Source organism: Nerophis lumbriciformis, linkage group LG10, assembly GCF_033978685.3.
Source record: "Nerophis lumbriciformis linkage group LG10, RoL_Nlum_v2.1, whole genome shotgun sequence".
Taxonomy (NCBI): domain Eukaryota; kingdom Metazoa; phylum Chordata; class Actinopteri; order Syngnathiformes; family Syngnathidae; genus Nerophis; species Nerophis lumbriciformis.
In genome coordinates, this window is record NC_084557.2 from 27700723 (window position 1) to 27975691 (window position 274969).

General features: G+C 40.4%; 2 protein-coding genes and 2 long non-coding RNA genes across 5 annotated transcripts; 2 read left to right on the forward strand and 2 right to left on the reverse strand.

The window, feature by feature from the left end:
- Positions 1-95984: 95984 nt before the first annotated feature.
- znf469 (zinc finger protein 469) lies at positions 95985-201546 on the forward strand. Its single transcript, XM_061969935.2, has 2 exons — positions 95985-96112; positions 188324-201546. The coding sequence occupies exon 2, from the start codon at positions 188513-188515 to the stop codon at positions 199625-199627; it is 11115 nt and encodes a 3704-aa protein (XP_061825919.1). The 5' UTR covers positions 95985-96112; positions 188324-188512; the 3' UTR covers positions 199628-201546.
- Positions 201547-206534: 4988 nt separating this feature from the next.
- On the reverse strand, positions 206535-213219 carry LOC140679051 (uncharacterized). The gene is made up of 3 exons (XR_012050639.1): positions 213081-213219; positions 212858-212933; positions 206535-207434 (listed from the first exon to the last, which is right to left on the reverse strand). It is a non-coding gene; the product is annotated as an uncharacterized lncRNA (long non-coding RNA).
- Positions 210737-242946, forward strand: LOC133612488 (uncharacterized). Its single transcript, XR_009816125.1, has 3 exons — positions 210737-211317; positions 218524-218627; positions 242610-242946. It is a non-coding gene; the product is annotated as an uncharacterized lncRNA (long non-coding RNA).
- Positions 242947-250109: 7163 nt separating this feature from the next.
- Positions 250110-264659, reverse strand: kras (v-Ki-ras2 Kirsten rat sarcoma viral oncogene homolog). Of its 2 annotated transcripts, XM_061969933.2 has the most exons (6): positions 264326-264659; positions 262753-262870; positions 261977-262155; positions 261697-261856; positions 257790-257914; positions 250110-251657 (listed from the first exon to the last, which is right to left on the reverse strand). In XM_061969933.2, exons 2-5 carry the CDS (start codon positions 262861-262863, stop codon positions 257795-257797), a joined length of 570 nt encoding a protein of 189 aa, XP_061825917.1. In that variant the 5' UTR covers positions 262864-262870; positions 264326-264659; the 3' UTR covers positions 250110-251657; positions 257790-257794. The 2 variants fall into 2 exon arrangements, with proteins under 2 accessions (XP_061825917.1, XP_061825918.1); XM_061969934.2 differs by lacking the exon at positions 257790-257914 and having other exon boundaries at positions 264326-264640.
- Between the last annotated feature and the right edge of the window lie 10310 nt (positions 264660-274969).

The following is a 274969-nucleotide window of genomic DNA, read 5'->3' on the forward strand; positions in this document are numbered from 1 at the left end:
TATATATATATATATATATATATATATATAAACACAATATATATAAATACGAAAATGAAGTGTGTAAATAATCCAAAATGTGTGTGGTGTGCGACTATGTGTGGAAATTAACTGTTGAATGTTACTGATAGTGTTGAGCGAGAGGCGGAAGACCAAGAGGGGCAAGACAGGCTCGGAGGTCCGTGAGCAGGCAGGACGTTGGGGCAATAGCGAGGCGTCAAAAGTCAGTGTCCAGGCGGGAGGTCGAGATCCAAGAGGGGCAGCTAGAGAACCAGAGGGGGACACGGGGAGACGAGACACACTTCTCGTAACCTGGGGACGGAGGAATGTGTACGGGGACAGGTTGTTACGTTCTGGCACAGGATAGCAGGTTGCGCTGGCTTAAGAAGGCACGGCAGCTCATCAGCGACAGGTGTGTAGATTGCTGATTGGCGATTGAATGCGGCCGCTTGCTGCAGCTGGAGTGACGCGTGCCGGCGCGCTCTTGGAGGTGCGCCCAGCGCAGCGCACAGATGAATGCGCACTGGAGTGCACCCGGGCTGTGACAGATTAATCACGAAAAGTATTGCATTATTCATATATAAACACAAATGATACATGCAATTTATTTTCACCGTACCTGAAAGGCGGCGCAAGTTGTTATATGCAGTGATCAGGTCAATAGATACATCAGTGAAAAGATGGGTGAGGAGATATATATATATATATATATATATATATATATATATATATATATATATATATATATATACATATACCACAGTTAATTTACTTTTTGCATAATTTTAATAAACTTAAAAAAAATTGACAGGAATGCAATTCTACTGTCAGAATGTCATATACTAAAAAAAATGTAAATGTTGTACATGTACACACGTCATTCATTGGCTCAAAACGTTGTAACTGTCTACCATGAAGGGCACATTTGTAACAGTCTAGTATGAAGTGCACATTTTCAACAATCCCCTATATATATATAGTCCTATATATACAGTATATGTGTATGTATATGTATGTGTATATATATATATATATATATATATATATATATATATATATATATACTGTATAATATAATAGCGCTGTCAAACGATTTAAATATATAATCTTGATTAATCACATGTTGTCTGTAGTTAACTCGTGATTTATTGCAATCAATTGAGATTATGTTTTTATATATAATACGTGTATCTTAAACAGATACTTTTTAAGTTCTTAATACCATTAACATGGGACTGGGCAATTTGCTTCACGATAAAGCTTAACCTATTTTTACCATAACAATCTATAAGGTTAATATAGTCCGCTCCTCTCCCCCCATCTGCTTTCTTTTGTAATTCATTCATTATACTTATGCATTGTTAACCTGACTCTTGCCAGATCCTTGTAGTTTGCTGAGCTCCACACAAGGATCTGGGACTTCTCAATAGGAGATGTATTTCAGAAGGCGGGGCCTTGTAAAAAAAATCATTGTATGTGATTGGATAAACTACTTGTCCATTATCTTGAATGACGTGCTACTTCAACCACTCACATCGAAATCAACCCGTGACGCTGATGAGAGCGACGCTGGGAAATCCAAACCCGGTTGGAAGAAGAGCCAAAACATCCTTCAAGCCTTCAAAACCTTTCTCTGTTCATCTTTTAAAGAATTAATATTCGATCGATGTCGCAAAACAGTTGCAATACCAGAATCAATGTCAGCACACGACTCCTCGCTGGGTGCTGCCATTGTTGTTTGAATCAAATAGTTCCTTCGGCGCTACGTCACATCTATGAAATCCCGCCTGGCGATCCTGATTGGTTCAATATTTTTTGCTATCTTGAAGGAGTTTGCATTGCCCTCGAGCCCAGATCCTTGTGTGGAGCTCAGCGAACTACAAGGGTCTGGCGAGAGTCAGGTTAAATGTATTGTTGCATTTGAAGTGATTGTAATGTTAATAATATAGGTTGTTATTATTATTAGTATCATTATTATTATTCATTATCAATAGTGTTATTTCTATTGGTATTTTTATTGTTCCATTTGTAGTGCAATAATGTTCCTTGTCATTTCTTTGTTATTACTATATACTTCAGTAACTGGTTCTTTGGTATCATTTTTGGTGTCATATTTGTACATATCGTATATGATGGATGGATGGATGGATGTTCTTTTGTTGTCGTTGTTTTTTTTTTGTTTTTTTTGTTGTCTTTCTGTCTTATCCCTTGTCCCCACAATTTCCCCAATGTTTTTTCATTTTTATATCCCCTCCTGCTCCAGTCCGCCTGTGCCAAACATTAAATATAAGTCCATTTAATAAGGTCAAATACAAATAAGACAACCAGAGAAGTATCCCACACTTCTCTTTTGGAAAGCAATTCTGTACAGCAAATATGGGCATCTCCATCAACAATATGATTTGCCTGTGTGGCTGGAAAGGACATGTAAAAAAAAAAAAAAAAAAAAGATATTAGATGTATAAACAGCTCAACACAAAATTGACACACACATTATTTTACAGATACACACACACACACAAACATACTGTCTTCCAATTGCAAAACTATAATTATTCTCTACAAAATATGATGTTACATTTAATTCGGTTTTGTGTTAATATTTTTGGTTGTCTGGAATGGATTAATTAGATTTTCATTTTTTCTATAGAAAAAATTTACTTGGTTTTTAATTGACCCTTTATGACGCATTATTACTGAAAACTAAGGTTCCACTGAAATGCTTTTAAAACCGTAATCATTTTGCCTTCCATATTTGTGTATTTACTCTCCAGTATTTACATGACATCACATTTCTATGTACTTGTAGTTGTCCTTTCCTAATGCTTGATAAACTTTGCTCACAATGATTAACATTGTGAAAGTTTCCGATCATGAACAGGGCATTGAAAGCCGCAGTTATGTCCATTTTCCAACCACTCCCACTACATTTGTCTACCCCCTGAAGATGATGGTAATTCCTGCCTTTGACTGGAATTGGGATAAGCAATTTCCAGTGAGTGTGTCTTGCAAAATTTCCCTTCACTTCAAATCCTCTGCATCAACATAGCCAGGACACATCCATTGTGTATTTTGCATTTGAAAGTATGCAGCAAACACAGACGACAGAGTATGTGGGACCTAAACTGGAATCAATCTTATCATCTTGAGCACATTAGGGTCCATGACAGAACTGGACCAAGGATGTTTGAAACTACACAAAAAAGACTTGGGAAGATTATGGGGGAGTGAGACTTGACCGCCCAGTAGAGAAAGGAAGTTGTGCCAGATTCCCAAAGTCTACATCATGACTCAGGGTTCAAGGCCTCGATACTTATAAACACAAACATCCACATCATTTTGAATACTAAAACATTATAAAGACCGGCTTTTTTCTTTCAACCTTAAAGTGGTTTCATTTCCAGTAGGTAACTGGGGGAAAAGGTGTGAAGAGAAAATCCGGGGGAGTTGCATGTTTACAAGCGGGACAATCCATGTATAACTTTAGCCAATTCAACGATTTCTGATTATAGTTATTTTTTTCTCTATAACTCTTTCATCCAACTTATGTGTGCGGTCATGGTCAGGGTCATGTTTGGGGTGTAAGCACTGCTCTGGTTTGTGTCCTGATTAGATTACTAGATGACCACAGATATCAACTGCTTAGTATCACCTCCCTTGTCATATTTCCCTCTCTCCAGTATGTTGCAAATAATGCAGTGTTATACATGAAAATATTTACTCATCATCAATGACTTTGTATGTTTCATATTTTGTGATAACATGCTTTAAATACAGTAGAGCCTCAATTTACAAACTTCATTGGTTCTTGAACAGGATTAGTAAATAGAAAAGTTTGTACATTGATGCAAATTTCATTATAAGAAATAATGCAAACATGAATGATGGGTTCCAGCCTCAACAAAAGTCCATATTTTAGTAAAAGTGTGTACACTTTGTACATAGTATAAATCACTATACAGTACTGTATATCAAACAAACATAACAATGGGGTGATGGATCAATGTCTATTTGATAACAAAGCCTATACAACACTGAGGTGAACTGTCCTCCTATGCAGCCGGCCTGCCGACACGCACACACACTGTCACTAACCCTGTGGTGCGCTCACAGTTTGAAATCACAAAACTCTTTAACTTTAACACCCAAGTCACTATAGTGATTAGGAATGACAAATACCTTGTTAACCTTCTAGGCGTGTAGCGAGGGGGGGCATGTTGACAACGCTGTGGATACGCCCTGAATGTTTCAAACCACTCATTGCTTGTCCATTGTTTTCTTTACTCATATTGAGCCAGTAAAACAAGCAAAATGCTGTAAAGATGCTATAAATGTCATAATCCCACAATTGTTATTTTCCTGTGCTTAGTATCACTTCCTGTCCTGATGCTCTTTTTTGTCGGTATTGGTCTCTCTGTGTTTTGCAGCACCTTCACTTTCTCTTTGTTGTCCTGTCAGCACACCTGTCCCTCATTGTTAATTAGTTTTATTTAGTGCCACCTTGTTCCCACTTTCAGAGCTGGTTCATTACGTACTGTATGCCATAGTGTGCTGTTGCTTTATGAGTACAGTACATCCCAGACGTTGAGTCCACGACATACTTTGTGGACAATAACTGGTAGTCTGCTTTGCCAGTCCAAATGCATTCGATTATTTCCATAGTCTTCCCCCGTCGGCCAGGTAATACAAAGCACACGCTACCTTTTTTATCACATCCACGGGAGCCCGTATTCTCGTTGTCACTCCTTCGACAAATGGAGTGAGTTTTTCGGTAAGTAGAATCACAGCTGAACTGGACATTCGAAAGTTTTCTTGCGGTCTGAGAAGTGTTGTATCCCAAATAGCTGCAATCGCTTTCTCTTAAGGTATTTATGTGTGATTTCCACAAGCGTTTGTACAGACAGAAGGAGAAACACCGGTATGTCTGGATGACTTGCCTCCATCTTTCTAGTGTTTACCTCCGAGTGGAAACAGGTTGTTGTCATGTCTGTGTAATCAAGTTTTGTTTTAAGTCATGTTTTGTTTAGTTTCTGGCTTTTCACTCCCTTGTCTTGTTTGCATGATTACCCATTAGTTTTCACCTGTCACGTCACGCACCTGTTTCACGTTTTGAGTCACGCACCTGTTTTCGTTAATCATGTCTGTGTTATTTAAGCTTTTCATTTTCTGTTGTTCGTCCTGACGACATCCCCGCATTTATGCCCCCTGTCACACTCTGTCCTCCGCTGCGCACTTCATGTCCATGCCAAGTAAGTTTTGTTTCGATTCACGCCACAGTTAGTGTTTTGTTTAATTGTTCATAGTTTTTTGCCCCCGTGCAAGTCTTTTGTTTTCATTAGTCAAGTTTGTACATCCGCCTTGAGCGCGCCTTTTGTTCGTTTGAGTGTTATTATTAAATTATGTATTTACCTTCATGCCGTGACCAGTCCAATTCACTTGCACCTCGGGAGAACAAACCACACCATAGTCCAAGTCTTGACAGATGTCGTCAGCTGAAAAGTTCTCCCGCAAGATTGGACGAAGGAACGTGGGAGGTTCTGCGCGCCATGGAAGCTGAGACGCTCCGCTATTCCCCCAAGGAGCGCAAGGATCTCATGTGGGGTCCGACCGGCAAACTGGTGCCGATCAGCTCCGTTTGGCCCGGGGACGTTGGCGCGTCATCCCAGCCACGGAAGCGCCGCCAAAGGCGAGGGACGCCAGGAAGGACTTCCGCGAGCCAGCGGGACACGCCGCTCCCACAAGCCCCGCCCCCTCCGGGAGGAAGCAAGCAACAGTCTGCCCGGCTTCCCCAGGATGACATCACAGCCCAGGATTTTTTTTTGAACTCTTTTTCTTTTGAACACCCGCCTCCAACAAAAGACACTAATGGCATGACTTCGATAAATCATTATCAAAACATGTTTTTAGAGATCAGGTCTAATCAGTCCAAGCCACGTCCCAAATTTCATGCCCCGCCCCCCAAGACTCATGTCCCGCCCCCCAAGACTCAAGTCCCGCCCCCGTCACAATTTTTTTCTTTTTTTCCGCCCACACAACCCCAGGTGGGGGATAAAAAAAAACAAACATTGTGGACAACTTAAAGGGGAAATTTCAGCCCTCCTCCAGACCTCCCTCCGCCCACCCCTAGAGAGAGTTCCAGACCGCAGGGAGCGCGTCTGGTATCCGCCCCTTGAGGGGGGGGGCTGGGGTCGGGAGCTGTGTTGGTGGGGTGGCTCGGCATCACCATGCCAAACCACAGCCTCCAGCACGGCCGCCACCACCAGTCTTCCGACCTGTCAAGCCACAGCCTCCAGCACGACCGCCCTCACCAGTCTTCCGACCCGTCAAGCCACAGCCTCCAGCACGACCGCCCTCACCAGTCTTCCACCATGCCAAGCCGCAACCCCCAGCTAGGCCACCTCCACCTGCACCAAGGCTAGCACCAGTAGCAGCACCACGGCTAGAACCACGGCTAGCTGCTCCAAGGCTAGCTCCACGGCTAGCACCTGTCGCTGCTCCAAGGCTAGCACCTGTAGCTGCTCCAAGGCTAGCTCCACGGCTAGCACCTGTCGCAGCTCCACGGCTAGCTGCTCCAAGGCTAGCTCCACGGCTAGCACCTGTCGCCGCACCAGTCGCCGCACCAAGGCTAGCACCTGTCGCTGCACCAAGGCTAGCACCAGCTCCACTACGCCAAGACCCACCACGCCAAGCTCCGGTACCAGCTCCACGACGCCAAGTGCCGCCAGTCGCAGCTCCACGACGTCAAGTGCCGCCAGTCGCAGCTCCACGACGTCAAGTGCCGCCAGTCGCAGCTCCACGACGTCAAGTGCCGCCAGTCGCAGCTCCACGACGTCAAGTGCCGCCAGTCGCAGCTCCACGACGTCAAGTGCCGCCAGTCGCAGCTCCACGACGTCTAGTGCCGCCAGTCGCAGCTCCACGACGTCTAGTGCCGCCAGTCGCAGCTCGACGTCAAGTGCCGCCAGTCGCAGCTCGACGTCAAGTGCCGCCAGTCGCAGCTCGACGTCAAGTCCAAGACCAAGACCAAGACCCGCCATGCCAAGACCAAGACCCGCCATGCCAAGACCAAGACCCGCCATGCCAAGACCAAGACCCGCCATGCCAAGACCAAGACACGCCATGCCAAGACCAAGACACGCCATGCCAAGACCAAGACACGCCATGCCAAGACCAAGACACACCATGCCAAGACCAAGACCAAGACCAAGACCCGCCATGCCAAGACCAAGACCAAGACCAAGACCCGCCATGCCAAGACCAAGACCAAGACCAAGACCCGCCATGCCAAGACCAAGACCCGCCATGCCAAGACCAAGACCCACACCAAGACCAAGACCAAGACCCACACCAAGACCAAGACCCACACCAAGACCAAGACCCACACCAAGACCAAGACACGCCATGCCAAGACCAAGACACGCCATGCCAAGACCAAGACCAAGACCAAGACCCGCCATGCCAAGACCAAGACCCGCCATGCCATGCCAAGACCAAGACCAAGACCTAGACCCGCCATGCCAAGACCAAGACCCGCCATGCCAAGACCAAGACCCACACCAAGACCAAGACCAAGACCCACACCAAGACCAAGACCCACACCAAGACCATGACCCACACCAAGACCAAGACCCGCCATGCCAAGACCCACACCAAGACCAAGACCAAGACCCACGGCGAGCTTCGCCGCTGGACGCGTCACGCCAAGCTTCGCCGCTGGACGCGTCACGCCGAGCTTCGCCGCTGGACGCATCACGCCGAGCTTCGCCGCCGGACTTGCCACGCCGAGCTGCCACGCCTGCCAAGTTGACGACGCGCCTGCCTCCTCGTCGGCTACGGATATGGCCGCTACCTGGTCGCCCGCCACGCCAAGTGCGCCCACCTCCCAGTCGGCCACGAATGTGGCCAATCCCTGGGCGCCCGCCTCGCCTGCTACAGCGGCGTTCCACTCGCCGCCGCCACTTGACTTTGCCTCGGTCACTTGGGCTGGCGACCCACCGCCATGTCCCCCTCCCGCCCTCCCATGACTTTTGTTAAGTTTTTTCTTGGACATCTGGTATCTGTCCTTAAGGGAGGGGCTCTGTCATGTCTGTGTAATCAAGTCATGTTTTGTTTAGTTTCTGGCTTTTCACTCCCTTGTCTTGTTTGCATGATTACCCATTAGTTTTCACCTGTCACGTCACGCACCTGTTTCACGTTTTGAGTCACGCACCTGTTTTCGTTAATCATGTCTGTGTTATTTAAGCTTTTCATTTTCTGTTGTTCGTCCTGACGACATCCCCGCATTTATGCCCCCTGTCACACTCTGTCCTCCGCTGCGCACTTCATGTCCATGCCAAGTAAGTTTTGTTTCGATTCATGCCACAGTTAGTGTTTTGTTTAATTGTTCATAGTTTTTTGCCCCCGTGCAAGTCTTTTGTTTTCATTAGTCAAGTTTGTACATCCGCCTTGAGCGCGCCTTTTGTTCGTTTGAGTGTTATTATTAAATTATGTATTTACCTTCATGCCGTGACCAGTCCAATTCACTTGCACCTCGGGAGAACAAACCACACCATAGTCCAAGTCTTGACAGTTGTTATGAAGCTGGCTGTGGCGCGTTCTTTCCGACGTCACTTCCGGTCTTGCTGGCGTCACTTCCTCTCCGAACTCACTTTGTAAACGATCTATGAGTCCATACAAAGCTAAGAGCCGGAGATTCAAGAAATACACGGCGCACTTACCTGTGTAAAAAATCATCCAGGGAGGGTTACCTTAAAGGATGGTTTAGTGGGGCTTGGGCTAAACAATTATTCGTTCAAGGCAGGGGTCGGCAACCCACGGCTCCGGAGCCGCATGCGGCTCTTTGATCACTCTGATGCGGCCCTGACTCTTCCGGGCTACATTATACACCCCTGCTATCACCAAACCCCGCCCCCACCCCAACCCTGCTCCCTCACACATCAACCCCCCCCTCTCTGTGCGTCGGTTGAGGTGGGCGGGGTTTGGTAGCGAGGGGGGGGTGTATAATGTATCCCGGAAGAGTTAGGGCTGCATGGGATTCTGGGTATTTGTCCTGTTGTGTTTATGTTGTGTTACGGTGCAGATGTTCTCCCGAAATTTGTTTGTAATTCTTGTTTGGTGTGGGTTCACAGTGTGGCGCATTATTAGTAAGAGTGTTAAAGTTTTTTTTTTATACCGCCACCGTCAGTGTGACCTGTGTGGTTTTTGACCAAGTATGCATTGCTGTCACCTACGTGAGCAAGCGGAAGCCCTATACAACGTGTGGCTGTTCAGGCACGCTGGCTGTAGTGGGTGCAATATGCTGTACCATCCGGCATGCATGACGCTGACAAACGCCATACATTTAAAACCCGCGTGCCGCACCAGCTTTCAAATTCCACATAAAGGTGTGGGCAGCCTGTCTGAGACCCCTGGTTTATACATAGCACAAAGCAAAAAAAAAAAACGTTCTATGCAGTGTTATTTCATTTAAAATTTCAAAAATTTTTTGCGGCTCCCATTGTCTTCTATAATTTGTGAAACTGGTCAAAATGGCTCTTTGACTGGTAAAGGTTGCCGACCCCTGGTTTAAGGGGTTATCCGGCTTAGTGTAGACATAGCCTGAGACAAGGTTCGTACAACAAAGCATATTTCTATTCGGTCTGTGGTTCGTAAAACGAAAAGTTCATACAGCGAGGGGTTTGTAAATCACGGTTCCACTGTACGTACTTTTTTCTCTGCTTGGTAACAAGAATGGATAGCCTAATGAAGATTCCCGGCATGTTTGCTTTGAAACCGACTCATTTTTCACACAGTTTGCGTAGTGCATTCCTCACATTCTAGAAAGACAGTGTCACAGTCTTTTAAACCTTAAAGTAAGACTATGTTTGCATGTGTGTGTGTATGTTTGTTTGTGTGAGGAAGAAGAAGAGGGAACTTTGCAGCTGAGTGAGCCATAGTACACAACTTCACATGCAGTAGTGTGCCGCCAGACCTTTGCATTTGTCTGAATTGTCCATTCAATAGCTCAACCGGTCAAGAGATTTGGGGATTGGATTTTTACCAGCAAAATAAGCCAAGCCGTGTAACCTTACAGTACGTACAATATAGCTGAAGTTCCTCTCCTTCTGTGACAGCTAGAGCATGCTGAGGCTCATACTGCAAGAATGCTATATGTGTGTGCAAATTTAGATACGGCGACAGCATGGGGGTAAAAGAAGAAAATATTTGTGAACAGTGGAGGGGCAATAAAACAGAGAACAAAGAATTCTATATGGTTCCGAAAATGTGAACAATTTGACGTAGTTATTTGTCATTTTATAGTGGAAGTACTCTCTCTTTTTGCTCTTGAGGGTGTTTTTGGATGCCTGTCTCATCAATCTGGGCAGGACCTATTTACAACCCCCCTCCTTTTTCCCTGCCCTATTTCACTGCTGCAGAACGTAATGAGAGCCACGCGCTGACTACAGGTTGGGAAGTGAGTGAGGGAAAGAGAGGCAGCGATAAGGAGAGGAGACGTTCTCAGGCACCTCACATGTTGGGAGTTTGGAGTCACTGTGCAACCCCGAGAGTTGAGGTGAGGGGTGACTATGTCTTTATCGGCTTCGTGCATGAGAGTGTGTGTTTGTATGCAAACAAATCTTAATGCTTTGGGTCAGAATTTGTGTTTTGAAAAAAAAAAAAAGCCGCTGCAATGAAAGCAGGACTTCCCTCGTGCCCTCAGTGAAGGCTCCTATTCATGTGTGTGCACCATCCTTATGTCAGCCATCAGACTTTGACGCACGTGTGGCAGGTTTACCTTTCCGAGATCACAGCTGGGTGTGCGTGTGAATCATCCCGTGAAGTGGAGAAAAAGACTCAGTGTTAAAGAAACTCGGCACAAATATTTATCTGCACGTGCCTGTTGATTCCCTGTGATTCACCGCTTGATTCAGCGTCTGATATTTGCAGAAAACACTTTTTCTCCCCCAGCTGTGGTCTGCAGTAGACAACAAATGAGAGGCAGACCTCAGAGAATCAAGACCTCATCTGGCCACAATGTGGGAAGCCTGCACATTTTGCTGTCACATGATTCTTGCAGTAAAAGATTTACATTTGCAGCAGACTTCAGATGTTATGCTGAAAAGCGCAGAACAGATGGAGTGAGTTGCTTGAAGAATGGCTTTTGGAGGCTACGGAAAAGAGCATCTTCTGCTATCCACCTTTGATAGTATGGTGTGAGAACCTGATGGTACACATCAAACGTACCTTTTTGTTGGCTATTTACTTACGGCTACAAATCTCAAAGCCAGTGGTCACCAACCTTTTTGGGCCCAAAATCCCCGGTCTCAGTTATGAACCAGTAAAAGATCACCTTTTGAAGCAGTTAAAAAAAGACCCAATTCCTTACAACTCCAAGCTTTTATTTGGCAATAATACACACCTTAGCTGTCGCCACATTTAGTTTTGCTCAAACTTTTCAGTAAGAGAAAAAAATATGTATGAATTGCCATGTAACTTTTAAGCTTACAGCTTGCTTAAAATAAAAATAAAAACTTAAAGCCTTTTATTAGGCAATAATACACACATTTGCTGTTGCTACTTTTAGTTTTGCTCAAAGTTGACTTGCAAGAAAAAAAAATCATATTTTGCAGTTAAAGGGGAACATTATCACAATTTCAGAATGGTTAAAACCATTAAAAATCAGTTCCCAGTGGCTTATTATATTTTTCGAAGTTTTTTTCAAAATTTTACCAATCACGCAATATCCCTAAAAAAAGCTTCAAAGTGCCTGATTTTAACCATCGTTATAAACACCCGTCCATTTTCCTGTGACGTCACATAGTGAAGCCAACACAAACAAACATGGCGGAAAGAACAGCAAGCTATAGCGACATTAGCTCGGATTCAGACTCGGATTTCAGCGGCTTAAGCGATTCAACAGATTACGAATGTATTGAAACGGATGGTTGTAGTGTGGAGGCAGGTAGCGAAAACGAAATTGAAGAAGAAACTGAAGCTATTGAGCCATATCGGTTTGAACCGTATGCAAGCAAAACCGACAGAAACGACACGACAGCCAGCGACACGGGAGAAAGCGAGGACGAATTTGGCGATCGCCTTCTAACCAACGATTGGTATGTGTTTGTTTGGCATTAAAGGAAACTAACAACTATGAACTAGGTTTACAGCATATGAAATACATTTGGCAACAACATGCACTTTGAGAGTGCAGACAGCCCAGTTTTCATCAATTAATATATTCTGTAAACATACCCTCATCCGCGCTCTTTTCCTGAAAGCTGATCTGTCCAGTTTTGGAGTTGATGTCAGCAGGCCAGGGAAGCTAGGGTCGATATTCTTCTCTTGATCATCTTCGGTGGCATAAGGGACGGTGTGAGCCAAGACATCCAGGGGGTTTAGCTCGCTCGTCTGCGGGAACAAACTGCCGCCATTGTTTGCCGTGCTACCGAGGTCCTTTGTCCCTGAATTGCTCATACACTCCGGCAGATTCAATGGGGGACTGGCGGCAGATTTCTTTGACTTTATCGTTGGAAATGCATCTGCTTTGAGTGTCGCAGGATATCCACACATTCTTGCCATCTCTGTCGTAGCATAGCTTTCGTCGGTAAAGTGTGCGGAACAAACGTCCAATTTCTTGCCACTTTCGCATCTTTGGGCCACTGGTGCAACTTGAATCCGTCCCTGTTCGTGTTGTTACACCCTCCGACAACACACCGGCGAGGCATGATGTCTCCAAGGTACGGAAAACAGTCGAAAAAACGGAAAATAACAGAGCTGATTTGACTCGGTGTTTGAGAAAATGGCGGATTGCTTCCCGATGTGACGTCACGTTGTGACGTCATCGCTCCGAGAGCGAATATTAGAAAGGCGTTTAATTCGCCAAAATTCACTCATTTAGAGTTCGGAAATCGGTTAAAAAAATATATGGTCTTTTTTCTGCAACATCAAGGTATATATTGACGCTTACATAGGTCTGGTGATAATGTTCCCCTTTAACAGAAAATATGAATGTAAATTTAAAGCGTATGAAGTTGCAACATTTTTAATTTTCAACATGTGTCACTCAAGTCAGTGTAATGACTGTGACTGAACATTGGGAGTATTTTCTAAGTTGGCTCATAATTGCACACAGCTAGTCTGAGGCAGTTGGTAGGCAGCCAGTTTTAGTGCACATGTTTACTCGTCCCCAAAAGTCACTGTTCCCTGCTCTGGCTTTCAATTCACTGTCATTTTGTAAAATCAATTATTTCTATGCAACATCAGTTTGTAAAGAAAATGCATGTTTGAATTCGGCTGCTAGCTGTTCTCCATCAATTGGCGGGAAGGGTTTTGATACAAAAGCAGCAATGTCCTCCATGACATTTACCTCTCCAAAATGCCCACTGAACTCTGCTGTCACTTTGTCCAGGTGTGTGCAGTACACCTATGGGTGGAAAACAGCCTTGTCCTTGATGGTTTGAGATATTTTTTCCAGGTTATGAAAATGTGTTAGCTTCCTTTTTTTTCAGATGAGTAGTCCAAACACACAACTTGGCCTTGAATGCATTCACTTCATTTATCATGTAGGACATGTGCCTGTTTTTCCCCCTGAATTTCAGTGTTTAGAGCATTCAGTTTTGGGGTTAAATCTGTCAAAAATCCCAGGTCAAGCAGTCTTCGGACAGTTCTTGATGCTTCTCATTCCTCGTTGACAGAAACTTCTTTATTTCTGGCAACAAATCAGCACATCTTTGCAGCACTTTGCCATGACTCAGCCAGCAAACATCAGCATGGAGAATTAGGTCACCATAAGTGGCGTCAAACTGAGCCATTAATGCCTTAAATAAGCAGTGTAGAAGAGGTTTGGCTCTATCTGAGTTGATCAGTTTGATACTGAGTGTCATGACATGGGAAAAATTGCCAAATTTGACCTGCTCAGTTGCCTTGTGGTTAAAGTGTCCGTCCTGAGACTGGAAGGTCGTGAGTTCAAACCCCGGCCGAGTCATACCAAAGACTATAAAAATGATACCCTTTGCGTCCCTGCTTGGCACTCAGCATCAAGGGTGGGAATTGGGGGTTAAATCACTGAATTATTCCCGAGCGTGGCCACCGCTGCTGCTCACTGCTCCACTCACCTCCCAGGGGGTGAACATGGGGATAAGGCCTGCTGATGAGTGACACAATGGTAGCTCATAAAGTGGGGAAAATAAGGAGCACCACGCATTGATGGCGCTCCATCAGTGGTGATCGCTACCAGTTTATAGGTTGAGATGTCATTTTCATGCATTGAAAATATCCAGTTTTAATGAAAAATAATCACATTGTGACAAGTCCTTTAGCACCTGACCATCCAGGTCCCCTGACGGCGATTCGATCCTCCTTGTCACAGTTGCGTGTCCAAGCGGGGTGCTGTCGATAGCTGCGCTGATTTAGTTTTTTGTTTTTGAAGTCGCTGAAAAATGTGTTGGCTGTAATTTTCATCGCCTCCTTGAATATTTCTTCGTCTGTGAATGGCTTCTTGTGTTTAGCCAGAAGGTAACTTACACAAAATGACGCTTCTGGGGCAACCTGATATCGCACAGCAGGTGTAACAAAGAGCCGCTCTTGTGCTTTCAATTGTGATATTAGCTCCTCAACTTTTTTTGCATGAAGAGCAGTATGTGGTGGAAAGAACTCCTTGAATTGTGAATATTTCGTGTTGTGATGCCGCCCCAGATTACATTTTTTACTGAAGGCTTGAGTTTGGTGGCATAAGAAACATACACTCTTTGCTGTGTACAGGAGGAGTTGACGGCACAGACAACAAGGGCGCGGTATTTAGCTCTATGATTTATTTATATATATATATATATATATACATATATATATATATATATATATATATGTATATATATATATATACATATATATATAAAGAACAAATAATATTAATAAACAAGGGTATGGAGTGTGACTGAGCCAAAAGGGTGTATATGTTTGTGACTATGTGTAGGAATTAACTGCTGAGTGTTACCAGAGTATTGAACGAGAGGCAAGTCCAAAAGGGGCATGGCAGGCTTGTAGATCCGTGAGACAGGCAGGTAGTCGGGGGTATAGCGGGGCGTCAAAGGGTCCGTGTCCAGGCGGGAGGTCGAGATCCAAGGGGCAGCCAGAAGAACCAGAGGGGAAACACAGGGGAGACAAGACGCACAGCTCGTCACGTGGAACGAAGGCAGACTGCAGGAAGGACGACAAGGAAGGCACGAGACCAATCAAACACGACGGTGGAGAACACAGAGAGAGAGAGCAAGGTTGCATAGAGCTAGATGAACGCTTACGGTACTCGAACAGATGATTACGTTCTGGCGCCGGATAGCAGGTTGTGCAGGCTTATGAAGGCGGTCCTCTGATCAGCAGCAGGTGCGCTGATTGCTGGAGATTGATTGCAGCCGCTTGCTGCTGCTGGACTGACACGCGCTTGGCGCGCTCCTGGGGGTGCGCTCATTAGAGCGCACATATGAGGGAGCATTGGCCGTGACACTCTTATCTTTAACGAGCTGAAAAATAAACGTTTCCTACAACTCTGGATGAAAATGATATGCTTTGGTTTTCTTTCGAGGGGTCTACATTTTAGCTGCGTATGTACCTAGCAAAGATAACCTCTCATGATAGGGTCTCGTGCTGTGCATGTTACATGATTGACAGGCAACATTGACCAATGACTGCATGGGACAGCACTAGGGATGTCCGATAATGGCTTTTTGCCGATATCCTATATTCCGATATTGTCCAACTCTTTAATTACCGATATCAACCGATACTGATATCAACCGATACCGATATCAACCGCTACCGATATATACAGTCATGGAATTAACACATTATTATGCCTAATTTGGACAACCAGGTATGGTTAAAAAATAATAAAATAAAATAAAGATAAATAAATTAAAAACATTTTCTTGAATAAAAAAGAATGTAAAACAATATAAAAACAGTTACATAGAAACTAGTAATTAATGAAAATGAGTTAAATTAACTGTTAAAGGTTAGTACTATTAGTGGACCAGCAGCACGCACAATCATGTGTGCTTACGGACTGTATCCCTTGCAGACTGTATTGATATATATTGATATATAATGTAGGAACCAGAATATTAATAACAGAAAGAAACAACCCTTTTGTGTGAATGAGTGTGAATGAGTGTAAATGGGGGAGGGAGTTTTTTTGGGGTTGGTGCACTAATTGTAAGTGTATCTTGTGTTTTTTATGTTGATTTAAAAAAACAAAACAAAAAAAACCGATACAGATAATAAACAAAACGATACCGATAATTTCCGATATTACATTTTTAAAGCATTTATCGGCCGATAATATCTAGACAGCACGCATTTTCATTGGACAATGGACACTCTTTGGGGGGGGAAGGAGGATACTGGCATTTTCATTGGTCGCGCTCCAGGAGGGGAGGAAACACAAATCATATCACTGATGCGATGGTTTTTTTATATATAAGTAGCGAGATCTACCTGGAGAGACCCAAAGATCGATCGGTCGATCGCGATCGGCGGGTTGGCGACCCCTACTCTAAGCGCTTCCAAGGTGTGGAAGTGGGATGACAGCGTGGGGCTCAAGTATAAAACAGACTAAGTGGTTACCAAAGAACCTTCTAGATTCCAGTCTGCTCTGTGCCCTCACCCAACATCTGTTCCCTGATGGAACCTGCTCAGTCATGCCAGTCTACTTTCCTGGGCCTGCCTAACCACTATCCTTGTTTTAAAAGGTGGAAAATCCTCATAAGCTGTGCCAGAGGTGGCATTCCCCATGTGAGTGTAATGTTGTAATTTTCAACAATATACACACGTACAGCTGGATACCGTGTGCATGTGTCTGGTTTGACCAAATTAGATTCCGTACATCCATTCAGCCATCATACTCTTGTAATGTAACATTTATATAAAATTTACAAGATTTGTTCATTATTCCGCTCTGGAACTTTTGTTCACGATAAAAATTCTCACATTTCAGTTATCTATGGTGAAATTGATTTATTTATGAGCGCTCAGTCTACAGTATTGTCAGCGGTGCAATAATTTAGACGTGAACAATGCTTTACAACAATACAAAGGACTGGGGATATTAGGCACAAACTATGTGCGCTGAAAATGCTGGCTGGGAAAAACAGAAAGTGCTGTCATCGAAAGCCAAAGGAATGAAACCTCTGGTTGAAAGTAAAAGTGTTTGAACAGATGGAAAAACGAGGGCGTGACAGAAAAGACACAGCTCAGAGCTAAGAGGGATAAATGACAGATTCCAAGTAGCCTAGTAAAGGCTGCTGGGATGACAACGTCTTAAGGTTAAGCTCGCCCCTTCTTGCTCCTCTTTGTTTACATTTACAAGTTCAGAAGCTGGACGCTCGTCTGGAACTAGCCCATTGTCTGAATGCACATATGAGAATAAGAACTTCATACAATACAATAATCAAACATACACTCCGCACAAAGTTAGTGATGTTCTGCTTCCAGGTGACTATTTGACATGACCCTGAAATGCATTCTAACCTCTGCAGGTGGACTTAATTCAACAGTCCTCTATCTCAGTGTTTTTTAACCACTGTGCCGCGGCGTGAGATAGAGTCTGGTGTGCTGTGGGAGATGATGTCATTTAACCTAATTGGGTTAAAAATATTTTTTGCAAACCAGTAATTATAATCCGCAAATAATGTGCTGTTGTTGAGTGTCGGTGCTGTCTAGAGCTTGGCAGAATAACCGTGTAATACTCTTCCATATCAGTAGGTGGCAGCAGGTAGCTAATTGCTTTGTCGTGATCAAAATATGCAGACGACAGCAGGAGGCAGTGTGCAGGTAAAAAGGTATCTAATGCTTAAATAAAAAATAAACAGAAGGCGAGTGCCGCTAAGAAAAGGCACTGAAACGTAGGGATGGCTATGCAGAATGAAGCTAAAACTGTACTGGCTACAAAGTAAACAAAAACAGAACGCTGGACAACAGCAAAGACTTACAGCGTGTGGAGCAGAGAAGGCATCCACAAAGTACATCCGTACATGACATGACAATCAACAATGTCCACAGAAAGAAGGATAGCAACAACTTAAATATTCTTGATTGCTAAAACAAAGTAGGTGTGGGGAATAGCGCTCAGGGAAGAAATGAAACTGCTGCAGAAAAATAGCAACAAAACAGGAAAAGCCACCAAAAGACAAGAACTAAAACACTACACACAGGAAAACACAAAAAAACCTCTAAATAAGTCACGGCGTGATGTGACAGGTCGTGACAGTACACCTACTTTAAGACAAGAGCTATAGTGATGCATGCTTAGTTATGGTTTGAATTCATATCCAACACTTGCGAGAACAACTTTTTACTGTCAACATCGGCTGCCGAGTTTAATTTTTAATGTTTTCTGCTGGTGGTGTGCCTCTGCATTTTTTCAATGAAAAAAATGTGCCTTGGCTCAAAAAAGGTTGAAAAACACTGCTCTATCTAATGTAAAATTTTCACTTCATGAGTTCGAGACAACACCTAACATTTGATCAACAGCACCTCACCTTTGCGAGGCTTCAAATACAGTCGGATGTTCTCAGAGGGAAGTGGCCACTGAGCTTAGAGTGTCACAGAGATCCATCAGCCGGTAGCAACAGAGATACAGATATGTTAGAGCTTTGGCACAAGCATCTAGCATCTAGATCTGACATTTAAATGTGCTCTATAAATAAAGTTGATTTGATTTGATTTGATATCTAAGGCTATGACCATTAACTGATGAAGACTGCTCGGATGAGAGGCGAAATATCTTCTAAAACAAATTAAACTATCTAGTTGTGATCTATTGAATGGTCCGAGAACACAATGACCTGGATAAATGAGAACATCCGTAGGTAGACTGGAATACGAGAATCATCCATCCATCCATTTTCTACCACTTGTTCCAATTAAAATAAAAAGATGCCATCCGGTGTAATTTCTTCTGTTCAGGCCAAAAAGTACCAAAACACTGAACATTTGGACATGTGCATTCGAAGGCTTCGACCAGGGTCTTGTACCTGCCTAAAGGAAGTTACTCTTTGTGATGCCCACTGTGTGACATATTTGAGTTTGCACCATTATTTTAGTTAGGGCCTGATTTACTAAAGATTTGCAAGTACTAAAACACATGCAAACCTGATAGCACACGCAAAGCTGATCAACTAAATGTGTGCAAAGTGGATTGCGTTTGTTCAGTAAGCAGAAAAAAGTGTTCAATCCATTTTGCCTCTCTGTTTTCATTAATATTCCAGATTACCATAAAATATTTAACTATTAGCTACTCATAGTACCGGTACACAAGCCACAAATACACTAAACTATGAAGTAAAAGGGGTAATCTGTATGCGGCTGCCGAGAGATTTATACGCATTATACCTCGCCCTCTTCCGACTCTTTGGTGGGTTGGTTTGTTGGTGTTTGTTTATTTGGAACATGCATGCAATTACAATGTAATGCATCACATATTTTCAGTTGTTTCATTACAGCACGTCCAAAAAGGAGTAGGAAGAAGCAATGCTTATTTGATTCTACCCCTTTTCACATCGTAGCAGTTTTTTCCCATTAGTTTGCTCTCCATTTGTAACAGAACAGTGAAGAAATAAATGAGTAAATAAATAAATATAAAATACGTAAGTAAATAATTATTAAGTATGTTATTTATCAATAATTAAAGTTCTCATAAAAAATTGTTAAGTAATTAATGGTTCACGCCCCCGCGACCCCAAAGGGAATAAGCGGTAGAAAATGGATGGATGGATGGATGAGAGGAATAAGATTATAATTTTTTTTTTAAATAAGGTTAAAAACACTGAAGTTAAAGTTAAAGGATGTTATCAAGAGATTTATTTTTTGTACTTTGTGAACACTTGTAGTTTGAACAGTTTCTTAAAGGCCTACTGAAATGCGATTTTCTTATTAAAACGGGGATAGCAGGTCCATTCTATGTGTCATACTTGATCATTTCGCGATATTGCCATATTTTTGCTGAAAGGATTTAGTAGAGAACATCAACGATAAAGTTCGCAACTTTTGGTTGCTGATAAAAAAGCCTTGCCTGTACCGGAAGTAGCAGACGATATGCGCGTGACGTCACAGGTTGTGGAGCTCCTCACATCCGCACATTGTTTACAATCATGGCCACCAGCAGCGAGAGCGATTCGGACCGAGAAAGCGACGATTTCCCCATTAATGTGAGCGAGGATGAAAGATTTGTGGATGAGGAAAGTGAGAGTGAAGGACTAGAGGGCAGTGGGAGCGATTTAGAAAGGGAAGATGCTGTGAGAGGCGGGTGGGACCTGATATTCAGCTGGGAATGACTAAAACAGTAAATAAACTCAAGACATATATATACTCTATTAGCCACAACACAACCAGGCTTATATTTAATATGCCACAAATTAATCCCGCATAACAAACACCTCCCCCCCTCCCGTCCAATACAACTCAAACACCTGCACAACACACTCAATCCCACAGCCCAAAGTACCGTTCACCTCCCCAAAGTTCATACAGCACATATATTTCCCAAAAAGTCCCCAAAGTTACGTACGTGACATGCACATAGCGGCACGCACGTACGGGCAAGCGATCAAATGTTTGGAAGCCGCAGCTGCATGCGTACTCACGGTACCGCGTCTGCGTATCCAACTCAAAGTCCTCCTGGTAAGAGTCTCTGTTGTCCCAGTTCTCCACAGGCCAAAGGTAAAGCTTGACTGTCATCTTTCGGGAATGTAAACAATGAAACACCGGCTGTGTTTGTGTTGTTGCTGCAGCCGACCGCAATACACCGCTTCCCACCTACAGCTTTCTTCTTTGCTGTCTCCATTGTTCATTGAACAAATTGCAAAAGATTCACCAACACAGATGTCCAGAATACTGTGGAATTTTGCGATAAAAACAGACGACTTAATAGCTGGCCACCATGCTGTCCCAAAATGTCCTCTACAATCCGTGATGTCACGCGCAGACGTCATCATACGAGACGTTTTCAGCAGGATATTTCGCGCGAAATTTAAACTTGCACTTTAGTAAGCTAACCGTATTGGCATGTGTTGCAATGTTAAGATTTCATCATTGATGTATAAACTATCAGACTGCGTGGTCGGTAGTAGTGGGTTTCAGTAGGCCTTTAAACTGGATTATATTAGTACTTTGTTTTACTTCCTTGCTTAATCCATTCCTTACTTTGATTCCACATACTAATATGCTAGAGGTTGTAAGTGTTGTACGTGCTGTTTTTGGAGATGTTCAACATATTTTTTTGTATACCATTGATTATCTGTTCTTGGAGATTAACGACATCTTTTTGTACACCATTGACATTGCTCTACCAACCGGCACGGCTCGGGAACCTGAGGGTTCCTGGTTTGATCCCCGGCTTCCGCCATCCAGTCATATCCGTTGTGGCTTTGAGCAAGACTATTCACCCTTGCTCCTGATGGGTCGTGGTTAGGGCCTTGCATGGCAGCTCCCGCCATCAGTGTGTGAATGGGTGAATGTGGAAATAGGAAATGTCAAAGCGCTTTGAGCACCTTTTCAGGCAGAAAAGCGCTATACAAGTATAACCCATTTACCATTTACCCTGTCAATCCACGTCCTCTTCTTCTGTCAATCCGGCATTGCTCATTGTATTACTGCTCATTGTTAGTTGCTTCACTTGAACTGCTTTTGTGTACGAGACAGCAGTGAGTGACAGCCTGAACTCCAGACAATTCTTCAGGCCGACAAGCAGTTTTTATTCAATTAGTAATAGTTGCAGATATAGTCATTTTCAATTGTAATATGTTCTTTTAAACCACAAATTGTAATATAAGCTACCCTTTTTCAGATCTTTTTGGTTTGAAAAATTTGACTTTAACAAACTTGCAAAAAAATACCTTTAAGTGGAGGGCCACAAAATATAGGCCTACATGGACAGTGGAAGAAGGTATGCCAAGGGGTACGTGAGATTTTTTCAAAATATTCTAAAAATAGCAACAATTCAAAAATCCTTTATAAATATAAATAAAAATCTGTCTTTTTTTCCAAATAGTTCAAAGAAAGACCACTACAAATGAGCAATATTTTGCACTGTTATACAATTTGATAAATCAGAAACTGATGACATAGTGCTGTATTTTACTTCTTTATCTCTTTTTTTCAACCAAAAATGCTTTGCTCTGATTAGGGGGTACATGAATTTAAAAAAAATTCACATGGGGTACATCACTGAAAAAAGGTTGAGAACCACTCGTATAGAGAATGTCAAATTAAGTTCACCTGTAAAGATTATAGTGCATTTTATGGTCATTCTAAAATTTCACCCTAGGGCCTTCCACTTAGAGTCGGCACAAAGGCGAACATTTGCAAATCTTGCGATGTTGTCAGGAAGTGTCAATAAGGACGATGTCAAAGATGGCGGGTCAGAAAACACTAGGGAGACCACTGTTCAGTTCCTGTGTGGAACTGTGAGTCCCAGATGTATAATCTATGTGTCAAAGTATGTGTAGGCTTAAATGTTTATTGTACAGTATACACAGCCATATTAAATATTAGCAAGCAGTGAAATTATATTTTGTTTTGCACCGTGTTTATGGTTGTGTACAAGTACCAGCCTGCAATAACAGCAGTGTGGTACTGGCAGGGATTTGGAGCATGAATGTAAGGTAGGTCTTTGTTGCTCTGCAGAGGGCACTGGGCGCCAGGGTGCAGATCCACCAGTGTCGTCTCTCGGATCATTAGGCTTTGCTGGACAAAATGAAGTGCAAGTTGGCTAAATTGCAGGAAAAGAAAATAACAAATGAGCTCATAGCCCAATGACACAGCTGGATTATTGCCAGATTGTCTGTAAACACCACAAAATCTCACACAGACAGCAGCTCATTATTTCCTGTCAGATAAATGTTTCCTCTGCTCAACCTTTGATCAGGTTTTGGCTGCCTCAGTCAAAGCATTATTAGTTCTTTGCGTTCATGGGGTGACTGGTCGGTTATAATGTTTGTGATTGTGGCAATGCAATGTATAGTTTGTCTGAAAAATGTACCTTAGGCAGGGGCGTTACACCAAAATATTGGGCCCCTCTACACAAGACTCCTGAAGAACCCCCCAACTCCATCCCACCCTAAACGCAACATCACTGTGCCCCCCCCCCCCACACACACACACACATTCTTGTATTTGTTAACTTCTTGAGACCTCTGAAAAATGCCTACCTCTTTACACTGCAAAAAGTCAGTGTTCAAAAACAAGAAAAAAAAATACAAAAATTGGGGGTATTTTATTTTAACTAAGCAAAATTATCTGCCAATAGAACAAGAAAATTCAGCTAGTCAAGACCTTCCAAAACAAGTAAAATTAGCTAACCTCAATGAACCCAAAAATACCTTAAAATAAGTATATTCTCACTAATAACAAGTGCACTTTTCTTGGTAGAAAAAAATTGACCTTTTTGCTCAATATATTGAAAAATATTTTTAAATTAAGTAAATGCTAGTGTCATTATCTTGACATAATGATATGCGCTCGGCATCATGATTTTTTTTTTTCATGCTTGAAGTAAGAAATTATTACTTTAAAAAAGTAGTTTTATACTTTTGCATCAGTTGATATTCTAGTTTCAAGCATGTTTTACTCAATATAGGTCACAAAATCTCAGCTACAAGCTGTAATATCTTACTGAGATCATTTAGGACCAAAACCCTTAAAACAAGTAAAACACTCTAACATAAAATCTGCTTAGTGAGAAGAATGATCTTATCAGACAGAAAATAAGCAAATATCACCCTTATTTGAGATATTTAATCTTACTTAGATTTCAGTTTTTGCAGTGTAGGACCATCCTTTCTAGATGTATAAAGATTTTCATTTACAACATTAATAATATATACAAAATAGGTAAGCTTTTAGTTTTTTTAATTTGTTTGTTTGTAATTGGTTTTTAATCTTCATTATTTACTTCAAGTTATGACAGTATGTCTCTATATACATATATATATATATATATTTTTTTTTTAATTAATTTTGGCCAAAGGGGGCGCTTTTTAATTTCTTACACACACTTGTTATTTCATATGTTGACCAGAGGGGGAGCACTTTTAAAACCGACACACAGTTTTTAGCACAGTCCCACTCAAGAGCAGACAAACATTACAGGGGGACTGAACAGGACTGCTGACAGGTCAGCCAATTTCCAGCGCCCCTAAAAAAGGTGGAAAACAGGTAAACATTGGTGGGGAGGGGATGAGTAAAACAATATTCAGTCCAAGGCTGGACTCCCGGGCAGGTGGTCCAGACTGAGACCAGGAAAAAAAAACTCAATGGCCATAGCACACACAAACAAGTTACAAAAAATACACAAGACTAAAAAAAATCCCTCTTTTTTGGGACCACCCTAATTTAGATAGATTTCACCAATGAGACATTCTCTTTTAGATGCAATGGTTATCCTTATTGAGACCATGATTTCGGTCCTAATTTGTTCACCGATCCTCATATTGAAGGTACTTTTCCGTGTCGATGTCTCGAGAAGGGCAGAAATACAAGAACACACGCGCACACACAAACACACACACACACACACACACACACACACACACACACACACACACACGCACACACACACACACACACTTAATGTTTACATGCACTAAAAAAACAAATGATTGCATGAATTTGGTTGAAACCAAAGTTTTTTACTTGACTCTTGATTGACATGTCTTAAAACATCCCCCTAAATAATTTGGCATTGTCTTTTTAAAAAATTATTTAATTTACAATAAAGTGCCAACAAATTCAATTTAAAGTGGCGAGAATATGATTCTGGGTAATCGTATAACCTGTCATTATAGACTTAAATATGATTATAAATGTCATGTTTTCCTTTATTTCAGATTGTAGAGGTTAGCTGATCAACATATAATTATCACCAGTAGACAAATCATAATAATAAGATCATTATTATTATTATGATTACAAAATCATTAGTTCATGCACCTGGGGGACAGGCTGATTGTCAACACTAAATTGGTCCTAGTGTGTGAATGTGAGTGTGAATGTTATCTGCCTGTGTTCGCACTGCGATGAGGTGGCGACTCGTCCAGGGTGTACCCCGCCTTCCGCCGGAGTGCAATTGGGATAGGCTCCAGCTGCCCCACGACCACGAAAGGGACAAGCGGTAGAAAATGGATGGATGGATGGATGGATCTTCTGGGGTTTAAGGCTCCCCCTGTCTTTAAATCTGAGTGATGCCTCTGTTTCTAACTGTAATCAAGGGTTTTTGAACGCACCACAGTTATAGTAATTGAGAAGCAAACCGTGTACATGCATTTGTTCTATGCTGCCACAAATAGATGTATTGCATGTTTACCTTTTTTATATAACCTCATCCTTCTTGCAAAGTGTTGGTGCTATATGTGAATGTTTAAAGGTGAGCTTCGATGACGTCTGTGTTGACTGAAATGTTCCAAGCTCACTTTGCCGCTATTCAGGTGGAACAAACCATTTTGCATTTTTGATAGTGGGTGTCGGTCTCTGACATTCTATATTTGATTCAAGCAATGTCAGTGTGGAACTTTCACATATACTGTATATTTGGTATTTATTTATTTAAAGCAGAACATTATCACAATTTCAGAATGGTTAAAACCATTAAAAGTCAGTTCCCAGTGGCTTATTATATTTTTCGAAGTTTCTTTCAAAATGTTACCCATCACGCAATATCCCTAAAAAAAGCTTCAAAGTGCCTGATTTTAACCATCGTTATAAACACCCGTCCATTTTCCTGTGACGTCACATAGTGAAGCCAACACAAACAAACATGGCGGAAAGAACAGCAAGCTATAGCGACATTAGCTCGGATTCAGACTCAGATTTCAGCGGCTTAAGCGATTCAACAGATTACGAATGTATTGAAACGGATAGTTGTAGTGTGGAGGCAGGTAGCGAAAACAAAATTGAAGAAGAAACTGAAGCTATTGAGCCATATCGGTTTGAACCGTATGCAAGCGAAACCTACGAAAACGACACGATAGCCAGCGACACGGGAGAAAGTGAGGACGAATTCGGCAAACGCCTTCTAACCAACGATTGGTATGTGTTTGTTTGACATTAAAGGAAACTAACAACTATGAACTAGGTTTACAGCATATGAAATACATTTGACAACAACATGCACTTTGAGAGTGCAGACAGCCGAATTTTTATCAATTAATATATTCTGTAGACATACCCTAATCCGCTCTCTTTTCCTGAAAGCTGATCTGTCCAGTTTTGGAGTTGATGTCAGCAGGCCAGGGAAGCTAGGGTCGATATTCTTCTCTTGATCATCTTCGGGACGGTGTGAGCCAAGACATCCAGGGGGGTTTAGCTCGCTCGTCTGCGGGAACAAACTGCCGCCATTGCTTGCCGTGCTACCGAGGACCTTTGTCCCTGAATTGCTCACACACTCCGGCAGATTCAATGGGGGTCTGGCGGCAGATTTCTTTGACTTTATCGTTGGAAATGCATCTGCTTTGAGTGTCGCAGGATATCCACACATTCTTGCCATCTCTGTCGTAGCATAGCTTTCGTCGGTAAAGTGTGCTGAACAAACGTCCAATTTCTTGCCGCTTTCGCATCTTTGGGCCACTGGTGCAACTTGAATCCGTCCCTGTTCGTGTTGTTACACCCTCCGACAACACACCAACGAGGCATGATGTCTCCAAGGTACGGAAAACAGTCGAAAAAACGGAAAATAACAGAGCTGATTTGACTCGGTGTTTGAGAAAATGGCGGATTGTTTCCCGATGTGACGTCACGTTGTGACGTCATCGCTCCGAGAGCGAATATTAGAAAGGCGTTTAATTCGCCAAAATTCACCCATTTAGAGTTCGGAAATCGGTTAAAAAAATATATGGTCTTTTTTCTGCAACATCAAGGTATATATTGACGCTTACATAGGTCTGGTGATAATGTTCCCCTTTAGCTTCCATATTTAAATGACAGGAAAATAAACCTCAAACTACACAAAAGCCCAGGCGCCCACTTGGAGAACTACCCCACAATAATACTCGGACCTAATGACTCACAGTAGCGGTCTTACTCGGTTCGTTTTCTCAGCCAGTGATATTTGTCTTTGGTTATGTCTACATTCTTGTTCTGCACTTCGTTTTATACTCTTCCTACTTTGAGTATAATCTATATATGTAATACCAAGTTAACAAAATAAAATACCTCATGTCTGATTATACAGTATGCAGTCATTTTAGGTTTATTTTTCTTACAACATCGTCCATACATGTAATGTATTTAGGTACACAAACATGAAAGACACAGTCGTCTATTGACGCATTTGAGGTGTTAGACAGCTGTCTCAGCAGACATCATTCCCAGAGGTCCTAGGAGAAAACCAAGGTTGGGGGGGTGTTTAAGATTATTTGTTCCGAACAATTATCAAGACTTTGAACTCTGGTGTGAGAGTGATAACTCTGTTAATGAACCAGAAGTCCTGCCTGGAACTTTGCACCGATCCCCTTCTTGGTGTTTATTATTCTTTTGGTTGTTGAAATATACAATTTGAACACAGCTTGGTGTGGGCTACAAGCTCCATTACAAACACCTGATTTAGATTCTGAAATCATAAAGCCTTCCCCAGCTTAGAGGCAGGGCAACATGCCAAGATGGGATCCAACCACAGTTGCCAGGCACTAATAATCCACAAAGCATAGATACACAGACAATTACACACTTGATGGAACATTCCCATCTGAAACGTACATTCCTTGTCGTGCTGAATAAAGTACCGTTGCTGAATGAAGTATTGCGCTTAACAATCATGTTTTATAGCTCTGACAGGATGGCTTGACACTTGGGCCACAGAAATGTGGCCTGGTAAATCTCATATTGAAAGTAGCTAAGGTGAAAGACAAGGGAATGAGGATACAAGGTGGCAAGTCTGGTGAAAAACTTTTGTTACTGCACATGGCTAATATTTTTATTATTAGGTTCACTACAACAGTGTTTTTCAATCTTTTCTGAGCCGAAGCACATTTTTTTCATTGAAAAAATGCGGAGGCACACCACCAGCAGAAAACATAAAAAAATGAAGCTCAGCAATCGATATTGACAGTAAAAAGTTATCCTCGCAATTGTTGGATATGAATTCAAACCATAACCAACCATGCATCACTATAGCTCTTGTCTCAAAGTAGGTGTACTGTCGCGACCTGTCACATCACGCCGTGACTTATTTTGAGTTTTTTGCTGTTTTCCTGTGTGTAGTGTTTTAGTTCATGTCTTGCGCTCCTATTTTGTTGTTGATTGTCATGTACGGATATACTTTGTGGACGCCGTCTGCTCATACTTGCCAACCTTGAGACCTCCGATTTCGGGAGGTGGGGGGTGGGGGTGTGGGGCGGGGCGTGGTTGGGGCGGGGGGCGTGGTTGGGGGCGTAGTTACGAGGGGTGGAGTATATTTACAGCTAGAATTCACCAACTCGAGTATTTCATATATATATGTATATATATATATATATATATATATATATATATATATATATATATATATATATATATATATACAGGTAAAAGCCAGTAAATTAGAATATTTTGAAAAACTTGATTTATTTCAGTAATTGCATTCAAAAGGTGTAACTTGTACATTATATTTATTCATTGCACACAGACTGATGCATTCAAATGTTTATTTCATTTAATTTTGATGATTTGAAGTGGCAACAAATGAAAATCCAAAATTCCGTGTGTCACAAAATTAGAATATTACTTAAGGCTAATACAAAAAAGGGATTTTTAGAAATGTTGGCCAACTGAAAAGTATGAAAATGACAAATATGAGCATGTACAATACTCAATACTTGGTTGGAGCTCCTTTTGCCTCAATTACTGCGTTAATGCGGCGTGGCATGGAGTCGATGAGTTTCTGGCACTGCTCAGGTGTTATGAGAGCCCAGGTTGCTCTGATAGTGGCCTTCAACTCTTCTGCGTTTTTGGGTCTGGCATTCTGCATCTTCCTTTTCACAATACCCCACAGATTTTCTATGGGGCTAAGGTCAGGGGAGTTGGCGGGCCAATTTAGAACAGAAATACCATGGTCCGTAAACCAGGCACGGGTAGATTTTGCGCTGTGTGCAGGCGCCAAGTCCTGTTGGAACTTGAAATCTCCATCTCCATAGAGCAGGTCAGCAGCAGGAAGCATGAAGTGCTCTAAAACTTGCTGGTAGACGGCTGCGTTGACCCTGGATCTCAGGAAACAGAGTGGACCGACACCAGCAGATGACATGGCACCCCAAACCATCACTGATGGTGGAAACTTTACACTAGACTTCAGGCAACGTGGATCCTGTGCCTCTCCTGTCTTCCTCCAGACTCTGGGACCTCGATTTCCAAAGGAAATGCAAAATTTGCATGGTTGGGTGATGGTTTGGGGTGCCATGTCATCTGCTGGTGTCGGTCCACTCTGTTTCCTGAGATCCAGGGTCAACGCAGCCGTCTACCAGCAAGTTTTAGAGCACTTCATGCTTCCTGCTGCTGACCTGCTCTATGGAGATGGAGATTTCAAGTTCCAACAGGACTTGGCGCCTGCACACAGCGCAAAATCTACCCGTGCCTGGTTTACGGACCATGGTATTTCTGTTCTAAATTGGCCCGCCAACTCCCCTGACCTTAGCCCCATAGAAAATCTGTGGGGTATTGTGAAAAGGAAGATGCAGAATGCCAGACCCAAAAACGCAGAAGAGTTGAAGGCCACTATCAGAGCAACCTGGGCTCTCATAACACCTGAGCAGTGCCAGAAACTCATCGACTCCATGCCACGCCGCATTAACGCAGTAATTGAGGCAAAAGGAGCTCCAATCAAGTATTGAGTATTGTACATGCTCATATTTGTCATTTTCATACTTTTCAGTTGGCCAACATTTCTAAAAATCCCTTTTTTGTATTAGCCTTAAGTAATATTCTAATTTTGTGACACACGGAATTTTGGATTTTCATTTGTTGCCACTTCAAATCATCAAAATTAAATGAAATAAACATTTGAATGCATCAGTCTGTGTGCAATGAATAAATATAATGTACAAGTTACACCTTTTGAATGCAATTACTGAAATAAATCAAGTTTTTCAAAATATTCTAATTTACTGGCTTTTACCTGTATATATGTATGAAATACTTGACTTTCAGTGAATTCTATATATATTTATTTTATTATATATATAAATAAAATAAATACTTGAATTTCAGTGTTCATTTATTTACACATATATACACACACATAACACTCATCTACTCATTGTTGTACTTGAAAGTACAATGCAATACAATTCCGGGGCAATGGCACCTATCAAATACACAGTAATGAAAACACAGTTGTTCTACTAACTGTACTGTGTGTTATGAGAGTAGAGTATGTGTGTGTGTGTGGCCCTTTAATAGGTGACAGCATGTGAGGTGAGTGACGTCAGTGAGTGTGTGGGCGAGAGAAGAGAGGGAGCGGGGTAGCGTGAGTGCGGGGAGGGACTAGTTGGTTTTGTGTTGGATTGGCTGTGTGCAAGCAATCAATAAAGCAAGATTTGCAACTAATCGCTGGACTCATCATTCACCCTAAAGTCGTCCGGTGTGGAGACCCACTGCCGGGTAAGGTGAAGGGTGTTGCCCCGAGCATACATTGGCCCTGGAGAAGTGTCTCCCCTGCGCTCTTCGACTACGGTCTCGTTCTTCTGCTTCGTCTCCTTGTGTGCGCACACTGGACTCAGGTCCGCATGGAGCTGGAGGGGGCGTGGCCTCCAGCTCCGGCTGAATTCTGGGAGATTTTCAGGAGAAAATTTCTTCCGGGAGGTTTTCGGGAGAGGCGCTGAATTTCGGGAGTCTCCCGGAAAATCCGGGAGGGTTGGCAAGTATGCGTCTGCTCCACACGCTGTAAGTCTTTTCTGTCGTCCAGCATTCTGTGTTTGTTTACGTTGCAGCCAGTTCAGTTTTAGTTTCGTTTTGCATAGCCATCCCTAAGCTCAAATGCCTTTTGTTTATTTTTGGTTTAAGCGTTAGATACCTTTTTACCTGCACGCTGCCTCCCGCTGTCATCTGCATATTGTGATCAGGACAAACCATGTTCCCGACATCTACAAAGCAATTAGCTACCTGCTGCTACCTACTGATATGGAAGAGTATTACACGGTTACTCTGCCGATCTCTAGACAGCACAGACACTAAACAACGGCATATTTGTGGATTATGATTATTGGTTTGCAAACAATATTTTTCACCCAAATAGGTGAAGTTACATAATCTCCCACGGCACACCAGACTATATCTCACGGTACACAAGTGGTTGAAAAACACTGCATTACAATATGAGACATCTCTGCAGCCTTAAAGTTATTAAATTGTTAGATTAAGTAGAATTGAGCACACAAGAAGAAAAAATGTTGCTTGCTCAATTTTCCATGAAGACGTAAAGAGTGAATGCAGTATGCACACATTGTCTTTTCCAGTGATAAATGTGATGTTACGTAATATATGTTGTTTCGTTGTTTGTTTTGTGGGTGTTTGCATGTTTGGATTCATGGTTGTAAATCTGTATTTGTGTATCTGCCTATCAGTGCGTGCTTGTGAGTCTTTGACATAAAAAAAAAACAGTCATTCCTCTGCGGTTGCATGGACTAGACGAACTCAGAAGTTGCACACACACACACACACACACACACACACACACACACACACACCTAGAGGTTACTCCCTGTGGCAGTGTGCCCAGTGTGTCGCAGAAGAAACCGCACAGCGATACATTCCCAGACTCTGAGGGTGAGACAAGATGAGCCACGTGGAACATACACATCAGTACAAGGTGGTTCTTTTGTATGTCTGATTGGGTTTGTATGTTTACCTGAGTCTGCACACATGTATGGTCGGAGAGAAGCCAGGTGGGCAGGAGGAAGAGCTTAGCTGTTGTTGCTTTTTATGAGATGTTGTGAGCGTCCCATTGGTCACCAGTTGTATAATTGGCTATGTGCCACATGCAGTGTTGACAACTCCTCAGTAAGGAACGTAGCTATCGGCTGTCCTAAAAGTCGCTAGATGACGTCATCGCCTCATTTGCATATTGATTGATTCATTGAGACTTTTATTAGTAGATTGCACAGTACAGTACATATTCCGTACAATTGACCACTAAATGGTAACACCCGAATAAGTTTTCAACTTGTTTAAGTCGGGGTCCACGTTAATCAATTCATGGTATAAATATATACTATCAGCATAATACAGTCATCACACGTCAGAGTATATCCATTGAATTATTTACATTATTTACAATCCGGGGTGTGGGATGTGGAGGGGGTTGGGGCGTGGGAGTTAGGTTTGGTTGATATCAGCACTTCAGTCATCAACAATTATATCATCAGAGAAATGGACATTGAAACAGTGTAGGTCTGACTTGGTAGGATATGTACAGCGAGCAGTGCAAAGCATAAGAACAAGTATACACATTTGATTATTTACATTTAACTAATTACAATCCGGGGAGGTGGGATGTGGTGGGGGGAGGGTGTTAGTCTAGGGTTGGGGTGGGATGTGGAGGGGGGGAGGGTGTTAGTCTAGGGTTGTAGTTGCCCGGAGGTGTTCTTTTAGTGTGGTTTTGAAGGAGGGTAAAGATGCACTTTCTTTTACACCTGTTGGGAGTGCATTCCTCATTGGTGTGGCATAGAATAATGCATAATTCATTGCAATGGGCGCTGTAGAAGTGATACAAAACTGAGTTTAAAAAAATTATTGTATGATTAGAACTGAAAATGAATTAAAAAAAAAAAAATGTATCAAATGTTTTTATTCATTTATTTTGTTTATTTATGTCCTGTCCAGCCTCTCAGGCAAATCATATTGTTGATGTAGATGCCCATAGCTGCTGTACAGAGTTGCATTGTTAAATGTCAAAGTATCAAATTCGATCAAAAGAATGGTTGTGATATTCAGTGACGAACCAAATCCAATGACTGGCAAATTAAACATGCTCACGATGGAATTGCGACGTTGCAGTGATTTATATTAGCTTGACATATTAGCTTCTCTACTGCTCTCTAGTGTTACCATATCTGAGTGATTGTGTAGAAATATGGGGAAACAACTACAAATGTGCGCTTCATTTACTAACCGTGTTACAAAAAAGATCAATTAGAATAATACATAATGTTGGATATAGAGAATATACAAACCCTTTATTGAAATTTAACGATTTGGTGCATTTGCAAACAGCTAAAATGATGTACAAAGCAAACTATAACCTGCTACCCAGGAATTCTTCTCAACAAAAGAGGATAAATATAACCTTAGAGGAAAACCTAATTTAAAACATTTGTATGCTCGTACAACACTTAAAACTTTTAGCATATCAATATGTGGAATTAAATTATGGAACAGATTAACCAAATAAATCATTAAAGCACCAATATGATTCAGTTTAAGAGACTGTTTAAACTACAAGTGTTCACAAAGTACACAGAACAATAATTATGATGAACATCTTGAACCCTTTTTTTTTCTTTTTTTTTTATTGAGACAAAGATTATTTATGTATTTAATATGTGTTTGCTTACTAAGGTATATTATTTATTTGTCCACTGTTCTTTTACAGAGAACAAGGAGAATGGATACAATTGCTACGTTATGAAAAGGGGTAGGATTACATAAGCTCTGCTTCTTCCTACTCCTTTTCGTACGTGCTGTAATGAAACAACTGGAATTGTGTGATGCATCACATTGTATTGTATGCATGTTCCGAATAAACTGAAGCTGAACTGAACTGACATGACATTGAAGAAATATTTACATTTACATCTTGCTCTGTAAACCAAGGCGGATAGAGTGGCAGCTTTGCACATGCACAATTAATTTACAATCTGGAGGAGTGCTGGTCTCCTCTCTGCACGGACATGATGAGCTAGCTAGCTACATGTTTGAATTTTGAGACTCACACACAGTTGAGGTGAGTAAGTGACTGAGGCTGTGTACAATAGGCAAATCAAATTGATTAAAATTCCAGTCGAAACTTCCGGCTAGGAACTCAGAAATTCCGACTTCCCAGTACAAATGGAACGCATCATAAAAGTCCAGACTGCAAATGATTTGCGCATGTGCAGATAGCTGCAATTCGCCCCATGTAAGGATCGCCGTTCTTCTCGCGCAGCAGCGACAATGGTCCTTTAGTTGAGGACAGTACTGCTGCGTGTTAAAGTCTCCAAGACACAAAAAAAGTCTCCTTTAACACTGGAAAAAGTTGCTAGCTTTGTCGCTAATAGCTGTTTACAAAAGAAAATTCGCCAAGAGGATTGGAAAGTCGCCAAGTTGGCAACAGTTAGTTGTATAATTTGAAGTCTTTACCAATCAATTAATTACTTTTATTCATTGGCAGAAAAATATCACATGGCTTAAGGATACCCCACATCTACCATGAAAAAGACGTCCTCCAAACTGAGCTATTAATCAGTCAATCAAAGTTTATTTATATAGCTCTTAATCACAAGTGTCTCAAAGGACTGCACAAGCCACGACAACATCCTCGGCTCAGAACCCACATCAAGGCAAGGAAAAACTCAACCCAATGGGATACAATGAGAAACCTTGGAGGGGATCGCAGATGTGGGGACCCCCCGCCTCCGGGGTGACCGGTGCAATGGACGTTGAGTGTATCTAGTGGGTGAGATCAGTCCATAGTGGGGCCAACAGGGGATCATCTTGAGTGGAGACAAGTCAGCAGCGCAGAGACGTCCCCAACTGATGCACAGACGAGTGGTCCACCCCGGGTCCCGACTTTGAACAGCTAGCGGTTTATCTGTGGTCACCTAATAACCTCTCCACGCAGGAGAGGGGGGCAGAGCAGAAAAAAGATGGCAGATCAACTTGTCTAAAAGGAGGGTCTATTTAAAAGCTAGCGTATACAAATGAGTTTTAAGAAATGTTTTTACTGAGGTAGCATCTCTACTGTTACCGGGAGGGCATTCCAGAGTACTGGAGCCCGAATAGAAATTAACATTTACATTTACATCTTGCTAGCGTATACAAATGAGTTTTAAGATGGGACTTAAATGTTTTTACTGAGGTAGCATCTCTACTGTTACCGGGAGGGCATTCCAGAGTACTGGAGCCCGAATAGAAATTAACATTTACATTTACATCTTGCTAGCGTATACAAATGAGTTTTAAGATGGGACTTAAATGTTTTTACTGAGGTAGCATCTCTACTGTTACCGGGAGGGCATTCCAGAGTACTGGAGCCCGAATAGAAAACCTTCTATAGCCCGCAGACTTTTTTTGGGCTCTGGGAATCAGTAATAATCCAGAGTTCTTTGAACGCAGATTTCTTGCCGGGACATATGGTACAATACAATCAGCAAGATAGGCTAGAACAGTGGTTCTTAACCTTATTGGAGGTACCGAACCCCACCAATTTCGTATGCGCAAATTTTGTAAAAAAAAATAAATAAATAACTAAAAAAAAAAAAAAAAAAAAAAATTCTAATTCAAGACAAAGTCATATATATTTTTTTACTTGTGCACAAAATAAACCGTGCATGAACATCCCCTTGTTCAAAGAACAAAACCAACACATGAACTCACAACAAATTACACATCTGCAAATCAGATGGAAAATTAGAGGTAACATTGTTTGAGGGTATCCATAATATGCCGATAGGGAGAAGTTTTTATTTACCCGATGAGTTGGGTGTGTCTTGACCTCCACGGCGCAGGCTCCACCGAACCCCTAGGGTTCGATCGAACCCAGGTTAAGAACCACTGGGCTAGACCGTTTAGTATTTTATACGTAAGTAGTAAAACGTTAAAGTTGCATCTTAAGTGCACAGGAAGCCAGTGCAGGTGAGCCAGTATAGGCGTAATATGATCAAACTTTCTTGTTCTTGTCAGAAGTCTAGCAACCCCATTTTGTACCAACTGTAATCTTTTAATGCGAGACATAGGGAGACCCGAAAATAACACGTTACAGTAATCGAGATGAGACCTAACGAATGCATGAATGCTATTTTGTTTGTTTAATTTCCCCTATTTTGCATACTAGACAGGTCTTATGGATCTGGCAACTGACTTGTGTTCATCCTGCAACCTGCTGTTGAAGGATCTAATAGATTGTCTCAACATAGGTTTGCACGATTAATTGATTTTAAATCGTAATCGGTTGGGCTGTCTTTAAATAGTTCAAGATTTGACGATTTGAATCGGAGGAGTCTGATTCGACCATCAACCATGCGTCGGACATTAAACTACCCATTCATGGGAGGGAGACGAGTAAAAAGGAAGGCAAGTTAATCACAGGACATTGGACACAGAGCGCCTCGCTTAAAGGTGTTGATCTCCTTTTACAAAGGTTATGATTCTGCCACAGGTTCACATACAGACACTTTGTTACGACTTTAACCTACTCCATTTAGTCGAGTTTGATGTCTTCTTAGAACTGGGTGCCAGAGCCGATATCCTCACTAAACAATCTGATATCTACCGTGTTTGTTTCAGAGTGCTTTAGCCTTTTTAGAGGTGTAAACAGTCGCATGTGAGGTCTATATTTTGTTGACTTTAATGAAAGACTGAGTTCCTTTCTTGAGTACCTTTTGATTACCTTTGGAATACTCATGTTTACATGCTAGAGCACATTCATGTGACGTTATTGACGTCACATGAATGACCTATTGACCAGTCAGTATACACCACTACATATCCCCAATTTTTTTTTAAAAGCCATACATTCAACTGATCGACACTTGACAAAATCCAACGAATCAGGTTCGATGATGAAAACCCTCTGTTGAAGACGGCCCTAATAATCGGATTATTCAAGTATGACTGGTAAAATAGTTGTTAAAATTGTAAAGTTGATTTTCTTGTTATCATGTTTCACTCCTGCAAGTTACCATGTTGTCCTCCTTCCTGCGAGAGTAGCTCTACATAGACTTACAGTATGGCACTCAGCACACACACATGTCAGTGTTTACCATATATTTATGTATTTGTGGCTACAAATTAAATTTTCCCTGTCACAAATGAGGATTCGGCGCTTCCAGTTTATCCTCGCTCGTAAACAAATCGCCTAATGCTACTGTGGCGGTATCTATCGTCAGTCCACTTCTCAACACATCTTATAACACCTGCTTCGCCAGAGAATAAGACGTAGCTGGAGGGATCTGTGTTTGCAATTTCGCGACATTGTCGCTACTAGGGATGTCCGATAATGTCTTTTTGCCGATATCCGATATTCCGATATTGTCCAACTCTTTAATTACCGATACCGATATCAACCGATACCGATATCAACCGATATATACAGTCGTGGAATCAACACATTATTATGCCTAATTTGGACAACCAGGTATGGTTAAGATAAGGTACTTTTTAAAAAAATTAATAAAATGAAATAAGATAAATAAATTAAAAACATTTTCTTGAATAAAAAAGAAAGTAAAACAATATAGAAACAGTTACATAGAAACTAGTAATTAATGAAAATGAGTCAAATTAACTGTTAAAGGTTAGTACTATTAGTGGACCAGCAGCATGCACAATCATGTGTGCTTACGGCAGCGTTTCTCAAAGTGTGGGGCGCGCCCCACTGGTGGGGAATAGAGACATGACAGGTGGGGCGCGAGGAACGGGAGGGAATTTCACTATCATTTTTTTTTTTTTTTTACTATGCTTTCACACTGTAAATCACTTTGTGATTCTGTCTGTGAAATCCGCTATATAAATAAATGTAAATTACTTATTTTTCCTGTAGGCTTTAAATTTCTAGGTAGGAGCAAAAGTTTGACAGACATAGCAACAGTAACTAATGGGGGCGGGGCTAAGCGGAACAAACTTGACGAGACAAGCGCAGCAAAATGAAAAGCTGTCCCACTGTCAAACGACACAGTTGCGAGACGTATATGCGACATTGCAAGTGATCTTGAGGAACAACTCGGAGACAAATGAAAAGAAAGTCGTTTTGCTTTACAAGTGGACGAATCTACTGACAGCAATAAAGACTGCCTGTTCATCGCATACGTCCGCTTTGTGAATGGCGAGTCACTGTGCGAGGATTTGCTGTTTTGCAAATACATCAAAAATAGAGCCTCTGCTGATGAGCTGTTCAAGATAATGGACAGTTTCCTCAAAGAACACGACCTTAAATGGGAAAACTGTGTGGGCTTTTGCTCTGATGGCGCAATGACCATGGTAGGGTCAAGAAACAAGCTGCAGGCTCTAATAAAGAGGCTTGCGCCAAATGCGCATTGGACACACTATGTCATTCACCGGGAAGCACTCGCGTCAAGGCAGCTCAGCCCCGAACTCAATGAGGTTTTAACAGATGTGAGCGCGGTAAATTTGATCAAAACACGACCACTGAAAGCGCGACTGTTCTCTGCACTGTGTGAGGAAATGGGAGCTGATCATATAGCCGTGCTGTTTCACCATTCTTGCCAACCTTGAGACCTCCGATTTCGGGAGGTGGGGGTGGGGCGTGGTTAAGAGGGGAGGAGTATATTTACAGCTAGAATTCACCAAGTCAAGTATTTCACATATATATATATATATATATATATATATATATATATATATATATATATATATATATATATATATATATAAGAATACTTGACTTTCACTGAATTCTAGCTATATATATATAAAAGAAATACTTGAATTTCAGTGTTCATTTATTTACACATATACACACACGTAACACTCATCTACTCATTGTTGAGTTAAGGGTTGAATTGTCCATCCTTGTTCTATTCTCTGTCACTATTTTTCTAACCATGCGGAACACCCTCTCTGATGATGCATTCTGCTTCGTCTCCTTGTTGTGTGCGCAGTTGTGCACTGCACTCTCTAAAAGCCCTAGATGTTAATGTCACATATGCATGTACATTAGATGGCAGTATTGTCCTGTTTAAGAGTGTCACAACATTGCTGTTTACGGCAGACGAACTGCTTTACGGTAGACGAAAACGTGACTGCTGTTGTTGTGTGTTGTTGCCGTGCTGGGAGGACGTTAATGAAACTGCCTAACAATAAACCCACGTAAGAAACCAAGAACTCGCCCTCGATCATTCTACAGTTATAACGTGATTGGGCAGGCACACTGTTTATATTGTGGGAAAGCGGACGTGAAAACATGCTGTCGACACGTCACTCAGGTACGCCTGAATTTCGGGAGATTTTCGGGAGAAAATTTGTCCCGGGAGGTTTTCGGGAGAAGCGCTGAATTTCGGGAGTCTCCCGGAAAATCCGGGAGGGTTGTCAAGTATGTGTTTCACAATGAAGCAAGGTGGCTCTCCCGGGGCAAAGTGCTGTCACTTGCCCTGTCTTGCCAAATGCATAGCTCCTCCTTTTTTTTGCAAAGATTGCAAAGTGGCACTTTTATTTTATTTATTTTGAACTTGATGCAAGTTATTTGATTTATTATTGAACTTGATGCAAGTTATAACACTTTTATTTGATATATTATTGAACTTGATGCAAGTTATAACACTTTTATTTGATTTATTATTGAACTTGATGCAAGTTATAACACTTTTTTTGATTTATTATTGATCTTGATGCAAGTTATAACACTTTTGTTTTATTTATTATTGAACTTGATGCAAGTTATTTTATTTATTATTGAACTTGATGCAAGTTATACCAGGCAGCACGGTGGATGAGGGGTTAGTGCATCTGCCTCACAATACGAAGGTCCTGAGTAGTCTTGGGTTCAATCCCGGGCTCGGGATCTTTCTGTGTGGAGTTTGCATGTCCTCCCCGTGACTGCTGGGTTCCCTCCGGGTACTCCGGCTTCCTCCCACCTACAAAGACATGCACCTGGGGATAGGTTGATTGGCAACACTAAACACCAAAGGGAATAAGCGGTAGAAAATGGATGGATGGATGGGCAAGTTATACCACAGCTGCACAGTTATTTTATTCATTATTGAACTTGATGTTATTTTATGTTATTGAGTTTGAATGTATACAACTTGATGTTACTTGATGTTCAATAAATTTGAAAATGTTAAGCTTGGCATTAGCGTTCTGTTGGGGCGATGGGGGCAGGTGGGGCTTGAAAACTCCCCCTTGTCCAAAGTGGGGGATGACAAAAAAAGTTTGAGAACCACTGGCTTACGGACTGTATCCCTTGCAGACTGTATTGATATATAATGTGGGAACCAGAATATTAATAACAGAAAGAAACAACCCTTTTGTGTGAATGAGTGTGAATGAGTGTAATGGGGGAGGGAGGTTTTTTGGGTTGGTGCACTAATTGTAAGTGTATCTTGTGTTTTTTATGTTGATTTAATAATAAAAAAAGAAAAAAAAGATACCAATAATAAAAAAAAAATGATACCGATAATTTCCGATATTACATTTTAACGCATTTATCGGCCGATAATATATCGGACATCTCTAGTCGCTACATTTAGCGAGTAGAAGTATGTATTAAAGGTAATGATAAATGGTAAATGGGTTATACTTGTACAGCGCTTTTCTACCTTCAAGGTACTCAAAGCGCTTTGACAGTATTTCCACATTCACCCATTCACACACACATTCACACACACATTCACACACTGATGACGGGAGCTGCCATGCAAGGCGCTAACCAGCAGACATCAGGAGCAAGGGGTGAAGTGTCTTGCCCAAGGACACAACGGACGTGACTAGGATGGTAGAAGGTGGGGATTGAACCCCAGTAACCAGCAACCCTCCGATTGCTGGCACGGCCACTCTACCAACTTCTCCACGCCGTCCTAATGTGAATGAAAAGAATTACTCTTGCGTTGTGCATTCACAGTATTAAGTAATAAAATACAAGTGGTCATGAAAGACAAAGCATTTGCCACACAAGTGAAGATCCACCTCCACAACCCCAGAGAGTGTGCTTCCCACATTTGTCTTTTGTAGTTTTCACCAAAAAATCTAAATCGAAAATAACCGAGTTTTTAGAGAGAAAACTCTGGATGTTATTTTTTGCCAAAAATGTGCCGCACTATGTCAGCTGATGAAATCACAATCCCTATCTTGTTGTAATTTGCTTTTGGAACGCGTCCAAGTAGGGTTGCACGGTATACCGGTATTAGTATAGTACCTCGATACTAATGAATCATATTCGGTACTATACCGCCTCTGAAAAGTACCGATCTGCCATAAAGTAAGTTTCTTACAAGTATCATCCCTGCAGGACGAGGAATAGCCAAACGTGCTTCTCCACACACCATAGCTCACCGGCGTTAAAATGTAAACAAACGCCATTGGTGGATCTACACCTAACATCCACTGTAATGATACCAAGTACAGTAGCGTATCTAGTTGATACTACTATGATTACGTCGATAATTTTTGGCATCACAACATCTTCTTTAGTTGTAAATGTATATTATGTTTATAAACTCAGGAAATATGTCCGTGGACACATGAGGACTTTGAATGTATGATCCTGTAACGACTTGGTATCGGATTGATATCCAAATTTGTGGTATCATCCAAAACTAATGTAAAGTATCAAACAACAGAAGAATAGGTGATTATTACATTTTAACATAAGTGTAGCTAGAACATGTTAAAAGAGAAAGTAAGCAGATATTAACAGTAAATGAACAAGTAGATTAATAATTCATTTTCTACCACTTGTCCTTAATAAATTTGACAAAATAATAGTATGGAAAATGACACAATGTCAGCGGCTAAATTAGGAGCCTTTGTTTGCTTACTTACTAATAAAAGACAAGTTGTCTTGTATGTTCAATATTTTATTTAAATACAAACTTGCAATAAGGAACATATGTTTAATGTACCATAAGCCAATAATGCAATTTTTTGTGGTCCCCTTTATTTAGAAAAGTACCGAAAAATATCAAAATAAGTTAGGTACCGGCACTGGTACCAAAATATTGGTATCAGGACAGCACTATGTCCAGCAGTGTTTTTGTAGAGAATAGTATTCATATTGTCGTGACTGGCACTGTAACAGAGAAAGGACAAAGTGCGTCAAAGGAAGGGTGTAATCAGCTGTGTTTTGATGAGAATGTTAATTGGCTGAGACTTCCTCAGCATACATAATGGTCCATATAAGAAGTCAATTTTGGCAAGTTTGGATGAACGTTTCGCTACTTTATTTCCATTGCAAAAATTGTGACCACATCCTGCTTTTGAGTCGGCAGGAGGTGAGAGTCATGCTTTTCACATACTGTGGATTTTGGGTGAAGTAACAATTTAGGTTCACCATGGAAAAAGAATAACAGGCTGCAAGGTCTCACTCAATGTCGGGTTGAATGTGGATCTGTGCATGCTTGTGTGACAGTGGATATTAAACATTTGTGAACGCATCAGGGGGTATGGTTGGACATACTGGAGATACTTCTAACGCTAACACAATGCTTGGCAGCAGGAGAGTTGAAGTTCTATTGAGAATGGTGCGTCTGATAGAGATGGGGTGCGGTGTTTGGTTAAGAATTGATTAGCGAAGAGAGAATAGAGGCGCTGGATGCCACCATCTGTTAGCCACATGCATACCCCACAGCTGTCACATAAATCTCAGCCGAGCTCAGCAAGGCTGCATTCCGCCAAGCAAAACATCCATTGGGTCTGTACCTCATCGGACCCAGACCATGCATTCAGTGCATGTAAAGATGAATTGAGCTAAAATGGTATACAATGGGTTTATTACTGCAGGCTGGTTGATTTGTGACAAGCAAAGGGTGAAGTCGAGATCAATTATCTGGTGGTGGGATGTTGACATAAGAGAATGTTAGTTTCATAATGTCAGCATTTAAAAACTTGGTGCGAATGTTACATAATCGCTGCTATTTCACGCGAGCTCTGTGAATTATTGCTTACAAGTTTTGTCAATAAATGATGTTGAAAAGGACTGGTGCTGTGCAACAGCTGATTTCCAAAAATGCTCGTGGTGTGGTCTTTTAGCCCTCCATTGCATGTGAAAGTAATAAACTAATAAAAGGAACAAACAAATACTCACAGTTTCAGGTCACTAAGGTTGAAGTCCAGCTTAAGCAAAGTAATGGAGGGAGTACAGATGTGTCTTTATATTAGTGGTTTTGATGGGTATTGAATTGTCTTGCCAGGGTCTCATAATAAGAACTAACTTCGGTTTTCATACGCCGCAATGAAACACATGTTGGTGACCAAGTTTTTTATTGAGTACAACTGTAAAATAATGCACCATAGAGCCAAATAAAGTTGTAGCATACAGTAATAGAGCCCATGAACACATATGGTCATTGCCGTCAAAAAACAAGTTTTCACAGTAAAGGTAAAAGTGATGAGGGGGGGGGGGGGGGGGGGGTTACCCACATATGCGGTCCTCTCCAAGGTTTCTCATAGTCATTCACATCGACGTCCCACTGGGGTGAGTTTTTCCTTGCCCTTATGTGGGCTCTGTACCGAGGATGTCGTTGTGGCTTGTGCAGCCCTTTGAGACACTTGTGATTTAGGGCTATATAAATAAACATTGACTGATGTTCAAGTTCATTTATCCTTTTCATTTGACATTTATTTGTATTTGTCTATGGTATTTTGCATGCAAAACTATAATTACACTCCAAAAAGATGTTGTTTTTGTTAACGTTGTTGAATGCTTTAAAAAGATTCAGTCCTGTGCGAAAAATGGTTTCGATTTTCATAGCATGTGGTTTTCAACTGATCCTTTGGAACAACGAAAACTAAGGTGTCAATGTACCAAAGTGCTAATAAAAAAACACATCGGTTCTGAATCGATTCAAAACTTTAAAAAATCAATTTTTTTTAAGAATCAATTTTTAAATCTATGTTTTTTAGGCCATCTCTGCGTGTGTGAACGTCATATGTCAGCAGCCAAGTAGAGGTTTTGTAACCTATAACCTGTTTTGAAAAGGTTTTATTTTCATTTTTATACCAAATAACATATTGCGAGAATCGGTTTAAATTGTAAATCGATTCTGAATCGAATCGACACCCCAGGATTTAGAATTGAATCGAACTGCGAGTTGTTGTCAGGTTCACATCCCTAAAAGACTCATTAAGTAAACTTGTACAGTTGATTAAAACATTTTCATTGTATTGTGCACCAACTAAAGTGTCTAATAGCACCGTCCTATGTCAGTGGCATTAATACATCAATTAAAACAATAAGTAGTGAGTCTGTGTTAACTTTTTCATATTATATATCATAAGTAATTCTCAAAGTTTGTCAAACTGTTCTATCTTAGCTACACAAATTCTTGGTTTGATTTTATTAAAACTTTAGATCAATTGGATTCACTTGTCACAATCTCTCATGACAATCATTATTAGTTTCTGGAATTTTGTTTTATTTCCTAGTAAACCGCTTTTATTTCTGTTCCATTTCCTGTTGGCCTCCTTTTTTCTCTTACTTCTGTCTGAGCACTGGCTCCCTCACCTGTCCCTTCTTGGCAATCATGACACACCTGTTGCCAGCTGCCAAACCAGATGTGTTTTAGTCCTCTGGACAGGGCTTTGTACTTCCATTTGTTTGTGCTTTTTGCTTTGCCTGGTACTTAAACCTGCATAGCTTTCCATATGCTACCTGTGCACTTAATGCTGCACCATTCACCTGCTGTCTCTGCATCCTGGGGTCCAGACCAACACAGCACAATGCCACACAGAAATGTAATATCATTGACGGTAAATAAAGGATATAATAGAAGATGTGAGTCACTGATAATTTGAGGTTCTCTGTTGTGTACCCTTCATGCACTGTTGATGAACATATCTGTAGCCAATGAGAAATCCCTGCCATTACATCACAGTCACACAGTGTGGCAGATGAATGTGGGGAGAAAGTGTTCCAGGAAAAACATCAGAATATGATTTAAACTAATATCATGCTAAATTATTCACACTATGATTATCAGCAGAAATATTTTGAGACCAGCAATTGCGCCACAAGTCTGGCTCGTGTGGCATAAAAAATAACAGGGACATTCTACGGTTTCTTTTGAATGGATTGCAGTCCCGTACTGTCAAATGGCTGTACATCCACCATCACTCCATAGCCATGAAGCTCGAAATATATGCACAATCTGAGCTTTTATGTGTTGTCAAGCAGAACCGCTCTACTGGCTGCACCAGTGCTTGGCGTGACCACTGGTGTACTTGTGTATATGCCACAGAGCTTTGCATCATCCGGTTGAACTGGCTTCGCAGCCGGTCACATCCTCGGCCCACAGCTGCACGACAGGGACAGCTGTGACTCTCTGAATCCCAGCTTCTGATTCTGTGGCCAAGTCCCACTAATCGCATCTGGATCCGTCCCTTTCCAATATGATGATTACAAACATATATGGTATGATTAAGGGGCATATCTAGAAAAGGACTGAAAAAGACATGTGGTTAAAGGTTTTATGGAGCTAGATCTGCACAAATGCTTCTATCTTTTTTAGGTATATCTAGGGTTTAGAAGATATTAGTAGTAGTAATGCTGCTTCTCAGCCAGATGTTTTGGGGGCATGAAAAAATACAATAGGAGCAGGAAAAAGAGAGAGAGGGTATGGCTTGTATTAATCTGGAAATATTCCTTTTCTTCATCTGAATTAAATTATTGCTTTGAACTCAGTGTCCTTAGACTGCAGGCAGTGCGTCACCCGCTCCCCAGATGGGCAAGGTGTGGTCATCAGGTCGGTCACTGCCACCACTTTGAGCATATGTTTGGCTAAGCTTTGTTGCACTTCTTTCATACAGTTTGTCAAATGTGCACATTTGTTATATCATACTGAGAAACAATGTCCTCTGCAGTGGACATCTGTGTTTTGCATAACAGGGCTATATTTTTCCCGAAAAAAATTGCAATAGACCAAATGTCCACTGCAGAGGATGGTTGGTCCCAGGAGGGTATACAATGGTGCCTCGGCCCATAGGCGCCGATCCCGTGGGTGGTACGGAGCCCGAGCACCCACGGACAATGCTGAGCGCCCATGTGGGATTGATGGCAAATTCTTTCTCACCACCAAGCAAAAACCACGCATGCTCATCAGGCCCCTTCTACACTAAGCCGCCAAGTTACGATACCGCTTAATTATGAAGCTGGCTGTGGTGCATTCTTTCTGACCTCACTTCTTGTGTGGGGCGCGGTCTTTCTGGCGTCACTTCCTCTCCGAACTCAAGTTTGTAAACGACCAAAGAGTCCATACAAAGCTACGAGCTGGAGATTCAAGAAATAGACAGCGCACTTACTCGTGTAAAAAAGTATCCGAGGAGGGGGACCTTAAACGATAGTTTAGTGTGGCTGAAACGGGGTTTAGGCTAAATAATTATTTGTTTAAGGCAGTGGTTCTTAACCTTGTTGGAGGTACCGAACCCCACCAGTTTCATATGCACATTCACCGAACCCTTCTTTAGTGAAAAATAAAATGTTTTTTTTTTCAAATTCAGGACAAAGTTATATGTTTTTGGTAACACTTTAGTATGTGGAACATATTCTAAGTAACAAAGACTTAGATTAGAGTTATTTGGTTAGGGTTAGGGTTAGGGTTTGAGGGTTAGGGTTATAATGAGGCCATGCCGAATAAGGCATTAATAAGTACTTAATAATGACTAGTTAAGAGGCAATATGCTACTAATTTGCATGTTAATAAGCAACTAATTAATGGTGATTTTGTTCCCCATACTAAAGTGTTGCCATGTTTTTATACTGGTGCACAAAATGAACCGTGCATGAACATCACCTTGTTCAAAGAACAAAACCAACACAGTGCATAAACTCACAACAAATTACACACCTGCAAATCAGTCTGACTTCTGCTGTTGCCGTATCCTTAATACGCCGATAGGGAGAAGTTTTTATTTATACGATGAGCCCGACTCACCCAACCCCTAGGGTTCGATCGAACCCAGGTTAAGAACCACTGGTTTAAGGGGTTATCCGGCTTAGTGTAGACATAGCAAAAGTAGCGTCAGATTTACCGCCCGACCGAGCACCCACTGGCAGAAATGTAGATCGGCGCCTATGCCTCGGCCTACAGTTTTCGGGATAAGAGCTGACTCTTGGCTATTTGTTATGTTTTTGCTTGTGAGCAAAAATTAAGGTTACGTGCTTCCCCACTGTTTACTGATACTTTAAAAACGGTGAGGGTTCCCAAACCGGTACTTTGAAAATTGAACATTACATTTTTTGTTACAAAAAAAAAACAAAAAACAATACCTTTTTAATTTTATGGAATGTGTGACATTCAGGTAGAACAGACTAGTTCACTACTTCAATGATATAAATTAAATGATAACAAAGTAGTACATCCAAAAATAAGAAATACAATCTGTCATAATTATTGAAGCGATACAGAACATAGAGAACGTGCCAAAAAAAAACGACTTAATTGAGTTGTAATGTTTGATACTAAAATTGTGCGTTACTGAATGCAACCTCATTCGTGGTAACCGTCATTGCTGCATAATGAGGAAGTGTTGTTGTGGCTACTGGCTAGACTAGCGCGGCGCTAACGGTGTTATGAGGGTTGCTATCAATGTGTTAAGGTTGGCAAATGAAGTTTAGAAAGAGTTCTTCAGTCAAGACGCTACATTACTTTCAAAACGTTAGGTCTACAATATCATCGCCAAGCGCTTGTTGCAGGCGGATGAGTCTGCATTTTTTCAGAACCAATAGCTATTTATTTTTTTGGTGTGGCTACTACTGCCGGGTTTTGGTGGCCATTCCTACCCACCACTAGTTGGCGTATAGCGAATGTAACAGTGTCACCACTAAATAGCTAAAGACATGACTTTTTTTCCCAACCATGGGTGTGAAGAAAGTGAGTGTAAAGGACAGTGGTGAGAAGTGGATGATAGTCATTGAATTCAAGAAGACCATCATGGAGGCTAGCATCGGGTGGAATATTAACAGCAATATCGGTTATAACACTCATCTCCTGGAGGAGATGAAAAGGTCTGCATCAGCAGTGTTGAGAGAGAGTCTCATTGTGTCCTTGTATAGCATCCATCCTACGCTTGCTAGCTTTTCTCAGAATCGTTTTATTGCCATTGTTTGAGAACGGGTTCACAAACTAGGAATTTTTCTTGGTGCAATCGTGCAACATAAAACACATGTAACACAGATTTGGTAATAACAAGAGCTGTAACTGAGCTATCAGATCTTGTTATAGACTTAGAAGGAATTCTAGGGAGCTAGGGAGAAATTCTAGGGAGCTAGGGAGCTCTAGCTTCAGTCCTGCCGATGGGTAGACTTGCCTGCTAGCTTGATAGCAACATCAGGTATTAGTGATTGCAGCTAGCATTCAATGATAATCATCAAACTGCATTTTCAGATGAATTGATTTTGTTCATCTATTGTACGTTTGTATTATGGATCTTACGTTGGCCATGAAGATGGTGTGTGTACTCTTCATAGCCTAGCCTGTATTTAGGCATGGCATTAACGGTTTTTACTGAAAAAAAACTACTGTAATTGTTTGTGGTACAGTGGAACCTCAATTTATAAACCCTTTCGATTTCAAAACCACTGACCCAATAAAAATATGCTTTGGTGTTCGAACCCACTGGCCCCAAAACAATTAATAGCATTTCATTACACGTCAATTAGAGACTTTGAATTCCCATACAATTATTAGGAGTTATACCTAGAGATGTCCGATAATATCGGCCTGCCGATATTATCGGCCGATAAATGTGTTAAAATGTAATATCGAAATTATCGGTATCGTTTTTTTTATTATCTGTATCGTTTTTTTTGTTGTTTTTTGTTTTTTATTAAATCAACATAAAAAACACAAGATACACTTACAATTAGTGCACCAAACCAAAAAACCTCACTCCCCCATTTACACTCATTCACACAAAAGGGTTGTTTATTTCTGTTATCAATATTCTGGTTCCTACATTATATATCAATATATATCAATACAGTCTGCAAGGGATACAGTCCGTAAGCACACATGATTGTGCGTGCTGCTGGTCCACTAATAGTACTAACCTTTAACAGTTAATTTTACAAATTTTCATTAATTACTAGTTTCTATGTAACTGTTTTTATATTGTTTTACTTTCTTTTTTATTCAAGAAAATGTTTTAAATTTATTTATCTTATTTTATTTTATTTTTATTTTTTTAAAGTACCTTATCTTCACCATACCTGGTTGTCCAAATTACGCATGATAATGTGTTAATTCCACGACTGTATATATCGGTTGATATCGGTATCGGTAATTAAAGAGTTGGACAATATCGGAATATCGGATATTGACAAAAAGCCATTATCGGACATCCCTAGTTATACCGTATTTTCTGGGCTTCAGAGCGCAGCAGTGCACCAGATGCACCCACCAAATTCGAGAAGAAATACATATTTCTACATGTATTAGATGCACCGGACCATAAGCCGCAGATATATACCTGTACAAAAGATATTTACATACAATTGTTTCCAAACGGTGCCTGTCACACGGCAAAACAATGGCTGACCAAACAAAACGAAAGTCATCGTCATGGAACCACTAGCTGCAGAAGTTACCTCTCCAATCAGCTAAACAGACTCAATAACTTCACGGTGACGGTTTGGTGAATTTACAGAACTGAAACAATACAAGGAAATGCCAATTTAAGGTAATAACACAAACACAGACATTTGTAAACATGTTAACATATTCGCTGATGCTAATAACTTTAGCTTGATTACATTAGCACGTATAAATATGAATGAAAACAGTCCTACAGACATCACACATGAGACAGTTCAGTAAGAATGAATTGTTTTAGTGATATTTTAAAACTTACAAACTTTGCTTAGAGCCTATCCCAGCTGGACTCAAGCAGAAGGCAGGGTACACCCTGGTCAAGTCAATCAGAACAACCATAAAACAATCAAAAACCAACATAAAACCAGATACACATCACATCATCCATTTTCTACTGCTTGTCCCTTTTGGGGAGCCTGGGGCCTATCTCAGCTGCATTCGGGCGGTAGGCGGGGTACAACCTGGACAAGTCTCCACCTCATCGCTGGGCCAACACAGATAGACAGACAACATTCACACTCACATTCACACACTAGGGCCAATTTAGTGTTGCCAATCAACCTATCCCCAGGTGCATGTCTTTGGAGGTGGGAGGAAGCCGGAGTACCCGGAGGGAACCCACGCAGTCACAGGGAGAACATGCAAACTCCACACAGAAAGATCCCGAGCCCTGGATCGAGTTTAGGACCTTTGTATTGTGAGGTACATGCACTAACCTCTGTGCTGATTCAGTACTCATCAAATCATTTTCTACCGCTTGTCCCTATCGGGGTTGTGAGGCTGGAGCCTATCCCAGCTGCACTCGGGCAAAGGCAGGGTACACCCTGGACAAAGAAGTCGCGGCAGTAGTAGCGGCATAGCTCGGTTGGCCGTGCCAGCAACTTGAGGGTTGCAGGTTCGATTCCCGCTTCCGCCATCCTAGTCACTGCCGTTGTGTCCTTGGGCAAGACACTTTACCCACCTGCTCCCAGTGCCACCCACACTGGTTTAAATGTAACTTAGATATTGGGTTTCACTATGTAAAGCGCTTTGAGTCACTAGAGAAAAGCGCTATATAAACATAATTCACTTCACTTCACTTAATCCTAATTTTAAACGGCCCCAAATTTGGCAGGTAATCCCATTTAAGATGATTTTGTCATTTATACTAGCACAAAAAGCACATCATCACCAAAAGCAGTCCTGGTTCGAGGAATGACATACATAATCTACTCGTGGTGGTGACTTCAGGAATAGAAGGGAGAACAACGGTAGAAAGAGAAGTCACACAGAATGTCTTTGGACTGAGCAATATACCATTGTCCTAACCTACGATTGAGCAGAGAAGGCCAACCAAGGCTCATATAAGCTGCTGTGGTGAGCGTGAAAACAGACCTACTGTACATTGCCTGGTTGCTGTACACAAGTAATACAGTTGATACAGTTATCTGCCTCTGGATACATAGGTGTAAATAGTGTGACATAATACCAGCATAACCCACCAATGAGTTAAACAACGAAGAGAAACAAGACCCTAACATTATACAACAATCTGCTGAGAGTCAGGATTTTTGTGTGCCTTCTTCTTGGCTTCGTTATTTTGAGACGGCCGAGAGAAGCTTTGTTTGAGAAACCAATCCCTGTCTTCCCAACACATTCCAGTTGTCACATGGAATTGAAAATCCTGTATGGGTTTCTAGCTCCACCCATAAAGTCCTGTGCTTGGAACCCCAGTGGTAGAATGCCAAAAATGGGTAAAGTACCCTGTTATTTCCATAGTCTTCCATTTTTACGATGGAAACAAAATAACCAAACTCGACTGAAGCAACTGCGCTGCATGGTGGAAACAAGGCTTATATGAGCTGTGGCTAAAAGTTTCAAAGGCAGCAACACGACTTTTGTCATTGCTACGCTACTTTAGAAAGAGCAAACAAGTCCACCAAGACTGAGCATGAGTTACATTTTGAGGAAGCCCCAAAGACTATTGCCACAAAAGTTGGTGGCACCAATTTATGCAGTGCTTGCCGCTTTGATTGCCCCCATTTCTACCTCTCCGAAAAGAGGCCCACCCCCTTTTATTGGGCAGCTTTATCACCGTAAAAAGGTACTGATCAGATTTGTAACATTCCTATCCTCCAGAGCCACAGCAGAGATTCTGTCTCCTCTCAAATCTAGTTTGACCACTGGCTTCACTGGCTAAGAAAGGAATCCTATGTTTTAGCATTTTTCTTTGATGATGGAGCCCATAAATTTTCTTTGCAGATGCCCCTTGGAAATCTTTTAAACAAAAAAGAGAAGATATTCTATGGGGATAGACATGCTTAGTAGCTGCAATGCTTCAGTCCCGGTGATAACTACCAGGGATGGCCAGATAACACTCTTTTATGTCCAATACTGATACTGCAGCGTTGTGTAGCTGCTGATAGTCCAGTATAGTAATGGATTCCTCTGCATATATTGAATATAAACACGTAAAAAAAAACAACGCTACGAATAGTCAGCTTCCCTGTAGGAATAAATTCAAATCCCCACAATAGTGTGTGTGTGACTTCCAGTGGTACTTTAACTTTAACTTTTTAAAATGCCTCAAGTTATGCAATACTGCTGCTGCGTTTTATACAAACATTAAACGCACATTTGTTTTTATAGCAGATGTTTTAAATTTAAAAACGAAATTGAATATGGGTAAACATTATACATATAACATTTGAGTAGAATTCTCAAAACAATGAGATACTTCCATTCACTGGCCTACACCTCAGCCAGAAGAAAGCCATCACTCCAAATTACTTTGTTCCAGAAGTTTTGAGGCTTGCGTAATGTAAGCGGGATACTTTGTGACATTTGCGCAGGAATAGCTTTCTTCTGGCGACTCGACCATGCAGCCCATTTTTCTTCAAGTGCCTCCTTATTGTGCATCTTGAAACAGCCACACCACAATTGTTCAGTTATTTGTGGATTTTTCTTTGCATCTCGAAAAATTTTCCTGGCAGTTTTGGCTGAAATCTTTGCTGGTCTACCTGAATCCCTCATTTTCCACTTCTTAATCAGCGTTTGAACACTGCTGATTGGCATTCTCAATTCCTTGGATATCTTTTTATACCCCTTTCCTGTTTTATGCAGTTTAATTACCTTTTCTCGCAGATCCTTTGACAATTATTTTGCCTTCCCCATGACTCAGAATCCAGAAACATCTGTGCCGCACTGGATGAAAGATGCAATGGTCTGTCAGAAGCCCAGAAACTCACTGACATTTTATACACACACACTAATTACAAACAAACAGGTCACAGGTGAGGATTGGAACCTTGATTAGCCATTCAAACCTGTTTGTGTCAACTTTTGTGCATGTTATCAGATCAAAGTCACTGGGGTATGTAAACTTTTGATCAGGGTCATTTGGGTACTTTCTTTTGTCATTTTTGATTTAAAAAGAGTAAACACAGTTGTTTGCCAATTAATAGCTTCACACAACCACTAAGCATGAGTGAAAGAAACGTTGTTGTGTTATCATTCATATTCTCTGAAGAATGGCCAAGAAATCATAAATTCTCCCAGGGTATGTAAACTTTTGAGCACGACTGTATACGAAACAGCTTTGGTGGTTTTTGATTGTTTTTTTAGAGGGCTTTATAGGTGCAATAGATTGTATACCCATTGCCTACATTGATAGCGGACTTGTGCGAGCAGTTGTTTTACTATTTGTTCACTATTTTACAGAAAAGGGAAACGTGTGTTCTCGTCTCACGTTAGGATTGTGGATGATGGACAAAATTCCCCCAAAAAGTTTCCCTTTAACATTCTGTTCAAACAATAGCATATCCACTTAAAATGTAGGACGACACAGTGTACCTGCTCTTTAAGGCTGTCACAACTTTAGCGTAAATTACATCACTTCAACATGAGAGGCAGATTGTTTTTTTTTCCGAAAGATCAACATTTCAACCTTCTCAGCTGTCATTCTGCTAGACTTATAGTACTTGCTGTGACTTCCAAGAAGGGCAGTCCAGGTCGATTCAGCTTCTAATAGAGCAATGGATATAATGGCCGCCCCTTTAGACGCTCACGTCGCTCAAATTGCACTCGCCTACTTTGTTCTTCTTTGCACATTAAGTGACTCCACACAGCTGAGATGAAAACGGCGCTAGTCTAATTGACTCACGCTCTAGCAGCTGTGTTAAGCTTCGGCTTCAGGGCTTTTGGATCAAGTTATATTTGGGGTTTTTGTGGTATCTGACACAATAAATTAGGCCAGTATGGTGTTAAAATATGTAATGTATGCGTGTTGTATATGTTGGCTTCATGACTTGACGTTGTCGTAAAAAAACGTTAAATGTTCTTTGAAACACTGAGTTAATTAAAGTTATATTTTCAAGAAAAATATAGTCCTTATCATAATGCATGTCAATAAATCAATCAAACTTTATTCATACAGCCCTTTAATGCTCAGGCATGTTGCAACACAAAGATCGTTACTGTCATGATCTAACATGACACTTATTATTATGAGTTTCTTGGATTATTTCCTGTGCAGCGCTCTTATTTTTTGTTCGACTTCCTGTTTGCATCCATTCATCTGTTTTTTTCCAGCTGCACATCTTTGTTTTTTGTGTTCTATGCATTTTCTACAACAAAAAAGGCTTATTTTCTGCACTTGCATGACATCTTTGCATCTCAGGGTCCAGGCAAACACCGGAACGTTACACTTAATACCAGTAAAAAAACAAAACACACTTTTATGCACGCATGCACTAATGACAATTGCACTATTGATTGTTTATATTTAAGTAATTAATAAACATGCTGTTATTTCCTTGATGGGGCAGCCTCAGCATTTTAAACACAGCATCAATTTTTTTTTTTAAAGTGCAACACATTTTCATAACATGGTCACTACTGCCAGTGACGTGCAGTCACTCGATGGCCTCACCTGCCATCATGGAAAGAAAAAAAATGTAAAAAGAAAAAAAATTAATTAAATTGTTTTATGTATCCAGTGATTATACTATAGAGTTATTTTCCATTTAACTTCACCAGTTTTAGATTATTTTTATTCAAAATCGCTGAATTTTCACATTTGCCGTTCAAATACTGAGAAGAGACGGTGCGGTGAACAGCAGCCAGTTGAGGCACGTCACTCAGTGCCTCAACATGGATTCCGGACTCGGCTAACTGCTGGCCTGCTGTGCAGTGAGACTGTATTGCTATATGAACTATATTATACATTTCCATAGTTTGGTTAGCTGAGGTATATAATGTACAGTGTATTTTGTTAACAACTGTATGTACTGGTAAAAGCCAGTAAATTAGAATATTTTGAAAAACTTGATTTATTTCAGTAATTGCATTCAAAAGGTGTAACTTGTACATTATATTTATTCATTGCACACAGACTGATGCATTCAAATGTTTATTTCATTTAATTTTGATGATTTGAAGTGGCAACAAATGAAAATCCAAAATTCCGTGTGTCACAAAATTAGAATATTACTTAAGGCTAATACAAAAAAGGGATTTTTAGAAATGTTGGCCAACTGAAAAGTATGAAAATGAAAAATATGAGCATGTACAATACTCAATACTTGGTTGGAGCTCCTTTTGCCTCAATTACTGCGTTAATGCGGCGTGGCATGGAGTCGATGAGTTTCTGGCACTGCTCAGGTGTTATGAGAGCCCAGGTTGCTCTGATAGTGGCCTTCAACTCTTCTGCGTTTTTGGGTCTGGCATTCTGCATCTTCCTTTTCACAATACCCCACAGATTTTCTATGGGGCTAAGGTCAGGGGAGTTGGCGGGCCAATTTAGAACAGAAATACCATGGTCCGTAAACCAGGCACGGGTAGATTTTGCGCTGTGTGCAGGCGCCAAGTCCTGTTGGAACTTGAAATCTCCATCTCCATAGAGCAGGTCAGCAGCAGGAAGCATGAAGTGCTCTAAAACTTGCTGGTAGACGGCTGCGTTGACCCTGGATCTCAGGAAACAGAGTGGACCGACACCAGCAGATGACATGGCACCCCAAACCATCACCCAACCATGCAAATTTTGCATTTCCTTTGGAAATCGAGGTCCCAGAGTCTGGAGGAAGACAGGAGAGGCACAGGATCCACGTTGCCTGAAGTCTAGTGTAAAGTTTCCACCATCAGTGATGGTTTGGGGTGCCATGTCATCTGCTGGTGTCGGTCCACTCTGTTTCCTGAGATCCAGGGTCAACGCAGCCGTCTACCAGCAAGTTTTAGAGCACTTCATGCTTCCTGCTGCTGACCTGCTCTATGGAGATGGAGATTTCAAGTTCCAACAGGACTTGGCGCCTGCACACAGCGCAAAATCTACCCGTGCCTGGTCTACGGACCATGGTATTTCTGTTCTAAATTGGCCCGCCAACTCCCCTGACCATTAGCCCCATAGAAAATCTGTGGGGTATTGTGAAAAGGAAGATGCAGAATGCCAGACCCAAAAACGCAGAAGAGTTGAAGGCCACTATCAGAGCAACCTGGGCTCTCATAACACCTGAGCAGTGCCAGAAACTCATCGACTCCATGCCAAGCCGCATTAACGCAGTAATTGAGGCAAAAGGAGCTCCAACCAAGTATTGAGTATTGTACATGCTCATATTTTTCATTTTCATACTTTTCAGTTGGCCAACATTTCTAAAAATCCCTTTTTTGTATTAGCCTTAAGTAATATTCTAATTTTGTGACACACGGAATTTTGGATTTTCATTTGTTGCCACTTCAAATCATCAAAATTAAATGAAATAAACATTTGAATGCATCAGTCTGTGTGCAATGAATAAATATAATGTACAAGTTACACCTTTTGAATGCAATTACTGAAATAAATCAAGTTTTTCAAAATATTCTAATTTACTGGCTTTTACCTGTATGTAATGTATTTCTTGTGCTGAGCGATCATAAAACGGCTGCAAAAGACGCACTGGCTGAGGCTCCAGTAACCACGCCTCCTGCACCCCCGCCGTAGAATTGTTATATCAACTAAAGCCCACACTTAAACTTTCCACGTGCAAGATTGAATCTATTTAAAAAAATGATTTCATAAGAAGCCAAAAAGTGCAAAAACAATAATGTTCGTGTTGGAGGAGTTGTGAATGTCTGCCGGGCCACAACATTAGGTACACCTGCACACTGCAGGTGTATCAAATTCACAACTCCTCCAACACGAACATTGTTTTTGCACTTTTTGGCTTCTTATTAAATAACTTTTGTAACCTATTTTCATGGGCTTTTCTCTTTGTGATGTTAAGTTCCTGTTATGCGCTGTTATACAGTATATGCCTTGAGCTCTTATTTTGAAGGCGCTAAGAGCGGAAGTGATGTCAATGAGTGGAGCGGAGGTTTTTGAAAGAAGGTAAATAAAGTGGTCCTCGTGTAAACTGGAGCCTCCGTGTTTGTTATTTTGTAGTTTCATACAGTAAAGGCGACATTTATAAACCCTCGGTTACACTTTTTTAAATAGATTCAATCTTGCATGTGGAAAGTTTAAGTGAGGGCTTTAGTTGTGGACTTCATTTATAAGTAAAGGTAAGACAATAATAACGTTTTTTTTTATTAAATGTGCTTTTTTGTGTGCTACAGTTTGTATGTGTAAAGTTAAAGTTAAGTTAAAGTACCAATGATTGTCTCACACACACTAGGTGTAATGAAATTTGTCGTCTGCATTTGACCTATCCCCTTGTTCACCCCCTGGGAGGTGAGGGGAGCAGTGGGCAGCAGCGGCGCCGCGCCCGGGAATCATTTTTGGTGATTTAAACCCCAATTCCAACCCTTGATGCTGAGTGCCAAGCAGGGAAGAATGCTGGTATGAGCTTTTAAACATAACCCGTTAACTGCTGCCAATCAAATGGTGAGTAAGATACTCTTTAGGGTTCATATGTTTGTAAATCTGACTGTGATGAAGTCAGTGCCTCACCAGCCATGAACTTCACCGCACGTCACTGACTACTGCCTAGTTTCTCTTGTTGTATTCTTAATTTTACTGTTATATTTTTATTCTTACTGTTGCTTTTTATTTTTATTCTTATTGTTCTTATTTTCAATTTTATTTCCATTTATACCCCCATTATTTACTTTTTAAATTTGTTCTCCATTCTGTACACTGCTGCTGGAATTTAAATTTTCCTGAGGGAACTCTCCCGAAGGAATCAATAAAGTACTATCTATCTATCTATCAAGGGAATTGGGGGGTTAAATCACCAAAATGATTCCCAAGCACGGCCACCGCTGCTGCTCACTGCTCCCCTCACCTCCCAGGGGGTGGAACAAGGGGATGGGTCAAATGCAGAGGGTAATTTCACCACACCTAGTGTGTGTGTGACTATCAGTGGTACTTTAACTTTTAACTTTAACATCCCCAACCTAAAAATTTGTCTTAAAAAGTTGGAAGATTAGTTTTCTTATTTTGCATAATATAACTCAGTGTAACATTTTTGGGGGGTAATTCCAAATGATTCAGTCTTCACGGGGTTCATAATTTTGAGGCGCCACACTACAGAAACTATGCCGATTTATCAGAAATCAGCAGTGCTGATCTGTTAGTAGATATCAAAATGGCTAAATCCATACTTCTGTACTATTAACAGGACATGGCTGAGTGGATCGATTCAATTTTATTTCCTTATTTTGCTGGACGGCCTCATTAAGACACCAAGTTACCGGAATTAATCCTGAGCATTCTACCGCATAGTCCAAAGTACCCATTGCGCAATGACAATAGGGGACACTCCTTGCAGGACCTTATAGGTTTGCCAACATCTTACAACAATAAACTCGACTTACAGTAACAAACTTCCGAGCATGCGTTACCTTCACAGAGAGTGACACTGGTCAGTATCTCCTGTGGTTGTATATTTACCTGGCTTGCATCTGGATGACCTCTGACCACAGGGAATACATCCCCGTGGGAGAGGGAAATGTGCCTGTTAGAGGCCAACTCGTGGGCGGCAGAGCGGTTTTATACACAGACTGGCATTATCTGCAACTTTTGCTCCATCCAGGGCCACTAAATATACCCTCGGAGGCCTTCCCAGGCTCCTCTAGCCTGAAAAGATGTGGCCACTGCTTGGGCTGTAGGCCAATGACATGGCTGCCGACCTCCAAGCAAAGTATTTTTAAGGTCAATTACAGGGTATAGTCCTTTTTAAATGGCCGACTGGTGCGGAGGAGGCCTCATATTAAAGGTTTATGTGGCGAAAGACCAGAGAAGTCTGCCATAGCTCATCCTGGTTCCTATTGTTACCATGCTACCGCTAAGACAGTGCATAAAGACTCAAGGTGTGACGTAAGCGCCAAGACATACTTGTCAATATTGCATAGTAAAAAGAGCTATAGAGCAGTGTTTTTCAACCACTGTGCCTGGGGGATACAGTCTGGATAAAGTCTCTGTGACCCCGAAAGGGACAAGCGGTAGAAAATTGATGGATGGATGTGTGGCTCTATCCGTTCTTCCTCCGTCTCATCACCGTTTTCGCCAACAAAAGTATTCAATAAAGGTACAAATTATTTCACCTGTCATTGGTATGTATTTTGCATTGTTTTCTGTAAGTATATAATATTTTTCTATAACATGATATTCAGTTCATATTTTGGGTGTCTGGAATGGATGAATTGGATTGACATCACAGTGGAACCACGATTTTTAAACCTTGTTGGTTCTTGAACGGCCTTCAAAAATACAAATTTTTTTGTTGAATTTCTCAATAACAAACAATGAAAACATGACTAACGGGCTCCAGCATCAACAAATGTCCATATTTTAGTTAAAGTTTGTACACTTGAACATTATATAAGGCACTGTACTGTATATCAAACAAACATAACAAGGGGGTGATGATCAACTTTCTATTTGATAACAAAGTCAAAACAACAACTAACCGAACTGTCCTCGTTTGTAGCCACACTGCGGACAAGCACACACTGCAAAAACTGAAATCTAAGTAAGATTAAATATCTCCAATAAGGGTGATAAAATATTCTCACTAAGCAGATTTTATGTTGGAGCGTTTTACTTGTTTTAAGGGTTTTGGTCCTAAATTATCTCAGTAAGATATTATTATTTTATGACCTATTTTGAGTAAAACATGCTTGAAACTAGAATATCAAGTGTTGCAAAGCTGTGTCATCAACACTCACAAGTATAAAATGACTTTTTTTAAAGTAATCATTTCTTATTTCAAGCATGAAAAAAAAAATCATGACTTTGACACAATTTTGTCTCATAATTAAAACGAATGACAGCCAAATGGACTTTGCTGTTTTATTTTCAATGAAACAATAGAAAATACGTACTCATAAAGTAGTACAGTTGGCAGAGTACATTAAACTGACAGGTAATATTTAAACATTTAACATGTGACATTTCTAACAATTTTGAACAGAAATAGTTCATGCACATTCAGATGAATTCTTCAAAATTACAATTAAAAATGTTTTGGCCAGGGGCCGGGCTGTATTTATGCGCACTAATTGACTGAAAGAGCACGCACTTGGCGCGATGATGTCACGTTATGGATGGAAAAATGCATTTTTAGACCATATGATTTGTCTTAGTGGCTAGGAGACCCCGAGAGTAACAAGCGGTTGCCTTGTTGCCTTTCCATTAAGAACAATAAATTAGTTTTTAGTATAAGTTTGCTGGTTTCAAGAAATGTAATGCCGAGCGCATATCATTATGTCAAGATAATGGCACTAGCATTTACTTCATTTAAGAATATTTTTCAACATATTGAGCAAAAAGGTCTCTTTTTTTTTTTTCTCCCATGAAAAGTGCACTTGTTATTAGTGAGAATATATTTATTTTAAGGTATTTTTGGGTTCATTGAAGTTAGCTAATTTTACTTGTTTTGGAAAGTCTTGACAAGCCAAATTTTCTTGTTCTATTGGCAGATAATTTTGCTTAGTTCAAATAAAATACCCCTCATTTTTGTATTGTTTTTTCTTGTTTTTGAACACTGACTTTTTGCAGTGCACACACTGTCACTGGCCCTGTGGTGCAATCACAGTTTGAAATCACAAAATTCTTTAACTTTGATAGCCAGGTCGCTACAATAATTTGGAATAAAAAATAAAATCCACTCTACCTTGTTGGTTTGTCTTCTTTCTGTGCAGTGTAAGGGAGAGTTAGGGGAGAAGGCAATGTCGACAACGCTGTGAATACTACAGTGGTTCAAACCACACAATTGCTTGTCCATTGCTTTTTTTTTTCTGAACTACAAAAACTAGGAAATGTAAAAAAGCTAAAAAAAAAAAAAACACTTTGAAAGTGCACAAAGTAAAACAGTAGCTAACAGCAGCACTGATGAGCATGGAGATTGATCAGGCACAAAATGGCGGCGCTGTGAGACACACAATGGATGGATGAAACGTTCGTACACAGAGACAAAGTTTGTACACTAAAGCATATGTTTGTTCGGTCTGTGGTTTGTAAATCGAAAATTTCGTACATTTAGGGGTTCATAAATCAAGGTTCCTCTGTATGATATTATGGGGAAAAATTGGTTAGTTTTCATACAGTTCAGTCTTCATCTGACCTTTTGGAACAAATAACTATAACAACAACTGAGATACCATTATATTTGAAATGGCAAAATAACAAACAAAATTATGTTTTTGAAAAAGTAATTAATTAGCGTACCCATTACTTGAAAAACTAACGTTGTTATTTCTATGACTGCTGATAATAAAGCAAACTAATAATGAACATAATGTAGCGCATTCATATTGTCACCCACTAGAGCAGACGTGTCAAACTCGTTTTCATTGAGGGCCACATCTATCGCTTTTAACAATGAATAATATACAGTATGAATATAAATGTGTATATATAAAAAATGTGTATAAATGTCTATGTATTTGATTATTATGTCTTTTTTTATGTATGCTGTACAAAACAAAATGTTTAGATTGTACTGTTAAAAACTGGCAGCTCAGTCGCCACAATTTTACCGTAATATTTGCAGGGTTTTTTTATTAGTTTTTTTACAGCATATAAAATAAATAAATAAGTGGAATTCAATTAAATAGAATGAAAAAACGGTACCACTATTTTTTTACGGAAAAATTCATGTTAGCTTTTTATACTGTAAAATCTACTGGTTGTTGTGTTTTTATAGTGTATTACGAAAGTGGATTTTACTGTAAAAACAAATATTACTGTAAAAATTTAGCGTGAACAATTTGTTGGATTGGTCAAGCAGTATGTATCTTTATTTGAACAAAAACATTGTTTTGAAATGTATGATGATATAATATTTTGTTGTATTATTAGAGATGATTAGTGTAAACATAGACTATATTGCCAAAAGTATTTGGCCACCAGCCTTGACTCACATATGAACTTGAAGTGCCATCCCATTCCTAACCCATAGCGTTCAATATGATGTCAGTACACCTTTTGCAGCTATTACAGCTTCAACTCTTCTGGGAAGGCTGTCCACAAGGTTGCGGAGTGTGTTTTTAGGGATTTTCGACCATTCTTCCAAAAGCGCATTGGTGAGGTCACACACTGATGTTGGTCGAGAAGGCCTGGCTCCGAGTCTCCATTCTAATTCATCCCAAAGGTGTTCTATCGGGTTCAGGTCAGGACTCTGTGCAGGCCAGTCAAGTTCATCTACACCAGACTCTGTCATCCATGTCTTTATGGACCTTGCTTTGTGCACTGGTGCACAGTCATGTTGGAAGAGGAAGGGGCCCTCTCCAAACTGTTCCCACAAGGTTGGGAGCATGGAATTGTCCAAAATGTTTTGGTGTCCTGGAGCATTCTTTCGCTGGACTTAAGGGGCGAAACCCAACTCCTGAAAAAAAAAAAACACACCATAATTCCTCCTCCACCAAAGTTGCTGTTGTTCCCAAACTCTTCCATTTCCCAAACTCTTCCATTTTCTTATAATAAAGCCGACAGTTGACTTTGGACTATTTAGGAGCGAGGAAATTTTACGACTGGATTTGTCGCACAGGTGGCATCCTATGACAGTTCCACGCTGGAAATCACTGAGCTCCATTCTATCACAAATGTTTGTAGAAACAGTCTCCATGTCTTGATTTTATACAACTGTGGCCGGGCCAAGTGATTAGGACACCTGATTCCGATCAATTGGATGGGTGGCCAAATACTTTTGGCAATATAGTGTATGTAATTGCAGACAATACATTTCTTTTTGTAATGCATGTATTAAGAATGCATTGTGTGAAGCGACTGGGATGAGAATCAGCACCTCCAAGTCCGAGTCCATGGTTCTCGCCCGGAAAAGGGTGGAGTGCCATCTCCGGGTTGCGGAGGAGACCCTGCCCCAAGTGGAGGAGTTCAAGTACCTCGGAGTCTTGTTCACGAGTGAGGGAAGAGTGGATCGTGAGATCGACAGGCGGATCGGTGCTGCATCTTCAGTAATGCGGACACTGTATCGATCCATTGTGGTGAAGAAGGAGCTGAGCCTGAAGGCAAAGCTCTCAATTTACCGGTCGATCTACGTTCCCATCCTCACCTATGGTCATGAGCTTTGGGTTATGACCCAAAGGACAAGATCACGGGTACAAGCGGCCGAAATGAGTTTCCTCCGCCGGGTGGCGGGGCTCTCCCTTAGAGATAGGGTGAGAAGCTCTGCCATCCGGGGGGAACTCAAAGTAAAGCCGCTGCTCCTCCACATTGAGAGGAGCCAGATGAGGTGGTTCGGTCATCTGGTCAGGATGCCACCCGAACGCCTCCCTAGGGAGGTGTTTAGGGCACGTCCGACCGGTAGGAGGCCACGGGGTAGACTCAGGACACGTTGGGAAGACTACGTCTCCCGACTGGCCTGGGAACTTCTCGGGATCCCCCAGGAAGAGCTGGAAGAAGTGGCTGGGGAGAGGGAGGTCTGGGCTTCCCTGCTTAGGCTGCTGCCCCCGCGACACGACCTCGGATAAGCGGAAGAAGATGGATGGATGGATGATATTAAGAATAGAAAAGGTACTTTATCAACACATATTATTTCCACCCTTTCGGGGGCCCACCCAAAGTGTTGTGGCAGGTCAGATCTGGCCCCCGGGCCTTGAGTTTGACACCGGTGCATTAGAGGTATGATCATAATTCTAATGCAAATGCTCACCTATTCACACAAACCGCACTCTGCATACACAGTGGCCACACACGTCGACTGACAGAGCTGCTACAAAAAAAAAAAAAAAAAAACATAAAGCAAGATGATTTTGGTGCTTTTCATGACTCAGTCCAACATGACTCCAAGTCACCATAAATGCCGGCCTGTCAAAGTGTTTCTACCCCACAGAGAGGAAGGTGGACAGTACAGTAGACAGCATTCACCTCTGTGTGTTTGGAGGGGGCAGAAGGAAGGTTGCATTTGGTGGCTTTGGTCTGGCTGAGGAGGGATGTGTTGATGGGACAAAAGAGGGCTGGGGGGGGCGTAGGGATGATGAGTTTGGGGCTTGACAGGGTTGGAAGTGAGGGGGTGGGAGGGACGGTTTACAGATTGAAAGGCCTATTTGTGCGGATGAGGGCTGTGTTTGCTTTGCTGTGGTTCCGCTGCAGTTCAATGGGCGCTCTATCCACGCACAGCTTTTTTCCCCCCTTAATGCTCTAATAACACTGGATAATTGGAAATTAAGATGGACCGCGGTGACTACAGTAAAGCATCAGTTAGCTACATTTAAATGTCAATATCCTTAAGAATGATGTCAGTCATGTGTAATTACATCACCCCAAATTTCATCTTATAGGGCTCATATTTTTTTTCTACATTAAAACAGTTCCTTGTGGTCTACATAACATGTAATAATGGTTCTGTGGTAAAAAATGTATATATATATTTGCATACATTTTGTTTTACAGACCTATTTTCAAGCCACTTTTTTGCTCCCTTTTAAGACAGTTCATTTTGCAATGCAAATGAAGCCCTCCTTATCACCAAGTTAATGTTAAAGTACCACTGATAGTCACACACATACTAGGTGTGGGGAAATTACCCTCTGCATTTGACCCATCCCCTTGTTCCACCCCCTGGGAGGTGAGGGGAGCTGTGAGCAGCAGCAGTGGCCACGCTCAAGAATCATTTTGGTGATTTAACCCCCAATTCCAACCCTTGATGCTGAGTGCCAAGCAGGGAGGCGACGGGTCCCGTTTTTATAGTCTTTGGTATGACTCGGGTTTGAACTCACAACATTCCAGTCTCAGTGCGGACACTCTAACCACAAGGCCACTGAACAAGGGGTCAAAAATACTAAAATATACTTGTGAAATCGAACATCTGCCTAGTTTTAGAGTGTCCGCCCTGAGATCGGTAGGTTGTGAGTTCAAACCCCGGCTGAGTGTGAGCAATTCAGGGACAAAGGACCTCGGTAGCACGGCAAGCAATGGCGGCAGTTTGTTTCCGCAGACGAGCGAGCTAAACCCCCTATCGACCCTAGCTTCCCTGGCCTGCTGACATCAACTCCAAAACTGGACGGATCAGCTTTCAGGAAAAGAGCGCGGATGAGGGTATGTCTACAGAATATATTAATTGATGAAAATTGGGCTGTCTGCACTCTCAAAGTGCATGTTGTTGCCAAATGTATTTCATATGCTGTAAACCTAGTTCATAGTTGTTAGTTTCCTTTAATACCAAACAAACACATACCAATCGTTGGTTAGAAGGCGATCGCCGAATTCGTCCTCGCTTTCTCCCGTGTCGCTGGCTGTCGTGTCGTTTTCGTCGGTTTCGCTTGCATACGGTTCAAACCGATATGGCTCAATAGCTTCAGTTTCTTCTTCAATTTCGTTTTCGCTACCTGCCTCCACACTACAACCATCCGTTTCAATACATGCGTAATCTGTTGAATCGCTTAAGCCGCTGAAATCCGAGTCTGAATCCGAGCTAATGTCGCTATAGCTTGTTGTTCTTTCTGCCATGTTTGTTTGTGTTGGCTTCACTATGTGACGTCACAGGAAAATGGACGGGTGTTTATAACGATGGTTAAAATCAGGCACTTTGAAGCTTTTTTTAGGGATATTGCGTGATGGGTAAAATGTTGAAAAAAACTTCGAAAAATATAATAAGCCACTGGGAACTGATTTTTAATGGTTTTAACAATTCTGAAATTGTGACAATGTTCCCCTTTAAACTACTGATGCTTGTCACAAAAATTAAAAATGGCAGACGTGGGCATGATAGTTTGAGTACAATTATACCACATATGAATAATCCGCTAACTGTGTGGCCAATTTATGACGTCACCAATTGTGCACATTCTAAACCAGGCCTGGGCAATTATTTTGACTCGGGGGCCAAACTTAGAGAAAAAAATGTGTCTGGGGGGCCGGTACTGTATATCAGATTTTTAGGAACTCTAATACAAAACTTCATAATAATGTCTGATTGAATGCTGAAAACATTTTGCCAGACCGCCTTAAAAAACGGAATGGAATTAAAAACATTTTTACTGAATGAGACACCCAGAATGTACATGAAATAAAGAATGTAGGATTTACAATATTAACTTTGAATGATAAAACACTGAATATTAATATTCAGTTATATAACACTGCGCTGCTGACCCGTCTCCGCTCGAGTTGGTTTCCTGCTGGCCCCACTATGGACTGGACTCTTACTATTATGTTGGATCCACTATGGACTGAACACTGAACTCTCACAATATAATGTCAGACCCACTCGACATCCATTGCATTCGGTCTCCCCTAGAGGGGGGGGGGTTACCCACATATGCGGTCCTCTCCAAGGTTTCTCAAAGTCATTCACATCGACGTCCCACTGGGGTGAGTTTTTCCTTGCCCTTATGTGGGCTATGTACCGAAGATGTCGTTGTGGCTTGTGCTGCCCTTTGAGACACTTGTGATTTAGGGCTATATAAATAAACATTGATTGATTGATTGATTGAATATTGACAACATATGAACGTCACACCCCCTTTCGATCGACATATAATTAAGCCAAACGCAACAAAAGTGCAACAAACATCGAAATGTGTAAAAAAAACAAAAAAAACACCTACAATCTGACATATCACTAAGCTTTAGAACTTTGTTGTAAAAATCTCCTTCCGCAACTGCCCCTGACACCCACATTTCAGGCTGGCCGCTCTGGAAACACTCTGTGGAAACGCTCCCCACCCACACTGTTTGGTGCCTCGTCTGAGCTGCTGTGACTTAGATTACCATAGTAACTAATTAGATTACCATAGTAACTAGTATATCATGCAAAAGTGCAGATTCCAACCATTGAAATACTTTGTATAGTTCAAGACTTACGCTGATTTGAAAACATCACTGCACATCATAATGGCAGCTACAGTTTCCATCTTAAAGATCTAAAAAATTATAACTTTCTGGACTTATACAGATCCCAAAATACACAACAGCAGGTACCAATAGGCAAGAAAGGTTGGTTTTGCATTATAGGGCCCCTTTAAAATTGTCTTGCATTTGAAGCAGAAGACAATGTAGGTGTAATGGAATCCAGGCAGTTTTGAGTATTACAGCAGCTGATGTTTTAAAGCTGCTGGGTTAACTGTCACCAGGATGTATTCGCATTTGTGTGCACATGCTCATATTACTGTATATGGCAGTGTCAACTGTATAAATATCAGTGACGTGGAGTCAGTGGAGGCAGGTGAGGCATGGCCTCACGTGCCATCATGGAAAGAAAAAAAATGTAAAAAGAAAAAAAAAATTTAATTGTTATATGTATCCAATGATTATACTATAAAGTTATTTTCCATTTAACTTCACCAGTTTTAGATTATTTGTATTCAAAATCGCTGAATTTTCACATTTGCCGTTCAAATACTGAGAAGAGACTTGCGGTGATCAGCAGCCAGTTGAGCCTCACCATGGATTGCGCAATGACTCGGTTAACTGCTGGCCTGCTGTGCAGTGAGACCGTATTGCTATATGAATTATATTATACATTTCCATAGTTTAGTTAGCTGAGGTATATAATGTACAGTGTATTTGGTCAACAACTGTATGTGTGTAACGTATTTCTTGTGCTGAGCAATCATAAAACGGCTGCGAAGACGCACTGGGTGAGGCACGCAGTTCTCCCGCCTCATGGTGGCAGAGGGCGCTAGTGATCCCAGGGATCATTTTTGCGACTACTCGGCTGCAGAATAAGTGACAACAAGCTGACTCGCCACACTGGGAGAAGTGCGAGCAGACACATATCTCTTCAGCGGAAGCCAGCCTTTTTTCCCCTTCTTTAAAAAACTGTATTTATAACAAACATGGCATTTTTATTAGAGTAAGCCAGCGTTTGTGGGTGTTTTGTCAGATGCAAAAATATTGTTTAATTGCTTGCAATAACACTAAATCAAATGAATGTGTCTGCCAATATGGAGGATTATATAATGTATCCAAGATGAAATACTTCTCTAAACTGGACTTTAAGACAAAATGAATGTGATCATACAAAGTAGGTTTTCATGGAGGATAGCTATTGCTGCTTCAGATACAAATACAAAAAGGTAAGATACACTCACAATACTTGATTTATTTTGTTAAAACCAAATGGGACCAAAAAGTATTTAATAACAACTTTATCAAATACTTTTTGGACCCATTTATCATATCATAATATCATTATGATAATGTTTATATGAAAGCAAATAAATCCCTTCTTTTTCTTGTTATTCTAATGTGCAACCTAATGATTAGAGCTGCACATATGAATTTAAGTAAAAAAAAGAAGAAAAAAAACCTCCAAAAGTATCTTTGCCTCACCTGGTGTATAGTTCACCGCACGTCACTGGTAAATATGCATTACCACCACATACAGGACTGGAGTGGAATAACAGCACCTTATAATAGCATTTTTCAACCACAAACGTCTTAGAGGACCTATGATAGTTTTCGTTTTTTCTAACTTGTTACAAAGTTGGATACTCATGTTGAACAATGCCAAAGCATCACTCTTAAGGTTCTTGAATTTTGGCCTGAGCTTGCACGCAGTTTCGGCTGCCGCTGCCAACAATGTTTTACAGTCTGGCTACCTTGTGACGTCACATTGAGATGGACGTACTTATTTGGACAGTACGTAAAGCCATCAGCCAGAGGTGGAGGCGCTGTATGAGGACAGCCGAGTTTGAGGGAACACAAGAAAAGGTAGTAAAAAGTAATATTTTCATCTAATTGTGGCACAAATGTTGGTAAAATCAGTGTGTTTATTTATTCAAAGGGACAATCCACAGTACAGGCCAAAAGTTTGGACACACCTTCTCCTCATTCAATGTGTTTTTTTTTATTTTCATGACTATTTACATTGTAGATTATCACTGAAGGCATCACAACTATGAATGAACACATGTGGAGTTATGTACTTAACAAAAAAAGGTGAAATAACTGAAAACATGTTTTATATTCTAGTTTCTTCAAAATAGCCACCCTTTGCTCTGATTACTGCTTTGCACAATCTTGGCATTCTCTTGATGAGCTTCAAGCACACCTGTGCAGTGAAAACCATTTCAGGTGACTACCTCTTGAAGCTCATCAAGAGAATGCCAAGAGTATGCAAAAAAAGTAATCAGAACAAATGGTGGCTATTTTGAAGAAACTACGATATCAAACATGTTTTCAGTTATTTCACCTTTTTTTGTTAACTCCACATGTGTTCATTCATAGTTTTGATGCCTTCAGTGACAATCTACAATGTAAATAGTCATGAAAATAAAGAAAACGCATTGAATGAGAAGGTGTGTACAAACTTTTGGCTTGTACTGTATATTGATGAACACAATATCACATACACTATATTGCCAAAAGTATTTGGCCACCCATCCAAATGATGAGAATCAGGTGTCCTAATCACTTGGCCCGGTGTATAAAATCAAGCACTTAGGCATGGAGACTGTTTCTACAAACATTTGTGAAAGAATGGGCCGCTCTCAGTGATTTCCAGCGTGGAACTGTCATAGGATGCCACCTGTGCAACAAATCCAGTCGTGCAATTTCCTCGCTCCTAAATATTCCAAAGTCAACTTTATTATAAGAAAAGTGAAGAGTTTGGTAACAACAGCAAGTCAGCCACCAAGTGGTAGGCCCCGTAAACTGACAGAGAGGGGTCAGCGGATGCTGAAGCGCATAGTGCAAAGACTTTCTGCATAGTCAGTTTCCACAGAGTTTCATGTGATCTTCCAATTAGCCCACGTACAGTACGCAGAGAGCTTCATTGAATGGATTTCTATGGCCAATCAGCTGCATCTGAGCCATACATCGCCAAGTCCAATGCAAAGCGTCGGATGCAGTGGTGTAAAGCACGTCGTCACTGGACTCTAGAGCAGTGGAGACGCCTTCTCTGGACTGATGAGTCACACTTTTCCATCTGGCAATCTGATGGACGAGTCTGGGTTTCGATGTTGCCAGGAGAACGCTACATTTCGGACTGCATTGTGCCGAGTGTGAAATTTGGTGGAGGAGGAATTATGGTGTGGGGTTGTTTTTCAAGAGTTGGCCTTGGCCCCTTAGTTCCAGTGAAAGGAACTTTGAATGCTCCAGGATACCAAAACATTTTGGACAATTCCATGGGATGGCACTTCAAGTTCATATGTGAGTCAAGGCAGGTGGCCAAATACTTTTGGCAATATAGTGTAGGATGTTGTGTAAATATGATGGATTATAACAAAAATGCTCATTTCCATCCTCAGTCACTATACATAAAAAAACATATAGCAACAGTTATAATGAAATAGGTTAAAACATGCTTGGTGTGCTTGTAACAATGCTTTTTGTTGTACCCTAAATGTAGCAAGTTTGGTAATACAGCACATTCAAAAGATAAATTATTATATTTTTTGGAGAAAGTGGGGTATGGTTTCATTTGCAATCTGGCAACACCTCCAGAGTGGAACATCTTGCAGACAGACTCAAAAAAACAGGTAATAAAAGTGACTGTGGAACAAAATGTTCAGAAAATTTACAACAAAGCATATCCAATACATATGATCAAGACCACTAGAAAGTGTTTTAAAAGTAGATTCAAATCACCAAGGTTCCCCTTTAAGATTGTTCAGCCCTGACAAAGGTATGCACTCCACTGAGCGGATTTCTTGTGTTGGAGTTACATTGTGAATTTGAATGGAAAAAGGTTTAGCTAAGGTTTACCTTACCCACGCAAAGAGCATTGTTGAACTTGTTATTGAGGTTTGATGTATTTCATTGCATCAGAAATGTTGTTTTAATAATAATATTGTTAAGAAAGGCTGTGTTTGAAAAGCGCTGGGGAGGTTCTGCTAGGCCCAAGTTAATGGTTTCATAAGGTTGTTCAGACACCTTTTCTCTCATTCTGATGGGGAAGTGAAATAATAAGGAATTCGGTCTTTATCGGTTGTGTTCGAACGTGATCAGCACTTTGGCTGTTAAATATATTCATGTGTTCATTATGTGGATGAAAGTGCTACAAGAGTAATCTAATTTATAAATATGCTTATTCTTGTCAGTTTTTGACAGCTCACAGGTTATTTTAGGGCTGGACAATTATTTGAATTTTGATTGTGACTATGGCTTTTCAGAATTAATATGTTATAATTGAAAAAAACATATTAATTAACATGCATGCAAATTCCTGAGCTTGTAACGGTGAAATAGATGAGGAGCGAATGACTGAAAAAAAAGACCATGTCTATTAGAAATTTGGAATCTCACCATAGTTGCTACTTTTTTATTTGACACAGCGTTAGTATGCATAATCACTAATCATTAAACTCAACAAAACAGTAAGGCAATTGATTTCCACGTTAACGTAACCGCAGACGGACTCAGGTTTCTTATTGTATCCCATCGGGTTGAGTTTTTTCTTGCTCTGATGTGATCTGAGCCAAGGATGTCGTTGTGGCTTGTGCAGCCCTTTGAGACACTTGTGATTATGGGCTATATAAATACACTTTGATTGAATGAATCACACAATTGACGAATAAAAAGGAGTCCGCTGTTAAACGCAGAATATCAGGGAATTTGACATAAATGTGAGCGAAATGTTGTCATCGTGAGGAGAAGAAACATTTGTTTGGGAAAATAATGTGTTCGGTAGTGCTCATTCACCCCCGAAACACATCCTAAACCAGTGGTTCTTAACCTGGGTTCGATCGAATCCTAGGGGTTCGGTGAGTCGGGCTCAGGGGTTCGGCGGAGGTCAAGACACACCCGACTCATCGTGTAAATAAAAACTTCTCCCTATCGGCATATTACGGATACGGCAACAACTGACTGGTTTGGGTGTGTAATTTGTTGTGAGTTTATGCACTGTGTTGGTTTTGTTCTTTGAACAAGGTAAAAAAACATGGTAACACTTTAGTATGGGGAAAAATATTCACCATTAATTAGTTGTTTGTTAACATGCAAATTAGTAACATATTAGCTCATAACTAGTCATTATTAAGTACTTATTAATGCCTTATTTTGCATGGCCTTATTATAACCCTAACCCTCTAACCCTGGCCCTTACCCTAACCTTAACCAAATAGCTCTAAATTAAGTCTTTATTACTTAGAATATGTTCCCCTAGTGTCCAAATAACTCTAAATTAAGTCTTTATTACTTAGAATATGTTCCCCTAGTGTCCAAATAACTCTAAATTTAGTCTTTGTTACTTAGAATATGTTCCCCTAGTGTCCAAATAACTCTAAATGTAGTCTTTGTTACTTAGAATATGTTCCCCTAGTGTCCAAATAACTCTAAATTTAGTCTTTGTTACTTACAATATGTTCCCCTAGTGTCCAAATAACTCTAAATTTAGTCTTTGTTACTTTTGTTAGAATATGTTCCCCTAGAGTCCAAAAAACTCTAAATTAAGTCGTTGTTACTTAGAATATGTTCTCCATACTAAAGTGTTACCAAAAACATATAACTTTGTCTTGAATTTGAAAAAAAAAAAAAACATTTTATTTTTCACTAAAGAAGGGTTCGGTGAATGTGCTTATGAAACTGGTGGGGTTCGATACCTCCAACAAGGTTAAGAACCACTGTCCTAAACTATACAATGTGGGGATGGCCACTGGAAACTAGCAGGAACAATCCATACATCCACAACACATCTCATCTGCTTGAGTTGTTATGAACACAACATCATCAATCGAGAATCAATATACAAACAGGACAGCAGTCATAACTTGTTACTCAAGTTTTCAAATCAATAAATAATTGTGTTGTCAACCGTGATTTCAATGTCAATCAAAAAAATCATGATTGTGATTTTTGCCATAACCATCCAGCCCTAGTGTCTTTCATGATCTCTGCCCACTTCAACATGTGATGATACTTCTGAAAATGTTGTGCTTGAAGAAACCCAGTATTTATTTGAAGTAATCGTGCAACACGGCTTTTATTTCCAACGATAACATTGCATCGAAGATGTGCTTCTTCAACACACATTTGATGTCCAACATCAACATGAGATTTGTATAAATTACATTATCCATTGTAGGAACTCTACACCTCTCACTGATTCAGTTTGCTGGACCAGTGTTGGCAAGAAAACTGACCTCGCGAAGTGGATTAGGTATCATCCAAAGCGACATTTTAATACCCAGCTGTTGCAAAATTCAGTGTTTTTGCTTTCAATTACATTCAATTTCCACAGCTGGCTGCCATTTTCAGTGCCACAGCAATCCCGAGGGTGTTGGATATCAGGAAAACTAACTCAATCCATTGCAAGCATTGAGCTATACAGCATACTGTATATTTTGAATATGAAAACAGAAACCTTGTATTTCAGCCTTTAAGTCTCTCTGATTTCCTCAACCTAAACATGTATAATATTTTGTCCATGAAGCTACTGCCATTTATAACTTACTCTGTCCAAAAAGTATATTGTGCTAGCCTTACAGGAATCTTACTAGGTTTGTGACTGGGGGGATTTTCTCAGAGGTGCTTGGTTACCTTTGACTTTTAGTTTTGATACATTGACAGGCCAGAAACATTGCTATCTGGTCATGGAAAAGCCTAAAATACAAAACAAAAAAGTTACAGGTACTATTTGTTAACACTCAGTCATAAACACATTATGATTGGACTGTCTGAAAGTAGCTTGTCGTTACAACGCCGTACAGTAGATGACATTGTAACTCTGCTTCTTAACATACCCTGTTCACACCAAGTCCACCGGAGAATAATTTGTGTATTAGTTAGTTTAGTTTAGTCTTTATTTGAAGTGACAATGCACAGAAACATTAAGCTCAAAGACAGATTTGTTCTGCACCAGATTATAGCGAAATAGCTAATTTCCATCTGTAGTCCCTGGCTACCTAAATTAAAGAGATATAAAAAACATGCAATAAAATGATCATTGACACATACTTATTATACATAATACATACATATTACAGAATGATACATAATTTTCTGCGTTGTGTTCTGGGTTTTTTTCCAGAAGGAGTCGAACTTGTATCACTGATATGCCTTTATTGCGTCATCTGTCTCCAGAAACCTACAACAATGAGTGGTGTGAACACTTTCTAGGATCTTCTCTTTCAACTCCTTGGTGATAACAGAAGCACAACATTCACATATTATGCACATATACACTTACATTAAATAATAAGGTTAAAAAACACAGAAAAGTGTATGAAAAGTGAAAAAACACTTTACAACATTATATTACAAATAGTACACATTACATATTTGCACACATAGAAAATAATATTAATACGTAATAACATCAACAATAGTGAAAGTATTTTGGTGAAATAAAACTACAGTTCTAACAGGAAGGCTCAGCGTTGCCAGCTTAGCAACTGTGTTGCTATATTTAGCGATCATTCAGACCTTAGTTGATGAATACCTGTTGAATAAGCAGTGAATTATTCCAAGAAGTTAGATTTTCTTCCAACAAATCTATTATTCAGGTAATCTTCATGTATAAACATTTAATTTTTTAATATTCGTTAATTGCTACGCCGGATAGTCGAACCTCGGATTCAGGAGGAACAGTGTGGTTTTCGTCCTGGTCCTGGAACTGTGGACCAGCTCTATACTCTCGGCAGGGTCCTTGAGGGTGCATGGGAGTTTGCCAAACCAGTCTACATGTACTCTGTGGACTTGGAGAAGGCATTCGACCGTGTCCCTCGGGAAGTCCTGTGGGGAGTGCTCAGAGAGTATGGGGTATCGGACTGTCTGATTTTGGTGGTCCGCTCCCTGTATGATCAGTGTCAGAGCTTGGTCCGCATTGCCGGCAGTAAGTCGTACACGTTTCCAGTGAGGGTTGGACTCCGCCAAGGCTGCCCTTTGTCACCGATTCTGTTCATAACTTTTATGGACAGAATTTCTAGGCGCAGTCAAGGTGTTGAGGGGATCCGGTTTGGTGGCTGCAGGATTAGGTCTCTGCTTTTTGCAGATGATGTGGTCCTGATGGCTTCATCTGGCCAGGATCTTCAGCTCTCGCTGGATCGGTTCGCAGCCGAGTGTGAAGCGACTGGGATGAGAATCAGCACCTCCAAGTCCGGGTCCATGGTTCTCGCCCGGAAAAGGGTGGAATGCCATCTTCGGGTTGGGGAGGAGACCCTGCCCCAAGTGGAGGAGTTCAAGTACCTCGGAGTCTTGTTCACGAGTGAGGGAAGAGTGGATCGTGAGATCGACAGGCAGATCGGTGTGGCATCTTCAGTAATGCGGACACTGTATCGATCCGTTGTGGTGAAAAAGGAGCTGAGCCGGAAGGCAAAGCTCTCAATTCACCGGTCGATCTACGTTCCCATCCTCACCTATGGTCATGAGCTTTGGGTTATGACCGAAAGGACAAGATCACGGGTACAAGCGGCCGAAATGAGTTTTCTTCGCCGGGTGGCGGGGCTCTCCCTTAGAGATACGGTGAGAAGCTCTGCCATTCGGGGGGAGCTCAAAGTAAAGCCGCTGCTCCTCCACATCGAGAGGAGCCAGATGAAGTGGTCCGGGCATCTGGTCAGGATGCCACCCGAACGCCTCCCTAGGGAGGTGTTTAGGGCACGCCCGACTGGTAGGAGGCCACGGGGAAGACCCAGGACACGTTGGGAAGACTATGTCTCCCGGCTGGCCTGGGAACGCCTCGGGATCCCCGGGAGGAGCTGGACGAAGTGGCTGGGGAGAGGGAAGTCTGGGCTTCCCTACTTAGGCTGCTGCCCCCGCGACCCGACCTCGGATAAGCGGGAGAAGATGGATGGATGGATGGATATTTGTCAATTGCATGCAGGCGTTCGCATCGTCGTCCGTCTTTTTAACGAATGGGGAACGGAGGAGTGACCGATGTCGTAAAGTAAGTCAGCACATTTGTAGTTTTTTGTGTGGCAGGGTTCCTGCCACCCTCCTCAATGTCACTAAGTGCCAGTGAAAGCAATACAGATCCCCTCAGGCCATGACACAGGTGTCATTCAACAAGTTGTAAGTCCATGTATCATCCCAAAAGTTCTGAAAATATTTTATGAAGGTTGAGAAGTTACTTCGTGCTGTTTTAAAACCTCACTGTGTCAGGCTTGGTAAAAAGGATAGGACTCAGATGCAGAGTAGGGAACTTTTACAGGCTTTTATTTTGACAGCTTCCTTTCACCTCCAAAGTCAAGGAATTACAATATCTACATTAACCAAAAAAAACAAATCGGTGAAAAAGGTTTCAAAAAATAGGAACAACCGAAAATCACTCCGAACGGAGGAAAAACACAAAAGCCAAGACGAACTACAATTGGCGCCGTATGCTATAAAATGTATTAACAAAAAAACGCTCCAACAGGAGGAAGAAACAACAGCTATGAAAAATTATACACCTTCTAATCTAATAAAGTATAACAAAAATTGTCACTCAAAAATTTGAGGAAAGAATGAAAAATAACTGATAACTCACCACTTTGGCTGAATAAACTAAATAACAAAAAATCACTCTGCTGAGGAGAAAGAAAGGAAAACTCAAAATAGCAAGAAGGGATTCGGGATCAAGGCAAATAAGCAAGAGACGAGGCAAGGTAAGGCAAGGCATGGAAATGGGCATGGATGCTAGAGAGCACGAATAAATGAGACAATCTGGCACAGAACAAAGGGAGGAGTGGGCTTATAAGACACATGAGGGTAATAGGGAACAGGTGGAAACAATCAGGGAACAGGGATGACGTCAGACTGATGACACAAAAGGAAGGGCAAGTGACCTGAAACGAAAGGAGAGTTACTTTTCAAACTAAAATATGCAAATCACAAGACAGAAAAAACCAAGAAAAGACATCCCTCACTGTGGTGTGACACACTGTAGGCCAGGGGTCGGGAACCTTTTTGGCTGAGAGAGCCATGAAAGCCAAATATTTTAAAATGTATTTCCATGAGAGCCATATAATATTTTTTTTAACACTGAATACAACTAAATGCGTGCATTTTTAAGTAAGACCAACATTTTTAGAGTATAATAAGTCTCTCGTTCTTTTTAATAGCATTGTTATTCTGAAGCTAACCAATAATAAATAAAATACTTCTTACCTTTAATGCGACTTCTTGAACAGGTGCGGTAGAAAACGGATGGATGGATTAAAATGCATGAGAATGTTTTATATTTTGAACGTTATTTTTAACACTGTGATTACCAACGGAATTATTCAGTACTTATCCTGTTAAGTAATGTCAACTAAGATTTATCTGAGAGCCAGATGCAGTCATCAAAAGAGCCACATCTTGCTCTAGAGCCATAGGTTCCCTACCCCTGCTGTAGGCTTTGTAAGGTCACGTTACCGCTAAACGAAACAACGTTCAATCAATCAATCAAAGTTTACTTATATAGCCCTTAATCACAAATGTCTCAAAGGGCTGCACAAGCCACAACGACATCCTCGGCTCAGATGCCACATCAGGGCAAGAAAAAACTCAACCCAATGGGAACAACAAGAAACCGCTGTGTGACCAGTGCGATGGATGCCGAGTGGATGTAGGCGCGTGTAGACGCGTCGAGGCGCAGAGACGTCACCGACTGATGCATAAGGAGTGGTCCATCCCGGGTCCTGACTTCATGTGAAAGTCAAGTCCATTGGGAGACCAGCAGGGGATCATCTTGAATGGAGACAAGTCAGCAGCACCAACTGATGCAAAGAGAGTTGATGCTAATTCACTTTTTTGTTCTCTTTTTTTTTCAAAAAGGAATCAATAAGAGAACCAATAAGGAATCAAATCTTCAAACAGAATTGAAAGTGGAATCAGAACCGGAAAAATCTGATGCACCGACTGATGCATAAGGAGTGGTCCATCCCGGGTCCTGACTTCATGTGAAAGTCAAGTCCATTGGGAGACCAGCAGGGGATCATCTTGAATGGAGACAAGTCAGCAGCACCAACTGATGCAAAGAGAGTTGATGCTAATTCACTTTTTTATTCTCTTTTTTTTTCAAAAAGGAATCAATAAGAGAACCAATAAGGAATCAAATCTTCAAACAGAATTGAAAGTGGAATCAGAACCGGAAAAATCTTATCAGTTCCTATCCCTAATTCAATACCGTCCGTATCATAGTTTATTTTTTTAAATGTAAAATACTTAACTCACGGGTAATTTATGATTTCAAACCAAGTTATCCATCAGTTAGTTTAAAGGCAACCATGGCCCTTAACGAAAGCTAGTGCGTGCATCTGTGACATGTGTACCTTGTAAGACCTCTCTCTCTACCACCTTAAGAGCTTGCACTGGACACCACGTTTAAAGCTCTGCCTTTTAGCTGGGTGCCTAGCACGCTGGTCAATTAGGAGGACCCAGGTTCGAGCCCCAGGTGGTACAGAAGCAGGGGTTTGACCAGGTGGGTTACATTAGACTACCCTTCCGCCTAAAACCACTAGCCCTGGTATTCCTGGGAACATCATCACTCCTGGTCCACATGGATGGGCGAGTACACATCGCCAAGTTGCTAAGTCCACACTTGCTAGGGTGCCCCGTGTTTGCCCAGAGAGGCGAGCATATGTTTGTGGCTGCTGGGCTCAGAAAGGCACACCATTGTGTGATTGGCCCGTCACAGCCATTTCCAGTGTGAAATTCCTAAAAGTCAGGAGCAGACTACCTTCACAGCCCAAAATTTTGTTTTGAGCCAATTAAGATTATGATGTGATGGACTGTTGGTATAGAAGTTTTGGCCTGTTACCAGTGAGTGAGGGCAATATCACAGGTTTAATACGCAGCTCGGATGTGACAAACCTCGGTCTAGGGGTGCCCATTACTTTGGCCGCGAGCTATTGGTCGATCACCAGGCATTAAGAAAATACATAGTACTTCTCATCAATCTATCATCAAGCTACATTTGTGACAAATAACACATTCTCAGTCTAATATTGTGATAAATAATAGTAAGTGGTATTGAACCCATAATTTGATCCTAACTCAAATGCTGCAAGGCCAAAAAAGGTCACCACCCGGATTAGATTAATGGGGACCTATCATGATTTTCTCATCACTTTCTTGTGGTCTAGATCAGTGCTTTTCAACCACTGTACCGCGGCGCACAGTGTGCCGTGAGAGACAGTCTGGTGTGCCGTGGGAGATTATCTAATTTCACCTATTTGGGTTAAAAAAATGTATTGCAAACCAGTAATTATAGTCTGCAAATGATGTGTTGTTGTTGAGTGTCGGTGCTGTCTAGAGCTCGGCAGAGTAACCGTGTAATACTCTTCCATATCAGTAGGTGGCAGCCGGTAGCTAATTGCTTTGTAGATGTCGGAAACAGCAGGAGGCAGTGTGCAGGCAAAAAGGTGTCTAATGCTTAAACCAAAAATAAACAAAAGGTGAGTTCCCCTAAGAAAAGGCATTGAAACTTAGGGAAGGCTATGCAGAACAAAACTAAAACTGAACTGGCTACAAAGTAAAAACAGAATTCTGGACAACAGCAAAGACTTACTGTGGAGCAAAGACGGCGTCCACAAAGTACATCCGAACATGACATGAGAAGCAACAATGTCCCCACAAAGAAGGATAAAAACAACTCAAATATTCTTGATTGCTAAAACAAAGTAGATACGGGAAATATCGCTCAAAGGAAGACATGAAACTGCTACAGGAAAATACCAAAACAAGAGAAAAAGCCACCAAAATAGGAGCGCAAGACAAGAACTAAAACATTACACACAGGAAAACAGCAAAAAACTCCAAATAAGTCAAGTACACCTACTTTGAGACAAGAGCTATAGTAATGCGTGCTCGGTTATGGTTTAAAGTCACATCCAACAATTGCGACAACGACTTTTTACTGTCAACTGAGTTTCTTTTTTTAATTATTTCTGCTGGTGGTATGCCTCTGTATTTTTTCAACACAAAAAATGTGCCTTGGCTCAAAAAAGGTTGAAAAACACTGGTCTAGATAATATGTATTGAACATGCTTTGGTGTAAATTTTGCATAAATTGTGTGCCACAGTCACATTTATCTGCATGTATCTGCAATATGTTTGTTTATGGAGGCGTTCCCAGATTGCAAATGAAACTACGCCCCGCCTTCTCCAAAAGTATCATCAGTGACGTGCAGTCAGGGGAGGCAGGTGAGGCGGGGCCTCACGTGCCATCATGGAAAGAAAAAAAATGTAAAAAGAAAAAATATATAATGAAATTGTTATATGTATCCAGTGATTATACTATAAAGTTATTTTCCTTTTAACTTCACCAGTTTTAGATTATTTGTATTCAAAATCGCTGAATTTTTACATTTGCCGTTCAAATACTGAGAAGAGACTTGCGGTGAGTCAGCAGCCAGTTGAGGCACGACACTGAGTTGAGCCTCACCATGGATTGCGCAGTGACTCGGCTAACTGCTGGCCTGCTGTGCAGTGAGACCGTATTGCTATATGAACTATATTATACATTTCCATAGTTTAGTTAGCGGAGGTATATAATGTACAGTGTATTTTGTCAACAACTGTATGTGTGTAACATATTTCTTGTGCTGAGCAATCATAAAACGGCTGCGAAGACCCATTGTGTGAAGCTCGCAGTAATCCCGCCTCCTGGTGGTAGAGGGCGGTAGTGATCCCAGAGATCATTCTTGCGACTACTTGGCTGCAGAAGAAGTGAGAACAAGCAGCAACAGTTAGCAGTGATCTTTTATTTTTTCCTCTTGCCTGGACTATTAACATGGAGGATTACATATCTAAAATAAAACAGTTTTCTAAACTGGACTTTCAATCGAAGCAGGAGGTAATACTTAAAGGAAGCTCTCCATCGAGACAGATAGACTTTTAAAACTGAAGAAAGATAAGGAAGACTTCTACAAACAAGTTATCGACGCTTTTGTTCAAAAGGAGCTGCGCATGGACTTCATTTATAAGTAAAGGTAAGACCATAATAAAGTTTTTTTATTATTAAATGTGCTTTTTTGTGTGCTACAGTTTGTATGTGTTAAGTTAAAGTTACGTTAAAGTACCAATGATTGTCACACACACACTAGGTGTGGTGAAATTTGTCCTCTGCATTTGACCCATCCCCTTGCTCACACCCTGGGAGGTGAGGGGAGCAGTGGGCAGCAGCGGCGCCGTGCCCGGGAATCATTTTTGGTGATTTAACTCCCAATTCCAACCCTTGATGCTGAGTGCCAAGCAGGGAAGAATGCTGGTATGAGCTTTTAAACATAACCCGTTAACTGCTGCCAATCAAATGGTGAATAAGATACTCTTTAGGGTTCATATGTTTGTAAATCTGACTGTGATGAAGTCAGTGCCTCACCAGCCATGAACCTCTCCGCACGTCACTGAGTGTCATCAATCAATCAATCAATCAAAGTTTATTGTCCGTGGGCTTCCTCCTTCCCCTGGGGCGCGGGGCGGGGTCTGCCCGGGGTCGCCCTGCGCTGCGGCTGTGCGGGCCTGCCTGGTGCCGGGTTGGGGGGACTGCTTGCCTCCCTTGTTGGGGCCCCGGCGGTGCTGCCCGACTGCCCTGCGGGAGTCCCCCTCCTGTGTTTTACTCTGCCCTTATTTTTTTATTAATTTTATTTATTTATTTTAATTTATTTTATATGTATATATATATATATATATATATGTATATATGTGTATGTGTATATATGTATATGTATGTATGTATGTATGTATGTATGTATGTATGTGTATGTATGTGTATGTATATGTGTATGTGTGTATGTATATATATATATATATATATATATATATATATATATATATATATATTATTATTATTATTATTATTTTATTTGTTTTTTAAATCTATTTAATATATTTAACTTATTCTGTTAAATTATATATGGGTACGCGTGTATGTGGGTGTGTGTACGTTTGTATATATGTATGGTGAAATCTGTGTGTATGTATGTAGGTACATATGTATGTGTCGCTGCCCCGGTGTGCATTGCTGATCGCGGCGCCGGGTCTGCTGAGGTGCCGTGGCATGCCGGCTGTGGGCGCAGGGCTGGGCCCTTATGGCTTTTTGCCGGATGGGATGCCTGGTGGGTGGTGGGCGGGGGGGGCCTGGACGTGCGGGAAGGGCTGCGGGGTTTGGTGGCGTTGGGCACTGTTGGAGACCAGGCCTCTTGTTTATTTTTATTTATTTTATTTTATTTAGAGGGTTTATTTTTATTTATTTTTTTTATTTATTTTTTTATTTCTATTTTTTTTTTTTTTTTTTTTTTTTTTTTTTTTTGTGTGTTGTGTATTTATGTGTTTGTGTAAATGTGGGCTTATGTATATGTGTGTGGGTGTATTAATGTGTATATATGTGTGGATGTGTATGTTTATATGTATATGCATGCGTGTGTATATGTGTGTATGTGTATGTATATGTATATGCATATATGTATGTGTGTATGTATGTGTATATGAATGTGTAGGTGTGTGCATGGGTGTGGATGTCCGGTGGCTCAATTGGCCTGGCTGTGGATGAGTTGGGGTAGGTGGGTTGGTGGCCTCGGTGGTAGCCGGGGGTGTGCGTTGTTGTGGTTTACGGGGTCGGTCGCTTTTTTGTTTTGGTTTCGGCGGCCGCGAGTGTTTACGCTGCGGACGGGCGGTGGTGGTGATGGTTGCTGCGGTGATACCAGCGGTTGGCATCGCTGTGTTGGGTTGGAGTGGTTGGGGGACTGTGGCTGGTGTCTGTGCGCTTGTGGGGTTGTGGGGCTGGCTGGCGTTGGCTTGCCGGCTGGTTTGGGGGCTGGCGGGCGGACGGGATGCATTGGCTTCTTCCCCCGTTGGGGGGCTCCTTCCCCTGGCCGGGACTCGTATGGGCACGTTGCTGTGTGGATGGCCGGGATGCGGTGTTTGCATTGGGCGTGGGGGCTGTGCAGTTTTTCTGCGTTTGGTTGCCGGTATGGGCTCTGCAGTGTTGGGTTGGGGCGGGCGGGGGCTGGCTTTGTTTGGCGGGGGGAGGGCTCACGTGGCGTCACGTTAAAGTGGTCTGGTGTGGGTCACGGGCTGTGGCGGGGGGTGGCGGCCTCCTGGCCGTAGTTCCTGGTTGTCGGCCGCGTGGACTGGGGGATTGTCCGGGCCCTCTACTCCTCCTACTTATAGCGCACACAGTCACACATATATAGGACTTTGGGGATTGTCCTGCGGGGAGGCATGGCGGGGGGTTGAGGATGCCTCCAATGGGGCTCCAGTCCTCCTGTCTTGTCCCCTGCTCGTCCATCCCTCAATCTTAGCTGCATATTAGACACTTAGGATTTGGGGGGCTTGGTTTGGTTGGGACCCACCATGACCTTGATGTCCCCCAATTTTAATCGCATTATTAGTTCCCACAAGCATACATATCTCACTCACGCTACAGTACACACATCAATAGGGACTGGAGGTCGGCTGTAACGGCTGACCTCCTAATTTTAACTACACAGTAGACACTCTGGGGGCCTTGTACACATGCATGGGGGGTTTGGGGTTCGGCGCACCCCTCATTGCCTCGTCGGCCGGCGGGGACTGCGGTCTGGTGGCCTGCCAGGCTTTTATTCATTTATTATTGTTATATATATTTTTTATTTTTAATGTATTTATTATTTTTATTTTTATTATTTACTTATTTTTATTTTATTTTATTTTTTATTTTTTTTATTTTTATTTTTTTTAAATCTTATTATTTATTTGTGTGTGGCGTCGCACGGGTCTCACTTCCTGTTGGGTGGGGTCCGTGCCCGTGTGGCCCGACCTTGCGCTGTGGGGTCTCTGTTGGTGACTTGATGTGGTGGCGGCGCAGCCCCCGTGTCTGGTCTGGATGCTGTGTCTCGGTTGTTTGGGCGGTGGTGTGTTTGTGCGGGTTTGGGTTGGGGTGGGGGGCCTTTTGGTTGGGGGGGTTGTTGGTGTCTCTTGTTTGCGTGTTGGCGTTCGGGCTGACTGGCGGGCTGGCGCCGGCTGGTCTCCGTGGTCCTGGTGGCGTGTGGTTGCTGGTCGCAGTTTTTTTTTGATCGCTTTGATTTGATTGGCTGGTGCTGGCTGTCTGGGGTTATTGCGGCTGCTGTTTCTGCTGCCGTTTGTTTGTGGTGTGGGCGCCCGTGGCTGCTGGGTCTGGTGCAGGGGTGTGGCTGATGTTGTGACTGGTGGCAGCGCGCGCGCGTGATGGCTGTCGGGGCTGACGAACTGTGTATATGTATGTATATGTGTGTGTATGTATGTATGTTTATATATGTGTATGTGTACATATGTGTATGTATATGTATATATGTGTATGTGTGGGTATGTATACATGTATCTGTGTATGTGTATGTATATATGTATGTATGTATGTATATTTCTGGGGGTACGCTCTGGGCCTGCCTGTCAGACGGGGGTCGACGCCTCGGGCTACTGCATCCGAACTGCGTGTCTGGACCTCCTGGGTCCCGCTGTCCATCCCTTCCGGGTGCCCGTCTTGGTTGGGGCCTGTTGGTCCTAGTCCCTGCGTCTATTGTGGTAGCTTGGTGCTGCAAGGTATTCCGAGGTGCTGCGAGTCGGCCAGTTGCTGGGGTAGTGACCTTGTTTGTCAGCATGTCTGTGATCTTTTTTTAATTCTTTTTTTTAATTAATTAATTTATTTATTTATTTATTTTTTAATATATTTTATTAATATTATTTTTTAATTTTTCCCCTCCCTCAGGGGGGGGGGCTTGGCGGGGCGGTTGCTGGTTGTTCCATCTCCATCGTTGGGGTCCCTGCGGGTGGGGTGGGTGGTTCCCGTGGCCCTGTGCCTGGGTGGTCCTGCGGCGGCCGATTTGGGTGGGGTGGCCGGGGGCTGGCCTCGCCGCGCTCTCCGGGGGTGGGGGGTGGGCTCGTGGGGGCCCGGTTGCCGGTGGGGCGGGGGCGGTCTTCCCGTCCGGTTGCGGGGAGTCTCTGGGTCCCTCGGGCGGGGCGTCTCGCCTTTCTGCCCGTGTGGGGTGTGGTCTCTCGCTGGCTTGGGTCTGGCTGTCCCCTGCTTTTCTCGTGCCCTGTCCTCTGCCGGGTGCGTCTGTCTGCGGCCTGCTGCTGGCCCTTGTGGGCGGTACGGTGGGTCGGGCTTTGGGGTTCCTGTCGCTGGCCGGCTTGGCTGCGTGGGGGCGGTGGTCCCTGGTTCCCTGGGCACCACGCCTCCTGTTTGTGGGTTGGGCTCTCGGGGGTGATGGGGCCGTGCTCTGGCTCCCACGCACTCTGGGAGTCGAATGTATTGTACATGCAAATTCACATATGCTCACATACGTACATAGGTACCTACGCTCCCACATACATACACAAATACAGTACATATTTACCTACCTAATGTTCGTACATCCACACGCACATTCAATATACAAACATACACATACACATACTGTACATATACATTCACTGTACAAACACATATACACATTCTGTACATATACATTCATTGTACAAACACATATACACATTCTGTACATATACAAGTACATATGCATACTTACACTCATGCACATAATCACGTTTCATCAAACATATATTAACGTTGTTGCCCTAGGGTAAACTGGGTGTAACACATGGCACACTGACAAAGCTTAACCTATTGTGACTAAAACAATCTACAAGGTTAATGTAGGTTGCTTCTCTTTCTCCCCCTCCATTTTTCTGCATTCTTTCGTATCTCAAGTTATCATTACGTATATGTATTGTTGCATTTAAACAACTGTATTGTTGATAATAAAGGTAAATTATTGGTATTGTTCATTATCAATAGCGCTATTTCTATTGGTATTTGTATTGATCCATTTGTAGTGTAATAATGCTCATTGTCATTTCTGTATTATCTTTTATTTTTCGCTAACTGCTTATTTGCTATTACTTTTACCATCATATTTGTACATGTCATATTTGCTGATTTTGCTCTATTGTTGTTGTTGTTGTTGTTTGCTGTTGTTGTTTTTGTCTCTCTGTCTAATCCCCCTCTTGTCCCCACAATTTCCCCCTCTGTCTTCTTTTTTTTTCTCTTTCTATCCCCTCCTGCTCCGGCCCGGCTGCACTAAATGATAATATAAATACATTTAATAAAGTAAAATACAAATAAGGCAACAAGAGAAGTATCCTACACTTCTCTTTTGTAAAGTAAATCTGAACAGCCGATATGGGCATCTACATCAACTATATGATTTGCCTGAGAAGGTGGACAGGACACAAGGGGGGGGGGAAAAAAAAAAGGTTTATTTATATAGACCTTAATCACAAGTGTCTCAAAGGGCTGCATAAGCCACAACGACATCCTTTTTAAATGCGCCAAAAAATAGCCTGTTTTGTACACTAGTGACAAATTGAGGTGATTCAATGCCAGTAGTGCGCAAGTGTGTTTCTGTATAGTATTTTTCAAGCCGTGGACATCAGAGGTAATCATTGAAGTCGGACTAAGTAGGACATCACAGGCCTAGGTGGGAAACGCACTACGTGCCACTGTCAAAAACTCATCCTGTAGTTGTGGAAAACTAGTTTCAAAGTTGTCAAATATCTTTTGTGTGACTTTGCTGAATGTACTAAAATCTGGTTTAGAACTTCCTGACACCTTATCAAAAAGCGAAAGGAAAGTAGGGAAAGTTTGTGCAACATTGGTCCAAATCTCCTATCATAGATACGAGACACTGGCGAAAAATGTGTACAACTCGGGACAAAAAATAATGTTGTGACATTGCAGGAGCTTGTAGAACCTATACCACAATGAATGTGTGCCAAAATCAAAGTTCAAGGCGACCAAATAAAATATTTGAGTGTGTCACCTTTCCTTTGCCTGGTAATGCATAGCCGAGATGACGCATGTGTGTAACAGTGTGTCACTCATCACCAAATGTAGTTTCCCTCACTAACACTAATTTAGAGTTAAAGACGCTGGTGTTAGCAGCAAAGGGGAAGCCTTTCCTTTAATTGGTGGTCTGGGTGTGTCGGCAACTTGACCTGGAATGACCCGCGGTGGAGCTTAGCTTCTCAGACATCAAAATTGAGCTCTGTATTAAACAAGTACTTTTCAGTACAGTGCTTTCCAGAGTTTATTTTATTTGTTGCAATGAAGACGAACATTAACAAAGACAAAGTAGCATTGTGAGGTCTTGTTAAAGACCCGGCTCAGGTTACTGCACATTAATAACTGTCAGTGGACTAACTGTAGCGGCCTGCTGCCAAAATAGGTAGCTTGAAAAAACTATCCAGTAAATTGTATTCCCATTTTCTAAAATCCAAATTCGAATTCAAGCAATTGATGGATTCCAAAAATCATATATAAGTAGAATTTTTATTTTTGTGACTATTTTTTATTTATTTTTTTGTACCATTCTATTGTAAACACAACTAAATATTAAATAACAAGTACACAAAACATCACATATAAACATTTATAAAGTAATAAAAGAGGTAAAATAGATAACTCAAATGTAATTTAAAAAACTTTAATTATACCTTCTGAAGTTGTAATAGCTTTTTAGTGTCCAGATTGAAAACATATATCCATTTCAATAATGTAGTATTTTTTTCCAGTGTTCTCTTTGACCATTTGCATTTGTGGATATAATATTTTGCATGGGTAATAAATAACTCTAGGCTATATTTGACATTTTTATCAGTACATATCTCTATCATATCCAAATTTTAAAAAAATACATATTTTTTGTATACTTATTTGAACCATTGCTACTTTATTAAAAGGTGATTCAATGAGACATGGATTTATGGATTTATATGCATTCAAATAATAATAATAATAATACAATAATAAAAAGTCCAGTCCTGATTTATACTTAGACTTAGACTTAGACAAACTTTATTGATCCATAAGGGAATTTTTTCCACACAGTAGCTCAGTTACAAAGGATGGAAAGTGTAAGGATGGAAAGGATAACGCCGGTATAAAGTAGACTAAAAATGTACCATAGTAGCAATATAAAATATAACATATATGTAATATTTAAATATTATATATACAGTATATAATATATACCGATATATTATATTATATTATATTATATTTTTATATAGAAAATGGATGGATGGATAATATATACAATATACATTATATTTTTGATTGACAACCTTTAATTTGGTCCTTGATGGCCTTTACGCAATTTTGATATGATCAGAAATAATACAAACTAGCTATGTGTGATTACCATTACCAATAATTACCATTACAATGCAGAATGAAGAATTGTTGATATGCCTTCCCTTTTGGACTGGCTTCCATTTAAATTTCGTAGATTTGTGAGGTAGAAGCAAAAAAAAAAAAAATGCAAATAATAAAATCCGTCATCCTGAAGACATGTTGCAGTACAGTAGAGTATGTGTTCTGCTGTAAACCGACTGCCTAAAATAAAGTATGACTTGCTCTTTAAAAAGAAACCCTGCCACTCCTCCAATATAACTGAGTTACAGTAATCTTAGCATTGAAAACAAAAGGCAGAAAGATTCATTACTCCCAAAACAAACTTAGCAAAATGTTGCATAAAAAGTTTTCTGCCAAACCTTCACTCCTCTCTAGCTTGTGTACTTTACAGCTCATAAAGCCCCTAGCGGCAGAGGGGGTAAATCCTAAATCCCACTTTTAGATTTGAAATTTTATGGGACCACATTACTATTTTTAAGACGTAGCAGACTGTAAACAAACAATGACTTTCCAAAGCTGGATTTGTGTTTCATCTGTGACAAAATCTCCTCATCAAAGTCAGACAGGACGTTGTTTTTTTTGCATTGTAATTTTGATCATTTGCTTCCAAAAGAAACTTACAATTGGTCTGTGTGCCCTTTTGTGTCCTGCATGCTGTGCACACTCCAACTGTATTCAATCCCAACTCCTGAACGGCGCTTTCACAACCTTCAATGAAGGAAACCCGTAACCTTAAGTACTGTTTTGTGGAACTGTGTAAATTTGACACCATTATGCCACAGAGAGTGTGTGTAGGTGTTAATGCTGGAGTGGGAGGAAGCCAGCGATCTGTAATCCTTGCACACCTCATCCACTCCTGCAAAATGTTGACTTAATACGTCTTGTCTGGTTGTCTTTTTGATTGTTTTGAGCATTTTTTTCTGCCACATTTTTTAATGAGGCTACTATTATATGATTTCTGCCTATTATTGAATGGTCAAAAATATGGATTTTTTTGCAAGTAGGTTTGTCAGGAAGAAGTAGTTTATGTGGCAACACTGGCACAGTATCGGATGTAATGATGCCCTGTGGTGATCTTGCTTTCAAATAGTCTGCAGATCAAAGCCATCCTATGCCGTGCATGAAAGCATGGCATAACTGAAAATGAGCTATCGCAACCACTACTTAAAGCCAAACTGTAACATTTGATGTCCAAGCCTGTATTACTTATCCAATATCTTTGACTTTATTCTCTTGAAGCAAACATCCTTACAGACACATTTCACCTGTACTATCTTATCCCTTCTCGAGTTTACCTCCTCTTTCTTGTCACCATGGCCTGGTTTAAACCCTGAGACTGGGTAGAGCATGGTGTGTGTGTGGTGTAGCTGGGTGCAGAGACTTGATAGTGTGCCCAGCCCCTCATAATTATAGACAGTGAGCAGCAACAAGCTTTAGTGCCTACTTTCCTTGTCTGTCGGGAAGAGAGTTCTCGTAGATGCAGAATTGTGCAAATTCTTAACTTGGGATTTTATTTGAAGAATTGGAATTTGAGTTGAAAGGGCTCCACTTCACAGGATGTTGTATGGGAACTTGAATTCGAATTACAGGAAGTGTTGTCTTTTGAAATAATGACTCAATGATTACAGTAGTTGAGGGTACCAAAATATAATGTGAAGTATGCGGACGACACAACAGTAGTGGGCCTCATCCGTGACAACAACGACATGGACTACGGGAAGGAGATGAAACATCTGGTTGACTGGTGCAGAACCAACAACCTGATCCTGAAAGTCGACAAGACCAAGGAAATCATCGTCGACTTCAGTAGGCACCAGTCCAGCCACACTCCACTCTTCATCAACGGCACAGCAGTGGAGATCGTAAGCAGCACCAAGTTCCTGGGGGTGCAGATAACTGACAATATGACGTGGTCCCTACACACCGGAGCTCTTGTAAAAAAAGTTCAGCAGCGCATGCACTTTTTGTGTTGGATAAAAACAGCACCGTTCCCTCCCCCCATTCTCACCACATTCTACAGAGGCACAATAGAGAGCCTACTGATCAACTGCATCTCTGTCTGAACTGGAGCATGCAATGCCTCAGGCTGGAAGTCTCTCCAGAGAGTGGTGAGGACGGCGGAAAAGATCATCGGGACTCCTCTTCCTCCTATCCAGGAGATCGCAAAAAGCCGATGCCTGACCAGGGCTCAGAAAATCTGCAGAGACTCCTCCCACCCCCACCAAGGACTGTTTTCACTGCTGGACTCGAGAAAGAGGTTCCGCAGCCTCCGTAGCAGAACCTCCAAATTCTGTAAGAGCGTCTTCCCTCAGGCCATAAGACTCTTGAACGCATCCTAATAATCCCCTCAATTCCCCCCAAAAACGGATTAACTCGCTGGAATATAAAGACAATATAACATACATCCATAAACGTGGATGCATGTGCAAAAGTGCAATATATTTATGTGTACAGTAATCTATTTATTTATATCTGCACCTTATTGCTCTTTTATCCTGCACTAAAACGAGCTAACGCAACGTAATTTCGTTCTTATCTGTACTGTAAAGTTCAAATTTGAATGACAATAAAAGGAAGTCTAAGTCTAATAAGCCGCACCCACCTAATATTTGGACACATTTTTTATTTTATATATATTGGCCGCATAAGTTTATGAACTACAGGTCTACTCTTTGGAAGATTAAATAATTACACAGGCACATGTGTTCAATCACAAATTAAACAAAAGACAGTGCTTGTCACACAGCAAAAAGTAGTCTACCAAAGAAGTCATTGAGCACGGTCTTCATCCTTCTCATTCCTCCTGGCTGCGGCCTTTCAGGGCCCGTTAGTGATGACGTATTTACTTTTACTTTTTCAATGGCTCTGTTGATCGTCTTCGGCTTTGGGGCTGTGTCTTGTGCATTTTGTCGTTTCTTCTCCATGACGAGGGTGAGTCCATAGCGGGCTAAATGAGTGAGTGCGTTTGATTTAATGGGAACAATTTTATTGGTTCACCGTGATCAGTTCGGAATTCCATTGCTCTTGTTAAATTTGATGTCACGGCAGTGTTGGTCGTAACAGTGCAAATATAAAGTATTATGAACCAAACTATTGTGCAGCAGGGAAGTGCACAGGAAGCATAGGGAAAAGTAGGAAAACAAGGGAAAACTTAGGTACAAAGCAAAAAGCACAAATGTTCAGAGGACAGTGTTGGCATATAAAGCACTCTGATTGTCAGCCAGGAACAGGTGTGTACCTGACAGTGACAAATAGTGGCAAAAGGAAAACAAAATGAAGTGCCCTGGACAGGAAATAAGACAAAATACCAGAAACTAATAATTTTTTCAAATCATGACGGTGCTGATGTGTCGAGAAATTTTTTTTGCCAACATGAGAAACTTGTGAAACCAGGAAATCTCCATAAATTAGCTGAAGCATTGTATAAAGTGTAGGGTTCAAAGAACGGCTTGTAGACCCGAAGTTAGGGTAAAACAGAATGTGTTCATTCTAATAATATTTTAATAAAAATGTTGAACAGTCATCTATAATACACTTAAATTATCCATTGGAAGTTCATTGAATGTCATTTGTAATTCCTGTTTGAAACCTCATTTCCAGTTTACTTCAAATAAATGGAATTTGAGAGACATTCTCAAGTTAATTTAGAATTTTGCACAAGTTTTTTGGGGTCTGAAGAAAAGTGAAAAATGAATGAGATTTAGGGAAAGGCAAACATCTTGTTCAACTTGGATGTAGATAACGCCAACACGTATGGAGAGGCATTTAGATGGCGGTTCATGGCGTTTCTCAAACCGCCACAAACTGTGTCCCAATGATAGCAGAAAGCCTTTCTCAACATGTTTTGAACGTGGCGCCGACGGGGACTGGCCTGGTGGTACTACGGATCTCACCAGAAGGCGGCGGAGCCACCCAGCCTCTACTCGGCATCAACCATAGTGTCTCCGTATGAGACTGCCATGTCTCTGTGATGCTTTCGTGTTTAACCCCACCGTCTCTGTGTAGTTACCGTGTTTACATCGCGTAGGTCCTGGAGGAAAACGTGACGGGTGGAAAATGGCGGTGTTAATAACATGCTCAGTGGCCTTGTGGTTAGAGTGTCCGCCATGAGATTGGTAGGTCGTGAGTTCAAACCCCGGCCGAGTCTTACCAAAAACTATAAAAATGGGACCCATTACCTCCCTGCTTGGCACTCAGCATCAAGGGTTGGAATTGGGGGTTAAATCACCAAATCAACGCTGCTGCTTACTGCTCCCCTCACCTCCCAGGGGGTGGAACAAGGAGATTTATGCAAATGCAGAGGGTAATTTCACCACTCTTAGTGTGTGTGACTATCAGTGGCTCTTTAACTTATCACGGCTCTCAGCTATGGTCATGAAGTGTGGGTCATGACCGAAAGAATAAGATCGCGGATACAAGCGGCCAAAATTAGTTTCCTCAGAAGTAGAGATGTCCGATAAATGCGTTAAAATGTAATATCGGAAATTATTGGTATCGTTTTTTTTATTATCGGTATCGTTTTTTTATTTTTTTTTTATTTAATCAACATAAAAAACACAAGATACACTTACCATTAGTGCACCAACCCAAAAAACCTTCCTCCCCATTTAAACTCATTCACACAAAAGGGTTGTTTCTTTCTGTTATTAATATTCTGGTTCCTACATTATATATCAATATACCGTATTTTTCGGACTATAAGTCGCAGTTTTTTTCATAGTTTGGCCGGGGGTGCGACTTATACTCAGGAGCGACTTATATGTGAAATTATTAACACATTACTGTAAAATATCAAATAATATTATTTAGCTCATTCACGTAAGAGACGAGACGTATAAGATTTCATGGGATTTAGCGATTAGGAGTGACAGATTGTTTGGTAAACGTATAGCATGTTCTATATGTTATAGTTATTTGAATGACTCTTACCACAATATGTTACGTTAACATACCAGGCACGTTCTCATTTGGTTATTTATGCCTCATATAACGTACACTTATTCAGCCTGTTGTTCACTATTCTTTATTTATTTTAAATTGCCTTTCAAATGTCTATTCGTGGTGTTGCATTTTATCAAATAAATTTCCCCAAAAAATGCGACTTATACTCCAGTGCGACTTATATATGTTTTTTTCCTTCTTTATTATGCATTTTCGGCCGGTGCGACTTATACTCCGGAGCGACTTATACTCCGAAAAATACGGTATATCAATACAGTCTGCAAGGGATACAGTCCGTAAGCACACATGATTGTACGTGCTACTGGTCCACTAATAGTACTAACCTTTAACAGTTAATTTGACTAATTTTCATTAATTACTAGTTTCTATGTAACTGTTTTTATATTGTTTTACTTTCTTTTTTATTCAAGAAAATGTTTTTAATTTATTTATCTTATTTTATTTATTTATTTATTTTTTAAAGGACCTTATCTTCACCATACCTGGTTGTCCAAATTAGGCATAATAATGTGTTAATTGCACGACTGTATATATCGGTTGATATCGGTATCGGTTGATATCGGTATCGGTAATTAAAGAGTTGGACAATATCGGAATATCGGATATCGGCAAAAAGCCATTATCGGACATCCCTACTCAGAAGGGTGGCTGGTATCTCCCTTAGAGATAGGGTAAGAAGTTCAGTCACCCGAGAGGGACTCGGAGTAGAGCCGCTGCTCCTTCGCTTGGAAAGGAGCCAGCTTAGGTGGTCGGGCATCTCGTGCGGATGCTTCACGAGCGTCTCCCTAGGGAGGTCCTCGTTGCACGTCCCACTGGGAGGAGACCCCGGGGCAGGCCAAACAACCAGATGGGGGGATTACATCTCCTCTCTGGCCTGGGAACGCTTCGGGGTCCCCCAGGAGGAAGTTGCTAATGTTGCTCTGGAGAGTGAAATCTGGGGGTCTCTGCTGGAGCTGTTGTCCCCGCGACCCGATTCAGGATAAGCGGTTGAAGATGGATGAGTGGATTATCACGGCTTTTGCTGTGCAAACGCGTAGGCTGCCGTTCTTTACACGGCGAAATGCGTTTTGAACACGGCTCATTTGAAACCAACCAAGACAGCCAGAATTATTGTTGTTGTTTTTTGGCGACTTCCAGCGTGGGTCCTAGGGTTCATGGTGGATGAGTGATGGATGACCAGGTTTTGGAAGGACGGCCAATTGCTGAACCATCAAGAACCGCTATCTTACCCTGGCAATGTGTTAACGCCCCTTAAGAGGGATGGTTAAGGCAGTGTTTGTCAACCTTTTTTGAGCCAAGGCACATTTTTTGCGATGAAAAAATGCGGAGGCACACCACCAGCAGAAATCATTTAAAAACGAAACTCAGTTGACAGTAAAAAGTTGTCGCAATTGTTGGATATGACTTCAAACCATAACCAAGCATGCATCACTATAGCTCTTGTTTCAAAGTAGGTGTACTGTCACCACCTGTCACATCACACACTGACTTATTTGGAGTTTATTGCTGTTTTCCTGTGTGTAGTGTTTTACTTCGTGTCTTGCGCTCCTATTTTGGTGGCTTTTTCTCTTTTTTTGGTATTTTCCTGTAGCAGTTTCATGTCTTCCTTTGAGCGATATTTCCCAAATCTACTTTGTTTTAGCAATCAAGAATATTTCAGTTGTTTTTAATCCTTCTTTGTGGGGACTTTGTTGATTGTCATGTCATGTTCGGATGTACATTGTCTTTGCTCCACAGTAAGTCTTTGCTGTCGTCCAGCATTCTGTTTTTGTTTACTTTGTAGCCAGTTCAGTTTTAGTTTTGTTCTGCATAGCCTTCCCTAAGCTTCAATGCCTTTTCTTAGGGGCTCTCACCTTTTGTTTATTTTTGGTTTAATCATTAGACACATTTTTACCTGCACATTGTCTCTTGCTGTTTCAGACATCTACAAAGCAATTAGCTACCTGCTGCCACCTACTGATATGGAAGAGTCTTACACGGTTACTCTGCCGAGCTCGAGACAGCACCGACACTCAACAACAACACATCATTTGCAGACTAGAATTACTGATTTGCAAAAAATATTTATAACCCAAATAGATTAAATTAGATAATTTCCCACGGCACACCAGACTGCATCTCACGGCACACTAGTGTGCCGCGGCACAGTGGTTGAAAAACACTGGGTTACGGCACCAGCACTAAAGAGACCGATTTAAAGTTACTTAAAATACCACTGATAGTCACACACACACTTGGTGTGGTGAATTTACCCTCTGCATATCACCTATCTCCTTGTCCCACCCCCTGGGAGGTGAGGGGAGCAGTGAGCAGCAGCGGTGGCCACGCTCGGGAATCATTTTGGTGATTTAACCCCCAATTCCAAACCTTGATGCTGAGTGCCAAGCAGGGAGGTAATGGTCCCATTTTTATAGTCTTTGGTATGGGGGTTTGATCTCACAACCTTCCAGTCTCAGGGCGGACACTAACCAAAAGGTGTTGTCGCCTTTTGGAGTGATTTTCTATGCCGTCCTAACTCGAGTAGTCAAAACCCCCCCTGGTACATCCTGTGTCTGTTCAGACTGTAACTGTCAAACTGATCAAACATTTTGCTTCCTGTGTCCTTGTCAGCTTGTCTGTGCTTTTATTTCCATCTGCCCGTCTGTCTGTGTCATTGCCTGAGCTCCCCGCCGCCCCCCCCCCCCCCCAGTGCCTCGGACTCTTCACTTGAGCGAAATTTAATTCTACCCCTCCTGTTTTTCTTCCCCGTACTCATTTAACAGCCCGTTCGGCTTCAATGACACCGACACATGTCCGTGCTTATTTGTGGCCGCGACACTTCTGACGCGGTATCCAAACTTTCAAAACAAACAACAGCTTGTGTGCCATCTTTTCTCTCCTCCTCATCTCCCCTCGCCCTCCCGTGTGCACTGCACAGTGCTGGCTGGTGTCAGGCTGGGAGGTTTTCTTTGGCAGTCTGCTTCCCACACCCCCCCTCCTTCTTTGGCCGGGACAGGGCGCGTGCTACTGGCTGGGAGTTAAGAGGGGAAGCGGGGAGAAGGAGGCAGGGAGGAGAATGCTTCGGAGGGGAGGGCGAGACTGGAGGGCTGGAGGCGTGGTCTCCAGCTGGTAATGAAGTCTTCTCTTTTCATCCTCAGAAAGCAGAGTGTTAGTGGACGGGCCTGGGGTCTGCGTGGCTCCTCCGCTTTCTGCCGAGTGACGCTCTGCTCAGGGCTGCCTGCACGTCTCAGCGCCCGTCTCCACAGCTGCGACATAACCAGAGACTCTTCCAGTCATGTGGCTTTCCCTCGTACTTGACTCCACATCATAACTCCTGAGGTAAGAATTCCGACTGTCTCCTCTTCCCGCTGCTCACTACTTTCTCACTGTTTGAGTGTGTTGATTGTTGTGATCCGGAGCCGGAGTGTCATGTGGGCCGTCCACTTCGGGGGCCCTCCCACTTTTTATGGGCCTGCATGTGTGCGTTTGTTTGCCTATGATGCCACACACGGGTTTTTTTACCTGAATGGAGGCAGTGTCATTTCTAATGACTCGCATCATTGCTGCTAGGAAGTGCACCAACTATAAGAGTGTGGAATACTTGCCGGCTTGATACAAAGTGGTCTGGTCCATGCTCCGGTGTGTGTGTTTACACCGGTGCACTTGTGATTTATCTCCGAGCTGACAGATGCATTAGGCTCATTGAGGCTCGTTTTTTGTAAATAAAAGACACTTTGATGTGGTTTATGTGGTGCAGTTCAGATCCTGTCCGTGACATAATCCACTTTTATCCACATTCTCCTGGAAATCCATCTGTCTGTAGTTTTTTCTACTTGCCCCCTTCTTGCTCCCTTTCCGCTGTTTGAGTTTGCACCCCGAAACCCTCAGAGAGGCCTAGACCTTCTATCGACACCTCCTCTATTCTCATTGATGATTTTCTAGTTTTACCCTTCGTCCACCCGATTTAACGCAACTTATATGGAACAGATCTTTCGGATACTTCTCCTGGAAAAAACTCTAAGTGACTTTCCATTAGTTTCTTCTGGGCTATGAGAATTATGGTTTCCCAAATGAGTAGTGTACGGGAGCCCCGCTTTAATTGAAAAAACACAAGCGTGGTCTGCCATGGAGGAGACGGTCCTTGTGTCACTGCTGCACTGAGTGAATGGACTTTCCAGAACAGGCAAGGGGGAGTAAAAGAGAGAGGAAAGTACACACAGAGCATGAGATAAACTTGTTTTTCTACGTTCTGCTGTACTTCTGTTGACTTTGAATCCTCTTCTGTGCCAGTATGGATGAACTTGGATTTAAGTGAGACTGGATGGCGGAAAGAAAGCCATCATGAAACAGTTTCCTGATCATTAAGCCTCAAAGAACAACAATAGAACCCACAATAAATGCTTGATTCCAGTAAACAGCGCTTTATCCCTCATCAGGCAATCATCATCATATTTAACCATCAGTAACTTATCCGACCACCAGGGAGCCTGCAGAAATAGGTGTTAGTTTTGTGTCTTTAAAAAAAAAAAAACTGTCATTGTCAACATGTGCGTTACTGCGGGTTTGTCACGCTGTTCGTTTGTGTCCAAGCCTCATATGGTGATGATTGAGACGCTGTCACTGCTTCAAATAGCACATTTGTCGCACACATGTTTGCCAGTGTCGTCTGTTGCCAGGGTTTACTGGGCTGCAGGGAAAAGCATCTCTTGTTGACTTCCTCTCCGGGTGGCTGAGTTGTTTGTGAGGGCACCATGATCCCTGACCCTGCTACCACCCCTAACTGTCTCACTGCTTGTTAATGTAACCCTAAACTCACTTCCCTTCTTGCGCCACCACCAGTCTTGTAGCGAGTCTTGAGTGATTATGCAGGGAGAATTTAAATCAATGTGCTCCATTGGTTTTTTTTGGTAATGTGGGATTCATCAATAGCAGCATCCACAGGGACTCTGGGATGGGAAGGCAATTGATTCACTGGAACCTAATAGAATGTAGAGAGACCGCAGACAACCCTGGGGATCATTCTGTTTATTATTACCGCATGTTGCATTTCTATTTGATCCATGGCAAAGTAGGCCAAAAACTTGATATTACTGTAACCTTTTTTAGCTAAAATTGCTATACATGTATTTTGTGTGCGTGTGTTTGTGTGTGTGTATGGTTCATAGGCTTCAGAGTTTACAAAGTTAGTTTATTAACGTCTCAATCAATCATTTAAAGTTTATTTATATAGCCCTAAAACACAAGTGTCTCAAAGGGCTGCACAAGCCACAACGACATCCTCGGCTCAGATATCACATCAGGGCAAGAAAAAACTCAACCCAATGGGATGACAATGAGAAACCTTGGAGGGGGCCGGGGATGTGACGAAAGTGACGTCACAGTGAAGTTTGATGATCGCTAATTTTTAGGTCTATTTTTATTAATGCCTGCCGATCGACCGACACACCCTCCGCAATCGAACCGTAGCTTGCGATCGACGTAATAGGAACCCCCGGGCTACATCATGCGATTGTCAGTGAAATAAATGATGCCTGTGAGGCGTGAAAGCTGTCTTAAACAGCACTTAATAAGAATTGCAGAACTGAAGCGATGAATTTGTCTCTACGTTAGCTATGGTAATGGTAAACAAACCCGCAGCAGGTATGGATCTGGCTAGCTGTTGACTGCTTTCCCAGTCCTAGTAAGTACATTATGCAAATGGGTGCTAAGTTGCTAACTTTAGCATGCGCTTCATTTCTAGTTTTGCCAGTTCACCACTCAAAGACAGACGCCATCAATGCAATTTGAGAGCGGATCAATGCACATGCTGTGCAGAAATCGGAATTTAAAGGCCTACTGAAATGCAATTTTCTTATTTAAATGGGGATAGCAGGTCCATTGTCATACTTGATCATTTCGCGATAATGCCATATTTTTGCTGAAAGGATTTAGTAGAGAACATCGACGATAAAGTTCGCAACTTTTGGTCGCTGATAAAAAAAAAGCCTTGCCTCTACCGGAAGTAGCAGACGAGTAGCGTGACGTCACAGGTTGTGGAGCTCCTCACATCTGCACATTGTTTACAATCATGGCCACCAGCAGCGAGAGCGATTCGGACCGAGAAAGCGACGATTTCCCCATTAATTTGAGCAAGGATGAAAGATTTGTGGATGAGGAAAGTGAGAGTGAAGGACTAGAGGGCAGTGGGAGCGATTCAGATAGGGAAGATGCTGTGAGAGGCGGGTGGGACCTGATATTCAGCTGGGAATGACTAAAACAGTAAATAAACACAAGACATATATATACTCTATTAGCCACAACACAACCAGGCTTATATTTAATATGCCACAAATGAATCCTGCATAACAAACACCTCCCCTCTCCCGTCCTTATAACCCGCCAATACAACTCAAACACCTGCACAACACACTCAATCCCACAGCCCAAAGTACCGTTCACCTCCCCAAAGTTCATACAGCACATATATTTCCCCAAAGTCCCCAAAGTTACGTACGTGACATGCACATAGCGGCACGCACGTACGGGCAAGCGATCAAATGTTTGGAAGCGTACTCACGGTACCGTGTCTGCGTATCCAACTCAAAGTCCTCCTGGTAAGAGTCTCTGTTGTCCCAGTTCTCCACAGGCCAATGGTAAAGATTGACTGTCATCTTTCGGGAATGTAAACAATGAAACACCGGCCGTGTTTGTGTTGCTGAAGTCGGCCGCAATACAACGCTTCCCTCCTACAGCTTTCTTCTTTGCTGTCTCCATTGTTCATTGAACAAATTGCAAAAGATTCACCAACACAGATGTCCAGAATACTGTGTAATTTTGCGATGAAACAGACGACTTAATAGCTGGCCCACATGCTGTCTCAAAATGTCCTCTACAATCCGCGACGTCACGCGCTGACGTCATCATACCGAGACGTTTTCAGCAGGATATTTCGCGCGAAATTTAAAATTGCACTTTAGTAAACTAACCCGGCCGTATTGGCATGTGTTGCAATGTTAAGATTTCATCATTGCTATATAAACTATCAGACTGCGTGGTCGGTAGTAGTGGGTTTCAGTAGGCCTTTAAAGCTTGAGTGTTAGAGTGCATAATTTGGCATAATAATTTGGCTGTTGTTCTGCAATTTGTAATCAGTGCTGTTTAATACAACTTTTACGTCTCACTGGCATAATTTATTTCACTGACAATCGCATGGCGTAGTGAGTGTTGACTTGAACTGGATTAGTTCCTAAATTCTCTGAAGGCAACTTGATAAAGGACGGGATGCCCCTTATCCTTTTGTTGAGCTGTCTGTCATGAGTCCATGCCTCTCACCACGCTAACAAAGGGCCAAAAGTCTGAATCTGGAAAAAAAAAGAAAAAGATTTAAATCAGAAAAAAAAGATGAGAAAATTTAAAAAATATATATTAAACTGTAAAAAAAGATTTAAATCTGAAACTGCCCAAAAATGGCAGGTTTAATATGGTCAGATAGCTCTTCAGTACTGTGGCAGCAAGACTACTCTTTTTTAAGGGGGGCTTAATGAGTTAATAAAGGTTTCGGTCTGAATTGAGATGTTAACTAGATACGTGAATTGTGGTAACAAACTGCTCAGCACAAATCTAGTGGGTCAAAGCATCAAGGCAGCATGTTGATGGATTCAGACTGGATGATTTCTTCAACTGTTTTGTCAGTGACAGGTGTGCTATGTGCTAGCTCTAGTTGACTAGCTGGTTGCAGAGTAGCTATTTGTTTGCAGGAATTCTTGCATTTTTAATGCCTTGAACTTTATCATGAAAGAATATTGCAAACTCAATGCACTTTGATGAAGAAATTAGTTCTATTGGAAGTATCAATCAATGAATCAATCAAAGTTTACTTATATAGCCCTAAATCACGAGTGTCTCAAAGGGCTGCACAAGCCACAACGACATCCTCGGCTCAGATCCCACAAGTAAAACTGGAGGGTTTGTTAATCTGTTTACTGTAGCAAACAGGAAGCGAAAGTTGTTACTACAGTTTGTGATGTTTTCAGAAAAATACATTTCCTTTGTTTTATGCGAAGTCTGGTTGAAGACACTGCGATGAGGTGGCGACTTGTCCAGGGTGTACCCCGCCTTCCGCCCGATTGTAGCTGAGATAGGCTCCAGCGCCCCACGCGACCCCAAAGGGAATAAGCGATAGAAAATGGATGGATGGATGGTTGAAGACATTTAACTTGTCTATGCAGATCTCATTATGAATTTGGAGGTTTCTGTGTCCAGACTGAGTCTTCATTTCCTCATGGCGCCTTTCGCCTACTTTTGACTTTTCTAACCTTGACAGGATGACTTGATGTATAAAAATTCAAGGGTTCAAGAGTTCAAGATTGAAATTAAACGTTAAAGTTAAAGTTAAAGTATAAAAATTCAAGGGTTCAAGAGTTCAAGATTGAAATTAAACGTTAAAGTTAAAGTTAAAGTCCCAACGATAATCACACACAGGTGTGGTGAAATTACCCTCTGCATTTAACCCATCCCCATGTTCAACCCCTGGGAGGTGAGGGGAGCAGTGAGCAGCAGCGGTGGCCGAGCTCGGGAATCATTTGGTGATTTAACCCCCAATTCCAACCCTTGATGCTGAATGCCAAACAGAGGCCATTTTTATACAAACAATATATAGATTTACCAGGTCACAACATTAGGTATACCTGCACACTCTCTGATCAATTCAGAGAGTGCATTTTTTTTAAATATGCTTTTACCAGAATCTGAGTCACTGCATGTTGCACGTCGGTGTTGTGCACTTGCTAAGATTAGATGACAATAATATTTTATCCAACCTTTTTTATGTTTCCCCAACCTCAGCTGGCCTCACACAAAGCTCCTCACCCTTGGGCTGATAGCTTTACTTAATGTCCAAATAAGTACTTCCATCTCGCTGTGACATCATTATGTAGCAAGATGGCAAAACCCCACGAAAGGGGGCCATCCAAAACTGCGTGAGAGCTCACACAAATGCATGAACCATATGATTTGACACTTTGACATTGCTTAACACCAGTCTCCAACGTTGTAACAACATGTATAAGTCAGAAAAGAAAGAAAGTGATCATAGGTCTCCTTTAACTTCTAAAATTTCCACTCGGGCCGACTAAGATGACGTGTGTTCAGGCTGTCAATCACGGCGGTCTCGCACAAAAGCACATGTCCTTTTCGCATGCACATACGCAAAACAGATCTTCAAGAATGATAGGATTTATTAACTGATGCTATGCTCCTGTAACAGTGAGTGAAATCATAAGTTTTTTCAAACACTGCTTTTGTAACATAACTTTATCCTTTTGCCGCGTGCATGTGGATTTGGTGGGCGTATCTTATTTACATGTTCGGGCTAGGAAGAGGTTGAGATGTAATGCTTGCAGCTCGTTCTAACGTGAGCTTTAATTCCCAAGTGCTGTGATATGGGTGAATGAAGAATTCTGGATTATCTAACTGATTGCTGACAGTTCTTACACTTTTATTGGGTTCCAAAAGTGTGAGCTTGAACGTGACCTCATCTGCCATTTCAGCAGTGGCGGGCCGTGCGTTTCCCACCTAGGCCTTCAGTGATTACTTCTCAAAATACCATAATTGATGTCACCACATGACCATTGCAGGAGAAATACTATACATAAACACATTTACTTGGGCATTGTATCACATCAACAGTGTACATAACGGGTTATTTTCTGACGCATTTAAAAATCAATAAACCCGGATCAGCAATTAAAACATGTCTTATGTGGTACTGTCAAAATTAAAATTGCAAAAAACATATTCCACGTGAACAAATTAAGAAATAACATATCTGAACTCACAATCTGTAGAAACCATTCGAGCTTCCGGGGTTGGCTGACATCGTCTCACAAGATGTAGTTTGTCTTTAAATATCCTTCTTGAAAATGGCCTTGCAAATATATAAGTTGTCTTTTCTAATCATAAAAGATGCAGACAAGGCGTGTTAGCTGAGTTCTTAAAGTTTACTCCACAAGGTGCTCATCAAAAACATCTCGCTGCTGTGCATGCTCTGCACTACTGTGGCATGCTGGGTAATGGAGTTCTTGTGTTACCTAGCTCATAACATCACAATATATATCTGCCTTAGGCCATCTAAAAGGCCTTACTGACAACAACTCGTGATCTGATTGGCTATCGCAACTGTCTGTCAACTGTATGTCCCCGTTCACTGACAGTGCACGGACGCCCGCATTGTTAATTCTGAAGGCTTCGAGCAGATTTGGTACAGCGTGGCAACATAAGATAGCTGAATTCTGATTGGAGAAAAACTCTATAAACTAAAAACAACAGCGCTGGAAGGAGCATAATATAACATGAAGAGAATATGAATACTTTTAGATATTTAGGGAAAGTAAATAACAAATGATGAGGTTATGTTAGGCCAGCAGAGAAGGCCTTGCTGGCCCTGACGGCACACCACCGCATTTCAGCGTACCCTAACTGGTTTGGATTATGTCATGGATACGACTCACTTTTGGCACTAATATTATTCCTTTTTAAGCCTTTGTAAAAATGTACATTCATCATAGTGAGTATGTTATGTCCACATGAGACAAGTAAGAGGCAGCATGATGGATGGCTATATGTTTGGACTCAAATCCTTCTGCACTCGTGGTACACACAATAAAATCATGTGTTTTGAGTTACCAAAATACTGCCCATGTGTTTTTGAATTTTAATATTTTACTTTGGTCTTTCTTTGACTTGAATTTTCGAGAAATCACTTTGAACTGAACTATTGCTTGCACTAAAGATAAAATACATCCTTGTGCTTCATGTTTTAATGCACCAAGTAACCAGTAACAAACATTCTAATATTACTGCCTTTGATTATTGACTTAGTGTCATGAATGTCATGACAGGTTTGGACTTTGTTTATTTTATTTACCGTGCTCTTATTTTCAGTGGTACTTCTTGTTTGTCTCATTACTTTGTCCCCAGCCCTGTCCCTTCACACCTGTCCTTGATTGGCAATCTGAGCACACCTGTTCCATGTTGCCAAGACTTCTTTATAAAGCAGCCTGTCCTGCACACAGTGCTCGATCCTTGTTTCTTGTTTTCAATTGCATGGTCCCTGCATGTGCACTTCCTTTTGACATTAAAGTCATGTTTACCTGCGCTGCGCCTGCCATCTCTGCATCTTGGTGTTCAAGACCAACAGAACCTAACACTTAGTTTACCCTAGAAAAAAAATACTTTTATTCAATGCTTACAGCAAAATTAAGAGCATCAAGCTGGAACGAACGCGTCCTCAATGCATTGTATCGTCCTGACAGAGGTGGCTAGTTTGCACGTAGCCACTTTTAATTTACCAACCCCTTGCTTCCATGGCAGCAATGGACTCTTCCTGGGGTCATTATCACTGGAGGACTGGATGACGAGGCCTAACTGAAGACACTATGCTAACCGCTATGATAGCTTAGATGTAAAGTAGCAAAAAAAACCTGAAGAATAAGTGCTTGGTACACTTTAATAGAAGTCTAGCTGCCGTCGCGTTACAGGAAAGAGTAAGCAGCTATGAACAGGAAATTAGAAAATAGTCTAGAGAGAGAATAATTCAACATCAACACAAAGCAACTACAGTGAGCGATCACATTTAAAACTGGAAGTGCGGCAAAACAATAACAGCCAAAGGAAGAACATTTTTAAACTGTTATGAAATGGTTCTATTATAATTTATAAGCCAAATGATGTAGTGGTATAGAGTAGTAATTCAACTGATGAGTTTATTGGTTCTGTGACGGAGCTCTTAAATTCAAAACACTTGTATTTCAAATTAATTTGACTTAATTGGTGCTTGGCCGACCCAAAAAAACAGTTTTATTATCGAACATGCCTTTTAAAAATATTATTTTAAATAAGAAATACTGTATCAAAACAATACAATAGAATGTTCTACTAACATAGACCAGTGGTCCCCAACCACAGGGTCCGTGGATCGATTGGTACCGGGCCGCACAAGAAATTAACAAAAAAAAAAAAAATTTTTTTTTTTTTTTATAAAATCAACATAAAAAACGCAAGATACACTTCAAATTAGTGCAGCAACCCAAAAAACCTTCCTCCCCCATTTATACTCATTCACACTCATTCGCACAAAAGGGTTGTTTCTTTCTGTTATTAATATTTCTGGTTCCTACATTATATATCAATATAGATCAATACAGTCTGCAGGGATACAGTCCGTAAGCACACATGATTGTATTTTTTATGACAAAACCCCCCCCCCCCAAAAAAAAAATATATATATATATATATATATATATATAGGGACGGCGTGGCGCAGTGGAAGAATGGCCGTGCGCGACCCGAGGGTCCCTGGTTCAATCCCCACCTAGTACCAACCTCGTCATGTCCGTTGTGTCCTGAGCAAGACACTTCACCCTTGCTCCTGATGGGTGCTGGTTAGCGCCTTGCATGGCAGCTCCCTCCATCAGTGTGTGAATGTGTGTGTGAATGGGTAAATGTGGAAGTAGTGTCAAAGCGCTTTGAGTACCTTGAAGGTAGAAAAGCGCTATACAAGTACAACCCATTTATCATTTATCATTTATATATATATATATATATATATATATATATATATATTTATATATATATATATAAAGCCTAGTGGTTAGAGTGTCCGCCCTGAGATCGGTAGGTCGTGAGTTCAAACCCCGGCCGAGTCATACCAAAGACTTTAAAAAAGGGGCCCATTACCTCCCTGCTTGGCACTCAGCATCAAAGGTTGGAATTGGGGGTTAAGTCACCAAAAATTATTCCCGGGCGCGGCATCGCCGCTGCTCACTGCTCCCCTCACCTCCCAGGGGGTGAACAAGGGGATGGGTCAAATGCAGAGGACAAATTTCACCACACATCGTGTGTGTATGACAATCATTGGTACTTTAACTTTAATATATATATATATATATATATATATATATATATATATATATATATATATATATATATATATATATATATATATATATATATATTGTATATATATATAGTGTTATTTTACATGCAGTTGGCTTTCGGGCCTCGGCCAAGTTTTTTTGCTTCCCAATGTCCTCTTTTTCTGGGCCCTCATAACAACAGTTGCGTGGATTTCCATACTAAAAATAGACGTACGTTCAAATCCATAAAAGATGCGTACGTAAAAAAAAAATCTGACGTATTAAAGTGTTCGCACGCACAAATCTAAGCACATGTCTTTGGTACATCGCAATCTACTTGAAATGAACCACAGAGGTGTGCTGGCTTGGCACACCAGGACCACGCCCCCTTTATAAATACCCAAATCATATTGAAAGTAGCCATGTGCATGCTGACCAATCACAAGTCAGTAGGAGGTGCTTCTCTCTCCTGTGCAAAGACGAGCTGTGAAAAAGGGTGTATGGCAGGTTTTTAAGCTTGTAACATGAGGGCCCTGATGGTGGCCACCGGATTTGTCCTCACCTGGAATTGTGCCTGAATGATATTGAAATATATTTTGAAATCTGATCCCACTCAGTCCAGTGCTGATGTAAAACACATGACTTTGAGACGAGGAGAATCTATCAGCTTCCATCATTTCAACCCCCCCCCCACCTGACCCCACACACACACACGTGTCCACCCCTACACACACTTTTAGCATATTTTCCATCCGACCAAACGTCTTGCCCACCTTCAGTCTGAAAGGTATCCAGAGACTTGTGCACATTCCGTCACTGGAGCTAACAGATGGTGAGGCGTGCAAATACATACCTGTTTGCATCTTTTGCTCGACTGCATTCAGATACTTTTGTCACAAAAACTCACAATCTCCGCTTCAAAATCCATACGTTGGAGATGCTTTAATCCAAGGCAGAAATTTGGCATGGCTCCTGTGTTCCTTCTACTGCATGAATGCAGACCTCGCAGCTTTGATTGATTCTGACAGTGACAACAAGAACCGGCTGCTCGCAAAGACTTTAGGAGGACCTACCCCTGTAACCGCACCGAAAAGTCCGATTTTGCCAAATAAAACAATGAAACACTTTTGCGCTTTTTACGATTTAGAGGAAATGCGCTGTTTGGGAAGAGTTACCAGCACGCATGCAGGCGCTCGATGAGGTGATTTTTTTTCTGAAGAGTGACGTGGTTTCAGGATGAGTAGGTTTTAGGCCGCTGGGGGCATCCACGTGCATGTGCTCGGAGGTAATCGGGCCTTTGGGGGGGGGGGGGTGCAGTAAATTATAGGTCACGCTTGGCCAGGGTCCTTGAGCTAAAACAGTTTAAGAGCTGCTTTCCCTTTTCAAGCCTTCCGCCACATTCCTACTCTTCCCCTCTCACTCCTGCCGCCTCACTCCAGATGTGGCACTGTTAGGACACGGTTGTTTGGGGCAGAGTCTGACGTCATGCTCTGTTTAAAGGGAAACCTTGACAACCGACTGGAAAGGAGTGAACGGCTGCCTCACTTTGAAGCTCATGTCGAGGACTCCTGATGACTGCCATCCTTGCAGCAACACCTGATAGCTCTTTTTTTTTTTTTTTTTAAGTTATTAAATGAGGCTCCGTTCTCATGTACTTTAACTCGGAAAGATGCAGTGTTCCTGTTTTATCTTTTGCAAACCACTAAACTTTGTTGACAATATTACACCAGTGTGGAGAATACAGCAACCGTGCCTCCTCTTGCGAACAGACTCAAAAAGACAGGTTAAAATTTGTGACTGTGGAGCCAAGTTTGCGTGAAACTTACACCGGGGGTCAGCAACCCGCGGCTCTCGAGCTCTTTAGTGCCGCCATAGTGGCTACCTGGAGGATTGAAAATGGAAAAAGATGCGGGAAAAATACAAACACAACAGTTTGTTTACATGTAAAATCTTCCACGCCTTATTTGTCTCATTTTGTCCACCAAAGGTTTTATACTGTGCATGAATGCACAAGGGTGAGCTTTGTTGATGTTATTGACTTGTTGGAGTGCTAATCAGACATATTTGGTCAGTGCTAATCAATGCTAACATGCTATTTAGGCTAGTTGTATGTACATATTGCATCATTATGCCTCATTTTTAGGTATATTTGATCTCATTTAATATAATTTACTTGTATCCTCTGTATATAATTTTGTTTTGCATGTCTCATGACACATTATCTGTATCTAATATTGGCTGCATTTCTGATAGTTGTTTGTGCGCCATGTTCCTTTAACTTGGACACACACATCTATACCTTTGCCCATTAAAAGCCAGTACTTTCCAGGAGTTAGCTTACCTTCTGAGTAGCCTTTGATTTACTGATAGTTTTTAATGTTGTAAAAATGTGTAGAATAAATATTACATTTCAACATTTCTGTCAACAAAGATTTGCTTCAGCCTGCAACACATAGTCATTTTGATAGTAGGATAATATAGCTAATATAGACACTTACATCATGTGTTGCCTTCATTATAAGACTTATATAAGACTTTTAAAGTCATTTTGATAGTAGGCTATTATAGCTAATATAGACACTTACATCATGTGTTGCTTTCATTATAAGACTTATATACGGCTTTTAATTTTTTGCAGCTCCAGACAGATTAATTTTTTGTATTTTTGGTCCAATATGGCTCTTTCAATGTTTTGGGTTGCCGACCCCTGACTTACACCAAAGCATAGCCAATACATATTATCTAGCAGGGATGCCCAAAGTAGGGCCCTTGGGCCAAATGAAATGTCAAATTAGGCCCGCCGTGTCATTTCGTTTGGCCCGCCAAAGGGGGTCCACCAAATTGAATACATAATCATACCGACCTCTTTCAAGCTGCACAATCATTGATGACATGTTTGCAAGGCTACATTGTAAAGAAGTCAGTAGATTTAACTGTAAAAAAACTGGCAGCTCAGTTTCCAGAAATTTACCGTAAAATGGGACTATTTGTGCATTTACAGTAATGTACTGTAAAAACAGGTAACATAGTTTTTACGGTGAAAAAGTTACATAATTTTGCAGTAAAAATAACATTGGCACTGCTCAAAAAGGTTCATTATGTCTTCTTATTCATATACTCTTTCAAATGTTCTTGTAATCAGACCATATTTTCAGTATATTAGATGGAATATTTACCTGGGTAAAGATTCCATCTAATATACCAAATATAGACCAAATATGTCTGATTAGCACTCCAACAAGTCAATAACATCAACAAAGCTCACCCTTGTGCATTAATGCACAGTATAAAACCTTTGGTGGACAAAATGAGACAAAGAAGGCGTGGAAGATTTTACATGTAAACAAACTGTTGTGTTTGTATTTTTCCCGCATCTTTTTCCATTTTCAATCCTCCAGGGAGCCACTATGGCGGCACTAAAGAGCTCGAGAGCCGCGGGTTGCTGACCCCCGGTGAAGTTTCACGCAAACTTGGCTCCACAGTAACAAATTTTAACCTGTCTTTTGAGTCTGTTCGCAAGAGGAGGCACAGTTGCTGTATTCTCCACACTGGTGTAATATTGTCAACAAAGTTTAGTGGTTTGTAAAAGATAAAACAGGAACACTGCATCTTTCCGAGTTAAAGTGCATGAGAACAGACCATATTTTCAGTATATTAGATGGAATATTTACCCAGGTAAAGATGATTCTTTACCTGGGTAAAGATTCCATCTAATATACTGAAAATATTGTCTGAGAACATTGGTACTGTTTTTCAATTTATTAGTAATGCACAGTAAATATAGCAGCTCAGTCTCCAGTGACACAGTTTAAATGTTTTGTAAAAACCACTGTAAATTTTACCGTAAAATTCTGGTGATTGAGCTTGCCAATATTTTTAATCGGAAAATCTATAGATTGTTTTTTTTTTTTTTACAGACTAACTAGTTGCATTTGAATTTGAGACCCCTGCTCTACGGTAAAGTGGTGACTTTTTGACATCCATTGGAAAAGGATAATCTTGGTCGTAAACGCTTTGAAATTTAGCATCCTCCGTATATCTAAACTTAGTGGGTAAAGTTTGACAGCGATCGGATGAAATGTCTAGGACGAGCTGGTTACAGAACAACACCTGGAAATAGCGAAAATCTGCAGAAAATGACCTTTTTGAATGTTTTTAAGTTAAAAATGTATATAAAAGATGCAGAGTTGCATGTTAACTGAATTAGGCACACAACTTAAATGTATTTATGACGGTGGTGCTGTTGCATGCTAAAAATCGCTGTTTGGCCCACGGACCATTGGCTGCTTGGGCACTTCTGATCTAGACCAGTGTTTTTCAACCTTTTTTGAGCCAAGGCATATTTTTTTCATTGAAAAAATGCGGAGGCACACCACCAGCAGAAAACATTAAAAATAAAACTCGGCAGCCGATATTGACTGTAAAAAGTTGTTCTCGCAAGTGTTGAATATGAATTCAAACCATAATTAAGCATGCATCACTATAGCTCTTGTCTCAAAGTACTGTCACGACCTGTCACATCAGGCCGTGACTTATTTTTGAGGGTTTTTTGTTTTCCTGTGTGTAGAGTTATAGTTTTTGTCTTTTGGTGGCTTTTCCTGTTTTGTTGGTATTCTCCTGTAGCAGTTTCATTTCTTCCCTGAGCCGTATTCCCCACACCTGCTTTGTTTTAGCAATCAAGATTATTTAATTTGTTGCTATGATTCTCTGTGGGGACATCGTTGATTGTCATGTCGTGTACGGATGTACTTTGTGGACACCTTCTCTGCTGCACACGCTGTAAGTCTTTGCTGTCGTCCAGCATTCTGCTTTTGTTTACTTTGTAGCCAGTTCAGTTTTAGTTTCATTCTGCATAGCCCTCCCTAAGCTTCAATGCCTTTTCTTAGCGGCACTCGCCTTCTGTTTATTTTTGGTTTAAGCATTAGATACATTTTGACCCGCACGCTGCCTCCCGCTGTCGTCTGCATATTGTGATCACGACAAAGCAATTAGCTACCGGCTGCCACCTACTGATATGGAAGAGTATTACACAGTTACTCTGCCAAGCTATAGACAGCAAAGACACTCAACAACGGCACATTATTTGCGGATTATAATTACTGGTTTGCAAAAAATCTTTTTAACCCAATTAGGTGAAATGACATAATCTCCCACGGCACACCAGACTGTATCTGGCACAGTGGTTAAAAAACACTGATCTAAACCACAAGGAAGAGTTTTAAATGTAGATTGAAATCGTCATAAGTCCCCCTTAAAGGTTTACAAAATACAAAGTAGAAACAGTACAGTAGTTTGCCATGTCTGGTATTGTGGGTCGTCAGTAGCTGTAGATTATGAGGTTCCACTGTCAGATTCCCCATAGGAGCTCTGGCTGCAGCACTGTTTGGCCCTCAAACACACATATATATGTCAGGTCCTCTCCAGCGTCTTCAGTTCAAAGCGCTCAAAGCTCCAACCCCGCTGAATATTTCCGGTTCAAACGGGCATGTTTGCAAGAGCGTCATCCCTCACTGTCTCTTCCTCTCAACCAAGAGTGCTTTCTCGATAAATTCTTGTCAGATCTTTGCCTCTTTTGTGAGCTGACAGATGGAATGTCAGCACCGGCAAATGATGGCCATATTTCCGTTTGGTCATGCACTCGTTTATGCACTGAAAAAAAAAAAAGGGGGAAAGCAGATTGTGGATAATGTAGTTATCAGACGGTGTGTGTAGACAGTATTTGACCTCCTCCTCACACTGCTGTGCTCCTCAGTGAGAATGACACCCTGACAATGCATAGCATTTTAAACACCTTGTTGCCACGTCAACACTCTCAACACAGTTTATTATGTGTTGTCTGTACAAACTGGGTCTTGATTGTTTTTAAAGTGCTGCTTGCCTCAGCCGTACGGTATGGGAGTGCGTAGGGATGGGCGATAAGGCATAAAATCCATATTATGATGTACACTGCAGTATATTGGAATCTTATTGCCATAAGAATATATTTCTCAATATATTATTTGGCAGATAAATTATAATGGAACCATTGCAAAACAGGTTACAAAGTATCCTCCTTTGGCTGCTGACTTATGCAGTAACATATTATTTCATTTCCAGTTTTTGGACATTTATGCTCAATGTGGTTACCGTATTTTTCGGAGTATAAGTCGCACCTGCCGAAAATGCATAATAAAGAAGGAAAAAAACATATATAAGTCACACTGGAGCCCGGCCAAACTATGAAAAAAACTGCGACTTATAGTCCGAAAAATACGGTACTTTATGTATTATTCTCTCTCAGACTCGTATTAATTGACTTGCTTCCTTCCTGTTAAAAGCTGGTTATTGTCTGCTCTAATACGGTCTTAGCTAGACTTATGTTAAAGTTTTTAAGAATTTCTTTGAATGCTTTGCTACTTTATGCTCAAGATAGCTTATCGGTTAGCATCACTTCTTGTGTCCTCTTGCTCGGTGTGTTGTCTCCAGTCTTCCAGTGATAATGCTACTTTTACGAAATGTAGTTTATTTGCCGCCACAAAAGTGAGAATGAGTAACTTAGGAGCAGCTATAATACTTTAGCCATTGAAATGACGTCACTTTGTCAATCAATCATCAATCAATCAATCGAAGTTTACTTATACAGCCCTAAATCACGAGTGTCTCAAAGGGCTGCACAAGCCACAACTTTGCTAATGTTGCAATTTGTAGAGAGCTATCAGTATCCATTATCGCAGGCCTGGGCAATTATTTTGACTTGGGGGCCACATTTAGAGAAAAAAATGTGTCTGGGGGCCGGTATATCTATTTTTAGGAACACTAATACAAAACCTCACAATAGTGTCTGATTGAATGCTAAAAACGTTATGACAGACTGCCTTAAAAAACGTAATGCAATTTTACATTTTTCTATGAAGGATAAAACACTGAAACACTAAAAATTGACAAAATATGAACGTCACACACCCTTTCGATCGACATATTTTACAATCAAGTGAAACGCAACAAAAATGCAACAAACAGTAAAATATGAACGCGAAGGGTACAAAATAAACCCACCTACAATCTGATATATCTGATATATCACTAAGCTTTAGAACTTTGTTGTAAAAATCTCATTCCACTTCTGTGGAAACGCTTCCCGCCCACACTGCTTGGTGCCTCGTCTGAGCTGATTACCATAGTAACTAATTAGATGACCATAGTAACTAATTAGATTACCATAGTAACTGGTATATCATCCATAAACGCAGATTCCAACCATTAAAATACTTTGTATAGTTCAAGATTTACGGTCGTTAGAAAACATCACTGCACATCATAATGGCAGCTACACTTTCCATCTTAAAGATCTAAAAAAATGATTTGGGAATGTCCGGCGGGCCAGATTGAAAAGCTTAAAGGGCCGCATGTGGCCCCCGGGCCTTAATTTGCCCAGGTCTGCATTATCGCAATAAAATTACAAATTAGTATAGTTTCTATTGCATAGAGCAGTAGTTCTCAAACTTTTTTCACCAAGCTCCATCTCAGAAAAAACTTAGCTCTACCACCATAATGACCAACATTAAAATACCGTAGCGCAGTAGGCCTAAAAAATCATCACAAACAAGGCAGATGTTTTATTTCACAAGTATATTTTATATTTTTGGCCACTGTAACATTACACACTGTTTGAACAGTAACACTTTGTTTGAATAAGACGTGCTCAGTGGCCTTGTGGTTAGAGTGTCCGCCCTGAGATCTGTAGGTCGTGAGTTCAAACCCCGGCCGAGTCATACCAAAGACTATAAAAATGGGACCCATTGCCTCCCTCAGCATCAAGGGTTGGAATTGGGGATTAAATCACCAAAATGATTCCCGAGCGCGGCCACCGCTGCTGCTCACTGCTCCCCTCACCTCCCAGAGGGTAGAACAAGGGGATGGGTCAAATGCAGAGGGTAATTTTACCACACCTAGTGTGTGTGTGTGTGTGTGTGTGTGTGACTATGAGTGGTACTTTAACTGTAACATGACACACTGTTCGAACAGTAACACTTTGTTTGAATATAGGACAATATACAACACTCAAAATTATTTGCACATAATTGGATGATTCTTTGTCGTACCACTAGATGGAGCCTGCGTACCACTAGTGGTACACGTACCACATTTTGAGAATCCCTGATATATAGTTTACCGTATTTTTCGGTCTATAAGTCGCAGTTTTTTTCATAGTTTGGCCGGGCTCCAGTGCAACATATATATGTATTTTTCCTTCTTTATTATGCATTTTCGGCAGGTGCGACTTATACTCCGGTGCGACTTATACTCCGAAAAATACGGTATATTGTGCACCACCAGTGGAGAGTTGTTCATTTACAATGTCGAGCTGTGGTTGCTGTTCAGTGATCAGTTGCCAACGCGGATCGCATCATCTTAGCTTTCAACACAAGCTTCCTTCACATACTGTGCATGCAGGCGATTTGGACGCGGAAATGTGTCTCTTTGGTGGTCTCGCTCTCGCTCCCTGACGAATTGAACTGTACTGCATTTGTGGTAAACATCAAACGTCCATATTTACGCGCATGTTCGCACAGATTTTCAGACCATTGGGCAATTTAGAGTCACATCCGTAGAAAACTATAAACAAAAGAGATCAAAATCAGGCAATAGTCTCGCATGTGCGTCCTTTCTCACACACAATCACAAGTATGCACATCTACGCTCCGTTGACTGCTGCCCAGAGTTTTTACACAAAGTGAAAGTACAACAATTTAGCCCAGAGGTCAAAAGGCCAAGCACATCTAGGTGATCTGGGTCTTCCGCCCCAGATTTTGTTTATGAGGATGTGTTTACACACCATGCAGTCTGTCTGACACTTGTATACACCCCACACCCAGCCTCAAGCACACACAGCTGAAGCAGCCAAACATACACTGTCCGTTTTAGGGTAGAGCGAGTGACTTTGTGTGTGTGTGCGTGTGTGTGTGTGTGTGTGTGTGTGTGTGTGTGTGTGTGTGTGTGGGTGTGTGTGTGTGTATGCGTGTGTGTGTGTGTGAGAGGACCATAACGGATCTTCACACGTTTTTCACACTTTGAAAAGTGAAGCATACCAGCATGGGCGCTCTCAAACAGGCAGTGATTGACGTGCAGTCCACCATGTGTGGAAATGTAAACTCAGTCCTAATTCTGCAAACAAGTTTACGCTGACTGGAATGATTTGATTTGCATTTGGCAAAATGTATGACTGCTTTATGTTCCATCAGTTATTGCCTGAGGTTTTAATAGGAATGTTTGGTCTCTTTATCTTCATCTGAAACAGCCTCCATCTGCTGTCATCTGCCAAAGCCTTTAATCGGCTCTTTCCATTCATGAGTCTGCATCGACTTAAATTTGTGCATTTGCAGGAAGGTGAAAATTGAGAGGGGTTTTATTGTTAATGTTCAAGCTCAGTGAAAATATCAATGTACATTATTCACTTTCAAGGAGCATTGCTATCACTATTTATAGGGCTAAGACAGACTGGATTGTGTAGAAGTGAAGATAAACTTTTTCGTTCACATTCAGGTTTAAACATGATCATTTATGGAGGAGTTTCAGTGTGGTTGTTTATTTCTTATTTTATTCCTCCAAACCTCTCTTTGCTCATATTTCGGAAAGTTGCACAATTGAATGGATTAGGAAGGAAAACCCCAGAATTAGATTATTCCACGCAAGTTTTCCAAATGTCAGCGGACAGTAACTTTTTCCCAAGCCATGAATAAATGTTTCACTGATTGCAAAAAAAACAGGAAATCTATTTAGGAAAAAGGCTCATTACAACATAAAGACAGCCTTGGAGCAAAGTTGGATTTCACTGTTGTGTTAAAAGCAGATTTTGCTTGCGGTGTTGTTTGGTATTGTGTGGCCTACAAACACCACAACAATGAATTTGAATTGTTGAAATGTAGCCATACTTGCCAACCTTGAGACCTCCGATTTCGGGAGGTGGGGGTTGGGGGGGGAGTATATTTACAGCTAGAATTCACCAAGTCAAGTATTTCATATATATATATATATATATATATATATATATATATATATATATATATATATATATATATATATATATATATATATATATATATACTGTATATAAGAAATACTTGACTTTCAGTGAATTCTAGCTGTATATATATATATTTTTTTTTTATTTTATATATATATATATATATATATATATGGAATGGATGGATATATATATATATATATATAAATAAGAGAAATACTTGAATTTCAGTGTTCATTTATTTCCACATATACACACACATAACACTCATCTACTCATTGTTGAGTTAAGGGTTAAATTGTCCATCCTTGTTCTAGTCTCTGTCACTATTTTTCTAACCATGCTGAACACCCTCTCTGATGATGCATTCTGCTTCGTCTCCTTGTTGTGTGCGCAGTTGTGCACTGCACTCTCTAAAAGCCGTAGATGTTATTGTCACATATGCATGTACAGTAGATGGTAGTATTGTCCTGTTTAAGAGTGTCACAACATTGCTGTTTACGACAGGCGAAGTGCTTTAGGGTAGACGAAAACGTGACTGCTGTTGTTGTGTGTTGTTGCCGCACTGGGAGGACATTAATGAAACTGCCTAACAATAAACCCACATAAGAAACTAAGAACTCGCCCTCGATCATTCTACAGTTATAACGTGATTGGGTAGGCACGCTGTTTATATTGTGGGAAAGCGGACGTGAAAACAGGCTGTCGACACGTCACTCAGGTCCGCCTGAATTTTGGGAGATTTTCAGGAGAAAATTTGTCCCGGGAGGTTTTCGGGAGAGGCGCTGAATTTCGGGAGTCTCCCGAAAAATCCGGGAGGGTTGGCAAGTATGAATGTAGCACAGTTACCTCACAGTTGAGAGACTTAGGTTCTCTAACCTCCATGTGGGCATCTCTGTGTGGAGTTTGTACCACTCCTCACGCCCCAAGTCAGTTTACCTGTAGCCCTATTTAGCACAAACAGTGTAGGGTGGATATGGTTCAAGCATAGACTTTTAGCTTTAGGTTTTCTTTTTTTACCATTTATGAATTACAGCTGTTGTATGCAGAGGACCTCCATTTGAAGTATTTGGGCAACTAATATAATTTTAAATGGAACTGTAATTTGGAATATTTGGTTGGAAAGCCTTTGCAGTTAGTGAATGCTTGAAGCCCGAACCTCATGGACATCATTGATTGTGGATAGAGATATCCCGATCCTGATCATAGGATGGGATTGGGCCGATATTTGTCAGTTTTTAACTGATTGGCGATCAGCTGATGAGAAGCTTCTGAGAAACCAATCCTTACCACCATGGCAGAAAATAAACTAAGTTTCTACCATGTACCATTATCAATGGAGGACTAAAGGAATAGGAATGGCTAAGCATGCCACACACACCGAGCAGGACGACACAAGAAGCTACCCACTAAAGTTTCAATGTAAAGTAGGGGTGATCGATCCAGGTGTCAATACTATTGATACCTAGTATGGTATCAGTGTATGAACAATTTTTTCTTTTCTTTGTTTTTACTATTAGAATTAAATGTTTGGGGTCGTTTGTTATTGTTTACAAACTCAGGGAGTAATTCTCTGGATACAGGAAGGCTTTTAGGGCAAAACCAAGTATTTTTAATGGGAGCCAATAGTAATTTTTGCATTTGTTTAGTTATTGTTCACTAGCCACTATTTTTTTTGTGAAAATAATTTATGTAGCATTCAATACCATACATCTAATGCAGGGGTGTCGAAGTCATTTTAGATCGGGGGCCAAATGGAGAAAAATATACTCCCAAGTGGGCTGGACTGGTAAAATCACGGCACGATAATTTAAGAATAAAGACAACTTCAGATTGTTTTCTTTGTTTAAAAATAAAACAAGCACATTCTGAAAATGTACAAATCATAATGTTGTTGGGGTTTTTTTTACACTTACATGTTGCGGTTAATAGTACCGTATTCCATCTTTATTTGTCGTTATTTATATTTTCTGATTAAATTATGTGATAATGTTCATCAGTCAACACATTGGTGTTTATTTTCAATCTATCAAGATAAAAAAAAATTATATCAAAATCAATTTACAGTATGTTATTTATGTAGTTTGATCATTTTCCTCGACTGATGTACTAACATCATGTGTTTTTGTTTTTTATACATGTGAGTTCAAACCCTGGCCGAGTCATACCAAAGACTATAAAAACTGGACCCGTTACCTCCCTGCTTGGCACTCAGCATCAAGGGTTGGAATTGGGGGTTAAATCACCAAAAATTATTCCCGGGCGCAGCCACTACTGCTGATCACTGCTCCCCTCACCTCCCAGGGGGTGATCAAGGGTGATGGGTCAAATGCAGAGAATAATTTTGCCACACCTAGTAATAATAATAATAATGAATTGCATTTGTAACACACTTCACATTTGTTAAAATCTCAAAGTGCTACAAAGTATAAAAATACAAATAGAAAGTAAGAATATATAATGAAAAATTAAAATAGAAATGAAATCATGACACACAAACAGAAACATAGATAAAAATAGAAATAAAAAGCATGAAAGCACCGGATAAAAAACAGATAAGCAAGCAGTGCATTTAAAAACCTAGTGTGTGTGTGACAATCATTGGTACTTTAACTTTAACTTTAATGTAGCATCATCTACAAACATACAAAGAATTGCTATTGCGACATCCAGTGGACACATTTAGAACAGCTGTTTCTTTCATTCAAAAATTTCGGCTCATTTTTATACTTAGCAAACTCATCCTAATGCTTAATGCATCATACTGATGTGTTATTGTGTTTTCTTTAGTTACTTGATACCAAACATTTTTACCTTTATAATCTATTGTTAAAGTATCGGATCTCGACTCGAAATCAGACCGGATCTGAGCAACAAAAAAAAATCGGATCGGGATCAAAGGCCAAAAATGTTGATTGGAACGTCCTTAATTGTGCGTATTGAAGTTTTCTAAATATAATTTAGAAAAAGGTAAATACTATAGTTTTGTGAAACCTCTTAAATTATATGTGGAAGTCTGCCTGTGCTTTATTTCAAATCAAAGGAGGAATCATCAAATTGTCCGAATACTTCTGGAATGAGCTGTGTCATATTGTGGTTGTTACAGAATGTTGTGTGTTGGCGTGTGTGTTTGTGCGTTACATAGAAGTGAAGTTTGTTTGTCTGTCATGTCGATGTATGTGCAGCCATGTACGCACCTACACACACACACACACGTGTTTTTTATTTAAAAGGCTCTTATGGTGTTTCAGGGCTATCAGTGGGTTCTATCGCAGCAGTAGAAAGTTGGTGCCTACCCCTTTAACCTCAGCACAGTAGTGTAGTTCTCATTTCCGTGTTTGAATGTAGCCTAAAACTGCCATAGAGAGAAAAAAAAGGATTTGTTATGTGAACCATGTGTGACGACTGACGCATACAGAAGAGGTTACATTAGTGGGGAAGGGGGGGCTAAAACAGTAGGGCTTCGTCTGCCAATCTGTCTCCCTCCAGTCAGACTCGAGATTGACAGCTTGTGAGATGATATCGCTTCCATCGCAACAACTGAGGCATGAAATTATCTGTGATACTTGAAGATGTTTTTTCTAATATATGTAAGCATTCCAGAATCACCATCAGCTCAATATTCACAAATGGTATTCTGCATTTGCCTGTGGTGGTTTCTTCAAAGCTTTGATTTATTTCCAGGCCATAAGAACTGAACTACGATATACACTTGGGCCCTCTTATTATGTGTGAAAAGGGTAGACTTGGAAAATGTGCTTGGTTCACAAGTATAGCTGTTGCAACGAACATCAATCATTGAAGAGACTTCATACACTGTAGTGTGCAGAGTAATTTTCTGATATCGAGCTGATTTAATGTTTACATAGAAGCGTGCTTTTAGTTAACAAAGTCATCTCTTGTCAACCGCATTATCATCATGGCATTGACACTGGCCTCCTACGGCTTTGAGTCTACGGTGTTTTGTTCTTGCCAGGTATGTGCAGAACACCTGCTATTTTAGTCGCTAATATATTGAACATCACCCTTTAACTGTTAAGTAGTTAAGGTTGAAAAGGCAAAATATGTGCTTCTAAGTAGATTTATTGCATGTCATCTTTGGTTTAAACATAGAGTAGTGTTTGGTTTTGGTTTGGTGGAAGTTTATTTTGAACATGTATACAGTTTCAATATGATACATCACATTTTTTTTTTTTCTCTTTGCAACATGTCCAAAAAGGAGTAGGAAGAAGCAAAGATTATTTAATCCTACCCCCTTTCTACGTCATAGTAATTACTAACACATGTTCTCTCCCAGGTCTTAATTTGTACAGAATTTACATGCATTCCTTCTTAGTACCACAGTTATCTTAATAAATAGAACTGCAATTTTTGGGGAATTTTGCCTATCGTTCACAATCATTATGAAAGACATAACGGCGGATGGATTTTTTTTTAATCCATTCTAACAAACCCTTTATTTATTGAATCAAAAATACTGAAATTCCACGACATAGTGAATTTGCAAACAGCTAAAACTGTAAACAAAGCAAACTATAATCTGCTATCCAAGAATATACAACCATTCTTCTCAACAAAAGAGGAGAAGTATAATCTTAGAGAAAAATGTAATTTAAAACATTTGTACGCACGTACAACACTTAATACCTTCAGTATATCAATATGTGGAATTAAATTATGAAATGGATTAAGCAAAGAAATCAAACAATGTACAAACCCCGTTTCCATATGAGTTGGGAAATTGTGTTGGATGTAAATATAAACGGAATACAATGATTTGCAAATCCTTTTCAACCCATATTCAATTGAATTCACTACAAAGACAAGATATTTGATGTTCAAACTCATAAACTTAATTTTTTTTTTGCAAATAATAATTAACTTAGAATTTCATGGCTGCAACACGTGACAAAGTAGTTGGGAAAGGGCCTGTTCACCACTGTGTTACATCCCCTTTTCTTTTAACAACACTCAGTAAACGATTGGAAACTGAGGAAACTAATTGTTGAAGCTTTGAAATTGCAATTCTTTCCCATTCTTGTTTTATGTAGAGCTTCAGTCGTTCAACAGTCCGGGGTCTCCGCTGTCGTATTTTACGCTTCATAATACGCCACACATTTTCGATGGGAGACAGGTCTGGACTGCAGGCGAGCCATGAAAGTACCCGCACTCTTTTTTTACGAAGTCACGCTGTTGTAACACGTGCTGAATGTGGCTTGGCATTGTCTTGCTGAAATAAGCAGGGGCGTCCATGAAAAAGACGGCGCTTAGATGGCAGCATATGTTGTTCCAAAACCTGTATGTACCTTTCAGCATTAATGGTGCCTTCACAGTTGTGTAAGTTACCCATGCCTTGGGCATTAATGCACCCCCATACCATCACAGATGCTGGCTTTTGAACTTTGCGTCGATAACAGTCTGGATGGTTCGCTTCCCCTTTAGTCCGGATGACACGATGTCGAATATTTCCAAAAACAATTTGAAATGTGGACTCGTCAGACCACAGAACACCTTTCCACTTTGCATGAGTCCATCTTAGATGATCTCGGGAAGCCGGCGGCGTTTCTGGATGTTGTTGATAAATGGCTTTTGCTTTGCATAGTAGAGCTTTAACTTGCACTTACAGATGTAGCGACCAACTGTATTTAGTGACAGTGGTTTTCTGAAGTGTTCCTGAGCCCATGTGGTGATATCCTTTGGAGATTGATGTCGGTTTTTGATACAGTGCCGTCTGAGGGATCGAAGGTCATGGTCATTCAATGTTGGTTTCCGGCCATGCCGCTTACGTGGAGTGATTTCTCCAGATTCTCTGAACCTTTTGATAATATTATGGTCCGTAGATGTTGAAATCCCTAAATTTCTTGCAATTGCACTTTGAGAAACGTTGTTCTTAAACTGTTTGACTATTTGCTCACGCAGTTGTGGACAAAGGGGTGTACCTCGCCCCATCCTTTCTTGTGAAAGACTGAGCATTTTTTGGGAAGCTGTTTTTATACCCAATCATGGCACCCACCTGTTCCCAATTAGCCTGCACACCTGTGGGATGTTCCAAATAAGTGTTTGACAAGCATTCCTCAACTTTATCAGTATTTATTGTCACCTTTCCCAACTTCTTTGTCACATGTTGCTGGCATCAAATTCTAAAGTTAATGATTATTTGCAAAAAAAAAATATTTATCAGTTTGAACATCAAATATGTTGTCTTTGTAGCATATTCAACTGAATATGGATTGAAAATGATTTGCAAATCATTGTATTCCGTTTATATTTACATCTAACACAATTTCCCAACCCATATGGAAATGGGGTTTGTACTAATATGATCCACTTCAAGAAACTCTTCAAACTTAAAGTGTTTACAAAGTACAAAGAAGAAGAACCATGATAAACATTCTGAATTTATCTCATCCATCCATTCATTTTCAAAATAATCTTACTCATCTCACCATATGAAATATAACTTACTTCACCAATTATTAGTTATTTATTTGTATTGTTATTACTTATGGAGTATATTGTGAATAAATTGAGAACAGGAAGTGAACAAAAGTTTCAGCAACTGCTATGTAAAGGAAAAGGGGTACGATTAAATAAACTCTGATTCTTCCTACTCCTTTTCGAACATGTTGAATAGAGAAACTGGAAATTGCGATGTATCATGTTGTTATGTTCCAAATAAACTCCAAATCAACTTGTAAATAAACGTAAATAAAAGTCATCTGACAACGAAACCAGTGGGAGGTAATCTATTCCGCCCATAAAATTCCATAAATAACCATCCAAAAACCGCCAACAATACTCTGTTTAAATTTCATGACTTGTACACTAACCAAGTATAAGTGATATTGTTATTGTAAACGCTAACGCTGACAAACTATTTATAGCGGCGCCATGATCACTTCCTGTGTGTCCCTATGTTTACATCATCGAGTGGTCCGCTGCTTTCTCGCTTCCTTGCTCCCCGGTAGTTTGTTGTAGATCATAAATCATGCATCTCACCTGAACACAAGAAATCTGAGGAAATATTCTGACAAGTTGGTAGACTTTGACAGCCATTTTGGGCCCGGAAATGGCGAGAACGACACGAAAAGACACTTGGTCTCCCCACCCACCCCACCACCACCCCGTTTCTTCTTGTGGATTATGGTCATTCGTCATTTAAATGGGAATATACGAACATCATATCAGTCGGCATCCTAATGACACCAGACCTTGTACAGTAAGTGTTGTTTTGTAATGTTTGTTGGCTCTCATGAAGTCTGTAGTGAGTAATAATCAGTGATGAAGAAAAAAAAAAAAAAAACTAAATGAATGCGTATGCTTAAAATAATCAAAATACATAAATATTTAATGGTATTATGAATTTGCTTGTTACTACCGTATTTTCCGCACTATAAGGCGCACCTAAAAACCACACATTTTCTCAAAAGCTGACAGTGCGCCTTATAACCCGGTGCGCTTTATATATGGATAAATATTAAGATTCATTTTCATAAAGTTTCGGTCTCGCAACTTCGGTAAACAGCCGCCATCTTTTTTCCCCGTAGAAGAAGCGCGCGGTGCATGCTGGGATATGTGACGTTTCATTTCCATTTGTGTGTTTATGTAAAGACCCCAAAATGGCTCCTATTAAGTGTGTTGTCTGTCTAATTATAAATAATGCAGACGAGGCGTGTTAACTGAGTTCTCAACGTTTACTCACAGCGTGCTCATAACCACATTCTAACTCCCAGCATACAACAACGCTTCTCAGGGCTACCGCGCATGCTCGTCACTATCGTTGCATGCTGGGTAGTGTAGTTGTTATATTTGCTAGCTCATAACATCACATTAAGAGACACGCTTACGCGCTTAATTCAATACTCGCCGTCATTCCGGGTGGATTGACAAAAGACCTCCAGCCGCTAGATATTGGTGTCAACAGGGCATTCGAAGCTAGACTGCTAACTGCGTGGGAACAGTGGATGACAGAAGGCGAACACACGTGACGATCACCAAGACAGGGAGGCAGGGAGACAGCGCCAGACGTCAGACATTTTGGATCCCACATTCGCCCAACTTTTCAATTCGGACAACGAAGGAGAATAATTCAAGGGATTTATGAATGAAGAATAACTTCAGAAAGTGAGCGTTATGTTTATTTTGTGTGTTGTGACATTAACGTTCGAGCAACATTATGTTGCTATTGCTCTGCACTATTTTGAATTTTACTATGTTTGTGATTGCACATTTGCGTACATTTTGGGAGTGAACAGAGTTGTTAGAACGCTGGTTTTTAATATATTATTAAAGTTTGACTGACCTATCTGACTGTTTTTTTTGACATTCCTTTAGCGCAGTTAGATGCGGCTTACAACACCGGGCGGCTTATAGGTGGACAAAGTTTTGAAATATGCCGTTCATTGAAGGCGCGGCTTTTAACCCAGGGCGCCTTATGGTGCGGAAAATACGGTACATTACCAGTTGATTATAATGAAGCACTAAAAAATGTATTCTCTTTATCTGTCAAATGTATGAATTAAAAAAATATAAACATCATGTATATTAAACCTTAATGGAGGTGTTTGGATGTTTTTTTAAGGGCTTCATAGGCCGAATTGCACGGCTCCCATGGGCTCCATTGTAAGCAAAGTTTTGATCGCATTTGTTTAATATTTAGGATGCAAAAAAAGAATAAAAATAACATGCATTGTCATGCCTTTTTGAATGATAGGCAAAATTTAAAAAAAGTGCATTTCCCCTCAATATTCTTTGAAAAAATACCCTACATCACGTTATCAAAGTTGGGTAGAAGTATTTTCCGGAGTATAACTCTTAAGTAGTGAAATATATTGACCTCTATCTCAGAAACTCTTAGAAACACTTCAACTTCCATGTAACATGTGCTACCATCTCCTTTGTTTATTAGTTTGAGGTTTAAGCAACAGGCTTCCGTAAATACTCAGAACACAGTACCGAGCAGCATCCTGGCCAAGTAGTACAAACTTAGCATCAATATTTGTTTCCACAGTTTGGTGACCCGAAAGTAGAATTACACATTTTATGTAAATTTTGTTCAGTTAAAATATTAAAACGATTGTGATGCTAATTTTTGTTAGCCTGTCAATGGGGTCAACCATTGAATGTTTGCATTATGCATTAAGGTAGCGGTATAGAAGACAACTTTTTTCCTGTATGGTTGCATTCCTTTTTTTGCAGTTTATTCCAAGTTGTGTTGTCATATGTTTAACATGATTCCTACATGTGCAAGTCCTGTGTATATTAATGTACTTTGTGCACTTAATTTTACAGTAACTCCATTGTGGGGACTATCAATAAACAAACCCAAGTTGGAAGTTTTTTAGTTTCAAATTTAGAGGACTGTTTACCCTTCTGTCAAATTGAATTCCAACATTTAGAGAAAGAAGAATAATAAATAATAATGAGTTATATTTGTATAGCGCTTTTCTACCTTCAAGGTACTCAAAGCGCTTTGACAGTATTTCCACATTCACCCATTCACACACACATTCATATATCTAAATTAGGGCTGCAACAACTAATCGATTAAATTGATTAAAATCGATTATATAAAAATAGTTGGCGATTAATTTAGTCATCGATTCGTTGGATTTATGCTATGTGCATGCGCATAGGCTACGTTTTTTTTTTTAACCTTTATTTATAAACTGCAACATTTACAAACAGCTGAGAAACAATAATCAAAATAATAGGGGTGTAACGGTACGTGTATTTGTATCGAACCGTTTCGGTACGGGGGTTTCGTTTCGGTGCGGAAGTGTACCGAACGAGTTTCCACACGGACATATTAAGTAGCGTACTGCACGTTGTGTAAACAATACTCAAAATGCCGGACATTTGAGGCATTTAAGAAACTCCGCAAAAGAGGACATGTCCGGTGAAAAGAGGACGTATGGTCAGTCTATCCTAGCCCGTTAGCTGCTAGCATGCTAGCAAAAGAGGACTAGCAGCGAACGGTTTCACCGGACGTGAAACCGCTCGACCGGGCTAGGTCCTGACCATACGTCCTCTTTTCACCGGACATGTCCTCTTTTGCGGGGCTGTTGGGCGGAGTTCCTTAAATGCCTCAAATGTCCGGAATTTTGAGTTAGGGTTGCGTGTATTTTCAATGTACGTTCAGGGTTAAGAAGGTTAAAAACACAACAAATTGTGCGTGCAGCAGCATTCGTGAGGGAGGGGCAGAGACAGAGAGAGCGAGAGAGTTATGATAAATGCGCATGCGTCGCCAGGCTCTGCTTTTTCAGATTTAATTTTTTATTATCTATAGCAGGGGTGTCAAAAGTGTGCATTTTTGTAACATTTTCCTTGTTTTATTTGGCAAGTTGAAAGAACATGGCGCCAGTATGCTGATTTTTTTTTCCAATAAAATACTAGAAAGGATAGAAAAGTAGTTTGTCTCTTTTATTCGATTATTGATCGATTAATCGAAGTAATAATCGACAGATTAATCGATTATCAAATTAATCGTTAGTTGCAGCCAGAGGTGGGTAGTAACGCGCTACATTTACTCCGTTACATCTACTTGAGTAACTTTTGTGATAAATTGTACTTCTAAGAGTAGTTTTAATGCAACATACTTTTACTTTTACTTGAGTATATTTATAGAGAAGAAACGCTACTTTTACTCCGCTACTTTTATCTACATTCAGCTCGCTACTCGCTACTAATTTTTATTGATCTGTTAATGCACGCTTGTTTGTTTTGGTCTGTCAGACAGACCTCCATAGTGCATGCGTTTCAACAAATACAGTCACTGGTGACGTTCACCCCGTTCCACCAATCAGATGCAGTCACTGGTGACGTTGGACCAATCAAACAGAGCCAGGGGTCACATGACCTGACTTAAACAAGTTGAAAAACGTATTCGGGTGTTACCATTTAGTGGTCAATTGTACGGAATATGTACTGTACTGTGCAATCTACTAATAAAAGTTTCAATCAATCAATCAAAAGTGTGAAGGAAAAAAGACCCCTTTTTATTTCAACCGTACATCCCGTCAAAGGCCTAAAGACTGACTGCACAGTTCCTGTCTTCACAATAAAAGTGCTGCTCCATCGCGCCTGCGCTTTCAAAATAAGAGTCTCCGAAAGCCAGCGCAAACAAGCTAGCAAGCTACGGAGTTTGCCGCCAATGTATTTATTGTAAAGTGTATAAAAACGAATATGGAAGCTGGACAAGTAAGATGCCAAAAACCAACCAATTTCATGTGGTATTAGACAGAAAGGAGGAACTTTTTTTCTCCTCCATTTGAAAACGAGGACGTTATCATCACTGCTGTCTGATTCCAATCAATGCAAGTCATCAGAATCAGGTAATACACCAACTTATATTCTTGTCTTCATGAAATAAAGGAATCTATATGTGTTAAACATGCATGTATATTCATTAAAACACCTTTAACATGTAAACAAAAACGGCAAAATAAATGAATATAAATTGTATACTGTATATATCAATGTATGTATATATATATGTGTGTGTGTATGTATATATATATATATATATATATATATATATATATATATATATATATATATATATATATATATATATATGATATGTGTGTGTATGTTACTCATCAGTTACTCAGTACTTGAGTAGTTTTTTCACAACATACTTTTTACTTTTACTCAAGTAAATATTTGGGTGACTACTCCTTACTTTTACTTGAGTAATAAATCTCTAAAGTAACAGTACTCTTACTTGAGTACAATTTCTGGCTACTCTACCCACCTCTGGTTGCAGCCCTAATCTAAATAAACCAGTACAAAACAATACAATGTAACAATAAAAATATGTGTTGTTATTAATAATAACTACTGATACATATGTGTCTTTTAATATACAGTATGTACAGTATAACTGGTTTTAGTCTTCTTTTTTTTTTTTTTTAAATACATGTGCCAAGTATATCACAACACCACTTTTTTTTTCTTTATCCACTCCTGCTCTGGTGCGACCGCGCCAACACTAACTACAGTATATTCAAACATTGAATAAACTCAAATACAAATAATGCAAGGAGAGAAGTATTCCACACTTCTTGTATAAATCTGTACAGCAGATATGGGCATCTACATCAACAATATGATTTGCTCGAGTGGCTGGACAGGACAGATTAAAAAATAAACGAAACAAAAAAAAAACATTGTCCATGTGACCATGCATCCCTGGCCACACCCCCGCAGCCACACATTGGCTACCTTTCTGTGGGAAACATTGGTGTGTATCGCCTTTTTACGTTACAATAGGTTCAAAAATGTGTAGTATAGTCATTTCCGTGTCATGGCTGCTGTCCTTTTATGTTAGCATCACCAAAAAATGTCCCCAGAATATGCAAAAGCAAACCCTTCAGATGCTGATCATTCCCTAAAAATGATCAAGGTTTGCTGCTGTATGGTGTGATGCCACACATAATAGATGTTCATTCAAGTTTTTGGTTTAATTGAACTGTACAAATTCAGAAACATTTGAGTTTCTATACCTGCAAAGCTTGGACTAAAAATGTTTAGAAGGCAGTGGCTCAGGATGTTGCGCAGATCTTCCAGGAACCAAAGGTTGGTAGTTAAGATCCCGCTCCCTGGTTGTGTTCTTGGTCAAGACACTTCACCCATCTTTTCTCCAGGGCATTCCACCCTGGCGTGTGAATGTGAATCAATGTTTGGTGCTGGTCTGAGAGGCCTTAGGCGCAAATTGGCAGCCCCGTTTCCGTCCCCCAGGGCAGCTGTGACTTCGAATGTAATTCACCACCACCAAGGTGTGAATGTAGAGTGAATGCATAATGGGTTCTCAGTTTAACGCTCTTTGGGTCGCTAGAAAAAGGCGCTATATTACTGCAATCCGATATTATTATAATACACCACACATTCTAATACCATAAATCCACTGTAGAGATGAAGCTTAGAGGCTTTTCCTGCTGCATTTGTGTGATGGCGAACCTTTAACCGGCAGATCCCTTCCAACAATAGAACAATGAATGTTCAAATCATCTCCTGGATCACAAATGGCATTTACTCATAGCTGGCTTTATTTGAGAAGCTTAAAGGCATCCAAGAAGCTTAGCTGTCTGTTGGACTCAGTTATGCACCTGGTAGATGGACAAGGGAATCCCCCAAACTCTCTCAAAGAGGACTGATATTATCTTCCTTCTTTTTGCTTCTCAACATGTCTTATCATCTTCCCCCTCTCTTATCTGCAGATATAAATACATATTCTTAGTCTATGATGCTCCCAAGTCATTGAAAGTAAACTGCTCAACTGCTTTATGTTTTACCAAAGACCCCACTTAAATGACAGAGTAGTGAGGGAGAAACGGTGTGGGCAGGGCTGCAGCATTATATCGGATCTCTCTTTAACTACAGCAACTACTGGGTGTAAGCCAGAGATGCCCCAGGGCTCCTCATTGGACCCCAAGGGCTTTTGGCATAGTTTGTTTTATTTAGTTTTCCTTGACAAGGAAACAAATAAAACATATCAGAAAATATGAGCAAAAACATGTTATTGTTTTAGCAGTTGGCCGCATCCATTAGAACAGCTCGTAATTTGAGTTGCACCATATGTTTTAGATAAAATAACATACAGGCTATTCATGCATATGACAATCAGCTAAAAGGCCATCCCTGTTTTCAGTCTTCAGCTCCTAAATTAAAAACAAGCATGTTCACGAAGAGGCCATTTGAAGTGGTTTCTTGTCCTCTCATTCATCAGAGTGGTGTGTGATTGGAGGTCATTGTCTCTTTCGGTTTGACGTTATTGATGTCCAAATTAAAAAGTACAACTGAAGTGCACTTTGACTACTTCATATTTAACTTCCTCCAGCATGTGTTCTCAGTTCCCAGCAATATGTTGGCAAATGGTATCCTCGTCATTGCGCGCTTACGTATGTGTGACTTCTGAAGGCTTCAAAATGACAATTTTCTCAAATCATTTCCAGTCATTTCTAACAACAGTTTTCTGCACCTTTGTTCTGATGCAATCATGACGATGTTTTAGTGGTATTTTAATAACCACTTACAGGCTTCCAGACTAAAAACATACTGTATTTGTCAGAGAAGACACAAGTCTGCATCGTTTGGGTTATCTTAGGTTGGAGTAGGTTAGGGTAGGTTATGTAATACTTAATCAATCCTGTAGGAAATTACCCTGTTGTTTGTTGCTCTCATACATGCTTCTGTACAAACATTATATAAAATGCATTAGAAACCAAATGAATACAATAAAAAAACAGCATATGTACAAATACACTCAAACATTTCATTAGTATGCCTGGCTTGTAATAAATGAGTATGGTTGAATTGTCATTGCCCTGGCAAGCCAAGATCACCTGTTTATATGATCTAATACTGATAGGTGTGTGGAAAAGGATCGATTATTAGATGTATCACTATTGGGACGAATATGAATCAATGGACAAAACTCCAAATATTGATTATATATGTATGGTAAATAAAGTAATACAGACCGTTCTAAAATGACACAGCATGTTAGTGACCAAGTATTTATGTACTGCCCTTGCTTTAATGTTATCACTTTAAATTAAATGTAAATTAATTGTCCAAACTTTAAATGCAGCCAAAATATGTATTTCTTAATACAATTTACGAGAAAGCCCATCCATGTTTCCATTTCCTGTATGAATACCAGTAATTTGCATGTGATTTATTAGAGAATTGATGCCCATTTTAAAGGATTATGGGGGATTTTCTCTAAAAGGGTTAGTATAAATCGTTTATAACAGCCATCAAAACATAACCTTTTTCCTGGCACTTTCTTACTTGGCAGAGGTAGTAGAAAAACACAATATGTTCAAATGGGCAGCACCGTTTATTGGGACTGTAACAAGAGCTGTATCCGCCTTTTCAACCTGGCCTTGGGTCAGTGAGAGTAGGTCCAGTAAAAGCAGAGGACCATGTCTCCCCCTTCTCCTTTCAAAAGGCCAGAGATGAAGTGACCCACATGGTGTTACCATTACTGCGATGCCACTGTCCCTGAGAAAAAGGTCATGTGAAGAGAGCCCCGCAGAGTTAGAAGAGCACTAAGCAGATGTGTTTTGTTATAGCTTGTTTTTACTTTTTGTTTTTCTGTGAGTCGCTCAGGCTAACCCATTTCGTGGTGTTCGGACGGAAGTCAGCAGCCCCCACAAGCAGAGGGAGAAGCTCGGTCTGTCGAATGATGTCAGTGTTTGGAAAGGATGCGTGTGTTGGTGGTAGAGGCTCAGATTAGTCCAGCGGAGGAGATGAGAGAGAAAGCACATGTGGGGGAGGTAACACGAGATCCCCCACAGAGATGCTGAACTTCGTCTGAGAGAGGGAGAGAGAGAGGATGCCTTACAAGAATGAAGAAAAATGTTCCACTTTATATCTTTGTGCAATCTAAAAATAACCCACTGCCCAGTGGGCCAGGCTTATTAAAGACTCAGTTTCAAAGAGAGAGTGTGTCTGTGCTGGAAAGGATGAAAAAAGGGCTGAAACGGGACAAGAAAAGAAGGAGAGATTAAAATGGAAAATGGAAGGCAAAATAGAGTGAATACAATAAAGTGTTGGTGAATCTTCAAGACCGTGAGAATGAGTTTGAGACGCTTCAGAGACTGCTGAGTGGAGTTTAACAGTTCCCTCCTTCATGCCAGTCAGCTAGCTCCACCATTATACACCTATTTGGCCCAAAGCTTTTGTGGGTCTACTCTCAGCAATACCAGCTCTTAAAGCTTGGAAATGTGAAGTAACAGATGAGTTTTCATAAGGCCCAGTGGCATGCTCCTTTAAGAGGTTCACTTCGCTAATATTGAATCACCCAGCCCATATCGTCACCCATTCTTTAAATGTTTCCTTGCTTCCAAGCCTGTGAGCTTCCACTCTGAGTCACAACCTGCTACTGTACTAGGTCAGACAGCCACCCAGTCTGGTGTGTCATCTTTGCTCTTTGTGTTCTTTTCCTCTGACTTCCAGGAAAATAAATGGAACTGGACAGTGATGGTTTGTTTTTTGGTTGGCTGCTGGCATCTGGTGAATCGTAATAGAAGTTGTATGAGAACGATTTAATAATGATGGTTGCAGGTTCTAAAAATACAACACACTGTCTCTCAGATGTTTAGGTTTGTCCACTGGAAACTAAAATAGTCTTTGGTCGTACTCGTAGACACCCATCTGCTCATGGTTGGGAAGATCATCTCGACTGCACAAGCCCATGTTTTTTTATGAGCAATTTGAAGCAAACCTGGCAAAGACTCTCAGGTGGTTTGTGTTCAACATTATGGTGAACTGACTTGACCATCCTTTTAACCTGTGGTTAAGACCCGCTGATTCTGAGCTAAATTCCAGCTAAAACAATGTCTTAGGGATGGCAACCCATCATTCAAACGCATCCACAACCTCCATGACCTTTCTTCTTCGGCTCACTGTGTGATTGCTTGCAAATTACATATTGTGTAGATATTCGCTTATGATTTAAAGACCACTTGGCTGCTAAGTGCGCAATTTCAGTGCTATAGTAACCTACCATTGCTACAAAACAGCTCAAAGTAAGTTGAAGAGGTAGTAAGGTCACTTCTCTTCTACATTCTTTCAAAATTATCCTTTAAAATTATGTACACTTACACCCTAGAATATCACCTGGTTTGATCCAGTGAGGCTATTCAGTCCTGCAGAATTTTGAGGAAAGCAAATACCAATAATTAGTCTTCTTCTGATTGTTTTCCCTCACAAACACATCCACAGGATGTTTTTAAGTCAGACGAGAGCATGACTTTCGGTAGATATTCCATTAATGTACTTCTGACTAAGCTGCGCCTCCTTGGTTACTGTTGTCATGTCCCATAAGCTTTTGTCAAAGATGACGGACGATTAGCAGTCACTCGCTCAAATTTCAGGCAAAATTAGCATATCTTTCCTTCCCCATTCTGAAAATGTTTTGCAGGAGTTAACCCTTGGAGAGATCTGGAACCTTTTCAAGGTTAGCAGGAAAAAATACGGCCACAGGAGTTGTATCAGAATCAATCTCAAAATTTGCATTGTCTGTTCTTTGGTAAGTTATGTTTAGCATGAGCTATTGAGTGAGTATAAGTTGTTGTCCCACGGGACCCGATAGACACGATAGCCGCAGAGTACCATATAGTACCATATATTCATATTAGATGCATAGTTACTTTGAATCTGCCAACAACTTCCATCCATTCATTTTCTACCGCTTGTCCCTCTCGGGGGTGGCTGGAGCCTACCCACCTCCATTCGTGCGGAAGGCGGTGTACACTCTGCACAAGTTGCCACCTCATCATATGTAATAAAAGCCATGGTGAGTTGGTAGTTACATTGAATGTGGTTATAAAAACATTGTGCGTGCATGCAAGAATATTGCATAGTTTCTGTTTTTGCTATGAGAGAAAACTGGGGTTTTTTTGACAAAAGGGCATAAAACATAAAAAATATATATATCAACAGATAGATCTGAAGTTGATTTAGAGATTTAAAAATATTAATATGCTGTATATGATTTACTTGTAAGACTTTTATGGCTGAATCCCTTACGGGTCCCCAGGACTTATAACATTTACCACATTTGGAGCATCCCCTAGGCCCTAGGGTGAAACTTCTTTACCCAAGGCTACATTCATGAAGTGAGTGTTTTGGAAGATGGAAATTGTGTTGTACCTGTTGATGCGAAGTGCTGATGTAGAAAAATCAGCCACCACATAGACTGCACATTCAATTTTCCCAGAAATAAACAGAAGATTCCTTATGCTATCATTGTTAGTAATCGTAATCACCCTGTTTGATTAAAGGAGGAAATTACTTAAAAAGCGTAACTTCTACCGTTTGTTTTTTTGTTTTTTGTTTTTTTACTCTCCTGGTTTGTATAAATAGCTTTTGATGTATCAGACGTTTTCAAAACTGTATGAACCCAAATATCATTATTAGGTAAATGAGGGTTGCAGAGAATCTGCGCTCTGGAGAAATTACACAAATTAGATCATTATTTTTTCTTATAACTGGTGCAGGCATAGATATCAGTGCTTGAACTTCAAATATATTTTGTGAAAACACAAAAAAATGTCAGATTAAGAGATATTATATGACTCCCCTCCATTTGCTGTTATTATAATATAAATATTATGAATGTCATTGAAGCTTTTTCTGTCATGACCCTCCATGACAGTTTGTACTTGGGGTTATTATTGTACAGTTTTGGTGTTATTTCCGTGTCCAGCACTCTTATTTCTAGTTTCCACTTCCTATGTGCTTTCCTTGTCTCCCACTGAGCGCTGGCTCCCACAGCTGTCAGGGTGCATCTGTGTTCTTATACCAGTTCCTTTGGACAGGGCTGGATCATCTTCATTGTTTACCCTACAAGACAGGTGTTTGCGTTCTGTGCACTCCCTAACTGTACTCATTTATGTTTCAGTTTCAGTTTATTTTGAACATGCATACGATACAATGTAATGCATCACATATTTCCAGTTGTTTCATTACAGCACGTCCGAAAAAGAGTAAAAAGAAGCAGATCTTATTTAATCCTACCCCTCTTCATATCATAGCAATTGTATCCACTCTCCTTTTTAATAATAAATAAATAATATACCATGTTTTGCGCTGAATAAAATAAATAAACTCCACGCCGTCTCCTGTCTCCGCATCTTGGGGTCACGTTGCAAGCAATCAGTCAGCTTGTCAGATTATCAAATACATTACACACATGCTTAATCCTAAAACGACACTGATCTGAAGTGGACATTTGAAGAGGTCATATTACACAGTTGTACAGATTCAAATGTATTTAGACATATTTAGATAATGGTTGTTATATTAAGTTCTGGGTGTGTTTTCATGCCCTGTGCCTTACATCAGTTTATAATTTTTCCCATAAATTAACGGCTTTCCGGCAGCTCATGGACTGGGGCTTTGCCAATATAAATGAGGCATATAATGCTGGCATGAGGACTTCAAGTCAGGGCATTTCGACTAAAGATAGACTGATTATGAGTCTTAAAACCAATATTTGTACTATGATGCTGATCTCAGTGGTCAAAAGCACAGCTTTTAGACTTAACTACTGCTGTCTTTCCCATTTAATGGACTGTGACCGGGCTTCCGACCCCAACCTCTGTGCCAAATGTTTTGCTCATCAGAGTAGCTGATAAGTAATATTGATGTATGCACAGAGCCTGATAGTTTAATGATTGGGAAAATTGGAATCAACATAGAGGAAAAAAAGCCTATTCAGTTATTTTGTTATTAGTGTCAACTTATTTTTGATACGTTGATATTTTAGCAGTCAACCTAAACAGAAAATCGCCTTCTTACTTCACAATAAGTATTCGTTTGGGTTAGCTATTGGCAGGCTGAGATTCATGCATTGCTGGTGGTGGATACCATATCTTTCGGACCATAAGTCGCAGTTTTTTTCATAGTTTGGCCGGGGGTGCGACTTATACTCAGGAGCGACTTATGTGTGAAATTATCAACACATTACCGTAAAATATCAAATAATATTATTTAGCTCATTCACGTAAGAGACTAGACGTATAAGATTTCATGGGATTTAGCGATTAGGAGTGACAGATTGTTTGGTAAACATATAGCATGTTCTATATGTTATAGTTATTTGAATGACTCTTACCATAATATGTTACGTTAACATACCAGGCACGTTCTCAGTTGGTTATTTATGCCTCATATAACGTACACTTATTCAGCCTGTTGTTCACTATTCTTTATTTATTTTAAATTGCCTTTCAAAATTGTGGTGTTGGGTTTTATCAAATACATTTCCCCAAAAAATGCGACTTATACTCCAGTGCGACTTATAAATGTTTTTTTCCTTCTTTATTATGCATTTTCGGCCGGTGCGACTTATACTCCGGAGCGACTTATACTCCGAAAAATACGGTAATACCCTGATGATACAGTATCACTGGGGTCTTAAGGTATGCTGCTCCACAATTCTATCAACTGATCATACATTATAATTCATCACTGGATGAATTTCCAGACATGTCATTATGCACACTTACACATTTGTGAATACTGGCATTTATTTGAAGGTCAAGAGGGGCTCATTTGTGATTGTTTATGCAAAGAGAGTGAGGAAGTCTCGAACACTCTGGATTTATATCTCAGCCTCAGAAGAGTTGAGCGTTTGAGCAGATCTATTTGTCAAGCAGCTGTAAAAATATGAAAGACGGAGGTAAAGTATAATTCATACGTTGTCGAACGGGATTACTTCAGCTTGTGTAAACTGTTGTGTTCCGTTATGAAGAGAATCCAGTTGGCGTGTCTATACCAGGTGTGATCTACCGGCTCCTACAAAGTGTCAGAAAGATATGATTTAGGTATGCTTCCTTTTATGAGATGTCCGCTGTGTCAATGCGGTGTCCAGTGGTCAAACAGGCGCAGCAATGAATGAATTATCAAAATACTTTACCCAGATATTTTAGGAAATTTCATTCTCTCCAATTTGTGGGAACATTATATGAGAGGCCCCTGTCTGTTTGGGCATGACTGTGGCTCAACATTCTAAGCACGGTCCATAAAAGCATGTTTGGAAGAGTTTGGCGTGAAATAGTTGCAACATTCTAATCGGAAGTCTTGTTGGCTGAGTGGACCACCAACCAGACTTATACAGTGGAGGAAACTATTATCTGATCCCTGCTGATTTTGTAAGTTGACCCCGTACAAAGACATGTCCATCATTTTTGGTGGCTTATTTTTAATGAAAGACAGAATATCAACAAAACAATCAAGATAAAACAATACATTCAGTTCTTAGATTAATTTGCATTGCACTGAAGTATTTCATAGTCCCTGTAGAGCAGTGGTTCTTAACCTTGTTGGAGGTACCGAACCCCACCAGTTTCATATGTGCATTCACCGAACCCTTCTATAGTGAAAAATAAAATGTTGTTTTTTTTTCAAATTAAGACAAAGTTGTATGTTTTTGGTAACACTTTAGCATGGGGAACTTATTCTAAGTAACGAAGACTTAATTTAGAGTTATTTGGACACTAGGGGAACATATTCTAAGTAATAAAGACTTAATTTAGAGTGTTTTGGTTAGGGTTAGGGTTAGAGGGTTAGGGTTATAATAAGGCCATGCCGAATAAGGCATTAATAAGTACTTAATAATGACTAGTTAAGAGCCAATATGTTACTAATTTGCATGTTAAAAAGCAACTAATTAAAGTGTTACCATGTTTTTTTTTATTGGTGCACAAAATGAACGGTGCATGAACATCACCTTGTTCAAACAACAAAACCAACACAGTGCATAAACTCACAACAAATTACACACCTGCAAATCAGTCAGCTGTTGCCGTATCCGTAATACGCCGATAGGGAGAAGTTTGTATTTACACAATGAGTCGGGTGTGTTTTGACGTCCGCCGAACCCCTGAGGCCGACTCACCGAAACCTTAGGGTTCGATCGAACCCAGGTTAAGAACCACTGCTGTAGAGAAACCTTGGTCAGCATTTTTTTCAGAATTGGTAATATCTCAGAAGGTGAGATCTGGCATCGGTCGATAACTGTTGTGCATTATTTATTGCATATTCAAATAAGCAACAGTCGTTAGGACTAATTTGTGTGTTTCTTAGTAAAAATGCTTGCTGATGAATAGATCAAATACGTATTTAAAGTAACATAAAAACAAATTAATTCATCCCCTGGCTGACACAGTATTTATTTTTAGTTCCTCAGCTAACAAGCTAGCAGTTAATTATGTGTCGCCATACAAAGTCTGGAGCTGCTACCCTAAGCTAATAATAGTAATCACCTCCATTATTGCATATAAACTGCATGTTTTATCATTTTTTGGTGACATTATCACTGGAGGGGGAGGTCAAACTTGTTACATACTGAGAGCAAGCCAGGAGCAGACATGCTAAAAATAGCTAAGCTAGCTGCCAAGTTTGTTTGAAATAAGAGCTTAGTAAACTTTAAGAATTGTAGATGGAACCACGTTGCAGCAGAAAGTAAATGTCTGTTAACAGGAAATTAACATGTAGACTAATAAGAGTGTAGAGCAGGGATCCCCAAACTACGGCCTGCATCCGGCAAATCACATTGTTTGGTTTTTTCTGCTGTACAGATTTACTTTACAAAAGAGCAGTGTGGGAAATTTCTCTTGGAGCCTTAAATGAATTTGACTTTATTAAATGTTTGCATACATTTGGTGTTTGGCACAGCCAAACGAAAGCAGGAGGGGATATGTGTATGTATGTATGTATATATATATATATATATATATATATATATATATATATATATATATATATATATATATATATATATATATGTATATATATATATACATATACATATACATATATATGTATATACAGTATGTGTTACAGTATACATATTTAAATACGTATATACAGGTAAAAGCCAGTAAATTAGAATATTTTGAAAAACTTGATTTATTTCAGTAATTGCATTCAAAAGGTGTAACTTGTACATTATATTTATTCATTGCACACAGACTGATGCATTCAAATGTTTATTTCATTTAATTTTGATGATTTGAAGTGGCAACAAATGAAAATCCAAAATTCCGTGTGTCACAAAATTAGAATATTACTTAAGGCTAATACAAAAAAGGGATTTTTAGAAATGTTGGACAACTGAAAAGTATGAAAATGAAAAATATGAGCATGTACAATATTCAATACTGGTTGGAGCTCCTTTTGCCTCAATTACTGCGTTAATGCGGCGTGGCATGGAGTCGATGAGTTTCTGGCACTGCTCAGGTGTTATGAGAGCCCAGGTTGCTCTGATAGTGGCCTTCAACTCTTCTGCGTTTTTGGGTCTGGCATTCTGCATCTTCCTTTTCACAATACCCCACAGATTTTCTATGGGGCTAAGGTCAGGGGAGTTGGCGGGCCAATTTAGAACAGAAATACCATGGTCCGTAAACCAGGCACGGGTAGATTTTGCGCTGTGTGCAGGCGCCAAGTCCTGTTGGAACTTGAAATCTCCATCTCCATAGAGCAGGTCAGCAGCAGGAAGCATGAAGTGCTCTAAAACTTGCTGGTAGACGGCTGCGTTGACCCTGGATCTCAGGAAACAGAGTGGACCGACACCAGCAGATGACCTGGCACCCCAAACCATCACTGATGGTGGAAACTTTACACTAGACTTCAGGCAATGTGGATCCTGTGCCTCTCCTGTCTTCCTCCAGACTCTGGGACCTCGATTTCCAAAGGAAATGCAAAATTTGCATGGTTGGGTGATGGTTTGGGGTGCCATGTCATCTGCTGGTGTCGGTCCACTCTGTTTCCTGAGATCCAGGGTCAACGCAGCCGTCTACCAGCAAGTTTTAGAGCACTTCATGCTTCCTGCTGCTGACCTGCTCTATGGAGATGGAGATTTCAAGTTCCAACAGGACTTGGCGCCTGCACACAGCGCAAAATCTACCCGTGCCTGGTTTACGGACCATGGTATTTCTGTTCTAAATTGGCCCGCCAACTCCCCTGACCTTAGCCCCATAGAAAATCTGTGGGGTATTGTGAAAAGGAAGATGCAGAATGCCAGACCCAAAAACGCAGAAGAGTTGAAGGCCACTATCAGAGCAACCTGGGCTCTCATAACACCGGAGCAGTGCCAGAAACTCATCGACTCCATGCCACGCCGCATTAACGCAGTAATTGAGGCAAAAGGAGCTCCAACCAAGTATTGAGTATTGTACATGCTCATATTTTTCATTTTCATACTTTTCAGTTGGCCAACATTTCTAAAAATCCCTTTTTTGTATTAGCCTTAAGTAATATTCTAATTTTGTGACACACGGAATTTTGGATTTTCATTTGTTGCCACTTCAAATCATCAAAATTAAATGAAATAAACATTTGAATGCATCAGTCTGTGTGCAATGAATAAATATAATGTACAAGTTACACCTTTTGAATGCAATTACTGAAATAAATCAAGTTTTTCAAAATATTCTAATTTACTGGCTTTTACCTGTATATATACATACTTTGTGTGACCTTGTTAAAGTTAAGTTAAAGTCCCAATGATTTTCACACACACACTAGGTGTGGTGAAATTTGTCCTCTGCATTTGACCCATCACCCTTGATCACCCCCTGGGAGGTGAGGGGAGCATTAAGCAGCAGCGGTGGCCGCGCCCGGGAATCATTTTTGGTGATTTAACCCCCAATTCCAACCCTTGATGCTGAGTGCCAAGCAGGGAGGTAATGGGTCCCATTTGTATAGTCTTTGGTATGACTCGGCCGGGGTTTGAACTCACAACCTACCGATCTCAGGGCGGACACTCTAACCACTAGGCCACTGAGTAGGTGGCAGTCATGCAGTCATGCAGTGACCAAATATGTCTGATTAGCATTCCACACAAGTTAATAACATCAACAAAACTCACCTTTGTGCATTCACGCACAACGTTAAAAGTTTGGTGGACAAAATGAGACAGAAAAAGAAGTGGCATAAAACACGTCCTAGAAAGTCGTAGAAAGTTATACCTGTAAACAAACTACGGTGAGTTCAAGGACCGCCAAAATTAGTAGGACAAAACGGCGCTCACCAAATACTCGAATCAGTGAAGCATGTTTGATATAAACAGTGTACTTCATAACAATTAGGGAGGTTTGTGTCATGTTTTTCCTTCTACAGAAACCATATTAACACAAAAAAAATTTTTTTTTCCCCTCATCTTTTTCCATTTTTCATACATTTTTGAAAAAGCTCCAGAGAGCCACTAGGGCGGCGCTAAAGAGCCGCATGTTTCTCTAGAGTCGCGGGTTGCCGACCCCCGTCCTAGCCATATCATGCTCTGTCACTAATAAGAATATTATAAACAAAATTTCCCTTTTGAACTTCCGGTGGTGCGCGTCAATGATACCCAGTTGCCAAACAGAATATCGTGGGTTCGATCCCTGCTCATAGCTCAAAATATAGCAAGGTTTATACTTTCTGTTTTACTTATGTTAAAACTGATTAATACGCTAAACTTCAGCATATTAATAGAATAAAGTAAAAAAATAAAAAAGTTGTCTGTTACAAAATCATGCTGATTGTCAAAGATAATATAACACATGATAGTTATACCTCACTGAAAGCTTTTGTTATTCTGGAAATTCATTGTGTTGCTCCAAGTACGCTGCCAGATTAAACAATTTCAGCCTTTCAAAACTCCTGTTGGACCACCAATTTGTGACCTTGGTATTTGTAAAATCCTAGCTACCGCCCTGCGTGGTGGTGTACATATATACATAGAGTACGGGTATAGTTCCTACCGGCCACAGTGTGATGTAATGCCACATAAATGTCGATAGACTATATCCAACTGCTGCTGGGCTTTTACAATTCTGTGTGCCTCAGTTAAAGCATCACCTGCTTCAAAACACCTTCATTCATCCAGTACCCTTGGTGAGTACTTGGCATTCCAGGAGGAAAATGTTATCTTAATAAGTTTCAAATAAAACCGCTCCATGAAGTGCTCTTAAATGGTCGTATTTTTCATAAATGCATGCTGTTAGAAAAATAATCCTAAATACACAGCATTTTCGTGGGGGTCATGCTTTGGCTCGGCCCTGCTGCCCACCTCACACACATGCAGTTCTGTAAGACCAAAAGGGATCGCATGTTTGATGCACAGAAGTTAGTTTATCTGTGCAACCCTCCAGCACCATTCTCCAGTGAAATGCAGGGGAACAACATGAGCTCTACCAGGGACTTTGGTTGAGTCATTGATCCTATGTGGGGTACATTTTCTTACTAGCATGGCAAAAGAATACGAATAATTAAGAGTGGTGTAGTTTTTGTTAATGACTTAAGTGCTTCTGGTAAATGTGTCCTGTCAGAAAACTTTCCTCAGTTATAGATTGTGTCATAATATGTGCAAGTGTTGACTGTGCCAGTTGTACAACAACCTTCTGGTTGAATCAGTGTCAAGTAGAGATGTCAGGCCGATATTATCGGTCGATAAATGCGTGAAAATGTAATATCGGAAATTATCGGTATCGTTTTTTTTATTATCGGTATCGTTTTTTTTTTGGTTTTTTTTATTAAATCAACATAAAAAACACAAGATACACTTCAGGCATGTGATTTTTCCGTCTATAGTCGGAAATCCGTCTTTTTTATCTCTGTACAAATATAAAAAAATATTTTCCGTTTTTCTTCGTTTTTTCCGACCTAAAATGTGTGTTAAAATCTTGATCCGTCTCTTTGCCACACTTGCCAACAACTACGGTTTTCTCGTAAGGAGTGCAGTTTTTGATAATCCAGTGGTAAAAACTACGGTTTTCCATAAAAAATTAACTTAAAAATCGAAGCTACGTAGCGAAGCAATCATCACTGATTATTGGTTGGTTTACATATAAGAACATCTATGATTGGTTGGTGGTTTACTATGATGAGGCAAGATAGGGTGGGTCATCAAACCAGGAAGGGAAACCACAACATATCTTAAATGACGACGAGAGTCGGAGAGGAGAAGAGTGAATATTCAAGCGGGCGATTTATATATATTTAAAAAACTAGTGGATGATGGCAGAGGGATTCTCTTCTTTAGATTTTTCTTTTAGCGACGTCTAGGAAACCCACAATGCGTCTACCTGGCCACATTTGGAAAAATATATGCGTCTGGATAAAACAATGCCCAAAACATTAATTTTAGTTGTTTACCATGTAAGCCCAAATCAAAACTGCTCTCGACATGGAAGACGGGGAATACACATTTAAGAACACAGGTCCAGGCACCTGTGTTCTTAAAGCCCTGGACCTGTGGCCCCCAGACCCCCAGTTGTTTTTCAGTCTTTTTCATTAAGTTCAAATCACATGCCTGACACTTACACCCAAAAAACCTTCCTCCCCCATTTACACTCATTCACACTCATTCACACAAAAGGGTTGTTTCTTTCTGTTATTAATATTCTGGTTCGTACATTATATATCAATATATATCAATACAGTCTGCAAGGGATACAGTCCGTAAGCACACATGATTGTGCGTGCTGCTGGTCCACTAATAGTACTAACCTTTAACAGTTACATTTACTCATTTTTATTCATTACTAGTTTCAATGTAACTGTTTTTATATTGTTTTACTTTCTTTTTTATTCAAGAAAATATTTTTAATTTATTCATCTTATTTTATTTTATAATTTTTTTTTAAAAGTACCTTATCTTCACCATACCTGGTTGTCCAAATTAGGCATAATAATGTGTTCATTCCACGACTGTATATATAGGTTGATATCGGTATCGGTTGATATCGGTATCGGTAATTAAAAAGTTGGACAATATCGGAATATCGGATATCGGCAAAAAGCCATTATCGGACATCCCTAGTGTCAAGTGTTTTCTGCTAAATCAGTGGACATGTTGTCTCAATGGTGCTGTCCTGTCCATTTGGGATTACATCAATACCAGTTTTGTTTGGTGTCGGGACAGCAGAGACTGGATCAGTACTGGTTCTGTTCTGTCCACTGTTGGTCAGTTCTTCACACACTCTCAGCGGCTAAGCCATGGCAGCATGAATAACTTCTTGCAGTGGCCTTACAGAGCGTCATTCTTCATGCCCTCATCGAAGGCTGACATCCGACGGGGAAGCCCAAGAAGCCGGTAGGCTAAATGTTTTTCTATCCCCCTGGTAGGAATGGACGTATCAGGTGCTGTTTTAATGCGTTTTAAGTATAAAATCATGGCAGTGTCCAACGGTGGAAGGTAGAAATGACAAGGACAGTAGTGAAACCAGCTTGAAGCAGGGCAATCATCCAGTCCAGTGACAGACTTATTATTAATGCTCCAGGTTTGTTTGTCTTAAGAATTATTTGCCCACTTGCCATTTCCTCAAGAATCTTAAATACCTCACCGTGCCCTCATTGGGTGTATGTGTCCATAGATCAGCCAGCTCAGTAAGAGGTCGCTATCCCTTAACTTTGGTCCTTCCCACCGCTGCCCTTTTAGGTTGAGACAAAGTGAGGATCCCCCCATTTGTTAAGGCTATTAAACCTGCACCTAAACTGTGGGGGCTTCCATGCAAATATTGCCTTTTCCACCAGATGCAGCTACAAAATCCATGTTTCTGAAGTTTTCTCAGTCTGCACGTGCCCCTTAATCTATGACTTTTGCCTCCTCCCTTTGCCTTGTTATGTAAGTAGACACCTGTTTTTTATTGGGCACACAGACAAATACTTAACACATTTACCTCCTATATCCTGGGTTGGCACAAACAGTTGCACTGCCAAGCACCGACGAAAAGGAGAATGCCTGGAGAATTTATTTTCAGTGCTTCAGAGAAGGGAATTTTGGCAGATTTTGGAAATGAAGCTATCCTGAGGCATGCTTAAGAGAGAAGGGAGGAGCATTTGGCTAAAAATGAATAGAGTCCTGTGCTCGGTCGGCTCTTGAGTGGACTGAACCCCTCTGTTTGTGCTTTTTTTCGGGTTTGACACAGTGCGGCCTGTGAGGAGTGGTTCGGAAGCAGGAAGTGGTTGTGTAAGGCGATCTGCAGATGCTGCACAGAGCCCCTTTCAAAAGCAGACCTCTCGATCCTATTATGCACGGGGACACTTCAGGTAGTCCTACTGTACCCACACTGTAGCCACACCTACTTGAGACCCTGTAATGAGACAGATGAGAGAGAACGATACAAAAACAGGAGTGGATCTTGCAGCCATTCTAGTCTTTTGTGTGATAGAAAATGCTTACCAGATCACAGGTGGGTTATCTGCCTAAATTATTTGGGACTAAGGTTGCACAATATACTTAATGAATAATATACATTTTACAGCTCTTAATACTATAGTTATATCGTGACAATGTATGTTGATGACATATTCTATAGCTAACAAATACGCCTCAACGACATCCTCGGTTCAGAGCCCACATAAGGGCAAGGAAAAACTCACAACCCAGTGGGATGTCAATATGAATGACTATGAGAAACCTTGGATAGGACCGCAGATGTGGGTGACCCCCGCCCCTCTAGGGGAAACCGGATGCAATGGACGTCGAGTGGGTCGAGCATAATATTGTGAAAGTCCAGTCCATAGTGGGTCTAACATAATAGTGAGAGTCCAGTCCATAGTGGGGCCAGCAGGAGACTATCCCGAGCGGAGACGGGTCAGCAGCACAGAGATGTCCCCAAGGTTATCCAGGGTAAATCCCACCTAACCTTTTCCGTGTCCACACACACACAATGGTCGTTTAAGACCCCCTCCCCCCCTCCGTCCGCCGACGCAACGCGACCGAGTACGCATGCACGAAAAAACAATGCGTGCGTCATAGTCAGCTCTGACCTGGAAGTGTATCCTTACCCTGTGTTTCAATCGCCACATTTCTTTTAAAGGGGAACATTATCACAATTTCAGAATTGTTAAAACCATTAAAAATCAGTTCCCAGTGGCTTATTATATTTTTTGAAGTTTTTTTCAAAATGTTACTCATCACGCAATACCCCTAAAAAAAGCTTCAAAGTGCCTGATTTTAACCACCTGTCCATTTTCCTGTGACGTCACATAGTGAAGCCAACACAAACAAACATGGCGGAAAGAACAGCAAGCTATAGCGACATTAGCTCGGATTCAGACTCGGATTTCAGCAGCTTAAGCGATTCAACAGATTACGAATGTATTGAAACGGATGGTTGTAGTGTGGAGGCAGATAGCGAAAACGAAATTGAAGAAGAAACTGAAGCTATTGAGCCATATCGGTTTGAACCGTATGCAAGTGAAACCGACGAAAACGACACAAAAGCCAGCGACACGGGAGAAAGCGAGTACGAATTCGGCGATCGCCTTCTAACCAATGATTGGTATGTGTTTGTTTGGCATTAAAGGAAACTAACAACTATGAACTAGGTTTACAGCATATGAAATACATTTGGCAACAACATGCACTTTGAGAGTGCAGACAGCCCAATTTTCATCAATTAGTATATTCTGTAGACATACCCTCATGTCAGCAGGCCAGGGAAGCTAGGGTCGATATTCTTCTCTTGATCATCTTCGGGACGGTGTGAGCCAAGACATCCAGGGGGTTTAGCTCGCTCGTCTGCGGGAACAAACTGCCGCCATTGCTTGCCGTGCTACCGAGGTCCTTTGTCCCTGAATTGCTCACACACTCCGGCAGATTCAATGGGGGTCTGGCGGCAGATTTCTTTGACTTTATCGTTGGAAATGCATCTGCTTTGAGTGTCGCAGGATATCCACACATTCTTGCCATCTCTGTCGTAGCATAGCTTTTGTCGGTAAAGTGTGCGGAACAAACGTCCAATTTCTTGCCACTTTCGCATCTTTGGGCCACTGGTGCAACTTGAATCCGTCCCTGTTCGTGTTGTTACACCCTCCGACAACACACCGACGAGGCATGATGTCTCCAAGGTACGGAAAACAGTCGAAAAAACGGAAAATAACAGAGCTGATTTGACTCGGTGTTTGAGAAAATGGCGGATTGCTTCCCGATGTGACGTCACGTTGTGACGTCATCGCTCCGAGAGCGAATATTAGAAAGGCGTTTAATTCGCCAAAATTCACCCATTTAGAGTTCGGAAATCGGTTAAAAAAATATATGGTCTTTTTTCTGCAACATCAAGGTATATATTGACGCATACATAGGTCTGGTGATAATGTTCCCCTTTAACAGTAAACCTTGCTTTCCTCACCATCAGCAGCTGTTAGACTATTGTAGTGAACCACACCTGAGCCATCATGCATGAATCATGTCTTTTATGGACGGGTGAAAGTAAGCAATGTGATAAAGAACATTTTACAACAATCACAGATACCTGGTCCGGACACTGTGCTTGGAGGCTGAAATTGGCGGTCGTACTTGACGGCCGCAACCACTTCATGGCTTCACAATAGTTACGGAGTACCAAACTAGACGTTGAGTAATCGCTCGACATACATCGCGGACAATTACTCGTAATAGTCTGCTTTGCCAGTCCAAATGTATTTGCTGTTTTTCGTAGTCTATCGTTGTCTCCCTTCAACAAATGGACAAAGTTTTTCACTTAGTAGAATCACAGCTGACCTGGACATTCGAAAGTTCTCTTGCCGTTCAGCTGGCACAACATACTCGTTGACAAACATATCTCACCAGGCTGCCGTTCTTCCAGGCCTTATCCAAAACCGTCGCTCAACCGTCTATGTTGCCGTCTGAGATGTGTCGTATCCGAAATAGCTGTAATCGCGCGTTTGCTTCACTTAAGGTATTCATGTGGGATTTCCACACGGGCATGTTTGGATGACTCGCCTCCATCTTTCTGACATCACTTCCTCTCCTAACTCAGTTTGTAAATGATCAATGAGTCCATACAAAGCTAAGAGCTGGAGATTAAAAAAATAGACGGCGCACTTACCCGTGTAAAAATTGGTCCGAGGAGGGGGGCCTTAAACGCTGGTTTAGTGTGGCTGAAACGGGGGCTTAGACTAAATAATTATTCGTTTAAGGGGTTATCCAGCTTAGTTTAGACATAGCCTAAGTCAGCAGTCCTCACCTCCATGGCGGCAAATAAACTAAATTTCTTACACGTATCATCATTGGAGGACAAGGAATACAGTATTTTCCGGACTGTAGAGCGTACCGGTATATAAGGCGTACCCACTAATTTTTAAAAGTAAAATATATTTTCCATATATTAGCCGATTCGTACTATAAGCCGCAGATATATACATTGTGAAATGAGTTATTTACACAGAAAGATTTTGTAAACGTTTATTTACATACCTTGATTGTAAAACGGCTGATTAAACAAAACAGAAGTCATTGTCAAGGACCGACTGACTGCCGAAGCCAGCTCTCCAATCCGTTAAACAGACTCAATAACTCCCTGGGGACATTTTGGTGAATTTACTGTGGAATTTGTGAAACTGAAACCATACAAAAAGAATGCCATTGTAAGTTAATAATACGAACACAGACACTTGTAAACGTGTTAGGATATTCACTAATGCTAACGACGCTCGCTTGATTATGTTACGATTGCACATACAAATATGCATGAATACACTCCGACAGACGTCACACATGGGAAGGTTTAGAATGCATGAAGAAGTTTTAGTTGTATTGTAAAACTTACAAACATTGCTTGGAAAGATGAAGAATCCATACGAGTAGAAACGCTACGGACGATTAGAAAACGTAACAGCACTTGTATTTTTGGTTCAAAGCACTAAACAGAAGGAAATACTGTAGATGTTCACCCCGCAGAACCTGCAGTGAGCCAACTCGTCCAAAAGATGGTTATCATCATAAAATCTTTTGTCGTTTGTTTTTTTTATTATTATTTACAAAGTTAGAAAATAAGTCCCTGGAGAGAGGAGGGCTTAAGGGCAAAACAAAATGATTTAAATCAGAGTCAATAATATGAAATTATTTTAGTATTTAATCAATATTGATTAATTGCCACCCTGTGTTTTTTGTCTGATTATAGTTGTGATCAAAAATGTGATCATTCAATGATCTTGGAAATTAGAAGTATCAGTATCAATATTCATCAGTAATACTGCTCCTGCAACTACCGTATTTTTCGGACTATAAGTCGCAGTTTTTTTCATAGTTTGGTCGGTTGCAACTTATGTGTGAAATTATTAACACATTACCGTAAAATATCAAATAATACTTTTTAGCTCATTCACGTAAGAGACTAGACGTATAAGATTTCATGGGATTTAGCGATTAGGAGTGACAGATTGTTTGGTAAACATATAGCATGTTCTATATGTTATAGTTATTTGAATGACTCTTACCATAATATGTTACGTTAACATACCAGGCACGTTCTCAGTTGGTTATTTATGCCTCATATAACGTACACTTATTCAGCCTGTTGTTCACTATTCTTTATTTATTTTAAATTGCCTTTCAAATTTCTATTCTTGGTGTTGGGTTTTATCAAATAAATTTCCCCCAAAAATGCGATTTATACTCCAGTGCGACTTATATATGTTTGTTTCCTTCTTTATGCATTTTCGGCCGGTGCGACTTATACTCCAAAAAATACGGTACTTGGTGTTGGAGCGATACCCACATTTGTGGTATCGCCCAAAACTAATATATCAGGAAAAAAGAGTGCTTATTATATTGTAACAGACGAGTATATAGAAACATCTTACAACAGAAAGTAACCAGATATTAACAGTAAATTAGAAAGTAGATTAATAATACTTTTGAGAAAATATTAAATTTGGAAATGATGCAATATCTTACTGCATACATCAGCAGCCAAATCAGGAGCCCTTGTAACCTGTTTTGAAATGGATCTATTATCATTTACATGCCAAATAATATATTGTGATATACATTGTTATCACAGGAGGCTGCAGTATGTATCGCAATATATAGAAATGGTGGTCTGCGTGTACTTTGGTAGATGTTGAAATGTTTCGGTTAATTATAGTAAAGCATCCGTGTTATCCTAGATCTAAATAGATTGGAAGTAAGTGCCGTTTTTCCCTGTGTGACTTCTAGATTCCTCAAGCAACCTAACTGGTGAAATGTTAAAATCCTGAAATTGCCAAAGGTCACCACAGCCTTCCTCTGTATTTATAGGTAGTTTTCGCAGCTGCAAATAACTCCAAAGGTGGCCCGCTGACAGAGCACTTAGCTTAAACACCAAGCAGGAATGTGAGGCACTCGTCCATCCCATTGCCATTCATTTTGTTTTAATTGTCTTGACTAATTTCAAACCATTAACATAAAGTGATGCAGACCAGCTCAGGACAAAATAAGCACAAATAATGAAAAGTCCCTAATGTTGCACTGTATAAAAGATGGCTTTTTTTGAACAGGATACAGTCTAATTGATTCTGAGCACTACTTAATGATTAGGGTGGGTGATGAGGTCAGCTTAAGTGTTCTGAAACATAACATTTTTTATAGTGTTCACAAGGCAATGCACACTGTTATGGTACTAAGTGAGTCAGCACGGTGGTCTAGTGCAGTGTTTTTCAACCACTGTGCCACGGCACATTAGTGTGCCGTGAGATACGGTCTGGTGTGCCGTGAGACATTATGCAGTTTCACCTATTTGGGTTAAAAATATTTTTTGCAAACCAGTTATTATAATCTGCAAATAGTGTGTCGTTGTTGAGTGTCGGTGCTGTCTAGAGCTCGGCAGAGTAACCATGTTATACCATACCATATTAGTAGGTGGAAGACGGTAGCTATTTGCTTTGTAGATGTCGGGAACACGTGTGAGACGACGATGGTTTGTCGTGATCACAATATGCAGGCGACAGCGGGAGGCACTGTGCAGGTAAAAAGGTATCTAATGTTTAAACCAAAAATAAACAAAAGGTGAGTGCCCCAAACAAAAGGCATTGAAGCTTAGGGATGGCTATGCAGAACGAAAATAAAACTGAACTAGCTACAAAGTAAACAAAAACAGAATGCTGGACGACAGCAAAGACTTACAGTGTGTGGCGCAGAGACGGCGTCCACAAAGTACATCCGTAGATTGACTTGACTTGACTTGACTTTATTAATTCATGCTTGCAGTGGAGCCAGGGCCCCACTGAAAAAACTGCTGAACTTTACAATGAATATCAAACAAACAAAAATTAAAAGAACAGACAGTATTTTATATTTAAAAAAAAAACATTTTCAGGGCAACAGCAGCATGGAAACTATTAGCATTCTGGTATATGACTGTATTACTTATTTAATTATAGATGACATGACAATCAACAATGTCCACACAAAAAAAAGATAGCAACAACTTAAATATTCTTGATTGCTAAAACAAAGCAGGTGCAGGGAATAGCGCTCAAAGGCAGACATGAAACTGCAACAGGAAAATACCAACAAAACAGGAAAAGCCACCGAAAAAGGAGCGCAAGACAAGAACTAAAACTATACGCACGGGAAAACACCAACAAACTCAGTAAGTCAGGGTGTGATGTGACAGGTCGTGACACTACACCTACTTTGAGACAAGAGCTATAGTGATGCATGGTTGGTTATAGTTTAAATTAATATCCAACAATTGCGACAACGACTTTTTATTGTCTACTGAGTTTAATTTTTTTATGATTTCTGCTGGTGGTGTGCCTACGGATATTTTCAATGAAAAAAATGCGCCTTGGCTCAAAAAAGGTTGAAAAACACTGGTCTAGTGGTTAGCATGTTGGTCTTACAGTAGGCACCCAGGAGATCAAAGGTTCAAAAGTCATATGGGTTTTTTTCCTGGTCATTCAGGGTCTGATTTGTTTGCAAACAGAGAAGGAAATAGTGGGAATATGAATAATATATTCCAAGGTGAAGTGCTCACCATTTTAAAACCAAAATGACTGTGCAGGTGTAACGGGGTCCAGCCAGAGTGGTTGCGCCAGGTTAGTAACTTCATAGCCTCGAAAGACTGTGCTGGCTGCTGGGTTAGCAGCTACTAACACACTTTCCTCTCAGTACGGGCGTCCTGGGTTGGTGCCCCGCTCGGAACGGTGGCAGTAAGGGAAAATCGGATTCACAATGCAGAGCCTCTACACAGGCAAAGTTCTGAGTAACATAACAATCAAAGTGTAAAAGTAAGTTGAAGGACCCATATTGTCCAGATGACCAAATTTTCACTAACAAGTTTTCTTTAAGTATTCTTTTACTGCTGAAAATAAAACTGGCAGTCATTACCCATAATATGAATTTGTTTTTAAATAAAGCCCCTTTTGGTGTGACGTCGTCTACAGCAGTGATTTTCAACCACTGTGCCGCGGCACACTAGTGTGCCGTGATATATTGCCTGGTGTGCCGTGGGAAATTATGTAACTTCACCTAATTGGTCCAAAAAATATTTTTTGCAAATCAATAATCATAATAATGTGCCGTTGTCTAGTGCCTGTGCTGTGTAGAGTTTGGCAGGGTAACCATGTAATACTCCATATCAGTAGATGACAGCAGGTAGTTCATTGCTTTGTTGAAGTCGGAACGCGTCAAGGATGGTTTGTCGTGATCCCAATAGGCAGAGCACAGCGGGAGACAGCGTACAGGTAAAAAGGTATGTAACGCTTAAACCAAAAATCAACAAAAGGCAAGTCCCGTTAGGAAAAGGCACTAAAGCATAGGGATGGCTATGTAAAACAAAAGTAGAACTGAACTGGCTACAAAGTCAACAAAAACAGAATGCTGGACGACAGCAAAAACTTACAGCGTGTGGAGCAAAGACGGCGTCCACAAAGCACATCCCGTACATGACATGACAATCAACAATGTCCCCACAAAGAAGGATAGCGTACGCTCAACTTAAATAGTCTTGATTGCGAAAACAAAGCAGGGGCGGGCAATAGCGCTCAAAGGAAGGCGTGAAGCTGCTACAGGAGAACACCAACAAAACAGGAAGGGTCACCAAAATAACAGTGCAAGACAGGAACTAAAGCAATACACAGGAAACAACAACAAACTCAAAATAAGGCACGACAACCTGGTGGAGTTTAATTTATTAAACTTTTCTGCTGGTGGTGTGCCTCTGTATTTTTTTTATGAAAAAAATGTGCCTTCGCTCAAAAAAGGTTGAAAAACACTGGTCTACAGAACTGGAGCCCATTTTCCCAATAGTGTGGATAAAGACATATAAAACAAATTTTTTGATCACTTAATTGCATGTTTTTGTTACCCTGGTCCATAATTACCTGAAAACTGATATGGCTAAAAGTACCTGAGACCTGCTCTGTGGCCTTGTGGTTAGAGTGTCTGCCCTGAGATCTGTAGGTCATGAGTTCAAACCCCGGCCGAGTCATACCAAAGACTTTAAAAATGGGACCCAACACCTCCCTGCATCAAGGGTTGGAATTGGGGGTTAAATCACCAAAATGATTCCCGAGCGCGGCCACCGCTGCTGCTCACTGCTCCCCTCACCTACCAGGGGGCGGAGCAAGACGATGGGTCAAACGCAGAGAGTAATTTCACCACACCTCGTGTGTGTGTGACTATCAGTGGGACTTTAACTTTTTTAACCTTCCTGCTCTTCCATCTCCTCTTCCATAAATACCATATCCTGTGTTTCCTCAAGGGTTCAAAATCTGTCCTGTCCAGCCACTTTAGTAAATGTTTGGGTAGAATTTTATTAAACACAACCAATTGTCTTTTAAGTAATATGGAAATATATCAGAGTTTTTTTAATCTATTTTATGAAGGAATGTAGTTAATCATAGAACTGGCACACAATGTTATTTAAAAAAAAAAACAATAGATTTTGAATCAAGAATCGATTCTGAATCGAATTGTTACCTCCAAGAATCGAATCAAATCGTGTTGTGACAAAAAATCCCAGCCTTTGTTGGCCATGCTATGAAATAATAATAATAATATTAATAATAATACATTTTATTTATAAGGCGCCTTTCTGGGCACTCAAGGACACCGTACAAAATCACAACAATAAAATCAAATTGGATAAAAGACTCTCGCTGGATCGGTTCGCAGCCGAGTGTGAAGCGACTGGGATGAGAATCAGCACCTCCAAGTCCGAGTCCATGGTTCTCGCCCGGAAAAGGGTGGAGTGCCATCTCCGGGTTGGGGAGGAGACCCTGCCCCAAGTGGAGGAGTTCAAGTACCTCGGAGTCTTGTTCACGAGTGAGGGAAGAGTGGATCGTGAGATCGACAGGCGGATCGGTGCAGCGTCTTCAGTAATGCGGACGCTGTATCGATCCGTTGTGGTGAAGAAGGAGCTGAGCCGGAAGGCAAAGCTCTCAATTTACCGGTCGATCTACGTTCCCATCCTCACCTATGGTCATGAGCTTTGGGTTATGACCGAAAGGACAAGATCACGGGTACAAGCGGCCGAAATGAGTTTCCTCCGCCGGGTGGCAGAGCTCTCCCTTAGAGATAGGGTGAGAAGCTCTGTCATCCACGGGGAGCTCAAAGTAAAGCCGCTGCTCCTCCACATCGAGAGGAGCCAGATGAGGTGGTTCGGGCATCTGGTCAGGATGCCACCTGATCGCCTCCCTCGGGAGGTGTTTAGGGCACGTCCGACCGGTAGGAGGCCACGGGGAAGACCCAGGACACATTGGGAAGACTATGTCTCCCGGCTGGCCTGGGAACGCCTCGGGATCCCCCGGGAAGAGCTGGACGAAGTGGCTGGGGAGAGGGAAGTCTGGGCTTCCCTGCTTAGGCTGCTGCCCCCGCGACCCGACCTCGGATAAGCGGAAGAAGATGGATGGATGGATGGATGGGAAAAAAAAAAAAAAACAACAACAAAAAAAGAAAATATGATTACAATGAATAAGCAGTCAGGAATAGGTGTGTTTTGAGTCTTGATTTGAAGAGGGATATTGAGTCTAAGTTGCGAAGGTCTGGTGGTAAAGAGTCCCAGAGATGTGGGGCAGAGCGGCTGAAAGCTCGGGCACCCATGGTGGACAGTTTAAATAAAGGGACAGTGAGATGGATGGATGAAGAGGATCTTAGGGAACGTAAGGGCGTGGCGACATGGATCAGGTCAGAGAGATATGATGGAGAGAGGTTATGGATGGCTTTGAAAGTGAGGAGAATTATTTTAAAGTGGATGTGATGTTTGATAGGTAGCCAGTGGAGTTGCTGCAGAACAGGGGTGATGTGCTGGATTGAAGGGGTTTTGGTGATTATAGGGGCTGCAGAGTTCTGGAGAAGCTGAAGTTTGTGAAGTGACTTGTGAGGGAGACCAAACAGGAGAGAGTTGCAGTAGTCCAGACGAGAGGTGACCAGGCTATGGACTAGTATGGCAGCAGTATGTGGGGTAAGGGATGGGCGAAGACGATTAATGTTCCGAAGATGAAAGTAAGCAGACCGGGTAATGTTGTTTATGTGGGCTTGAAAGGAGAGTGTGCTGTCGAGGATGACACCCAGACCCAAATAATGTTGTTTTTCAGATTGTTGTTGTCTATGTTACTGCAGTGCAAAGTACTGGATCAAATATAAGTGTGAAGAAGTCATCTGGAAGAATCATTCAGCGAACCATCGAAGGCCAAATCGGGAAAAGAAGAATTTGAAAAGTCGGATGCAACAGAGAGAGCAGTTGCCAGCTCTCCGTCGCGGCGCTGCTGTTTTGTAGCTCTGACAATTTGTGAATATCGTGTCATTCATTGACACAGGCTACTTAGGAAAGCCCGTGTTGTAATTTGGTCACTTGGACAGTTCCCTGGACTATTTAAAAGGAGGCAGTCAGTCAGAGTGAATATGGAAACTTCTGGTGCTGACTCACTGCACACAGTGTCTGGAATTCCCTCTGAGCCAGTGGCCAGCAGACACCAGGTTTTTGTATTGGTGCAAATTGTATCAAAGAAGATTTTTTTAATACAATTAATCCTTATTCTCAATCAACCCAAGCTGAAAGTACAGTGGTAACTCAGCATATGAGTGCCCCACCTTATGGATTTTTTATGCCTTAAAAGGAAACTGCACTTTTTTGGAATTTTGCCCATCGTTCACAATCATTATGAAAGACATGACGACGGACGGATGTTTTATTTAATGCATTTTAACTTGTAAATAAAAGAGCCAATGGGAGATTTACTTCCATTGGCTCCCTTTACATTTCGTGACTTGAATATAGACTTAGAGTTAGACTTAGACAAACTTTATTGATCCACAAGGGACATTTTTCCACACAGTAGCTCAGTTATAATGATGGAAAGGGTAAGGATGGAAAGGATAATGCACACAAGGGCACAAAAAGAGGGCAAAAACAAAATGTATAGAGTAGAAAATGTACCATGGAAGCAATATAAAATATATCATATATATGTAATATTTACATATTATAGGGCAGCACGGTGGTACAGGGGCTAGTGCATGTGCCTCACGATACAAAGGTCTTGAGTTCAATCCCAGGCTCGAGATCTTTCTGTGTGTAGTTTGCATGTTCTCCCCGTGACTGCGTGGGTTCCCTCCGAGTACTCCGGCTTCCTCCCACCTCCAAAGACATGCACCTGGGGTTAGGTTGATTGGCAACACTAAATTGGCCCTCGTGTGTGAATGTTGCCTGTCTATCTGTGTTGGCCCTGTGATGAGGTGGAGACTTGTCCAGGGTGTACCCGGCCTTCCGCCCGAATGCAGCTGAGATAGGCTCCAGCAACCCCGAAAGGGACAAGCGGTAGAAAATGGATGGATGGATGGATATACAGTACCGTATTTTCCGCACCATAAGGCGCCCTGGGTTAAAAGCCGCGCCTTCAATGAACGGCATATTTCAAAACTTTGTCCACCTATAAGCCGCCCGGTGTTGTAAGCCGCATCTAACTGCGCTAAAGGAATGTCAAAAAAACAGTCAGATAGGTCAGTCAAACTTTAATAATATATTAAAAACCAGCGTTCTAACAACTCTGTTCACTCCCAAAATGTACGCAAATGTGCAATCACAAACATACGTATATCAACATGGACAGAGCTGCGTGAAAAAAGCCACCCGGCCTCTTCGCGTAAACTTAAACTTACCTTAACCACTCGCTCATCTTTTCTTCATCCATCCCTTCGAGTTAGCTTTTATGATGACGCCGGCTGGAAAGGTCTCTTTTGGCAAGGTCTTCCTTTTGAATATCACCATGGGTGGAAGTTTCATTAGCATGGCAAGCTAGAACCACAGTGAAGGATGACTTCTCATTCCCTGTGGTGCGAATATTCACCGTACGTGCTCCCGTTCCACAGTGCGGTTCACAGGAATATCAGTTGCTGTGAAATACGGTAGTAATCCGTGTGCGGATGGAGAGATTGCGTCTTTTCATGAACCGGATCCTTGTCGCTTAGTAGGAGCCATTTTGTGGTCTTTACAGATGTAAACACACAAAGGAAATGAAACGTACGGTGATATCCGCGCGCTTTTTCTTCTTCTACGCGGGCGGGTGGTTGCTTACAGTAGAAGAAGAAGCGCTTCCTGTTCTATGTAGGCGGGTGCTTACCTTGGCGGTTGCTTGCGTAGAAGAAGAAGCGCTTCCTGTTCTACCGGGAAAAAAGATGGCGGCTGTTTACCGAAGTTGCGAGACCTAAACTTTATGAAAATGAATCTTAATATTTATCCATATATAAAGCGCACCGGGTTAAAAGCCGCACTGTCAGCTTTTGAGTAAATTTGTGGTTTTTAGGTGCGGCTAATGGTGCGGAAAATACGGTATATAATATATACTGATATATTATATTATCATATAATATATAACAAATCCCAATTACCATGTACAATATTACAGTATATGTAACAGCTGCAAAAAAGGGCAGCATAAAATAGAGAGTAGAGTATCAGTCCAGTATATAGTATCAGTGATATTGTTATTATAAGCGCTAACACAGGCAAACTATTTATAGCGGCGCCGTGATCACATCCGTGTGTCCCTATGTTTACATCATCGAGTGGTCTGCTGTTTCCTCGCTTCCTGCAAGTTTATTCTAGATCATAAATCATGCCTCTCACCTGGACAGAAGACGTCTGAGAAGGTATACCGACAAGTTGGTACACTTTGACAGTCATTTTGGGCCCGAAACTGGCGAGGACAACACAAAAAGACGCTTGGTAATGAGTAGATTACTCTATTACATATATACTTACATCATGTATATAAAACCATAACGGAGGTGTTTGGATGTTTTTTTAATGGCTTAATATGTAGAATTGCGTTGCTCCCATTGGCTCCATTGTAAGCAAACTTTTGATCACATTAATTTAATAGTTAATGTGCAAAAAAAGAATAACATCAGTCGTCATGTCTCATAATGATTGTGAACGATAGGCAAAATTCCACAAAAAGTGCAGTTCCTCTTTAAGTTAAGAGCTTAGATTTGAGTTATGGGCCTGCTTCAGATACCTCCCAACCACTATTTGGCGTAGTCAACTTCACTGTGAACCGCATAAGATCTGCCTAACATATGGCATCTTCTAACCACGGGTCCGCAGAAAGTGAATGTGAAGGACAGTGCCGGTAAGAAGAGAATGATGTTCATTGACTCCAAGAAATAAATTATCGAAAAACATGACCGAGGTATGTAGTCAAGTTAGCAATATAAGCATACTGTAGTACTGCGCAATCTTACCATGATGAAGCTGGAAGAGTCAAAGGCTTTCCAAAATTATAAAGGAGAAGAAAGTGTGGCAAAAAGCACAAATATCTGCAAATTCTCTGCTCTTTAAGTTAAATAATATACATTAATATTGCATTGCAGTAGGACCTCAACTTACGAGCTCAACTGGTTCTGTGATGGAGCTCTTAGCTCAAAACGTTTGTACCTCAAATCAACGTCTCCCATTGAAATAAATTAAATTCCAAGGAATCAATAAAGTACTATCTATCTATCTATTTAATTGGTGCTTGGCTCCCCAAAAACAGTACATGTAACATGCTTGGGCATGAAGTGGTGAAAGACGAAGAGGACACATTCCTCGCCAGTTGCAGCAACTATCTATATTTAATCCCGATGCCGGACACACACACAAATGAATGCCAGCATACTTGGTCAACAGCCATACAGGTCACACTGAGGGTGGCTGTATAAACAACTTTAATACTGTTACAAATATGCGCCACACTGTGAACCCACACCAAACAACAATGACAAACACATTTCGGGAGAACATTCGCACCGTAACACAACATAAACACAACAGAACAAATACCCAGAACCCCTTGCAGCACTAACTCTTCCGGGACGCTACAATATACACCCCCCACTACCCCGTACTCCCCCACCTCAACCCCAACCCCGCCCACCTCAACCTCCTCATGCTCTCTCAGGGAGAGCATGTCCCAAACTCCAAGCTGCTGTTTTGAGGCATGTTAAAAAAAATAATGCACTTTGTGACTTCAATAATAAATATGGCAGTGCCATGTTGGCATTTTTTTCCATAACTTCAGTTGATTTATTTTGGAAAACCTTGCTACATTGTTTAATGCATCCAGCGGGGCATCACAACAAAATTAGACATAATAATGTGTTAATTCCACGACTGTATATATCAGTTTTGGTAGATATCGGATTCGGTAATTAAGACTTGGACAATATCGGAATATTGGATATCGGCAAAAAAGCCATCTCTAATTAGAACAACACGAGTGTTGCTGGCCTTGCTTTTTCTTTAAGTACACTTTTTGCCCCGCACCTCTTTATTTTTGTTTTATTAAATTTGTTTGGAGAGTGTGTGTTTTTCCTGTATTTTGTAGTTTTTATTGTTTCCATGTCAAGTTTACTGACATATATAAGTTGGAACTGTATGCTACTTTGTATTAGAAATGCCAACAGTGGAGGATGCATGTGCATGTACGAGCCAGTCTGCCCCACAACAAGAGGATAGAGAGAAAAAAAGAGTTTATTGACGTCACAATTGGAAAAAATGTCCCAATTGGGGAAAATTCCAAAGGGTTCATTTGGAGGAAACATGAAGAAAGGCAAGATTGTTTTATAAATACGCAGATCCCAAATACACAAAAACCGCTACCAATAGGTAAGAAAAGTTGGTTTTGCAAAATAGTTCCTATTGAAAGCATACCAATTAGCTAAAAGACAGCTCTTTTCCCAAAACACTCTTACTGTGAAGTACCACTGTACTTGTATTTAAAAGCATGCTGGAACAAATTAATGGCATTTCAATTCAATTTGATGGAGAAAATGTGAGCATATGTTTGCATAACTGTATTTGATTGAAAGTTTGGCATAGCCTTGTCAATCACGCACCTATTTGAAATCTAAATCCCCTCCACTGTTTTTGTTTCCTGCCAGCACCAATCCCCTGTGTGTGGGTCTGTTCCTGTCACTTAATGCAAAATTTTGAAGAGCTTTGCTTTCAAGTGTGTTTGAAGAAGAGCAAAGACAAACAGAAACAGCACCATATGGTGCAGTGCTTATTCAACAAATTTAGACTCTTTTAGCAGTTTTTTCCCCCCAACACATCATGACAAGTTATGCCTATCACATATGTGTTATCCTTTGGATAAAACGCCATTCCTGCGCAGCTGAATCACTTTGATACTTCACACATATTGGCCACACATTGCATTCTGAAATTCTACATTAAAGTATTTGCAGACATATTTCCCACAACCACATGTGCAGATATGTACACGTACACAATTATACTCCGTTGCGTGCATATACGTCTTCTCGTAAAGTGTGAGAGTCATTTTCTTCTAATTGCTACATGACTTCAGAGTAAAGGTTCATTCACGTGTCCTCCAAGCCTAACCCATCTGTACATATGTCTGTAAAAAAAAAAAAAATCATTTTTACTGCCACACGTTGGAACTTGACTGTATTCTTGTCTAAAGATGTACGCAAAAAACTCACAAGCAAGGATCTTACCTGGAGGTCAAAGGTTGTATGTGTGGCCTGCAGGTACAAAGTTTCTCAGATGGATTGTATTCTATTTTTTTGCCACACCCATCCTTTCCGATTGCCGTTGCAGAGTAATTCTACTCTTCTTCCACATTGACCACGGAAACATGATGTGCACTGCAGCGGGATGGTGCCGGTGGCTCCATAAACTAATAAGACTTATGTTTATTTTAAAAGGTTGTAAATTGTTTAGTTGTATTACATGCTTCGAATACCAGATGTTGACATATTTGCATGAAGACATTTAGGATTTCCTGTGACTGTGAAGCAAATCCTCATCCAGCAATTGTGGACGATAATGCAGTGGAATTATTATCATTCATATTGATGGGACGTGTCGGTTGTATCACATTACAAGATAAATGGACTTCTGTCAAAACGGGTGTTGTTAGCGACATTAGGATCTATTTCTGCCTGCCCGTGCACGCTTGCCTGAGATGAGTTTGTGCATTGATTAATGGGCAGGAGCCTGACAGGCCAATAAGAAAAGTCCCCTCAGGACACAGGCACTCACTCTGTAACGCTGCCTCTACAGGCCCCGTCTCATCTCTGGACTTTCACTTATGTGCTGCTGACTTTTGGTTGTCTTGTGCTACATTCAGTACGTGTCCGTGCACTAAATTAGTCCAACTTATCAAATAGTTTGACTCTAAATAAGCCTCCTACAGCCCATGGAAACACCTTAATCTGATCGTGATGGGTTTTTGAAAAGTCCGACTACACACCTGGATTATGCGATTGAAAACCAGATCAAGAAACGAGTTCTCTTGGGGAAGGTACTTGCTTTTAAATTGAATTACAAACCCCGTTTCCATATGAGTTGGGAAATTGTGTTAGATGTAAATATAAACAGAATACAATGATTTGCAAATCATTTTCAACCCATATTCAGTTGAATATGCTACAAAGACAACATATTTGATGTTCAAACTGATAAACATTTTTTTTTTGCAAATAATCATTAACTTTAGAATTTGATGCCAGCAACACGTGACAAAGAAGTTGGGAAAGGTGGCAATAAATACTGATAAAGTTGAGGAATGCTCATCTAACACTTATTTGAAACATCCCACAGGTGAACAGGCAAATTGGGAACAGGTGGGTGCCATGATTGGGTATAAAAGTAGATTCCATGAAATGCTCAGTCATTCACAAACAAGGATGGGGCGAGGGTCACCACTTTGTCAACAAATGCGTGAGCAAATTGTTGAACAGTTGAAGAAAAACCTTTCTCAACCAGCTATTGCAAGGAATTCAGGGATTTCACCATCTACGGTCCATAATATCATCAAAGGGTTCAGAGAATCTGGAGAAATCACTGCACGTAAGCAACTAAGCCCGTGACCTTCGATCCCTCAGGCTGTACTGCATCAACAAGCTACATCAGTGTGTAAAGGATATCACCACATGGGCTCAGGAACACTTCAGAAACCCACTGTCAGTAACTACAGTTGGTCGCTACATCTGTAAGTGCAAGGTAAAACTCTCCTATGCAAGGCGAAAACCGTTTATCAACAACACCCAGAAACTCCGTCGGCTTAACTGGGCCTGAGCTCATCTAAGATGGACTGATACAAAGTGGAAAAGTGTTCTGTGGTCTGACGAGTCCACATTTAAAATTGTTTTTGGAAACTGTGGAGGTCCTGTCCTCCGGACCAAAGAGGAAAAGAACCATCCGGATTGTTATAGGCGCAAAGTTGAAAAGCCAGCATCTGTGATGGTATGGGGGTGTATTAGTGCCCAAGACATGGGTAACTTACACATCTGTGAAGGCGCCATTAATGCTGAAAGGTACATACAGGTTTTGGAGCAACTTATGTTGCCATCCAAGCAACGTTACCATGGACGCCCCTGCTTATTTCAGCAAGACAATACCAAGCCACGTGTTACATCAACATGGCTTCATAGTAAAAGAGTGCGGGTACTACACTGGCCTGCCTGTAGTCCAGACCTGTTTCCCATTGAAAATGGGTGGCGCATTATGAAGCCTAAAATACCACAACGGAGACCCCCGAACTGTTGAACAACTTAAGCTGTACATCAAGCAAGAATGGGAAAGAATTCCACCTGAGAAGCTTAAAAAATGTGTCTCCTCAGTTCCCAAACGTTTACTGAGTATTGTTAAAAGGAAAGGCCATGTAACACAGTGGTGAACATGCCCTTTCCCAACCACTTTGGCACGTGTTGCAGCCATGAAATTCTAAGTTAATTATTATTTGCAAAAAATAAAATAAAGTTTATGAGTTTGAACATCAAATATGTTGTCTTTGTAGTTCACTCAATTGAATATGGGTTGAAAAGGATTTGCAAATCATTGTATGCCGTTTATATTTACATCTAACACAATTTCCCAACTCATATGGAAACGGGGTTTGTATTACATAATTGTTTTAAATTATGTTTGACCTGTTGTGGTATGACTGCTGTTGTTCTGTTGTATTGTCTTGTAATTACTATTGTAACTTTGTTTATGCCGCCCTCTTTGTCAGGTCGCTCTCGAAAAAGAGATATTACCGTAATCTCAATGACTCTTTACCTGGTTAAATAAAGGAAATTGAATCTCTCAGGGGTGGGTGTGTGGCAGGAGAGGACCCTTCGTATTGCGCAAGCGCCAGTCTCAACATGCGGGAAACAAACCGGAAGCCGATACCATTTTATAAAATCGTAGCAACAATTGTAATTTGCTTCACAAATTCAATCAATCAATCAATCAATCAATGTTTATTTATATAGCCCTAAATCACAAGTGTCTCAAAGGGCTGCACAAGCCACAACGACATCCTCGGTTCAGAGCCCACAAAAGGGCAAGAAAAAACTCACAACCCAGTGGGACGTCAATGTGAATGACTATGAGATGTAGGGGAGACCGAATGCAATGGACGTCGAGTGGGTCTAGCATAATATTTTGAAAGTCCAGTCCATAGTGGATCCAACATAATAGTGAGAGTCCAGTCCATAGTGGGGCCAGCAGGAGACCATCTCGAGCGGAGACGGGTCAGCAGCACAGAGATGTCCCCAACCGATGCACAGTCGAGCGGTCCACCCCGGGTCCCGACTCTGGACAGCCAGCACTTCATCCATGGCTACCAGACCTGTGCCCGCCCTCCACAAGGGAGAGGGGGGCAGAGGAGAAAAGAAAAGAAACGGCAGATCAACTGGTCTAAAAAGGGGGTCTATTTAAAGGCTAGAGTATACAAATGAGTTTTAAGATGGGACTTAAATGCTTCTACTGAGGTAGATTAAATGAACAAAACATTTCGAAGTGCATCGATGGTAGAAAAAAAGAAACCGAGATTTATTTAAGAAAGTAGCTAAGGAAATGTAGAATACCGGCTTCATTCGGACTCCCGAACAAAATACAAATTAAATAAAATAGAACGAAGCAGGTATATTAAAGGCGAATAATAAAAGGTACACAAACCTCTTCACGCTGCATTTCTACAAGCCAACTGGTTCACTCGATTGGGAGAGTGGCCATGCCAGCAACCTGAGGGTTCCTGGCTCGATCCCCAGCTTCTACCAACCTAGTCACGTCCGTTGTGTCCTTGAGCCAGACACTTCACCCTTGCTCCTGATGGGTTGTGGTTAGTGCCTTGCCTTGCAGTGTGTGAATGTGTGGGTTTTTATTTTTATTTTTAATTTATTTAAAAAAAAAAAAAAATTTATTAAATCAACATAAAAAAACACAAGATACACTTTCAGTTAGTGCATCAACCCAAAAACACTCCCTCCCCCATTCACACTCATCCACACCCACTCACACAAAAGGGGTTGTTTCTTTCTGCTACCAATATTCTGGTTCCCACAACACAGACAACACAGTCTGCAGGGGACACAGTCCCTGAAGCACACATGATTGTGTGTACCGCTGGTCCACTAACATTTTCATTAATTACTATTTTTTATGTAATTGTTTTTATATTATTTTACTTTCTTTTTTATCCAAGAAAATGTTTTTTATTTATTTATCTTGTTTTTTATTTATTTTTTATTTTTTTAAAGGACCCTATCTTCACCAGACCAGGCTGTCAATGAAATTGGATTTGTTTAAAGGGTTTTTAAAACCAGGTCCAGTCCAGATAATGTCCAAGTCGGGCTCAGCAACACACACCTTCATTCATGTACATTGAAAAGTAGGGAACACAACAGATTGCATATAATTTATAAACAAAATTACATTTTCAAAATAAGCATTTATGTACAGTCCAGATTATGTCCAGGTCGGACTCAGTAACACACACCTTCATTTTTGTACACTCAAATTAGGGAACACAACAACAGATAGCATATATGTTGTTGTTGTTGCATATCTATAAACATAATTACATTTTCAAAATAAGCCTTTGAGGACTTCCCATCTTTTTTTATGTATTTTGGCATCATTATCGTGAATGTGTGTTTGTGAATGGGTGAATGTGGAAGTAGTGTCAAAAGTGCTTTGAGTACCTTGAAGGTAGAAAAGCACTATACAAGTATAACCCATTTACCATTTACTTTCCGCACAACTGGCAAGATAGTCCAGAACAATAGCAACTAACCTCTGAATATCAGTCGGGGCACAAACTGTCTTTCCCTTCAGATTTAAAACTCCTTCCATCAATCCACAGAGCCTTTTGGATTAACTTTGAGGCATTCAAAAGCTCTTCCGCCGGTCTTTCATTGCATCCGCCCCGATTCATTCTTGGTAGTAGCGTCATGTTTGTAGCGCAATCCAAGATCATTTCTTGATCATGTCTGCTATTTAACATCAACATAGCCATTACAGACGTAATATTTGTAATCTGTGCCGAAATTACAGCGGACATCAGTTAAAACAAGTTGTAAGGATCCGCGAATGGCTAAAGAAATCCATTAATACGCGCTAAAAGCAAATAGCGCCTCCCAGTGTATGGGAGGCACATGGCGTATGACCATCCCATCCATCCATTTTCTACCGCTTGGTGCGGGGGTGCTGGAGTCTATCCCAGCTGCGTTCAGGCAGAATGTGGGGTACAAAAAAAACAACTTTCTGAGAAATCAGACTAGTTTAGTGCATGGAAACGTAGTGACTGATCTGTTAATGTTGAATGTAGAAAAACATTAATATTCCTGCATATGAAGTCATGTGCAACACTTTGGGTGTGACATGTCCCCTGCACTTTTTTACGCTATATTAAATAGCGTAAAGGACCCAGCAGAAAACGCACTCTCAATCTGAAGCCTGTTTCCTTTTAGACCGCTCACAAACTCATCAGATTGGCTCTATGGTTTCTGCTGTCACTCCATCTGGTTGTGGCCATGAGTTTGCATTCATCTGCCACTAAGTTGGCAAAGTACTGGCAGAGATCTGAAACTTGTGTCCCATAATTGTGGCCCTCTACTTCAAAGTTTAGTGTAGATGAGGCCTGCACACCCTGGGTGGTTATAGTGTAATATATTATTGCAATCTTGAATTCCACTACCAAGAACAACAGTAACAATAACTGTAGAAACACAAAAACTACAGCACAACAAACACACATCATCACAAAGAGCAGCTACTTTAAAGCTGAAACGTCTCTGACCATCTCTTGGGGAACTCAAAATTAGAGATGGGCTGAACGGCCTAAAATCTATACATTATTTGTTATGTAAACGAGAATAGAAGCATTTCAAAACGGGTTACTAATAAAATATTGTTTAATTTATATTTATATTATCTTGTCAAAACTATTATTCATCTACTTGCTAACTTACTATTAATATCTGGTTACTTTCTGTTGTAACATGTTATGTCTACACTTCTGTAATAATCACTTATTCTTCAATTGTTTGGGTACTTAGCATTAGTCTTGCGTGATCCAATACCAAGTAGTTGCAGGGGCAGCACATTTGAAGCACATCTTACCGACATACTTAAAATGTTCAAGATCATTGAATAATTAAAATGTCTGATCACAAATATTATCAGACAAAAAACACAGTTGGAGATTTAAATTATTTTCTACTATTGGCTCTGATTTAAATAATTTGTGACCTATTTTCTGAGTTTGTAAACAATAACAAAAAAGAGAGAATATTTTGTGACGATAAAAAGTCGGTAAGAGATTTACATGGTCCCATTCCTGGATGGATCTCGCGTAAGACGAAGAAGGAGGAGTAATCATTTTGCAATGCAGTTTGCTACAAATGATGGAAAGCGCCACTCTACATAGCAATTGACGCTGTCATCAAATTTGAAATTGCCACAAAATACGTTTTAAAATTAAGGACGCCTTTTATGGCGTCACATTAGTGCCAAAAATCCGAGCGCATAAAAACTGTTATCGCGCGCTGATTTTCCACTTTGTGCGCGCGTGGTACCTTTTTGTGCGTGCGCGGTGCCTTTCTGCGCACGCGCAGTGCCTTTCTGCGCGCGCGCAGTACCTTTCTGCGCGCGCACCGTCTCGGTCTGTGCGCTGTCATGTTTTGTTTTGGCACTTTGGGGGCGGGTATGCTTAGACGGCCCCTTCTTTCTGATTGGTCAGGCGAAAAATGCTCAGAGCCAATCAGAAGTATAGCAGGGCGGGTCATCGTCAATATGTATCAAGATTTACGGAGGAAGAAGTGGATTAAAAAAATGTCGCGCGCTGATGAAGGTTATTTCATACCACATAAACACAATACAGGGTAATACGAAATTTGACCCAAATAAATAATAAGAAAACAAACACCATAATCACATCTTTCAGCCAGAACTGGTCCACCAGCAATAACATCCAACCATAACATTATTTTATATTTTCACTTCTTCTTGAACATTTGTTTTCTAATTTATGGAATTTCTTTTGATTCAGCCATAAAATTAATGAAATAATCTTTGAATTTTGTTTTTAAAATGTTAAAAATAGCCTTTTAATAATGTATTCTGAAACAGTTTAAAATAATCAGAGAACTGACTAACACTGACCCTACACAACTATGTTGCACAATTAAGTCATTTTTTTTTAAAGCGAAAGAGGTAATTTCAACAGGTACAGCATCCTATGTCATATCTACATGTAATAAGATTTGTAACAAGGCAAACCGTTTGTAAATTGGTCGAAAATCGAGCAAGTTATGGTAATTTAATTAGTACATGTACCATTGACATCAATGTAATGATTGAGGCTAGCTGTCCGAGGTAAGATGGCTACGCTGGAGAATCATTGGTCATATGAAAAATGCTCTGAGCCAATCAGAAAGGAGGGGCCGTCTAAGCATACCCGCCCCCAAAGTGCCAAAAAGCAACATGACAGCGCGAGGAGAGATGCCAGGAGTACACAGAGAGCACACAGACCGAGACGGCGCGCGCGCAGAAAGGCACCGCGCGCGCGCAAAAGGGTGTCGCGCGCGCACGAAGTGGAGAATCAGCGCGCGATAACAGTTTGTATGCGCTCGGATTTTTGGCACTAATGTGACGCCATAGCCTTTGCTCGCTTGATGCTGTCAGATTTGTAGAACGAGAATGTGTCATCAACATTATCACGATATAACGATAGTTTTAAAAGTTCTATCGTCGGGCCAATTTTGTATCATTTTATAGTATATCGTCTTTATCGTGCAACCCGAGTCAAACTATATCACATTTTTACATTAAAGTATACATCTATGACTTAAGGCTTACCATACCTCAGGGTCACTATAGCTGCTGGTAAAAGTAGTGAACACATTTAGTCATGTGCTTAAAACGTGATTCTGTAGTTAATAATTTTGTGAGCCCCACCCCCTTACACAGACACTACCTCCAGCGGCCCCACTTAAATTCAGTTTGAGAACCCTGCTGAAAGCATTTAATAGATATTACCTTTTTAAATGAGCTTGTTGCAAACCATGCGTGAAAATGTGAATTTTAAAAATGCAGAAATTACTGATCATAGATACAGTGGAACCTCGATTTACGAACCCTGCTATTTTCAAATTTTTCGGTTTACCAACTTTTAGATCGCGGTAATTATGCCTCTGTGTGCGAACGCTTCATTTGTTCATCTTCTTGCTTCTTCGTATTTTATGCTTGCTCGTATTGAAGAGATTGAGGAAGCCGGCTTTGTAGCATAGCAAGTTTTTAATTGTGATGAGAACTCAAAGGACTTGTCTGGAAAAAGATTCCAATGCTGACTTATTTCACAGCTGAGGAGAAGACTACCTCTCGTCCAGGGGCGGCTCTTCTATTCCTCTGTCTGCTCGTTTCTCTTCTCTCATGAGATGCTTCTCACGAGCGGACCTCTGCCATTGTTAATTTACTGTAATTGGATCTCAATTTTTATAATGTTTATTATTGTAGCAATATGGTTGTTAAAGTTAAGGATTTCTGATTGTTTGTGAGGGCACCAAAGGGACTTCTGTGTAGCTTGTCGTTGTTGTTTTTTTGTCATGTCTGTGTGATCATGTTTTGTTTTGGTTATATTCGGTTTGGTTTTTGGACCCTTTTTGCACTCTTGTTTGTTTTGTTTCCATGACAACCCATTAGTTTTCACCTGTCCTCATGTCACGCACCTGTCTCACATTTTGCACTCACGCACCTGTCACTAATCATGTCGCTGTTATTTAAGCCTGTCTTTTTCTGTTGATCGTCCTGGTGACATTGATCACGTGTTCCATGCCATAGATTCCTGCTCTGTCGAGTACGTTTTTGTAATTAATGCCACAGTTAGTGATTTTAGTTTCATGTTCATAGTTTTTGCCTTTGTGCTAGATTTGTTTTCATTAGCCAAGTTTGTACTTCCGCCCTTGTGCGCTTTTTGTTTATTCCTTTTGTTAGTGTTAAAATAAAGATGTCCTTACCCTCACGCCATGTCCGATCCAGCTTTACTTGCATCTCGGAAAAACAAAACCCTCACAGTCCACTTATTGACATTTTTGGCCTGTTAATAAAAAGAAAGTTGATTCCTCACCTTGTTGTTATATTTGTTTGATATACAGTACTGTATAGCACTTTATATTGTGTTCAAATCGTACAAACCTTAACTGAAATATGGACTTTTGTTGAGGCTGCAACCCATTAATACTGTTTACATTGTTTCTTATGGAAAGATTTGTTTCACTTTACAAACTTTTCGATTTACAAACCCCATTCAATAACCGATTATATTCGGAAATCAAGGGTCCACTGTAGTAATGTTTTACTTGTTTGTGTGCTTTGTTCACAACAAATTACAATATGTGTGAAGGTAATAAAATGTGAGTTTTACATTTGACAAGTAATCACAGGCAGAGGCGCAATTGAAAGTGATGATTTATGGTTTCCTTGCTGTGTGTGGCTAAGTCTCTCGAGGGCTGCTGTATTTCATCCCCCACCTCTTGTTTGGACTTGTGGGGGTCCATCTGCCGAATCCAGGTCCACTAGGGACCACCCTGAGGTGCCACTGTTTAGGTTGCTTTTTAAACAGTGTGAAATGTGTGCTGCGTTATTTATGGTAATTCCATCTTGCCAGTGTGTTGTAAAGTAATTGTATAAGTGTTGCCTGGTTAATTTACCAACTATTCAAGTATTCATAGCATTCAGCTGACCGGAATTTCACTAACAAGTTGTATTTCTGTAAATTTTCTCCTGAAATTGAATTTGCCAGTCATTTCCCATAATATTAATTCATTTTTGAGTAATAAGATAACTAACTGTACTCGGACTCAATATGCCCACCCTTTTGGTGTAATGTCATCTACAGAACTGGAGCCCATTTCCCTGCACACATAGTGTTGGTAAAGGCATAAAGAACTATTATTTTGATCACTTAATTGCATATGTTTGTCGCCCTGGTCCTGATTACTGCAAAACTCGAAGTAAAAAAATATGAGCACAAAAGAAATATAAAGAATCACAATTTTCATACATCCCTGTTTTTCCGTCTCATTTTCAATAATGTTTTCATGTTTCCTCATGCTCTTTCAGCATTTCCTCATTTGGAAAAGTATGCAAGCTAAACCCTTTTAGTTGTTTTGCTGCAACCTGCAACAATGCATCTGGCAGACAATTTTGATAATTCCTTCAAATTCTGTGCGAAAATATAGTGATTCGTCATAAAGATGCTACGAAAACACAAACAATATGAAATTGCGTCCCGTCTTCTGTAGGTGACGTTAGCAGGCTGATGCAGGCTCACCCACATTTTCGTGCTAAAAGTGGGCGTTCCAAAATGTGCTGAAACTCATTCAAAAATAAGCCTAAAATCACTCCTGTGCCTTTTGTGTGGAGAATTTACCTGTAGGCATTATTTTCAGGTCAAGAACTATGAAATGAGTGCCAATGTTGTCAGCATATTTTTTATGTTGATTTAATAAATAAAAAAAATTTTAAATATATTTTTTTTATTATTTTTTTGTTTTAATTTCTTGTGCGGCCCGGTACCGGTCCGTGGGCCGATTAGTAGCGGGCCGCACAAGAAATAAAAAATTTAAAAATAAAAAAAAATATATATATATATATATATATATATATATATTTATATATATATTTTTTTTTTTATTTTTATTATTAAATCAACATAAAAAACACAATATATACATTATATATCAATATAGATCAATACAGTCTGTAGGGATACAGTCCTTAAGCACACATGATTGTATTTCTTTTGACAAAAAAATAAATAAAAAATTTAAAAAAATACCAATAACCCCCCCAGCACCCCCCCTGGTCCGGACAAATTTTCAAGCGTTGACCGGTCCGCAGCTACAAAAAGGTTGGGGACTACCGGTCTACATAACATGTCATGGTGTTTCTTTGGTCAACATTTTGCATTTCATGTTTTACAGATCATCTTCAATCTACTTTCTGAATTAAAAAAGGGGTTCCCCCTTTTTTGGGTGGTCTTATTTACATGACTCCAATTTGACAGCCTCTTCTCCCCGCCATCTTTGTTGTAGTTTTTTAGCGCTTCCACAGCGAGCCTGCTGATAGACTAAGTTTGAAACATACGCAACTTTGCATTAGAAATGGTGACAGCGGAGGATTCATGTGCATGTACGAGCCAGTCTGCCCCTCAACGAGAGGATTGCGAAAAATAAAGGCCCTTATTGAGTACAACGTCGGACTACGGATCAGAATTATGAGGGAAGGCAAAATTGTTTTATAAATATCTCCGCCATACCTCCATGGTCTGATTTCAAATGTCTGTGACATATACAGATCTTAATAGACAGCAGGTACCAATAGGTAATACAAGTTGGTTTTGCATTATTAGGCCCTTTAAAACACTTTCTTGAGGTCTAGCTAATATGTATAGGATATGCTTTTAGTCACTTTTATAACCCGCTTTTTGAGTTTGTAAGATGTTTGTTTGTGGAGTTGTTCACAGACTGCAAACTAAAGCACGCCACACCTTCTCCAAAAGTATCAAAATTTATCTTTTGATTTATGTTTTTAAAATTGTTCAAAAATGCATCTTGAATTGTCACCGCAATTTGTTTTTCCAGATACGGTCAAAAATAAACTTCATAAACGTGACATAGACTCCTTTGGTCACAATATTAAGAACACCTACCCACTAGCTGATTGATGCAGACATTGAATTTAAAAACGCTGCTCATATGTCATATATTTATGTCATGGCATATCGCACGTCGGTGTTATTATGCACATGCCAAGATTACCGTATTTTTTGGACTATAAGGCGCACTTAAAATCTTTTCATTTTCTCAAAATTCCACAGTGCGCCTTATAACCCAGTGCACCTAATGTACGGAATAATTCTGGTTGTGCTTACCGACCTCGAAGCAATTTTATTTGGTACATGGTGTAATGATAAGTGTGACCTTACACATAAGAGATACGTGATATGACGTCAGTAAACAACACCAAAAGTTTAAATGTTCCATTGAAAATAAAGAACATTACACACAGCACTCAAAAACCCATCAAAATGTTTTTGGTATGACTTTGAAGGAGCACCGCTTGATGGATTGTCGGCCCATTACGGCTACTGTAGTCAGAGATACAAGTATTACTATGGTGTGTGTATAAGGACCGCAAAATGGCACCCATTAGCAGACATATTATTTGGCATCTTGTTTCACAATATTATGCAAAAGCAACTTTTCTTACCTTGTGGTACCTGCTGATCTGTATTTGAGATCTGCATAAGTCCTGAAAATTTGCTTATGTTGTCCACTGTAGTCCGTGGCGATACCGTAGTCGATAAGTTTCTTCTTTTTCTCTGTCTTCTTGTTATGTGACATTCATCCTCCGCTGTTGCCATATCTAATATAAAGTAGCGTAAAGTTCTAACTTATGGAAGTGCTAAAAACTACCAAAGTAGTGAGTTTACATAATTCACCCACGGAACTTTAGTTATTAGAGAGTTTCGGTCGGACCGTTTTTCACGGGACACATTTCCGGTGTTGTTGCACTAGTGAGCCGCGGATGAGGAGATGCTGCTCCATTGTTGATTTAAGTATAGTCTGAATGTGATCAAGGGGATGGGTCAAATGCAGAGGACAAATTTCACCACACCTAGTGTGTGTGTGACAATCATTGCTACTTTAACTTAACTTTAACTTAACCTATGGTCCAGAAAATACGGTAGATGAAAATAATACATTATCCTACCTTTTGTTGTGTTTCCTCATAGCCTGAAGCAGCAAAGAATGAACTCCTCCCTGTAAGGCATCCAAAACTGCATGCAAGCTCACGCCAAAGTAAATGAACCTTATGATTTGACGTTTGGCATTTTTTTGACACGAGTGCATTGTAACAACATTTATAAATCAGAAAAGACAGCATTTATCATAGATCCACTTTAAGCTGCAGGAGTGTTGCCCCGGACATACACTATATTGCCAAAAGTATTTGGCCACCCATCCAAATGATCAGAATCAGGTGTCCTAATCACTTGTTTAAAATCAAGCACTTAGGCATCGAGACTGTTTCTACAAACATTTGTGAAAGAATGGGCCGCTCTCAGGAGCTCAGTGATTTCCAGCTTGGAACTGTCATAGGATGCCACCTGTGCAACAAATCCAGTCGTCAAATTTCCTCGCTCCTAAATATTCCAAAGTCAACTGTCGGCTTTATTATAAGAAAATGGAAGAGTTTGGGAACAACAGCAACTCAGCCACGAAGTGGTAGGCCACGTAAACTGACAGAGAGGGGTCAGCGCAGGAATTATGGTGTGCGGTTTTTTTTTCAGGAGTTGGGCTTGGCCCCTTAGTTCCTGTGAAAGTGACTTTGAATGCTCCAGGATACCAAAACATTTTGGACAATTCCATGCTCCCAACCTTCCTCTTCCAACATGACTGTGCACCAGTGCACAAAGCAAGGTCCATAAAGACATGTATGACAGAGTCTGGTGTAGATGAACTTGACTGGCCTGCACAGAGTCCTGACCTGAACCCGACAGAACTCCTTTGGGATGAATTAGAACGGAGACTGAGAGCCAGGCCTTCTCGACCAACATCAGTGTGTGACCTCACCAATGCTCTGTTGGAAGAATGGTGGAAAATTCCTATAAACACACTCCGCAACCTGGACAGGTTTCCCAGAAGAGTTGAAGCTGTAATAGCTGCAAAAGGTGGATCGACATCATATTGAACCCTATGGGTTAGGAATGGGATCGCACTTCAAGTTCATATGTGAGTCAAGGCAGGTGGCCAAATACTTTTGGCAGTATAGTGTACCTGTGACAGTCAAGCCAATCCAAGACTTATTTCGTCTCAAAGTATCTCCCTTTTTTGTAATGAAACTCATTTTTGAGAGAGAACCAAATACTTTTGCCCTGGCTGAAGAAGGGACATGCAAATATTGATACACTGAAGGAAGGAAGGTGGAAGAAATAAAACCTGAATGAAGGAATTTGTCAAATAAAGATATGCTTGTCTTGCTGAACAGTCGGGAAAAAATGGTCTCGCTCTCCTTTCCACCAAAATCCTGTTGTTTTATAATCTGTCAAAAAGTATACCTGTCTGTTCACACCGGCCACACAAGTAATGTTACGTGCATATGCAGAAACACTGGAAATTGTGTCGAAGACAGGAAAGAAAATGACTTTAAACACTAAAACAAAGATTCCATCATGTTTGTGGAATGTCGTGGCTAGCAATATGGAAACAGAATCAAGTGGTTAGAAAAAAATAAATAAATAAAAGAAAACCCGTCTGCGAAAGGGGGGAAAACTAGAGAGGTGGTAAAGGGAGCCTCTGGAATTACACACTAAAGCCCCTTTAGACTCACACACGCGCACAAACACACATACGCACACACAAATATATACTGAGACACTCGTCTTACGTCTTCCCTGCTGCGCAGTTAACCACATTGGGTTAAGGGTGGGGTTAGGGGTGGTGGATGTAGAGAGGCACCACTGTAACAATCCCCGTCAGTACTGTACTGTTAGACTTGAACTACCACTGCACCACTGTGGTCACTTTGACATCTCTTTTTCTGAGCGTTCTCAGGGGTCCAACGTGCTTGTATTATTATTATTTTACAGGGCAGCAAATGAGTCTGTCCTCATACATGGCCTGACATGGTGGCCCCCAGGTTCCACTGGAGGACATTGCCCCCTCCTGCAGGGCTGTAGAAAGAGGTCGGGGGGAAGATTTTTGTTTCTGCCATTAAATATGTAAGCTATAAAAAAAATATATAAAAAAAAGTTTTGTACAAGTTTCACTTTGGATATAATTGCATTAATTATAATGATTCCTATTATCCACTAATGATAATCCTATGTGAAACAGCTGATCTCTATTTTAGACTCTAAAAACTCAACAGATTTATAATCATATTAAAGTCAATCATGACAGATGAGAGATTATTTAGATATGTATTCTGGCCATTTTATATTAAAATTGTTGGTACTTTTTTGTACAAATAAACAAAAGTTTTTTCTTTTTTTCTAAACAAAGTCAAATTATCTTGTCGGGTGTATCTGGATACGTTCTAGATACTGTATGTCAATCCCATTTTTAAAAAGTTAAAAACCTAGTTATGGTTTTAGCATGTGTTTTTAAAAAAAACGGTTTTAGCCAAAGTCATGCAAAGTTTGTTTTTTAGTGCATTGAAACTAGGGTTGTCCAGATACCAATATTTTGGTACCGGTACCAAAATTATTTTGATACTTTTCGGTACTTTCCTGTACTTTTCTAAATAAGGGGGACCACAAAAAATTGCATTATTGGCTTTATTTTAACAAAAAATCTTAGGGTACATTAAACATATTTTTCTTATTGCAAGTTTGTCCTTAAATAAAATAGTGAACATACAAGACAACTTATCTTTTATTAGTAAGTAAGCAAACAAAGGCTCCTAATTTTGCTGCTGACATATGCAGTAACATATTGTGTCATTTTCCATTTTAATATTTTGTCAAAATTATTAAGGACAAGTGGTAGAAAATGAATGATTAATCTACTTGTTCATTTACTGTTAATATCTGCTTACTTTCTCTTTAACATGTTCTATCTACACTTCTGTTAAAATGTAATAATCACTTATTCTTCTGTTGTTTGATACTTTACATTAGTTTTGGATGATACCACACATTTGGGTATCAATCCAAGTCGTTACAGGATCATACATTGGTCATATTTCCTGAGTTTATAAACATAATATACATTTTTTTTAAACGAAAGAAGATGTTGTGATGCCAAAAAATATCGACGTATAATCATAGTAATATTGATTAGATACGCTCCTGTACTTGGTATCATTACAGTTGATGTTAGGTGTAGATCCACCAATGATGTTTGTTTACATCGTGATGCCAGGGAGCTACGGTGTGTAGTGAAGCATGTTTAGACATTCCTCGTCCTGCAGGGATGATACTTGTAAGAAACTTACTTTATTTGTCGCCATGGAGGTGAGGATTAGTGATTTAGAAGTAGCTAAAACACTACCGACTGGGGCTGGACTTTAGCCGCTAGCTAGCTAGCCATGTCTTAATGCACCTCTTCCGGTGGGCGTTTCAGTGTTATAACTTCACCTTTATTGTTAGTTTTTAAGCCAAAATGCGTCCGTTCTCCCTTTTCTGTCTACAAACTGTGTCTGCTTGTAAGTACTCCGTGATTGTACACTGCGGAACCATGCTCGTCTGCAGAGGTGGGTAGTAACGCGCTACATTTACTCCGTTACATCTACTTGAGTAACTTTTGGGATAAATTGTACTTCTAAGAGTAGTTTTAATGCAACATACTTCTACTTTTACTTGAGTATATTATTAGAGAAGAAACGCTACTTTTACTCCGCTCCATTTATCTACATTCAGCTCGCTACTGATTTGTATCGATCTGTCAATGCACGCTTTGTTTGTTTTGGTTTGTCAGACAGACCTTCAAAGTAGAATCTATCGCATGCCTGCGTTTTACCAATCAAATACAGTCACTGGTGACGTTTGACTCCGTTTCACCAATCAAACAGAGCCAGGCGGTCACATGACATAAAGTTTCAGCGGCAAAACTACAACAAGCTTAAGTTTACATGAACTAAACGTCAAATTTGAGGAAGCACATCGCGGTAAGTAACGTTAATAATAATAATAATAATACATTTTATTTATAAGGCGCCTTTCTGGGCACTCAAGGACACCGTACAAAATCAAAACAATAAAATCATATTGGATAAAAAACAACAACAACAACAAAGATAGAGAAGAAAAGACGATTACAATGAATAAGCAGTCAGGAATAGGTGTGTTTTGAGTCTTGATTTGAAGAGGGATATTGAATCTAAGTTACGAAGGTCTGGTGGTAAAGAGTTCCAAAGATGTGGGGCAGAGCGGCTGAAAGCTCGGGCACCCATGGTGGACAGTTTAAATAAAGGGACAGTGAGATGGATGGATGAAGAGGATCTTAGGGAATGTGAGGGCGTGGCGACATGGATCAGGTCAGAGAGATATGATGGTATGGCAGCAGTATGTAACGTTAGTAGATATTTTGGCTGTCACCGTAGGCTGATGTTAGCTTCCCTGCTATGAATCACTGTCAAATGTACATCATGTGGGGACATTTATTAACGCACTGCAGCCTCATAGACACGCACAGTCGCACACACACACACACACACACACACACGCATGCATAGAAAAACCAATCAGAAGTGCACAGTGTGTTCCCAGGTTTAGTTAGTTTAGTCTTTATTTGAAGGGACAATGCACAGAAACATTAAGCTCAAAGACAGATATGTTCTGTACCAGATTATAGCTTAATAGCTAATTTCCATCTGCAGTCCCTGGCTACCTAAATTAAAGGGATACAAAAATCATGCAATAAAATTATGACAATAAAATGATACACAAGTATTAAGAAAAAAGTCATAAAATGCCCTTTCATGGACACATACTTAATATACAATACAACCACACCTCATTTACATCATCACACAAAGACAATACATGCTCTTGTTCACATCTGTCATCATTTGTAAAAACAACCTTGATTTAAACAGGCATACCTCACAATTTACAACAAAAATGCTCTCATGGATAAATATAATACACATTAAGTTGACATGTCAAACAAGGTGCCCACCTTAGTGACCGTGTGAGCAGCTTTGATTGCTCCAAAGCCACGTGCAGCCCCCACCTATCAGTTTATGGTTTGCGTAAAGGCTAACTTGTTATTTTCCTTTGTAATCTCTGCCTACTGAGCCTATGGTGCTGTTAAGTTATTGTGGCTCAATTTGCCTTAATTTTTTTATGTTAATGTATCATTATTTAATATATATTATTGTTTTAGTTGCTGGCTCTGAATTTGCTCATTGCTATTTTTATGTTTTTGTGCATTATTTGTTGCCGTCATCATTAAACGAACAGGTTACTCATCGGTTACTCAGTACTTGAGTAGTTTTTTCACAACATACTTTTTACTTTTGCTCAAGTAAATATTTGGGTGACTATTCCTTACTTTTACTTGAGTAATAAATATCTAAAGTAACAGTACTCTTACTTGAGTACAATTTGTGGCTACTCTACCCACCTCTGCTCGTCTGCTCGTAAACCATGGGAGTGTGGACCGGTACTTTTCAGAGGCGGTATAGTACCGAAAATTATTCATTAGTACCTCAGTACTATACTAATACCATTTCTGTGTGTACGGGGCAGTGGGGTTATACGTTGGGTATACACGGTGGGATGGGGGAGCCCTTGAGGAGTCTTGTATTTGGGGACCACTGCCGTCACGCTTCCTCAGCAGGGCCAGGACAATTATAACAGACAGCTACCAGTTAGGACACTACTTCTTTGAGCTGCTGCCCTCTGGCAAGAGGTATAAAGCAGCAAAGGCTGGAACAAAAAGAATGAAGGACAGTTTATTCCTCATTAGCCACTGACACACCCGCTAAGGACTAAATAGCTTATTCATTCATGTATTTGGTCACACGCACACACACAATGTGTAGTATGTATGGAGAGTGACTGCTTCCAACAGATGGTTGACAGTTTAGTCGTAATGTTGATTTTACAATGACAATAATCTATCTCTCAAATACTTTAAAAAGTTCTGTCAATCTCTCAACAGTGTGGCGGAAGGTGCACTATGTCAAAGTTTCAGCCTGTAAATCACAGGCAGACAAGTGAGGTGTGTGACGGAAAACACTGACAGGCCGCTCCTGATCACGCCTCCACTTTCACGGTATTAATAACCGTAGCTGCATCACTGTGAAAGCACACTGGGCTGTCCTCACATCATTGACATTTCTTTCCTCTCAGTCTTTCAATGGGACATGGGAGCTTAGATCTTTAAAGGCAAATTGCTTGCATAATGGATGTTTCCAAAAATACAGAGTAGGCAGGCACGCTGACCGAGGTTTTGGCGGCGTGCCCCAGCGTGGGCTCCGGGCCAGCCCTTCTGACTGCACATTCTCTCCTCTGGACTAGTCATGCCTGGAGAGGCTTGATGAGAGCAGCAAGGCGGCCTTTATTCTTCGAGCTCACCCACTTCATCCCCCTGATTACACAGCCTACTGAACATCACACTCACCTCTATGAGGGATTTTCCTGACGTTGAATGACCTTTCCGACTACGTTTCCGTTTTCCTGAACTGACCTCCTGCACCAGCATCTGGTAAAATGTAGGCTAATGCCAGTGATTGGTTTACAGTTTCATAAAAAGGGCTATTGTTTGTCGAAGTGGTTTTCAGCCTGCTGTTTCCCCTCACCTGGCACTAATCATGCTTAGTGTCCCTGGAGAGACATTGTCTCCAGGATCTGTTTTGTGTGTTGTCTTATAAAAATCTTCCACTACTATATAGTTAAGGTCACCTATGTTGGAAACCATGATCTGCTTCTACCGTTCCTTTGAGACAGATTAGGGGGATCTCCTCTTACAGAGCACATGTCAAAAAAAATGGTTGAATAGCTCGGAGCTGCTGAGTCTGTGGTCCTTAAATCTAACAGACTTTGAGAGATCTGCAGCTTACCGGCAAGAAAAAAAGAAATTCATTTCCTTTCAAATCAATATTGCTGTAATTGCAAAAGCAATTATGAGAGGTATTCACACAAGTACAGCCCGAAACAGTGAAGTGTTGAGTGGAAAAATGTTTTTTACAGTGTTACCAGCATGTTTAGACTCAAGCAGACACCTCTTGCATTCTGCAACAAAAATGTCAGCGATGAGACTTCCAAGAAATTGAGTTTCTACTCAAGCACATTTTGCCTACTTCTTCACCTCCGAGAGAGAGGTTAATACTTTGCCGTGCATTGTGTAATGGAACAAAAATCTCCTGTTTGTCCACACAAAAACACACCACTCAGCAGTTCCTGAGCAATTAGAGTGGTGTTGTGGTGAAGCCGTATGGCACGCCTGAGAAGCTTGATGATTTTGAAGGAAGCACTCATGCACATGCAACATTAAAGGGGAACTGCACTTTTGGGGGGGAATTTGGGAATCACTCACAATCATCACGAGGGACAAGAAGACGAGTGTATTTTTTTGATGCGTTCTAACTCGTAAATAAACGTAAGTAAAAGTCCGCTTACAATGTAGTCAATGGGAGGTCCTCTATTCCCGCCCATAAAGCCCTCTAAATAACCATCCAAAAAGCGCCAACAATACTCCATTTACATTTTGTGACCTGAATATTAACCAAGTATTAGTGATATTGTTACCATAAGCGCTAACACAGACAAACTATAGCAGCGCCGTGATCATAGAGAGCGAATTAGCTTGTGCTGCTATTTTGACATCACCGGCTGGTGAGCTGCTTTCTCGCCTCAGAGCGCGAGAAAGTTTATTGTAGATTATAAATCATGCCTCTCACCTTAATAGTAGAAGGAGTAGGACGTTTTCCGACAAGCTGGTCACTTTTGGCATCCAACTTAGACCTAGCAATGGTGAGAAAGACACAAGAAGACACTGGGCTCCACCTCCCTTTTTTCTTTGCGAGGATTATGAGTCATTCTTCATCTAAATGGGAATATATCAACATCCTATCAGTCAGCATTCCAGTGACAGTAGACATTGTACAGTAAGTGATGCATATGTGTTTTTTGGTTCTCATAAAGTCCGCAGTGAGCAGTAATCAGTGATGTTGTCAAAGGAAAAAGCGACCATCGTGATGCGTTAATAAAATGAATGCACAGCTGTATGCTTAAAATGAGCAAAAATATGTAAATATTACATTCTATTATGAATGTGCCTGTGACTACATTACATATATACTTACAGGATGTATATAAAACCTCCCATAGGCTCCATTTTAAGCAGACTTTTGATCACATTTATTTACTAGTTAGAATGCATTACAAAAAAAACATCTGTGTTCTTGTTTTTCATAAAGATAGACAAAATTCCCAAAAAATGTGCAGTTCCCCTTTAAGCGATTTGCGAAAACCCCAGCAAAAAACAATCATTTGGAACCAATTTTCCAGCAGCCAAGCAACATTTGATTTCACACTATGCCTTGCAAATTTATGGTGCCATCCACAGCCTTTTGACACTCCAAGATCAAATTATACTCTTCTAAATACAACCAAATAAAAGTTAAATCCCACAAAATGATGAGCTTGAGATGTGTAGGCATGTCCCAACTTTTTCCGATACAATACCAATATTGGCTAATACCAATATTGATCCGATACACTATCAGCACAAACCATATTAGTAGTACCATATTTTTCGGACTATAAGTCGCTCCGGAGTATAAGTCGCACCGGCCGAAAATGCATAATAAAGAAGGAAAAAAACATATATAAGTCGCACTGGTGTATAAGTCGCATTTTTGGGGGAAATTTATTTAATAAAACCCAACACCAAGAATAGACATTTGAAAGGCAATTTAAAATAAATAAAGAATAGTGAACAACAGGCTGAATAAGTGTACGTTATATGAGGCATAAATAACCAACTGAGAACGTGCCTGGTATGTTAACGTAACATATTATGGTAAGAGTCATTCAAATAACTATAACATATAGAACATGCTATACGTTTACCAAACAATCTGTCACTCCTAATCGCTAAATCCCATGAAATCTTATACGTTTAGTCTCTTACGTGAATGAGCTAAATAATATTATTTGATATTTTACGGTAATGTGTTAATAATTTCACACATAAGTCGCTCCTGAGTATAAGTCACACCCTGGGCCAAACTATGAAAAAAAAACTGCGACTTATAGTCCGAATAATACGGTACATACTTTTTTTCTAGTGTGGATGGAATGTTAGAAAAGGCTTGATCAAGCAAAATTATTCAAACAGAGAACAAAAGGTGTGGAAAAGCACTAACTTATGTGTAACTGTCTGGAATAGATTTATGCACTGCAAATTATTTGCCACTTGCCAAGGTTTAAAATTGTATTTTGTTTAAAGATTCTGCAACATCTTGAGGATGTCCAATTTAAGAATTGCAAGTTGAATAAAGTTAAAGTTAAAGTACCACTGATAGTCACACACACACAAGGTGTGGTGAAATTACCCTCTGCATTTGACCCATCCCCTTGTCCGGTAGAAAATGGATGGATGGAACCCCCAAATCCAACCCTTGATGCTGAGTGCCAAGCAGGGAGGTAATGGGTCCCATTTTCATAGTCTTTGGTATGACTCGGCCGGGGTTTGAACTCACAACCTACCGATCTCAGGGAGGACACTCTAACCACAAGGCTACAGAGCAGGTTTAATGCTTGTTTTCAAACCAAAATACTTATTTCTATTTTAAAGTACCAGTAGAGTGGAAAACAAGTAGACTTTCTATGCTTAATTGTGTTTCATTGTATCCATTAAACCAGTGTTTTTCAACCACTGTGCCGCAGCACACTAGTGTGCCGTGAGATACAGTCTGGTGTGCCATGGGAGATTATCTAATTACACATATTTGTGTTAAAAACATTTTTTGCAAACCAGTAATTATAGTCTGCAAATGATGTGTTGTTGTTGAGTGTCGGTGCTGTCCAGAGCTCGGCAGAGTAACCGTGTAATACTCTTCCATATCAGTAGGTGGCAGCCGGTAGCTAATTGCTTTGTAAAGGCAGGTAAAAAGGTGTCTTATGCTTAAACCAAAAATAAACAAAAGGTGAGTGCCGCTAAGAAAAGGCATTGAAGCTTAGGGAAGGCTATGCAGAACGAAAGTAAAACTGAACTGGCTACAAAGTAAACAAAAACAGAATGCTGGACGACAGCAAAGACTTACTGTGGAGCAAAGATGCACAATGTACATCCGAACATGACATGACTATCAACAATGTCCCCACAAAGAAGGATAAAAACAGCTGAAATATTCTTGTTTGCTAAAACAAAGTAGATGCGGGAAATATAAGACATGAAACTGCTACAGGAAAATACCAAAAAAAGAGAAAAAGCCACCAAAATAGGAGCGCAAGACAAGAACTAAAACACTACACACGGGAAAACAGCAAAAAACTCCAAATAAGTCAGGGGGTGATGTGACAGGTGGTGACAGTACACCTACTTTGAGACAAGAGCTATAGTGATGCATGGTTGGTTATGGTTTAAATTAATATCCAACAATTGCGACAACAACTTTTTACTGTCAACTGAGTTTAGGATTTCTGCTGGTGGTGTGCCTCCGGATTTTTTCAACGCAAAAAATGTGCCTTGGCTCAAAAAAGGTTGAAAAACCATATACAATTGTATTCACAATCCGCAAAGTATGCAAAAACACTGTTTAAACATCACAAAATACCACAAATTCAGTCAGACATTTTGAATATTCCGCTTTGAATACCTTTGGCTATTTCCGTGGATTGACGTCACTGGAGTAACGCTTCTGCACTCTGACCATAGTGTCAGTTAAGTCATACTGGAAATATGCAAACAGTAGAGAGGGATATGCTGTCTATCATTCACAATCCTTGTATAAGACATGAACACATATGTTTTTCTTGTTTTGTAAATAAATAAATACATAAAAAGTCTACTAACAATGTAGTCATTGGGGGCTCTCTATTACGCCCACAAAACCCTCTAAATAACCATCCACAACCCGCCAACAATACTCTGTATACATATCGTGACCTGAATACTAACCAAATATTTGCAATGTTGTTTTTATAAGCGCTAACGCAAACACATTTTTTTTAGCGGGGTAATATAATATATATATAATATATATATATATATATATAATATATAATATATAATATATATATATATATATATAATATAATATATAATATATAATATAAACAGCTAAGTAGCCTTATGCTGCTTTACTGTGAGCTGACAGCGATGTCCTGCTGCTCCTGAATCATCGCTTCTTGGCTCGTCAAAGTTATCCTAGAATATAAATGATGCCTCTCATCTGGATAATAGGAGGATTTAACCATGAATCTAGAAGTTGTTCTTCGGTGACATTCAATTTATACCCGGAAATAAGAGACAAACACAAAAAAAACCAAAGGCAGTGTCTGCTGGGAGACTTTTCCTTGTTACCACCCCCTTGAAGTGGGGTGGTAATGATTTTGGCGACAACTAGTAGTCACAATAATTAATTAAATTAAGCTCATGACACAGTAAATTGAATGAAGCGGACACGTTTGTTACTGGATAGTTTCTAATACGCTTCTGCCTTAGAGACTTCAAGTAGTATGCAGTTATAATTATTTGATGCCTGTTTATATTGTTTTAGACTGCAATATTGTTCAATTGATGACACTCATAGTGTATGTTGTATAGCTGGTAGCTTCTAATTACTTCAATAAAGGACTTTAAATGACTTTAAGAAAAGACCAACCTTGTGTGTGTTTTTGGAGGACATTTAGCTGTCAATCTTTACACAAGTAAACACGTTGCAAGACTGCTTGTATCAGAGCTTTACATCGGAACGTTTAAATGCAAGCCAAAATAATACGATCCTTGTTTTTTTGCTGATATCGGGCCGATATCTCATGTCAATATCGGATCGGTAGTGTGAAGTAATACAAGCTAATGATGAGAAGTTTGGTTCAACGGTGGAATAATTGAACAGCACAGGGTTTTAGGCGAGTGTACTCAGCATACATTGAGAAATAAATGGCCCTTCTTTGTAAACTGACAGCTGATGCGTCGGTGTGACTTTCCTCATACTGGTCTTTTTGTTGCTGGAGGCATTCATCCACAGCCCTGAACCTCCACGGGCAGCCTGGGCAAATACAATTGGGGCTATGATCTATGAGGGTAACTGTTGACTCTGAGGAGGTGGATCAAGCACTGCCTGGTGCAGATCCTGGCAGGAGCCTTTCATACCAGTTTCCCTAACCTGTGGCAGAGACAGCTGAGGACACTCTGGCTTTCAGAGTGTGCGGAGCTGGAGAGAAGATGTGATTTTTCACGACCAGGCCTAAAACTCAGCTGGGTCTCAGCCTCAGGACTCCCTCCTCATCTGCTAAATACCTCTTAAAGGTTTACCAAAGGCTGAGACACGGAAACACATTTTGAAGGCTGGGTCCCCTAAGGCAGGGATATTCGACTAAATTGTTTTTGGGGCAAAGCTATGGACCACAGGCCAGTTTTCTCCCTATTAGTCTTATTTTGTATATTCTAGAAAATCAGCGAACATTTAATTTTTGGTCTATTTTAGAGATGTCCGATACTGCCGATATTATTGGCCGACAAATGCTTTGAAATATAATATCGGAAATTATCAGTGTCAGTTTCAAAATTATCGGTATTGGTTTCAAAAAGTAAAATGTATGACTTTTTAAAATGCTGCTGTGTAAACGGACGTAGGGAAAAGTACACAGCGCCAATAAACCTTAAAGGCACTGCCTTTGCGTGTCGGCCCAGTCACATAATATCTACGGCCAAGTGAATGCAACGCATACTTGATCAATAGCCATACAGGTCACACTGAGGGTGGCCGTATAAACACCTTTAACACTGTTAAAAATATGCGCCACACTGTGAACCCACACCAAACAACAATAACAAACACATTTCGGGAGAACATCCGCACCGTAACACAACATAAACACAACAGAACAAATACCCAGAACCCCTTGCAGCACTAACTCTTCCGGGATGCCAATAAACCTTAAAGGCACTGCCTTTGCGTGTCGGCCCAGTCACATAATATCTACGGCTAAGTGAATGCAATGCATACTTGATCAACAGCCATACAGGTCACACTGAGGGTGGCCGTATAAACAACTTTAACACTGTTAAAAATATGCGCCACACTGTGAACCCACACCAAACAACAATGACAAACACATTTCGGGAGAACATCCGCACCGTAACACAACATAAACACAACAGAACAAATACCCAGAACCCCTTGCAGCACTAACTCTTCCGGGATGCTACAATATACACCCCCCCCCCCCCCCCCCTCCCCGCTACTATATCGGAATATCGGATATCAACAAAAAAGCCATTATCATACATCTCTAGTTTTATTTTGTCAGCATTACAGGAGCACTTGTTTTTAATGAACTTTCTGCAAAAAAGCTAATCAAAGATCATCTTTATGACAGCCCTCCAGTGTTTTTACGAATCTGCAGCAAAAATGTGAGTCTCTCACAACTTTTTTGAACTGAACTCTTGGGCTACCTGTTGAATAGCCCAAATGATGAAAAAGAGAGGACCTAAAATGGAACCTTGAGGAACACTACTAGTACAATAAAAACAATTGAACAAGTGACTACTGAATGCATTTGAAGTAAACAAGCTACAGCAAAAGTTACAAAAATCACATTACGAAAAACATTTGTAACTACCAAAAAGGAAAGGACATTAACAGGTGCCTTAAAGGACGCTTCTAATATGTAAATCACAAGTGGGGACCCGAGTGTTCTATGTTTCCTAGCAAGGTTAAAATGTCAATGCAAGATCTGCTGATGTGTTTACAGCAGCCTAAGTTCCTTTATACAACAGGAGCACACTAGTGTCTTATGAATTTGCTGCAAAAATGTTTGTTTCTCAGGTTTTGAACTGAACTCCGGGGCCAGTATGGTGGCATTCCCGGATTGGATTTGGCCCCTGGGCCGCCTGTTGAATGGCAATTACATCTCAGCTTCACCTTACCTTCCCTTTTGACTTAAAACCCTCAGCTATTGCGTGGGATGATGTATTCAGAAATTAGCCAATAACTTCTCATAAGATTGCTGTATGTACCTGTCATTAACCTCTTGATATGACTGAACTATAGGATGGTTTCGATCGAAAGCCTTTTGCAAAAAAAATAGAGGAGAGCAGTTGACTCTCTAAATCAGGGGAATCAAACTCATTTCAGATTGGGGGCAAAATGGAGAAAAATCTACTCCCAAGTGGGCCGGACTGGTAAAATCACGGCACGATAACTTAAAAATAAAGACAACTTCAGATTGTTTCCTTTGTTTGAAAATACAACAAGCACATTCTGAAAATGTACGAATCATAATGTTGTTGGGTTTTTTTACCCTTACATGTTGTGGTTAATAGTATTCCATCATTATTTGTCGTTATTTATACTTTTTGAATAAATTATGTGATGATGTTCATCAGTCAACTCATTGGTGTTAATTTTCAATCTATCATGATAAAAAAATAGTATCAAAGTCAAATGACAGGGTGTTATTTATGTAGTTTGCTCATTTTCCTCAACTGGTGCACTAACATCATGTGGTTTATTTTTATACATAAGTAGCATCATCTACAAAGATACAAATAATTGCTATTGCAACATCTAGTGGACACATTTAGAACAGCAGTTTCTTTCATTCAAAAATTTTGGCTCATTTTTATACTTAAAACCTGTTCGAGGGCCTGATCCGGCCCGTGGGCCATACGTTTGACATCACTGCTCTAAATGCATTAAATCCAGGTATATACATTATATAAGTACATTTTGGAGCATACTGTGTGGCTGTCTGATTCTCACCAGGCTTGCACACCAAAAACTGATTTTCAAGAAATGCAGTGAATGTGAGCCAGTAAAAGTCCATTAGATGTTGAAGTAGGGCCAAAATATTTCTTTCCACATTTATAGTGTTCACATTTTTCCGGCGGGTAAAAAATTCAGCATATTACGTTCAAAATTATACGTAGTTGCCGAACAAAACCCATTTTCAAGCTCTGTCTTATGCCTCACGCGCTTGAATTTTACGATGCAGTGCGACTCACCTTAAAGTGAAGTGAGAACTTTAAAATGTGCTTAAAAATTTGTTTTCTATTATTTCCTGAAATTAAACCTAAATCCTCATTAAAAAAAAAAAAAAAGGTTGTCTCTTCGGTTGCTTCAGGATATCATAGTAATGGAAAGCAGAAAAGTAGGTCAGATTGAAGTTCCCCAGAAATGGCTTTTTGGTGCTAAACCGTAGCTTTCATCTGGTCTGACCTCAAAAAGAAGGAGCAGCAGTGGTGGCCAATGTAAACTGAGACCTGAGAGGCAGTGTCTGGGATGAGGAGAGGCAACAACCGTCACGGTGCCCAATGTTAAATGTCTAACGCCTGACCCAATAATCCATGATATTCTTCCATGATCTAAGCTTTCTCTAGCAAAATCATAAACACTATAACGCAGTGTCTCTGTATTAAAAGAGCCTGTGAATCATTTACCAACTGTCAACTTTTTGGACACTTGTGCTGCATTTGTGTCATCTTCTACTGTTGTCTGCCTAATCAAAATAACTGTGTGTGTTTGACTGAAGGATTTATGAGAGGACTAGAGCATGTGCTGTACATATAATTTGTTTATTTACGTTTTGTCATTATTAAGAAAGTTTAGGGTGACAATATGAGGCTGGCAATATTTGAACTGTCTGTACTTTGGCCCTGGAAGCATCATTGTAACATGATGCAATAGTGCTCTCTGCTGGTTAAACCGAAGAGAGAAAAGTGGCCTTTCCACATAAAAGTAATTTTTTACATTTTGTTTTGGCATTTTTCTGAAGCCAATAACACTGCTGTTCTTTTTACAAGCTGTACTAATGCATTCATGAATTTTTGTAAGTTCAAGTACTTAAAAAAAGACTTATGCAGGTATGAATAATGAGTGACGCTTTGCTGATGTAGTTACAAAGGTTATTATTATAATTATGATGACACAGCATAGACTTACCATTTGATTTTTTGTGTTTCTCCAGGTTGGATTTGCTGGGATGCCAGATCATCAGATCACAATGACAGTCAAGAGATGAGCCTGCAACAGGCAGCCCTGTCCCTCCACTTCCTGCCACTGGATTTTTGCTGATTGATGCAATCCAGAAGACGATGCCTCAGCCATCCGGACACCTCTTCTGAACAGCACACCTTTCCAGCACTCACTGTGCACCATGGCAGGAGAGACTCAGCAAATTCACGCTGTTAAAGAGCTGGGCACTAAGTCCAAACTGCAGGATGAGGGCACAGCGGTGGAACAACGCAGTGACAAAACCACAGAGGAATCTTCCGAGCACTTTTCAAGCACAGACACTGATGCCAGAGCCGGCAGCAGAGAGCCCAAGCTTGACAAAGTAAAGAAGGAGCGGGGCGGTACACAGCAGCGTGAGGCAGTTATTCGGCCACAACAGGCAGGCAAGATTGACTTCAGCTCGTTGCAGAACAGATCAAAGTTTGCCACTGACAGAACCTGGTCCAGTGTCAAAGGAAGTCCCCAATCACCAAGTGGAAAGGGGCGCGGTAGAGACAAGAGCAAGCGGTCTGGAAAGTCAGAGCGCGGCAACACACAGCACCTGTACAGTCTCAGCATTACCAACCCTCGCTCCAACCTCAACATTGGGATTGCCTACCCACAGCAGAAGGTTTCACCAGCAACAAAACTGGACACCGCCCGTGGCCCAGTGTCGGGCAGCTACAGATTCCACACTCCCAGCATACCAGAGAGAGAAGTTGAGATACAGCAAGAAGAACTGGACTTCAGTCATTCTTTCCAAGAGGCCTCCTCAAACCTTACCTCTCCAAGCTATACCTCACAGGCACTGGGATCTTCAAGTGGGACGTTGTCCCACCAGCATCTCCCTGTGTCACAGAAACAGCAGTCTGCCGCAATGGAAAACAGCATTGCACAGTCAGGCAGTCAGCTGATCTTGACTGACTTTCAGCTGAATGCCTCTAATGCATGGCAGTCACCTGAAAGGACTTTTAATGGTGCTAACTATGCTTCATCGCAAAAATCCACTGCTCATACGGACACCAACAAGACTAGTAACATTGTACCTGGTTCATTTCAATATGGATATAATTTTCTGGAAGAGTCGACCTCTGACTCTTTTCCCTGTGAACAGAACCCACAATCCCAAGACTTTACAAACTCCTCTGTTGGTTCTATTCATGGGACTCATAATTCATGTTCTTTTTTGCCTGTAGAGGGGTCAAGTGTTGCTCAGAACAACACTAAGTTCAGTAATGAACAGCAGCCGGAGATCAGAAGCTCTTATCCTCACACCCAGCAGTCACAGTTTATTCAAGGGGTGGCAGCCTCTGTTCATTGTCCAAGGAATCTGAGTGATGACTCAGCCAGCAGTGACAGCACCACGGTTTCCATCTCGCAGCAGTCGGACCACGGGAAGACTGCCCTGCCAGAAGCCAAAGACAATCCCGGACAGGTCAATGGTAAAGATTCAGCGATCGCAGCTGGGATTAAGAGGAACTGTGCCCCCAAAGACACGACTGCCAACCAAAGAACACACATCCAAGCAAGTGTACACCACACAAGAAATATTTTACACACGCAAGGCACACAAATGCACTTTCTTAGCAAAACATTAAACAGTTCTGCAGTTAATCATGTTCACACAGGCACAGTGCAATTTGATAAAAACATAAATAATAAGGTTTTAAATGGGTTGACACAGTCCTGGGAGGGGCCTAGTAAGACATTTTTACCTGTGGCACAAAACACAATTCAGTACAGTGATGTGACTGAAAAGTTCCAGTTTCAGAACCAGTCGGCACCTGACAAGAGGATACATTTATCGAAAGACAACAGAATGCCATGGCAGCCAATACGGCCACCTACTGCGAACCAAAATCAAGTATCAAGGCAAATAAGTAATCAAAAAGTGTCTTACATTGTTTCTCCCTCTGAGTGGCAGGATGATTGTAAATCACATAAAAATAGTTTGCTGAAAACCAGTGGTTCTTTTCCAAACAGCAGAACTAGCGAAGGCTTTTCTAACCAAAGACAGGAGACTGTCAAACAGGTCTCAACATTCAAAGTAGAGATGAGCCATGCACAGCTAAGTGAATCTAAAAATAAGGCTTTGTATTTTGGGCTCAACCAGTCTATCCCAGTACCTTCTTCCAGAAGCTATAGCTATCCACCATTACAAGTTCCACCCATGAGCCTCATGATGGTGTCACCCTATGAATCACCTTTACCCTCCCCAGCTCATACTCCTGCTTCCAGTAGTACTTGTTCCTCCCTCTCCCCTGTTTCCACCAGCCCAGTAAACAGCACTTCTGAGGATAGTCAGATGTCAAAATCAGGAGCCCCCCTCCCTTTTTATCAACAGCCAGCCCAGTCCAAAACCCAGTTAGCACCCGATCACTTAAACACCCACCCTCATCAGTTTCATGCGGAAACTCAGAGAAACCTTACCTACGCCCCAGACCGAGACAAGGACAACATGATGAGATATCTTCAAAACAACACACAGCCAAAGACAACAATAGATGGTAGCAAAGGTTACATGGACAGTTTTGGGATGGAGCATCATCAGCCTCCTCCGCCTTACTCTGCACATCAGCTGTTCGCCACTTCGTTAGCCAATGCTAATCTTGACCAGTTAGACGTACTTCTGACTTGTAAGCAGTGTGATCAGAATTTCCACAATGTTGCTTCATTTCTAGGACACAAGCAATACTGCACACAGCCAAACATCCCAAAGATAGAAGACAATGGGAAATTCCACACTGAACCAGCAAAAGCAGCGTTACCTGCATCAAATGTGTCTATGTCAAGATGCCCTTCTGACCTTCATCTTTCTCTGTTGGGCCTTAACAAGAATGGAGAACTGATATCGGAAAGTGAAGCAAAAGCTGACTGCAAGGATGATCCGATGAAACTTAACTTGTTCTCGGGTTCTGGAAACCACCCTGTTCCCCTCCCTGAACTGGAAATGGAGGATGCCAAGTTAGACAGCTTAATTACAGAAGCTCTGAACGGTCTTGGCTATCAGTCAGACAATGCAGAGATAGACAGTAGTTTTATTGATGCGTTTGTTGACGACGACCTCAACACTGTCAAATTAACAAACAAACAGTGTGTGAAAACAAAAGAATCTGTCTTATTTGAGAACAAAGATAGACAGGCAGCAGATGACAGCGGGTCTTCTACACAAAAGTATTTTTATGACACCAATGACAGCCAAAAGAGAAATAAGCCATACAGCGACAGCAAACTTGAGAAAACACCTCTGAATTTTGAGCACGATAAGAAAACAAACATGAAAAAAGAGACCTCTCCTAAAAATCCCAAAAGTGCCTCAAGGGGAAATAATAGGGAACAAGCCAGCAAAGGGAAAGAGACAAGAAAAGTGTACAAGGGTGAAGATGAAAGCACGAATACACCAGGATTTCTCCTATCCAGCAGATTTTCTGAGCGCTGTGCTGTTAAAAGCGTTCAGGACAGTTCTGCACTCATACAGACCTCCACATCTCCAACCTCACGGACTGCAGTGAAAGAAAGCAAGCGCAGAAGCACTGGGGGCGGCACATGGAGCAAAGAACTTATACATAAAATAGTTCAACAAAAGAATAAAATCAATAAGCTCCACGTTAAAGGCAGTAAAAACCTCCAGTTTTCCTTGGTGATGGAAAGGCTGACCCCATCTGTGCAGAACCCAGCATTTGGAGAGTATGATTATGTTTCAGACACAGACGATGAGTGTGAGCCCGTAAAGATAGCAAGCCAAGGCCGACTGAACCAAAGCAGTCGCTGTAAATACACATACACTAAAGAGTGCAAATGGCGAGCGAGGAGTGAGAGGGACCAAGCAGCCTGGAGACAGGAGTCAAAAGAGTGTTTTGAGGTGAAAAAAAGTGAAGAGATTTCTCTTTCACCTGAAAAACACCGTTCCTATAGACACAAGAGGAGGGGTAGCAGGTCATCGACAAGCAGTGAACTCAGCACATCTGTGAGTGTTTCAAGCGACAGCATTAACAGCCCTAAAAGCATCGAACGCACTGAATTGGACTGTGAGAGGAAGGCAGACATTAAAAAGAAAGACTCTCCAGAGCGGAAAAGCAATGAAAGGTGCTCCCCGCAGAAGTCGTGCAAAGACACTGGCACGCTAGCACTGACATTCACAAAATCAGTGAAGAGGTGTAATACAGACAGAGCCAATATTTTTGGCAACAAACATAGCACAGAAAACCAAACACAGTATTTTCCAAATGCAGAAATTGTTGATCCAAGGCCATCCTCAGCAGTGACAGCCTTTGAAAAAGAATCATTTAACAAAGCAAACAAGACGATTTATCATAGCAAAGAAAATGCCCCAACAGTCACCTTGTGTAAAAACGCACTAGAATGCACAGGCAACCTGCGCTCAAAAGAAGAAGACAACAAGCCCTTACAGTTTCGTTCACACTCCCCCACTTGCAACAAAGAAACAGATTCCAGTATTGACAAAGGCACAAAGGTGAAAAGAAGACAGAGACCCCACTCCACACAGATAGAAGTGTCTGACAACACTACATTTAAAGAACAGAGCAACGGTGTCTGCATGGCAAAAGAAGCCATTTCTTTAGTCAATGAGCTACACACACAACAGCCTGCATCTCTTTGCACCACACTGATGGATGAAGTGTGTCTTTCGCCAAGTCGCAACCAGGGTCCTCTCATACAAAAAGACGCAATCCACCTCATGCCCTACTCCATGGACCAGGACCAGGGCCTCATGAAGTCTCCTCTTACATTTGACACATCGTCAATGTTTGGGGACCTCGCAGCATTTGACAGTGGCCTTTACTCTGACATGCCAAAAGAGAGCTTCCATTCATTAGAGAACACCATTGACAAAAAGGAAGAGTTTGTGTCTTCGTTTTCTCCTTTTCTGGAACAAAGAGACTGGAACCTAATTGTAAGCCCGGTGCTACCAGATGAGATTTCTCAATACAAAGGCAGTTTTGATAAGGGAAATGAAAAGAAACCAGATTACAGTGATGTGCCTTTGTCTTTGCCAGAAAAAATTATAGACTACAGTGCAAATCTGAACAGCTGTGCTTCAGAGGATGAGTTAGAAATAAAGCGGATCGTGAACGAACTTGAAAACCAGCTGCAGACAACTAAGATGGAAACCCCACTCAGGCAAGAGGACCCAAAGCAGCTGCAAATGAGCAAATTCTCACCTTTACGGCTGAGTGAAGAGTCAGAAAATGATACCATAGATGCTCCGGTGCCTTCAGAGACTTTCACTGAACCAGAACTTCCATGGAGCAGTCCATTCCAGTTTGACCTGGTGGACCGACACAACAGTCCCCACAGTACTATTCACAGTGAGGCTGGGACCCTTGAGCAATACACTGAGACGGAGACTGATGTTTCAAATACAATAATCCCACTCTCGCCGCTCCATAATGACCACAAGCCAGAGGAAAGAAATACAGAAACGGTGATTGCAAGTGAAACAAAAGATGTCTTGGAACAAAATCAGTACACAGAAAACCTGATGAAAAATCTGGAGGTCATATCTGATTCCCTATTCAAAAATAAATCCATTATATCAGAACACAGAGAGCCAAATGTCACTTTTCCTGCAAGTCCACAACAAGAAAGCGAGTGTGGGGCTAGCGATTTAGCGGAGAAAGAGAATCACAGTGAAAAGGAAGCAATTACTGGGGCACAGAATACATTTTCCCCTTCAAATATCAAGGAGCAGAAGGACAATGTTGAATTCATTCTGAAAGAGCCACATTCATCTCTCCCTCACAATACAGACCACACAATCGATGTACACAAGCAGATTACATCACAGCCAAGTGAGCCCTCAGAAAATGGTATTAACAAGGCTGAGATGGAATTCATTTCAGATGGGCTTGTACCTGAGGAGAGTAAGCTGATTGAATCTTCTCATTGCGCTAGTGTGGTGGATTCACATGCCGATGAAGACAGTAACGCAGACAGAACTATGAAGGTGGTGCCTCTAAGTTGTAACAGCCCACGACATGTGACAGTTAGTTATGAAGAAACAGACGCAAACAATAGCGGCCAGCCTTCATCAGTAGACATTTGCAAGTCAACAGGGATTGTGGTGAAAACAGGAGAGCAATCCATTGATAGCCACTTGAATCCTAAAAATAATGATTTATTAAAGTGTGAGCAGTCTGAAAGTACCACCAAAAGCAGACATAGTTTAGTTAATCACAATGTAACTCTAAAGCCTGACCTGTCAGTGGACGTCGTCACCACAGGCAAACCCTGCAGCCCAATTCTGGTCGAAAGCAACGCAGAACATTCTAGAACATGCATAACCTTTCAAGACATCCACTCAATAGGACCAAACAGTCAGCTGGTCTTTATCCAGAAGGACAGCATCAATGACAATGATGCTAAAAGTAGCCCCTTCAAATCCCCTCAACTGAATGACACATTAAAAACTGAACCAAGTCCTGCTTTCCATAGCATTCATAAACCAGAGGATATTTTAAATGTTCACGACATTAGAGAAGATCTTCCTGTGGATTTTATGGCAAGCCACCAGAATTCACCATGCAGAGAGGATGTGGAAGGAGGCCAGTGTAGCTTTCTACACACCTATTCACCTTCTAGCCCTCTTTTAACAACACAGACGGAAATGGACATCGAAGACACTCAACAAAGTAAATATAACAGCGCTGTTGACCAAAATTCAATTCAAAAAGCAACATCACCTGCTGCCAAGCCTGAACACCAAACAGAGGACAGTGATGAAACTGCAACAGCAGAAATTCAATATTTAATTAGCCCACCACATCTAGAACTGCCCAATTCTGACACCAACATACCTTCTCCACTACCTGTGTCCTGCACGGTTGAACCACCAGTGCTATTAAATGGCCTGGACAAAAGGGATTCATCATATGATTTCAAACTGAGTCCTCTAAACGACAAAAACAACTCAGATGAGCCTCCACAGCTGACGCAATATGACTACATACCAATCTCCAGTTCACTAGAAGCACCAGTCATTGACGGTCTGAATTACAGATGTTTTTCATTGGGTCTAGCATCTGAAGTCCAATGCACAAATTCCTCAGCTGGTGTTGCAAATGAAGATGTGAAGGTTAGACCCGGTCCAGATGACTCTATCAAGCTGACTATGCTTAGAAAAGTTGAATCATCATCATTAGCAGAGGCAGAGAGCAGCGCACTTCCACTGCAAAACATTTCAGATTGTCTGCTCAGTCCTAAGCCACCCATCCTCAGTGAAAGTGGACCAGCAGTGGACCTTAGTGAGTGTTTCAAAAAAGTAACATCACCACAAATGGGTCACAACAACCCTCAGCAGGGCAAAGTTCTCTGTGAAATCTGCTTCATGTGTTTCAGAACTGTGCCAGGTTTGAAGAGACATAAGGTCATGAAACATGTGGTCAGAAATGAAAAACCTATTGGCCCACAAAGCACAACAGTGTGCCATCAGGGGACTTCGCTTATTTATGAAGCATCACAAGAGGGAGAGAAGGAACATAAAGATGATTCACAGCCCTACCGGACCAGAATAGATGAGATGACGGAGACAAATGGCACCCTAATATTGAAAGAATCGGAGACTGAGTCATCCACAAATAAAATGGCAGCTGATACAAGTACAGTGGCTCGAGATGAAACGGGGAATAACAAGTCTGTATTGCTGCCCAAAACAAAAAAGAAAAGCAAAGTTCGAAAGAACAAAAATAACGAGGAAAACTCAAAGCTTGACCCGTTCTCAGATGATCTTTTGAATATATTAAAAACAGACCTCCTTCAGGCAATAACTCCTGATTTTAAAAGCAATGGGTTGCAAGAACAAGAACATCCTGACAGACATGGAGCGGAAACAGAGAAAACACTTCACTGTCTGACTTCAAACTCTGGCACAGAGACTGCGTCCAAAACTAAAGAGACCACTCTTACAAGTGAAACTGTAGGATTCAATGGACTCACAGATACAGACCAGATCATATGCACAGGCCTCAATGAGGAGGTGAAAGTTGAAGGATGTACAAATGGTGAGGTGGAAAATGCTCCTTTTATAGAGGAGATCACAGAAGAACACAACGTAAATAGTCAGTGTCATGTGGAAAAGGTCATTGAACACGGACACTCGGAGGGGAGCATTACCCAAGAGAATCTTCAAAAAGTATCGGTGGAGGTCAAGTGTGAGCAGAACAGCATCTCTTCAGACAAGCAACATTCTCTCACTTGTTTGTCCCCAGCTCCTCTCACTCCTTCTGGCATAAGTCCTGATTTGAAGGCCTTATTTGATGACGACACCATCTTCTCACAGTTGTTTCCCAGAGATGAAGACGCAAAGAGGAAAAAGTGCCCAAGGGTATATAGCAAAAGGAATAAAAAACAGAAGATTTCATCAGATTCAGATGTCACTCAGGATGGCCCGCCTCCACAAGATAAAAACCTCCGCATAGAGAACCAAGATGTTAAGGCATTTAGTGACAACCCAACTAAACCCTGTGAATATGCAACCATATCTATTGATGATACCATTATGTTGAATATGTGCCACAACAGTGCACTGAAGGTCCCTGATGTCACACCAGTGTCAGATGGGAAACAAAGTGATCACAACACAAAAGAGCTCAGCATCAACCCTTTGAATCCATTTCAAAGCACTGTTGATAAAACTTCCATTGAGTGGAGTGGCATCAATGCGGAGCCTATAGTGACCTCTGAGCCTGTCATCTGTAAAGCAGATGCGCCAAACTCACCTGGTGACGTCTACACTGTGGAGCAGAGTGTCTCAGACGGTGGACACAGCATTGACATTCAAAACATCAACACCACATTTCAGCTTCCTGAAATTCAGTTCTTCGAGTCGAACAAAGATGCCACTGTGGCTCCTCCCCCTGCAAGCACTGATGTGGAGAACAAGGATGATGAAAAGTCTAAAAAACCTATGGACCGGCGAGGCCGAAAGCGACAAGAAGGTGGAATAAAAGTCAAAGATAAGCAGTACAAGTGCAAAGTGTGCTTCACTTGGTTCCTCACTCTTGGCGAACTCAACTTTCACAAGCTGTCACACAATCCGTCCCCGCCTCCAACCTGCTACATGTGTGTTCAGCGTAAGTTTAGCTCCAGGGAGCAGTTGAGAGACCATCTGTGGGAGAAACATGCCAAGAACAAGACAGGGATTTGGACATGCGGAATGTGTTTAAAGGAGATCTCAGATGTGTGGATGTATAATGAACATTTACGAGAGCATGCCACTCAGTTTGCCCGCAGGGGTCAGACTCAGGGCTCTATGTTAGCTATTCCAGGCTGCTTCATGCAGGAGACTGCCGTCAAGAACTTCATCACCTCCATCATGCAACACCGGCCCAACAAAGCCAACAGAGAGTCCAGCAAGGCCACTAAAGACCAGGAGAAAGCATTCACTGCAGATGGCACTTTGGAAGATGGGAAAACCTCAGATGGGTCTGAGCGGAAGCTTAACAAACCCAAAAGCAGCAGTGGAAGAGGCAGCAGCAAGAACACACTGACACCTCTGGAGGTCCTCCACAAAACAGAAGCACCGAAAAATGTGGAGATGCATCCAAACTGCAAGGACCCCTCCAGGGACTGTCACCACTGTGGGAAGCGCTTCCCCAAACCGTTCAAACTCCAGCGACATCTGGTGGTCCACAATTTGGAGAAGATTTTCCTGTGTCATAAATGTCCCGTCTCCTATCAAGAAGCCCAGGACCTCAAAGAACATCTAAAGACAGCACACGAGGAGGCGGGCGAGCCCGACTCCAAACACACCACCCTCTACACCTGCGAGCTCTGTGCTGATGTCATGCATGTGATCAAAAAGTCCTTCATCTGCAGCACCTGCAATTACACCTTCTCTAAGAAGGAGCAGTTTGATCGTCACATGGAGAAACACCTGTCGGGGGGCAACAAAATCTTCAAATTCAGAGGCGTTCACAGGCCTGTCAAAACGTCTTTGCCCAGAGAAGACGACAGTGATTCCCCTGCGAGTAAAAAAAGAAGAATTATTTCCGACAGCCTGCAGGAGAACAGCACAGACAGCGGCATTGCCAGCGTGTGCTCGCTGCACCACGGTCAGACCTCAGAGACCGCCAAAGTGTCCATGTTGGATGACTCCACACAGACCCCCACGTACGACTACCGCAGTGACACAAATGTGAAGACGGAGGACATTGCTGATGATTACTCTGTTCTACTTGTGGAGCTGGAGAAATGTATTTCTGTGAGCTTGAGTGAGTCTGCTGCCCCCAAGGAAGAGGAAATCGATCGAACACTCGCAGCTAACCTTGACAAAGAAGCTAATGGGGAATCGACAGCTGATGTGAAAGAGGAGAAAGAGGCTGTGTGCATTAGAGTAGAGACCACCCAGTGGCCAGCATCTCAAGAAGAGCCGAGTAAAGCCGATATAGACTCAGCAAGCGGCCACACCGAGAAAAGTGAGTCGCTTCCGCCGAATAAAGACTTTTTGAGCAGCCTTCGAGAACACCAGGTGACGGCAAAGAGACCGGAGTCACAATTAGCTTCTGACATGACGGAGCAGCAGAGGGAAGACGAGCGTCCTCCACAGAGAGTCAGCAGGCCGCAAGCGGAACTCAAAGACAAAGGTGGTCCCATCAGGACCAGCGACAACACCAGAAGCAGCGTGAAGGTGACAGATTCAACGCAAGTCCTCCACTCCAAGTCTTCTCCCAACACAAATGAGGATAAAGAAACCCAAAGATCTCAGAAGAAGAGGAAAGACATGAAATCTCCAAACTGCATACAAAGAGTTTCCTCCCCAGCGACTCAGGAAAACTTTGTCATGGACTCTCGGCCCAAGAAGAAGTATCACCCCAGCAAGTGCCTGAATCCTTCTATGCAAAGAAAATCAGACGCCGCCAACGAGTACGGCGTTTTCTCCTCAGTGCGTGATGACGTCGTCAGCAACAAGCTCGTCTCCAAGTGCAAGACCTCAACCTTAGGGTTGCAGTTGAAAAGAAGTTTGTTAGATAGCTGTACGCCAAAGAAAGCTGACATGGTAGCCCCTCTTGGCAGGGACTACAAAAGCAAAAAGGGACACGTGGGGCGGCCACTGCACACCTCCATTTCCAAAGTGTCCTCTGTTCCTATGAACAATTCCTTGAACAAGTCCAGGCCAAAGCAGGAGGTGAGGTCCGTGGAGAGCCACTCCTACAGGACAGCAGAGTCCCAAAACCACCTCCTAAGCCAACTCTTTGGCCAGAAACTCACTAGTTTTAAGATTCCTTTAAGGAAGGACACATCCGAATCGATTAACTGAGCGGAGAGTGAGGAATCTGTGAATAAAATGGACTTTATGTTTCACAGTTATTAAAGATTTAATTAATTATGGTGAATGAGATTGCACAGCTCTTTTCTGTGAAATGTTGATACTTACATAGTCACTTTATGTCTTCTTTGTACATGTGCTCGTATCACACAAATGTGAGGACAAATGGCAAATATGAATTTTGGTTCCAAAATTAATGTTAGTCGCAAAATCTTTGCTTTATATACACATATATATATATATATATGTATATATACACACGCACACACATATATATATATATATATATATATATACAGTATATAGATGGATGGATGGATTATCTGTTCCAGAGATTATATTTCAAATAGTATATATATAGAAAAGGAAAAAAAAATACTTGAAAATGCAGTAGAGTACATCCTTTTTCAGAAGTGCCTCTTCATTTTGCATTCATACCAGACTTATCAGTGCAAAAGGACCAAATGACGTAATTATTGACCTGGACTGTTGTCTTTGTACATGCTTCCCAACATTCTATTGTGTATTATTTTTTACCTGCACTGCATTGACATTCAATCTAATTAGCCTTTTGTATCAACATACATGGTGCTACGTTGTGTTTTATAGTAATGTGAATGCCGATGTCCTCAGAAGGGAACACGAGAGCTGTAGCAGTCACAGCACGTTGATCACAGTGTGTGTTTACTGGTTCTCTGTCGCTTATTTTAAGATACTGTGTAAGCCATCCAAGGGCTCCATCTGTAGGCCGCTGGTCCAAGACAACATTAGGAAAGATTCCATTGTATAAACTCAGGTGCATACAAGGGCATCGCCGTCCTTACACCTGTATTTGGAGTTCTTCCCATGCACTGATAACATCACACACACACACACACTCTCTCACACACAATCACACCAATTTGTGTTTTGCAACTCCAAACTGTCATACTGAAGAGTATTTACTTGGACAAAAAAAAAGGTGCTTTATGTTGTTTATACTGTATGTATCGTATTTTGTATGATATTGTAGGTAGATCGTTGTCTGGTGTCATGCATAATAATATCAAAGTTTTTATTTTAATAATGTGCAAAAGAATGAGCAGAAAGGGAAGTGCAGTCAGTGCCTTGTGCAAGCTGTAAAGTGGATCACTAAGTGCCTATTTTATAGTTGTCATTAAAGATCTGTATCGATCTCTCCTGGCTCTTTTTCTTTTTCTTCTTCCGTCTTCTTGTCCACAAAAACTTGAATCCCTGCAGATGTAGCCGTCAGCGCCTGCGTCAAACATGGTGCCAGGAGGCAAAAACAGATGCACTTACACACACACACACACAAAGATGTCTCACAAATGTATCTTTACTACAGGGAAAGTTGTTTTTTTTTCCAACCATATGTTCTTGTGGAGAGACTTCACTGGCGTCACGTTGTCCTCCCACCACGTGTAAAGTGGCTTCTATTCCTACATGAGTATTTGTCAGCATCACATAGGAATAAAAAGCCATAGTACACACTGGCTTACACACTGAAGACCGCGTCCAGCACTCTGCCACTGAATGATGAACTTTTGAAAAAGGGGACAGAAAAAGACAAGAGAGATTGAGTTCCTACTGTCAATAAGAGTTTGCTGTGCATCATTTGACTGAAACTGAGGAGTAGCAACAGAACTGCTCGTTTTCATTAGTAAGGAGTGAATCTGTATGTAGCAGGACTGTCAAAAATAAGTTAACCCGTGTGATTAATCACCCAAAAAATTATGGCATTAATCATGCATGAACACAAATTAATCGCACAATTTATTTTGACGGTACATGCTGATCTACGGTCGGTCAGTGATCAATGCATGAGGCAAATTTCACTTTAAAATACATCTAGACCAGCGGTTCTTAACCTGGCTTCGATCGAACCCTAGGGGTTCGGTGAGTCGGGCTCAGGGGTTCGGCGGGGGTCAAGACACACCCAACTCATTGTGTAAATACAAACTTCTCTCTATCGGCGTATTAAGGATACGGCAACAGCAGAAGTCAGACTGATTTGCAGGTGTGTAATTTGTTGTGAGTTTATGCACTGTGTTGGTTTTGTTGTTTGAACAAGGTGATGTTCATGCATCGTTCATTTTGTGCACCAGTAAAAAAAACATGGTAACACTTTAGTATGGGGAACATATTCACCATTAATTAGTTGCTTATTAACATGCAAATTAGTAACATTTTGGCTCTTAACTAGTCATTATTAAGTACTTATTAATGCCTTATTCGGCATGGCCTTATTATAACTCTAACCCTCTAACCCTAACCCTAACCCTAACCAAATAACTCTAAATTAAGTCTTTGTTACTTAGAATATGTTCCCCATACTAAAGTGTTACCAAAAACATATAACTTTGTCTTGAATTTGAAAAAAAACATTTTATTTTTTACTAAAGAAGGGTTCGGTGAATGCGCATATGAAACTGGTGGGGTTCGGTACCTCCAACAAGGTTAAGAACCACTGATCTAGACAGGACTTAAAATAAAACTGATGGCAAGTTTTTTAGCAAATAAATGAATGAATGAAATGAGTTCATTTAGGTCATATAATCAACCGTTTTGTGTGAGTACAGATTATACATTTTTAACAATCATATATATTTACACACAAAAAGAAAAGAAAAAGAATGGCCGAAAAGGAATAGACTGAAGCCAAGGCTTATATTTGCCTATCCTATACATTCACTGAAAATTAAATTACCTGGAACATCAACGTACAAAAAAATCAATGGGATGAAAGTAATTGTTACTATATTTTATAATTTTCTATTATTTCACCTTTCAAAGCTTTCTTAAACCTTAACAAAGAACTCCATGTCTTCAACTCACCACTGAGCTTGTTCCACCATTGAACTCCTAAAACTGAAATACATTTGTATTTTATATTCCTTCTTACTTTACCTATTTCAAAAATAAATATCCTCGTAAATTATACTTTTCTCCTCTTAGTTTAAATAACTTAAGAATACATAAATAACGTGCATTCAGGTAAAACATTTCATAAATGTTCCTGTATGACATTTTGACAACCATTGAAGTTGCATTTGTATTCAATAATAATAATAATGGATTAGATTTATGAAGCACTTTTGTAGACACTAACAGTGCTTTACAGAGAGAACTGAAAACACCATCCTTCATTCACTCACATTCACACAATAACGGTGGTAAGCTACATTTGTAGCCACAGCTGCCCTGGTGTATACTGACTAGAGCAGGGATGTCAAACTGGATTTCATTGAGGGCCATATCGCAGTTATAGCTGCCATCAGAGGGCCGCTTGTAACAGTGAGTAATGTATGAGTTTGCCTCTGGATTGCATAATTAATTATATAAATTGTTTTAAGTAGACTTTACTGTAAAAACTTTACATTTACAACATTTTACTGTAAAATATTGCATTTTTTTTAAATGTTTTTTTTTAAGCTGGCAGCTTAGTTGCCAGAATTTTACTATTAGATTTACATTGTTTTTTACAACATTATATATATATATATTTTTTTTTTTTTTTTGTCCTGTCCAGCTTCTCAGGCAAATCATAGAGTTGATGTAGAATTTACTTTAAAAAAGAGAAGTGTGGGATACTTCTCTTGTTGCCTTATTTGTATTTGACTTTATTTAAATGGATATTATTATGTGGCGCAGCCGGGCCGGAGCATATATTGTTCATGGAAAAACAGAACAGGTTCTTATTTTATTCTGGCAACTTTCCTGCCAGTTTTTCTACCGTAAAAACAAATGGACCGTCTTTCCATTTAGAATAATATACCGTTAAAAACAGCAACCGTAGATTTTACAGTCAAAAACTGGCAGCTCAGTCAACAGGATTTTAACGCAAAAAACAGAAGTAGTTTTTTTTCAATTTACAGTAATATGCTGTGGCGACTTGTCCAGGGTGTACCCCGCCTTCCGCCCGATTGTAGCTGAGATAGGCTCCAGCGCCCCCCGCGACCCCAAAGGGAATAAGCGGTAGAAAATGGATGGATGGATGCTGTAAAGAACAACGTAAAACGCATTATCATTTTTATTAATTTGATGGGTAGTTTGCTGTAAAGTTAAGTATTTTTATTTATTTTTACTTGGGCAAAAACATGTTTGGAAAGTATGATAATATACTGTAATATTTGTTGCAATATTGGATACTATTTCACATTTAAAAAGGTATGCAATTTAAAGCAGTACATATATTTTTTTCTGTCAAAATGAAAAAAATAAATTACATTTAGTGAGAAAATATTAACTACTTTATTGACGTATATCATCTCCAGGTGTTTGCGGGCCAGATAAAACGATGTCGCGGGCCAGATCTGGCCCCCGGGCCTTGAGTTTGACACCTGTGGACTAGAGCATGGCTGCCAATTTGCACTTACGGCCCCTTTGACCATTATGTCCGAGGACATAAAGGCCGTGACTAGGATGACAGAAGCTGGAGTTTAATCTGGAACCCTCAAATTGCTGGCACAGCTGCTCTACCATCTGAGCCACGCCGTCCCAAGGTTATATTAAGCAAGCAAATAATAACCTGTGGTTAATTATGATCAATTCAAAAGTGTGTTTAATCTGATTAAAGTCATAAAGCAGCAGTAACATTTATTTTTCTGTGCACTCTCAGGGGCTCTCACAACATAATGTTATTAATAACTATAAAATGACATCATTAATTAGACAGAAAGCGTGGATTATTGGTTAGCATGTCAACCTCACAGTCTGGCCGAGAGTTCGAATCCCCGTGTGGAGTTTGCGTGTTCTTCCTGCACGTGCTTGCATGGAGTTTTTTTTTTCCAGACATTTTACTTTTTCTACAGTAAAATCTTTATTAAATGACATGTGAAAAAAGATGTGGATATTCTTAGACATACAAAATGCATTCAATTATCATGCCTTCCGTATTCTGTATGGCGTTTCTCTACCTGACTTTTCTCCAATTGTGCACAATTTAGAGCACAGGTGTCAAACTCAAGGCCTGAGGGGCATCATTTTATGTGGCCCGCGAAGTCTTTGAAATACAATGTGTCTTCTTTCTGGCTAATTATTTATGACTAGCTATTTTTTTTTTTTAATTTTGACAGAAAATGCACTGCAGTCACATGTCTTCTAAAACTGTATATTATCTGATCATGCAACAACATGTTCTAAGCATTTTTCAGGGGTATAGGAGGGTATCAAAAAGACTTCAATATCTGAATGTCACTGACTTATGATTTCAAAACGAGTAATCCACCAATCTGTTGATTATATAATAATCAGATGTGTATGCAATGATTTAAGGAATCTATATTCATGAAATGTATATCTATTTACAAGTGGCCCAATAAGCGTAGCCATATTTGCGATGTTGCCCTCAATAAATACAAGAATGTTATCCCTGATTTAGAGAGTCGGTTTGCCTAATATGCATGTTTTTGTTATGAAATGATCATACAAACTCAGAACCTTATTGTTGTGAGGTGGACATGTAAACCACTTTCTCGTATTTTATTATATTAATGGTAAAAATGGACGCCTGTATTATCCACAAAACCAAGTTCTCGTAATAGTAGTTTGTTTTTTATATCATTAACATGTATTATTAAATATAACCCCTCGAGGGGGACATTTGATGTACACTCCTGCACTGTATATTGTAGTCAGTAGTTGTTATATGGGCCTCATGGTAGCGCTTTCAAGGTGTAAGAGTCTGCTGGGATAGGCTCCAGCTCACTCCTGACCTTAAATAAGGTGTGTCCAAACTTTTTCCAATAAGTGGTTACTGCAAAATCAAAGCATGCGGGGGGCATTTTGATATTTTATTTTGAAAGAAAAAAAAAAGGAAGCTAAAAACAGACATTGTATATATTTAAAGACAAAGATCTGTGCCAGCTTTGTGTTACAGGTGATAAAGTGTATTCTTAGTTATTAGTAAGGCTGTCTAAAATAACAAGTTTACTCGTGATTAATCACAAAAAAACCTAATACTAATCATGCATATACACAGCATAATCACACAATTTATTTTGGGGGTACATGCTCTTTTACTTGAAAGGCTGTTAAAAGGTGAGTGGTCAGGTCAACGCACATGTCAGTGCAAAGATGAGTGAAGAGACTCCGACTTGTGCTAGCTGATCAATTTAACTTCAAATACATCCTGACTGGACTTAATAATATGAATAAATACATAAATGACGCACATACAAGTAAACATTTTTAAAAATGTTCCTCAATGACATTCTGACAATAAAATTGCATTTTGTCTAAATATTGGGCTCTTTTTTAAGTTAATTTATATTATACAAGCGAGTAATGGCCTGTTTTTAATCGTGATTAATCCAAATTCAAAAGTGTGATTAACATGATCTTTTTTTATATATATATATATATATATATACATACATATATATATATATATATATATATATATATATATATATACATATATATATATATATATATATATATATATGTATGTATATATAAATATATATATATATATATATATATATATATATATATCCATCCATCCATCCATCCATTTTCTACCGCTTATAAATATATATATATATATATATATATATATATGTATATATATATATATATATATATATGTATATATATATATATATATATATATATATATATATATATATATATATATATATATATATATAGTCGAGGTTTGTTAGGTCAGGAAAAAACACAGAGGCTATTTCATCCCTACAAGCCTGTTTTGCAGGTTTCTCTGCTCTTCAGGGGATTTTACACTGAAGAGCAGAGAAACCTGCGGAACAGGCTTGTAGGGATGAAATAGCCTCTGTGATTTTTTTCCTGACCTAACGTGTATATATATATATATATATATATATATATATATATATATATATATATATATATATCTGCGGGTCGCAAATGGCCCCTAGCCGCTCTTTAGACACCCTTGCCTTAAAGAGAGAAAAAGTGAATGACTTCCTTTTGTCAACATAAAAATTATGAATTAATAATGATATTAATCACACAGATGAATGAATGACAACTCCAGTTGACATGCCAAGTAGTGACGAACAGTGAACAACAAAGGAACATAAAACAACACAAATAAAAACCGATAACAGAGCCCTCGTTAACGGTGCATTCCTTTCGCCTGTTGCGTATTTATCGTATTTTCTTTCACCGCAACACACATGGTTGCTCTGCAGGAATGTTACTGTTCAGTATTTGATGTAATGCTGCACCATGCAGGGAATCTTTCCCATCCTCGGGTCAGCAGCTGCGTGTTCAAACAAAGCACGAGCAGAGTATATTTTGTTCAACTGAGAAGGACCTCCTCACACACACACACACACACACACACACACCCCACTGTCAAGCATCCTTTTATCATGTGATCTATGAGGAAATTCTCCAGAGGCCCAGTCATGCAGGAGCACGACAGGAACACTTTGCACTTTGAAGTGGAGCGACATTATCAGGAAGTATCGTCTTGAAATAGCGCCTCCTCTCTCCCCATCTCACTCCATTTGTGAGGCACCTTCCCTGTCTCTCCTCATCTGCGCTCTCCTCCCTCTGCTGCTGACGGCCTCTCTTGGTCTTCCTCCCCAGTCCAGCCTCTTTTGCTTCCCCTTCCATCCCAAAAGAATGAATTTCCATCACACCTCTCACCTCCTGTGCTGTGCTCCTATCTCTGGGGGGACGTTATGCGACGAGGTCTCGCCGGAGACGGGCCGCTGGTCAGCAGTAATGGCAGCGGGGGGGTCGTGCAGGTGGCCTCTGCTGGGAATGTGTGGGATGCATGGGAAGAAGGAGAGATCCATTTTGATGCCTTGTTAAAAAAAAAAAAAAAGTATGAATAATTCAAAGTAAACACCCTCCCTGGTGAGAAGAAGGTTTGAAATCAAGACATCAAACCTCCCCCTCTAACATAGATCCACTTCCTGTCTCTCTGGCATTAAGACTAGGGCACCTGACACAGGAGTTTAAGGAAGTAGGCCATCAGAAGCATGAAAAGGAATCACTAAACAAACCAGGGGATAAAAATAAAGCGAGCGTAGGGAAGATAATATGGAAGAGGAAGAAAAAAAAACATGAAAGTCAAGCACACTTTAATTAGCGGCCTCTCAGCAGGAAGTCACGGCCTCGAAGCGGCAATGGGGTTTTTATCGACTCCACCGTTTGTCACTTTTAGTCCAAATGAGAGAAAGCGGGGAGACAATTAGCCGATGGTACCTGTTTGATTAAGCCCACTTTACACTAATAAATTGCGAGTCGCTGCAAAAGTCCAAAAAAAAGACACGTGTGTTACGTGTGTTACTCCGACGACGCCTGCGACACCTTGTCGGGACGCACGGTGGGAAAGAAAAGGTCATCACTGTGTTGCCCTTCAGCAGCGACACCACACTGCAAGCTGCAGCCTTACAGAGTAACATGAATAATAATAATAATAATAATAATAATAGATTTTATTTGTAAAAAGCACTTTACATTGGGCGAACAACCTCAAAGTGCTACAGTGTATTAAAAAAAAAAAATATATATATATATATATATATATATATATAATAAAAATAGCCTAATAGCTAGAACTAGTATGCATATATCTATAAAAAAAAAGCCTTTTTTTAGAAGGAGGGTTTTAAGCCTTTTTTAAAAGCATCCACAGTCTGTGGTGCCCTCAGGTGGTCAGGGAGGGCGTTTCACAGACTGGGAGCGGCGGAGCAGAAATCCCGGTCTCCCATAGTGAAAGATAATATTTGATGTCACACAGTTGCATTTTGTGGATAATACCATAGTAAATGTGCCATATCACGCGTGCTTGTAGATGTCATTACAAGCAAAAGGGTTGTTTCTTTCTGTTATTAATATTTCTGGTTCCTACATTATATATCAATATAGATCAATACAGTCTGCAAGGGATACAGTCCGTAAGCACTCATGATTGTGCGTGCTGCTGGTCCACTAATAGTACTAACCTTTGACAGTTAATTTTACTCATTTTCATTAATTACTAGTTTCTATGTAACTGTTTTTATATTGTTTTACTTTCTTTTTTATTTAAGAAAATGTTTTTAATTTATTCATCTTATGGGAAAGAAAAGGTCATCACTGTGTTGCCCTTCAGCAGCAACACGACACTGCAGGCTGCAGCCTTACAGAGGAACATGAATAGTAATAATAATATATTTTATTTGTAAAAAGCACTTTACATTGGGCGAACAACCTCAAAGTGCTACAGTGTATTAAAAAAATAAAATAAAAATATAATAAAAATAGCCTAATAGTTAGAACTAGTATGCATATATCTATAAAAAATGCTTTTTTTAGAAGAAGGGTTTTTAAGCCTTTTTTAAAAGCATCCACGGTCTGTGGTGCCCTCAGGTGGTCAGGGAGAGCGTTCCACAGACTGGTAGCGGCGGAGCAGAAAGCCCGGTCTCCCATAGTGAAAGATAATATTTGATGTCACACAGTTGCATTTTGTGGATAATACCATAGTAAATGTGCCGTATCACGCGTGCTTGTAGATGTCATTGCAAGCATATTAGTTGTAACACGTGGTTACGTTCAACACGCCTGAAAAGGAGTAGGAAGAAGGAGATTGAAGTTGGAAGTGCGCTGCTATGGAAACGGAAATAAATGCGCTGAGGAAATAAGTTTTGGTAATGCATAAAATTATTAAAATACAGTAAATATTGTACATATTGCATTTTGTTAAGAATTTGTCCGTTACCACATTATATATTTACTTGAAGTGTGTATATAAAACATTGTTGGAAGTTTTTGAACTTATTTTAGAGGCTTTGAAGGACACAACGGTGACTCCCATTAGCCGCATCTGCCGAGTGTTTTTTTTTTTTTTTAAATCATCTTCCATCCATCCATTTTCTACCGCTTGTCTTCTTTGGAATCCTAAAAAAAAAAAAACACAAATGTGGTCTTGTCTCTCATATTGACTGTGAACTTCAAATCTATCCATCGATTATAGATTGTATTATTGTTTTATGGTTTCCTTTTGTATCTCTTTGCCCCCTTTTGCCATAGAAAGCGTTGTATGGCTTTTGTATGGCAAACACACAAAATATGCAATATTTTCCCTAAAATATATTTCAAAGTGTAATATTTGTTGTGAAGTAATTGGAATCTTCAATCGATCAATAATACATAACAACATCAGGGGTAATAATGAACTACGAATTAAACTTTAACAGCCACATTATACAATAACATCAACAGCTTTTTACCACCTACAAACATTGCCAAAATCAGAAGAATAATGTCCAAATCAGACTTAAAAAGACTAATCCATGCCTCTGTCCACAACAGGTTAGACCTCCATATTCTACTCTAGCCTGTGCATGTTGACCGTTACATTTTGTTTGCTTATATTTTCTCATTTCCATTTTGTCCACTCCCTGCGTGCGAATTAATAAAATGCCAATAAGCAAATAGGAGTAGACAAACTGACACTATGTAACGTGTGCAGTGTTCAGAAAAAGTAAAAAAACATATGTATATAAAAGAAATAAATACATTTGGATTTTGAAAAATGTATAAATGTAATACAATATGAATGAATTGTTAATAGTAAATAGGAAATATATAAGTTGAAGTAAATGGGGATAACTATGACTGAATATATTGTGTTTTCCTTAATTGCCCAAATCATAAGTAATATGTAGAGATGTCGATAAATGCTTTAAAATGTAATATCGGAAATTATCGATATCCTTTTTTTTTTTTATTATCGGTATCGTTTTTTGTTTTGTTTTTTTTTAATTAAATCAACATAAAAAACACAAGATACACTTAGAATTAGTGCACCAACCCAAAAAAAACTCCCTCCCCCATTTACACTCATTCACACTCATTCACACAAAAGGGTTGTTTATTTCTGTTATTAATATTTCTGGTTCCTACATTATATATCAATATATATATCAATACATCCTGCAAAAGATACAGTCCGTAAGCACACATGATTGTGCGTGCTGCTGGTCCACTAATAGTACTAACCTTTGACAGTTAATTTTACTCATTTTCATTAATCACTAGTTTCTATGTAACTGTTTTTATATTGTTTTACTTTCTTTTTTATTCAAGAAAATGTTTTTAATTTGTTTATCTTATTTTATTTTTTTTATTTTTTTTAAAAAGGACCTTATCTTCACCTTACCTGGTTGTCCAAATTAGGCATAATAATGTGTTAATTCCACGACTGTATATATCGGTATCGGTTGATATCGGTATCGGTAATTAAAGAGTTGGAACAATATCGGAAAGTCGGATATCGGCAAAAAGCCATTATCGGACATCCCTAGTAATATGTGATGAAACAAGTGGAATATTTTAGAGATTTGTGGTTTACTTGATCAATGAAAAATACATATTTGATCAGTTCCACCATTAACAATGTACTTGACTAATCATAAGCATGTATGGATTAGGAAAACAATTAAATGCTGATTAAATTAACCGTTGTGTTATGATCTGTTTATGCTTTGCTTTGTTAGGCGTAGATTTCATCTTATTTTGTAGAGTTTATGTTTTGTTCTACTTCCTCCTTAGGTTCCTCCCTTTCCGGTGCTGGGCAGAGCTTGAACTCGCTCCTGCTGTCCATCAGTAATTAGTTAGCTCGTTAGCGCTTTTGCTGTGTTTGTTTGTTTCGATTCTCCTGGACTTCTCTCCCCGTATGTTCCACACCACTCCTTCATGTATGTATTTTTGTATTTCATTTAAGTCTTATACCTCGATCCGTCTCACTGCTGACATTTCGTAGCCTGTAAATCTGGAACGAAAGTTTGGCTTTTCTCCCCATATCGCTTCCTTTTCTTTACCGGTTCCTATTCTAGTGGCCGTGCCTTAAACTGCCATTCTTTGCATCTGGTTGTAATATAACTGTTTACCATTAATTGATTTACGTGGACCCCGACTTAAAAAAGTTGAAAAACTTATTCGGGTGTTACCATTTAGTGGTCAATTGTTCGGAATGTGTACTGTACCGTGCAATCTACTAATGAAAGTTTCAATCAATCAATCAATCTGTCGTGAGTGTGGTATTCAGGGTACTATTTTGTTAATGCGCGCATTGATCTGATTTCATGTGTACCGGTCGAGGGCGGAGTTCCGGAAGTGTAAGCGTTAACGCGGGCGTGTGAGCTGCAAGATAATAATAAAGAGGGTCAACAAGAAGTGGAGTTATTCCATGGAGATAAATAACACAATAACTAAGGTTAATATTCATCCCTAATTGCGAATAAATAAATACATTTCGTGTCTGGCGTGTGTTAGGACTGCGCATGCGTACAAACAAGACGTGACGCATTGATACTGAAACATGTTCAATGTTTATAGACAATATACCAACTTTGAATCCTTGTGAGATTATATTAAGGCAGAATATATTTTAATATTAGATGCACCCACTTAAAGTTTTCTATATTGCACATGTTTAATGCACATTTAATGTGTTCAGTACGCTCGGGGTCTTTCTGTGAGGAGTTTGCATGTTCTCCCTGTGACTGCGTGGGTTCCCTCCGGGTACTCCGGATTCCTCCCACCTCCAAAGACATGCACCTGGGGATAGGTTGATTGGCAACACTAAATTGGCCCTAGTGTGTGAATGTTGTCTATCTGTGTTGGCCCTGCGATGAGGTGGCCTGAATACAGCTGGGATAGGCTCCAGCAGAAAATGGACGGAGGGATAAATGTATATAAGGGCTATAATGTAGTTATCTAAGTCACCACAGTGGTTAAAGATAAGTGACAATTTGTCTTATTTTAGTTGTACAGTTTGGCGTTGTTTCTCTCCTGATTTGGCATTGCAATCATGCAAATTATTCACAAAGTAACCATGCATGAAAATTGACTCACTGTGTGAATTACACCTGTTGGCCTGCAGACTTGCTGCTCAATTGTCTGGCCTCTCTTTCCTCCCCTCCCTCACAAGTTATCTTCTCAAATGTCATGTACCGCAAAATTGATATTAATTGTGTGGCATATGTGTAATTGTGTGTGTGTGTGTGTGTGTGTGTGTGTGTGTGTGTGTGTGTGTGTGTGTGTGTGTGTGTGTGTGTGTGTGTGGCTGACCCTGTTGAATTTGACTCACTGCACCTTTCTGTCAATGTCAGCGCCTGTTGAATGTGACCTCACACACACAGACACCTATCTTCTTGTGTGTGTGTTTGAATGTTCACGTGTGCCTTTTGAACAATGGCATGTACATCCTGAGTGTATAATGACAGGATGACTCACCGTACATGTCACCTGTCTGACCAGCGGCATCCAGAGGGCATTGCTTTCCTTTTGTGCTCCCTTTTTCACCAGCCTGCTAATGATAAACAAAACACACAAAGTCACACGTTCTGTAATTATAAATGAGATAGAGGCAGCGTAAAAAAAGCTTAGTAACAAACACGCAATAAAACAAAAGGCACTAATGAATGAAGTCCGAGATGCGTAATAATGCAATACATACCTGCTGTTCATTCATTCAGCAGACCCTCCTATGTTTGTCTGGCACCCTCATACGTCTGCTATAGTGCCCGCCAGCATGAGAGAGTCTTCATCCTATCGAATTGGGGACCGGGGCTCAGCTGCAGAGACTGACATCATCCCTTTCAGAGGAGGTTTTCCCCACCCGCTATCTGCACCCTCTCTCTCTCTCTCTCTTTCTCTCGCTCTTTCCTAACTCTCCCCATCTCCTTCTCTCTCAGCCTAACTCACTCTGCATAGCATTCTCTTATCTCTCATCTGTCCAATCCTCTATAACTGCTTTCAAAGCGTCTCAGCCCAGTAACAAGTGTTCAATCACGACTTTCCACATCTTCCTGCTGTTGTGTTTTAGTCGGCTGTGTGGACCTGTCGTCATTAAAGAGAGACACGTATCCATGAGGGCTTCTCTATTAGAGCTTTTATTAATAGACGTGGCTGCCTGCGGCTTCCTTTCTGTCAGTGTTAAAGATCAGGGATTGCAGAAGTAAATCAAGAGTGAAGCGTAATAGGCAGCCGGCTCTTACCTATCCAATTCCTTTAGATCAGCCGGAATGAAAGTGGAGCGGAGCCGAGCAGCAGGAGCCTCGGTGATTGGGGGTAGATAGATGTCTGCTGTGGTGCTTGTGGTGGGAGGTGATGGGTGCTGCTGTCCATGGTGCTGATTGCCAGGAGGAAACATTACCAAGGACACCGGTGGGTGACCTTACAGACCCCCGCAAAATAGCTGCAACACAGCAAAGGGGCAGGAGGGGGCGGGGGGACCTGCTTGAAGCACGAACAAACCCACATTAATGGGATCACACACACACACACTCACTCACACACACACACACACACACACACAGCCCCCTCCTCTCCCACATGCATTTCTCTGTGTCTTCACTCATTTAGGATTGCATTAATCACTGCAGGGTAACAGTGGCAGGTGAGATTAAAATAGATTAGCTTTATTAAAGGGATGCATATTGCACACAAGCACCCACTACACACACACAGCAGATCAAAAGCAAATACAATACAGCAAGATGTAGGTAAGTACATCTATATGTGAGCGCACACACTCAAGGGATACAGACAAGGGGTTGGAGTTGTGTATACCGCAGTGTGTGCGTGTGTGTGTGTGTGTTTTGCTGCTGCGTTTTGTCCACTCACACCATGGACTCCTTTTTGTTGTTCCAGCTCTCCTCTCAAGAGGTAGCTTTTAGAATCTTGCCTCCTTGTTTCCATAGTGACACTCACCCCCCTACCCCTTTAGTGAGGCAAAGAGACACTCTGTGTGTGCGGACATGAGTGTGTTAAAGGTTAAAAGGGGGGTTGATCACAATCGGATATTTTTAGCAATTTAGGTAATTCAGAAGAATTGCTGCCAAATGATGATGACGTCTTTATTTGTTACATTATCAACAGTATTGGCAGCTGTTCATGAACATTACAAAGACTTTGAAGGCTAAGACTATTATCTGTGCAGTCTTACTCTCAGTTGGGGGCCGGTGTTGTTTACATTTTAACCAATAGCAGTGCCAAATTGGTGTTTTCAAAATGATGCCAGTGCTTAAATGGTTTCGTTTCAAAACTTGCCTATACTTTAAAAGTAAGTGTGACAAAATATTGATTGAAATACTTCAGTTATGTAAGTTAGGTGACGTAACAAATTGTCATAATCACAGCAAAACCAGCAGCAATGCAGAACTAGGGCTAGGTATCGTTTACATTTTCACCAATACTAGTACAAAATCGGTACTTTTTAAACAGTCACCAAACTAATACGTAAGCAATTTAAAACATGCACATTTTTGTAAAAAAAAATAAAAATAAAAAGCCTTTTGTGACATTTACCGTATTTTTCGGACTATAAGTCGCAGTTTTTTTCATAGTTTGGCCGGGGGTGCGACTTATACTCAGGAGCGACTTATGTGTGAAATTATTAACACATTACCATAAAATATCAAATAATATTATTTAGCTCATTCACGTAAGAGACTAGACGTATAAGATTTCATGGGATTTAGCGATTAGGAGTGACAGATTGTTTGGTAAACGTATAGCATGTTCTATATGTTATAGTTATTTGAATGACTCTTACCATAATCCATCCATCCATCCATTTTCTACCGCTTATTCCCTTTTTTGGGGTCGCGGGGGGCGCTGGAGCCTATCTCAGCTACAATCAGGCGGAAGGCGGGGTACACCCTGGACATGTCGCCACCTCATCGCAGGGCCAACACAGATAGACAGAATACATTCACACTCACATTCACACACTAGGGCCAATTTAGTGTTGCCAATCAACCTATCCCCAGGTGCATGTCTTTGGAGGTGGGAGGAAGCCGGAGTACCCGGAGGGAACCCACGCAATCACGGGGAGAACATGCAAACTCCACACAGAAAGATCCCGAGCCCGGGATTGAACCCAAGACTACTCAGGACCTTCGTATTGTGAGGCAGATGCACTAACCCCTCTGCCACCGTGACGCCCTCTTACCATAATATGTTACGTTAACATACCAGGCACGCTCTCAGTTGGTTATTTATGCGTTATATAATGTACACTTATTCAGCCTGTTGTTCACTATTCTTTATTTATTTTAAATTGCCTTTCAAATGTCTATTCTTGGTGTTGGGTTTTATCAAATAAATGTCCCCAAAAAATGCGACTTTTACTCCAGTGCGACTTATATATGTTTTTTTCCTTCATTATGCATTTTCGGCCGGTGCGACTTATACTCCGAAAAATACGGTAAGTTAAACAGACTAGTGATTTCACTACTACAAGGATATAAATAAAATGATAACAAAGTAATACATAAAAATATACATAATACATAGACAGTGACATAATTATTACAGCAATACAGAGCATAGAGAATGTGCAAAAAAATGACTTACTTGAGTTGTAGTGTTTGATGCTCAAAATTCTGGGTGTTACTAAATGTAACCTCGCTCGCTGTAACCGTCATTGGTGCATAATGAGGAACTGCTGTGTTGTGGTTGTAGCTACTATCTAGCGCTGCGGTGCTAATGGTGTTATAAGAGCTGCTGTGGGCATGATAATGTCGGCAATAAAATCTAAAAAAAAGCGTCAGACTCTGCAGGACGTTACATTACTTACAATGTTACTTGCACGATATCACCGCTCATCACTTCTGCAGGTGGCTGAGTCTGCATTCATTTAGCCCTGGAATAAGGCACTAATAGCGTTTTCCTTTTTTTGACCTAGTTACTATACTGTAAATCGACAAATGGCACCAAGTTCCGTGCTCTTCCCTATTAAGAACACTAGGACTATGCAAAAAAAACACCTGCTTGTGATACACTATATTGCCAAAAGTATTTGGCCACCTGCCCTGACTCACATATGAACTTGAAGTGCCATTCCATTCCTAAACCATCGGGTTCAATATGATGTTGGTCCACCTTTTGCAACTATTACATTTTCAACTCCTCCGGGAAGGCTGTCCACAAAGTTGCGTCGTGTGTTTATAGGAATTCTCGACCATTCTTCCAAAAGCGCATTGGTGAGGTCACACACTGATGTTGGTCGAGAAGGCCTGGCTCACAGTCTCTGTTCTAATTCAACCCAAAGGTGTAATATCGGGTTCAGGTCAGGACTCTGTGCAGGCCAGTCAAGTTCATCCACACCAGACTCTGTCATCCATGTCTTTATGGACCTTGCTTTGTGCACTGGCGCACAGTCATGTTGGAAGAGGAAGGGGCCCGCTCCAAACTGTTCCCACAAGGTTGGGAGCATGGAATTGTCCAAAATGTGTTGGTATCCTGGAGCATTCAAAGTTCCTTTCACTGGAACTAAGGGGCCATCCCAACTCCTGAAAAACAACCCCACACCATAATTCCTCCTCCACCAAATTTCACATTTGGCACAATGTAGTCCAAAATGTACCGTTCTCCTGGCAGCCTCCAAACCCAGACTCGTCCAACAGCTTGCCAGATAGAAAAGCGTGATTCATCACTCCAGAAAATGCGTCTCCACTGCTCTAGAGTTCAGTGGCGACGTTCTTTACACCACTGCATCCCACGCTTTGCATTGGACTTGGTGATGTATGGCTTAGATGCAGCTGCCCGGCCATGGAAACCCATTCCATGAAGCTCTCTGCGTACTGTATGTGGGTTAACTGGAAGGTCACGTGAAGTTTGGAGCTCTGTAGCAACTGACTTTACGCTGGAAATCACTGAGCTCCTGAGCGCGGCCCATTCTTTCACAAATGATTGTAGAAACAGTCTCTATGCCTTAGTGCTTGATTTTATACACCTGTGGCCGGGCCAAGTGATTAGGACACCTGATTCTCATCATTTGGATGGGTGGCCAAATACTTTTGGCAATGTAGTGTATGTTGATGTTTAGAATTCAAAGGGTTGTCATTGGTGCTCAATGAGGAAGTGTTGTGTTGCTGGGGAAAGGTGTGTGCGGTGTTGGACTTGTTAAAGTCGGCAATAAGGTTTAAAAGGCGAACTAGGCTCTGTGCACGTCGCTCGGAATGCTACATTACTTATTAGACATCAACTGCACAATATCACCTTCAAATACTTGTTGCAGGTGACTAGTTCTGCATTCATTTAGTACCAAAAAATCAGGCACGGTAAATCCTTTTTCTTACCAGTCTTGGTACTAAAAGTTAAAGTTAAAGTACCAATGATTGTCACACACTCTAGGTGTGGCGAGATTATTCTCTGCATTTGACCCATCACCCTTGATCACCCCCTGGGAGGTGAGGGGAGCAGTGGGCAGCAGCGGTTGCCGCGCCCGGGAATCATTTTTGGTGATTTAACCCCCAATTCCAACCTACAGTTTACTTCGGCACCGGTGCCATCATGGAGCAGAGTTTTGGTAGCCATATTTAATAATTCTTTAAAAGGACTGAATTTGTCACTTTCAAAGCAGACTGAAAAACACACTGTGTGTGTGTGTGTGTGTGTGTGTGTGTGTGTGTGTGTGTGTGTGTGTGTGTGTGTGTGTGTGTGTGTGTGTGTGTGTGTGTGTGTGTGTGTGTGTGTGTGTGTGTGTGTGTGTGTGTGTGTGTGTGTGTGTGTGTGTGTGTGTGTGTGTGTGGCGCGCCCCAGTAGGAAGCAGCACACAGGAGCAAATCCCTTCTCCTCACATAAGCCAAGAGCGTTCCACATCAGTGAGTGGGAATGAGCAGCGAGGACACTGGAGGCTTGTCTGAGATAGGATTATCTCAACTAAGATTTCCACCATCTTGAGCTGTCACAACTCTTGAGTATAAACAAGGAGACATCTGACAAACTTAATGAAATGATGGATGAGCGGGTCCCCTCTCTACAGCTTCCTAATCAGCCGCCATCAAGATAATGCAATTCATTAACACCTGAGACAGGATTTGTCAAACTTTTTTTTACAGACTTTAAGTGTTTATTCTTACAACTTTCACTTCTCTTGTTCATTCCTACAGTTGGTGAAAGCCAAGCAAAGACTAACAGACAGAAGACGCCGTCTTGAGTGAGGTGTCAGGCTAGTATTAAATAAATCGAAGCCGTTCCCCATGAATGGTTTGAGGTAAGTGGTGCTTCTTGACATTTTTTCCACAATAGAGGGAATATTGGAAGAGTGCAAGCAGCAGCGCTACAAAAAAAATGCAGAATGCCTTCAAATGAAGGTGTTCATGTCGGCAGGGTGAAGTCACCAGTAAATAAGTCGCCAGTAGTTTTACTTCCCCAGTAAAACTCGTATTTACCACTCAGAAAGTCAGGCTTAGATAGCGCATTACTCCATCCTGGACTCGTCCGTGTTATTCAATATGTGTGTAACTGACTAGATGGCCTCAGCACCTCTGTTTGCTCCACAATCCGTCCCCAGAGTGTAACAATGCTTATTTTTCTCGGTATAATTGGCCTGCATGACAGAGCCCATCTTAAACGCGTCCATGAAGGCCTGAAGTGACAATGGGGGGTTCTGGCATGTCACATGACCTGAATGCAGGACAGATAGCACTGTCACACCGTAGTGGTTCATCTTGTCAATGTACCCTGTTTCTGTAGATGTGGTCCGATTGGCACCGTGCAAACACATTTAATTGCATCTCTATAATAGAATTAGAAGTCAATGTTTGTTTTTTTGTACTTATTTGTTACATTTTGACAAAAAAATCCATGTCCAAAGTTATTTCTACCTTTTCTCAATGCAATACATTTTCAGTTGGTCCTCAGTTAATGTTTTGTGTCTACAAACACGCTCCCATAATGTATATGATGTAATATATGCAAATATAACATATGATATAATAATTCAAAACACATATTTGTTGCGTAAATACCAGAACAACAGTGTGCACAGTGAAGAATACAGTGTGTGCCTCCACTTGAAGCTACACTGAAGAAGGATAGAATCGCTTATTAACTTTTTGAACTTCATTATGCCTCCCAAGCATAAAACAAAGTGGCAAATTGCCACTATAGGCAACTAGTTAAAGGAAGACTCAAAATGCACTGTGGGTTATGTATATGGGTGTGTTAGTGTATGACACCTTCTTTAAAATATTATTGCAGAATGTAATTGGAAGGAATTGTTTACTGCAATTAAACAAAATTCAATGTGGGATTAATCTTAATAATAGAAAATTAATAGTTGACAGCACTAATACTGTGTATATATGTGTGTATATGTGTATATATATATATATATATATATATATATATATATATGTATGTATGTATGTATGTATGTGTATATGTGTATATGTGTGTGTGTATATATATATATATATATATATATATACATATACATATAAGGGCTGGGCGATATGGCCTTTTTTTAATGTGATATTTTAAGGCCATATCGCGATACACGATATACAGTATATATCTCAATATTTTTCCTTAGCCTTGAATGAACACTTGATGCATATAATCACAGCAGTATGATGATTCTATGTGTCTACATTAAAACATTCTTCTTCATACTGCATTAATATATGCTACTTTAAAACTTTCATGCAGAGAAGGAAATCACAACTAAAAAAAATCAAAAAATGTTTCATACGGTGTTGATGTGGAAATGTTTGCCTCGGCATTTTGATGGTGTGGGCGTGTGGCACCGAACCGAGATGTTGACTTGCGGAGTTAGCACTCTTCATTTTCTAACAGGTGACTTTTCAAATGATGCTACATATTAGCAGTAATGCTACTTTTTATAGCAACGCTTTCGCCCCACACTTGACAAATTACGGTTGTCTCTTCGACATATTCCCACTTGAAGCCAAACCACCGGCAGACGATGAACCCCCTGCTGTTTTTGGGGGGAATTAATTATTCCTTCATTTGTTTCCAGATTTGCACCTTCTTTCGCACGTATTACCGCTAGCATCACAGCTAATGTTAGCCATGCTGCTACCTCTCTGCTGCGCGAGGGCGTATACTGTGACGTTTTACGTGACAGTATGTGACGTATGTAGAAGCTGCGCTTGCTGTCTGTGAGAAGGAGACACAAGAAAGAGTGAGAAGAGCCTGTAGTTTAATGCAAGCAGCTAAAAGCAAATGCGTGAGAATGTATACTCCGATATCACGATATAGTCATTTTCTATATCGCAGAGAGACAAACCCGCGATATATCGCGCATATCGATATATAGCCCAGCCCTAATATATATATATATATATATATATATATATATATATATATATATATATATATATATATATATATATACACACACATACAGTATAGCCCAGCTCCATGGCACATTTATTGCACACTACTGAACACAAAGACTGGGGTGCTTAAATGATAGCATATTAATACTTTAGTTAATAGCAGTATTTTCAGTATTTACAAATATTTATAGGCAAATTGTCCATCCTGTTTGTTGTGTGACTGTGACCGACTGTACATTTGAATGGCTGCCAGCGAGGGACATTATTATTCAGTCCCCCCACTATTCTGGCTCGCCTATTTTTATCAGCGTGTGAGGGTGTGAATATAATATGCCACATCCATTCCTGATGCAGATAAACCCACAAATATGCAGCCTCGCTTAGAGACTGTGGCGCAAACACCGTTAATATAGTAGTCAAGGTGGTATTTGTTATAGCACAATCCCAAAAGCACAGACTGCATCTCTCTGTTAGTGTATTTGCTGTTCGCTTTGTCGCCACAGAAACCAGCATTACCCAAACATCCCCATGCTGATGGACTCTTAAAGTGGCTTCCTCCCTCTCTTGCTCGCTATTAAGCCCCTTCTCCCATCTCTCTCTCTCCCTGGTCAACACTTACCATCGTGTGTCGCCTAGTCAGTAAACATCTCTGACAAACGCTAACATTCAGTGGTTAGTGATTATAAATGGCTTGGTATTAAAATAAATACCTCAGTGTATTCAATATTTGGAACACACTGTGGCGTCTCAGTCAATGAGTTGACAAGGTCTATAGAGTTCAATGTTTCCCTGCACAGTCCATTGATTTATGTCACCCAAATGTGATCTATTCTTTCTCTCTAATCACGTCCTTTGTGCTAAAGGGATGTGTGGAATATGATTGCTGTTGGTATTGCACTTTAAACCCCGTTTACAACAACAAATGTGTGCATGCAGACAACTGTGTTGTATCCCATTGGGTATTGCTAATGAGACTGTATGTACATGTTAACAGGAATGTAGTTTTCATTTCGAATGTGGGGGGAACACAACTGGCTTGAAGGGGGCGTGGCTTGAAGGGGGGGTTAAGGTGGGAGGGGCGGGGTTAAGGGGGGAAGAGTATATTTATAGCTAGAATTCACTGAAATTCAAGGCTTTTTATATATATATATATATATATATATATATATATTAGTACAGTACACAGTAATGAAAACACAGTTTTTATGCTAACTGTACTGTACTTACTGCTTACTTAAAAAAAATATAACACTTACCTTTCACTATTTGAGTAGCCTTTGTTCTGCCATTTGAGTACTGTCGAGCGATCTCTGAATCCGGGAACATATCCTTCACGGATTTGTTGAAAACATCTGCAAATGAAAACGGTATGTTGCTTGCAGCTATCAGCATAGCCATCTTTGTCTCGGCATAAGTTACACCCTCGGTTCTCCATTTAGCAAGGTGGCCCATAATACTGGGCTGTGACCCGTGCTGCGTTGCCACCGCCTGGTGCTTCTCTGACCGTTACTACTTGCCGTAGTTTTGAAGCAATGCATGATGGGAATCCAGATGTTGTGTGTCAGTGTATTAACGTGCCGGCTGGAATAAACACACGCTGAGAAATAGCTCCGTGCATGCCTACTTTATGGGTTATAGATAAACCTATGGATAACGGAGACATATATAATAGTCTCCTTTTCAGGTGAGAGAGGACGCTAAAGGCAGTGCCTTTAAGGCACGCCCCCAATATCGTTGTCCGGCTGGAAATCGGGAGAAATTCGGGAGAATGGTTGTTCCGGGAGATTTTCGGGAGAGGCACTGAAATTCGGGAGTCTCCCGGAAAATTCGGGAGGGTTGGCAAGTATGGCCCGGGTGAGGATCAAACCATCGTGCCCTGCAGCAAAAAACAAGAAGTTGAGCCATTGACCAGGGGTCAACAGAACTAACATGTGGTATTCTTCTTCTCTTAGTATTGACAGCTATGTTAATGCCACAAAGTTGTTGTTTTTTTATCAATATAGCAATATTTAAGTAGAGAATAAAGCTTCTCTTTTTTTTTTTTTCCCCACCTTTTTTATTTGCTTCTGAACCATATTGCCGTTTGGAGACTCTTCTTCTTCTCTGTCTTAGTGTGTAAAATGTACGCTCAGTGTGCAGTACCACTAGTCTTTTTATTATTTGTACATCTTTTATTGTGCAATATCCTTAAATGTTTATTAATGTGCATAGGTGGTACTAGGGTTATTAATACACATTTAAGTTTTTCATTGTTTTTTATTACCTTTTACTTTGTTACTGTATGCGGCGATCTACATTTCTGCCAGTGGGTGCTCGGACTGGCGGTAAATCTGACGCTACTTTTCTGAGCAAACGTGGTTTTTGCTTGGTGGTGAGAAAGAATTTGCCATCAATCCCACGTGGGTGCTCGGCATTGTCCGTGGGTGCTCAGGCCCCGAAGCACCCACGGGATCGGTGCCTATGGTATGTATAATATGCATTGCAACCATTAAATTTCACCATTGTGGGATAAAATAAGGTCTATCCTAAAAAATGGCAGCACCACAGAGCCAATCAATGAGCTTGTGGGCAGTCTAAAGTGAAAGTAAACTAACTTGAGCAGCCATTTTCTATTTGGTCCGAGTGCGAGTGCTTGACTCTTCTCCATTTAATGTAGTGTAACATTATTTTTGTGCAGTAAATAGTGCAGGGCACCAAAACTTTTGAAAATACCAATTTGAAAATAACACTTAATCCTACCTTGTCTTGTGTTTTCTCAAACCAAGTTGTAAAGTTGCTGTCTTTTTCCCTTTTAAGCGGCTCATCCGAATTTATAATGGCCAATATAGACAAAATAGTCCTGTGGAAAATAAAGACAGAAGTATTTATGCTATTGACATCACAGAAGGCGGAAGGGTATGAAACGAAAATTAATAAAACAGAAACTTCAGGTACTGGCTTGCCTACAGCATATGTGTATTTGTCAATCTTTGATGTCACATATTGTTAAAAGACGACTGCTAAATCAGAGGCATCCAAAACTGCGTGCACGCTCATGCCCAAATGCATGAACTCGGGGTGCACAATAATTATGCCGTCAAACCGATAATTTGATAACAGTAATAAATAGTACCGATAATGGACACAAACTTTTTTTTAAATGCTCCAATCAGGCGAAATTACCCATACTCTGCTGCATGTAGGTTAGGGTGAACAAATCAAGCGCTCCTATCTCGTAAACTCACCGGAGCAAACATGGCTTCCGTCAGTTGTGCGGTACTTACTTGAAGAAGACATCCCATGTGCAGCTCGTATCAAATGCCCTGCAAACACTCCGCGAGAGGGAAAAAAGCATTGGCTTCATATATCAAACCTCACCAGCCATCGCGAAACGCCGCCAGCATTCATGCCTTAAAAGCTTGTGAAGACGTAGCTTCCACTGGCAAAGAAGCTGCTCAAAGTCAGCTGTAAAGAAAAGCCGTTGGCCGGTTTCATTGTTGTGGTGCCTGAAAAGTGCAAAAAGCCCTCCAGAAACGACCATACGGCCAAAGCAATTTGCAATTTTCTCATGGAAATGACGTGATGGCACTGGATAAAGGCTCGCGGGGTGACTGGTCCGCTCAGGTAAGCATGGAGGAGGGAGACAGGCAGCCGCTCTTTTCTTCATTGGATTTCCACACTGTGAGTATGTCCAAGCAGGCTTAGCTGTCAATCATATCATCAGAGATAAAACAATGCAGCCAAATTATTAACACATTTATTTCTGTGATATCAGAGATGCAGAAAACCCTGCTCCCCCACACTAGACCCGGTCGGCAGCAGACTAGTAAAGCCATGGTTTGTACTTAACCACCGCTATTTTTTTAGATGTACAGTACAGGCCAAAAGTTTGGACACACCTTCTCCTCATTCAATGCTTTTTCTTTATTTTAATGACTATTTACATCAGACCTGGGCATTCTGCGACCCGCGGGCCACATCCGACCCTTTGTGCGTCCCTGTCCTGGCCCGCGTGAGGCCAATCATAAATTACAAAATACATTTTAAAAAGTATCTGTCGAGTGTGCAATACAACGGTGCTGCTTTTGTTATGAAAAACGTTATTTGTATTACTTCCGTGTGGACGTATGCGCGTGTGTGATTGTGAGTGAATGTGAACAGCGGCAATCACAAATTACAAAATAAAGTTTAAAAAACAGCTATGTCGTGCGTGCAATACAACTGTGCTGCTTTTATTTTGAAAAGTGTTTTTTATGGGCGTATGGCCGTGTGTAACCTGTGAGTGAAGGTGCACAGCGACAAGTGATGAGACGCTAAAAAGAGAAAAGTTGATGAGGAATGGCGTGTTTCCAACAAGACATGGACTGCCAAGTATTTCTTTACAGAAATTAAAGGTAAAGCCGTGTGCTTAATTTGTGGTACACAGGTTGCTGTGTTTAAAGAATATCATTTGAATTGCCACTACACGACGAAGCACGAGGAAAAATACCAGAATCTGTCTGATGAATAAGCGCGCAAGGGAGGCTGATGCGTTGATGGTAAAACTGCAAACCCAACAAGGACTTTTTGCCAAATTTCACACCCCCAGAGATGCAGCTGTCAGGACAAGTTTCGTCATTTCTCACAAAATCGCCAGAAAAAGTAAGGCGTTTTCTGATGGAGAGTTTATTAAGGAGTGCTTATTGGACTCTTGCGCTGATATGCCCGGAGACTTGGACTGTTTTTCGCTGGCTTTGGATGAGAGCTGTGATGTACGTGACACCGCCCAGCTGCTCCTCTTTTTACGTGGGATAACTACAGACTTTCAAATCACTGAAGGAGCTGGCAGCCATGCAGTCAATTAAAGAGACAACCACAGGTAATGACTTGTTCACATAGGTAAATGCGTGTTTGGACATGTTAGGACTGAAATGGGACAAGCTGGCAGGTGTGACAATCCAATCCAATCCACTTTATTTATATAGCACATTTAAACAACAATATGTTTCCAAAGTGCTGCACAACAATATTAAAAACAATATTCAAATATTATCCTTAGCTCCACCAATGACTGAATAAAAACAAAAAATAATGACATATAAAACAAACATAAAATAAATATGATTAAAAACGATTTTTAACAACAGATGGTTGTCCAAATCTGACAGGGAAAAATGTTGGATAGTGCAGGATAAAGTGACAGAAATTAACCCTGTGCAGAAATGGAAATTTTTGCATTGTATTATACATCAGGAAGTGTTGTTTAAGACAATTTTAAAAATAAAACCATCAAAAGCAATCTGCTTTTGTATAAAGTTTAAGTTAGGTTAAATGAAATTATTATTAATAATAATAATTATTATTATTATTATTATTATTTATCTTACGGTGTATCAAAAATAATATTGAGCAAAATTTAATTGAAATATTGTCGGTGTGGCCCTCCAGCAGTGCTCGGGTTGCTTATGCGGCCCCCGGTAAAAATTAATTGCCCACCCCTGATTTACATTGTAGATTGTCACTGAAGGCATCAAAACTATGAATGAACACGTGGAGTTATGTACTTGACAAAAAAGGTGAAATAACTGAAAACATGTTTAATATTCTAGTTTCTTTGATTACTGATTTGCACACTCTTGGCATTCTCTCCATTAGCTAACTCCTTCAAGACTGTTGGAAAATCATTTCAGGTTACTACCTCTTAAAGCTCATTGAGAGAACGCAAAGACTGGGCAAAGCAGTAATCAGAGGAAACTTGGGAAGCTTCATAGATAGTTTGTGTCGTCACTCTCCTTAAACATTGCCTGTGTTTTCCAGGTTAGTAATGTTGTGAAGCATCTCAAATGTAAACGTTTGATGATTAAACATCCTATAATTCAAATGTAATTTGGTTCAGCGACAGAGATTGATGTTTTAGTGCTTTTAGAGTTTAAAACTACAGTGTGTGTGTGAGCATCTAGCAAGCTCTTTGATGTGTGTGGGTCAGTTGAGAGCAGTTAACCCTTTTTATACCAACCAATAAGCACTGCAGTGTATACAGTATATATAGTTCTGTGTTGTAGAGAAATATTTTTCTATCTCTATGTCACACAAGGTCATATTTTTCTCTGTGTAAATATATTATTTCTTATATGTGTAAATAGATTGTGGATGTGGATACATTTTATTTGACTAAGTATACTTCCCAAGAACATTTCATGTCTAAATGATAATTCCCCATTTGTAAAAGAGTCTTTCACTCAGATGTTCAAGATGTTTCGATAACAGCACTATATGGAAATGTGAATATACGGTAGTACAGACCATAATAATAGCTATTGTGCTATGGAGAAGATATGTTTTGAGAATGTAATGTTGAATTTAGAGAATAATAATTATATTTTTATTGAGGATTATAGAAAATATACAAGGTGTAATAAAGAGAGGAAACTTGGGATGTGTCATCACTCTCCTTAAACATTGCCTGTGTTTTCCAGGTAAGTAATGTTGTGAAGCATCTCAAATGTAGGAGTTCGACAATGAACACAACTTTTTTTGTCTACTGAACTCACACCTGTGAGACCTGTAACATGTACAAACAAAACAACGAGCCTTACTGCCTTGCTTTTATTCGACAACAACAAACAATTACTTCCAATGTCCGCACTCGGAATGCAGACTGATGGGATGACTGAATCTTTCAGCAAAGGACTTGTAATCCAAGTTAAGATGGTAAATTCAAAACAGTCCTCGGGTAAAAAATGTAGAGAACAAACAGTAATTTTGCTTAGTCTTTCGAGCAAAGTCCAAGGTGAGAGCCAGTAGTATCCACTGCTTCAGTTGTTCCGGAGTTCTATTTGTTAACAAGTGGAATTTGAAACATCGACTAAATTTCGGCCTAATGACCACAACCTTGTACAATACATGAGTGAGGCATGGTTGATAATCTAGAATTAACTATTACACACTCAAAAGCAATTCAGCTGCTGAAGCAAGAGCGATCTTACCTCTTGCTAATGCCATAGCAGTGTGAATGTCTCTGGGAGTAGGGATGTCCCGATCCAGGTTTTTGCACTTCCGATCCGATACCGATATTGTTTTTGCATTTTCGATCCGATACTGACCGATACCGATACTGACCGATACTGGCCTATCCGAGCATGTATTAAAGTTTAAAGTTATTTAGCCTACTTAGTTGTCAGAATCATGTTGAAAAGGGTTTTAGTACTCTTGATAGCAACTAGCCAGCTGAATTAGGTGAGTTTGAATAATACACAATGGTTGGTAACAAGAAACTGACCTGTTTATTCAAGGATAAACACAAAATAGACAAAATTATACATGACAAACAGAAATGGCATCATTGAACTAGGGCTGGGCGATATGGCCTTTTTTTAATATTGCGATATTTTAAGGCCATATTGCGATACACAATATATATCTCGATATTTTGCCTTAGCCTTGAATGAACATTTGATGCATATAATCACAGCAGTATGATGATTCTATGTGTTTTGATTGATTGATTGAGACTTTTATTAGTAGGTTGTACAGTGAAGTACATATTCCGTACAATTGACCACTAAATGGTAACACCCCAATAAGTTTTTCAACTTGTTTGAGACGGGGTCCACTTAAATTGATTCATGATACAGATATATACTATCATATATATACTATCATCATAATACAGTCATCACACAAGATAATATAGATATAGGGTAGAAATGCACCCATTTGCAGGAAATGTAGTCTTGATTTTCAAAATGTTCTTTCAAGGCTTGCATGTCTACATTAAAACATTCTTCTTCATACTGCATTAATATATGCTACTTTTAAACTTCCATGCAGAGAAGGAAATCACAACTAAAAAAATCACTCATTTTTTCATACGGTGTTGTGGAAATTGTTGCCATTTTGATGGTGTGGGGTCTGGACGTGTGGCACCGAATGGAGATAAGCGTCTCGACAGACGTCACAATATTTGAACAATGATGATGAAAACTGTTGTCTCTGTCGTGTCCGTGTGTCGAAAATTGTTATGCGCTTATTTTTTATTTGATTTTGTGCGTGGCATAGATTTGCCGTGCGCAGAGGACGCTTGAGCAGGCGCGCACCTTAGCGGCTGCGCTAGCATCACAGCTAACGTTAGCCATGCCGCTACCTCGCTCTCTGCTGGGAGAGGACGTATACGTATGTGACGTATGACGTGACAGTATGTGACGTATGACGTGACAGTATGTGACGTATGACGTGACAGTATGTGACGTCTGTAAGAAGGTGCGCTCGCTGTCTGTGAGAGGGAGACACAGGAAAGAGTGAGAAGAGCCTGTCGTGTAATGCCAGCAGCTAAAAGCAACTGCGTGAGAATTGTGGATGTGTTGAAGGTGTGCTGGAAAATGTGGAACGGAAATTACGGAGCAGCAGAAAAGTGAAATGTATTATTCAAATAGGTGCGTTGGAAAACACGGACCGGAGTTTTTTTTAAACTGGATCTGGATCGGCATTTTCCCATGACTTGCCAATACGCAATTTTTGGCAAATATCGGCAGCCGATCCGATCCAAATATCGGATCGGGACATCCCTATCTGGGAGCAAGGTCATGTGTTACTGCGCTGTAAAAATAGTTCGCTCTTACAATAACAGCATGGTTATTATCCAAGTTACAGAACATAAAGTATTGTTGGCATTTTTGAATGCACTTTTAGAGTGATTTATAGGCAGAATGGATTACTCCCATTATCTGCGTTACTAACCGCTTTGAGTGAGCTGATTATTACAAATTAGCAGTGTTGCGACTAACGCCGTTAGTTTTGGCGGTAACTAGTAATCTAACGCGTTATTTTTTATATTCAGTAACTCAGTTACCGTTACTACATGATGCGTTACTGCGTTATTTTACGTTATTTTTTATGTAGTATCGGCTAGAAACAGAAGATCTGAGTGTGTTTTATTGGAGCGCTGCGGTGTCGTCCTTCGGAGTGTTCTTGTGTCACAAGCCGGAGGTGCGATCTGGGTGTGGGTGTGGGGAGGGGGGGGGTGTCTGTGTTTACTAACAACGGAGCCGCAGTCGACTCGAGTGTCTTAACATGGAGATATTCTCACTTCTTTTTTTTGTCGAGCACAAAGAAAAGAACATATTTAAATGTAAGTTGTGTCTTGGATCAAAGATCCCGTCGACTGCCCAAAACAACAATTCAAATCTGCCTGGTTAGGCTTTGTGTATGTCACGTGTGCCTTTCTTAGGTGAAGCCAGGTTTACAGCTATGTTGTTATTATGCTGTTTGTTACTTATGTATGTTATGTTGCAGCTATTTGAAATAGTTTTGTCAATTTGTTCTGGCCTGAAATAAATTGTCCCTTTGAAACATATCTTTGTCTTTGTGTGTTGTATGTAGACCACATTGCTTAGCAGAGTTCAGTGATGCAAATACATGTCAAGTTGATCAACAGATTGTATTATTCTCCAGTGCAATAATAGTACTGAAATGAAGGCTAAGAGGGCATTAATGGGAGCTTTTAAAAAAAAAGTGACTAAATAGTTACTTTTCACATTAACTCATTACTTTTTGGCGTAAGTAACTGAGTTAGTAACTGAGTTTCTTTTGAAATAAAGTAACTAGTAACTGTAACTAGTTACTGGTTTTCAGTAACTAACCCAACACTGCAAATTAGACTGCAAAAAAATATATATACATATGTGTTGTCTTTCATAAGGATTGTGAATTATGGGCAAAATTCCCCCCAAAAAGTGCAGTTCCCCTTCAAGCACACATCTCTATTGTAATCTCAAAACAAGGCACTTAAAGTTTATTATTTTATTAGTAATTAAGTTAATTATTTTTCAATTCTCAATTAAAACATTGCATTAATTCCTATGTATCTTTATTTCCAAATGTTTCAAACAAAACCACTAAGATAAGCACTTGTTTGAACAGTAATAATCCCATTTTTGTTTCTGAAAAAAACTATTCTACAGGGGAACGTCACTGAAAACTGAAAACATCATGGAGCTAAATAACGGTGCACGTCACTGAAAACTGAAAACATCATGCAGCTAAATAACGGTGTTTTATTTTGCATACCACTTTTACGGAATACACAGTTCTAGTGCAGAATAGTGCAAAATACAACCACAATAATAAAGACACGGTAGTCGAGCAGTGATGCATATTTCATGTTTTATCTTTCTCCTTGCGGTATCTATCTTAATATGGCTGCTGCCACTGTGGTCAGGAGCAGCAGGTGGTCTGATGTGACGGAGGTGTAAGTGGCTTTCAGATTGCAGGATCACCTGTCAGCCAGCAGACCATAAGGGGGTGATATGACGAGGCTTTCCACCCCGTCCAGTTGCAGAGTGGCCTTTCCAAACTCCCTGGCCTTCACTCTAATTCACATTGTGTGAGAGAATACCTGTGTGTGTCCACAGTGTTGCGTATGAGTGTGTGTTTGGGAGGTGGTGGGGGCTATTAAAGCAAGAGATGGTGTAAGGTTAGAGGAGGATGGGTGTAAATCTCTGTCCAGTCGCAGGTCGGGATGGGTGTTTGGGGACAGTTTGGGAAGCTGGCTCACAGCAGCTTAGATTGATGAAGTGATGGTGATGGATGGAGGCAATAAAGGTCTGGATGTCCTGTCTGTTGCCAGTGATGAGGTTGCTATGAATCACCCGTCTGGGGACATTGAACATAACCATGCTCAATAACCAGGGGTTATTCCAGCACTACTTTCTTTCGCCGTCTGTATGACGAGCTTGGGTTTGAATTAGGGATGTCCGATAATGGCTTTTTGCCGATATCCGATATTGTCCAACTCTTTAATTACCGATACCGATATAAACCGATACCGATATATACAGTCGTGGAATTAACACATTATTATGCCTAATTTGGACAACCAGGTATGGTGAAGAAAAGGTCCTTTTTTTAAAAAAATTAATAAAATAAGATAAATAAATTAAAAACATTTTCTTGAATAAAAAAGAAAGTAAAACAATATAAAAACAGTTACATAGAAACTAGTAATTAATGAAAATGAGTAAAATTAACTGTTAAAGGTTAGTACTATTAGTGGACCAATCATGTGTGCTTACGGACTGTATCCCTTGCAGACTATTGATATATATTGATATATAATGTAGGAACCAGAATATTAATAACAGAAAGAAACAACCCTTTCGTGTTTGAGTGTAAATGGGGGAGAGAGTTTTTTGGGGTTGGTACACTAATTGTAAGTGTATCTTGTGGTTTTTATGTTGATTTAATAACGGAAAAAAAACACACAAAAATACGATACCGATAATAAAAAAAACAATACCGATAATTTCCGATATTACATTTTAAAGCATTTATCGGCCGATAATATCGGCTGGTCAATATTATCGGACATCTCTAGTTTGAATGTTTGCAGCCATTGTCAATAACAACATAATTAGTGCATTATAACTGCCAACGAACCCCTCATTGTACAAACTTTTTTATTTACGAGCAACAGACAGAATAAAATGATGCTTTTGTGTACAAACCTTGTCTCCGTGTACGAACGTATCGTCCACCTATTGTGTGTCCTGAAGCGTTGACATTTTGTGCCTGCAGCACAGCGATTTTGGGTGGGCTGATAAGTCCATCCATCCATCGATTTTCTACTGCTTATTCCCTTAGGCTCCAGCGCCCCCCGCGACCCCGATCTCAGCTACAATCGGGCGGAAGGCGGGGTACACCCTAGACAAGTCGCCATCTCATCGCAGGGCCAACACAGATAGACAGACAACATTCACACTCACATTCACACAGTAGGGCCAATTTAGTGTTGCCAATCAATCTATCTCCCACCTCTTTGGAGGTGGGAGGAAGCCGGAGTACCCGGAGGGAACCCACGCAGTCATAGGGAGAACATGCAAACTCCACACAGAAAGATCCCGAGCCCGGGATTGAACCCAGGACTACTCAGGACCTTCGTATTGTAAGGCAGACGCACTAACCCCTCTTCCACCGTGCTGATAAGTTTACGTGCTTATTCAGTTAGCACAGCAGCGCTGTCATTAGCTACTGTGCTACTTTGTGTGGCTTTTTTAGGCTTTTTACAGTACATTCTAGTTTTGCTAGCTCAATATGAGTCGATAGAAAACAATTGTCAAGCAATATATTAATATTGACTGTGTGTGTGTGTGTGTGTGTGTGTGCGTGCGTGCGTGCGTGCGTGCGTGCGTGCGTGCGTGCGTGCGTGCGTGTGGTAGAATGAGGACAGTTCAGCTAGTTGGTTTTTTTTTACTTTGATATTAAATAAAAAGTTTTACTAAAATATGGACTTTTGTCATGTCTGGAACCATTATTCATGTTTACATTGTTTCTCATGGAGAACTTTGCTTCAATATCCAAATGCTTCGATTTATGAAGCCTGTTCCAGAACCAATTAGGTTTGTTAATCGAGATCCCACTGTATATTAAAAGGTAAAAATAAGTTTGTTGCCATTCTGAATTATATAACCTCAGGAGCGTTTCACTTCTGTGGTGGTTTTGTTAAGTTGCCTTCTTCCCACTCATCCAATCACTAGTCAGGACTGTACACACTCACGGCCTCATAGACAGTTGGAAATTATAGACTTCCCTTGGGAGGTTAAAGAACCGATCTAGTTTTACTGTCTTTTTATCAATATCCATGAACCAATGAATATCCTGTCACAAACTGTCACTTTTGTGCTTTTCTTTTCCCTTATTGGCCCTTTGAGTCATGACAGAACCCACTTCAATATGAAAAATGGTGAACCAGAAACACAATTAGAGTGCTTCATTCATTTTTCCCCCGTTTTTGAATACTACAGTTTAATCTTGCTGGACATCTGTGATTGACTGAATTCTACTACCCTCATAAGATAGTGCAGGTGTAGCTAATGAAACGCATGCGTTTTTTGTCAAAACATCACTGAGGGTTAACAAAAATCTTTTTTTTCATCCTCCTTAAAGGCCTACTGAAATGCGATTTTCTTATTTAAACGGGGATAGCAGGTCCATTCTATGTGTCATACTTGATCATTTCGCGATATTGCCATATTTTTGCTGAAAGGATTTAGTAGAGAACATCGACGATAAAGTTCGCAACTTTTGGTCGCTGATAAAAAAAGCCTTGCCTGTACCGGAAGTAGCAGACGAGTAGCGTGACGTCACAGGTTGTGGAGCTCCTCACATCTGCACATTGTTTACAATCATGGCCACCAGCAGTGAGAGCGATTCGTACCGAGAAAGCGACGATTTCCCCATTAATTTGAGCGAGGATGAAAGATTTGTGGATGAGGAAAGTGAGAGTGAAGGACTAGAGGGCAGTGGGAGCGATTCAGATAGGGAAGATGCTGTGAGAGGCGGGTGGGACCTGATATTCAGTTGGGAATGACTAAAACAGTAAATAAACACGACATATATATACTCTATTAGCCACAACACAACCAGGCTTATATTTAATATGCCACAAATTAATCCTGCATAACAAACACCTCCCCCCTCCCGTCCATATAACCCGCCAATACAACTCAATCACCTGCGCAACACACTCAATTCCACAGCCCAAAGTACCGTTCACCTCCCCAAAGTTCATACAGCACATATATTTCCCCAAAGTCCCCAAAGTTACGTACGTGACATGCACATAGCGGCACACACGTACGGGCAAGCGATGAAATGTTTGGAAGCCGCAGCTGCGTACTCACGGTACCGCGTCTGCGTATCCAACTCAAAGTCCTTCTGGTAAGAGTCTCTGTTGTCCCAGTTCTCCACAGGCCAATGGTAAAGCTTGACTGTCCTCTTTCGGGTATGTAAACAATAAAACACCGGCTGTGTTTGTGTTGCTGCAGTCGGCCACAATACATCGCTTCCCATCTACAGCTTTCTTCTTTGCTGTCTCCATTGTTCATTGAACAAATTGCAAAAGATTCACCAACACAGATGTCCAGAATACTGTGGAATTTTGCGATGAAAACAGACGACTTAATAGCTGGCCACCATGCTGTCCCAAAATGTCCTCTACAATCCGTGATGTCACGCGCAGGCGTCATCATACCGAAACGTTTTCAGCAGGATATTTCGGCGCGAAATTTAAAGGGGAACATTATCACAATTTCAGAATGGTTAAAACCATTAAAATAAGTTCCCAGTGGCTTATTATATTTTTCAAAGTTTTTTTCAAAATTTTACCCATCACGCAATATCCCTAAAAAAAAGCTTCAAAGTGCCTGATTTTAACCATCGTTATAAACACCCGTCCATTTTCCTGTGACGTCACATAGTGAAGCCAACACAAACAAACATGGCGGAAAGAACAGCAAGCTATAGCGACATTAGCTCGGATTCAGACTCTGATTTCAGCGGCTTAAGCAATCAACAGATTACGAATGTATTGAAACGGATGGTTGTAGTGTGGAGGCAGGTAGCGAAAACGAAATTGAAGAAGAAACTGAAGCTATTGAGCCATATCGGTTTGAACCGTATGCAAGCGAAACCGACAAAAACGACACGACAGCCAGCGACACGGGAGAAAGCGAGGACGAATTCGGCGATCGCCTTCCAACCAACGATTGGTATGTGTTTGTTTGGCATTAAAGGAAACTAACAACTATGAACTAGGTTTACAGCATATGAAATACATTTGGCAACAACATGCACTTTGAGAGTGCAGACTGCCCAATTTTCATCAATTAATATATTCTGTAGACATACCCTCATCCGTGCTCTTTTCCTGAAAGCTGATCTGTCCAGTTTTGGAGTTGATGTCAGCAGGCCAGGGAAGCTAGGGTCGATAGGGGGTTTAGCTCGCTCGTCTGCGGGAACAAACTGCTTGCCGTGCTACCGAGGTCCTTTGTCCCTGAATTGCTCACACACCCGGCAGATTCAATGGGGGTCTGGCGGCAGATTTCTTTGACTTTATCGTTGGAAATGCATCTGCTTTGAGTGTCGCAGGATATCCACACATTCTTGCCATCTCTGTCGTAGCATAGCTTTCGTCGGTAAAGTGTGCGGAACAAACGTCCAATTTCTTGCCACTTTCGCATCTTTGGGCCACTGGTGCAACTTGAATCTGTCCCTGTTCGTGTTGTTACACCCTCCGACAACACACCGACGAGGCATGATGTCTCCAAGGTACGGAAAACAGTCGAAAAAACGGAAAAGAACAGAGCTGATTTGACTCGGTATTTAAGAAAATGGCGGATTGCTTCCCAATGTGACGCCACGTTGTGACGTCATCGCTCCGAGAGCGAATATTAGAAAGGCGTTTAATTCGCCAAAATTCACCCATTTAGAGTTCGGAAATCGGTTAAAAAAATATATGGTCTTTTTTCTGCAACATCAAGGTATATATTGACGCTTACATAGGTCTGGTGATAATGTTCCCCTTTAAAATTGCACTTTAGTAAGCTAACCCGGCCGTATTGGCATGTGTTGCAATGTTAAGATTTCATCACTGATGTATAAACTATCAGACTGCATGGTCGGTAGTAGTGGGTTTCAGTAGGCCTTTAAAAAACAGTCTGCAATAGAAGTGCTGCACTCGGTTCAGCACTTTGAGTGTGCAAGCACTTCTTGAGTGATTGTGAGGCATACAAATAGAAACCAAATCAACTGCGCCTGAATAGAGTCATTTGAATAAAGAGTGGCATCTGAAATTGCAGTGTTTGTGTCAACACAACAAGTTAATGATTGCAGATGATAATTGGTAGTTGAAAGCAGGGGGCGGGGGACGGCGGGGGGTCGTGAATGGCGGGCCAAGAATGTTGGGTCGCGAGTAGCTGGCGTGATAAAAAAAAAAAAAAAAGGCAACATAAGTGCTTTGAAAGTGTCACGGTGCTGAGGGCAACACAATTCATCACTGTGCCATGAATATTCATGCAGCTCTCCGGCTCCTCCAGGGCAGCGCACAACATGTCTGTACTTGGTCTCATCATTGGATATACCTGAACTTTGGGGCCTCTCATTACCGGAGCCAGACCCTACTCAGCTTTCTGCCAAAGAGGGATGTGTCAGTCTATTCGGATACTAAGAACACTCGCCGTGCGCACTGACTCAGGGGTCATAGCAGTCGAGCGCTCTCAATGCATAGCAACGGCAAACATTAACCATCCCGTTTTTTTTTTTGTGTGGAAGCAATTTGTCTCTTGTTGTTTTCAATTTAAGAACGTCCACTATGTCTTCTCCATGACAGGAGCCAGAAGGAAGGTGGATTGCTTTCTAAGGCATCTCTTCCGCATGTTATCATACCTGCAGGCGTCTGGGCGCTCTCCCCAGATTGCAGCTCATAGCGGCGCTTGACTGGCAGGCCTCCGCCCCGAGGGTCCCAAGGGGTGCGGTGGTGGGTGTTGAGGAGTCAGTGAAAGCAGCCCTGGCTTGTACTTCTCCCACTATTTTTCCACACTGGTTTCAGACCGTCAGGTTGAGAGAATGATCGCACTGCATAATTCATTAGATCGCCTTGGTTTTTTTCACCGCCGCCTGCTTATTGGTGGGCACTGTAGACCCTTTGTTTAAAGAAAATGAGTAATGGACCTTGTCAAAATAGCTGAGTTTATTGTTTGAAAACGACCCGATTACCTTTCACAGACATTGTGCACAACCAGTCTGTAGTGATGTAGTAGTCTGGGATTCATCCTTTAGATCCCACCTGAATCATATCTCTTCATCTTGTCATGAATAATTTGGATCTGGATTTGTCGGAATTGTTTGAAGAAGGCCCTTTTCTGATCCAGCATGTCTGTGCCTCAGGTGACAAAGCTCAGAGAAGTTTGGTGTGTAAGAACTTACAAGTCCTGAGCTCTAACCTCACAAATAATTGACAATATTTTTTAAATTTTGAAGATTATTTCAAACGTATAACATTTACAAAGCATTATAAAAGACAACATTTTTAATACAATCCAAACACTTAACACTTTTATTTTACAATTTCAGTCATGGTCAAAAGTGTACATACACTTGTGAAGGACATAATGTCTTGAGTTTCCAATAATTTCTACAACTCTTATTTTTTTGTGATAGTGATTGGAGCACATACCATATTTTTCGGAGTATAAGTCGCATTTTTTGGGGACATTTATTTGATAAAACCCAACACCAAGAATAGACATTTGAAAGGCAACTTAAAAATAAATAAAGAATAGTGAACATCAGGCTGAATAAGTGTACGTTATATGAGGCATAAATAACCAACTGAGAACGTGCCTGGTATGTTAACGTAACATATTATGGTAAGAGTCATTCAAATAACTATAACATATAGAACATTCTATACGTTTACCAAACAATCTGTCACTCCTAATCGCTAAATCCCATGAAATCTTACACGTCTAGTCTCTTACGTGAATGAGCTAAATAATATTAGTTGATATTTTACGGTAATGTGTTAATAATTTCACACATAAGTCGCTCCTGAGTATAAGTCGCAAACTATGAAAAAAACTGCAACTTATAGTCCGAAAAATACGGTACTTGTTTGTCACAAAAAACATTCATGAAGTTTGGTTATTTTATGAATTTATTATGGGTCTACTGAAAATGTGACCAAATCTACTGGGTAAAAAGTATACATATAGCAACATACATTATAAATGTTGGTGATGTAGAAAAGTTACAATCAAATCAAATTAGCTTCATGGCATGGCCTCTTAACTTCATGTGAGTGATTATGATTGACGACACCTGTTGCCTTCCCTTAGCCCATTTAAATAGGGCTCATGTGATGCAGTCATTAGACTCGGTTACATACACGACAATGGGAAAGTCAAAGAAACTCAGCACAGATCTGAAAAAACTAATCATTGACTTGAGCAAGTCAGGAAAGTCACTTGGAGCCATTTCAAAGCAGCTTAAGGTCCCAAGAACAACTGTGCAGACAATTGTTCGTAAGTATAAAGTGCATGGCACAGTTGTGTCACTTCCACGATCAGGAAGAAAATGCAAGCTATCGCCTGCTGCTGAGAGAAAATTAGTCAGGATCATCAAGAGTCAACCAAGAACCACCAAAAAGCAGGTCTGCAATGAATTGGAAGCTGCTGGAACACAGGTGTCAGTGTCCACAGTCAAGCATGTTTTGCATCGCCATGGACTGAGAGGCTACCGTGCAAGAAGGAAGCCCTTGCTCCAGAAGCGACACCTTAAGGCTCGTCTAAAGTTTGCTGCTGATCACATGGACAAAGATAAGACCTTCTGGAGGAAAGTTCTGTGGTCAGATGAAACAAAAATTGAGCTGTTTGGCCACAATACCCAGCAATATGTTTGGAGGAGAAAAGGTGAGGCCTTTGATCCCAGGCACACCAATTCCTACCGTCAAGCTTGGTGATGGTAGTGTTATGCTCTGGGCCTGTTTTGCTGCCAATGGAACTGGTGCTTTACAGAGAGTAAATGAGACAATGAAAAAATTCTTCAGGACAACATAAAATCATCAGCCCGGAGGTTGGGTCTTAAGCGCAGTTGGGTGTTCCAACAGGACAATGACCCCAAACACACGTCAAAAGTGGTATAGGAATGGCTAAATCAGGCTAGAATTAAGTTTTTAGAAGGATCTTCCCAAAGTCCTGACTTAAACCCAATGCTGAAGAAACAAGTCCTTGTCAGAAAACCAACAAATTTAGCTGAACTGCGCCAATTTTGTCAAGAGGAGTGGTCAAAAATTCAACCAGTAGCTTGTGGATGGCTACCAAAAGCGCCTTATTGCAGTGAAACTTGCCAAGGGACATGTAATCAAATATTAACATTGTTGTATGCATACTTTTGACCCAGCAGATTTGCTCACATTTTTAGTAGACCCATAATAAATTCATAAAAGAACCAAACTTCATGAATGTTTTTTGTGACCAACAAGTATGTGCTCCAATCACTCTATCACAAAAAAATAAGAGTTGTAGAAATTATTGGAAACTCAAGACAGCCATGACATTATGTTCTTTACAAGTGTATGTAAACTTTTGACCACGACTGTACATAGTTCAACATGTCCAAAAATAAATAGTAAGAAGCAGTTCAGTTTCAGTTTATTTGGAACATGCATACAATACAATGTAATTCAGCACATATTTCCAGTTGTTTCATTACAGCACATACAAAAAGGAGTAGGAAGAAGCTGAGTTTATGTAATCCTACCCCTTTTCATGCCATAACAATTTTATCATCTTTCCTTGTTCTCTGTAACATAACAGTGAACAAATAAATAATAAATCAATAATATACCATAGTAAGTAAACAAATATTAAATACATTAATATCATGTCTCTATAAAAAAAAGGGTTCAAGATGTTCATCATAATTATTGTTCTTTGTACTTGTGAACAGTTTTTTAAACTCAATCATATTGGTGCTTTGTTTGATTTATTTGGTTAATCCATTCCATAATTTAATCCCACATACAGATATGCTTAAGGTTTTAAGTGTTGTACGAGCATACAAATGTTTTAAATTAGATTTTCCTCTAAGGTTATATTTCTCCTCTTTTGTTGAGAAGAATTGTTGTACATTCTTGGGTAGCAGGTTATAGTTTGCTTTGTACATCATTTTAGCTGTTTGCAAATGCACCAAATCGTTGAATTTCAATATTTGTGATTCAATAATTAAAGGGTTTGTATGTTCTCTATATCCAACATTATGTATTATTGTAATTGATCTTTTTTTGTAACACAGTTAGTAAATGAAGGGCACATTTGTAGTTGTTTCCCCATATTTCTACACAATAACTCAGATATGGTAACACTAGTGAGCAGTAAAGAATATGAAGTGATTTTTGGTCTAAAACATGTTTTGCTTTATTTATTGTTGACATGTTTCTTGCTACTTAATGTTGTATATTTTTTACATGAGGTTTCCAATTCATTTTATCTATTATTACACCCAAAAATGTTTTCTTTTACCCTTTCAATGTCTACTCCGTCTATTTGTAATTGTGTTTGACTTTTTACTGAGATTCAAGTATAGTCTGTTTTTGTCAAACAATCTTTTTAATTTGTTCATTTCTTCTGTTATTTGTATTATCTTCTGTGTGTTCTCTCCTGAACAAAACGCAGTTGTATCATCTGCAAATAATACTAACTTTAAGTCCTTTGTAACTTTACAAATGTTGTTTGTATAGAGATTGAACAATTTTGGCACGCCACAAAATATTTTCAGCTCTGTAGAAGTGTGTTCGCCTATCTTCACATATTGCTTCCTGTTGGTTAAGCAGCTTCTTGCCCAGTTCAATACCAACCCTCTGATGCCATACCTTTCTAATTTGTTTATTGAGATGCTGTGATTAATTGTGTCAAATATGTTTGTTAAATCCATAAACACTGCAGCAGCACATTTTTTGCTATCTATTGCATTGGTGATCTCTTCCGTTATTTCGATTAAGGCCATTGATGTTGAGAAGTTGGCTCTGTATCCGTATTGGTTGTCTGTGAGTGTTTCATTTTTATTTTATGAATTTGTCTAATCTGTTGTTAAATAGTTTTTCAATAATTTTAGAAAATTGTGGAAGTAGAGAAACAGGTCTGTAGTTTGTAAGCTGGTGTTTGTCCCCAGCATACTTGCCAACCGTCCCGGATTTTCCGGGAGACTCCCGAAATTCAGCGGCTCTCCCGGAAACCTCCCGGGACAAATTTTCTCCCGAAAATCTTCCGAAATTCAGGCGGAGCTGGAGGCCACGCCTCCTCCAGCTCCATACGGACCTGAGTGACGTGTTGACAGCCTGTTCACACGTCCGCTTTCCCACAATATAAACAGCTAATGATGGAGGACGAGTTCTTGGTTTCTTATGTGGGTTTATTGTTAGGCAGTTTCATTAACGTCATCCCAGCGTGGCAACAACACACAACAACAGCAGTCAAGTTTTCGTCTACTGTAAAGCAGTTCGTCTGCCTTAAACAGCAATGTTGTGACACTTTTAAACAGGACAATACTGCCATCTACTGTACATGCATATGTGACCCACCCATAATGTGTCACATTTTTGTGTTGATTTATTTATTTTATTTTGTGGTTTGAATTCGTTTTTGGAGCTGTCATTACACATTTATCAGTATTCACATTGGTCAGTAGGGGGCAGTAGGGCGTTTCTTCCCAATTGAATGCTATCACCTGCAGACCGGAAGTGTCTTGTCATTTTGATGAGCGCGACCAGTCTGTGAACAATTGAAACGTCCTGTGTGCTTTTTCCTCCTGTATAACAGGTTAGTTTTGGTGAATCAACTCACTGAATAATATCCATGTGATCTTTATAAGTTTAAGTACACATTCTGATGGTGGAGCCTAACTCTAAAGTGTTTGTGAGTTGTAGTTTGTATTTGTGAATGAATCCAGTGTACAGCTGCAGTAATCAATACAAAATGGCGACGTGAGTACCAATGTTTATATAAGAACTTCTGATCCTAATTCGGACTCCCAAATTAGAGCTCCCATTTTCTTATTGATTTTATAATGTATATTTGTATAATGTGTGTGTTCTGAAATAGTGACAGAGAATAGAACAAGGATGGACAATTCAACCCTTAACTCAACAATGAGTAGAGGAGTGTTATGTGTGTGTGTATATGTGTAAATAAATGAACACTGAAATTCAAGTATTTATTTTATTCATTTATATATATATATATATATATATATATATATATATATATATATATATATATTGCTAGAATTCACTGAAAGTCAAGTATTTCTTATATATATATCTTAACCACGCCAACCACCCCCCACCTCCCGAAATCGGAGGTCTCAAGGTTGGCAAGTATGGTCCCCAGTCTTATAAATCGTTAAGACGTTTGCTATTTTCATTTTATCTGGGAATTTTCCTTTTTGAAATGATAGGTTGCTGATATATGTTCAAGGTTCTGAGATCTCTTCAATAACTTTTTTATTGTTTCGATATCAATTTCGTTGCAATCAGTTGAGGTCTTTGTCGATTTACCTTTTTTCAAAATATTGATTATTTCCTCTTTTGTCACCCCTTCGAGGAACATAGAGTTGGGGTTTCCATCTATGGTGTCATTCAAGTCCTCAACTGACTCGGGATCTGGAATCTTTTCGTCCAGATTTGGACCAATGTTCACAAAGTACTTATTGAATCTTCCAACTACTTTGTTCATATGGCCATTTTTTACATTTCCATCTAAGAAGTATTTAGGATAGTCCTTTTTAGCACCATTTTTAATAATGCTATTTAGGATGCCCCATGTTGCTCTCATTTTGTTTTTGTTCTGGTCCAATAATTGACTGTAATATTATTTTCTACATGTTCATAGTATGCCAGTTAGCTTGTTCTTATACGTTTTGTACGTGTTTTCTGCTTCTGTAGACCTTTGTGTTATAAATGTTCTATATAGTGTATTCTTCTTTTTGCAAGCATTTTTCAGTCATTTTGTCATCCATGGTTGATTATTTTTCTTTTGCTTCTTACTAAGTTGTTTCAATGGACAGTGTTTGTCATAAAGCATCTCAAAGGTATTAAAAAAATACCATATGCATCATCTACATCATGTCCCAACTCTGTTTTCTCAGATCATTTTTGAAAGCTGTCATACTTTGTTCTGTACATATTCTTTAAAAAGTATTTTTGTCATCCATGTTCCTCTTCTTGTAGTTTCCGTCGGAGATTATGAAAACTGGCAGATGATCACCGATGTCGGATATTAGCAGGTCACTTGTGGTATTTTCAAAATCATTAGTGAAAATATTATCAATAAGTGTGGCGCTGTGTCCTAAAATTCTTCTTGGCCTTGTGATTTTAGGATATAAACTCAGGCTATACATTGTCAATAAAGTCATCTATGGGCGTTCAAGAGGTCAATGTTGAAGTCTCCACATACGAAGGTTATTTTTTTGACTGATTTCAGTAAAAGTTGCCCTAATCCAGTTCTCAAACGTATCAATGTTTGACTTCAGTGATCTATATATACAACTGATCAGTACGTTCTTGCTTTTTTCATGACATAATTCAATGGTGATACATTCTAAGATATTATCAATAGCTAGTGACATACTTTTTACCACTTAACAATATATAACAATTACTATGTACAATATTACAGTATATGTGACAGCAGCAGCATAAAATAGAGAGTAGATCCAGCAGAAAATAGACATTAAAAACAAAGAGAAGTAGCTAACCTGTCAGGTGTCAGGTAATAGACAGATATCATCTATTGCTGTATGGCGAGTGATTATACAGCAGGATGGAGTGCGAAATGAAGGAGTTCTTGAATCGCACAGTGCGGGAAGGAAGCTGAAGGAGCCTGTTGGAGTATGAGCTCCGCTGTCCCTTAATTGTCAGGTGGAGTGGGTGGGCAGGATTGTCCATGATGGCCAGCAGTTTGTCCAGTGTCCTCCTGTCCCTCACTGACACAAACGCCTCCAACTGCGTGCCAATAGTTTGGCCGGCTTTCCGGATCAGTTTATCAATCCGGTTTGAGTCCCTTTTGCTGGTGCTGCTCCCCCAACAAACCACTGCAAAGTACAGGGCACTGGCCACAACAGACTGATAAAAGATCTCCAACAGCTTGCTGCACCCATTAAAGGACCTACGCTTCCTCAGGAAAAAGAGTCTGCTCATGCCCTTCTTGTAAACAGCTTTGCAGTTGTCCTTCCAGTCCAGTCTGCTGTTCAAATGGACTCCCAGGTACTTATACTGCCCCACTGCTGACACCTCCCGGCCCTGGATCTTGATGGGCTCCACCGGGGTCACTCTCTTCCTGAAGTCGATGACCAGCTCCTTGGTCTTGTCCACATTAAGGACCAGATGGTTCGCCTGAGACCACTCCACAAAGTCAGCGATCAGTGTCCTGTACTCCAATTCCCGTCCCTCTCTGATACACCCGACCACAGCATAGTCGTCAGAGTATTTCTGCAGATGGCAGGACCTGGAACTTTGCTGGAAGTCTGAGGTGTACAGGGTGAACAGGAAAGGAAACAGGATCGTCCCCTGTGGAGCACCTATACCACTGACCACAGTATCAGACAGGGAGCTCCCCAGTCGCACAAACTGGGGCCTGTCAGACAAGTAATCAGTGATCCAGGAGACAATGGATGAACTGACACCCATCCTGAGCAACTTGTCACTCATCAAAATTGGCTGAATGGTGTTAAAGGCACTGGAGAAATCAAAGATCATGATCCTCACAGTGCCCTTCCCACCATCCAGGTGAGAGTGAGCATGATGCAGCAGGTAGATAACAGCCTCATCCACTCCTACATGGGGCTGATATGCAAACTGTACTGGATCCAGGGAAGGAGCCACCAGGGGTCTCAGCTGATCCAGCACAAGTCTCTCAAGGACCTTCATGACCTGGGACGTCAAGGCAACAGGTTCTGAAGTCGTTCAAGCCCAATGGGATGGGCTTCTTGGGCACCGGCACTATGCAGGATGTTTTTCATAGCACTGGTATCTGGTATTCTAGCTTCAGACTCAGGTTGAAGATGAAGTGCAGGATCTCAGTTAGCTGAGCAGCGCAAGTCTTCAGGGCCCAGGGGTTGACTCGGTCAGGGCCTGCTGACTTGGCTGGATTGACTCTCTCGAGCTGTCGTCTTACATGTCCAGGTGTCAGACACACAGGGCTGGCTTTCTCAGTGGGGGTAGAAGTGGGGGGAAAAGAAACAGCGGTGGCAGGTAACAGAGAAGGAGTTTGTGTATTGAAGTTCAGGGGAGGTGTGAGGACAGGAGTCGTGGGGGGAGGGCCAGTAAGGGGTGCATTGCTAAATCTATTGAAAAACAAATTCAGCTCGTTGGCTCTATCTACACCCCCATCCAGCAGTTTGGCTTTGTTGTTGAAGCCTGTGATGGCTTTCATTCCTTTCCACATGTTCAGAAGTTGTTAATATTCAGTGTTTTATTGTTCATAGTTAATATTGTGAATCCCACTGTCTTTATTTTAATGTACATTTTGGGTGTCCTATTCAGTAAAAAACTACAATTCCTTTCCGTTTTTTTGAGGTGGTCTGTCATAACTTTTTAGAATACTATCGTACATTGTGACTTTTGGTATTAGTTTTCTTGGGGAAAAAGGGACTCAAACACACATACTGTACAGCAGATTTTTACAGCTAAATGTGTATATATCATTTATACATTGGCCCTCCAGACACATTTTTTCTCTCAATGTGGCCCACCCAAGTCAAAATATTTGCCCAGCTCTGATGTACATGGTGTACATATTAATGTGTACTTATGGAAGTAGACACAATAAAACATACTTGCCAACCTTGAGACCTCCGAATTCGGGAGATGGGCGGGTGTTGGGGGGCGGGGTTGAGGTGCAGGCAGCATACCTCTTCCCCTTCGAGCTGTCTTGGATGAAAAATTCTTTTTTCCAATCATTTTGGAACTTGCAGGCGTATTTCTTCTTCTTACTCGTCGTCGCCATGTCTCTTCTTCGTTCTTCTGCTTCGTCTCCTTCTTGTTGTGTGTGCAGTTGTGCACTGAGCTCCAAAAGCCGTAGAAGTTATTGTAGCCTCCCGGAGGAGTTAGTGCTGCAAAGGGTTCTGGGTATTTGTTCTGTTGTGTTTATGTTGTGTTACGGTGCGGATGTTCTCCCGAAATGTGTTTGTCATTCTTGTTTGGTGTGGGTTCACAGTGTGGCGCATATTTGTAACAGTGATAAACTTGTTTATACGGCCACCCTCAGTGTGACATCTATGGCTGTTGACCAAGTATGCATTGCAATCACTTGTGTGTGTGTGTGCTTGAAATTAACGTTATTAAACCAGTTAAAAGATCATACAACATGTCGGTAAAGACTATTGTTAAACCCGTCCCACGCTACATTATTATGTGACTGTGCCGGCACGCTGTTTATATGGAGGAAAAGCGGACGCCTGGACAGCATGCGGCTGTTAAGGGGTGAAGGTGTCAGGTGAGAGAGGACGCTAAAGGCAGTGCCTTCAAGGCACGCCCCCAATATTGTTGTCCTGGTGGAAATCGGGAGAAATTCGGGAGAATGGTTGCCCCGGGAGATTTTCGGGGAGTCTCCCGGGAAAATCGGGACGGTTGGCAAGTATGCAATAAAAGTGTGTAAAGATTTGTCATTCAAGATGGATTTTTTTTTTTCAATGCAGCAAAAAAGCACAGCGATTGTGTTTTTGTGAAAAATGTTTTCTGTGTGAAGGGCTTCTGAAAAGTGAGGGTAAGTTGCACAAACAGGCGAGGTCATCAAAACATATTCGAATTGTTTGCCCCGCAAGGTTCCTCAAACCAATTAAATGGTTTATCCTCTCATGAGTGCATGTTTCAACATGAGATCACCACAATAAGAGCTATCAATATCAGGCAGGTCGCTTCTGTCCCAAATATGCTCTGTCATTTTGATTATGGCAACTCTGTGAGCATTTATTTGCACACATGAGCAGATATGAGCTATCCGTTTTTGAAGCGTGTTCACTGGCTCTAATTGACATTTATCTGGAAGAGATCGTCCGGGAAAAAATGTCATCTTTGATGCAACATGACACTTGCCTTCATCAAATATGACAGAAGAAAGCGCGTCCTGCAACATGCGCACAACCTCTCACTTTGCCAACTAGAAACGACAGACATTATTTACAGTAGACTATGCATATCATTGGCGACACACAGACGCCATACACCGAGTGGGTGTACTGAATGCAGTGCACTGAAGCGGGCTGCAAGTTTCCATTCTGTATGCCATGGGTGTCAAACGTACGGCCCCAGGTTTTATCCGTCCCGCAGGATGAGTTTGCTAGGTATAGAAATAAACCTGACATTTTTGAATGAAAGAAACAGCTGTTCTAAATGTGTCCACTAGATGTTGCAATAGCAATTCTTGGTATCTTTGTAGATGATCCTGCACATGTCAGTCGAGGAAAATGATCAAACTACATAAATAACATCTTGTAATTTGATTTTGATGTAATTTTTTTTATCGTGATGGATTGGAAATTAATGACTGATGAACATTATGACATAATTTATTCGGAAAATATAAATAACGACAAGGATAGAATACTATTAAACGCGAGATGTAAGGGTAAAAGGAAAACCCAACAACATTATGATTTGTACATTTTCAGAATGTGCTTGTTTTATTTTTAAACAAAGAAAACAATTTGAAGTTGTCCTTATTTTTAAGTTATCGTGCCGTGATTTTACCAGTCCGGCCCACTTGGGAGTACACTTTTCTCCATGTGGCCCCCGATCTAAAATGAGTTTGACACCCCTGCTGTATGTTCAGGAAATATGCAAATGTAGCGATTTATTCCCCCTCAAGGAAATGTTATGTATGATTCTAAAACAGATTAATGGAATTTTATGGTTTATTTTCTCATGACAAGTGAGGCTCCCCCGATAAAACAAAGCTTTGAGTTTAAATATACAGTATACGCATGTTTTTGCATTTTTTTTAAATATATACAAACATCGGGTTTTTTTCAGTATGAATAAAGTTCGGACACCTCCTGGTTTGTAAATACCATATGAAAACTGATCCTCCAAATAGACCGTTAAAATTGGTCTACTATTATGGGGTATTGCAATACCCCATAATACTGCACTTAAAAGTGCCCTGTACTTTGCAGTGGTTTGTTTTGGGAGCAGCACCAGCAGAATGGACATAAACCAGATTGACAAACTGATCCGGAAAGCTGGCCAAACTAGCGGAGCTCATACTCCAACAGGCTCCTTCAGCTTCGTTCCCACAGTGTTCGATTCAAGAACTCCTCCATCCAGCTGTATAATCACTCCACATACAGCAATAGACCATAACTGTCTATTACCTGACCGCTTCTATGTTAGCTACCTCTCTTTGTTTATAATGTATATTTTATGCTGTCCTTTTTCTTTTGCTGCAGCTGTTACATATACTGTAGTATTGTACATGGTAATTGGGATTTGTTATACATTATATATATTTTATAAAATTATAATATATCTATGTATTATACACTGTATATATAATATCTAAATATTACATATGTTCTATTTTATATTGCTACTATGGTACATGTTTAGTCTACTTAATACCTGCATAACTCTTTGCATCCTTTGTAACTGAGCTACTGTATGGAACAATTTCCCTTGTGGATCAATAAAGTTTGTCTAAGTCTAATATAATGTAATGCAAATACCTAACCTCAGTATGCATAAACATTGATGGTAAAAAAAACTGATTAGATTGTTTTCTTTTTGACGTTCTCTAAAGATCAAGGTTGACTAAAAACAAGTTAGACCGTTTGTGTCTTGCAAGGCATGCGTAAACAGCGTCCCCTGTTGGCCAAATGTGGTAACTGTAAAATAAAAACTGCGCCGCTTAAGTGGCAGCAGGTTGTATCAGATCTGTGCTTTTAATGTCTTTTATGTTATTTGATGTTTCCCTGTTCTAACATCATTTCCCCATTGTGGGATAATTGTCACGTCTAAAATCAGTTCCACTGTGGTCTACTTTGTTCTTTGTAGACTTGTAAATAAGCAAATAAAAAAAGGATAGTTGGATAATCAAGCTTCTATATTATATTAGGAGGCAAAAAGTATTCCGTTCAGTTTGTTTATTTGGAATATGCATACGATACAATGTGATGCATCACATATTTCCAGTTGTTTCATTACAGCACGTCTGAAAAGGAGTAGGAAGAAGCTGAGCTTATTTAATCCTTATCCATACCATAGCAATTTTATCCAATTTCCTTGTTCTCTGTAACAGAACAGTGAACAAATAAATAATATACTATGGACTTCCTTTTTATTGTCATTCAAATTTTAGCTTTACAGCACAGATAAGAACGAAATTTCGTTACATAAGCTCATGGTAGTGCAGGATAAAAAAGCACTACGGTGCATATATAAATAAATATATATAAATATATATATAAAAAATAAATAAATATATATAAAATAGATTACTGTACAGATTTATATAAATAAAATAAAGTAAGCAAACAAATATTAAATACATAATCTTTGTCTCAATTTTTTTTAAAAGGGTTCAACTTCAAGATGTTCATAAGTATTGTTCTGTGTACTTTGTGAACACTTGTTTGAACAGTCTCTTAAAATGAATCATATTGGTGCTTTATTGGTTTATTTGCTTAATCAATTCCATAATTTAATTCCACATAATGATATGCTTAAGGTTTTAAGTGTTGCACGAGCATACGCATGTTTTAAATTAGATTTTCCTATAAGGTTATATTTCCTCTTTTGTTGAGAAGAATTGTTGTACATTCTTGGGTAGCAGGTTATAGTTTGCTTTGTACATCATTTTAGCTGTTTGCAAAAATGCACCAAATCATTGAATTTCAATATTTGTGATTTAATAGTTTGTATGTTCTTTCTATCCAACAATATTTATTATTCTAATTGATCTTTTTTGTAACACCGTTAGTGAATGAAGCGCACATTTGTAGTTGTTTCACCATATTTCTGCTGTAAAAATAGCAACAATCTATTTTAGGTGTGAAAACCTGAGCCAGGCTTTCCAGTGAAGTGTTTTAAAACATGAGACTGAGCCAGCTTCCTTTTTATGTTCTTTAATACACATTAAATAGGAGTGGTGGGGTTCTTGGCAAAAAGAAACAGACAAAAAGATGCAATTAAGATCAGATCACGACTGAACATATTGCAAAGTGGCCTTTCATTCACGTCCCTAACCCTTGAACACACACAGTCACACACACACTAGGAACACTCCATTTGAGAAACATTCTGCAACACACATTAATGAAATGAAGCACAACCTACAAAATATGCACCTTTCAGTATGACAACTATACAAAGTGTGTTAAAATAGAATCACGGTTTAAGTGATTCGGGGGAAATCAACTGTTGGCACGCAATAGGGATGGGAATAAAAACGTTTTAAAACACAGGGTCGGTAAAAGAAAAACGTCTTTCCAAAATCTTGTCGAGGGCGACCCCTGGTGTTCACAACTCACACTTCACCAGCAAAAACACGAGTATGAAAGTGTAGTGTATTTAACCGTTCTCTATTGATAAGGAAAAAAGAGTACAGTTTGATAATTAATGTACATCCCAATCAAATGAATCAATCAAATTGTGCCTCGTGATAACATTAACTGTCAATTATTCTGCTGAATCGTTTCGACACCAAAAGGCAGTTTTCTACATCATTGCAACACATGAAGGAATTTGACCCTAAAATAATCTCTAAACCAGAAACAAACAGAATAGGTCTGGTCTGTCATTTCACAGACTGCCACAAACATGACAAATATGTTCACATGTGAGAAGAGCATTTAAGTATAAAGGAAGGGCTGTGTTCTTGTGTGGATGTGCATTAGTCTAACAATGGCGGGTTTGGCTCTCACAAGGCAAAGGTGAATTACTGAAGACCCGATCAACTGGACTGTCGCTGCCCGCCTCATCAACAAGGCAGCTGATGAACACACACACACAGGACACCATGCATGCCGCCACAAAAACAAGAACTAAAGAAGGCGACGAGTTCGCTCCCCACACGACACAAAGAAATGACGAATGGATGAATAGCTATTTAAAGTTGTTAAAAACAGTAAAAGGATGCCATGCATACATAAACATTTCTCATTGGAGAGTAATTTACACTAGATGAGTACTTTTTCTTTGGCATCCCAGGCCATGAAGTAACCTGTAGCCAAAGGACCTTCACAGAACAAAGTGTCCGGGAGTTGTGATGTAGATTGCAAACTTGGGGAAGAAGAAAAAAAATCACCACCCAACAAAATCAGAACAAACCAAAATGCATGTGAGCAACTGGCACAGAAAATAAAGCGTAATGGTGTCCAAGTAGCAAATAAGAAGGCAGACAAAGTGGGTCGAGTTTAGTATTGGTTACAGAGGGTGTTGAGAAAAAGGCTAATAATTTAGTGTAATGTACAAAATGTTTTACTTTATCTGTTCAACATAGTTTCTTTTTTTAAGTCTGTCTGGATAAGGACTGATTTTTTCACAGGAGTGTACACTTTGTCTTGGACTTCTTTTTCTTTTTTTTGCCCTCCTTGCTCATCTTCTCCTTATGCTTGCGGATTTCTCGAACTAACGTGTAAAAGGCATCGTCCACTCCCTGGAAGAACAACAGAATAAAATGTGGATTAAAGATGTGCTGGGTCAAAAACACCATTCCAGAAAGAAGCTGCATTTACCAGAGGACAGAAAACAAATGTGCATCGACTTTAACTGCTAGCTTTTCAACAAAGACGACAAACGCCAGTGTAAATGCAGCTACTTTACAGAAGGAATATTCCAGTAAAAGTGTCCTTGAATGCACCACAGAAGAGAAAGAACAGGAATTACTGAGAGGAATTTGTGTCAGAAGGGAGAAGTCAGACAAAACAGACTTAACATCAACAGTACGTCTGCCAATTTCTCATCATAGCCACGTCACAGCCAGCGATTAAGTCCCAAATTGAGTATGATCTCCATTAATCACCCAGGTTGGCTCACGAGCCCCAACACCTTTGAGCGTGTTCATTCCAGCAGACTGACATACTTTTACGCTGCAACCTCGGCCACAAGCTGGGGGTAGAAGGAGAGCCACTGTGCTTTGTTGTGTTCCCAAACTCTTGCATTTTAACCAGGGCTGAAACCTAAAATAATACATCAATAATTACTTACTATGGGCTTCAATAAATGTATTACTATTTTAAAGAATTGCAGCTCTGTACCGTTAATGCAAAACATATTTATGCAGTGTCTGAACAAAGACTAGATCATAGCACTGCCCTTCATCTGTAGAATGTTCATGTATCAGGCACACATCTAGCCGGAACCAACACGTTTTCTTGGAAACATCCTCACACTGTGCTTGTCCAACTGAACTGCATCATACATCAGAGATGTCTAAATAATTTGTGGTGAACATACAGTAGGGCTCGATGATTTTATAGCAAAGAAGAATCCCAGAAGTGGCCAATAAATACAATCTACTATTAAACGCGGAAATAGGCAGAATGTTAAAGTTAAAGTACCAATGATTGTCACACACACACGAGGTGTGGCGAAATTATTCTCTGCATTTGACCCATCACCCTTGATCACCCCCTGGGAGGTGAGGGGAGCAGTGAGCAGCAGCGGTGGCCACGCCCGGGAATCATTTTTGGTGATTTAACCCCCAATTCCCACCCTTGATGCTGAGTGCCAAGCAGGGAGGTAATGGGTCCCATTTCTATAGTCTTTGGTATGACTCAGCCGGGGTTTGAACTCACGACCTACCGATATTAGGGCGGACACTCTAACCACTAGGCCCCTGAGTATTCTGTCATTGTGAGAAAAAGGTATGTTTATCTGCACCTCCTCACAGACACTCAACGGCGCCAGCACCTTAGCCGACTGCCCTGCATCCTTGTCGGTAGAGCTGGGCGATATAGCAAAAAAAATTATCACAATTATTTTTTCCATGTCATCTGAACTCGATTAATATCTTTTTTTTTGTTAAAGGATTAGAGCAGGATTATAGTGAGTGCTGTTGCATCCCTGTTTACTATTGCAGTATCTTCTTACAGACATCTCTGTCATGTTTGATGGAGGCATATAACAGCTGACAACTGTCATTTTGTACATATTTATAATGGTGTTTACTAGAGGTGCAACCTTACAGGAATCCGACGCTACAGTCCGTACCTGGTTTTAGGGCCACGGTGTTGCTTCTTTTTGATACGTTTTGTTAACCTGACTCTCGCCAGATCCTTGTAGTTCACTGAGCTCCGCACAAGGATCTGGGCTCGAGGGCAATGTAAACTCCTTCAAGATAGCAAAAAATAATGAACCAATCAGGATTGCCGGGCGGGATTTCATAGTTGTGACATAGCGCCGAAGCGACTATTTGATTCAAACAGCAGCGAGGAGTCGTGTGCTGACATTGATTCTGCTATTGCAACTGTTTTGCGACATCAATCGAATATTAATTCTTTAAAAGATGAACAGTGAACTTTTTGCTCTGTCGTTATCCAATATGTCGGCTGTTCTGTTTTGGATTTCCCAGCGTCACAAGTTGATTTCGATGTGAGTGGTTGAAGTAGCACGTCATTCAAGATAATGGACAAGTGGTTTATCCAATCCCATACAATGATTTTTTACAAGGCCCCACCTTCTGAAATACATCTCCTATTGAGAAGTCCCAGATCCTTGTGTGGCGCTCAGCGAACTACAAGGAGTCAGGTTAGTTTGTTGTGGGGGTAAAGAAAAACAACCTCTTAAAGGTTATTTTGTTTTTTTGCTTGTCATCACAAACATTCTGCAGTAAATAAACGTATCAGTGGTGTACTGAATATTATAATACTTTTTTTTCAAGTTAACGTTTGCTAAACAACACTTTCAAATGGTAAATTATTATTTGTATTCTATGATTACTAATATACATCAGTGCTTCTTACCAGTGTTTTGGCAAAGGGCAAGCAGTGACAGAGATAGTAATGTTTTTTTAAAAACCCAACTACAGTAGCTTGTATTTAATAAAAGTACATGAAAGTGCAGTGTGAATTTGAGGTACTGTAAAATAATGTGTACAAACACAAAACAAGTTTAATGATTATTTCAGGAACAAAATGATTTTGTAATCCACAAACGATTCGAACAAAAAGTGTTTTTCAGTATGTTATATCTGAGGAGTTGATTCTTTGCAGACACAAACAAAGTCTAATTAGAAAATATTTTTATATAAAAATGCCCTTTTCTGATAAAATTAGTAAGTGTGTTTATTCTCGCAGTCGTGTCCAATACAGTATAGTTCAGTCATAAAGACATGTGGGACTGAAGTCTGACAGGGAAGTTACTGCTCCTAAATGTTGTTTTTCAACTTCTGTGCTAGTGTTAGTCATATTTCTTTATGTTATTCCTATTTCTTTTTTTCATTCTTCTCGGCTGCACTTCCAGCTGTGTGAGGGGGAAGAGGGACAACGCTGTTTAAACATTAATTACGTCGTGACGAGCCTGACTTTCGCAAATATGGAACAGGGGGTGGCGCACACACACGGGATCACAATCACTAAAGGTGGATTGTTACGTGCAGGATTATACCAAGCATCGTTGCTTCCCTACGGTTTACTACTGTGGTAACTTCTAACAGACAGTTCAGCCATGATTGATCGCGGAAATATGCCAACAGCTGATCACCTCGATCTAACTCAAATTAATCGCGATCAACGATCACGATCATATAATCGCCCAGCCCTACTTGTCGGTCTCCCTGTCTGTAGAGGTGGGAAAAATGATCGATTCTCCGATGCATCACGATTACAACGTGGGCAATTCATGAATCAATGGACGAATATCTAAACATCGAGTATTTATGTATGTTAAATAACGTTATATAAAATCTAATGCATTATTATTATTATTATTATACAGAGTTCTAAAATGTGGCACGACTAAGTTTATGGCGACTTTGGCCAAAGTGTCTGAACGTTCGGTGGTTTTAAAAGGCACAAAAAGGATGTCTGCTCGCCTTGTAAGGACTTTCATTAGTTTTTTCACTTATCAGGTTACGGTACTACAGTTCTAACGTATCTAGTCTTCTATACAGATGGTCAACAACTTTTGATTATCCTAAATAAATAAAAATAAAATGGACTCTCAATCTCTGTTAGCAAAAATTTAGCATAATGAAGTGCAGTTTTTTCACCAGTTCGGTTATTTTTTTCCCCTGTAAATTTGCCATACTGACACGTTCGACCGTGTTGATAGACTGATCTTGTCATTCAAGCTGAAATATTCCCATAACGAGACATTTGCTTTGCAATCATATTTTTTCCTCCTAATTGTTGTTACACTAGCGAGTCGCTACGGGCAAGCCTCTGTTGCTGTAGGAAGCTGTCGCCACTCCTTGTGTGTGTTTAAGCTACCAGTCCCACCTTCACTCATATAGACAAAGATTGTGGATGACTGACAAGAGTGTTCACGTCGTTCATTTAATTTTACACGCTCAGGTGCTGAGAGCGATGCAAAGAGTGAACCCTCTTGTAGCCTGTTTGAAAGCGAAGAATGAAGTAAAACACACACAATCATGGCAGTTTATTGAAGCGGGCAAAGTTAAGTTAATTTTAATTTATCGTTTAATTAATGGACTTAATATCAGCCCAGGTCTTACTAATTGTCGCCCAAAAGCCGTGTGAAAAACACTGTGCTAATGCTAATGTTAGCCAGCTTTTGTTAACGCGGCACCGATGTTACGGATGGTCGCATCTTGAACATCCTTCTTTCTAAATTACTAACTTGACAGCTTCAAATACTATAGATTGAACATCAGTGCTAAAATAACTAATGCATCCATGTGTGTGCTTTCTCTTACTTTAAAAGTATGTCAATTTAAAGCAGTTACGTTACAACATTATTATGTTACATTAATACGCTTTGACTTGAAATACTGGGAACATTTGCCCTATAATGTATTGTGTCAAATGTAAGAATTACGGCATTTAATTAATAATTTTAATCACTGATACAAAAGGACATGCACTATGTAGGTAAAATAAATCAGGGGTGCCCAAAAAGTGCGACCCAACGGCCATTTTTGAATTACCGTACATTGTTAATTAAGTATATAGTATACATTTTAATTCAATACATTTTACTTTTGTTACTGTATGTAAAAATCTGCACTGCAACTATACAATTTCCCCATTGTGGGATGAATAAAGGTCTATCTTATTCTAAAACACCAACGACTATTTGATGTGTCATGCATAATACATCAGCTGAGATGTTTTTCTTCAAATATTCTGATGTACACTGAACTGATTTTAACATCTTTAGTTTACAAAATGTATCAAAGTGGCCCCCTGCATTCTTTGAATTTTTCTGTATTTTTCAGCCTGCAGTGACAAAAGTTTGGATACATCTGGTGTAAATTGTAAAAAAAAATGTTTTTAAATTATTTAAAAAAACAGGATATGTGAAACATCTAAATAGATTTAATAGGGCCCTACAAGTGTAAATTTAGGTATGAGTTCCAATTTACACTACATTTCCACCTACGTGTCATAGGAACTTCAGGACCGCCTGTATTGATGAATTAATACTGCTGTCAGGGTCAATTATAATCCCTGTAAATGTTGATGTATTATATGCAGTTTCTGAGGGAACACTCCTGAAGGAATCAATAAAGTACCATCTATGCAGCTCTGGTTAGATATCATTAGATCAGGACTGGCACCTGATATTTTAGGCAGTGAGTTCACAGGGTGGAAACCTTGTACATCTGGTGTAAATTATAAAAAAAAAAAAAGTTTTTAAATTATTAAAAAAAACAGGATATGTGAAACATCTAAATAGATTTAATAGGGCCCTACAAGTGTAAATTTAGGTATGAGTTCCAATTTACACTACATTTCCACCTACGTGTCATAGGAACTTCAGGACCGCCTGTATTGATGAATTAATACTGCTGTCAGGGTCAATTATAATCCCTGTAAATGTTGATGTATTATATGCAGTTTCTGAGGGAACACTCCTGAAGGAATCAATAAAGTACCATCTATGCAGCTCTGGTTAGATATCATTAGATCAGGACTGGCACCTGATATTTTAGGCAGTGAGTTCACAGGGTGGAAACCTTGTACATCTGGTGTAAATTGTAAAAAAAAAAATGTTTTTAAATTATTTAAAAAAACAGGATATGTGAAACATCTAAATAGATTTAATAGGGCCCTACAAGTGTAAATTTAGGTATGAGTTCCAATTTACACTACATTTCCACCTACGTGTCATAGGAACTTCAGGACCGCCTGTATTGATGAATTAATACTGCTGTCAGGTTCAATTATAATCCCTGTAAATGTTGATGTATTATATGCTGTTTCTGAGGGAACACTCCTGAAGGAATCAATAAAGTACCATCTATGCAGCTCTGGTTAGATATCATTAGATCAGGACTGGCACCTGATATTTTAGGCAGTGAGTTCACAGGGTGGAAACCTTGTTTACCCCAGATTGGACCAAGAGTAAACGAGCATGAAAGAAGAGCAGTTAAATGAGCCAATAAAATCAACGGTACCAAGTCAGAGATTACAACCAACCATCACAAAGACACACAGAAGCAGGCACAAATCATCCGTTGAGTCCCGTTAGCGCCTCACCACAGCCCCAGCAGGTTAGCTTGGAGAAGCCAACACACCCTTTGTCCCTTGCTTTAGTCTCCACAGTCCAGTTTGAGCATATGTAAAACAGAGTCGGTGGTGGGACCAAGGGTGCATACACTTACCCCTTTCACATCACAACACACTTTTTAAGCTTGACACAGCGCGGCGTCTTTTCCTCCTTGCAGAGCTTATTGAGGCGGTACTGCCTGATCTCCCGTACCAGGGTGTAAAAGGCATCTTCCACTCTCTGCAGCAAGACACAACTTCCCTCAGTGGTGAAGAACACAATAGTTGGGCCGCATGTCACACAGCTTGCATACATATTACACACACACACACGTTTGGGCTCAGGTGGCTTGACCAGCAAACAACTGGTCTGCTGACTCAAAGGCCAACTCAAGTTCTGCCATATTTGTCTTTACGGTCACCAACTTACCTCCTGGGGAATTTGCCATGTGCTTTTTCTGGGCTATGCTGAATTAGACACATTTTGTGCAATTATCAAACCTTTTCGACACAATGCAATGTGATGGGTCGTGGTTAGGGCCTAGCATAACAGCTTCTGCCCTTAGTATTTCGCTACGCCTGACGGTATAAAACAAGACTTGCCGTGTAGTTTTTTTCAGCGCTTTAGCGTTGGCTGGGTCTAAAAATAAACTACATCTCCCAGAATCCTCTGCGCAACGTGGAGCGCCATAAGTAGGAAGTAAAGTGTGTTTGTAGTCGATAAGAGGAATTGCTTTTTGGGACATGTCCTGAAAAAATTTAATTAAAATCTATCCATAACAATTTGAGTTATTTTGCTAAAAAACTAACTCTGGCGAAAACATAACCTCTTTGGCGCAGGTAAGGAAGTCTGCGTTCTGCAAAGCAATACTTTCGTCTCGAGCGTTTTTAAGGTGACACAGAGGCAGCTGGTCACATAACACCACGCAAAAGGTACTCACCAAAAAAGTTAGTTATGAGAGATCAGTGTGGCCAACTGAGCAACTTTGTCGTCATATTTAGCGAGTATTCAGACCCTTCCACTGCAACTCAATATTAATGTTCTGATTTTTTCGGTAGAGAGATGTACAAAATTCCCACGCAGTACGCACTAAATGTAAAAGCCAGGAATTGTTTCAATTGTCATACATTTTACCCAGTACTCAAATACAAGCAGTCTACGAAAGTTGAAGTATTTGCTGTGGCGACCGGGGAGTGTGTATTACCACGGCTGTGAAAGGCAAGGTTGGAAGTGTGCAGAGCACTTTCATGAAGGGGAAAGCCCAGCCTTTGACTAGTTATAGTGCCAAGAAGAGATACTCTTCCATCCTTTGGTAACACTTAACGGATTCTTTTTAATGGGCCCGTGGCACCTTGAAGAAATTATGACCATAAACAAAACCACAAACATTAAAAAATAATAATAAAGCCAAAAGGCACAATGTAACGAGCTGAAATTACTCAAAGACATGTCTAAATGTGAATATTTTAAGCCTTATTAAAAAAACGCATTCACATGTCTTGGCAGAATTTAAATTGCAGTATCAGCTGCCAAGAGGTAGCTATACATTAAAAAAAAAACAGCAGTGATATATAACCTTATACTCTTCCTTTCATGACCACTTGTAATTTAACAGCGAATAAATGCAAGACGCAAGACACACTCCACTTGTCAATTCCTTCTCTCGTTCCAGTTTTAATTAGTACTGCTTAGAAATGTAATGATATGAAAATTTTACATCACAGCTATTGTGACCAAAACTATCACGGTTATTATGATTGCGGTACTGTTGAATGTAGGGCTGCAATTAACAATTAATTTGATAATCGATTAATCTGTCGATTATTACTTTGATTAATTGATTAATAATCTGATAAAAGAGACAAACTACATTTCTATCCTTTCCAGTATTTTATTGGATTATTATTTATTATTATTATTATTTATTTTGATTATTGTTTCTCAGCTGTTTGTACATGTTGCAGTTTATAAAGGTTTATAAAAAATAATAATAATAATAATAAAAATTGCCTCTGCGCATGCGCATAGCATAGATCCAACAAATCGATGACTAAATTAATCGCCAACTATTTTATAATCGATTTTAATCGATTAGTTGTTGCAGCCCTAGTTGAATGTGCTCAAAAAGTACACACAATGAAATATTTTGACCAAGTTGTTTTTAAAAAAAAAACTAAAATAAATAGACATGCAAAGATGAGTGAAGAGCCTGGTGTGCTCATGGGCCAATTTCACTTCAAAATACATATATTTAAATATTTTGACCAACTACCTTTTTAAATAACTAAAATAGACACACTATTTTGCATTTGTTTGTGTTTCTTATGCTTCACTGATAGTGTTTTAGTCTTAAAGCGGAAAAGAGCTCATATTGAAGTATGACAACCATATATGCAAATTAGACAATGGTGTTCATCTTGTACTTGACATTGTTTATAGGGTTAGGCGCTATAAGTGTTCAACTTCAGCCTAAACCCTTTCGGTCTGCAACATTTTCATTTTCATTTTCAATCTATGAATGTGCAACTGTTTGTTTATTTTGTTGACCATTGACCGAAGAATAATAAACTATAAACTATAAAGTGTCATCTAAACGCCCCCCGACAAATTGATTGTAGTCCTGTAGAAAACACTGTCTACAAAGTTGGTTTTTAAAGATACAGTACTCAATGTAATCATCAAATTTCAACTTATTATGCAATTCTTGTTAAGTCATTCGTCTGTACAAAATATTGTAAAACTGACTCATCAAAAGTTAAACAGCAGCACCTTGTAGGAGGAAGAGCACCGATACACTTGGGTAAAAACAGGTTATTCTGGTGGGAGAATTGAATCATGGTAGGGCTGGGCGATATACCGGTATAACACTTAATACCGGTGTATTTTAGAAAGATATATACATTTGAGACAATACCGGCATACAAGTATCTTTTGATGTGCCTTTGTTACGGTCGTAGCTGAGGAAGGGTCTGGCGCACGTCAGGAGTTGCTACTGCGCATTGCCGACACCGACCACATTCACCTTCTCCCGACGTGGCTTATTAACCAGAGGTAACACAAGCCTGTGAAAAAATTCAACAGAGCAGCCTTCAGAGCCAACAAACTGCCGCTGCCAACTGCTGAAGCTAACAAATACAGTTCAGCTGAAACCCTCGCTGACGTCACATGTCGCTTGTCGATCGACACCGTCTTTTAAAAAAAGGCACATGCACGCACTTCCATGCTGCTCTCATTAACTTTTCTCAACTACATGTATTTAAAGTTTTTTTTAATTAACGCATTAATTACTTTCCCCAGTAATTAATTAGATTTATTAATGAGTAATTCCATTCGTAGTTAAATTACATTTTTTATTTACGTAACAAGTAACTATAATTTTTTTTAAAGTAATTTTCAGAACACTAGAGGTAACAGTAATGTGGTGTTGAGTTGAAACTAAACACTTTTGTTTTGTTTAAAATACCGATATAAATCGTATATTGCGATTCGTCATATCAGTTTTGGTCCATATCGTCCAGCCCTAAATCATGGCAATGATTATTTCACCACACTGGATCAAGCAACATGGCAGAGAGACCAAACAAAGAAGTGTTGACCAAGCTGCACCAGCTCGACAGCCACAGAAGGCCCTGATCACAACACTCACCACATCACTATATAAGACCGAAAAGACCACAGAAAATATCCCAAACACAATCATGGTAACCACAATCAATAATCCCAATCCTCATCCTAGAATAATTACTGGTAGTTTTTAATCACATTTACAGATATGCAGATTATTAATAAAATAGGAGACCCAGAAGAAGTAATCTCACATATTCATGACACAAAAGCATGCAATAATTAGAGTATCCCCGGAGAAATACCAATTAACCAGAGTGGACTGATATAACTCCCAGTGAAAAGTGTTAAAAAAAGTTACACAAACGCAGAACACCACACATGACACAAGAAGACGTGTAGAGTTTAAAGCGCTGAGAGTAGACAGTGTCAGTGTGTGACTCTGGCTGGACTCGTACCTGTCTGGTTTTGGCTGATGTCTCAATGAAGGGAATGCCGTAGCTACGTGCTAAGTCCTGAGCCTGTTTGGTGTCCACTGTTCGGGACGGGAGGTCACACTTGTTACCCACCAGCACCATGGGGACATCCTCAGAGTCCTTCACCCGCTTTATCTGTTCTCTGTACATTGACATAAATAGAATTTAGACTTCAACTAAGACATGGTGCAATTACAAGTAAAGCGAAATGTTTTGGAGGTGTGTAACAATCTAGATTTCTATAGGGGTCAGCACAACTTACCTGTAGTTGTGAATGTCCTCAAAGGACTTGGTGTTGTTGATGGCAAAAACACAGAGGAATCCCTCCCCTGTTCTCATATATTGATCTCTCATAGCGCTGTACTCCTCCTGACCTGCAGTGTCCAGGATGTCCAGCAGACATGTCTCTCCATCTATCACCACTTGCTTTCTGTACGAGTCCTGCAAGAGAAAGCCAGAAGATGTATCAGGAGTGTGTCCTAATAGCAGCTGCAAAAATACCCCAAATAAAACAGTTGGGAATGGTTACAGTAGGTCTTTTCCCCCAATTTACTGTATATTATTATACCAATGTGAATAAATAAGTGTGTTGGTGTTTCACCCAGCTCTCATTCTCCAGGCCTTAAAGGTTCTATGGACTTTTTTCATGTGTGCACAAAGGTAAAATAGTATTGATAACATGTTTTATTGGGTAACACTTAATACACTGGTTGTAGGCGCCACACATCATACAAGAATAATTATTTGATGAGTGCCTCTGAGTCAGCAGCCATCTTATTAAATGTGCAGATCTAATCCACAAAACATGAATAATTAACTTGCGTCTCAGTAACTATGTTCTCTCTATATATGGTAAGGTTCAAAGACAGCAGACAAGGAAATTAAAACATGTTTGATGTCTCTACACTTAAATCTTTAAGAACGCGTTAGAACCACTCTTACACAGGAATCTCCTTGCTCTGACCCCATACCAAAATACACATCACATTATGGAGACAGGAAGATTCAAGATATTTACATGGATGTACATGCACATACCTCAATGGTGGGGTCATATTCATCCACAAAGTGGTTCTGGATAAGTTGAATTGTAAGTGCGCTCTTGCCAACGCCACCAGCTCCCACCACAACCAGCTTATATTCTGTCATGATTAACCTGTGGCACCAAAGGGAAGCACATTGTTGGACACTGAAAACCATTAATTCAACATCAGTTTCTCCATGCACTATGAAACGTTTACATTTTTCAAAACGGCAATGTGAAGTAAAAATGTGTTTACACACACACACTTCTGGCTGTACGTTTACTGGTAGACTGCCTAATGGAGACAGTGTCATCATTTTAGGTAAAGGGATCTATCAGTTGTGAAAAGACAAAAATCCTTCATTTTAGGTCAACAACATGCTGACTAGTTTATACGCTGTCAATTATTTTAATGACTCTCAATCAGACACATTCTTGACAATTTTTTTTTGAATGCAATCTGTTCTTTATTATTACACTTCCCTATGACAATATTTGACCAGTTTGCAAAAATCTGTTGGAGAAAAATTTGAATACTATTAAGAAGCTCTTAAACGCAACAAGAATAATCATATGGGGTATAATACATTAATAAATGAACAGGACAAATGTAAAAACCCAGATTTAAGGTTTTGCTGGGCTCTAAAAAAAATAAAAATAAAGAGTAGTAAATAAAGTTGGATCTTTTTAATGTTTGAGCTACCAATAATGATGATTAATAGCAAATTGTGTTACCCCTACAGTAGATAGTCAAATTAATAGATGACTATCTATTAAGATTACACAAACAACATATTAGAAAACAACTCAATAGGATGAGCTGCATTCTCACGGCAACACTCACTTGTAGGTTACAACTACAATAATAAACACTATCTGACAATGTCAAAACAAAACTGAAAATGTATCTTTCTTCAAGGCATGAGAATTGTACAAGCTCACCTGTTCTAATACTACAATTATGACAACACCGATAACACTCCAGAACACCTATAGCCTAAGTATTTACACTAGAAGTGTTTGACTATATGTAATATCATGTTGTAACATCTAAAAGGTCTCACTTCTTTAGATTAACCCATGTGTAAAGCGTCAAAACTCATATTAAAATCCTAATTCTGGTGTGAACGTTCAAAATAATTCTTCAAATATATGCTTGGAGACTGCTGGGTTGCCAGGTGGTGGGGTGAAAACCTCTGAACCCTGAGAACAACCAGGCTGCGGTGTGCTAAAAGCTAAGCTAGCTTTGGAGCTAACCGCGACTTTAAAAGTAACCCAAAGCTCATTTGTCAAGTCATTAACAGAAATAATTCATCGACGCAACATTGTTCACTTGGTATGACTGAGCATCTGTGCTATTAGTTAAATTAAAGGGTTAAAAAAAGTGCCAAGTTTGAAGCCGCCATTGACAAGCTAGCAACAGCGTAGGGCCGACATTCGCTTCGCAACTGGGCGTCGTTTTGCATTTACAATGAAAATAAGACGGCGCTTTAAAAACAATGACATAAGAATACATGCATTCACCAACCAGTTAGGGTGTCGGGTAATTAAACGTACAGATATGTGAATCGTGCACATATGTGTTACCTTTAAACGAACGGAGTTCCGCGTCTCAAAACGAGTCAAGCTGATCTTCCTCTCGCCTCACACGATGATGTCTGCATTTCCCGCTCCGCTACCAAAGGCCCACATCAAACCTGTCTGCTTCGTACCACAGCACGCCAAACTAAGTCAACAAATCAATAGATTGAACTTTCCATTTGTCCCAGCGTCCGGTCTCGCTGCTCAGTTTCTGGCCTCCTCTTGGCGAATATGGGCGGATACCCTGAGCGCACTTTACCCACAAAGCCTAGCTGGAGAGTCCACTCTGGGTCATGTCATTTTATCACTGTATTCTACCGCGATAACCTCATCAAACACACTTTCATGCACCTTTACAGCCATATTGTGTCTATTTTATTTATATTTGATATTAATCACACAGACATGACATCATTTATTACCGCCCCTGTGCTTTTTTATTCTTTTTTTTTTAGTGGGGCGTGACGTGTGTGTATTCGTGTATTATGCAAAGTATAGCGTAAGTATGTAGGTCACGTGGTGTAAGTTTCAGGGCAGTATGCTGTGCTGCTGCCTGCCGTAGAGTCAACATAGGCTAGGGGGCGACTCCAGTATATATAGGCTCTAAATATAACTGGAATGTCCCGGTTGGACGTCATTCCAAGGCAGGGAAGTGATTTGGCAATCCCTTGTCAGTTTTCCTACGTGTTCGCGAGGTTTCCTCTTGCGCACGGTATGCGCATACACACTCTTTTTATGGCTTTTAGAGCAAAATCGGTGCACTGCATATCCACTAGCATTTATGTTCTTATTTTCTGAAGAATTAGGATTTTTTTTTACTGTCAACCTGTTTTTAAATAAACTAAAACAATAATTCTCAAACTATCCATACACTTGGGTAAAACGGATCCTGTTTGGGTCCCACATCAACCTTAAGAAAGTCGATGACTTCCCCATAAAAGTAGGTGACATTGTTATCACCAGGAAAGATGAGGTCACCTACCTAGGTTCCATTCTAGAGGCTAATCTTTCCTGTGATAATATGGCAACCAAGGTAATCAAAAAGGTCAAACAACGAACAAGATTTCTCTATAGAATCTCCTCTCTGGTCAACAAAAGCACCATGAGGATTCTAGCGGGAACTCTCGTTCAACCCTTTTTCGATTACGCATGCACCTCCAAAACCCTCACATCTAAACTCCAAACATCCCAGAACAAGCTAGTCAGATTACTTCTAGACCTCCACCACAGGTCACACCTCACTCCTACTCACTTTTTCAAAGTGGGCTGGCTCAGGGTGGAGGACAGAGTAAAACAACTTGCACTGAGTCTAGTCTATAAAATCCACTACACCTCCTTGATACCGAAGTACAAATCAAACTACTTCCTTAACGTAAATGACCACCATAACCACAACACCAGGGGGAGCTCCACTAACCACGTTAAACCCCAGATTCCGATCTAACAAAGGTCTTAACTCATTCTCTTTCTATGCCACATCAATGTGGAATGCGCTCCCAACTGGTGTAAAAAAAAAGGGCATCTCTATCCTCCTTTAAAACCGCAATAAAAGTACACCTCGAGGCAACTTCAACCCTAAACTAACACCCTCCCCGGATTGTTAATAATCAAATGTAAATAATCAAATGTAGATACTTTTTCTTCTGCTTTCTGATCTCTCTCTCTCTCTCTCTCTCTCTCTCTCTATGTCCACTACTTGCTGTACATATCCTACCAGATCAGACCTACACTGTTTCAATGTCCATGTCTCTGATCTCAATTGTTGATGACTGAAGTGATGATAACAACCAAACCTAACCCCCACCCGCGTCCCTCCACATCCCACACCCCGGATTGTAAATAATGTAAATAATTCAATGTATATACCCTGATGATTATCTTGTGTGATGACTGTATTATGATGATAGTATATATCTGTATCATGAATCAGTGGACCCCGACTTAAACAAGTTGAAAAACTTATTCGGGTGTTACCATTTAGTGGTCAATTGTACGGAATATGTACTTCACTGTGCAACCTACTAATTAAAGTCTCAATCAATCAATCAATCAATGGTACGTATTCCATTTAGTGCATGGTGCGTCCAAACTGCGGCCTGTCTGCATTTTCAAATTGGCGCGCGACACGGAAAAAGGTGGAGTGCCATCTCCAGGTTGGGGAGGAGACCCTGCCCCAAGTGGAGAAGTGGAGGAGTTCAAGTACCTCGGAGTCTTGTTCACGAGTGAGGGAAGAGTGGATCGTGAGATCGACAGGCGGATCGGTGCGGCGTCTTCAGTAGTGCGGACGCTGTATCGATCCGTTGTGGTGAAGAAGGAACTGAGCCGGATGGCAAAGCTCTTAATTTACCGGTCGATCTACGTTCCCATCCTCACCTATGGTCATGAGCTTTGGGTTATGACCGAAAGGACAAGATCACGGGTATAAATGAGTTTCCTCTGCCGGGTGGCGGGGCTCTCCCTTAGAGATAGGGTGAGAAGCTCTGCCATCCGTCCATCGTTTAAGGTTCCCTTCCTCAGACAACTTTTACACGGGTAAGTGCGCCGTGTATTTCTTGAATATCCGGCTCTTATATTTGTATGGACTCTTTGATTGTTTACAAACTGAGTTCGGAGAGGAAGTGACGCCAGAAAGAACGCGCCACAGCCAGCTTCGTAATAAAGCGGTTTCGTAACTCAGAGGTAACCACTGGAAATATGAACGCGAGTCATCCAGACATGCCTGTGTTTCTCCTTCCTTCTTTACAGACACTTGTGGAAATCACATATGAATACCTTAAGAGAAAGCGATTGCAGCTATTTTAGATACAACACTTCTCAGACGGCAAGAGAACTTTCGAATGTCCGGGTCAGCTGTGATTCTACTTAGCGAAAAACTTTGTCCATTTGTTGAAGGAGAGACAACGAGAATGTGGGCTCCCGTGTAAGTGATTAAAAAAAAGGTAGCGTGTGCTTTGTATTACCTGGCAGTCGAGGGGAAACTACGGAAAACAGCAGATGCATTTGGACTGGCAAAGCAGACTGTATCAGTTATTGTCCGCCATGTATGTCGCGGACTCAACGTCTAGGTCCAGAGTATACAAAGTTACCAAAAACAAATGGACAATGAAGGTGAAGGCAAAAGAGTGAGGAGTGTCCTGACCAGATATCTAGATCCCTAGTTTGATTGATGTAAAATGTTCTTTATCACATTGTTTACGTGTCCAATAAAGATTTGATTAATTTATGATGGCTCAGGTGTGATTCACTACAATAGAGCCCCACAGCACACTGGATTCCTGTTAATTGAAATACCACAAAACTGGATATTGTTCAGATAAGTTTATTTTAAGAACTTGCACATAAAGCAACACTGGAGGTGACTATGACGTGGGCATTTTCCGCGCATGCTTATTAGGTCGCGTTGCGCCGGCGGACAGAGGGGGTAAGGGGTCTTAAATGGTGGCATTGTTGTGAGTGGACATGGATAAGGTTAGGTGGGATTTACCCTGGATAACCTTATCGGGCTTAGTGTAAACGGGGCCTCAGTCCCGCAAGGAAACTCTAATTTAATTGCTGACTTTCCACTATCTTATGGACAAATGTAAAACTATGAATCAGTGAACATAATTTCTACTCTGAAGAGTGTACAGTAGACCATTTACTGATATGACCCAATCCAAACAACCTTTCCAACCCGTGGTGCAAAAAAAAGGAAAAAAAAGTCAACACACATGGTCACACATAAATCAACCTTTGTAGATATTATTTTTTTAAACACGTTAAAATGCCATTTATAATTCAAAATTACACCCATTTAAATCCACAACAATGCATTGTGGGGTAAATGCAAAACACTCTCCACACAAGTTGTTTGTCACATTTTAGCTGCTTGATATTTCTGAGTGAATACAAAACTTTAAAGAGGTCATCACAGAAGTAAATAATTTAGGAGTTGAATTTTTGCATACTCTTGATACCCAATTATATTAATTATATTTCCATTATATTAATATACCCCGTGACCCCGAAATTGACAAGCTGTAGAAAATGGATGGATGGATATATTAACACCACATAATGTATATATATATATATATATATATATATATATATATATATATATATATATATATATATATATATATATATAAATATGTAAATATGTAAAGTTTGATTTGAATTAATTTAGATGGGAGACATTGATTTGAAATACAAGTGTTTTAAGTTAAGAGCTCTGTCACAGAACCAAGCTTGCTTGTAAGTTGAGGTACTATTGTAAATCAAATTTAAAACGAAAAAAACCAAACAACTAAATCTAGTCATCTTACACTTGTCATATTATCCTATATTTGACAACTGTTCCTTTTGTAATGTTAATACAGAAAATGCAAATAATTGATTTTTAGAATATGACACAGTACTTACATTTATTTTGGGAGGAGTTAAGAAGTTGGCTACAATCCAAATATATAGAGATGTCCACAATAATACAGAACATTCAATTTGGCATATTTATAAAAGATAGCAACCTAAAAAAGGTTCTCTTGCTAGGATTTTTTTATACACGAAAGTTAAAAAAAAGAAACGAAAAAGTGAAACCCTATTATTCTCATTGGATCAATGATTTATTTATTTTGGACCCAACAAACCAAAAATACACTTCATCCAAACAATTCAAGGAAGATACAATATTGTCATTTGTGCTTAGATTAAAAAAAACAATAGTATAATAAATGTATGTATATTTTTATTTTGTGCGTACAAAAAGGAGCAGGAAGAAGCAAACCCTATACTTTTAAATGATACAAAAGCCCCAAGGTTATTATCTTTATTAGATTAATTGGATTATCCCAAATTGCTTGTATTACTTTTATTTTTGTTTGTGTTGTTTCTAGGTGGATTGATTGTTCTTTTTGTATTATTTGTTATGTTTTGTATTATTAGTTGTTCAGCCTTTCTTTTCTCAATAAAAGAAAAAACAACTTGTCATATTCTCCACATATGACTGTTGCAACATCCATTAAAAACTGTTGGCTGATGTTTTTACTGACATCAAAACTGAAATATTACTGCGTCATTGCTGTCTCTCACCGAAAGGAGGAAAGTCATCATTTCCCCTTTGACAGATGAGATCATATTTTGCTGAATATGTCCCAGAGATTTGTCTCAAATAAAAAAACACTTCTCGCATGTTAGTCAGGCCATTGAAATTCATACAAAAATGAGAACTGCTGTATATTTATTACAGTTTTTTAATTCCCAGTACAGCATTGTCAACTAACAAAGGTGTCTGTTGTGCTTTAAATTTGTCACTGGGGGGCAGTAAAAATCCACTTTTATAGGGTTATTAAAAGTTTCCCTATCCAGTGTATTATGTTGATAAAAGTAATGCTGTAGGCCAGGGGTCACAACCCTTTGCATCAAAAGAGCCATTTGGGCCCGTTTCAACCAGATCCAAATCCAATTGGAGCCACAAAACCTATTTGATCAAGATATTAAAGTTAATGCTACATATACGGTTTTCCTTTAAGGTACTGTCACGTTACCATCCCGCCAACGACGCGGCAAAGGCTATAATTTGTTGGCTTCTTGTACTTGTCCTGTGTTGATGTGATTCAGTCATGAGGCATACTACCCACCTTTGCAAAAATACCTTCTTTGTTTGCAATGTAAGTATTGTAACACAGCAGCAGTTCCAATAACACTCAATCCCTCTTTAGTTACCATTGTTTGTTAGCAACAAAGGAAGCTAACGGGCTGAATCATCAAGTTAAGACATTAAAACAATGTTGAGAACTTGTTGAATCAATCAATCAATCAATCAATCAATGTTTATTTGTATAGCCCTAAATCACAAGTGTCTCAAAGGGCTGCACAAGCCACAACGACATCCGCGGTACAGAGCCCACATAAGGGCAAGAAAAAACTCACAACCCCAATGGGACGTCGATGTGAATGACTATGAGAAACCTTGGAGAGGACCGAGTGGGTCTGACATAATATTGTGAAAGTCCAGTCCATAGTAGATCGAATATAATAGTGAGAGTCCAGTCCATAGTGGGGCCAGCAGGAGACCATCTCGGGTCAGCAACGCAGAGACGTCCCCAATTCCCTGAATTAGGTCCTGACATTGAGCAACTCAACCCTAATGTTGGAACAACATGCTTTTTGATGACGTTCAATCAATGTTGGGTTGTGAAGTTGATATGACCATTGAAATGTGGCTCTTTCCCAACCAATATTCTACAACACAAATTCAACGTTGAAACAACATGCTTTTTGACGACGTTTATTCAATGTCAGGTTGTGATGTTGATTTGATCATCGAAATGTGGTCATTCCTCAAACAACAAAGTGGATCCAACGTTAGACATCCACATTGTCTCAATTTAGAAATACAACTATTTTGCAACAGTGTTTCAAAGTCAGATTTAAAGGATATGTATGTATCAACGTTGTGTCAATGTCTTGTGCCTGCTGGGAAGTGTCATGGTTTCTCACCAGAGAACACTGGCCCTAGAAATAAATGGCTGATGCAGAACTTTGAAAGACGTGTGGCTCCAGAGCTGCAGTTTGCAGACCCCTGCTGTAAGCTATTCATACGAGCATTATGTGGAAAGATGGTCCATAATAGGATGTCATGTGCGTTTTAATCGATTAATTCCAAATAACCTAGCTTTGATATTTTATAAACTTAAATAAACTTAAAGCTAGTTTGGCCTTTACTTTCCTTAAAGGGGAGCTGCACTTTTTTAAGAATTTTGCCTACCATTAACAATTCTTGTGTGAGACAAAAACACATATGTCTTTTCCTTTTTTGTGTATTCTAACAATGTAGCTAATGGGAGTTATCTATTCCGCCTATTAAGCCCTCTAAAAACATCCAACAACCTTCAACAATACTCCATTTACATTCCGTGACCTGCATATCAACCGAGTATTAGCAATAGTGGTATTATAAGAGCTAACACCAAGGAACTATTTTTAGTAACACAGCTAAACCCTCACAACGTAACCAAGCGTATCCAGCTTCTGCATCGCCTTTGAGTTGGTAAAAGTTTGTGCTCGATTTTAAATCATGCCTCGCACCTGTATAGTAGAAGGTTGTGGCCATAAGTCGAGAAGTTGGTCAACTTTGACCAACTTCAGCACATCTTGAAAAAGACAATACAAGATGTGCTTAAGCTTCAGAGCGATGTGAGCAATTTACTTAGTTTGAATTCATTAAAGCTAGCTTCAGTGACATTTATAGGCTCATAATGTTTGTCTAATTGGTTTAGGTTCCTGTTCATAGTTATGCACTTTTTAATGATACACCCTAACTAAATTTGGCTATTGCAAAAATAGTTTATACACCCCCCAACCTATAGCCTACAGACCCCTGAGGGTTTTATGATCCTTTTCCTTACGGAATCAATCAATCAATGTTTATTTATATAGCCCTAAATCACAAGTGTCTCAAAGGGCTGCACAAGCCACAACGACATCCTCGGTACAGAGCCCACATAAGGGCAAGGAAAAACTCACCCCAGTGGGACGTCGATGTGAATGACTATGAGAAACCTTGGAGAGGACCGCATATGTGGGTAACCTAACTAAGAATCAGATATTGAAAAGTTAACATTTCTATTCAAATATATTACCAATTATTTTAAAAACCCAGTTGCACCTAAACTAAAAACAAACTAAGCTATGTATGTGTGTTCGAATCGCACTTCCTCTATCCCAGTCACTGCTGTTGTGTTCTTAGGAAAGATACTTTACCCATTTTGCCCCCATCAATGAATGTTTCTGTCCGCCTAACTACAAAGGTAGCTTAAGTATTTTACCACTACCAAGGTGAGACTATGGAGTGAATGAACAATAGGGTTCCCTGTAAAACCCTTTGGTATGTGGCCCCCAAAACAATTTAGTTGACGAAACAGCTGGCAACAAAATGTCAATATTTTGTTTGGCTATACCAGTATTTTGCGGCACTGCCTTAACTCTCTTGGCATGAAGTCCACGACAACTTCACAGGTTTCTCTGTAATTCTATCCATCCATCCATTTTCTACCGCTTATTCCCTTTGGGGTCGCGGGGGGCGCTGGAGCCTATCTCAGCTACAATCGGGCGGAAGGCGGGGTACACCCTGGACAAGTCGCCACCTCATCGCAGGGCCAACACAGTAATTCTATGTCACCTCTAAATGACAACTTCACAGAGTTGGTGGACATTCGAGACCTTGCGCTTCTTCACCTTCCGTTTCACTGTTTCCCCACAATATATGTTTGGATCTGAAGACATGCTTGACAATCCCACACCTTTAGCTTTAGCGTCTTTATCAAGGCAATAGTCCTCTTGAAGGTGTGTTTGGGATCGTTAACATTTTAGAATACTGCCTTGCTGTCTAGTTTCCCAAATGAGGGAATCACGGTCTGTTTCATTTCATTCATATTGGCATTCATGTTTCCCCTCAATGAACTGTAGCTCACCAGTGTGGGTGTACTGAGAAAATGTGCTACCCGTAAAAAATTGCTACCCAAATTGCGAACAAAACAACCATAGCAATAAATGTAAAAAACTTTAATATATTGTGGTTATTTTTAGCTTTTTTTTTTTACATACTATGAAACAAACCAAAACAAAAACATTATAAACCTTGATTAACCTAAAATGCATGGCTGGTTGTTTTTCTATACTGTATGGCAGACCTGGGCAAACTAAGGCCCGGGGGCCACATGCGGCCCGTTAAGCTTTTCAATCTGTCCCGCCGGACATTCCCGAATTTTTTTTAGATGTTTAAGATGTAAAGTGTAGCTGCCATTATGATGTGCACTCTTGTTTTCTAATGACCGTAAGTCTTCAACTATACTAATTATTTCAATGGTTGGAATCGGCGCTTTTGGATGATATACTAGTTACTATGGTAATCTAATTAGTTATTATGATCATCTAATTAGTTACTATGGTCATCTAATTAGTTACTATGGTAATCTACGTCACAGCAGCTCAGACGAGGCACCAAGCAGTGTGGTTGGGGAGCGTTTCCACAGACGCAGAAGGAGATTTTCACAACAAAGTTCTAAAGCATGGTGATATATCACATATATCAGACTGTATGTGGGTTTATTTTGTACCCTTCATGTTCATATTTCACTGTTTGTTGCATTTTTGTCGCGTTTCACTCGATTGTAAAATATGTCGATCGGTAGGGGGTTTGACATTCATATGTTGTCAATATTCAGTGTTTTATCATTCATAGAAAAATTCAAAATTCCATTACATTCTTTTAAGGTGGTCTGTCATAACGTTTTAGCATTCAATCGGACATTATTGTGAGGTTTTGTATTAGTGTTCCTAAAAATAGATATACTGGCCCCCAGACACATTTTTTCTCTAAATGTGGCCCCCGAGGCAAAATAATTGCCCTTGCCTGCTGTATGGTGACAGAATGAATGTCAACAATAAGTATTTTGACAAGCTCATATGTAAATAAAAAAACAACAACTACAAAAGCACTTGTACCAGGACCTATTTCGGACATTTTCTGAAAATCTCATCCAATTCGTTCATTACTTGTTTATAACTATCTGATTATGCAACTGGTTGCATTTTTTTTTTTATGGAGCAGCGCATTTTTTCAGAACACCGGCAGCACTCATGCACCCCCAGACCATGACACTCCCACCACTAACTGTAGGCTTGTCTTTGTGTTCCTCACCTGGTTGCCGCCACACACGTGTGACGCGTGTGATCTTGGTCTCCATAGGACATGATCCCAGTAATCAATGTATTTAGTCTGCTTGTCCTCAGTAATGATGCAGTGTGGGGAGTAATGGCTAAGCACTGACAGGCAGGAATTTGTGTTGGAAACATCAAAGAATTGAGCAATTACACGCTACAGTAGGTTCATTTCTTGGTTTTGCTTCTGGAGTGATTGAAGTTTAGTATGCAGTCAAAGAGGTCCACACCACCCATGTAGTCAGACTGTGGGTTTTTTCACCTCGACATGGACTTTGTCTTTCTTTGACCAGTTGGTGCATACACCTTCAGGATCTTTCCTATGTGCAGTAGAAGCCATCTTGTTGTCATACCTTTTCATGATGACTAACATAGGACTTGTGCTGACGACCATCGCTGACGCCTTTTCAATTGTGTATCATCAGACAACAAACATGGCTTTGGGACATGTTTTTTTGTTGTAGTACCAGTTGCTGGAAGGTTCTTGGCCGGTAATTTATCCAAGAGGTTAGTTAGTGTGAAGTAGCAGTCAAAGTTTTCTGTACAAGTGACTTCTTGTGTGAACAGTTTCAACCATGCGCAGGACAGCCCCCGATTCCCAACCTGTGATTAGCAAATGTATCCTTACCTGCATGGACTTCAAAGTTCACCATCTGCAGAAGCAAGGACAACTACTTTTAGACCTGTAAGGTATGGCTTGCGAGGAAAAAATTGGTACAGCGGGAGTAAAAGAGATCATTTGCTCAACGATGAAGACTTTTTCCTAGTTTCGACCGACTAAAGCAGCCTTGCCTTACTCTGTCCAGAAGAGCCTTGACTCTCCAAAGTTTTTTTTTCTTTGTATCCTCTGTTACTGTACATCCAGGTTATTGAACATTTCCAGTGCGTTCCATAACCTGAAGAACATGTTTCTTGTCATGTTCTGGGATGTTATTTGCACGTTGGTTT

Excerpts from the sequence above, each read along its gene's own strand:
- znf469 (XM_061969935.2), top strand. The coding sequence starts at position 188,513 with ATGGCAGGAGAGACTCAGCAAATTCACGCTGTTAAAGAGCTGGGCACT.
- kras (XM_061969933.2), bottom strand. The coding sequence starts at position 262,863 with ATGACAGAATATAAGCTGGTTGTGGTGGGAGCTGGTGGCGTTGGCAAG. Across the intron at positions 262,156-262,752 it reads AATATGACCCCACCATTGAG|GACTCGTACAGAAAGCAAGT; the intron begins GTATGTGCATGT and ends TTTCTCTTGCAG. Across the intron at positions 257,915-261,696 it reads CATCAGCCAAAACCAGACAG|AGAGTGGAAGATGCCTTTTA; the intron begins GTACGAGTCCAG and ends GTCTTGCTGCAG.